Source organism: Eschrichtius robustus, chromosome 21 (genome assembly GCF_028021215.1).
Source record: "Eschrichtius robustus isolate mEscRob2 chromosome 21, mEscRob2.pri, whole genome shotgun sequence".
Classification (NCBI taxonomy): Eukaryota; Metazoa; Chordata; class Mammalia; order Artiodactyla; family Eschrichtiidae; genus Eschrichtius; species Eschrichtius robustus.
The window spans coordinates 12359001-12611697 of record NC_090844.1 but is presented as its reverse complement, the minus strand read 5'-3'; the positions used below and the strand labels follow the sequence as shown (position 1 = coordinate 12611697).

General features: G+C 42.8%; 3 protein-coding genes and 1 long non-coding RNA gene across 6 annotated transcripts; 3 read left to right on the top strand and 1 right to left on the bottom strand.

Moving 5' to 3' along the window:
- Window positions 1–59217: 59217 nt before the first annotated feature.
- CLDN24 (claudin 24) lies at window positions 59218–59880 on the top strand. Its single transcript, XM_068532224.1, has one exon. The coding sequence runs from the start codon at window positions 59218–59220 to the stop codon at window positions 59878–59880; it is 663 nt and encodes a 220-aa protein (XP_068388325.1).
- A 1562-nt stretch (window positions 59881–61442) lies between these two features.
- On the top strand, window positions 61443–62140 carry LOC137755995 (claudin-22-like). Its single transcript, XM_068532174.1, is given in 3 exon segments — window positions 61443–61641; window positions 61644–61761; window positions 61763–62140. Coding segments are annotated over 3 exon segments (600 nt in total). The 3' UTR covers window positions 62046–62140.
- A 2981-nt stretch (window positions 62141–65121) lies between these two features.
- WWC2 (WW and C2 domain containing 2) lies at window positions 65122–226047 on the bottom strand. 3 transcript variants are annotated; one of them, XM_068532321.1, is made up of 24 exons: window positions 225558–226046; window positions 141372–141481; window positions 130712–130915; window positions 129873–129949; window positions 113727–113806; window positions 108943–109072; window positions 105953–106099; window positions 104837–104910; window positions 100640–100882; window positions 95033–95122; window positions 93999–94192; window positions 93573–93695; window positions 90230–90359; window positions 89431–89511; window positions 89251–89337; window positions 86760–86952; window positions 85344–85508; window positions 81818–81939; window positions 79762–79963; window positions 78245–78409; window positions 76798–76890; window positions 73456–73698; window positions 69243–69370; window positions 65122–66232 (listed from the first exon to the last, which is right to left on the bottom strand). In XM_068532321.1, exons 1-24 carry the CDS (start codon window positions 225686–225688, stop codon window positions 66166–66168), a joined length of 3279 nt encoding a protein of 1092 aa, XP_068388422.1. In that variant the 5' UTR covers window positions 225689–226046; the 3' UTR covers window positions 65122–66165. The 3 variants fall into 3 exon arrangements, with proteins under 3 accessions (XP_068388422.1, XP_068388420.1, XP_068388423.1); XM_068532319.1 differs by having other exon boundaries at window positions 93573–94192; window positions 225558–226047; XM_068532322.1 differs by lacking the exons at window positions 141372–141481; window positions 225558–226046 and adding an exon at window positions 130069–130106 and having other exon boundaries at window positions 93573–94192; window positions 130712–130799.
- A 1329-nt stretch (window positions 226048–227376) lies between these two features.
- On the top strand, window positions 227377–238100 carry LOC137755924 (uncharacterized). Its single transcript, XR_011072129.1, has 3 exons — window positions 227377–227513; window positions 227882–228017; window positions 238007–238100. It is a non-coding gene; the product is annotated as an uncharacterized lncRNA (long non-coding RNA).
- Window positions 238101–252697: the final 14597 nt, after the last annotated feature.

The following is a 252697-nucleotide window of genomic DNA, read 5'->3' as shown; positions in this document are numbered from 1 at the left end:
TGATCTTTGTAGAAGAGGAGGCTTTGCTGGAAAGGTTTTCTCACCAGCAGGTGGACGGGCTGCTGCAGTCAGTAGCTCCATTTTGAAGCGGACTGGAAAGTAATAAAAACCTCACCCTGTTTTATAGTTAGTTCCACCCATGCCTGCTGGAGGGACGAGGTGCTGTGTGCTGGGGGGGTGAGGAGAATGAATGGAGGGAAGAGTGGGAACCCCGGGCGACCTGTTAGGGACACTGGTCACTCTCTTTTCCACTAGAACCTGATTTTATATATATTTATGAAATAATTATATATTTTATATAAAATATATGTATTATGTATTATACAAAATGTGAAAAATACATCTGAAAAAGAGAGGAAGTGCCATTTCATTTAATGACCACTGTTCATTTCAATATATGGACATTTAAACTAAGTTACATAAAAGTCTTTCCTTCTAAATTTCACCTCAGGGTTTACGAATGAAATGCCATTCTGACATGGTTCTAAATGACCAGATGAAGATTTAAAATCAGATTCTAATGTGGCTGGAATAATACTGACACAGAAATAATTGCTTTTTGACAGGTGGTCCCACAGGTTTGTGGTTAGACCTAAAAATTCCAGGCCAGCAAGCTGTGCCTAGGAGCCCCCCTCCCTGGATCTCCGTGAAGAATAACCTGCTTCTCTGAGATTCCACCTTCCCTGAAGCTTAGAGATGCTCACAGCAAAGGGAACTGAGAAAGGAGTAGAGGTGCAAGTAGGCAAATGCGGTGTCCTGGAAGCCCAGGGAAGACAACTTCCAAGGAAGACAGAAAGAACTGGGTCTGATGCTGATGGTGGGTCAAGGAGAATGAGGCCTGAGGACTGACCGTCAGGTTTAACAGTGGGGAGGTCACTGATGATCCTGAGTAGACCAGATGAACGTATGAACATAACCGAATGCAGACAGGCAGAGGAAAGGGGCAGGTCACATGCTACCACGTCCCTGGCTGCTGTCCTAGACTTGTCAATCACAGCATTCCCCGTGCCCACTGTTCTCTTCCAAAACACAGCTCTACCTATGCAGACCCAGGCTAGTCCTCGCACATGGTGGTCTTATTCAGCACCATATGACAGGCTAACCATTGGCCTGGTGGGGGGAGCCTGACACAGAAGGCCCTGCCAATGCCTATCACATTCCCCTTCTGAAATATGCGAGGTAGGCTGATCTCAGTAGAATCTGAAGCTGAGAGACTGCACAAGGGGAGGTTGTGATGTAGGAAGGCCATGCTGGACCACTAGTGGGCTGAAGTTTCAAAATAGGCGGAACACGTGATCATGGAGCTCAATTTATAGAAATGCATAGAAAACGGCATGCAGATCAGAGTGCAGGGGCCGCCTGGTAGCAGGAGAAGAAGGGAGAAGTCCCCCCAGCAGAAGCAGGGATGGGGAACGTGGCTCAGTCACGTCTCGGTGGGCACTAGAGTCAGACCCACAAAGCACCGCCCTGTTCCGAACCTCCCACCAGCCCGGTGCCTCCCCTGAGCCCTGCCCTTCCATCTCCTCGAGGCTCTTCCCCCATCACTGTGAAGGTCTGCACATGAAGCCCCCTACCTGAGCTCACTTGAGTGCAATGAAGTAAACCAACAACACAGTGGGCACTATTTTACTAAGTCAGAGTGTGATCTCAGCAAGATGTGCTCAGAGGGTCCTGAATTAAAGCAAAAGAACAGAAACAAAATAGGAAATGGGATTGATAGACCAGGCATCGGGATGTATTCAGAGCGTGGTAACAAAACAGGGGTCTTTCCAGGAGTCTAACAGGAAAGGGGTGGGTCTCTCACTGACTTCTGCCTTCCTGGGCTTGACCGAGCCCGTGATGAAGTGAGGACAACATGAGGAAGGCCAGACTTTCATAGTGATAAAAGTTTTGTTGTGTTGGAGAGACCGAGGTAGGCGGCGTCCTTAAGCTGGGAGCACTGAGTGAGCTGGCCCCTTGCATTCCTGAGGCTCAGTAGCTGGGTCATACGCGTTTGCTAAAGATATCCCAAGGTCACTAGACCTTTGACTGAGGTGGTTATTTTTGTTGAGTTCAGTGGCCTAATTTGTCTTTTGCACATTGAATGTACAAAACTCAAAATTTGTTATGGTTCTGGGCACTGGGGTCAACTATGAGCTAGACCATTAAGGGATCAGGAAATCTCCCAACTAAACCATCTTGGGAAGGCTCTCTGGGATCTCTGCTTTAGGGCACCAAGGAAGAAGTTTCCAGACTTATTCCTGAACCATGGACATTAAAAAAGTATTCATCAGAGTCTAGATGATTTCAATCAGATTAACTGTAGCCTCTTGATTTTCATTTTGTAGACTGAGTTTTAGACTTATTACAGTGATATTTATTGAGCAACTACTTTGGGCCAGGCTCCATCTCAGTGCGGGAATGCCACGTGAGTCAACAGTAACGCTATTCTTGTCGTGAGGGGGGCTGATGACTCAGCCCCTCACAGTACAATCGGAGGTGCTAGCATGCTCTGCAGTAAAAAAAGCCCAGAATTATTCTGGCTTACAGCCTATTGACTTTACCACTTCCTTAGTACAACGAGAATTTTATTGCCAATTTACCTAGCGGGTTAAATGAATATTTGTGAGGTTCACAGAGGCTGATGGCGAAATTCCTAGATGTGTCTTGTCAATGCTGGATCATTTCCTAGTCAACTGTGGTCTCTCAGTCATGACCAAAAATACTTAGCATTTTCCTCTTTCATGGAAGCCATGGGAACCATGATTCTCACGAAGGAGACCTTTCAGAAGGGTGGGGACTGCTGGGGGGAGAGGGAGACGAGAGGAGAGGAAGTGGGGGAGACAGAGATGGGCAGAGAGATGCAGAGGGATGAGTCCACCGCCATCCCTCACAGTGCGTGGCAGGAGGCTGGAGGGGACGGGAGAGGTGGCTCAACCCGCCGTGGCTCCGTGGAGAAAGGCACGTGTGAGGGCAGGAAGTTGCGTGGTCTCCGAGTTCCCGCCACTGCCTGCGCATCAGGCTGGGGTGCAGCTATTTGGTGACCTGGCACTTTCGGGAATTGACATTTCCCTGCATATGGTGTTACCCGAAACAGAAAGACCTCTTCAGAGAGTTTCTTTTCAGAATGTGTCCACTGAATATCTGTGACCTCTTTTGGCTCCTCCCGCCTCCCAATGTAGGTGAGACACCTAAGGATGTAACTGAACTGCCCCCCCGTGGAGAAGCCAGCAGGGAGCCACGCTGAGCCGGAGCCCGGGAGTGCCTCTGGGTCCTGACCCAACTCAGTTCTCTTCCACTTGAGCAAAAAAGAAAGTCAGCAGGGAGGGCTTCCCAGGAGCAGTCACTTAAACACCACTCTGTATGAATTGATTTATCTCTCTATGGACTGAAAAAATAGAAACGCACAAATAGCTACCCTCTGCTCCCCAGAGCCCATATCCAGACCAGCAGGGCTCCTATGTGGATAAAACAAAAGAAATGTGTGAATGAGCCACACCCAAAGCAATACTACAGTATTCGCGACAATAATTATGTTGTCCTGAATCCAGCCTCTAGCATCAAGGACAGTCATTACCATCGCGTTGCTGTTCTCCCTGTTGTTCCCCCCCCCCCTTTGCCACCCCAAGTTTTGGGTCTCTTGCCCCAGGTTGGAGATTGTGGGAGATATTTCTTTAGAGGCAGAGGACACAATTTGAAGTCTTTGGAAGGGAAGAGGTGGAAGGTGGCAGAGTGACAAGAGACTTGGAGAAATTCCCTCTGGGCTGGCAATGGAATAGAGATTTGAGTGGATTCTGTGAGTAACAGAGATGCAAGCACTGCCCCATCACCCCCACCCCAACCCCCTTGGGGAAGAGGAAGGAACTCAGAGTACTTGGCTGTGAGGTCTAGGGGAGGGGAAAAAAAAACAAAACCCCTTTTCCCCTACCCTCTTAGATTCAGTGACTTGGGCCCGTGAATTAAGCTGACAAAAGACAGGTTAACAGGAGAAAATGCATACAGCTGAAAAACTATTTCCAATTTTACGTGCCCAAGGCTTCACAGAAAAGAAGTAAAAAACCCAAAGAAGTGGTTAGATTTGGGGGGCTTATATACCATTTTAACAAAGGGAGATAAATTGTGAGGTGACTAGACAAAAGAAAGGGATTTGGGCTTTGAGGGATAATAAGTTGTGGGAAGGTGAACTAGGAAAGAAATGGAAGATAAGGGTTTTTTAGTAAGGTTGTTATGCAAACTCATCATGGTGCTGGCCCTCTGTCTCCTGTGATAAAGGTTGCTCTCTTCATCCTGGTACAGGAGAGGGGGGACATTTATGCCACCGTCACAAAGGGAAATCTACGCCCTGCTTTTGGGCAGTTAAGAGGAGGGCAGAGGACTCTTCCTGCGTTTGTTGATCCTCAACTTCCTTCTGCTCAAAACAGAGTGTCATATTTTGGGGTGGCATATTCTGAACCCTTCAGAGGAGTCCCTAAGGAGGCCAGACCCTACATTCAGAGGGCTGAATGACAGTCTTTAGGGACCAGGCTGGCTTGGGCACAAAGTGCATCTTGGCGGTGACCCCTGATGGACAAAGGCTGGAGGCCCAACTTTGGTTTTTTGGACACTACAGATATGCCAGTGATTCTCGTGTGACCCTAGAGATGGGAGGAGACCCAAACATGACTGAGATTGAATTTCTCACCACACAGGCAAGTTGACTTAGTATGACTCAGAAACTTCAAAATGTGGCTTTTTTTTTTTTACTACTTGTTTTAGAGTAAAATTCATAACCATTAGCTATATATTATCTCATTAAAACTCACAATAATCCTACGAAGTTGGTATTACTGTCATCACCATTTTGCAGGGGACATCAAACCTTAAAGGGGTAAATAACTCAATTACTCACAGCTATTCAGGTGGTGCTGGGAACCACCTGGAAGGGATTGCCCCCCTCCATCCTACTTTGTATAATAATTGGTTATGGACTCTTCAGTTTTGAATTTGGCTAAGCCTTTATTTTGAAGTGGTTTCTCCTGAATTCCTTTACAAGAAATTGAATTCATTTTATAGCACTCACTGTATAGATCCAGTTGGTCACCGCACCTAGAAGGCAAGGTGCCTTGGTGGAGAACAGGGACGCTGTTTCCCCTACAGGAGGGCACAGAAAGACACTCAAGTGTCACCCACGAGACGCCCCCAAACCCACTTGCTCTCAACCACGCAGGGAAGGGAAATTCTGGCTCAATGTTATTAAAAAACAAAACCTTAAAGAAAAAAAGAAAAGTCAAAGAAACATGTATAAGAGAGTTCTTTGTAACAGTTTGGTAACCCGAACAGAAAAACCTTTGATAAGATCTCTGGGAGAGCGAAAGTAATTCTCCTCTCTCACTCTCTGAGTACGGATGGCTGCGGGTCAACCCTGAAACAAGATGACCGATTCCACCAGCATCAATGAGGCCCTAATCCTGGAGGAAGGAAGTGGGGTCCGGTTTCCACTGCTGCTATAAAAAAAATCAGGGCTTTGTTTCTCAGGATTGCTTTTCCAGTAGTTGTGACACACGGCGGTTTGCTTTGGCAGGAAAAACGCCTTCGGAACTCAAAGGGCTGTTTTAGCCGGAGCCGCGCTGAGCTCGCGGGATGTTCCTCCTTGAGGCCACTGGGTGGCGCTCGAGGAGCCGGGATGGCGGGCCCGAAGTGGGCAACACGCAGAGGTGACTCCGAGGAAGAGGAGTGAGGCCAACCCTCCTCCCAAAGCCATTTTCAGTGTGGACAGTCGCGGTTTTCTCCCTCTTCTATAAAGAAGGAATAAAAGCATACTTAGAAATGATGTTCTTACTTGGAAAATGCTATTTTTATTGGTCTGTAAAAGATCATCGGCGTCAGAGCGTGCAAACGTAACGTCAAGGCCGGCGCCGGGCTCCACCCTCCCAGCTCCTTGCCCTCAGCCCCTCCTGTACGGAAAGAGCCGAGTGGGCTCGTGCACGCCCTTCCTCCTGGGTTAGGCCCTCGGGCCCCAGCATCTCCTCGTTGCTCACCGGCACCGCAGGTGGGCTTCCCCTGCATTTTGAGTTCTGGTACCACCCCCTTGCACCTCCCCAGGGATCAGCCAGGCCTTAGAGGTCATCTCTTCCCCTGGTCTGCTCTCTTGAATAAACTTGCTTAGTAATTTCCCTCTTCAAAACCAAACCACGCTAGAAACAAGGGGTCCCTATCGGCCCTGCACTGCCCCTTTAGCTACATATTGCCCATCGCTTGCTTCCCCTTCTCAACAAGCGGGATGGATTTGGCTGTGAGCACGGCCTCGACTTCCTCCCTCCTATTTACTCAAATCCACCCTGATTTAATTTATGTTTAGTTTTTGTTTGATACTGATCATCCCTATCTCCTTCTCCCCTTGGGTCCCCCTTTGGCTCCTGAGACTTACCTCCCTTGGGCTTCCTCCCAGGCTCCGCCCTCCCAGGCCCCGCCCTCCCAGGCCCCACCCCTCCTAGATCTGCCCCCCCCCCCAGTCCGCCCCCCCTTTCTGGGATCCACTTGCACGCAGCACTCTGCAGAGCTGTGGAAGGGAGTCCACAAAAGGCCCCACTCCAGCAGGGGGTAAAGACTTGGGCCTGGTGGACAAGGTGACGAGTTGTGGTTTTTTTTAAAATTTATTTTATTTATTTATTTTTGTCTGCGTTGGGTCTTCTTTGCTGCACGCGGGCTTTCTCTAGTTGTGGCGAGCGGGGGCTACTCTTGGTTATGGTGCACAGGCTTCTCATTGCGGTGGCTTCTCTCGTTGCGGAGCACGGGCTCTAGGCGCACGGGCTTCAGTAGTTGTGGCTCGCGGGCTCAGTAGTTGTGGCTCGCGGGCTTAGTTGCTCCGCGGTATGTGGGATCTTCCCGGACCAGGGCTTGAACCCGTGTCCCCTGCATTGGCAGGCGGATTCTTAACCACTGTACCACCAGGGAAGCCCAGGTGATGAGTTCTTGATCCGCATTTATTTTTCCTGTTAGAAGGACCTTTGCTAAGGATCTTGAGTACTGGATAGGTTCCCAAGCTCAGAGGATACATGTATCCCCTACATGCCGCAGGGCTTGTAGTGGAGAGAGGGTTGGAGAGTGTGTGAAGGGTGTTCAGTGCTGGGCTAGCAGCTGGGACCCCATTTCACAGACCCCTAATCCTCGTGTGAGAGGCAGAACCGGGGGCCACTTGGGGAGGGTCAGCATCCCTCCCTGGGCTCCCCCAAGGAAGGCTGGAACCCTGGCGCTCCAGTTATTTACTGCTGGCTGAAAAACGGATGTGGCAGAGCAGGTCTGCAATTTGGACAGGAATGAGGGCACGGGAGAAGCCTCATCTCGGCTCCACGAGGTACCAGCTGGGGCACGTCAGGGGGCTGAGGATCCACTTACAAGACGGCTTTCGCACATGCTGGAGAGTTGGCGTTGGCTGTTGGTTGAGAGCTTGGGGGCTTGGTTCCTGTCCCCACGGGCCTCTCTCCCATCGGCTTGGCCTTTCTCAACCAGTCTGCTGGCTGGTTCCCAAGAGACAAGAAGTGGAAGTTACCAGTTTCTTAAGGCCTGGGCCCCACACTGACACAGTGATTATCTTGCATCCACTGTATTCTATTGGTTAAATAGTTGCTAGGCTCAAGTTCAAGAGTAGAGAACAGAGATGCCACCTAGTGATAGGAGGAGTATCAGAGAATTGGGGGCCGTGTTTTCAAACTGCCACACCTAGGATCCTGCCTTTACCCCTCTCTCCTCCTCCCTGTGCTCTCTGTTACTCTTCGCCTGCATCCTTTCAGGTTGGGACTGGGTGGGGACAGTCAGTAAAGTGAAGCCCAGAAAGTTACAGCATGGATCACACCTTTCTTTCTCCACCCCAGCCTTAAGGCTGCGTCCCTCAGTGGTGGTCAAGCTTGCAGATGAAAGGCCGTGGTAATTCAATGTGTCCCTTCCAGGAGGGTGAAGAGGAGGGGAGGGAAGGAAGAAGTTTCACGGAGCTTCAAGCAAGCTGGGGCTTCCATCTGGGGCAAGAGGAATTATCTGAGTGAAGGGAAGAGAGGTGAACAGAAAAGCAGGAGCATTTCTCAGTGTTTCCGAGAGGCCTTGGCCCCATGGCCTGCTTTCAACGTACAGAGCAGAGTTCCTGCTATTACCGTGATGGTTATAGGTGGGTTATTATCATTAGAATGAGTTTAAGCTTCTTTTCCGTGTTCTTTCATTGTGCTTCAAAAGTAATAGAAATTAATAGTCACGAGGCCCAGCCAGCTCAGGGATTTTCCTTTGAGGTTGGTGACAAGGAAGTGAGGCGTCTCGTGCCAATGAAGCCGGACACCTGTGCTGCAGATCATCAGCTGAAGCCGCGAATTAACCCCACAAACGCTGCCAAGCAACTGTGGGGGTAATGACCATCTCCCTCCAGACCCAGCCCAGTCTTGGGCCCATGACCTTGAGCGACACTGTACCTCCCACGGCTATTCTATAAAGGGGAGAATGATGGCAGGCAGCGGACTGGCTCTTTCCAATCATGAAGGTAACGAAAGACATAAATATACGAACTGCCAAGGCTTCCAGGGTGAGAGTGGCTCAGTGCCGAGAACCGCAGTGGCCTTTTTACACCAAGTAGGCACGTTTTCCTGATATAATTGTCTTCCTTTTGCGAGCATTGAATTAATTTCTCTCATGCACACACGCCCTTCTGCCTCTATCCGACCAGATTTCAGAATGGCCTTCACCAGGAAGAATTTCTAAAGTGCAGTGAATAAGGTGAACATTTATCTTTTGTTTTGTTTTGTTTTTATTTTTTGGCTCTGCCACACGGCACGTGGGATCTTAGTTCCCCAACCAGGGATTGAACCCACGCCTCCTGCATTGGAAGTGCAGAGTCTTAGCCACTGGAACTCCAGGGAAGTCCTGGGAACATTTATCTTCAAGGAGTTTCCACCCAAGGGGACAAGAGAGTCCAGGGATGTTGCTAGCAGTCAGCTTGGGATTCAGGAATGATTTCTCTGGGAATCCCTTCCACCTCCATCAACACACACCAGATGAGCTCGTGAAAAGCTGAAGCCCAGCTCCCTCTGAGACAGCTTAGCATGGGTGGATTGGGAGATTTCATGGGATTTTGATGATCTACGATTTAGATCATCAAAGACAAAGGGCAGTGGAGTCCGTGAGGGAGGCCGGGCAGGAGATGGAGAAAAAGGAGACGTTGGGAATGAGGCTGCCTGCAGCCACGAAAGAGCACATCCTCCAGGGTCCTGGGTTTAAATTTTGGCCCCATTTCTTAGGACTTTTGGCAAGACCCTTTTTAAGTCTCAGTGTCAATATCTAAAAAGTGGGGATTCAAATAGCTACCACGATAGAGTTGCTGTGAGAATTAAATGAGGTAATGGATGTTTGGCAGTGTCTGGAGGAGTAGGAGTTAAGTAATGGGCGTGAACGTGTGCATTTGGGGGGCAGGAACTGGTCTGGTTTGTGTTGGGGAGGAGAGTGAGGTCAGCGTGCAAGAGAGTGGGGTGTGATTGTGAAATCACGCAGAATATTGGTGCTAGGAGATTGGATGTACCACTTCCCAGATGAGTCATCTGAACCCCAGAGAATGAAGTAATTTACCAAATGAACGCTGTGTCTGCAATACCATCTGAACATGTGGCCTCAAACATACAAGATCTTTGAGGCAGAGGCTGTAAGTTCCACGTCTTTGCAAAGCCCTGCAAACCCCAGCACATCATGTTGGGGCTCAGTGACTACTTCTTGAATGAGGGCAGCACGAGCTCACCAGAAGAATGTGGTCAGTATACTGATGCTTTAGTGCTCCTCTACACTTCACCAACCAATCAGATAAAAACCCATCTGTCTTAGAGTGATTAGGTTAAAACGTTTTTATGTGTTCAGGCCTGACAATTTTTTCTCGTATGTTTTCGGGGTTTTGTGTCATGCTTAGAAATAGCTTCCTCTCCTCGATTCCTCTAAAACTATGCATCCGTTTTCCGGTCACACACGTTTCTGATTTCAGCTGTTCCCCTGTCAAGTCCAATCCACCTGGGTGCTCTGGTGGGAGTAACCCCATACAGCCTTCCTCCCGCAGGGGGAGGGGCGTGGCTGGGGGCGTGGCCCCGGAGTCAGTTGCTGTGTGAGCTTTGGCCAGTTCCTTCACCTCTCTGTGTCTCCATCCCTCAGCTGTAAAAGGGGATAACGGTAGAACCCACCTCAGAGGTATGAGGTTAGGAGTGATTGAGGTAACACATAGCGCTAACATCTGTGGCTGGCGCAGAGTGTATACTTAGAAAACCTTGAATATCGTATTCTCATCCACCCTGCACCGTCTCCTAAGGACCTTCAAGATGATGGGCAGAAATCTGGGTCCCCACAATTCCAGCGCTTGGGCAGTGGACCGAGCCCCGGCAGCGCTGCCCCAAGGGCTGGGAAGCAGCGTCCAGCTCTGTCTGCCCCAAGGGTGACCCGAGAAGGGCCAGGCCTGCAGGAGGGCCGGCTGGGCAGGGCTGGGAGAGGGTTGGTGGACAGACCACGGAGCCAAGGCTGGAACTGCGGGGATCCGGCTCACTCTCATCGCTAGGAGTCTCTGTTGCCACTAGAATCGTGGTCGGCGGCTAACTCACCAGCTTGCGGGCTCCTTCTCAGAGTGAAAACTCTCTTGGGTGCCCTTCCAGCCTCTTTCAGCCTTGCCGTCCCAGTAGGATCGGTGTGCTTTTTTAATAAAGGAAATTAAACACACATACACAGTTTAAATAATTAACAAATCGAGGATTAAGGATAGAGATTTCCTGGCTTTGGCTGGGTTGAAGCCAGCCACTTAACAAAGGGCAGCTGATGAACGGCCTCTGCAGGGCACGCAGAGGCAGGTCCGCGCCAGCCTGCCAGCCCGCTTGGCGCGCGGGGAGGGCAAACCCTCTCTGGGATGCTCTTGCCCTCGCCCTCGCTCCGGAGGCCAGGTGAGGGGCGAGCCCCCGAGCAGGGCGCCCCAGTCTGCCCACGGCCTGGCGGCTGGCATTCCCTTCTAGTTCGGGGCTTCGCTGGGTGGGCTGCAATGGTCAGAAGCCCCATGCGTTGTTTGTAAGCCTCTCCTTCTTCCTGACAGCGCAGCTTCTGCCCACTTGGGCCAGGTTTGGTCCCACGGTTTCTGCTGTGCTTCACAGCCAGCGCTCCATCACAGCGGGCGACCCGCCCTGCCTCTTTCCTTCTCCCGCACCTGGTCTGGATGAAGTGCACCCTCCCGGAGGCAACCCGGGCTGGAAGGCTCTACCCCCGCGGGTCCCGCCCTAATTACCCTCATTCGTCATCCCTTCCTGGCTCACGCGGCTGCCCGACGATCAGAGTGGCTCCAGCCCCCCCCCCCCCCCCACCCCGCAGAACCCAAGTTCTGCTTCCTTGGGAGCCTTCACACCTGCCAAGTGCCCCCTCTCTCCTCTTTGCCAAGCTGCATTCTTCCCCTGCTCGCGTTCTCCCTCTTCACTAGTCGGCCTGGCCTGCCTAGCTAGGCTCAGGGCGTCCTCATCATCCCAGCGTGCCCTCGGCAGACACGCCTACACGCCAGGGCTGGAAATAGTCCCGGTGGCTTTATTAGAGCCCCGGAGGCTGTACACACCCTTCTTCATGATGCCCGAAGCGCCCTTCCCCAACTAGCCTTTCTGGTTGACTCTTCTTTCAAAACCCTGTTCCAGTAGCTGAACTTTCTTTTAAAACCGGCCCTTACGCCCTCAGTTTCACTTTTGCTTCTCCGTACTTCCTTTGAAGTGCATACTATTACTACCGTATTACCATAGCAAATTGGTAGTGAGTTACTTGACTGCTCCGTTTTCTAGACTTTGAGATCCTTGAAGGCAGAGCTCACATCTTATTTATTTTATTATTTTAGTAAGATATCTTAATAACATCTTACATATCTTCGCATTTCCAGAACCAAACACAGCACCTTGGGATCCTCTTTTTTTTTTTTTTCCTGAAGTAGTCTGTAATGAATCACTAATTCCTTGACCATGTTTCTTTACCTCCAGAGTATTTCTTTCATGTCTTCTATCTTATACTTCCCTTACCTCACTCATCCTATTCCTAGATATCTGCTCACGAGAACACCAAATTTTCCTTTTTTTTTTTTTTTTTTTCTGTTTTGACTGCCATGCAGCTTGTGGGATCTTAGTTCCTCCATCAGGGACCGAACCCTGGGCCCTGGCAGTGAGAGTGCCGAGTGCTACTACTGGACCAGGATTCCCAGAAAATCAAATTTCTTAAGGATTCACATTGGAATTGCTGAACTCACAGGGATTCTCCAGCTATTTTTTTGTTTATTTGTTTCAAGGGCATGACTCCATATTTATAAAAGAGATCTTGTCTCACTCTTGAACATGGCAGGAGGAACAAATTAAAGAAGAGTAGATGAGGGTGAAGGACAGAAGTCCATTCCACGGTCAGCCCTCAGAACTGATGTAGTGCCTTTGATCAATCCCAAAATGGTCCCAGGGATGTGCAGGCAATGGCCGTCCTTGTTTCAGACAAGAGAAGAAGCAGGGGGTTTCTGTAACAGAAGGAAGCCACTGGTGTGAGAATGGGGTAGCATTGTTTTGTTAAGACTAATTTTAAGGATTTTTTTTTATTAATTAAATTTAATTTCAAATCTGTTTAATTTAGTAAATTTAAGGATAATCTTGTAAATAACCTAAGAAAATAGAATAATGCATTTGAGAATGAAATATAAACTATTAGCTTAGGTAATGAAGAAGAATTGCCTGTATCATAGGTAGAATGAACCTGGACCAGGAGGAGGAGAGAACTGACTGATCAGGAAGAAGAAAGGACATAGAAAGTGGAAATAGAAATAGGAAGGAAACAGGAAGTGAAGGCTTCTTTAATCTGATATAATTGATCCAGGACAAATCTATCCTGTGCTTCAGGTAACGCTGGATGCCAAAATGGACACATTTTTATTTATAGGCTACTACCACTTGTCCTTTGAAACCCTTACCCCAGCACATGGAAAACCCTCATTCAAGAGCTCCACGAGCTTGCCCCGGGCAGCTAGCCTGATTCATAAAATGCCAGAACATTGTACACTCCCTCTGTATGTTATTATAGTTTCAAATGATGGTTCTCATCTGGATAAAATCTCCTTTGAGCTATTGGCGTTATTGCCTTAATTACATTTGTACCTTCAAATTCAATGCTTTATGAGAATTCTCCATTTGCTATGAAACCCACATAGCATTTAAAACAACTAAAACCAAACCAAAACAAAATCAAATACCTGTCTAATTACAGAGCTTGCTGACTGGTTACCTATGAAACATTTGCAGACTACAGATGTTTTGTTTGTTGGCCTATACAGTGTTTTAATTTTTGCATAGTTTTCAAAATTTTTAAATGTGGAGATTTCTCATAAAAATCAGGATTTCTGACTTGTATTGAATAATTGGAAGATCTTGCATCACTGGACCCCTCATCCTGGATGGTAATATATACATTACTAAAGGGACATATATACACTGCCAAACATAAAATAGATAGCTAGTGGGAAGCAGCCGCATAGCACAGGGAGATCAGCTCGGTGCTTTGTGACCACCTAGAGGGGTGGGATAGGGAGGGTGGGAGGGAGAGAGATGCAAGAGGGAAGAGATATGGGAACATATGTATATGTATAACTGATTCACTCTGTTATAAAGCAGAAACTAACACACCACTGTAAAGCAATTATACTCCAATAAAGATGTTAAAAAAAAAAAAAAGACCCAACACAGCCAAAATTAAATAAATAAATAAATAAAAAAAAACAAAAACGGGTGAAACCATAGCGTTATCTGTAAAAAGACGCTACTGGAATACCGGACTATTGCAACCAGTTATCTTTTAAGTGATTGCCCAACTCACTTTAAAATCATTCTTTATGATAGAACATTTATGCCTTAAGGAATAATTAAACAGGCAGGTGCCAATTTTTGAAAAATCAGTTTACCCCAAATAGCTTATTTGTGAGCCCACGCCGTGGGTCTCTCACTTGAACGGTGATCTTCTGTTGTCCATGACAGACAGGCAGCGGCATCTCACAGAAGTGTATTTTGGGGGCCTGAGGAGCTTCCCAGGAAGGAACTCAGCCTGGGTTACTGCTGGGGAACTGGTGAATGGACACAACTCTATCTACAAAAGCTGGGGAGCTTCCTGGAAAGAGACTCATCCAAGGGGAAGAAGTTGCCCAAGAAGAGGCTCTGAATGGCTTGGGCCGAAGTGTCCGGGGGAGATGTTCCCCTAACCTGTTCCGGGCCCAGTCTACTTCACACTCGCACATCTAGAGACAGAGAGAAGAATTACGAGTATAAAATGAGATGATCTATTGTAACACGCTCCGTGAAATCCTGGGGCTGAAACAGCAGTGCTTTGAGACTCCCTCCCTCTGGCACAGTTTACTCTCCCATAGGCTGGGAACCATGAGAACTCAGGACATCAGTGACCTCACTGGCGGGGAACAGCTGTACCCTGGGGGTGAGCAAGACGAGGCATGGTGCCTGGTGGCACAGTGTTAGCCCCAGCAGGAAGTGCTAGAGCGGGTGGGGCACTGGCAGCCTGGAGAAATACACAGGGGACACTCCCTGAGCATGCCAGGAAGTTCTTGGGAGGGGCCAGAGAGAGGTGGCATTCCTGTGCTAGCAGGTAGAAGCAAGAGTCTTTGAAAATTGCTGATTACTCTTAATACTACCTCTTCCAAACATTGGTGAGACCTAGGAAAACTTGGGTTCCATCATGTATTTGGTAATCATCTTATATTCTAAAATCATACTATAAAGAGTGGTTAGATTTTTAAATAAGGAAGAAAATAAGAAGAAGGGAGGGAAGGAAGGAAGGAAGGCAGGAAGGGAAAGAAGATGGGCGGGAGGGAGGAAGCCCAATTTCTCCCATTATAAACTATACATTGGCTAAACACTATACATTTGTTATTGAAAGAAGAGTAGAACTCTTTTTGTTTTTTTTTTTTTTAAATTAATAGCTACTTTATTTATTTATTTATTTTATTTATTTATGGCTGTGTTGGGTCTTCGTTTCGTGCGAGGGCTGTCTCTAGTTGTGGCAAGCGGGGGCCACTCTTCATCGCGGACTCTTGGGGCCACTCTTCATCGCGGTGCGCAGGCCTTTCACTATCGCGGCCCCTCCCGTTGCGGAGCACAGGCTCCAGACGCGCAGGCTCAGTAGTTGTGGCTCACGGGCCCAGTTGCTCCGCGGCATGTGGGATCTTCCCAGACCAGGGCTCGAACCCGTGTCCCCTGCATTGGCAGGCAGATTCTCAACCACTGCGCCACCAGGGAAGCCCCGAACTCTTTTTGTTTTTAAACCCATAAAATACATTTAAACATACCAAAGTGTTAAGCAAACAGATAACTGGCCTCTGGTGCTTTTCCACTATCAGCCGAACTGTTCACCTTAATCCACGTGCTTACTTAGGGTTCAGAACTCAGAATGTACTTAGGGCTCTGTCCATTACTTAATCCCTGAAATATACTGTTAACATCCTACATGGGGTGGTTGGCACAGGAATGAAGAGTCCCAGCACCAAATGAGGAGGGGCATGATGGGTAGGCAGGCAGAGAAGAACTAGCATCTACTGGACACCTTTTTTTGGTTTCTTCTCTAACTAAATGTTCATAGGATCTTTATTATTTTTTTTTCAGAAGAAAACATTGGCATCTATTTTTTAACCACTTTACTGAGGTATGACTGATATACAAAAAGTTGTACATATTTAATGTATACAACTTGATGAGTTCTGAGACAGGTATATATCTGTGAAACCATCACCTTAATCTATGCCATAAACGTGTCTATCACCTCCAAAAGTTCCCTCCCACCCTCTTTATTGATTATCTTTTTTTTTTCAATTAATTCATTTATTTATTTTTGACTGCTTTGGGTCTTCGTTGCTGTGAGCGGGCTTTCTCTAGTTGTGGCGAGCGGGGACTACTCTTCATTGCGGTGCGTGGGCTTCTCATTGCGGTGGCTTCTCTTGTGGTGGAGCACGGGCTCTAGGCGCATGGGTTTCGGTAGTTGTGGTACACGGGCTTAGTTGCTCCGTGGTATGTGGGATCTTCCAGGACCAGGGCTCGAACCCGTGTCCCCTGCATTGTCAGGTGGATTCTTAACCACTGAGCCACCAGGGAAGTCCTGATTATCTTTTATGTGCTGGTTTATTTAAGGGTAACTCTTCATTTATCAAGTGCAGATTATATGCCTATCATGTACTGGACCCTTTATAACATATCTTGTTGGATCCTCAAAAGATTCTCATCCAGAAAAAACAAAACTGAGGCTCAGAGAATTTAAGCAAATTACAAAAGTCAATAGAAGTATTAGAGCCAAGCGTGCTCAGTTCCCAAGGCTGGTCACCAGCCTGGAGCATTAGGGTGAAGTCAAGAGGAAGAGGAAGGGGGAGCAGCTGGTGACTCGGGGGTGGAGGCGGGGTGGGCCCCCCGGTGAGAAGTCACAGATCTCCGAGGTTGTGCGAAAAGGCAGGGACTCCTCAGGCGGGGTCGTGGCAATGGTGAGGAAAAGAGGCCGGAGGGGTTCCCGTACAGTCAAGGTGCTTTCAGGGCAGTGGGAGAGCGGAGAACAACTTCACTGGGCAGATGTGAGAAATGGGGACCTGGAGAGGAGAGGAGTGGAGAAGCAGGGATGAGGCTAGAGACTGGGGAGTGAGGGAGTTTCTGCTGTGGGTTTTTCAGGGCAGCCGGCAGAGACAAGACAGGCTGAGTCTGAATTCACAGCAGAAGGACATGTGTGAATCGTGTGTCCCAGGCAAGCCTTGCCTCTACTAATAATCTTGGTCAAAGGTTCCACTTTTATTACCTTAAAAAATTACTGAATGTTTAAAAGCCTGGAGTCTCCAGGCTAATAGCAATTCCTGTAATTGTTTTTAAAGGATTAATTCCCAGTGTTTTCGTTTTTATTTTATATGGAGAAGATTCCTTTTCTTTGTTCCTTTATAAACTTTGTTCCTTTATAAGATTCAACACTGGAAACTAGCATCTTAAGGACTACACATTCCAGGAATTCGCTGCAGGGTCCTTAGTACCTGGAGCTGGTATTAAAAAGATCATTAAGAACAGAGCATCTCTTCATTCCCTGGAGCTCCTGGTAATTTGTGTTTAAAGACTAGACTAGACTCCAGCAGAGTTAATATTTACAGGGAGGGAAAATATTATTTACATGGACCCCAGACACCAAAACAGCTATAAATTCACATATAGTTAACCTCATTCTGCTCCTTATTTTCTTTACTTATTAAGTCAATTCAAGACCCTATTATCATATATAAAGTTCTTTCAATAATTTCACCCACAAGCCCTTTAAAGGGAAAATAAAAAATGAAGAACTTGCCAGATTCTCATTTAATGTGAAGAACCTTTACAGACTTCAGAAGGAGTGCTTCTGGGTAAAGTAAATGAGAAAAATGTGGAAGAAAAATAAATTATTGCCATTTTGTCCTTTGGAGTTATATACAAATTGAAGAGGAGGAAATGGATTCCAAGGGGTGAAATCTTCCTCCAGAATGTAACAGGCTATTCTTAAAGATTTCCAGGAATAAAAGAGTGTGCATATGAACAAACTAATCCGAAAGGCAAATTATACTGCTTAACAATATGTGCATTCATTAATGTGAATGGACAAATAATGTTCTCAACCAAGTCATAAAACTCTGCACCTTCTGGGTCTTTTTCTGCACCTCCTGCAGCAGCTCGGTAACTCCAAATTCAGGCTGCCTGAGTGTCCATGTGTCCAGGACATCTCAAGATTTCACCCCAGGCTTAATCCAACTCAGGCTATGCGATCCACTTACCTTTCAGGACAGGAATCAGGAGAATCTCCTCACTTAATACACAGCAAGGAGGACCTGAACATCGGTGGTAATTGGGAAGGCCTGTTGGGGTCAAAGTAGCAAACAAACTTAGAAGCCAGAGGAATCCACACAAGAACTTGTACACGAATGTTTATGGCATCATTATTCATAAGAGCCAAAAATGTTAACAATTCAAATGTCTATCAACTGATGAGTGGATAAATAAAATATGGTATATTCATACGATGAAAAATATTCAGCAACAAAAATAAATGAAGGACTGATATATACTACAACATTGATGAATACAAGTCACCAATATCAGGAATGAAAGGGGTTATCACTACAGGTCCTACAAACATTAAAAGAATAATAAGGAATATTATGAACAACCTTATGCCAACAAATTCAACAATTTAGATGAAACTAGACAAACTCCTTGAATAACTTATAAAAGCTGACACAGGATGAAAAAGAAAATTTGAATAGCCCTTTATCTAGTAAAGAAATTGAATTTGTTACCAAAAAAACTTAGGAAGAACAATCCAGACTCATATTGTTTCACTGGTGAATTCCATGAAATATTTAAGAAAAGATAATTCTTTTAAAAAAATGAGTAGGAGGAAAACACTTCTCATTCATTTTATGAGCCCAGCATAGCCCTAACACCAAAACTTGATATAACATTACCAAAAAGAAAAGAAAATTAGTGGCCAATATCCCTTATGAACATAGTCACAAGAATCCTCAACAAAATATTAGCTAATCAAATCTAGCAATATATAAAAGGGATAAATGTCATGACCAAGTCATTTAGTCCCATCCCCCTGACCTCCTGGAGGTTGAATCAATCACCAGTGGCCAGTGATTTGATCACTCATGCCTATGTGATGTAGCCTCCCCAAAACCCCAAAAGGATGGGATTCAGAGAGCGTCCGGGTTGGTGAATATGTGGACATTCAGGGAGAGTGGTGCACCCGAGAGGTCATGGAAGTTCTGTATCCTTTCCCCACGGCTTGCCCCATGCATCTCTTCTATCAGGCTATTCCTGAGTTACATCTTTTTATAATATGGCAAGTAAAATATTTCTCTGAGTTCTTTGAACGGCTGTAGAAAATTAATCATACCCAAGGAGGGGGTTGCTGGAATCTCCGATCTACAGCCAGTTGGTCAGAAGCACAGGTGACAGCCTGGACTTGTGACTAGCTTCTGACCTGGGGGTGGGGGTCAGTCGTGTAGGGCTTTGCCCTTAACCTGTGGGATCTGATGCCATCACCAGGTAGATAGGGTCAGAACTGAACTGAATTCTAGGACACCCAGGTGGTATCCGAGAATCGAGAATTGAGTTGGTGGTGTGGAAGCCCCGCCTACTACCCCCCACATTGGAATAATTGGTGATCAGAATCTTAGTTGGTGTCAGAACCCTCAACACACCAGGCACACCCCACCAGGCACACCTCATCACCAACACAGCCCCACCAGCACCTATGGGTGTTGGAGATCCATAATTGTGCGATTTTCAGAATTTCCCCAAAGGGTTTTCTGATGTTGGTTGTGGTTTCTCTTCCATCATTGGTTGTGGGAAGGAAACCATCAGAAATATTTTATTAATAAAGACATTCCTCTGAGTCTTGTTCTAAAACTATTCACCAAAACCAGAATCAGAACAAAAAATTGAAATGGACTAGGAAATAGCTTCCTTTTGGGGCCTCCTAGCTGATTTTTATTCTGAATGGATTCTGTTTTATTTTCTTATCATAGTGGAGTCACTGCTAACAGAAGAGCAGGTGAAAACCTACATATTCCCCTTGCACCCTTCTCCTCATTTTCTCTGGCTGTATTTTTCTTTCCAATTCTTTGTGGGCTTTTTAGCTCTGTCTCCCCAGTGGCCTCCATTCCATCATTTGTCCTCCATTAGTTCTTTTATTGGGTCTATCTTATTTCTGAAATGTTCGCTACTAAAGTGTGTCACAGTTCTTAAAATCCCCAAAGCATTCCTAACTCGTATCCTTCTCCTCCCTCCTGTTCCATCTTCATGAGGCACCAAGAGCATCTTTCCTGCAAGACCTTGCTTGGAGCTGACGGTGGACCCAAGAACTCCAGAAGCCTGATTAGTTTTCTTTCTACAGAACCAATCCATTTACCTAGATGATTTCACATTTCAATTCTCAACATCTAAGCATGGCCAGCGCTTTTTTTTTTTTTTTTGGCCAGCGCTTTTAGAGTAGAAGAATTCTTTGTCAGAAATAGGCTTTGCTTTTTCTCCTAGAGACATTTGCCACAGGATATCAGTTTTTTTTAAAGGAAATATAAACAACCACCTAGTAAGGAAGAAAATCCCACATCTCACAGATTTCACTCACTTCTAGTTTCTTCTTATTCATGCCCAGCTCATGTGAAGGGCTTGTTCAACCCGTCTGACTATGGGAAAATGCCAATTATCAAAAGGGTAAATATTCCCTAAATCTTCAATAATATCTAAAAAGTGTGTGATTTTATTCTACTCCTGACACATTTTGATGGTTTCATGGGTTAATGGATCTTCTTATTGAATCATTGAGCAAAAGCTTTAAATAAAAACATCAAAGCCTTTATTTTATTTTTCCTCAGCCACAGGACAGACCAACCCTGCAGCCCATTTCCTTATTAGAATACTAGAACCGTCAGATTTCTGCCCACACACTGGCGGGCTTCCCTGTGTGGTAAGGAGTCCTTTTTCTAGCCCTGAACTGAATGCTATTCGTTCTTCCACTGTTCACTCACTATAGTTCTTCTGTAGTATTCTGATTCTGTTGAGAGAATCCAAAATTGGCAAATGCTTTGATTTACAAACCTTGATTTACAAACACAAAGGGTAAACATTTTCTAACTCTTCAGTAGTTTTCCATAATATTCCAAAGCATGCAACTTTATTCTACACGTTTTGACGGTTTCATGGGTTAACGGATCTCCTGACTGAACGATGGAATTATTAAGCCTTGCGTAAATAGTAGAAGCTCCTCTTCAGAGGTGTTAGATAAAGTAGAAGTTTGGCAACAGTCTGAAGTGGGGCTCTATAGACCACCAGCCTGGAAAATCCAGTTTTCAGTTCAGTTTCTCCTTGGTCCTGTCCTAGGCTGGTTAATAGAAGCTGAAGCAGGTTGACGATTGAAGCAACTTGGATTATGACGGCTGTAAGATTGAACTTTTGAAGTGTAAGTATACTTAACGTGATCTGATATCTGTGTTTGCTCCTGGAAGAGTTGTGTGTGAGTTCAGTTTTGGTCACTGCATAATTTTCTCATTTCCTTACACTATAAATTTTAGAATGCTTTACCTTGGTGCCTAATTACCTTTAAAAGGTAGTTATTTCCAACATTTCTCTTTCTGTTTTTCTGTTCATAGGCTTCTGATAAGTAGCCGTTACCCTCTTAATGAATGCGTCCATTGGAAGCTGCACTGGTAATAAGACAACGCTTTTTATAAGGCTTTAATTTATTTCTTTTAAACAAAATTTCTCATGTTGGAGTTTCTTTAAGCAGAGCACATATGCTGATTAGCCTGGGCAAATCTGACTGCTGTACAGGCACTAGGAGGTGCTGACTTTGGGGTTGTCCTCTCTCTGGTTATTTATTGCTGTGTAACCAACCGTCCCAAAACTCAGTGGCTTGAAACAACAATATGTTTTTCTCTCGCATGGTTCAGTGGCTTGGCTGGGTTCGACTGTGTGATTTTCCCTTGCGGTCTCTCATGCAGCTTGCCATCAGATGCTGGCTGGGGCTGGAGTCACTTGAAGGCACTTGGCTGGACGTCCAAGAAGGTTTCTCTGGTCACATGCCGTGTGTAGGCTGGGATGACTGCAGAGCTGGGGGCTGGCTGGGTGCCTCTCTCTCCCCAAAGCCTCTCTCCGCGACTAGCGTGGAACTCCTCACAACATAGCGATCTCAGGGTGGTAGACCTTCTTTCTGGCAGTGGCTTCCCTGAGAGCATGCCATCCAACAAGTATGGTAGATAGTGCGAGGTTCCTGGCCTTGGAACTCAGTGCCACTGAGGCTGCATTCTGTTGTTTACATGGAAGTCACAGGGCCAAACCAGATTCAAGGGGACAGGACTATACACAGGCCTGGACGTCAGGAGTTGTAGCCCATCAGAGATCCATCTTTGGAGTTTAGCTACTGTGTTTAATGTATCTCAAATTTATAAAGTGGGTTAGAGTTAAAGCTACCTATTTTGGCTGTATTCCTGGGAACACTTTAATAATAATAATAATAATAATAATAATAATAATATCTGCCATTCATGCAGCAATTGCACTATCAACCACTGGAGACAGAGTTGGGCAAAAACAAATTAAAAATTCCTGCTCTCACAGAACTAGTGGGGGAGAAAGGCAATAAAGTAAATAAGAAAATATACAGGATATCAGACGGTGCTAAACTCTATGGAGAAAACATAAGCAGGAAGAGGATTAGGAAATGTGTGTGTGGAAGCAATGCTAAGTGGGCTCTTAGAGAGTCTGCCCTGATGAGGGGACATTGAAGCAGGGATCTGAGGGAGGTGAGGGCCCTTGTGGGGAAAGAGGTTTCTAGTAAGGGGGCTTTTGGCTGGGGCTCAGTCGGGGGGTTAGGAGACTGGGTCAGAGTGGAGGGAGGGGTGTGGGGGGCCGTGAGGGTTACATAGGCCTTTTACTTACATGAGGCTTTTACTCTGAGTGTGAATGGAAGCCCCTGGTGTAGTTGTCTCTGCTGGAAGGGAGCACGGGTCCAGCGGGGGACAGTCAGGGGGCTACCGCACAGCCCAGGCAATGGGGGCCTGGACCTGGGTGTTGGCTGCAGAAGTGCTAGGTAGTGAGCTATCATATTAGAGGCACATTTGGAAGGCAGGACCGACGAGATGTGATTGCAGATTGGACCTGGAAACAGAGACAAATCTTCTGAGAAGTTTTGCTGTGAATGGAGGGAGTGGAGAACCAAGGTGCAGGCTGGGAGGGACATGTGTTTTCCTCGGTTTTGTTTTTGTTTTGGGTTATTGTTTTTGTTTGTTTAAGATGTGAAGAATGTTTGTGCATTGGTGGGAATGGTCCAACAGAAAGGGAACAGTTGTTGATGCAGGAGAGAGAGGGGCTGATTGCTGGTGTGACGTCCTTGAACAAGGAGCAGGGTGGGATCAGGGTACCAGCGACGGGTTGGCCTCAGGGAGGTGCACCGGCAGCTCGCCAGAGTAACGGCGGGAAGGACCAGGTTTATGGGTAGCTGGCTGGGTGTGGGGTGGCCTTTACGGAAGTTCTCTTTTGATGCCTCCATCAGATCCACAGAAGAGGATCTGGGGGTCTGGGAGGGAGACAATTTGCCAAACAGCCATCAAAATGAGGGAAGAGTGAACTCACAGGACAGGAGGCAGGATCCCTGGGCAGCGCCTGGCGCCCTAGACGTTCCTGACCAGGGCTTGAAAGCCGGACGAGCGCAGGGCTGTTCTTCTCCATCGTTCCCAGCGGCGCGGAGGCCAGGGTGTTGCTGGAGGACCGGGTACAGAGCAGGGGACCAGGCAGCCAGGTCAGCTCAGAGGGAGGAAGAGGAGGGAAAGGCGCTGGAGTAGCAGGCGAGCGCCCGGACGGGGCGGGTGTCGGGGGGTTGCCTAAGGCCTCGGGGCTACGCAAGCGCTTCCCACCCGGCTCAGCGGGGATTGTGTTCAGATCCTGAAGCTCTCCTAAACTGTCCACAAATATCTTCCGGACCTAACAGAGAAACAAGTAACTTACGGGAAATCACAGACCCCAAACCAACTAACAGAACGACCGACCGCTCGGGGCTTCCTGTCAGGTCAGCTGCCAGCCACTCCCTCCCCCGACCCCGCCGGGCCTTCGAGAAACTGCCAGCCGCGGCCCCAGGCCCGGGGCCCCAGCGAGAGGAGAGGACGCCGCCTGCCGGCCGCCCCCCGCCCCGCCGCCCGGGCTCTCCGCCTCCCCGGGCCGCCCTCGCCCGCCAAGTTCACCCGGCAGGGCCTCCGCCCCCCGGACCATCCCCCACCTGGGCCACCCTCCCCCTGGCCGGGCCACTCCCACCCGGACCCTCCCCCTGCCGGGCCACCCTCTCCCCGGACCACCCTCTCCCGGGTCAAGTTCATCCGGCCGGGCCACCCTCCCCCGGGCCGCAGTAAAGGCGGGAGCGATGGTGGAGCCGGCCGGCAGGCAGGCGGGGGCACCGGCGGCGGCCCGGGGGCTGCGGCGCGGGGAGAAGCGGGGTGAGGCAGGCGTCGCTCGCTGGTCCGCCCTCCGCCCGCCGGGATTGCGGCTTCGGGCCCGGGCACCCACGGTCCGCTCCTCTGCGCCTGCAGCACTTTCCCTGCCAACGCCCGGCCGCCCCCATCCAGCATTTAGGCGTCAGCCTGGAAGCCTTGCTCGGGAGGGCTGTCCCGGCCCCCCAGTCGGTGTCGGGGCCGCGGCCTCCCGAATTTCTCCTCCGCCTCAGTGGTCACCCCGCTACCTTGTCTGCTCATCCTCAGTATCACCAACATGACCAGGAAAGCAGGGCCTCTGTCCCCGCTGCTCACTGCTCACAGGTGTATCCACCGTGCTTACCACAATTCCTAGCACACGCATGCACCCAATAAACGTGCCTTGGATGAGTGGTGAGTCCGGCCAGTCTCCCTGCACCTTCCCAGGCCTCTTTTTATTCAGATTGCATGGCTGGTAAGTTCCAGACTTGTCCCAGACCGGGCCTCTGACTCCCTGTTTCTGGTCTCCATTATTCTCTGGTAGCCAGGTGAGGACTCCAGCTCCTAGCCCTCAACAGTCAACCAGCAAACTTTTGAGGAGGGCTCAGCTCTCCTTTTTGCTGTACTGTAGACCCAGTTTCAGTCCCAAACTGCACTGATCCTGCCAGCCTCCCATGTCTGAGGTGTATTCTGACCTTTGGTGACAGAGAGCAAAGAATATGCATGTTTACTCTGGATTTGATCCGCGAGGAGGCGACAGTGAGATTGGTTTTGAACAATTTCTGAAGCTGGCACTCTGGCTGGCCGTTGTCAGCTTGCTGGTTGTGTAATTTTATTGCTACTATCTGTGTGCCCGGAAGGGTTGCAGTGGGAAGAGTTTTAAAGTCTAAAAATAAAAGTCAGTAAACCAATAATGAGGACTGTCAAGCTATAATAACTCACACATGATTGAATCTTTTTCCGAATCCCAACAATTTGTTTTCAACACCAACCGACCAACTCTGGAGCCGAGGTCTGATTTGTCCCCACTGCTCAGTCCCAGCACTGGTCTGAATGGCAGCGTGCATGCGTGCTGCCCGTCTGTCGGCAGAGCCATTACAAACCACTAGCCCAGTGTTAGGTTTATCTCTGCATTGATTGGCTTCAGGTTTGGGCGTGCTGTGTGGTTCCTGTGCAAGGACCCAAATCTTTCCTGTCAGAGCGAGAGCACAAATAACCCAATCATCCGTGAAAAATTCATTCACGAAAACACAAGGAAAATACAATAATACAGGAACCGTATTGAAATTAATCAAAAACCGGAGACACTGCCCTTCAGATGTGGCTCTGGGTCCCAGTTATCAGGGCTGCTTAGAACAGCCTCTATATTTTCTCACTGGGCCCTATCGCGAAGGATTTCTTGCTTGGAAAGAACAAAGCTCTACTATAATTAAATTAAAGAATGATATTATTCTCCCATTGAAGTGTGAAAATTCAGCAAGAGCTGTGATAAAAACAATAGTCACGGGTCCCTCTCTGTACTGTCAGAGGGTGATTCCCTTTGGTGGCAGCCCCTGGGGACCGGGGCCAGCTTCCTGTTCTGCATAGTGTCTTGATGGGGTCTCAAGAGGTCTGGCCATTTCTCAGCTGGTCACTGAGCTATGGGTTAGAAAGGGGTGGGAGGAGGTCAAAAAAGAAGGAGGCACAAAAGAAGAAGAGAAAGCAGCAGAAGCACGTTGTTGTGCAGAGAAAGGTGAAAGCCCCTTGTAGTCATGTGGCTTTGATTCTTCAGCTAATCCTCACTGTGCCCAGAGTGTGAGCTCCTCCATCCTCCCAAAAGAAATGTCTAGCCTGAGCACACACAGAAGTCCCTTTTCTTAGTGTGTCTTAGTACAAAGGAGACAAGCTGAGATTTTCGAAAGGGCATTGACAAAGGAAAGCAAAGAGGAAGTAGCTCCAGGAAATATCAGTGGTATGCAAAAGTCAGATTTCCCAAACACAGATTTCTTTTTCTTTAATTAATTAATTAGTTTATATTTTCGGCTGTGTTGGGTCTTCGTTGCTGCGCGCGGGCTTTCTCTAGTTGTGGCGAGCGGGGGCTACTCTTTGTTACGGTGCGTGAGCTTCTCATTGCAGGGGCTTCTCTTGCTGCGGAGCACGGGCTCTAGGCTTGCGGGCTCAGTAGTTGTGGCTCGCGAGCTCTAGAGCGAAGGCTCAGTAGTTGTGGCGCACGGGCTTAGTTGCTCTGCAGCATGTGGGATCTTCCCGGACCAGGGCTTGAACCCGTGTGCCCTGCATTGACAGGCGGATTCTTAACCACTGTGCCACCAGGGAAGTCCCCAAACACAGATTTCTGGTTCTACCGTGATGCTGGTCTCACCCCCTAGGACACTGCAACTCCACAGGCACTGGGGCTGTCCTCGTGTGATGGGTGCTACCTAAATTCAGGTCACCCGGAGCTGTATCTTCCTTGACACTGAGGAGAGCCCCCTCCCCACATGCTCTGCCACTCAGGTCCAGTTTTCCACATGAGGGATTCACCAGGTAGACCATACAATGAACTGTCCACCTTTTGGGGGGACCTGCCAACCCCACTTACTGGAAGATGGCTTTCCATGTCTGCAGGTGCACTAATGTAATGATAGCTGAAATACATGATAACCTGTGATGTTCATATAATCATATACACACATTCTATCCTCAGACATGGAGGCCTTGCACAGATGAGGAGCTCAGTAACTATTAGTTGAGTGAATGAATGAATGGCACTTTATTTCTCAGATTGATTTACAGAACAGAAATGATGGGCACGGCTGTAGCCCAACGAAGGCTTAAATAAGCATATTGTGGGATTTACCAACCTCCCCAGGTTCTTCCAGGCTGGATCATTACTCAAAGTCTTTTATCTTTTTCATTCCCTCTTTCCATCCACCCAAAGCCTTCTGCATGGACGCATTTTGTACAGAGAGAATCAAAAACAGGTATGCGTTAACGAGAAGCCCTCCTCCGAGTTCTCCGAGGCAGTGGTGGGTATCATTCAGGGCAGGCAGGGCTGAGAGCAGCCCCACGAGGATGGAAAGAAACACGAGGGTTGCAGGCCATGGAGCACAGGGGGTCAGGGAGGTTGGGGACCAACTTCAGCTTCTGAACAATTTGTTCGAGTATGAAATTTAAGCGTATCCTTGGGAAATTAAGCAATTAGCTTCTGATACCGTGCACACATGAAGGTCGGGTTGATAAGTGTCTTTTAACAAATGGACAGGACAGTGGAAAAGTAACCAGAGACCTATTTACATGATGACTTGCTATGAACATGGTCACGAGAAGCAACTTTGACCTTTGGGACTGGCCAAGATGAAAAAGAGTGTGGGTTCACGGGGTTGCCTATGGAAGTAAGGACCCAAGTGCTTGAAAACCTTCTGGGGAGGATACATTAACACAAGGTTGCTGGGGGAGCAATTAGCTAAGATGTAGCAAGAGCCTTTTTAAAAGTGCATTTCCTTTGAACCAAAATAATCTGTACCTCCCCCATGAAAACACTCATCGCACTCTATTTGAATTCCTTGTTTGATTAATGCTCAGATTCTCTACCAGACTCACCACTTTGAAGGAGGGACCTTGATCTGTCTAGATCATTGCTCTATTCTCAGTGCCAATAGTGTGTTAGTAGGCTTTCAATACGTGTGTTAATGCATTAGTCACTACCTCCCACTTCTAGGATGTATCCCCAGGAGACAATTGGACAAATGTGCAGAACTCTTTGTAAAAGGCCATTGATCTCTTCATTGCCTCTAAAATGTCTACAGGTGAGACACTGGTTAAATAAATGAAGGGACTCTATCCAACAGAATACTATGCAGCCATTTAGAAGGGTGCTTCATATTTATTGACATAGAAAGATATTCACAAAACAGAGCTAGAGAGAAACGAAGCCGATTGCACAACTGTGCACCATCTATCACGGAAGTTTTGTAAAATAAAAAAAGCCGTGTGGTAGGAAGTCAGGTATTTTGATTTTCCTCTTTAGCTTTCTGTATTGTCTGATTTAACAAAAGCTTCCTTAAAAAGTTCCTTGTATAGTGTGAAAAGCCAAGAAAATCACTTCCATTTTGAAAACAATGTAATTGTTCATTCCCACCTGGCCTTTCTCCATATACAGGGCAATTATGCGTTGCACTTGTGAAAGGAGGAAGAATGGCTTCGATTAGAGAACACGAGAGACTGGCACATCATTAACTGAAGGAATCAAAAAGAAGGAATTGTGTCTACTAAAGGCGCTCTCCTTTGTAGCAGGCAAAACAACTGAAAAGACTTTTTAAAAAGTCAGAGAAATAAAATGGCATCACAGGCTATAGGTTGAGTTGGTGCCCAATGAACACTCAGAACAGCAAATCTGGAAATGATGCATCACGAGGGCTTCTTTCCTTTTGATTCACACACATAATTATGCCGAATTGTAACCAGTGTCAGCTGCCTGGATGCTTCTAAGTCCTCCAGCCTTTTGCAAATCATCCTTTTTCTTTCGTATCCAGACAGACTTGCTTGAGGCCCTATGTCAAGCTCTGGCTATAGAATGTTCATGGTTTCACCAAGATTTCTGATGACTCCCCCAGATTTGGAGGAAGGGGGTATGCACTCTATTCCCACAGTCACCTGTTGGTAAAGATTCCTACTTTTACTGAATCTGGGTGATCCATCCATCTTGTTGCTTCCTAAGGCTGCTCTGTCTACCCACACTGCTTTGCCCACCCTAAACATACCTCTCTCTCATTCCCCAAAGCATCAACAGCACTGGAACCTGATGAATGTTTAGGCCCTAAGAAGACTCTTACAGCGCTGCTCAGAATAGGCAAAGACTTGCAGCTATGCTCTGCCCTCCGTATCCACGGGTTCTGCATTAGTGAATTCAACCAACTGCAGATGGAGAATTTTTTTTTTTTTAATTCAGAAAGTTGCAAAAAAGCAAACCTGGCATTTGTCACACCAGCAACTATTGGCATAGTATTTACCAATGTTTATATAGAAATTACATTGTATTAGGTATTACAAGTAAACTAGAGATTTTTTTTTTTATTGGAGTATAGTTGCTTTACACTGCTGTGTCAGTTTCTGCTGTATGGCAAAGTGAATCAGCCATACACATACATATATCCCCTCTTTTTTGGATTTCCTTCCCATTTAGGTCACCACAGGGCACCGAGTAGAGTTCCCTGTGCTATACAGTAGGTTCTCATTAGTTATCTATTTTATACATAGTAGTGTATATATGTCAATCACAGTCTCCCAATTAATGATCCCCCTTCCCCCTTGGTAACCATACATTTGTTCTCTACGTCTGTGTCTCTATTTCTGCTTTGCAAATAAGATCATCTATACCGTTTTTCTTAAACTAGAGATGATTTAAAATAAACGGGAGGGGACTTACCTGGTGGTGCGGTGGTTAAGAATCCGCCTGCCAATGCAGGGGACACGGGTTTGAGCCCTGGTCCGGGAAGATTCCACATGCCACGGAGCAACTAAGCCCGTGTGCCACAACTACTGAGCCCGCATGCCACAACTGCTGAAGCCCATGTGCCTAGAGCCTATGATCCACAACAAGAGAAGCCACCGCAATGAGAAGCCCGCACAGTGCAACGAAGAGTAGCCCCCGCTCGCCACAACTAGAGAAAGCCCGCACGTATCAACAAAGGCCCAACGCAGCCAAAAATAAATAAATAAAAATAAAATAAATGGGAGGATGTGTGTAGTTATATGCAAATAATACACCATTTTATATAAGGGACTTGAGCATCCTTGGATTTTGGTATCTGTGGGGCTCCTGGAATGAACCAACCCCCCCTTGGATACTGAGGGATGACTGTATATATCAAATATCACAACCCTCAAGTTCCTTTGCCTTCCCTCCTATGGGGTTCTCACTGGCTGTCCCTCTGGTGTTGGTGTCTGCTGTCATGTTTTCTCTGTATGCCTCTTTTCTTCCATATCTGTTCCTCCTTCCATCATCCAGACCCACAAAGTCTTTTTCGACCGTGTCTGCCTTCCCCTTAGTCTATTTAGCAGAGCAATTTTGTTTTCTCTCACTCCTGCCCTCACCTGCCTGCCTAATCCCAACCCATAGAAGCTGGACAGGGGATGTCACCTTTCCTGACCCAAAGGCCCACGGCATCTTTTCTTACGCGTATGTGCACGCTTTGAGTACTGCTTTTTTCCTAGAATGTGAAAATTCTATAGTAATTTAATTTTTTAAAATACTAATTTCCCCTTCTCATGCATAGATATCAGGTGTCAGAGGCACCTAACTGCATGGATATTTTCTACATTTCTGTATACCCATGCTTATCCCTATACGTACACAATTAGTTTGTTAAATAAATCAAAACTGGTACATTCTTTCAGAATCTGTCCCCATTTCTGTTGTACAAACTTTAGAGGTGGGGTAGCAAAACAAGAACATATGGAAAAGTTATTTTGGCACAGACATTTCATAAGAAATCTCAAAGCAGCCATGCCTCGGAGTGTATTTGCAGGGTGGGGTGTAGAACCACGGAAGCTAGGAGTTTCCAGTTGGAGGGCAGTGCCTACCCTTCAGGGGCTCAGCCTAAGACATTTTGGCCTCTCGCTTCTGGCAGATGGTCCCCTGGAAGTTACCCACTCAGCTGGGCTCTTTCTCACTCAACTCTAGTGGAGAGGGCATTCCCCCCACCCCAGGTCCAGAAGAAAGGTGGTTTCCTTTGAAGTGGCCCTGGGATGTATAGTTATGATTTTTTCTTGGCTTGTCCCAAGCTATGAATAATTTAGGGTTGCATTTCAACCCCTAGACTCCATCGACTATTCAATGAATCTCTTCTCTTTCCCCTGTCTGCCTTTGATTGCCCTGGAAACATTTATAAAGCATCTGGCATTGAGTTTGTGCATAAGCGTTCAAGAAACACGACTGAAATTATCCAAGCACATGCGTGTGCATTGACTGGAACTAGCATAAATATTGTCTCGAAGTCATGTCCGGGAAGCATGATAGACTTATTGTGGGTACCCACGTTCTGGAGGGACATTTATAGCAACAGCGAAAAGGCCAGATAATGGCCCCATTTAGAACCATAAATACATTTCCTCAAATAAATCTGCTGATTACTTTCTCACTGACTTGACAGCTCAGCCAAGTGGTTTGCCCTAAATGCAGCAAAAGGTCTCACCTCGTGTCCATCCACATTGGGGACCTCTGATGAAGAAATATAATTGGCGGGCCCTTTTTGGAAATGATTGCACAAGATGAGAAAAGAAATGGGGAAAAAATCTCACAGGAGCAAGCATTTATCATCTAGCTAGTTGCCTATATGAAATCGTAACTACTGCTGCAGGAAAAATCGGCCACCATTCAAGACCCAGACAAGTGTTACTACAAATACTTTTGAGATGACAAAAGAAAAACACAAGTTTTCCTTTAGATACACTATAAAGATTAGGGTGGATGGTAGAACGCTGGTTTGTTAACCGTTCAGGGGGTCGGCTTGTTTAAAATTCTTGAGGGCCTTCCCTTGGCTTTTAGGATAAAGTTTAAATCCCTTAGGATTTAGGATGGCAGAAAAGACCCTTCCTGGTTAGGCTGTGTCTTCTCCGCCACCAGGAGTCCTCATGATCTGCTCTAACCTTACAGAACCACCAGCAAATATGTCTTGTTCTCTGGTGTTTTCTCCCCACTCCTGTCCCCATCTTTCTCACTGAGTGAATATTTGTAAGAATTCAATGTACGGGTCATTCCCTCTGGAAAGTCTTCCTTGAGTCTCATCCTCTGCCCCAGACTGGCTTGGATGGTCACTTGCCTTGCTCCCCTGGCACTGATGGCTGTACTGGTCGTCTTGTGTGGTTTTCTTGTCTATTTTCCAGTAGGCTGAGGGAAGGGGCCATCTCCCTGCTGCTGAAACACGGTAGATGTTTGATAAACATTACATGGCTCATAAGAGACAACATGTATGTATTCCTACTATGTACCAGGCACTGACCTCAAGCCCTTTACATGCCTTACCTCCTTCAGTCCTTCCAACAACCTTGGGAAGCCTTGTAGCCCTGTCCCCAGACTAGGAACAGACTCATTTCACAGGGGAGGAAAATAAAGCACAGAAATTTGGGGCAACATTCTCAAGGTCAGTCACACAGATACTCTACGTTGGGGTCAGGATTTGAACTCAGGCAGCTGGACTCCTGAGCCTGTATTTTTTTTTTTTTTTTAACATCTTTATTAGAGTATAGTTGCTTTACAATGGTGTGTTAGTTTTTGCTGTATAACAAAGTGAATCAGCTATACATATACATATGTCCCCATATCTCCTTCCTCTTGCGTCTCCCTCCCACCCTCCCTATCTCACCCCTCTAGGTGGTCACAAAGCACCGAGCTGATCTCCCTGTGCTATGTGGCTGCTTCCCACTAGCTAGCTATTTTACATTTGGTAGTGTATATATGTTCATGCCACTCTCTCATTTCGTCCCAGCATACCCTTCCCCCTCTCCGTGTCCTCAAGCCCATTCTCTACGTCTGCGTCTTTATTCCTGTCCTGCCCCTAGGTTTTTCAGAACTGTTTTTTTGGGGTTTTTTGTTTTGTTTTTTTTTAGATTCCATATATATGTGTTAGCATACGGTATTTGTTTTTCTCTTTCTGACTTACTTCACTCTGTATGACAGTCTCTAGGTCCATCCACCTCACTACAAATAACTCAGTTTCATTCCTTTTTATGGCTGAGTAATAGTCCATTGTGTATATGTGCCACATCTTCTTTATCCATTCATCTGTCGATGGACACTTAGGTTGCTTCCATGTCCTGCTGAGCCTGTATTTTTAAACACCGTGCTGGGCTGAGTGACGGATAGATACATGATGGGGAGACATCCTTCTTGATGCTATTTCTTGAGAGTGAAGGAGAGGAAGAGAAGCTAGAGTTCTATTGTCACAGACACCAGAGCCCAGCCCCTTGCTCGAATGAGCCTGATGCCTCATCTGGTGCCTGTGGGGCGGGGGGAGACAGGGGTGAGCGGGGGGCGGTCAGGAAGGCGTGAGGGGCGTGAGGGTGGGAGGAGCTGCTCTTTGACATCTTTTTGCTCCTTTGACTTCTTGCCAATTTGTTCCTTTTTTGGGTGAATAATTATAGACTATAGGGGTAGATGTAGATTATTCCATTGTCTTAAGCTATACATAATGAATCCCACTTGTAATATACCGCTTCTTATTAATATCTTAGAACAATATTAATATCTATGAAAAAAACGCCTCCTTCCTTCAGCCCAGACATCCTTCAGACCAAGACTGCCACAATCTCTCCCACAGGCGTGGGTGTAAGCCACAAAGCATCAATGGCTCCATGACTACCCCAGGCTCTGGTGGTCCATCACTCAGATCCAGGTGGGGCTGGAGTGGGAGGTGATAAGGATGAACAGCAGGAACCAACCCAGGAGGCAGCTGAAGTGGCCCTGGGCTCCAACAGAGCTTTCATCTGGATTCCCCAGAGAGAATAGCCATTGGACACCACCTCTGGAAAGGGGCAGAGGGGCTGAGCTGCAGACCGTGTCCTTTGGACACTTGTAGTGCCTCAGCCCCCGGAACAGTGCTTTGTATGTCCTTGGTGAACGTCTATTTGCCTGTGGATGGTGAGCAGAGAGGGAGGAAGGAAGAAATAGATAAAGGAAGGAGGAACGAAGGCAGTGAGGGAGGGAGGACCAGGAGGATATGGAGACTTGGGTATTGAAGAGGCGAAGGTTAGACATAAGAAAAGAAAGCCATGGTCATGGTGAACTCAAGGTAGACTTATCTGAGGATGGGGGGTGGTCTTTACAATGGTGAATTTTCTTTTTTTTTTTCCTGTTCTTTAAAAGAAAAACTGGGGGGACTATATTCCCCGTGTTGTACAATATATCCTCGTACCTTATTTTATACCTAATTGTTTGTACCTCTTACACCCCTACTCCTGTGTTGCCCCTCCCCGCTTCCCTCTCCCCACTGGTAACTACTAGTTTGTTCTCTTTGTGAGTCTGCTTTTTTTTTTTGTCATATTCACTAGTTTGTTGCATTTTTTAGGTTTCACGTACAAGTGATGTCATACAGTGTTTGTCTTTCTCTGTCTGACTTATTTCACTTCGAACAATGCCCTTCAAGTTCATCCATGTGATGGATTTTATTTTCAACTTTCATTTAAACATCTTTTCTTTCCCATAGCTCTATTTCTTTTAGGTCTTGAATACATATTAACTTTCCCATCTGCAGGACTTGGATTTTGTGGATGAACAATTTGTTTCCTTGGGATTTTGAACAGCCCTGCAAGGTCCCATGCTGGCTCCAGTGCAGACTTTTGTCACAACTCTTTTCTGTACCCATCCAACATCGCATAGTTCAGATCTGTTCTTGATTCCACTTGAAACATGAAGTGACTTTACAACAGATATATTTTAATCCTAGGCAGAATTGTTTTTGGAATAGCAGAGAATGATTCTGAGATTTCAGAATAGGTTATGGAATTAGGTCACCATAATTCAGTTCCCACCATATCACTGCAAAGGCCTCCTAATGAGATTTTATCTAAGCAATACACAGTTGCTCGTTTATTATTTTTCCTGGGTATGCCCAGATAGATGGCGTTGACAAACCCGAACTCTGATCATTTTATCACAATGAGGTCAGCTCAATGAGAGATCTCTTGGCTGAGACCCAGAAAATATCATAACTCACTCAAGATAAGGTCAATGTCATGGTGTAAATCACAAACTCTATAGTTAGAACAACCCTCCCCTATACACTGACGTCTGTTTTCAGACGCGTTCTTAATCAGGTCTTCCAAACAATGCGTTCTTTATTTCAAGGGTTTGCTGCTTTAATCTCAGACAATAATGGCCATTCACTTACTCAAGCCAGCAGCTGCCTTCCTCTCTCTGCTAAAATTCCTTAATTGGAATCACCCTCTCATTGACCTAAACCATTCATTACAAACTATTTCAGACAAGCTCCTGATAGCCCTGAAGTAGAGGTGCCACCTGTTTTTCTCTCATCTAGGATACTTTTCCACTCCGGGAAGCTCTAGTCACTGCTCAGAAAGCTAATTTCTTTTGCCCTCACATTCTCAATGAACAGCTTTGCATTTCTGTAGCAGCAAAATCTGAGACAACTAGATCTTTGGGTTTCCTTAATTATCCAACAAGGTTGATGAGAGCTGGTGCAAGGAAATAGGTATTCTCCTATGTTCCTGATGGGAGTGTAGGTTGATATAACAGTTCTAGAGAGCAACTTTATGCTATGTATCAAGAGTTTTTGGATTAAATCATTAATAAAGTAGAAATTAATATTAAATAGTAATATTAAATAAGTTGTTAATTAATAATTTAAAATTATTTGATCAAATTAATGCATTTCTAGAAATTTATCTTAAATAATCACGGCTCCATCAAATGATTTGACTATAAGATGCTCACTGATAAAATAAATCTTGGGGATGCGATGTACAGCATGGTGACTTTATTTTTTCTGTAACACTGTATTTTTTTTTAAAAATAAATTTATTTATTTATTTATTTATTTTTGGCTGCATTGGGTCTTCGTTGCTGCACGCGGGCTTTCTTTTTAGTCACAGTGAGTGGAGGCTACTCTTCGTTGCGGTGCGCGGGCGTCTCATTGCGGTGGCTTCTCTTGTTGCAGAGCACAGCCTCTAGGCACGTGGGCTTCAGTAGTTGTGGCGCACGGGCTTAGTTGCTCTGCAGCATGTGGGAACTTCCCAGATCAGGGCTCGAACCCGTGTCCCCTGCATTGGCAGGCAGATTCTTAACCACTGCACTACCAGGGAAGCCCAGCATGGTGACTTTAGTTAACAATACTATATTATATTTGAAAGTTGCTAAGAGAGTAGGTCTTAAAAGTTCTCATCACAAGAAAAAGAATTTGCAACTATGTGAGGTGATGGATGTTAACTAGACTTATTGTGGCGATCATTTCACAATATATACAAAAATCAAATTATTATGTTGTACACCTGAAACTGATATCATGTTATGTGTCAATTATATCTCAAGAACAAACTAATCAACAGGATATTCCTGGACGTTTTCCTAGGTTTTCGACTACAATTTTATGTAAACAAAACTCCATGGTTTTAATTTGTCTTTAATGAATAAGTTCCTTGACAGTCTTAATTAAACTTACGGATTTTTTGTTCTTATTAACCGTAAATATAGTTGAATCCAGGCAATTGGAAAAAAAGAAAAGATGCTCATGGAGACTTTTTAAATAAAAGTGAAAACCTAAAACCACCTAAATGCAAGATAATAAAGGATTGGTTAAATTAAATCATGGATTATAAATACATTTTTATGTCACAACCACACAATGGACCAGTGTGTGGCCATTAAGCATGAGGGTGGAAAAGCATATTTAAGGCACAGTACCTATGAGTCAGGGTCTCGCATTAAGGTAATCTAAGGCGGGTTTCTCTACAAAGGGACTCAGTCTGCAAATGTGAGTTGTGACACGAGCCACCAGGGACAGTGCAGGAACTTGGGCAGGCGGCCGCAGAGCTGCTACCAATCCTGGGCCAAAGGGACACCGAGTGGGAGAGATGACCAGAAAGCGTGACCAGAGAGGACTGTGGAGACCCTGGAGAGGAGTCATGACCTCTGGTCAAGGGCAAGGCCAGCCCAGGGGACCTTGCAGAGCAGAGCCCAGGAGAATAAGGACTCTTCTCCTTGCATCTGAGCTCCGGCTCCTGCTCCCACGAACCGAGCCAAAAACAGCATCAAGGATAGTGGCCCTGCGATGGCCCTGATGCTGCACAGAGGCCCATGAGGAGGGGCAGAGAGGGGTCTGCAGGGGCCACGTATTACTGTCCTACTGTGGCTGCCACAGCCGCACCAGAAATGGGGAGGCTTGAAACACAGACAAGTATTTTCTCACAGTTCTGGATGCCAGAAGCCTCAAATCAAGGTGTTGGTTCCTTCTGGAAGCTCCGAGGGATGATTGCTTCCAGGCTTCTCTCCTGGCTTCTCACAGCCGCCCCGATTCTCCAAGTTCCTTGGTGTGTAGACACGGCACTCAGATCCATGCCTCTGTCTTCGTAGCTCTTGCCCTCTGCATTTCTCTCCACCTTCTCTTCCCGTCTCTTCTCTTCTCAACACTTGTCACTGGATTTAGGGCCCACCCAGCTAATCCAGGACGATCTCAGATTGAAACAGTTAATTCAGCCACACCTGCAAAGACCCTTTTCCCAAATAAGGTCACATTCACAGGTTCTGGGTGGACAGACGGTCTCTGGCACGACCATGGGAAGATATTCACGCAAACACGTAGGTGTAGGGGCCAATGGAGCAGGAAAACCAGTGTGTTCCTATCCATTTTTTGTAGGAAAACCACACACGTGTGTATCGAGGTATAAAAAAATAATTGTAAGAGCACACCCAGAAGTGTTCAGAATGGCTCTTGATCTGTGGTAAGATTATGGATGATTTTTCTTTTCTTTCTTTTTTTTTAAATTAAAATATAGTTGATTTACAATATTGTTAGTTTCAGGTATACAGCAAAGTGATTGAGGTTATTTTTCAGATTATATTCCATTATAGGTTATTACAAGATATTGAATATAATTCCTTGTGCTATACGGCAAATCCTTGCTGTTTATCTATTTTATGTATAGTAGTTTGTATCTGTTAACTCCATACTCCTAATTTGTCTCTCCCTCCCTCCCTCTCCCCTTTGGTAACCATAAGTTTGCTTTCTATGTCTGTCAATCTGTTTTGGTTTTGTATATAGATTCATTCATATTATTTTTAGATTCCACATATAAGTGTTACCATATAGTATTTCTCCTTCTCTGTCTGACTTACTTTGCTAAGTATAGTATTCTCTAGGTCCTGGATGATTTTTCTTTGTTTTTATTTATTTAGAGTTTCTACATTAAAAAAAAAAGAGATGATGCTGTATTACATTTGTACTATGAAAAAGCAAATAACAGCCAAAGACAGAGAGAGAAAGAAAAAGAAAATAATGGCTGAATGATTGGTACCTGATGTTACGATCTCATGAAAGAGTGAAAGGATTTTGCCCATATATATATTAAAGCCCCCAAGTGTGGTCAAGTTGTATAATGGGATGTAATTGGCCCCGTGCTTCTCTCCTGACAACACAAAAGGAAAAGGGCATCATCTTCATTTTTAAAGTCCCAAAGCAATCTTACTGTCTCCTGTGGGATCTTCGACTGCTGGCTTCTGTCCCATCAAAGAAAAAAGGTCACATCCTGGCTTTGAGAGAATGGATTTAATTGTATCTGCTTACGTTTGGCATTGGCCAAAGCCAGGGCTGTGACTCACCAGGACCTACAGGTGTCAAAATGCTCTGATATACACCTGCCGTTAGCCATGGCAGGGTAAGAACTCTTCTCCACACTGGGGTCTGCGTCCTGATGCTGAGTATACCCCTGGGGTTGAGTGGGAGTCCCTAAGTGCTCCTGGCCTAGCCCTAACCCCTTCAGTAGATATACTGCTCTTTAGACAACTTCTTCAAGATTTATCAGACTATCTTTAGGAACTAACCTCTGTATGGATGTGATGGGCTGATTAAAAGTTTCTGCTTTTCATTTCTTGGGGGTTGGCAAAGTCATGGTCCTAACTGTGATTTGCAAGAAGGTCAAGAGGAAGATTTTTCTACTTCTTTTTTTTTAAAATTAATTAATTTATTTGGCTGCGTTGGGTCTTAGTTGAGGTGCGTAGGCTCTAGAGAGCACAAGCTTAGTTGCCCCGCGGCATGGGGGATCTTAGTTCCCTGACCAGGGATCGAACCCGCGTCCCCTGCTTCGGAAGGTGTGGATTCTTAACCACTGGACCACCAGGGAAGTCCCGATTTTTCTACTTCTGCATGGCTTTGAGGAATGGAGGAGCTAGACGTCCTCATGCACTAAATAAATAGATGCAAAGAAGGTGGAGTGTCTCTGAACAGCAAGAAAGAAAAGGGTAGAGTTTTGAGCTGTAGGTGGGAATTTGAAATCCCTTGTGATCTATTTTATCCACAAGACAGCCTGCAAAGGTCCACAGCCTACCAGTAGGGACCCACCTTTCCCAAGGTTTCTTTTACATGTGTGGCCCTGCAAAAGTTACTGAAAATCATCCTTCAATAGATAAAAGTGTTTAATTACCCATTAGAAGAGAAAGGCTATTTTAGTTTTTATTTTTCCACCTCCTTGTGTAAAACAAAAAAGAAAAAGCTTTTAAGAGTCATTTGTTTGAGCAGAAATTCCATTTACCTCGCAACCTGGAAGTTCCTACTTAGTGAGACTTAATGGTGATCTCCCACAAAATGTCCATGCCAAACCTGTGAATGTGACCTTACATATTTGGAAAATCTATTGATACTTGGCAGATGTAATCAAGTTAAGGATCTCAAGATGAGATCATGCTGCATTAACTGGTGGGCCCAAAATCCAAAGACAAGAGTCTTTACAAAAAGGGGAGACACAGGATTTCCCTGGTGGCGCAGTGGTGAAGACACCACCCTCTCAATGCAGGGGGCCCAGATTCGATGCCTGGTCAGGGAACTAGATCCCACATGCCTGCTGCAACTAAGAGTTTGCATGCCACAACTAAGGAGCCTGCCTGCCGTAACTAAGACCCAGCACAACCAAATAAGTAAATAAGTAAATAAATAGATATTTTTAAAAAGTCACATGAAGCCAGAGGCAGAGAAGGGAGTGACTCCAACCAACCAGGAGCTGGAGGCCAGGAACGGACCCCCGCCCAACTCCCCGAGCCTCCAGAGGGAACACAGCCAACGCCTTGATTTCAGGCTTCCGGCCCCCAGAACTGTGGGAGGGTAACTTCCTATCGCTCTAAGCCATCCAGTTTGCGCTAACATCTTACGGCAGCCCAAGGAAACCAATACACCCTGTTTCTGCATATTATCCATCTTTGTCATTGCTCTGGTCACCTGGTGGCCCTAGAGGCAGTTATATGATTCCAGCCTATCATTCTAGAGAGCACTTTTCCATTAAAAAGTTGTCGCTGTTTTGGAATGTGTGCCCTCAAATGCGTTTTAACTTTGCCTCTTGAATGTTTTTCTTCTATTTGTGAATCTCAGCTTCTTTCTCTCATTTCCTCTCTGGGCTCTTCCCATTTTGGGGGTACCCCTTGATTTCTGGAGAACTTTTCAGACAGCAGAGAGGACCCGAGAGGCCAGGCACTGTGCTTAGGGTCCGCCCCAGGTCTCCTGGAGCCCTGCTGTCACCTGCGATCCATGACAGACCGCCTCCTCATCTTTTGCCCTTTCTCGTAGGACCTGAGTGAGTACTGTATTATTTTCTTGTACGCTCTCATCCATGCAGGGAGATGGGGTCTTCTCATAAAAGCTTAGTAGATCTGTTTCACTGTAGATTTCCATGGATTTGGAGGAAATCCCTTTAGTTTCACAACGTGGATGGATTCCCTGTCTATCTCACTTGGTTCGGCAGGGCTGTGTGGGTCTGTTGTCGGTTCAATACACAACTGAAAAGGAGAGAGAAGGCCATTCAACTTGGGCCTGTGGGTGGGAGGTATTGCAGGTGAGACAGAGGCAAACGAGGGAGTAAGTACCAGAGACATGAACCAGGAGGGAGGGAGAGGCTTGATCACAGGCTGAGGTCACTGAGTCTAAGCCACTCGGCAGGTAATGCCTATCTGGACCTTCCCAGTTATGTGTGCCCATGAATTTCCTTTTTTGAGGAAGGTAGTTCATGATGTTTCTGTGATCTGCCATTGAAAAAGCCCAAACTCTTGAACCAAAGTTGCCAATGATATTCTGATTATTAAGTTTCTTCTCCTCATAACAGGGAAGCAATAAAGCCAGGACCAGCACTTCCGTCTCAGAATTTCTAGTCCCATGTTCTTACATTAAAAAGGGAGCATATTTCAATTCATCTCATTTGCCAAAAGCAAGTCACATGGAAGATATAATCAAAAAGCTCAGTAAATGACAATTAAAAATTTCACAAAACAGTTAAAAATGAACACAAGATTAATGTCTTCCATTTGTTTCCATGTTATACTAACACACTGATGTCACCACGTGTGTATCTTGTTGGCAGAGGATCTGAAACTCCAATCAGGACTATCCTGATGGATTCAGTGGTTTTCATGGTGGCCAATCCATTTCCTTTCACAGTTGGTCTCAATTTAGAAATTGGTCCAAAAGTTACAAGTTAACTTTTTGGTGGGTACATTTTTACCTGCCCCAAATCACCAGATGGCAAGTGATATGCACAAGTTACATGCTGCTTAAAATTTGACATTTTCAAAGAGCTTTGCAAACAAGCTACTAGGTGAAGCTCACTGGATACTCAAGCAAGACCCGCCCTGCCCAGAAACCATCAAGCAAACATTTGATCACGTTGTCCATTAGCCTGATTAACTGACAGTGGCTGGTCCTCTGGGAAGCATGCGGACGGGCGCTACCGCAGGCAGCCAGCTCTGAGCCCGCAGGCTGTTCTATGCAATTTGCTCTCACCGGTTGAGTTGTATGCTTGCCTCGAATTGTGGTGTTCGTTTCCTGATCTGTTTATGCCGTTTTTCTTTGGTATTGATTTGTAATTTAGTTAAATAGCACACAAACCGATTAAACATGCGTGGGAATAAAGTTAGTTTATATGAAAACTAGTTTGAAGACTTTGGAAAGACGGATCAAGGTAAGTAACCCAAAACGGCTCTTATACTAGGTGTTGGTGAGACAATTTTAACAGATTAGGGGCAAGTCAGAAGAATCTTGACACCTGCACCCGAAACGCTCAAGAGCCACAAGTTTTTACTCCATTTTAAAGAAACCAAGAGTAGAATCAGTGGAGGCTGCGTTCAAGTGTGGTTTCTGCACAAAAGTCAGAGAGATTCCCCAGTCCGTTGACCCGTTCTCAGAGAACGGCCTGGCCTGACGTCACAAGATGAGTGTCCATAGACAGAATGTACATTTCTGTCTTCGAAAGTGAAGTGATGTGATGGAGGTGAACACGTGTCATTGTTCCTGATTCCCCACTTTAAGAGACTGTTTTTCCATTAGATGACTCACTAAGCCCTCACTAAGAGGGCTTCTGCCCTCATCAGCGAGTTCCTCAGCCCTTGTCTCCCTCTTGAACAGGAATCTGCACAAATCAGCAGGGGCTGGAGGCTCACATGCCTCCTACTCAACTGTCCTTGGCTGTCATTTGCCTCTGAGTCAAACCTACACAATTTTTTAAAAATTGAAATATAGTTGACTTACAATACTGTGTTAGTTTCAGGTGTACAGCAAAGTGATTCAGTTATATATATATATATTTTTTTCAGATTATTTTCCATTATAGGTTATTATAAGATATTGAGTATAGTTCCCTGTGCTATATAGTAAATCCTTGTTGTTTATCTATTTTATGTATAGTAGTTGGTATCTGCTGATCCCACACTCCTAATTTATCCCTCCCCCGATCTTTTTCCCCTTTGGTAACCATAAGTTTCCTACATCTGTGAATCTATTTGTTTAAGCCTACACAAATTTTTGTCAATGAGGTAACACGCTTAGTACTCACAGGGGCCAGGCAGGTAACATGAAGGAGTGAAGTGGCCAATTGTAAGAAAAATCAATATAGGTACACTTTACTTTCATTTAAAATGGGTAGGAATACTCTTTACACCTACAAATAACTCTACCTTTTTGTTTTGTTTTGTTTTAAATTGAAACGTGCTTCTCCCACTATCTTTTGTTTTTTTCACTTTTGCTCAAGACTTGGGTACCTATTGGGGGCAGATCCAACTTTTGCAGGGGAAGCAGATACAATCTGGAAGGTCTGATTTAAGAAAAGAAGTGTCTAGGAAGCACGCTTATGAGCAATGCAAGTGCATTTTTAATGGTTCTTTGTTGTGTTGAGCTGCACAGATATGATGTCAAATAGCTCTTAGACAAAATACACTGACTCACTGATGAATATGTGCTGTTTTGTAACTGGAAATGCTTGACTTTTCAGGTGATCTCATTGTGCTCATACAATTTTGTGTGCTGTTTTGTCTGCAGCTGCCAGACTTCATCAAGACAAAAGATGTGTCAGATTCACCAACACTTGATACCATACTTTGGATACATAATACATGCAACTTCATGAACAGATATATTTTTCTCTTTGAAGTACTCCTGGAGATTTGTGCCCTCAAACACAGCAATTTTGATAAATTCTATTTCATGCAGTTTCCTCCCCAAAAGAAATATGGTGCATTTACAGTAGTGTACTATGCATTATAAACTGTACTTCAAAACAGGAGAAACCTTTTATTTTGATAAGATGTTACTGAGAACTGGATCCTCTGCTTACGGTTTTGTGTATCTGGAGATTGAAAGGATTTTCCACAGACCAGTTTTTGGCTCTGCACATTTCAAACCTTGTTTCTCCTCATGCTGCTTGCAGATTTCTGGTGCCAGGCCCCGTAGGTCACATTCATACTGTCACTGGAGCTCTGGGCCTGCATCTCCAGGCCATGGCGCTGGACGAGTCAGCACAGGTGTGGGGAAGGGTTTCTAGGAGACTTCTGCACTGGAATGGCTATCAAGTAACCTAGTACCTGGAAATAACTGAGAGCCATGAAAACATTTCCACAAACCTTGATTAAATGTGTCTTCAACTCGAAAAGGGAACACTCCTACACTGTTGGTGGGAATGTAAATTGGTGCAGCCACTATGGAAAACAGTATAGAACTTCCTTAAAAAACTAAAAAGAGAGTTACCATATGATCCAGCAATCCCACTCCTGGGCATATACAGTATGCGGAGAAAACTCTAATTGAAAAAGATACATGCACCCGAATGTTCATTGTAGCACTATTTGCCATAGCCAAGATATGGAAGCAACCTAAATGTCCATTGACAGATGAATGGATAAAGCAAATGTGGTACATATATACAATGGAATACTACTCAGCCATAAAAAGAATGAAATCATGCCATTTGCAGCAACGTGGATGGACCTAGAGATTATCATACTAAGTGAAGTAAATCAGACAGAGAAAGACAAATGCCATGTGATAGCACTTGTATGTGAAATCTAGAATATGACACAAATGAATTTATTTACAAAACAGAAACAGACTCACAGACAGAAAATAAACTTATGGTTACCAAAGGGGAAACGGGATATGGGAAGGATAAATTAGGAGTTTGGGATTAACAGGTACACACTACTATATATAAAATAGATAAACAACAAGGCCTTACTGTATAGCACAGGGACCTATATTCATTATGTTATATGTAATGGAAAAGAATATGAAAAAGAATATATATATATATCTGACTCACTTTGCTGTACACCAGAAACTAACACAACATTGTAAATCAATTATACTTCAATAAAAAAAAATGTGTCCTCAACTCAATTTCTCTTTAGTCGAATCCCCTCAAAAGGAGATGCTCTAATGCTGACCAACATGGGGGTTGGGTGGGAGGAAAAGTGAGAGGAAGAGAGATGAAGGGAGAATCAGAGTGACAGTGACAGGAAAGAAACCAATTGCAGTGAAAATAGATTTATTCTTGCAAATTTTACAAAAAAATACGATCAGGCGAACAAATTGCTAGGCCCCCTCCCGGAGTTCAGAATGAGTTTATGCAGTCCAGGGGCCCCAAAGCTTAATTCCATTAGCATCGTGGAAATCTGCCTCTGGTACCAAGAGGTGGTTTTCTACACCAAGATAACTGGCGAAGGCTTTCCGTCAAGATGGTGGGCTGCCCTGGGCTATAGGTCCCCCACCTCCTAGTCAGCCCTGGAGAGAGAGAAGCATGGACTTGAGGAACTAATAAAGAGAACAAGCCCTGCTGTTTCCTGTTGCCCAAGAGCTTTTGGAATAATCATCACCTGTCCATTTGCCACAGAAATCAGCAGCAACAATTCAGGCCATTGGTGCGTGTCCGGGGCACCAGTAACAGGAAGAACAAAAGTCAGGATGGGAAGGAAGGGAGTGAATGGAAACAGTCAGGGCTTCACTAGCTGCCCTCGGGCATCCTCTCCTCCACCCTCTTCGGTCTCCAAGTGGAGACCCTTTTCTCCCCACGTGGCTTATTTAAGACTAGATGAGAGAAGATGAGCTGCACAATGGCATGGCAGCCCACAGAAGTGCTCAGCTAAGGGTTCCGTGGTGCCTGTGACTCTCCCTGGGGGATCATCCCTCCCCACTCCTTAGCTTCCCAAGAGGCACCCAGATTAGGACACAGCCTTTAACCCTAAAGGGCATTACATCCAGAGTGGCCAACACTCCAGGAACCTGATCTCAGGGGCTCCAGGAGCAAAAATTCTAAAAGAAAGACTAAAAAGTGGGACAAAGAATACCATGCAAAGCAGAACTATCGGAACAGATGGGCTAAGACTTAAAAATATTCAAATTTTTATTTATTTATATTTTTTTGGCCACGCCGCGTGGCTTATGAGATTTTAGTTCCCCAACCAGGGATCAAACCTGGGCCGTTGGCAGTGAGAGTGTAGAGTTCTAACCACTGGACCGCCAGGGAAGTCCCCTATATTTATTTTAATAGAAAAGGAAGATATTGGCATTGTAAAACAGGAATAAGAAGTCAGTAATTTAAGAGACCTAAGAAAAATTAAGTATGAAAGCTTTTCTAGTTGAAATAAAGAACACAGTAGATGCAGCGGAAGGGTCTGGAATCAGTCAATGGGCAGCAGTGGGAGGAGTTAGAAGCTGTCCCCACAGAGCCCAGGCAGCAGCCGATGGCAGCCATGGGGCAGGATGGCCCGCTGCTACTGCAAAAACCTCTCAATCTTCAACAGAAGCCAGAACTCTCTTCTTTCTTTCTTTTTTTAGTGTGGATTCTCTGCAATATTAAATGTCTCAATTTTAAAGAAATACTGGGCAGGCTGAACAAAGCACACAGTCCCAGTTTGCAAATTCTTAGGCTCATAGCTGTGAAGTACGATGAATCCAGTAGGTTCATAACATATGAGCTGCTGATCATCTCCAGGATAATCCTTTTCACGCTGAGGATCAATCGGAGCATGAATTAAACGGAAGGGGGTATAGCCACACACCTAATGTATAGTTGAATACCATCATTTAATGCCTCGTTTGCAGCAGTTGCTTTACATATATTATTTCCTCTCAACCCCTACAACAACCCTGGAAGGGAGAATTATTATCTCCACGTTACTGTAAGCTGCGGCTTAGAGAGGCTATGCAGATGTGTCCTGTAGCACGCCCTGGGTGCTGCACCTCGGTTAGACATGCCAAGATTCAATTCCCCGCCCCACACAGCCCTAGAGGTGACAGGTGGGACCTGGAGCCTCTTACCTGAGCAGACCCCTCTGCTTACCCCAGAGTATCATACGAATGTGATAATATTCTATGTCAGGCCTGAGCATGAATACACAAATGGACGGTGGCTAGACCACATATACAAATAGAACTCTGACGCACAGTCTGCAGTAGCCAGCCCAGGAAGCCCACCTGCTAGCTGTAATCTCTAGCAACTGGTCTGGGAGGCCAAACAACGACCCTGTAGCAATCAGCCCCGAACGCCCAGGACTCGATTAATGATTGCCAGCTGCTCCAATTTTTGTCTCTGCTTCCGACTTAGGACCAACCAGAGAAAGCCAGATATGCACCCCTCACCGACGAAGAAGGATGCCCACCTTCTAGTTACCTGCCTGCAGTTTCCTGGGGCCAGGAGTCTCCGATCAGGGCACACTGGAAGCCTTCCCTTTGTTCCACTATGAAGCTTTCCTAGCCCTCTGCCTGCCTTTTGCAACTCTGCCATAGTCCGAGGGATGATGGCTGATACCCTTGCTTGTTCTCATTTGTTTTCTGTTTACTTCCATAGGCCTCGGGGGTTAAGCCAGATGGTTTGAAATTTTAATCCTATCCAGTAAAAGGTAAAATGTAAAAATTATTAAGACATTTCTTGACTGGAAACAAAACCTCTCTTCCCCCCCCTCATATATGTTATATATATACAATCACTATTACTGGGTAGACAAAGCATTTTCCCTTGTTATAAATTCTAAGACCAGGCCTTCCCATTAATGTCAGCTAGGATGTGTTAAACTGCCAGTAACTAAAACCCTGACTCACTCTGGCTTAAACAAGAAGCGAATTTGTTTTCTCTTAACAGGAAGTCGGGAGGTGGGGCAGCCCTGGGGTCACTGGCTCAGCGTGTTACAGTTTCACCCAGGACCCCGGGGGTCTTTCCATCTCTCCATCCGCCATCCTCAGCGTTGACTTCCTCCTCAGGCTGGAAGCAAACGGTAGGGGCGGTTCCACAAATCACACCCGGATGAAGAAGAGGGACCGTGTCTTCCTGTGTTTCTCTTTTAGTCCAGAGGAAACATTTCCCAGAAGCTCCTAGTTGCCTTCTCACTTCCTGTTGGGCAGCATTGGGTCCCACGTCCATTCTGGAACGGATCAGCCGGAGGAGTAGCATTACGCTCGGTCCAGACTGGTCCAGCCTGACCGGGGTGAGGTTGGTCGGCTTCCCCTCGATTCCTGGGGGACACAGCTGCCTTTGGGGAGCGGTGGCTAACTGAACAGAGCTGGGTGGTGGGGAGAGATCTGCCAGGAAGGAATGCACCTTGGGTGGGCAGTCATCACCCCCGGCCCCTGCCTGGTTGTATGCTTTGGCTCTGGGGTGACAAGTAACGACGATCTTTTTGTGTTCTGCATGGATGGTGTGGGGGGATTAGGAGGTGCTGGCTAAAGGGTATGAGGTTCCTTTTTGGGGCAACGAAGGTGTTTTAAAGTTGATCATGGTGATGATTGCACAACTGTGACTATATTAGAAACCATTGAATGGTACACTCTAAACAGGTGAATTGCATGGTATATGAATTCTATCTTAATGAAGCTGTTACCTAAACAACAGTCTTTCGATTAGAATTGAATAGTAATACAGTGAAGAAGAGAGAATTGATTTCGGCTGTTTCCTGAAAGCCCCAGTTTGCACCAGGATTGGTGCCAGTAAGCTTCGTAGTTACTAGACCCTGAAGATCCTAAATACTATGTTGCTGCTCATTTGCTCCCTTGTGTGTAACTTCTTTACGTGCGGGCGCAGCGGATGCCGGCCCGGCCAGACCAGCTGTCCCAGAGGAGAGGAGGACGTCTTGGCTGCTCAATCAAACGGAGAAATTCCACCACTCCGGGCTCCTTGTCGATTCCTGCCGGCTACCGCCTGACGCAGGAATGGGACAAGAGGCTTCCCTTGCACTGGGCTGGCCTGCGGTGCTTGGAGAAAAGAGACGCGTGTCTTCTGTCCGAGGCAGGTGTGCAAGCACGAGGTTCAAGTCACAGATGATGCAGCATCGAAAACAGCAGCCGGAGGTCCTGACACTGCGGTCCCCGGCCGGGGCCCCAGGGCTCCCTCGATCCCACGTTGGGGTGGTTTTCCTTTTAAAGAGCTCCATGTGCATCTGATCGTCAAAACACCCTTCGTAAATGATGAACTTGAGCAACTCTCCAAGGAAAGGACCCAAGGAACATTTAAATGAAACTTCCTTCCTTTTAGGTTATTTTGTAATGTTTGTAGGATACTTTTTTTTTAAAAAATATTTATTTGATTTATTTATTTTTGGCTGCGTTGGGTCTTCGTTGCTGCACGCGGGCTTTCTCTAGTTGTGGCGAGCGGGGGGCTACTCTTCGTTGCGGTGCGCGGGCTTCTCATTGCGGTGGCTTCTCTTGTTGTGGAGAACGGGCTCTAGGTGCATGGGCATCAGTAGTTGCGGCACGCGGGCTAAGTAGTTGTGGCTCACGGGCTCTAGAGCGCAGGCTCAGTAGTTGCGGCGCATGGGCTTAGTTGCTCTGCGGCATGTGGGATCTTCCCAGACCAGGGCTCGAACCCGTGTCCCCTGCATTGGCAGGCGGATTCTTAACCACTGCACCACCGGGGAAGCCCTGTAGAATACTTATATACTTTAAAAAATATAGTCACACTCAGCAGGGGCATACTGCTTTACATTCTATCATGGCTTAAATATCCAGATCTGAACACGCTGGCATGGTCCAGGGCACTTGTTGTTGTTAATGGCCATAGGGTATTTCATGTCAATGCATAATTTGCTTAGCGGTTTCCCCTATTGTGTGTGTCTGGCCTGTTTCCAGTTTTATACTGCGTTGAACCGCAGCTGCTGTGTATATATTTGTACATATTAGGTTGTATATTTTTTCGGAGTTATTTTCTTGTAGCATATTCCCCAAAGTGGAATTACTGGGTCAAACCGTTCTTAGCTCTTGTTACACATTGTCCAATTTTTCTCAAGAAAGAGAGGAACCACTATAAAGGGCCACCAGCAGGGTATGAATGTGCTTATTTCCTTAAAGTCCTGCCAGCATTGTGCTTTATTCTTTAAAAAGAAGAATTGTGCTAGCTTAATAGATGGGAGATTGTTTTAAGTGATTATTTCTGTCATTGCTGGGGGTTTGAAATCCATCAGCTTGGGATCGGGCCAGGTGGCCACAGGTCTGTGTAGGGTTTCCAGCACAAAAACATGCAGCCAGCTGCACCCAGGGAAGAGTAAATAGGTCACCAGGGTGGCAGCCCTGCCAGTGCCCGGTAGTCACTTCTCTTTAACATAAGCGACTTCTAAGGAGGCGTGTACCACACACGTGAGGCATATTTTGTCCCTGAGGGAAGACTTCAAGAATTCTTTGTATTAGTCCGAATCAGCAAAATCTCCCTTACCCACGTTTACGGAAGATGGCTGGGGTTCGTGTGACAAGTTGGTCTTCGTGAAAGTACCCCTTACCCACGTTCACGGAAGATGGCTGGGGTTCGTGTGACAAGTTGGTCTTTGTGAAAGTACCCCTTACCCACATTTACGGAAGATGGCTGGGGTTCGTGTGACAAGTTGGTCTTTGTGAAAGTACGGATTAAATGGGGTTCTGTCAGCCTTGGAGGGGTGCTCTGGGAAACCACGCAGGGACTGAGAGCGTGGCTCTATCTCTGCCTTTCCTCACTTGCAAAAACAGAAAATGCCATGTGAGGCATGTATGTGTGTGGAGGTTCAGGCCCCCATGCATCCAACATCTCCAGCAAACAACAGCCTTCCACCCAAACTGGAGCCATTCCAGGTGACTGAGCCCGGAGGTCCCTGCAGATGGAGGTACAACTGAACCCAGATGACGCTTAGTTGGGTGGCCCCAGATGGGAGGCTGCTTCACTCTGGGGCATGGTCTTGACTGTGGAGATTCTCGGGATCAGCCCAAGATAACCCCGACTGGAGAGCCATCGGGACACCGTGGGGCTTCTTGCCTCCCAGCCCCGAGACCTGCTGTTTCCTCTGCCCAGAGGCCTTCCTCCATCTTTGCTCTGTACTTCCTCCACATTGAAATGATAGGTCATCATTTCAATGTCATCTTTTCCCAGTTCTGGGTCAGGAGCTGCCATTCTGAGCTCCCATGGCATCCTGCCCTTTTCTCCTTCATACACTCATCACACTGGACCGTGGCAGCTGGAAATGTGTTTGACCCGTCTTCAGTGCAGGGCTCAATTTGTGGAACGAATGAATGAACATATGTGATGATGAAAGGGTGAAGTAATTAACCCTGGTACTTACAGTGGCCACCAGGGCCTATGGTTTGCAGCAATCCAGGGCTGGACCAGAAACTTGTGAGGCATCCAAGGCAAGTGAGCCCTTGAGTTCTCTTTATCTCAGAACCTGGAGATGAGGGGAACTCTGACCCACAACTGTGGCAGCAGGGGGAGCGCTCTGGGGTCTCGTAGGCAGCTGGTTCTCTAGTTATCTCTCAGCCTTAGTAAAATTAGAATCATTTCTTCCAAACACATTTTGGACTGTAGTCTTTGTTCCAGCAACCTCAGAATCCCTTTATGGAATGAGGCCAGAAAATAAAAAAGAAACAAAAACTATCAATCAGAACTTTGTTGTGAGGAAGCAGATTTCCTTTTATGTTGCTCTACAAAGACCTCACAAAATATCACACATGTATCACAACCCATTTTAGGTCCTCGAGTCCTTAACAACGCTTCATTCTGTTTACTTGACAGACATAAATGAGCCACTGCAAAGTTCTGGACACACTGGGGGACCAGGGCTGGGGTTCCTTGCATTGGGGGTGGGTACAGAAATTCTAATCTGAGGCAACTGCAAGGAATACAAAAACCAAAAAAAAAAAAAAAAATTAGGGCTGAGAATTGTGCTGAAAGCTAGGCCTAAGAACAAGGACAATACAGAGGGTGGATTGGCAGAGAAGAGAGGGCGTGGGCATCACTGGGCAAGAGGAGGCTGAGTGGTCGAAGCCTTGTTTTGAGTGGCCACAGCAAGACAGTCTCTGAAGGGCCCAATGCGCCAGGAGTAGAAAAAACTTTTAGAAAGGGATAGCATATGGCCATCGCCTTTAAAGACTTTCCCAAACATCCAACCAGCAGGGAAATCAGACAAAAAAGCAGGTCATAGCACACAGAATGCACTGGTGAAAGCGATTATTATTTCCCAACCATGACCATTTTCTCATTGCAATGACGATAAATATGTTAACAGTAACTTTTTATCTAATAATTTAGACAGGATGCACATTAGTCTTTGCTTAAGCAAAGAGTTTACTTTGTATGAATTTGATATTAAAGATGGTTGCATAAACCAAGCTTTTCATGTAATCTTCAAAATTTTAAAGTTGCACGTACTCTGGTGGAAAAGTGATAAATCAGTAAAACGAAAAATTCTTGCAACTGTGTTGCTGTGCAGAGTTTATAATTGTCTTTGCCAGAATCAGATTCTTTAGAGAAGTAGGTAGGTGGATATAAATGATAAATTAATAAGTAAAAATAGAATCCCTGGATTCTACTATTTTCTATCATAGGTTGTAGCCACTTATAATTAAAATTTAATTTTTTTTCAGTATATCATGTAAAGACAACAGCAACTACTCTTTCTCAGGCACCTAGATATCCTGCTTACAACTGTAATTTTCTAAAATACAAAGTTCCTCAAACTGGGAATCACAGATGCCTAAACATCTGCAAGATTTTAATTTTGTATTTTTGCCTTAGTTAAAACTGGGGTTTGTGCCATCTGATGGGTCGTCGGGTCCAGACCTTTAAATGGCTTCTGAAGGCCCGTGACTCCCAATATAGGTCTCCAGCTCGTATCTCTGAGCACCGGACGCGTTTATCCAGCCACCTACTCGGCACCGCTATGCGGATGACTAATAGGATCTCGGATATGAAAAGACCCCAAAGGACTCTTAATTCTTCTCTCCCGCGCCGTCTCCTTGGGTCTGTCCCATTCCAGGACACGTTGTCACCAGCCACCCAGAGGCTCAAGCCGCGATCCGCAGTGGCACCGCCGACCCCTCATCCCCCCGCCACCTGCCAGTCACCAGTAGGTCCCGCCCGCGCCCTCTCCAGGGGATGCACCTGAATTCCTGCCTCCCCGCTGGTCCCTCCCCAGGCCGGGCCGATCGCCTCCACCGCGGGAGCCCCGCCTCATCCTCACCTTCCGACGGGCCTGCGCTAGGCTCCCGCCCCCGCCCTGGCCCCGCCCCGGCCCCGCCTCACCTCGCCCACAGGTCTCCTGCCACCGCGCCCTTTGCTTGGTTCCTCAGCCAAGCCAAGCGTGTTCCCGTTGGGCTTCACGCTCTCGTTCCCTCGGCCTGGAATGGTTCACCCAGGCCTTCGTTCGGTTGACTTTCTCACTGGTTAGTTCTTGGCTCACGTGTTACTTTCTCAGAGAGACGGAGCCCACCCATCATGAATCTCACCAGCTTCTCCATCATTTGGTTTCTCCCTTTCACTCTTGTATTGTCTGTCTCCATACCTGACGGATGGCCGACGAGGACTGTGCATTTCTTCATCGCCTTCTTAACCCCAAGGCCTGGCACAGGGCCTCACACGTAGTAGCTGCTCAATAAACATTCGTGGAATAGCTGAATGATTGCGACCCCAGCCTATCCAGTGTCACTTCCTGTCACCCCACTGCCCACCTCATCCTCCCTCCAGCCGGGACCTGGGGAGAGGGACTACTGTGGTCCCAGACTGGGCACCACGCATGGCCCTGCCTTTGCCCGGTCCCCCCTACCTGGAGGCATGCCACCCTCCTGGCTTCTGGCCCTCCCCCAGCTCCTAGTACTTTCCAGTGCGTGGCAGGTGCACGGTTATTGTTTGCATGGAATTTGGTCTCTCTCCCGGAGAAAGGGCAAATACCCTGATGGCCAGGGCCCCAGTGAGGGCTGTGGATTCCTGCCAGAGCCCGGCAGTGTGGGAGGGTTTCAGAAAGATCCCCGGAGTACGAGTCTAGAGGCCAGGTCTTCGTCTTGACACTGGTCCTGACCAGGTGTGTTGTTTCTTCAGGCCTCAGCTTCCTATGAAATGGAGCTGCTGTGGTGTCTGAGGTGTGGGCTGAGCCCGGACTCCAGGACTCTCTTGCCACTCACTTCCTCAAGACGAGGTGCCAAAGCTGTCGCTGATTTGCGATGCTTTTCCCATCTGTTAAATGGAAACCAACTCAGCCACGAGCATTTCGAGCCTAGATTAATACTTAGGAAGGATTTACAAAGAAAAGAACCTAGTTAATCCTGAGATAGAGGGCTTTTCATTTCTATTTGCAAAGTGGGTGGGGACAGAGTCCCTGGCTAGGACAGTTCCCACATTCCTCCCTGTAAAGGCCCTTTGCTGATATAGTTTTTAACTTTACAGCCACGAAGCCAGCCCCAGCTTCCGTGGTTCAGCTCCCCTGCTGTCGGATGCACTCAGCGCCGGACTCTGGTCCAAGGGGGCGACACTGTGCTAAGTGGATGCCGAGGGTGAGCAGGTAACACTTCTAGACAAAACGGAGAGTCGATCGTGACAAAGGCCAAAGGTCGCTTTTCACAGCATAAAATGATTACGACCTGGACTTCAGTGTTTGATTTGGGCTGAAATCTTCCTCTACGTAGGGCAAGCTAGTTGGCTTGTTTAAACCCCAGATTCCTTATCTATTAAATGGAGGTAATAATGGTGCCTAATCACAGGGTTCTTGCGAGGATAAGCAAGATAACACAGACAAAGCCCTTCTCTGAACGCCCAGCAAGTAGTAAGTGCTCAGTAAACACTGGTTATTAATATCATACTTTAATATTAATATTAAACTTTATAAAGTATATAATATTTATAAAATATTATAAAGTATATAATATTATACTTTAATATTAAAGTGTCCGTCAGTCCCATCGGTCACTGCATGACAGGATGTCCCCTTCATTCTTCAGAACTCAGATCTTACATTATCTTTTAAGTATTAGTCCTTTTCAGGCTTGGAATAAAATCTCAGCTGGGGCCTAAGAGGACAGAAACGTCAGATAACTAGGCTTTCAGAAACACTCCTCCCACACACACCCAGCGCTGAAAAGGGCTTTCAGACCTGGTGCTGGGAATCCACTTGTTCCTCCAAGGTTTCCCTACTTCTTCTTTTAAATGCCATCACCTGAAACTGAATGAGGGCACCTGCAGCCCCTCACACATCAGTGCTTACGCGTGGGCGATGCATCCTGGTGTGGACATTTGGACAGCCCCCTCTGCATTGGGACCTGGAGGGCAGCCCCCAGGGAAGGGTCCACATAATCCTCCCAGATCCATCCCCTAGCTGCTCTGCTGGGCTGACCCCCCTCCTGCCACCTGCTCTCATTTCGTTCACCTCCAGAATGTCCTGAGCAAAACGTGTCAGGCCAGTGGGAATAACTTTCTGGTGCTGACCCCCCCAAGATCTTCTGACGCAAGAAGCCACTGGCTGCAAGTGTGAAGACCCGGGCATGCATGCTAAAATTGCAGAGCGTATTAGTTTACACTTGTTGATAGATGTTTCCTTACAGTCTTGTGATGTCCACCAAAGTGGGTTTTTTTTTTTTTTTTTTTTTTTACTCCAGTAGGCAAGGATGGGAGCTTTCTTTTTCTTTCTCCCCAAAACCCTTTGATGGAAGTTTCAAGGGCCATTCAATACACTGCCTGGCAATTATAAATCAAATCAATCCAAGTAATTGATAAGTGTTCTGAATTTTAAAACATTATTTTTTAAAATTTTAACCACCAATGTCTTAAAATGTCTAGAGGCCTCAGAGTCATAGAGCTGGTGGTGTTTCAGGGAACAGAAAGGCATAAGGGACCACATCTATATCTGAGAGAAGTCACTTGGAGTAAAACAGCAAAAATCATGAGGTAGATGGAATAGAAAGGGCTGGCAAAACCCAGACCAGACCAGCCGTGCTTCCGCCTTCTCCGCAGCCCTGAGGCTGAGTTTCAGCGGTGGGCGTGGGGTCAGCCCAGGATTCTGATGGGTCTCAGACTTGAGCTGGCAGCAGTGTCAAGGGGTCTGGTTCTCCTGTGGTAATCTTCAGCGTGTTTGTGAATTCCTGCAGGAGCTTGTTAACCTGCAGAATCCTTCCCCCCAGCTCGTTGGAGAGACCCTGATTTGTAAAGTCTGGGCTCGTCCCAGTGATAAGCTGGAGCTCTCTCATGCTGACTCAGAGCTGAGGGTTAATTTTTCAGGAATTTGGGGAGTTGGCTGTTAATCATAGCTATCATTAAAATTGAATTATATGATATAAACTTAAAATTAAGTTATATTAAAAACAAAGTATTAATACTCAAAACATCACTTCCTGATTATTTTATTCCTCATTATTATCCACGCTCTTGAGGTTATTTACATCAGTGTATCTCTATGGTAAGAATACTATATAATGGCGGCTTATGGCACGTCTCTTCCTAACGCCACATTCAGTGATTCACATTGGTAGCCTGGGCACTCAGAACAGTGCCTGGTAAGTAGAAGGCACTTGATCATTGCTACCTATTTATTATGATCTGACGAAACATTAAGAACTTAGTTCAGCGGGTTATCTTTTTTTCTTTTATAATTTTTTTTCTTCTTTTGAGAATCCTACATGTCCTCGCTTGAGGACAGATCTTTGCACCCCTGGCTCTCATGTGGTCAAAGATGCAGACAGGTGAGGCTGAATCAGTGAGCCAGCCTGGGCCCTCGTTCTGTCAGCCCTGGGCCAGCAGAGAGGGCAGGACGACCACGTGTGAACTGGCACAGGGTGGCAGAGGCAAGAGTTTGTGTAAAACGTGTCAAGGTCTTCACAGCCCAGGTATTTTGGTTGTGACCAGAAACTTAATCTTGAGCATGAAAGCAAAAAGCCAAGGAGAGAAAGAAAGGCTGGCTTTTCTATACAGTGCTTGCCATGCATCTCCTGGAATCTAGATTTGCTCAATGGTTCGTTAACAGGTCCATCTGGTTTACTTTTCATGATAGATCTGTCTTCCAAAAATGGCCACAAAAGTACTTCCAGTCTCACAAGCTCTTCCAGAACCTTGGTGTTATTTTTCCCTCTCCCTGATCTGCCTCGTCTATGAAGTGATGGTCTGTGACTTCGGAACCTCGGTCATAAAAGGTGACTCAGCCTCAGCTGACACTGCTAGGGGCAGAGACAAACTGTCCCCACTGACTGCAGATTCCTGAGCAAAATACACATACATGCTTGTTGGTCTGAGCAACTACACTTTGGGATGGTTCATTTGGGGACATTTTTCAACCCTTGCCCTGGACGGAGAGGTTTCCCACGATGCGTGGCTTTGGGCAAACTGGGATGGTTGATCACCCTCACCTTCTGTTTGTTAAGAAAGTACATAATCTGCTGACCTCTCGCGTTCTGTTTATGAGTTGTGTGGGTTTTTTTTTTTTTGTTTGTCTTTGCTTCTTGTTTTTTAAGAGTAACGTTCCTGAGACAGAGAGCATGCAGTCCTCCACATGCTGAACGACATGCTGGTAATATTTGTTTCCTGGCTGAATTTCACTCCCATCCCCCTCTGGAAACCGTGGTCTAAGCGGCTAATCCACGAACTGAGACGTGGAGACGGGAGCCCCAGGTCAGGGGAGGGTGGCCTTTGTGCTTTCAGTCTCCGGGCGGCTGCACTAGGGTTTCCTCTGCCTGCAATCCTCACACCCCGCTCTTTTTATTTCTTTGAATGATCGGATTTACTTATTTCCCGATGGCCTCTCCCACTGGAACATGAGCCCCCAGAGGCAGGGGCAGCGCCTGTATCCGGACTTGTCTTGGTAGTGTCTTCAGCACTTACTGCCTGGCCCGGAGGAGGTCCTCAAATACTTTATTTACTTGTTTGTTTGGTTGTTTATTTGTTTGTTTTACATGCTGCAAGAATAAATGAGCTGGAGGTTATCCGGGTCCATTCCCCACCGCAGAGGAATTTCCTCCCTGTGGCCCAGGTGAGAATCACCTTGTTAACGCCTTGGAGATGGAGAGCGCCCTGCCTCACAGAGCAGCCTGTCCCATTCCACCTTTTGTTAAGTTTCAATGTGATATGAAGAACCGTCTCTCCATAATTGTTAATGATTGCTCTTGAGAGCTTCATTAACTTGACTGCCCCCTGGAAGGGAAGTTCTAGGTCACCAATATCCCGCCTCCTGGGACGAGGCCCCAGGCAAGTCTCTAGCCCTTTCTGGACCTTTGTGCCTTTGTGCAAACTGGAGCAGCTTATTTCAGTACACTGAGGACAGCCAACAATCCTAAGGGATTCTGAACATCTGTCAAAGTTGAGAAAGAATTCATCTTCTTGTTTCAAGTATGATGCTGGAAAATGCTGAAGAAGGGAGATCTAACCCGACTCCTGTGCTCACTTTGGTGTGTCGGGATTGGGGTGCTGTCTCTCTGATCCTCTGTGGAGAGACATCGTAAAGGACCTTCTCCAATCCTGGACTAGAAATGTGATGGGCCGCTGGTTCACAGATTAGAATCTTCCAGGGCAGTGGCTCCATTTTAGGAACCTGCATGTCCTTCCTGCTCCAGGCGGGCGCATCAGGTCCTGCCTCTGGCTGTGGCCACAGGAGCCCGGTGGCCCCATGGGCAGGAGCAGCCCTGGGAATGGGGGGCGTGGTCTCTCCTCCTGGCCTGTGAGGCCCTGCAGAGAGGGTCCTGTTCAGCAGAAGCATGCACTCAGGTGTGGCTTCAATCAGAAACACAAACAAAGGGCTTCCCTGGTGGCGCACTGGTTAAGAATCCGCCTGACAATGCAGGGGACACGGGTTCAAGCCCTGGTCTGGGAGGATCCCACATGCCGCAGAGCAACTACGCCCGTGCGCCACAACTACTGAGCCTGCGCTCTAGAGCCCGTGAGCCAAAACTGCTGAGCCTGTGAGGCACAATTACTGAAGCCCGTGCACCTAGAGCCTGTGCTCCGCAACAAGGGAAGCCACTGCAATGAGAAGTCTGCACACCACAGCGAAGAGTAGCCCCTGCTCCCCGCAACTAGAGAAAGCCCCGCACAGCAACGAAGACCCAACGCAGCCAAAAATAAATAAATAAAATAAATAAATTTATTAAAAAAAAAAAATGCAAACAAGATGACGCCTCGAAGGTCAGCCCCATGGTGGCTGTTTGTCTTGGAATTGGCAGGAGTTGTCATGCCTGGTGCTGCTTTGTCTTTGTGGCTTAAATGACAGTGAAGACAGCTGAGCTCTAGACAAAAACAAACAAACAAACAAAAACAAAAAACAAAAAACAGCACCTCCTGGACACTAAGAAATTACACTTTACCCCAAGTCCTTAACAAGGATGGAGAAAATCTCAGAATGAAATCCAGAGCTTCCTGAGATACCCCCCTCTCCCCTCAGTACCTATGGGCACAGCCTCAGCCTTGGCATTTTACTTCACCCAGTGAACCAGCCTCTACCTTGCAAAGGAATCTGAGGGAAAGTCTTCTGCCAAGTCCCAACTGAGTCCCTGTGACACTCAAGAACCTGGGCCAGGTTCTTGTGTAGGTTAAAGAAGCCTGAGAATAATAAAGATTATAGGGAAACAGTCTACCTTTCTTTACAAGGTCTTGTTTTGCATCTCTGAAATCTCAGATTCAACTATTACAATGCGGTCCTGTTGTAGAAAGAGCTGGCCTTTTATCACCACTTAAAATCTAATTAATCCATATTGAAGCACAAAGATTTCTGTTGTATTTTAGGGTGAGGGGTCATAGAGCCCTCTTTGTTCATCTTTAGACTTATAATCATCAAGCATTGGGGATATAATTTTACCAAGCAAATTGGAAGGTAACAGATCAAATCCTTATCAGAAAGCCTAACTCATAGTTTTAACAGAGTCCTTCGTCCTTTACATGAAACATTATATTCAAGAAGAACAAAAACGCATTTCAGAGTGCCCAAAGGGTTAACGACCAAAGCTTATATTCCCCAGGCAGCATCGAACCAAGATTGCCACACTACTGTCCACCACAGGACAGCAGCGCCTATAGAGGTGGCAAGGGTCCTAAGATCTGTTGCGATGGCTTTAGTCTTTAGAGTAGCAATGCAATTCGTTGGAATTTTGCTATCTCTGCTGGGATGGGTTTTATCCATTATTACAACTTATTTGCCACATTGGAAAAACCTCAACCTGGACTTAAATGAAATGGAAAACTGGACCGTGGGACTCTGGCAGACCTGCGTCACCCAAGAGGAAGTGGGGATGCAATGCAAGGACTTTGATTCTTTCCTGGCTTTGCCTGTTGAGCTCAGGATCTCCAGGATTTTAATGTTCCTCTCAAACGGCCTGGGATTCCTGGGCCTGCTGGTCTCGGGGTTTGGCCTGGACTGCTTGAGAATTGGAGAGCGACAGCAGGATGTGAAGAAGCGGCTGTTAATCCTGGGAGGAATTCTGTTCTGGACAGCAGGAGTCACAGCCCTTGCTCCTGTCTCTTGGGTCGCCCACAGGACAGTCCAGGAGTTCTGGGATGAGACCATCCCCGAGATTGTGCCCAGGTGGGAGTTTGGGGAGGCCCTCTTTATCGGCTGGTTTGCTGGATTTTCTCTCCTGCTCGGAGGGTGTCTGCTAAACTGGGCCGCCTGCGGGACCCAGGTTCCCCTGGCTTCTGGCCACTATGCAGTGGCAGAAATGCAAACTCAGTGTTCATACCTGGAAAATGGAACTGCCAATCCTTCAGTGTAAGACTATGATGAGACCAGAGAGGTGTATGTCCCTCTATCAACTGTGATGGAGGGTCTACATGATAAAGGGTTCTTTGTTACGTAACTATATTTGTGATGCTCACGTTTTCTCATTAAATACATTAAATAATGACTTTTCTATCCTAGATACCCCATCCCCCCAAAACCTGGAGAAGTAAGAAAGAAGCAAATCTTATATCTAAAAGAAAATGATTGTGGTAAGCATTACATTAGGTATGAACAAAACAAAATTTCATTCATCTGGTTATTTAAATCAACATTTGGTGGCGGTTGTCCAAGAGAGCATTATTAAGCTTTACTGTGTTCATTTGATATTAGAAATGTTTTTTTGGTTTTGTTGGTAGCTGAAATTGATAATTAGTTCCTGTTTCCTAAAGAAAAAAACCTAACAATCTGAAATCCTTTAAGCATTCTGCAGTAGCAAAAGCACATGCTAAGCCTATCCAAAGTGCTATTTCCACAACAATGACTTGGTCTTTCTTGAACAGAGGTGGTTTGTTTAGGAAATTGCTAGGAGCCCTGTGCGGCAGGACTTTATGAGGCTGAAGGTTTTCAGTACATTGTGATACTCCCAGATTTAAAATACTGGCCAATCTCTTCTCGTCTCTTCCCTCAAAAGCTTCGTACTTTAAAAAGATAAACAATTCCAAAAATATTTTTCTTAATATCCAGCTCATCTGCCCTAATAAAAATTTTCCTTTGTTCAATTAAAAGTTACATGCATGGGGATGAACCAACAGAGACGTTGATTCTAACTTACGCAGTCCTACTGCTTAACTTTTCCAGGGCACAGAAAGCATATTTAAGCAAAGAAACAAAAAATAGCAAGTATTTATGTCCCTGTGTGTGAAGCTGTCAGGAAGGCGTGGAAGTAAACAGACTTGATATTTAGTTCAGAATCGTTCATATGTTATTGGGTATATGTAGCCTAAGAGATTTAAAAAAAAAAAGAAAACCCTGATTTGAGGTCTACAGAAGAGATTTCTGAGATTGATTTATTTGGTTAAGAAATACTTTTCTTGAACCTGTTTTTAAAAATGATAACACTCAGTTATAACCACAGTATGCATATTGAAATGAGACCTCCTAACAGTTGAAAATCTGATAGGTGCAATTAGTAAGATATAAAGTAGTAGTTGAACCAAACTGTCAATTAAACATCTTGCACGGAGACTTCGTAATTCTTTGACTTGTCAGAAAGGTCGGGAACAACGTGAAAGCCATTTATACTTTAACAATGAGAGGATTATTACTACTTAATGTTATTTCAGGGACAAACTGCCTACTACAAAATGCAGCCCATAGGACGTGAACGTGATCTTGGCCACACCTTGTCATTACTGGTTTGCAGAATTATTTCCCTATCCTTTTCTGAAAACTATTCAACATAGAATTGAACGATAGCAACTCTGGCAAGAATCCTCCTATATACACAATGAAAAAATAGTTTTGAACTCTGCAAGTGATAACACAAGTGTCACACTTCTTTTCACAGACACTGAAAGGCAGGGGTTGGTCTGGCTAAGGTCACAGGATTTTATAATGGCTTTAGTTTTTAGAGCTGTGGCACAATTAGCGGGAATTTCACTATCTTTGCTGGGATGGGTTTTATCCTGTCTTACAAACTACCTGCCACAATGGAAAAATCTCAACCTGGACTTAAATGAAATGGAAAACTTGACCATGGGACTCTGGCAGACCTGCGTCACCCAAGAGGAAGTGGGGATGCAATGCAGGGACTTTCTTTCCTGGCTTTGCCCGCTGAGCTCAGGATCTCCAGGATTTTAATGTTCCTCTCAAACGGCCTGGGATTCCTGGGCCTGCTGGTCTCGGGGTTTGGCCTGGACTGCTTGAGAATTGGAGACAGCAGGTGTCACAGCCCTTGTTCCTGTCTCTTGGGTCGCCCACAGGACAGTCCAGGAGTTCTGGGATGAGACCATCCCCGAGATTGTGCCCAGGTGGGAGTTTGGGGAGGCCCTCTTTATCAGCTGGTTTGCTGGATTTTCTCTCCTGCTCGGAGGGTGTCTGCTAAACTGGGCCGCCTGCGGGACCCAGGTTCCCCTGGCTTCCGGCCACTATGCAGTGGCAGAAACGCCGCCTCACCGTCTACACCTGGAGATGAAAACCACTCACCTGAAACTCTAAGCCAGAAGGGATCAGCGGTGCCCTCAGATGATTTGGTAGGATTTCCTGTTACACAGTAACCCATTCACTATGCTTTTGATTTTCTGAAATGCATTTTCCCGTCACTTCTGAAACTGTCATTTCTTCCTAAGATGGTAAACCACTTTTATCTTCTACTCTGAGACCAAAACCAATCAAGACTTAACAGTAATCATACTCATTACTGGGGATGAGTTTTCTCAATTTTAAAATAGATTCAGTGATTGCACAGAACCGGTAGATAAAACATTGTATTAGTACCTACACATCTTTTGAAGGTGTTATTTAATAGAGACGAATCATTTGGCAATTGGAAATGTTACTGCTGATCATTGACTTCTTTCAAGTGTTTAAGATCACCTATTATACTGAAACTAAAGTCTGGCTGCTTATTTTTTTAAAAGGTATGACATCTGATTATATTAAAAAAATTGGTGGCTCTCTGAAAGCTTGAGAGATGCATATGGGGGACACATCATCTATTTTTTAATTGGAGACTTCAGTGCCTCTATGGAGACTTTTCCATTCATTCATGTCTTCTTTACTGTGTCAGAAGCAGAGGAGGGCAGTCTTGTGTTTTAAAGATTCATGTAAAATCTACTGCACCAACATGCTTTTGCTTCTGTGTCCTGTGCTCTGCGGTAGATGGTGCAGCCACAGGCGCACTGCAGGTTGGGACTGGGGGTGTGGGCAGATCTCCCCATCCCCTTTTTTAAAAAAAAAATCAGCAATATATATGGTCCAGCCAAGAACTATTCACAGCAAGCTGCTGGCTTGGGGAATTCTTTTTTTTTTTTTTTAATTCATTTATTTTATTATTTTATTTTATTGGTTTTTGGCTGCGTTGGGTCTTCGTTGCTATGCGTGGGCTTTCTCTAGTTGCGGCGAGCGGGGGCTACTCTTCGTTGCGGTGCACGGGCTTCTCAATGCGGTGGCTTCTCTTGTTGCAGAGCATGGGCTCTAGGTGTGTGGGCTTCAGTAGTTGTGGCACAGGGGCTCAGTAGTTGTGGCACAGGGGCTCAGTAGTTGTGGCTCATGGGCTCTAGAGTGCAGGCTCAGTAGTTGTGGCGCACAGGCTTAGTTGCTCCGTGGCATGTGGGATCTTCCTGGACCAGGGCTCGAACCCGTGTCCCCTGCATTGGCAGGTGGATTCTTAACCACTGCGCCACCAGGGAAGCCCCCAAACTTGGGGAATTCTTCATGAAAGAGTTTATACTTGTTTGGTATATAGTTCAAGTAAACTTTTCTGTTTGCGCCAGAGAAATTCACTGAACAATAAATGACACTGAAATAAAGTATTAGGTAATATGTATCTTTGTTTAAAAAAAAAAAAACACTGAATTTTTTTCCACCCACAAACACATGAAAAGTGCAGAAACCAGAGTTAATCTATGTGATGTATTTGCATACTTTTACAAACAAGACAAATTAAAACAGAAACATATTCAGAATTTAACCTGATTAAATATTTAGTTCAGTCCTGAGCTTTTGATATTTAATACAATATAAAGTAATAGCAAAAAAAAGATTTTAAATTTATTTGATTTGCATGCTACAGAGATTCAGCTAAACTTTGTTCATTTGGCTAGCAATATTCTTTTTGTACCTGTAACACTTAGATTCTGATATACAAAATTGTAATAACATACTGATAATTCAAACTTGAGAACTAAATATTACATTCTTTTTACCCTGTGAAGAATAAATTCTACCTTTAAAAAATAGTACTTATAATATTAAAATTCATGTTGTCCATATGGTTTTGTGAGCAAGTTATTAAAATGTTTTGTCACTGTGAATCATTTGGGTTAGTACAAATATGACAGGATTGTTAAAAGCTGCCTATAAATACATAACACTATTGCTGATTTTTAAAGAGTGAAAAAGGATTATATTAAGTTTGTCTCTCATGTTAGAAATGAGCAAATACTGTAAAATAAAACCAAAAGCATCTTGGTCACAACTGCTAACTACCAGCCTGAGACAGATTTTATTCTTTTATGCTTGTCTGAAACTCTTTGTCGTACAAAAAGTTAACAGCTAATCTGATGGAATTTATAAAGCTGTAAATATTCCAATATAGCCTCTTCTGTGTCAAACATTTAAGATGGCCAGAACCGAACTATATATTAAACAGAACATAAATAAGACCGTAAATAAATAAATGAAGAAAATAAAATCGTACGGTACAACCACACATAATCCTATAAACATTTTCATGGTCAAACTAAGAAGCTGAAAACAGCTGACCTTCATTTAACTCTACATTAAATAAACTTCTGTTTTTCACATTTGACCTCGACAAGGATGAACGGTGCTCTTCCTCCAGTTCTCCTCGGTCACGTAACAGGATGAACGGGGGCCGCCTGCAAGGACTGTACTCAGTCAATTCACGAGGCTGGTTTTTGTTCAAAGTAGTGTCACGTCCAGTTATTCCTTCAAAGACTTTTGTATATAAACGGTGGGACACTTGGGAAAAAGTCATTACAGTTCTAGGCTCAGAAATGGCTTGATCTGAATTTTGATTCTGATAAAATGAACCTTCCAAAACATGTGTAATTACTTTCAAATAAATATTCTTACCAATGAGGATTCTAGCTTAGGAACAGAACTTGTGTTTCTTGTTTTTAAGGGGCCCATTCCTTTAAGATGATTTTTTCATCTCTTAAAAAAAAAATTGATTTCACTTGTTACATAAGATGGCTCACCAAACATTGCCTCTTCCAGTACTACAGACCGAGTAATATGTATGATTTAACTTGCATAAAACTATTTCTTTTAAAAGCCTTTTATGCTGGCAGAGCTAACCTGGGGATTTGTTTCTTTTAAGAAGTGCTTGGGTCGGGTAAGCTAAAATTCTCCACTGGAGGAAACTTTGGTCAGTTTCCATCTTGTTTGCCTGGAATATATATATATATATTTATTTATTTATTTTTTACAAATGACTCAGCTTTTACTTCAAATTAATAATCTCCCCAGGCACTCTCTTCTCTTTGCCTCCCAACTCCTTACCACAAGTTATAGATAGGATTCCCTAAAAATGACAGCTGCAAAGTAATTTCTAGTAAATGTTAGAAACCTGTTTACTGAAGTATTTAAAAAATTTTGGGCAACCTTGATTCAATCAAGATACCCTTTGCTCTGTTCCTGGTTTCAGCAAGTGATGCTCATGTGTTCCCCTCCACAGTACCAGCACTGTCTCTGCTCAGCACCCTGGGCCCCTACCTTCCCCCACTTGGTACCATCCTCACACCTAGGACGAAGCATGACTGGTGCAAGCCAGACACTCACGTCTGAACACCGACGCGCAATCGGGTTGAGCAAGAAGCAGCAGCTGCCCACTGACGTGCTGATTTTAGTGTATTTGAGGCGAACTGGCTTTCTCCTTTCATCTCCCTACCCTTAAAGTCCTACATCACGGGATCTGCAGTGTGCTGGGAGCACTGCTCCTTCGCATTCTTGCCTTCCTGCACTTAGCGTTTTGTTTTTGTTTTCTTTAGACAAATAGAAAAGGACCAAGAAAGGCAGTTGTTTTAAGGAAACAAAGTGTTCCGACAGAGGTGACGGAAATGAATGCAGCACCTGTTTCAGGTGGACCCAGGACTCTGCACTGAAGCTCATGCTCAAGTTCAACCTCACGCTGAACGAGCTGCCCTCTAGCACCAAGCATCACCTGGCGCCACTGCCAGCTTCATAGTTGCTCATGGGAAAACAAAGGAAAAGCGAAAACCGCCTGCTGCTAAACTGAGTTATTTCTCAACAGTCGGTTCAATAGGATACACGCTGGGTCCCGCCTCTATTCCATTTTTACCAAATAAAGCCCATTGGCGATATACGTACACTGTACATCTGTGTACCAGATGATCCTGTTTGGGTTATCTGATTTTTTTTTTTTTTTTAAACATGTAAGAATTACATTCAAGGTACTTTACAAATTAACATGTTGAAAATCTGATGTGAAATAAAAGCTCTTTAAGAATTGACAGTTATATTACAAAAAAACCCAAAAAACAAAAAACAAAACCCCAAACAAGAAAATGTTCAGTCTTTTGCCCTCCCTAAGAAATGAAGAGGTGAAAACACGATCTCGTCAGCGATGTAATCAGACGTCATCAGCCGGCAGGGACGGGATGCTGATCTTCGCTCTGGTGAAGTAGGCAATCTTCTCCCTAGAGCCGGGGTGAGAAATACACCGACTTCAATAGGATGTTGAAAATGCTCTATGCCCGTTAAAAATAGTCCCAAGAACGCCAGCGTTGTCTCCACAGGCCCGGATGGGAGATCTTGTCCTTAGCTAGAGTTCCATTTAAAATCAAGACTGTCTTCGCCTTTTTACGGAAGGACATAAAGGAGAACGGCAGCTCTGACCCACGGTAACCACCGGTCGACAGAGGCAGTAAGGTCCCTCCCAGGATTTCCAACCTCAGACAGGTTTTAAACCACTGGGGCGGGGGTGTCGGGGGAGCGTGTCAGTCTAGGTCTGAGCATTTCTAGACCAGGTAGTAGAGGATTCCAGGGGCCAGAATCCTCACAGGAAAGTACACGATCCGGGGAGAATTCTTTAAACTCAATAATACATGCTAAGGTAAGGGCAACATAATGAGCGATGGATACCGGGGCTCAGATGAGGGAAGAGAAGGAGCCTGACCGTCGTAAAGGCAGATCTGCCGCATCCCGATGCGGGGATGAGTAGAAACAACCTGAGAGGGAGAGGCTGAGAAAGAAGGGGCGGGAGGGTTTTCAGAGCTTAGGAGAGTGTCAAGAAAGTAAGGTTTTAGGGTTGTAGAGCCGCCAAGGACAGGAGCAACACGTCTAGCCTCCAAGAAGCCTTCACATCGAACAGTCCCCCCTCAACACAGGCTGCTGAGGGGGTTCCCCACGTGCGGACACGCTGGAAGTCCTAAGGAGGCATAAAGCACGGGCCCTCCTTCGAGAAACTGGGAGCGAGATGGTGCAGGAGCGTGGTGTTACGATGCAAGAACTGAGGCGGAAAAGCTCTACGTCTAAGGAAAGGAGAGAGAAGGAAGGAAGCATGAAAACCCTGGGCAAGTTGGAAGGAGAGTTATTTTTGTGCTACAGCGTCCTTTCCATTGGCTCAATTCTATGAGACAAAATTAAGAATTAAAGGGGCGAGTGAAAGTAGTCACGATGTCACTGAAGGCAGAACCCAAAACTGGGGTCTTTGCTTCGACACTTCCCGCAAGCGAATTTCTTTGGCTCACGTGGTGCTTTTTAAACACACAAATTAGTTGTCAGTGTCTACGCTTGAGATATTTCACATAAAATTCCTGATTTCTACCTTCCCTCGACAAATCGGAAGAGCAGGGAGCCCTGGGCTTTGGGAGAGCAGCTCAGGGAGAGCGCCCCAGGCCCCTATACGTATCCCGGTCCATCTCCCTCTCCTTCATCACCTGCCTGGCGATACGCCTCGCTTTGGGTGCTAAGGGAGTGTTTATAAACATTTATTTCGGGTTTTAGCAGCAGCTGAGGTTGGATGACTTCTCCTCTGGACAGTGTTTCTTGCACCAAAGGCACGAGAGGATTCCCCGCGCCACCCTGCAGCTCTAGAAATCCAAGAAGCGGCATCCTCTGACAGTTACAAGAGCGACCCTAGAGCTGAATGGAGACGGGACAAAGCTGACTCTTTACTATAAGCCATCGTGTTAGAGAGTCTGAGCCTGCCATGACCCGTCTCCTTCCCCCGCACCCGACTCACTCAGGACAGCAGGAACCGCCACTGCGTCCTCTGGCACCAAACCCACCCCTTCCTAACGAGCCCTCTCCACCCCACATCCCCTCTGCCCCGCACATCAGACACGCTCCTTGGGCTTCTCCCACGTCAGCCCAAGAGCTTCCTACAGACCCCTCCACACCACACACACACACACACACACACACACACACACACCAATAAAACCACACCTCTCCTGTCGCCCCCCTCTCACTTGACTGAAACTGTCCCTGGATGGTCACCAGTGGGCCCCAGCCTGGGGAGTGTCTTTCAATCCTTCTTTACTGTTGCCTTTGACAGCGTCCGTCACCCTCCCCCCTCAGCTCCAGGACCACGCTCCCCAGTTCTCCTCCTAGCTCTCCGGCCATTCCTTCTTAATCTCAACGGTCTCCTGTCCTGGTCACCTTCTCACACTTTCCGGTATGTCAGACCCATGTTTGTTGTGGAACCACCATATGTGAGATGAAGACTCCCATTTTTATCTTAATCCTGGCTTCAGATTTTTATTTCTACTTACCTACTGACCACGGCTTCCCAAGCTGGCCCGCGGGAACTGTTAGGCTGGTTTGTCCAAAAGCAGAACTCTCCCCGCCCCCCAGCGCCCCTCCGTCCACCCACCTCCCATCACCCTCCTATCGCCTGCCGGGCCTCCCCTTTCCAGGGTCTGCCTGGCCGCTCTCCACGATGCCTCTAACGCCCTCACTCACTCCTGCGCTTGGAGACCCCTGCTGGTCCCCCACCACTCAAGGCCAGCGCTGGAAGCTTCGACACAGCACACGGGGCCTTGTGTGGTCAACAGGCTCACCCGCTGGCACTGACCTTTAAGGCTCTGTGCCTCTGTCCCTGCCGGTCCCTCCTGCCTCGATGCCCTTTCCAAAACCACCACGCCTGGTGCCTGACACACGCGTACCCATTCTTCCAGCCTGTACGGCCTCTTAGACTCCCGTGCACTCCCGCAGGCCCAGTGTCTGCCCTCACGGGACCCCGCCTGGCCTTCAGGGGGCTCCTTCCGCACGGCACTGCCCACCCCCCTCACACAGACCGGAGCCTCCTTCAGGCCAGGGGCGCTTGCCCTTCTCTGGGTGCCCGGGCCCAGCCCCGTGCATGGCTCACGGGGCCTGAGGAACAGTCCAGGGAGGGAACAGCAAAACCCTGAAGACAGGTGACTTTTCTGTACCTTTTTGTTTTCTGCGTTAAGATTTCTCATTGAGATGTCTAACTGCTTCTAAGAGCTGGGGACACCCCGGGTCCCCGGGGAGCCGGGCTCAAATGGAGTCAGGACTGTGGCCGGCAGGGTCTGTGAGCTCAGGGAGACACACACATCAAACCGGAAGCAGAGGGCCTGGTGTCCCACATCCTAACACGTGTCACCTGCCAGCCACCCTGCGGTGCAGGCCTGCGTGATTCAGACACACGGGGACAGCCCCGCACGTCCCACGGGCGCTCACCTGAAGGACTGCACCTGCCGGGGCACCTTCCGGCTCTGCTCCCGAAGCCGGCACACGTCCTTGGAGACCTGCCTCATCAGCTTCTCTGCGTTCAGGTCCTGCTTCTGCTCTTCTCTGGACTGTTCGGCCTGGTAAGGAAATGAAAACACAGAACCCCCCGGAACATTAGTTAGAGATTCCCAAAGGGGTGCACTAAGGCTTGAAGGACGCCGGGCTCATGTCAGGAGGCCAGCCCAGCAGGACGACACCCATGCGTCCGCCTCATGCCGACAGGGAGCAGCTACTGGGTCGGGGCAAGTGTGTTTTAATGCATTTTAAAAATCTTATCACATAGGCAAAATGGGATCATCTTGTTACATCTGGAACACCTGGTAACTGCCCCCCCTCTCCACCCACCAAAACAGAAATTTAAAACTACTTACAGCACCATGTCCAAGAAATATCTACTGTTAACATTTTGGAGAATACACTTTCAACCGCTTATTCATCTTTTCAACCCTTTTTTTTTCTGTCTTAGCCCTTTTAAAAGCTGTTTACTGAAGTAGAATTTACATACCAAAATAGTGCACACAGACGCGTGTGCAGCTCACAGAGCCTTTTACAAAGTGATACCCTTCTCGAAACTACCAGACTGTAAACATCCCAGGGAGAGGACAGAGCACGTCCCAGTCTAAGTTTCCACAGAGGCTTCTACTCCCAGGAGGACGCGTTGTGAGTTGCGCTCAGCCCTTGGCAGGGAGGGGCGGGCGTGTGTATTGGGAGGGGACACTGTTAATTTGAGTCAGGGGTTGGGGAGACTCCACTCATTTGGGCACCCTCTCCCCATGACCTCCCAACTGGGGCGCTACGGTAACAGAATTTACTGCTCAGTGGAGGCCACTGGTCATGGTGGGGCAGCTGGACCTGTGAAGGAAATGGGTGAGGAAATTTAGAATACTGGTGTTTGCAGCTAAGTCTTACAAGAGAGATCAGCTCGGGATCAGAACTAAGTAGTCGGCACAAAGAGATGGAAGGAAAAGTGGCTTTGCTGACGGTGGTGCCTGTAGCCTGCAGCAAGCTGATGGTCCCATCACTGGGACCCTTCTGCACTTGAAAAAGCCGACTGCTGTGCTTGTGTTGTTAACACAGGCAGCTGTAAACTTTACAGTAAAGAGCAAGGTCTTCCGGCTTAAGAGACGAAAGACAAGAACCAGTCTGACTGGTTCACAGCCGAACGGATACAAACAGCAATTCTACTACTAGAATTCTATTCGTGCTTTGGAAACGCTACTGAAACAAGAAAAGTGTCCCAAAATGTATAGGAGTGTTCACTTCCACACTGTCTATGACTGAAATTTGGGAAACTATCATTAGTAGAATAATGAAATAGTTATAGTTATGATTAAATAAATATGATATGATATATTCGTAATGTGTATTACAAATGCCTTAAAACAATCAATTTCAGCAACATAAACAAATATGGAAAGCTGTTCATCTTACATGACTAGAATTAGGTGGGGGAAAAAAATAAGTTGCAGAACAGTATGTCTTCAGACCCTAGTTTTCTGCAACTCTTCCAAATAACACTGACACATATACATGGCATAAAAAAGAGCTGGAAGGACATATAACAGTCAACAGAGGTCATCCCTGGGGAGTGGGACTCAGGGGCACTTCTATCAATACTTTTTGCTTTATATACTTCTGCATTATTTGGCTTTGTTACAACATGTTAATTTTTTAACTAAAAAAAACTTCCTAAATTTTAAAATATTCTCAACACACAAATGCACTAAACTCAGTTTAAATTTGAAAGCAAAAATGCTTGTGGCACTTTTAGGAAAGATGACATTTTACAAAAACTATTTATTCAGCCAAGTACTGATGAAGATTCAGTTATACTCACACCACTTTACGGAAAGCTAAATAGCCTACAACGGGGCATAACCTAGTTAGTACTTTGTTAATAATACTCTACCGCAGTAACTTCTGATTTTTTTCACCACAAAGGATCCCTTTTCCAGATATTTTTTACTGCTCCCCTTTCCTCTCCTTGTTTTGAATGATTTTGTTTAGAAAAGTGGCCTATATTTAAGAAACAGTTCTTTCTTGATTATTTTGGAATTGATGAGATAGGTGAGCCGTCACTCGGAGCTTCTGAATTTGTGTAATTCAAATTCAAAGGGGACAGATGTGATATTTTAGTTACTTTGCGAAGCCTTACCTTCAGCCAATGGATGATTTTTTACTAGGCGTCAGGTTGGGAACTACTGACTTAGTAGACACAAAGAAATGACTTCTACCATGATGTGGTTCATCCAGCTAGGAAACTAATAATTCTACTAAAATGTTGCTGCTATTCTAATTTTGGGGAACTTATAAGATGAACAAACCAATCTTAAAATGGCCATCTCCTTACTGACTTGAACAAACGGAGAGATCAGGAAAAACCAGCAAAGGAAGGTACATGCCGGATATACTTAGGGGAGAAAAGCTGGCCCGGTTTCCCCAAGAAAGTGTATTTTACCAGATCAGAGATACAACAGGCCCCCGGGATCCTGTTCAGTATTTTGTTCCCTTCCATATGAATGGAAGTGTGAGGCCTATTTTATCCCCTGTACGCACTATTAAGACGGTCCCTCGAAGTAGCCTGCCGGCTGCTGCTGTTTGCAACTACCAGCATTTACGTGGCGGCCGCAGAGTCACTCTGAGACTTGGCTTTGTTCTGCGCAAAGTGAGACCGACCACCAAGGAACACACGAAGAGCCTCCTCTCCCTGCTGAGTAAGAACGCACTTTACCGCAGACTCCATTTGTCTCTGTGTTTATGTATTTATACCTGTACCTGGGTCTATGTCTTCCTCCAAAAGTCTGGGTGCTAAAATATAGCATAAAATTTTCATCAGGTGTTAATAATCGACAGTCGCCAGCTTTGCAGGCAGTCGAGGTTCAGCGCTGAGCACTTCACTGTAATCACTGAGTTCTTTTGTTGAATGAGCTGTATTAACATTTCTGACATATAATTTTCTTAGCGGATTCTAACTTTTACAAATGTTAACATCTGTATTATTTTAAGCTTTTAAGAAGCCTAGCGTCACAGAACTGGCATTTTGACAGGGGAACCCTCAGAGGAAGAAAAAGAAATTTCTGCTTTGTAAGCAACCTGAGGCTCCTTTGGAAAAATACCAGCCCTTCCTCAGCACGCCTCTCCCCTTCTCACCCAACAAGTCACGATAAGCTGCCTGGTTCAGGAGGATCGGAAGCCAGTTTTTATGCCCCGGATTCCAGGAGAGTGTGATTAACCTTCAGTTTACGCGGTGGGGGGCCTGACCTGCAGGAAGGTCCAGTGATTTATTTACGGTCACGTTAAGAAGCCTGACGGAGTAAGGAACACAATCCGTCCTAATTACAGTCCTGAGCTTCTCGCTCTGCTTCCTAAGGGGGTTGTACTATACACGAGGACACTACCTCTGATTCAGGTTTTATTCTGAGCTACAAAACAGACTTTCAGCCACAAAGGAGGAAGGTTATGGAGAGTGACCCAGAGGCCTGACAGCATTCCTAACAAGGCAGGCAGATCTGGGCTCTGCTGCTGGACTCCATTCACAGCTTCCCTGGGAGCCGTATTTTTTATGGCAATTGGCAGGCTGTTTGCTCATCGTGAGGCATTTTACGGCCACGGTGCTGAAAATCTCACAAATCCCCAACCGCCGGTGGGGGGGCAGGTGGATGTGAAAGGGCAGCGTGTGTGTGTGCATATGCACCAGTGTGTCCGCATGTGTGTAAGGAGTGGACGTGGGGCTTAAGAGCAAGCAGGAGAGAAGCCAATGGTTCTCACCAACTTCTGTGGCCGGAATGAAAGGCGCACAATTGGAAGCAGTCTCTCTTTCACAGAGTGGGTGAGCACAAACTTCAGGGATGAGAAAAAAAGGCACATAACTCCAATAATCTATCTATACATACAGAGATGGTAAAAATAAAGATGAAAAAAATCTGTACTCAGGGGAATCAGATTATTCTCAAAATGGTACAAACGCACCTTGCTTTGCAGGCTCTTTCTTCACTATCACTGGATGCAAGGGCTGCCACCAGGCAGGAGGAAACACAGTGGGAACAAATGTGTTCTAAGTTCTAGGAAAAGGACTTGAAGACTCGAGCAAGACTGAGGTGTAGGCTGAGTACCTTCTACCCGGCGGGCTTTAGGCAACGTGAACTCCACGCGAGCTGCGTACCTGCTTCTCGGCCTGCCGCAGGAGCTTCTGGAACCTCTCGTCCTCCAGCACGCCCGGTGGAAGGTCCGTCTCGCCCTGGGCTTTCAGGTCCTCGAGTTTCTGCCTCAGGCCCCGCAGGGCCTGCAGCTCGTCGTTCAGGCGGCTCTGCCGGGTCAGCGAGGCCTGCAGGTCCAGCTCCAGGTCCAGAGAGGTTCGCACGGGGCATTCGGGCGCTGCCCTTCTGAGCACCGGCTGGCACACCGCCTGGAGGGTTAGAAACAACACGACACCCTCATTACGTCGGTGGTCACCTAACAGGAGGGCACTATCCCTGCTTCCTGCTTTGGCCGATGAGGGGTGAGTGGCAGTGATGTGGCACCTCCTGCTCCTGTTACAGGGGCAGCAAAGGCCCAGAGGAGGGAGGCCGGGGGCCTTGGTCCTGAAGGAGGACAAGCAGAGCCCCCGGCCCACCTGCACTGAGCACGCAGGTAAGCAACAAACGAGCCTTTATTGTTTTAAACCGCAGAGAGTTTTGAAGTTGGCACCGTGGTAGAGCCTAGCTTAGCCAGACCAATTTACTGCACGAAGCCGGCCTCTGTGAACGACAAATACATCATAAGAATCTCACATCTGCTCCGTTTCAGGCCACGCACCTGCGTCCCCGCAGCTCACACCTCTCTCTTTATCATTTCTGCACGCACTGGCCAGGACACAGCTGCTCAGGGGAGCTAGGGTTTTGACTCCTTCCTCGGTTTCCCATCGCTTAATATCTATTCAGTACTTTCACCCCTGAATCACTGGTCTCTCTCTGGGGCCAAGCTTATCCACTTATCAAGAAATAATTACTGAATACGTATGAATGCATGTCCGCTGGGGGTTTGTAGGCAAAACGCTAGGAGGAGAAGACACAATTTGTGACCTTGAGGACATCGTTTAGTGGGTGGTACGAGACAGTAAACAACAGCAAACTGCGCGGCGGCGGCTTCTGTGTCACAGGAAGTCAGGGAAGGGAGAGATCACTCAGGGCTGGGTCAGACTCGCTTGAGGAAAGGCCTTCAAACGAGGCTGGGCGGGACTGCCTGCGCAGAGGGAAACAAGGAGGGCATTTCTTGCCTAGACTGTTGGCAGTGGGAATGGAAAATAAGAGATTACTAATAAAAACGGGTACTGTTTGATACAAGACAGAAGGACTCAGACCTGACGGGTATTCCAGCTGGAAGGTCTGGAACAACGGCGGTGCTCATGACAGACGGGAAGGAGAGGCCTGTCCGTCCCGCTTCTCATTTCAGAGCCGCAGCCCCGGTCTGAATAGCTTTCCTTGTCTCCTCGGATTCCTCTTTCTCCTTGCCCAACATATCCTGCTGCAACATTCTCTAATGTTCTTATTATTAGCTTTCCCTTTATTCAACCTCTGCTCTAACAAACTTATTACACAGAAGAATCATCTAGACACACACTCTCTTCAACTGTACTACTCTTTTTTTCAAGATCAGAAATCCTTCCCAGCTGTCAGGTACATGGAGGCTTTCTAGAGTCTCCCGTGGGCACGGCCTGCTGGTAAGTGTGTAACAGCGGGCTCACTGGTTTGTAAGATCTGCCCACTTCCCTGGTGTCAATGCTCCCCGCCATGACTGCTCTCAGGCTGTCAGTGTGGTGTCGCTGAACTGGGGAGAGATGTGGCGATGGGTCCCCCCCAACCTCATGCCTCGCTGGCCGGGCTGCCGCCTTCCCAGCCAGGGAGCCTTCCACTGATCTCCGGAGGTGCTTTTGTTCTCTTCACCTCTACGTGGTTCTCATGCTATAACTCCTAAATCAGAATACACTTCCCCATTCACTTCTACCAAACTCTATCTGCCCACTTTAAAAGCTATTGACAATGATCTCCTAAACAGTGTTTCAGGATTAACCTTTGTCTGGTTCAAGAAGTTCTAATAACTAAGTTTATCAGTAACCCGACTGTTTTTCAGCTCCACTCAATTCATAAACCCTGCTGGTTAAAAGTTCTCTGAAGAGTGCTACCATCCTCTGAAAGTATGTGCTTTTAAAAATGCAGGGGACTTAGAAAAGAGTTGGGAAGAATTTTCATTCAAGATGATGGAAATCTAGGTGCTTTTAAAGCACAAAGTTTGGTAATCTGAAAGATCTATGTTTCAAAAGGTCCTGAAAATGCTGAGGTGAAAGAAATGCTTGCATATTTACCTTTAGAAAAAAGAAATATGCTTATGACTGTCAAGTAGCTAGGAAGTTAAACCAGGAAGCTACATGTTGCCCAGTCACACATCCAGTACTTTGCCCACAGCGGCACTAAACCAGAGCCGCTGGTGAGGGTAATGACTCAAGTTACCCTCCAGTCTTCACTCCCACCCACGGGGCCCAAGCCTGGCCGAGCTGGGTCCCTCCTCATCCCCTGAATGTGCTTCCCTGCCCCTGTGCCATGTCAGGCCACCTACCAACAGCACCCAGTAGCTATCTCCATCCCTGCAACAAAGCTACCACTTTCTTTTGAAATTTTATAGGGGTGTCAAGGCCAGACACCTTCCCCACAAAGCACTTTCGATTCTCCCGACCAGGTGAGCTCACTCCGCCCTTCTATCTGCACCTGGACTCGCCTGTGTGCCCTCGGAAGACCTCCTCCAGGCAGGGAGGTCCTGCCCGTCACTGCAGAGCTTAGTGTGCACAGCACAGCGCTGCATTCTTACTGAACACCGTGCTTTAAGCCGAAATAAAGCAGCTTTGGAAATTAGCACGAAACAAATTATTAGCAAACAAATAACTTTCCATTACTATTTCAGCTGCTGGTAAATAAACAGGAATTTCTGAACAGTCCAACCTTTTAATTTATTTAAAATTCTCCCAGAGTTTCCCTTTCGAGCTCATCCAGTGAGTGACCTCTGGCTTCCAGGAAAACCTGACTTGAGCTTTTCCATCTACATTAATCTTAATCTTCTAAAAATATCTGTTTTTAAGCAAGCTACTAAAACCGTGTCCTCCTTTTCCAGAACGCCTGCCCCTCACTAAAGGCACCGGGTGTTACACTCTCCCCACAGCTGCTCGAGAGCCGGCCGTGGTGTGGAGACCGGCAGCAGAGATGTTCCCCCCGACTCGGCAGCCCCGTCTCCATCCACGCTGCAAAGCGGCTTTACCCTTCATTATCAGAGGTTCCACACCGGTGATGAATGAACGCTCTCCAGCACACCCTTCTCCATAACTGACACAACAGCTGTGTCTCCGTAATCCCAGTGGCTTCATCCCAGCGCCCCAGAGCACGGGGCAAGGACACCCAGCAGTCCTGGCGTACATGTTCTGATATGCAAGACGCTGGGTGGGTCCAGGACAGCGGGATGCCGCCGAGGGAATACATACCCTTTTGACTCTCAAACTTCGCCGTTCGGTGGAGTTTCTCACAAATAGTGATTTTTTAGCCAGGGTTGAACTGTCACTGTCGCTTCGATTTAACTGGTAACAAAGGATTAAAAAAAAAAAAAAAAAAAAAAAAAAAAGAGGAAATCAGTGCGTACCAATGTGCTAGAGGAAGCTTGGAATTGAGAATACTATCACAGAAGGAAGGTAGTTTATTTCTTTAAGAAAATCCTCCCCAAACAAATTTTTCCCTGTTTTCTTGCTTTTCTTAAATAACTTGATTTTCTTTAAATAATTGCTTTTTGGTTACAGTTATCATAAGTCATTTGTTAAGAAAATTATATACATTTTGAAATAAAATTATCCCTTGTATTTTTAGCTAATATGCACTATCCATTCTTTAAAAGAAAGGTTTGTGTAATGCACAGAGCTCAAGGTCAGAGTGGAGTCGCAGGAGGTACAACTGGGAACGCGCCCAGCCCAGGCAGCCCACACTCACTCCCTCACCTGCTTCAGGTCTCTGCTGAAACGTCACCTTCTCAGTGAAGTCTACTCTGAACCTACTTAAATTTGCGACCCTCATCCTCAACATTTCCATCCCTTCTTAACTTGCTCTACTGTTTTCCACAGCACTGGTCCCTGCCCAAGAGACTTCACAGTTTACTCATCATGTTTACTGTTTGGCTCAACTCACAAGAACATAAGCCCCGCAAGGGCAGGGCTCTGGGTCTTTGGTTCATGGACGAATCCCAAGGATCCGGCAATGTGCTTAATAAATAGCAGGTGCTTAATAAAAATGTTTGGTGAACTGAATGAATAAGTTTAGAATTCCGGAAGTATTTTCTAACCCACTTTATAACGTTAAATCTAAATTACTATAAATCATAAATACTTATGGAACTAGAATTTGGTAAACTGATGCAAATCACATCATATTCTCCATAGAACTATGCATCTGATTCAGTGTCTGGAGGCATTAATAAAGGCGATTTTTGTCCTAAAACCCAATTCACAATTTTTGACTCAGCAGGACTAACATGGTTTGAAGCATGCATGAGATACAGCAGAAATATACAAGACATCATAAATCTTGAGTCACTTTAAGTTTCTACATACACACTGAGGTCCAGACAGACTTAGCAGCCTGGTCCTTAATGTCACTTATTTGCCAAATAAATGGCACTAGAAGCAAAGAGACATTAAATTTGAGGAAAGAAAGAAAGAAGAAAATTCCACAACCCAAACTAAAAAGAACGATTAAGAGTGTGATATTTTATGTATATTTTATGGCACTTCTAGCCATTAGAATCTGTAGTCGAGTTTGAAGATCCCCTGGCACTGTCTAGCGTCACTAACGGGCCACTCCCCGGCAGGGGGCGGGGAGAGGCGGCAGCCCCCTAAGAGCACGGCGCGCCTCCCCCTGCAGATGCCCGCCCCGCAGACGCCTTACCCTGCAGACGTACTGGCTCCGCTCGCCGGGGGAGAAGGTCTGCGAGCGAACAATCACGCTGCTCCGCACGAAGGGGCGCTGCCGGGCGCTCAGGCCGCTGCGGTCTTTGGGGCGGACCGCCACGCTGGCACTGCCCGCCTCGTCGGTATTTGTCTCTTTATCAACCTAGAAGTCAGTAATTTGTCAGGAGCGGAGAGACGTTTCTTGCTCCTTTCTTCTAAGTGTGAAAGAAATACCTAATCTTACAAGAGACTCATCTAGCACCAGGGCCACTTCTGTGAGACGGGCTTTGTCTTTCTCCTGATGGGAAGGTGGTTTTCTACTTAGTTCTTAGGAAGTCACCCTCAGGTAGGGTAGGATAATATCTGCCCAACAGGGTTACCTATAAGTGGCAGCACCGCCTCTAACAGATTAGACCTAAAAAAGGGAAGCTTTAGATTTACAGAGGGTAAATGTGCTTCTATAAAGAACCTTATTTGGGAATTCTTCATCATTAAACGTTATTCAACTTTCTGATTAGTTTTTTTCAGAGTAAACGATACGAGTAACTAAATACAAGAAAATGAAAATACACTAGTTAAACCTCAGGTTTACGCAGAACATGCAATTATATATACAGCCAGACCTCGGTATCCGTGGGAGATTGGTTCCGGACACCAGACTCTGTGGGTGCTCAAGTCCCACAACTGGCCCTCTGTACCTGGGGCTCCACATTCTCGCATTCAGCCAATTGTGTACTGTTTACTATCCGCGGTTGGTTGAATCAGATCCACGGTTGGTTGAACCCGTGGAGGCAGAAACCGCGGATACAGAAGGCCGACTGTATGTATGCATATGTGTGTGTATGTATGTATGTGTATATATATATATATATATATATGTACACACATGAAGTCTTCAGTCAGGGTATAACATTATTTTTCTTAGAAATAAATAACTGTTATTTTCTAAACTCCCAAGTTTGCCAGCATCTTCAAACCTTGAAAATGAGTTCCCCCCTTTGGGGATGGCAGTCTCAACATGTCTCTCACTAACCAGCAAAGTTACCTGCTTAGTAACATGGCATCTGTGCCTAAACCAGGTGGCATTTGCCACCTTCCTGAACTGGTTTCAGTCAGAACCCCATCTAACCAAAATGAGCTTTACACGTTTACCTCATGTTTGAAATTGAAATAAACTTATAACATTTATGAAACTTAATACAATTAAGTAGGCATCCTGGTGTTATTCAGGAAATTCTGAAAATGCTTTCAGTAAATATTCACAGAACATTTACAGAGAGATAAACGCCACTATTTATCTTCTTATATGAAACTTAATTGGAGAATGAAAATGTGGGGCCCATTTGAAAAGGTTAAGGCATTTACAGTGTTTCTTATGGCCTACTCCCACAAACGCCCATCCTGACCAGCTTTGGCACAAAATCCTAACATGCAGTTATAGCTGAAGAGACAGACTTGGTCTGCGTGGTGCCTCTAGGAGACCAGTTTCAGGAGGGGACAGCTGAGAACACTCACCAGGGCGGGCACTCCTGCAGCTGGCTGACTCCCAAGGTCGTTGGCACAGTTGTTTTCTGTCTTACTTGTGTCCTCATTCATCTCAGGCACACTCGGGCATGAGCTTATTACGTCTTCCGCACAGCAACTGCCCTCTGCCAATTTCACTTCAGCCCCTTCCTCAGCCACAATTTCATCAGAGGCCTCTCTCAGCATGGTCAACCTATGGGTGAAACAACACGCAATACCGTTCAGGGTCAGGCAGAGGTGCTCCGTGATCGGCGCAACCTGGGCATGTTAACCCGTTGCCTGGGCGATGATCAGACTCAAACATCACGATTCCAGCCAGTTCTCTGGCTGGAACTTTTACTAAAATGCTCATGAGTGATAAAGTTATCACCTTACTCTCCAGCAATCTGAAGCAAAATCATCATAATTTCGTACTGAAAAGTTAAATTCATGAAATTTGACCTAATTCCTAAATATTAGATAGAAATACGCTAAAAAATCACATATAAAGTTTAACCCACGGTTTGAAAATACTGACACTCACTATAATATAATTTGGTATCGGTTGTTCATTTATTGTAAAATTATTCAAACAGTAGAATGCAGTGACTCTCTGCTAAGAGTGAATAAAAACATCCATTATCAACTGTGCTCATGGTCTAGCAGAGGTGGAACCCTGGGTAGAGGAGTCTTACAACTGAACTAACAGAAGACTCTGAATGGTCTATGATCTTGTCTTTAACAAAAGCCGTGGCCTGGGCTTGGGTGGCACTACAAGTGAGGCTCCAGAATACAAATATGGTTTATATTCTGTATAAACTGTACTGACAGGAAAGCAAGAGTACCAGGATGGGTAAGAATATCTCACTCTTTGTTGAGTTTCATATTCTCATAACGGGAACATTTTTTTTTCCACTGATAATGAAAAGTCAAGCTTTAATTGTGACTGGTGATATACTGACAGATTGGAACAGACTAGTTGTTAAAAACCTGGTCATGAAATGAACACGGGGGGACTAGCAATGAGGAGTGTAAGTTATCAATTCCTTTAGATTACATTCTAAGTGCATTTTTTGAAATGCGGGTGAAACAAGTTGCGTATTTTACATATGCAAGGAAGGCTCAGTATTTCAAGATATGATGAACCTCATAATCACTCTCATATTTACTTTTTTTTTTTGGTGCTCTGAACTTTATTCACTATAAAGGACTTTTGATAAGAACAAAGTATATCTGCTTTTCACATCACTATAGTAAGCTGTTCCTTCCAAATGTCCACAATTTTGTGGACACTTGTCACTCCAAGTTTGTAAGAAGTTTTATATATACACACATACACACAAATGCTGCTATATATGTATATGCATATATGTGTCAACAGTAGTTCAAACATAACAGAATAAGCAACAATACATACAAAATTAATCCAAATGACTTTACATATATACTAAAAAAACTGATGCATTCACTAAAATTTGTTTTAGAGAAAACAGCGCAAACCTGGAAAGATAGTTCTTTATACATATGTGACTAGACAAACGCTATAATGACCTTTTTTATTTTTTAAAAACAATGAGGTATGAAAAATGAGAAGGAAACAGAAAAAGAAGGTGAAAGTGGCAACAAACAGAAAAAGAGCTCTTCAGAAGCTATTTTCTAAATATCTGCTTTGACTTCCCAGAGCCTAAATGGTACTTCTGGTAGTTTGCAGAAAAAAGAGTCAGTTTTTAAATTTATCTATGACTCTAAAATAAAACTACCATACCCTTCAAAATAGGTAGTTTAGACTTAAAACCAAAAAAAAAGCCCAAGAAATAGTGTCAAAATTACTGAAGCAAGAACACAGAATCTCGCTCATGTGCTTTGTCCGCAAACTCGCCACTACCCCTTTCAACTCTCTAATGACCAAGGAAAGACTTTCCCTAGGGGCAGCCCCCTGAAGCTGCACTACTTTCCATTAATTCCAGAATAAGATCTAAAGCTATAAAGGTTTCCCGGAAAGTTTCTTCTGAGAATCTAAACACATCCTCTTTGAGATCCCAGTAGCAAAAGGAAATAACTGTTTTACCAATCTCCATCTGGACCCCTTGGCTCTTCTTCCTGCTCTGGTTCTTCTTCTTCTTGTGCTAATTCTTGTTCCACAGCCAAAAGCTCCGCTGATGTTCTTGCAAGTAAGGCTGACACTGCATCCTGGAGAAGGTAAAACACATGGCAATGAACACCATATGCTTCAAGAAATGATTTAAAAACTTATCAGATGGGGACTTATGCTTCTAGTTGTGAAAAAGAAGAGGTATGAGACCCAATTCTCCTTCTGAGAATAAATATGAAGGCTGAATAAAGTAAAACAAAAAGCGAAATACAAACAGACAAAAAAACTCCAGCTGTTTTAAAGCAATGAAGAGCAACAAAGGCAATTAGCACTCGAGGACCAAGATCCCAGGGAGAAGGGAAATGCAAGGAGGTGAAGGGACCATCACTGCCACTCTTCTCCCTTGGGGGGCATGTCTCAGTTCCAGCGGTGAGGCACACAGGCTGACAGACTGTGGCTGCCCAGGGCTTTGGCAGTGATGGGAGGATGCAGAGATGAAAACTGAGTTGGGGACAAGGTAGCCAGCATACAAGGGGCCAGAGAAAATGAACTGTGAAGTGAGCCCAATATTCTGCACAATATTCCTTTTGGGACGCTTGCCCTTCCTAAGCTACATACGTGCAGAGCAAGAAGCTGAGAAAGCAAAACCAGCTGCTAGGAGGCTAAACAGTAAGCAGATACCTCAGTTGCCTCATGGTCCTAGGGAGAGAAAAATTGGAATTCAGGTCTCTCAAGTGATCCAGGTGATCTGCCCATATTGTAATCTGCCTTCCAGAAGAATATTAAATCCTCTCTGGAGGAAGCTATCAGCCAGATCCTCTACAATCCATACACAATATCCAGCATTCCACTGGAAACAGGGCCCAATGACTGAAAGCTAAGAAAAATAAGAAGCAAAAGAAGCAGACCCACAGGTGATCCATATACTACAGTTATTTAGAAAAGGAATTAAAAATTTTATAATTAATATGTTCAAGAAAACTGATGAAACAGTGGAGAATTTCCCTAGGATAAACACAAAGACAAACACATTAGCACATTAGAGTGAAACTGCTGAAAATCAAAGAAAAAGAGGAAATTTTACAAACAGTGAGAGAAAAAAGATGTAATACCTTTTAAGGATCAACAATTAGACTGTCCTCCAGCAGCTGAACAGAATCAATGGAAACCAGATGACATGTTATTTTGAATGTGTTCAGAGAAATAACTATTCACTTAGAATTCTGAATATGCAGGAAAAAAAGTCCTTCACAAATGAAATCAAACCAAGATGCCGACAGACCTGTACTAAAAGAAATACTAAAGGAAATTCTCCAGGCAGAAGGAAAATGACCCAAACTGGAAGCACAATAATGCAGAAAGGAAAAGAATACATCAGAAAGGGTAAAGATATAGGAAAATCTAAATAAATACTGATTGTCAATAAAACAATAATAACAATGTCTTGTGGGATTTAGAATAAAGGTAACTAAAATATATGACCAATAATTGCACACAAGGAGGAAAGGGAATCATGGAGTTAAGTCTTTAAAAATCTTTGCACATCAAAAAAAAAAAATAATAATGTATTTCTTTTCTTTTTCTTTTTTTTTTTTTTAGGGATGGAGCAAATGAAAATGTCTTGAGAAAGGTGTTTGTTTGATGGCGTGTCAGTGTCAATTCTTCCACACTGTTGGACCAACTGGGCAGTGTTGCTTGTTAAACACACACACACACACACACACACACACACAGAGTTGTCAATGAAGCCTTCTTATTATATAGAAATTTTAAAATATCAGGCTGTTTAAATTTTTACACGTTTCACTTTGAGTCCTAATTTGTTTTTCATTGCATCTACCTATTTTCCCTAGCACTATTTCTCTTATAAGTAATCTTACAGCAGAGAATATTATACGTCCATGAGTTTTACCTTAGGCAATCCAGCAGCTGCTTTTTTCTTTTTAATTTTTGAATTTTGTTTTATTTATTGTTTTATACAGCAGGTTCTTATTAGTTATCCATTTTATACATATTAGTGTATATACGTCAATTAAAAATACATTAATTAAAAAATATTTCAAGTAAAAAAAAATCTTTGCGCTGTCTGAAAAAAAGCAAAAGCATTAATTTAACACAGTTTCTAAGTCAAGGATGCATGATGTAATGATCAGGGAAACAGCAAAAAAGAACAGACTGTAATACTAATGGTCTAAGAGAAGGAAAAACCAAAATTTAAAAATACTTGATTAATCCAAAAGAAGGCAAAAAAGAAACAAAGATAGGACTAAAAGAAAACAAAGAGTAAGATGACAGGTTCAAAGCCAAATATATCACTAATAGCATTAAGTATAAATAAATGAAATATTTCAATTGAAAGATGAAGATTTTAAAACTGGATAAGAAATCAAAACCAACTAAGTACTGCTTACAGGTGAAACACTTTAAATCTAAGAACTCAGAAGGGTTGAAAGTAAAAGAATAATAAAAGATAAACCATGCAAATGCTAGCCAAAAAAGAACTGATACAGCTTTATTGATACCAGACAAAAAGTGTTATTAGAGATAAAGAGGGATAATTTATAATGATAAAAAGGTCAGTTGAACAGAAAGATACAACATAATGCTAAATTTATATTCACCTAATAGCCTGGATACAAAATACATAAAGCAAAGATTAATAGAACTAAAAGGAGAAAGAGACATTTATAATCATAAATTGGAGATTTTATTATACCTCTTAATAACTGATAAAATAAGCAAATTGAAAAATCAGTAAATGCAGAAGATTTGAAAAGTAAAATTAACAAACTTGACCTGCAGAAAATACACACTTTTCAAGAGCACATGGAACTTTTACTAAAACTGAGCACATGCAAGTCTCAATATTCTCTATGATTGAATAGGTATAAAAATTCATATAAAATACACCACAGTGAAGTGTTTTATTCCAGGAATCCAAGGGCAATTTAACATTCAAAAGTCAGTCAATGTATAATCCACTACATTAAGAGAATAATCTTAAGAAGATAATCATGTAATCTTCTTAAGAGATACAGTAAAAATGCTTGATAAAATTCAATATCCATGCACAATAAGGCTCTTAGCAAGCTGGAAAGAGAAGGAAACTTCCTTAATCTGATAGCAATCATCTGTAAACAGCCTCAGAAAAACCATTCTAAATGAATGAATTATTGAAAGCCTTCACTTTGAAAAAGCATAGTACTGTCTACAGAGATAGATGACTGCACTGTCTACAGAGATAGATGACTAAGTGAACGGAACAGAATAGAAAGTTCAGGAACAGACTACACATGTAGAGGACATCTGACTTATGACAAAAGTGACACTGCAGTGCAGTTAGGAAAGGAATTATTTTCAACAAACAATCCTGGGTCAACTGGCTATCATATGGGTAAAAAACAATCTTGACCCCTACCTCAAACCTTGCACAAAGATTAATTTCAGATGGACTGCAGATCTAAATGTCTTAATTAGATGTGTTTCTCCAACTCTGACTCACCAAGTCTATAGAATCTACTAGTGGCTGGCTTGGTTGAAATACTGACTCCTCAGTTTCATCTTCGTTCTTTTTGCAGGGCATTTGCTTTGAAGGAAGCAAGTTATACCACAGAGTGAAAATCTCATTGGAAAAGGGTAAATCTGCCAGGCTGATCTGAGTTCCCGCCTATGTGAAATGAAAGGAAAAAAAGAAAAAACAAGAGAAAATAAAATGTTTCAATTCATATTTGCTCCCTCTGATATAATTAAGATTACTGGACAAGCTTGTTTTAAGGTTAAAAAAAAAAAAAAAAAAAGCAATACTCATGATATATAGCACTGGTGGATTTTTTTTAAAACCTGGCGATGTCTTATATTTTCCAGTGTGACTAAATAAGAAATATAGCCGACCCTTGAACAGTGTGGGGTTAGGGACGCCAACACCACCCCCGACCCTGCAGTCGAAAATCCATGTCTACCTTTACGGTTGGCCCTCCACGTGTCAGGTGCCACATGCCCAGATTCAACCAACCACAGATCATGTAGTACTACAGTGCGAATTCAGTGAAAAAAAAAAAACCTGTGTATAAGTGGACCACAAAAGAATCCCAGGGTTGGTTTTTAGATTGGGATTACGGTTGACCCTAGAACTACACGGGTTTCAACTGTAGACTGCAGTGTTTCTTGAACACCTGGGCGCACCTGTAGACACCTGCGTTTGAACACCTTATGTAACTTTACTGGTATGTAATGCTGCTCTGGTCATTGTGCACAGTGATGTGTTAAACTTGCTATTAGTTATGTGTGAAGTCTTCTGCATTAGTATTTAAATATCCTATTGCTCTAAACAGTAACACTTAAGTCTTCCTAGAAGCTCTAACACCATGGCTGGGAGAACGAGCTGCATGAAGGAACTATACTCAGTGTCCTGCTTAAATCTGTAACAGTCAATTAGGCGTGGGATGTCCTTTTGATATCTATCCATCATTGATGAGCTGTGTGACCCTGGATACATTACTTCTCTAAGCAGTTCTTCATCTGAAAATAGGGGTCATCATACCCTTTTCATAAGATTGTCAAGAGGATTAAATGAGATAATGTATACAAAACACCCAGCACCAGGCTCGTATTGGGAATAATAAGCATACTCCACAGTGATGGTCATAACAGAGGCCAAAGTTCTTCTTTATCTAAAGGTTAGAAATAAAAAGTAGATTTTACAGAGAATCATAATTTCTAAGCAAATTTGAAAGGTCTGGAATAAGAGAATGGAAACCAGAAATCACTACTTCAGATAAAAAATGAAACCACTGTTGGGTGTGTCTGAGGCATTGGGCAGATTGGTAGAAGTATCGAGGCTGGCAAAACAACAATGAGAAAATTATTCTCAGAATATCCGATAGTGTTATCTGATGCTGGAGATGATGAAAAGTCCTACCAGGCACTCTTCCCTTTGGTGTTTACTGACAGAGCACAGATCCACCCTCAGTGTCTTCTGCTGCAGGGCTGTCTGGGAGATGGCCACTCTGAACACATCACTGAATAACAGGGACTCCGCGGCTGGATGGACTTTCGTTCGAAACAGACAGCTGACATCAGTTGAGGAGGGAAGCAGAGCAACTCTAAAGTATCTGCAAAGAACAAGGATGAAATGGATTTCACTGGTTCAATTATACTGGATTCACAGCTGGTGTTTGAAATTATCTGCCTGGGAGAGACACGGACTTCATCTCAGCCCAAAGCTCTGCTGCCACCATGGTCGTCATGCTCAGGGGCACAGAGGCTCTGTTCTTAACCCGCCGGTGCTCCGGATCATGCAAGGCTGAGCCTGCCGCCCGCCCCGGGGCTGCAGCAAAGGCACGTGGTAGGGAAGTGAGAGGAACGAAGACCACGGGGCAGACGGATTTATGTCCCACCTGCCCGTGTCCTGACAATTCCACAGTGACTGCCATCTGAACCTGGGAAAGCAGGAACACACCAAGTAAACACGGGTGACTTTGTCCCAAAGAACACTCATCCTGCATATTAAACAAGAACTGCTGATGGCCATTCCCCAGGAATGGAATACATTATCCTACTAGAGGAAAAGAAACGCTAGTAGCACATTGTTAAGAAAATTTAAAACAGATGAATTTTAACAGTTCAAAAAAGTCACTGCCTAGCATCTCAGAAGTCTCAAGATATGACAAACTGTTTTATGCTTTGTCATATTTAGAGGAAGAGTCAGAGAAAAACAATAACTTCTACTACTACTTTATTTTATTTATTTATTTTTTTACTCTTTTTTTTTTAACATCTTTATTGGAGTATAATTGCTTTACAATGGTGTGTTAGTTTCTGCTGTATAACAAAGTGAATCAGCTATACGTATACATATATCCCCATATCTCCTCCCTCTTGCGTCTCCCTCCCACCCCTCTAGGTGGTCACAAAGCACCGAGCTGATCTCCCTGTGCTATGTGGCTGCTTCCCACTAGCTATCTATTTTACATTTGGTAGTAATACTACTTTAAAAGTGAGTTTTCTGAGCACACATTACCTGAGGATTCACAATTCCTGGAAACAGCACGAGGTATCTTCTTTTAAATCCCAGAAAGAGAACACCCATTAAATCCCTCTCCACTCCCCCATTTCCATACTTTCTAATTCATATTCTAAAGAGCATCTTTCTCCAATTATAAAAACTGTAAATTCGCATGAAGAACTGAGGAAGGCCATATTATCTCTGTATTTTGTATCAACATTGATTATGGAGATTCAGCATTAAAAACCTAGTGGACCCTGGGCCACAGTCGTTAAGGCTGGAGATGCAGCAGAAGAAATCTTCTTTCCCTGCCTTCATGGAAAAGCAACAAAGGGAGGTACTTTAGAGAGGCGGGCGGGAGGGACGGGATTTTCTGTTTCTCCAGACTCAGTTCGCCTTGTCCCGGTGGCCTAGCCACTTACACCATCCTCAAATGGTTCCGAGGGAAGAAGGTGAGGTTTTACAGGGTTAGGAACCAAAGGCATAGGGGAAGGAAGGTTGGGGTGCTTCTCCTCTCGTTCTGCTGCTGGGGAGGGGGTCGGGGGTCACTCACAGAGACCCTGTGGCCGCCGCCAACCTGCTGACGAATCAACTCTGCTTGTCGTCATTAATAATCAAAAAAAAACGTTTGACGTCAGGAGAAAGAAAGAACGATTCTGAGGATATTTCATGCTAGTTGTCGTCTTGAGCAGTGTCAATATTTAGGCCAAGGCTTTCGTTACGGGTTTAAGAACACGTTGCCATGCACTCAGGAAGGGTCAGGCCAGGCAGACAAGCGACCACAGGGAAGCCGGGAGCAGAAGCCCTGTCATCGCACTCTGAAGGGCACCTGTGACTTCCTGTGTGTGCCCTGCTCTGGCAGAGGCAGGACGTTTGCCGGCGGCCCCATCCCGACATCAGGGGCTTCATGCAAGTTCATGTTCCTGGGGAATTCTGTAGTTTTGCCTGGACTTGTGGGTTGGCTCTCCCTGTTCACACATTCGATCCCTGGAGGATCTGTCCTTTCCCTGACAGGTCACTCGAAGATTAAAAGGCTGTCCACAGTGTGCTCCAAGATCTCAGCATACTTATCAGGAGGGAGAAGTCACGAATAGTATCGCCAGCCGGTCCTCCCTGAATACTACTGACAGGTATCCCTAACCTCCGTGCTGGGAAGCGGGCTCTCTGGGGTGATCAAGCCACTCCCCCATATGTCCTCCCTCCTCCCTGCATGGTTCATAAAACCAAAGGAGGGGACCGGCCCATATCACCCCCTCTTTGCCTTTATCTAGTGCTGATTAAGACACAATCAGCCCTGCTATGTCTTTCCCACATCGTCACTTGGATGAATTGCTACATTATGATGCAAAATTCTCATACAGACAATTTTAAGTTCTTTGATTTATTCTCCACGGATTTTACTTACACTTTTGAAGTGTGAGGTATCAGGAAGGCATGAAGATTGCGGAGTTGTGCTACAATCACCATGAAACTTGACCTTTTTGCATCATATCTGTCAAAAGAGAAGCTGATGAGATAAGGAAGGGCACGGGCCACTCGTCACCGCACGGAGTCGAGATGCGCCCCTTCCTGTGCACAGTCTCACCTGAGTCCGATCTGCACCTGGGCCGTCTCCATGACGGCGACGTCCTCCTCACTGTACAGAACATCTTCGACTTCACTGGGCCTGGGGGCAGGGAGACAGCAGGTGCAGGTGAACGTTTGTGAATGGAAACCTGCAGAGCTATGGTTGCTGTCTGCCACTTACTGATTCTGAATGGAAACCTGAACTAACAGAACTCCTCAGGACTTCACTAGTGGCCCAGTGGTTAAGACTCTGCACTCCCAACGCAGGGGGCGCGGGTTCCATTCCTGGGCGGGGGGCTAAGACCACGCAAGCCACACGGCACAGCTAAAAACAAAACAAAACAAGAAACAGCACTCCTCTACTAGCCAGTGGACCTGACCCCAGTGCAAGCTCACTTCTAAAAGTCTTGCTTCACCTTGTCAAGAGGAGTCTGAGTCTGGGCCTTGAGTGGGGATGACTTTCTGGTGCCTGGGCTTCCAGAGCCTCCCCGGGGTGTACGGCACCCTAGATACGCCAGGCTTTCCGAAATCTGCATACACGAAATGCTTCATGCGCCAAACAGGCACTGGGCAAGCCCTGCAACGCTCTCATTAAAAACGAGTTTACGTCTCTAAGAGGCTCGGCTGTCTTTGAGCACATCGGCCTGTCCATCATTTCCCTGCTGATGGGATGTCCTGGTATCCCTGGAAGTTTCCGCCTGGCACTTCTTTAATGCCTCAAGCCCTTTCCCCTGCAGAGAGCGGACTAAGGGCAGTGCACTCCCAGTCTGTCACCCCACGCCCGGCTGCGCGGAGAAGGCACCGGGCTGGGTCCTTACTGTTTCACGAAAGCTTCGTAGACCCCGCTGTCCCCAGCCACGGACTCATCCGAGACCGCAGCCGACACGCAAGCGGTTTTCTCCCCAAGCAAGTGGATTCCTCTTCTTTTTGGTAATGATTTTTCCACATCTAGGGAGGGGAGAGTGACAGCACTGATTAGAAAAAGTTAAGTACAAAATGCACACATGGTTTGGTTCTGAGAAATCCAAAATAAACTTTCGACCTGAGAATCCAGGATGCTACTATTCAAATCAACAGAAGTGAAGGATTCCAGGCACTGCGACTTATAAGATTCCTGGGATGCCAGTTATTTGAGAAAGAATCGGCTGTTCCTCTGTCCTGGACATTTTAAGGGAAGGGATCAATTGCACACTTTCTCCCGGGCCCCTTGCCTCCCCCTTCTCGGCACTCGCTGCAGAGAACACAGTCGGGGGTAAGAAGCCGTCTGCTTCCCTCAAGTACTGGGAACGTTTCTACAAGAGAGCTACTAGCGCTCGATGGAGAGAAAGGTTTCCGCCTCTTTTGCTCGCCCCTTCTCTCCAGCCTCCATCTCCTGAGCTGCTGCTCTAATAGAAATTAAAGAGAAAGTCTTTGACTTACAGAATTCCTCACTGGCTAATACCATTAAAAACTCTGCGCTACTGAATCTTCACCAACCACCACTTAACTTTCATCTCTGACTCATATTCACACCCCGGCATCCTGCAGAGAGCAGGGACCCTCGTTTAAAGCTGTGTTGCTGTGTAATAAGCTGCAAGCCCATGGCGTCCCTTCATCCTCAGGCAGGCTAGCGGGACCCATATTGGTATGCGTTTCGCCCCCCTTCTGAGTCATGACTTTACATCTTGTTAAGATGTTTAAGTTTTAAGGCTTCAGATTACGGGATTGATTGCTGCATTTTCCCTTTTATTTCTGGCAGTGGGAATGCTTTTTCCCCCCATGATGATGAAGTGCCTTCTCTCTGCCCACCCCCCTTTGTGAGGGGTGAAGGTGATGACATGATTTATTGATTACCCCCAGGAATAACCACAGCAGCCTGAAATTGACTTTGACAATGACAGAGACTGACTGCGGAAGGACTTCGGAGTTATTCCAACTTGATTTCTGCCATCCAGCAGGGACTGGTGCTGGACAGTCAAATGTATGTAACAGGAACTCAACTTCAGCTGAACAAGAGTCTAGAGCACTGACGAGGTGACCAGTGTCACTATCATGAACCACCTGCCCCCATGCCAAGGTCAGACATCCCCCCCATAGACCGAGTGTCGCTGACCTGGCCTGGAGAGAATTAGTCTTTAGGGTTAAATATATGCTTTTGGTTGTTTTCACATGTGAAACTGAATATTACTTGCAAACAAAGCTCTTGGATATATTTTCCCCTAGTGTGACTTTTTAACAGTAGTTTTCTAACTAACGTGCATTTAAAAAGTTAACAGTTGTTTCATGGACACTCTGGAGACACCATTCTGCAGGCACAGACCCCTCAGACAGACACGGGAGCAGATCGAGGGTAGGGAGCGAGGCGTCGGACGCCGCGGGAAGCGCAGGGAACTCGGTGCCTCAGGACAGCCAGGCGGGGCAGACCCCGGGAGGTTTCCTCCCTCACCTCCTGCTTCGCCAGCATGCAGCCTCATTTACTGGCCCCTCCAAACCGACTGAGTGTGGACAAGTGGTCACTAGAGAACACTCCAAGTACATGAAGAACAAAAACAGCTTTGAAATGCTCAAGAACTGTGAGATCCTTCAAGTCCAAAGCACAGAAGAGTGGCATGAAACCCACTCCACTTCCTTCCTTCCTTCTCCCTCGCTCTGTCCTCCTTTCGTGAATGCCGGTGGTTTGTGACCGGAACTGGGTTTAGCAGAGTTTTCGTAGTCCTTAGCGTCACACAGTTGATATTAATTACTGTGAGCTGAGTGCCGAGAAGCAGGCACGGCTGGGTGCTTCAGATGCCTTATGAGAGCACTAACCCTTCCAGCTCCCCACGAGGTAGATACTGCCTCGTGCCCGCTTTGCAGATGAGGAACAACAAGCCTCAGAGACCGGGTAACGTGCTCGCCGGAACATGGCCGGCCTACAGGGCCCCTGCGATGCGAGGGCAGGCCGGGCTGGCTTCAGGGGCAGCCTGCACCGGGCCACACGCGAGGCCCCAAGGCAGGTTTCTGCCTTGCTGGAGCCACTAGGTAAGCAGCGCTCCTGTGCTATTTTCTTTGCGGTTATTATTCCAATAACACATCACTTGTTGGCACCTGCCAGGCAGGCAGCACGCAAACCACACAGCATCTCCTGTGCTCTGTCTCTGCCCCAGGCCACTGGCAGGCGGTGGTTCAGTCTGCAGGATTTGAAACCACATAAACGAGATGGATCCCTCTACCTCTTTAAACATCTGAAATGGCCAATTAATACTTAGAATTCCTAGGACCAAAAGTACAAAATAAATATGCTTACGGAAACAGCAGGGAAATACTTCTAAAGAGGCCTGTCTTCTCCTGCGCCGTGGACGCGCAGGAGCCTGTGTGGCTCTGAGCAGGCCTCCTGGGACCAGCACTGGACTTTGTTTCTCATTTGGTTTGCGGCTGGCTCCTCGGACCCCAGCTGCGATCATTTGCCAACCAAGGTACCATCCCGTTCTCTTTACAACCACATCTAGTGTAGTAAAACCTTCTGCCTTGCAAAGGTAAACAATTAAAAATATTACATTCTCCCTCTGTTTGGGTCTCTGTGAGCACAGATGCAGCAGTAAGAACTCAAGCCACTGCGCTTTCTTGGGCTGCAACTAGTACCGTGGCCAGAAGAGGGCAGGGTGACACCACGCATGGGAACCGGCTTTCTCCCCATTAACTTTCCGCAGAGAGGGAGAGTCTGGCATGAAACAAAACGCATCGTATTTATACAGAATTCCCACAGCAACCTAAACATTGAATGAACCTTGGTACTAATTAGCTGGTATTCTAATTGCCTTGGTTTTCATCTGTTTTAGGCCAAATTTGAAAAGAAGGTCCTCTTCCCTTTCTCGCTATTTCAGAACCAGAACCTATTTGGAAGCACGAAGTATGTTCACAAAATGTGTTCCCAGGCAGATGCCATACACAGTGGCGTTCTACACAACAGAAGGGATGCTCAATGATTAAATCTATTAAATACAGAAGGGGATTTGCATTTGATAAAGAAAAAATGTGTAGGTTCATCAATAAAAATTCTTTCCCAAGTGAAGCCAAAATGAAAAAAGGGCAGCAGAAAGAGAAGGGGGACATACACCCTTTGTTTCCATGGAAAAAGTAACCTCCAATCGCTCTGCTTGAAATGGTCAAGAGGGATACATGAGAGCAAGGGTTTCCATGTACCTGCAGGCCCTTCGTGCGGCGGCTCCCTGGCGCATTCTGTGAGGTCCTTATCCTCTGAGAGGGACGGGGGCACTCCTCCCGGGTCAGAGTCCAGCAACAGCGGATCTTCTCCGAGGCCGATGTCTGCAAAGTGGCTGCTCAATTCACAGTCCTCAAAGTCAGCAGAGAACTGATGGAGAGGGACGTCGTGGGGAGACAGGGGGAACGCGCCTTCTAAGACCAAGGGAGAGCCGGGCGGGGACAGGGAGGAAAGGGAGGACCGGGAGGACAGGGACGTCACGGACTTGGGGGCCTCGGTCAGGGTGGGAGCGTGGCCCGGGGCCGCGGCCGCTGCCCCACAGGGACCGCTCTGGCCAGGCTGGCTGGGGGACTTGGCCACTTCGTGTTCGTGGATGGTGGTGATGGGTCCGGAAGGAATGTAACCACCTTTCTCCTGCAGGAGGAAGTCCAGTTTATACTGATAATCCGGGTCCAGCTGGTCGCCCTGGCTGGTGTAGTAGAGCTCGCTGGAACTGAGGGAGTTGAGGGACCCTCTGCTGGACGTGTTCAGAGACCCCCGGCTGGAGGCCAGGGAGCCCAGGCTGCTCCCGGACGACATAGACAGGGTGCTGGCGGAGAGGCTGGGAGAGGAAAGCACACCTGTAAAAACCGGGATGATGTGGAAACCCCTGCCGGCTCCTTCGGGCCGAGAGGAAGGAAACCCAGTGGCACCAAAGAGCAGAGTCAACGACCGGGGTAAGAGAACTCGCTGTCACACCACACATTTCCATGCTTATTCGTGAATGTTTCCAACCTGACTCTCTAAAGACTCTTTAAGCAGCAATCCTACTCATTAAAAATCATCCCCCTTGTGCAAAAGTTACAAAAAATTTAAAAAGGGATCAAATACCTATTGATAAATCTATCTGCATAAATATCCAGAAGCAACTATGCATTAAAAAATACAGAAGTCGGAGGGAGGTGTAAACAGCATGAAGGGTTAATGCAGTGACTTTACTTTTAAAGAATCAAACTTTTTATTTTGAGAGAGGAAAAGGCCAGCTTCTAAAGACAAAGGCCCCTGGGCTCATTCGCCTTCCTCCTCTTTCTGTGTATATTTCAGGAATGAATCTGTGGCTGTTTTAGGGCAAATCTCCCCCACCTTCCCTTTTTAAAAGAAGGGATGACGTGGAGAAATGTGTCATTTTCCTAAGTATGTCCTGATAGTTGAAATACATCTTCTTCCCAACACATTTCAAACATATTCCAAATAGGACCTTGGGGTTCATGAAACAAAAAAAAAAACCAAACCCAAATCCCTGCAACTTTAAATTTGGTCATCTGAGTTTTAATTGTACTAGTATAACAATTTTCCTACTTTTAAGTCATTGAAAATGAAGACAAAAGTAATCAAAGATGAACTACAACATGCCTGAATGCAGTCAAGAAAAATGTTCCCCTCAAGAACCAAACAGGCTTACTTTTTAAGTTGTGAATGCAAATATGTAGTTAATTTAGTAGTTTCTTCAAGTTTCTGTAGCAGCTCTTTCCTTCGCTCTTCCAATTTCAATCTAGACAAGAAAAAGAAATGAATTTATTTTCACATAACTACGATCAAGCAGGAAAAGAAAGATTCTGAAAGAAAAGAAAGATCCTTATTATTTTCCCCTTGTGAGATCCAAATGAACTCGACACAGGGAAAACAGAGCCACCTGCCAGAAGGAAAGTGGACAGAACTGTCCACGGCCACTGAGCGAAGGGGGAGACCTGTACCAAACGGCCAGCGTTACTGAGAACTTGTAGGATTTTGGTATTCTAAAATTTTCTTAAATGGGTAAGAAAACCTCACGCTCTTACAAGTTAGGGAAAGACAGTGGGGAGGAAAAGAACAAAAAAAACAAAGGTTAAAGATCCTTCTGCAGGCTTGTGACTTCAGCTTCCGTTACTAAAACATTTGACTGCAATAACAGGGAATTAGAAAAGATCATCTGAGTACTGAGTTTGGTAAGGGCTGTTCCAAAATCATAGTTAGTGATAAAAATTCCAATCTTATTTTGATGAGAATTTTGGCGATTAAGAAACAAATTAGTCCATATTGCCAGTGTGAGCTAATTTGGGCTTAACTGTTTAAGCAAGAAAAAGACATAAAAGTGATTTCCTTTCCCATCGACGGCACCTCTCATCACCTGTACTGGATTTTCATGAAATTTCATCCACATTCAGCTGAACAAGTTTTTATGAGGATTTTTTAGAAAAAAACTGAGTATTACGGAATTCTATACTTGAGTAAGCCATTTTAAAATATATCAAGCACACTGTCTGTGTCAGGATTTTTAGACATCATTGAAATGAGCAGAATGGGACCCAGAAAACCACCATGGTTTTCCGGTCTTACTCATCTGTCCCTAAGGCAAGTCACTTCATCGCGGGTCTCAGCTTCCTCATCTGCAAAATGGTGATTATAATCCTACTGCGTCCACCTGCTAAGGCTGTTCAAGGGATCAGATGGAGCTACGTATGTGAAAGGTCTCTGCAGACAGCAAAGCCAGTCTCCCGTGTTCAAAGCCTCGGCATGCCCTGCAAGGTGCCGATACAAAAATTAGCTACTCTTCTTTGGAGAAAAATAAAACTTCCCTAATTTTCAACCTCTTTGAAATGTTATGTATGTTTTAGGCAGGGAGGAAACATGCCCATATTTTACTTATAGATATCTATCCTTTGATGCGTCACCGACACAATTTCATTATATGTTAAAATAAAAAAGTAATTCTTGTCATTTTGTTTAGTACTTCAAAGGGTGATAAATTCTTAATTCACAGCTTTCAAAGGTGTATTTTGAAAAGGAGTACGGTCCCTAATTTTTTTTAATCTCTTAAATATAAACAAAAACTCAACCAGGAAAAAATATTAATTCAAAGTAGATTAACTGAATTAGAAGGTACATAAAGGTCCAGAGAAAGTCCCCGAATCTACTAAAACCCATGTCTCCTGATACAGGAGCAATACTTTCGGAGTAAGTTTTAAAACCAAGTCCCACACCCACAAATGAAGGCTTTTCTGGTATGGTAAGGAGGCTTCAGGGCAACACAGTGTGCTTCATGCTGAAATTTAAATCCAAATCTTTCCCATTCCAGTCAGTCACACGTGATGGTCCCCCCATGCCCTCCTCTGGCGATGGCTCAGGTGTTGCCCTTCCAGCCCTTTCCCGGTTGCCTTGAACTGAGGTCTGGCCTGTGTTCCCCAGCTGGACCCTAAGCTCCCGGAGGGCAGGCTCAGGCTCTTTCTCCCTCCTCTACCCAGGCTGCCTGGAGAGCCTGGCGCCCCTCCCCGGTCCCCTCCCTGCAGGTGTCTAGATCACATGTCATTGGAAGACGCTTAAAGAAGGCCCTGGGGAGTCACAGAAACCCTGCTGGCAACCCTGTGGCTGTCCTCTGTCAAGCACTCCACCTCCTGTCTCTGATGGAATCAGAGCCTCTCCCAGTGGGAGCTGGTTCCTGGTATCCTTCCTGGGAAATGACCTCCCCCACCTCCTCCGGACCAGGGCCTAGAAGAAACTGCTGAGATGTCAGCCCCTTCGGGAGGGTGCGCCCCTGCCTCTCCTCACCCTTCTCCAGCCCCCGTCCTGCTACTCCTCCTGGGTGAGAAAGACCTCTTCAACCTGACCCCGAAAGACCCCTCCCACGGTCTCGCTGCTCCACACCCCTGCCCAGCTGCCCCTGACACGACAAGGGGGCCCTCGCACCCTCCACCTCTGCCCCCGGTGCCCTGAGGGGGAAAACTCCCATGTCATCTACAGAAGTTCCTTTTCCATTAAAAAATAAATGACACTCATACCCCCTGCCCACTTGCTATAAGAACTTTTTCAGAATCAGCGGCAAAAACATTCATATGATTAAGAAACAAGACACCCTGGCAAGATGCAAGGCAAAACCCCTAAGATTTGTGAAAAAGGAAGGAGCAATGTTAAGATCTTATCAGCCGTAGAAAAGCACAGAGTTTAAGGAATTTCAATAACTGTACGGAAAGAATAGAAGGGTGTGTAACAAGTCTTTTTTTCATTTGAGAGCAATTTCTCTTTCCCGATGCGCTTTATGACCACTAGGGGGCGATCTCCGTCTCCGCGGGCGGTCCCGCGAGTCGGCGACACTGAGGACGGGGCTGGCGGGCACAGCTGGGGGACTCTGGGAGCTCACACAGCGGCTGAAAATTCATGTGAGTTTAGCTCCTTCAGAGACCAAAATTCAGCAACGACTCAGAATCTCGCCTGAGGCCACCCCTGAAATAATGAGAAACCCACAATGTAAGAGGAAAACAGGATAATTTGGGGGAAGCAGCAAGTGCTTGTCTGACAGGCGTGTAGGTACCGAGAAGAAACGGAGGGGGTCTGGGGTCGGTGAAGCACCGTTTGCTCTGCGATGAAACGAAGTCTGACACAGTGAATGTCAAGTTCCCAGAGGTGTCTCCCTCGACCTCCTGCTGGAGCACTGAGGAAATACACTGCCTGCAGAGGGCTTCTCGGGCCTTCTGGCCGGGGGTTGGTGCGGGGGGGTGACCCTGTTTCAGCTCAACAGCAACGACAAGCGCAGCAGGAATATCCACAGGCAGTGGGAAGAAACAATGAGGTTGGTGAAGGGTAGGAAAGGGGGAGAGCATATGGGGAGTAAAGTAAAACCACCACCAACAAAGCCCGAAGCCAAACCGTGCTGTGCCCACTGGGAAACAAAGGACTCCGGGTGCACTCCGCAGGGGTTCTGCTCTCTTGCACAGGGAATGCTGGGCCGTTTTGCAGCCAAGGATAGCAGTGAGAAAACTGCAAGCTGCTCCAGCAAGAAAGTGTTAGTCCCTCGGCCTTACCCTGCTTTATCATGGGGTTCTGCTTTTGGCCGTGGACGGCAGAGAGGAAGCTGATGTCCATTTTCTGTAATGCTAAATGACTTGACCCTTCCAAACGACTCAGATAGCCAACATATCACAAATATGAAACATACACATTTCCCTTCCTGCTAAGATCTCAGTCGTGGGAGGTGGGCCCATGCGCGGTCATAAGTCAGAGGGCCACCCAAACCTGTGGATGGCCCCCATTACTCCCTGTGCGACTCAAACCCCACGGCTGGATCTCACTAGATAGAGAATTATTTTGTATAAATATCTTATAGCTCCTCTTCTGGATGAGATCAAGCCTACTGTTTCTGCTGGAATTTTGACAGTTATTATGTGTGTGCAAACAAAAGTATAAAAGCCAAAGTCTAGGCACTTAAACTAAATTTTTAACGTTACTTCATTAGTCATTTTTGAAGCTCCAGCCCTAATAAAAAAGACAAACAAGGGACTTCCCTGGCAGTCCGGTGGTTAGGACTCCACGCTCCCAGTGCAGGGGACACGGGTTCAATCCCTGGTCGGGGAGCTAAGATCCCGCATGCCACATGGCCCGACCAAAAAAAAAAAAAAGACAAGACATCATGCCTGTAAAAGCTGATTCAAACAAAGAAACAAACGCCTGTTTTCTTCCTCTCCCAGAAAAAATTTAAAGTCCATTGGTAGGGCCCTTCCCGGATCCAGATACTGCAGAGTAGGACAGCTGAGATGTCAGATGTCCGTACGTTACATAGGTATAATTATATGACATTTATTAAGGGCGACATAACACAAAAGATCACTGGTGATTTATCTATGAGCCACACAAAGCTAACCATTTCATCATATTTGCTGATGATTATCAAACTTTTATCCTCGGAATTTAAGAAACACAAACACAGACACTCACATACAGCATCAAGGTAATTCAGGAAAACAACTGAATTCTGCCTTCTCGCCCTTGCTTTTCGTTCCTTGTGGTCTTAGTCGGATGGCTCCCTACCTGGCCAGCCTTGCTCACACCTTCTAGAGATGTCAGAGTGGGAGGGGAGGAGAAGCAGGGGCAGGTGGCTGATGAGAATTATTTAAGATAGTGAAAGGATGTCATCTGTAGGGGGTTCCCCCTTTGATACTTTTTCACGCTTCCTAAAGCTGTGATGCTGTAGCTATGCGTTATCTCCGTCAGCATTTTAACTCACACGGTTAAACAAGTGCTCACGCTAATACCTCACCAGGAATGTCAGAGGTTCTTCCCTCCCCCATCTCCTCCACCACCACACTTTTCAAATGTTTTGATATTATGTTGACACACACCCTTAAACATTTATAGAGGACAAGGAATTAGAAGGCAAGAAGCCAAGAAGTTAAAAAAAATAAAAGTGACTGGATTATGGGTGGGTATTTTAAACTTGCTCCCAGGTCACTTGAAGTTACGCAAATGTGAATCTCTTTCCCTTCATTCTGCTCCTTACTTGTTGGCCTAAAAGATGGATGTGCAGTGGTTTTAAAGGGCCACATGGTCTATGGCTGAAACAGGTAAACAGGTGTCTGACCATTAGTCAGCAAGGCCTGGACACAGGGCTGCTGTGCAGATGTCCTCACGGCAAACAACACACAGGGGTTCCCTGCTTAGGAGTCCAGCTGATCTGCCTACAGAACTGGAGTTTTTAGATTAAGTGATCCATTTACACCTTCCCACAGAAAGATCAGAAAATTGGTTAAAGTATTTTCCTTTATATTTTCTCCTGCTTCAGAGGAGGGTTTCAATTGACAAACAAAATCCAAGTGAACATTTTGTGACCTGTTGAGATATCAAAGGGAGCAAGTTGTCTTTTCCTTGTGAAATGAAAAGCAATAAACTTTTGCATTCTTGTGAGTAATAAACCCAGAATAGGAAGCTTCAGCCACTCTAACAGTCCAGATAATCTCTCTTATCAGAGTGCAATAGTTTACAGCCACTGTTATCAGCCTCGGTCAGCGATGGACTGCATTCCTGGTTTTCTGTCAGCATTCCTTAGTTATTCAACATCTGTCTCAGGCATTTTCACGTTCCCCAAAAGCGTAGAGGAACCACGGGGACTGAGGAGGGTGTGCTTTACTGCCCTACAGGAAGAAGTCCTCAGTCCACTAAGGGCTGAGGCCTCTGAGATTTCCGCAGACCGGGGAGAACGGCCTGGAGGCCCAGCTGAGCCCCCCACGGGCTAGCCACCCGGGGCCCGGGGAGGGGAACGCACCTCTCGGCCAGAGCTCGGCTGGGCGCCCCCCGGACCGACCGCAGCTCCTCCTCCAGCCGCCGCCTCTCGGCACCCAGGCTCTCCAGCTCGTCCGGGGTGCGCTTCTGGGGCGTGACGAACTGAAGCTCTTTCAGAAGTTCTTCTTTCTCGTTAATCAGCATCAGCTTCTCCTTCTCAACGTCCAGCGCCCCAGGCCAGGCCTCACTGTCCAGTTTCGACAGTTCGATTTTCAAGTTGGCCATGCTAAAACAAGACAAGACAAAATGCAGTGACGTAGCTGTGCACGTAGTCAGAAGTCCCAAGAGAGGGAAAACACAAGGCGGGCTACGGGCGGGATTAACCCCCTAGGGACGGGCGTGATGGCTGGTGTGAGGCTCCGGTCCCGGGGCGGATGCTACACTTACTTCTTATCTGCCTCATTCTCCCCACCTTTAACATCTGAGTAAGCACACCTACCTACCTGAAAAAAGGATGAAAAAAAAAAAAAAAAAAAAAGGATGAAGGTCAAAGTACGCAGAAGCTTAAAAAGCAGCAGAGGGCCGTGGGCGGTCAGCCCTGACGTGTGCCTGCCTGTGCGAGGTGGCAGGAGGAGAGCTGCCTTTAAAAAATCTCTGGTAAATGATGCCTGAAATGCATTATTCTAGATCTCGTTCCTCTGGGTAAAGACGCTGTCCCCAGGCTAGGCTGGCAGCGACTGGGGATCAGCCAATCAGGGAAGGAAGAGGGGAGAAAAGAGGGCAGGGGCCAGGCCATGTGGTACCGCAGCCAAGTCCATCCCTCCAGCCTCCAGCATCGCCAAGGAAAAGGGGGCAGCGCTCGGCTTCCCCCACCCACATTCTTCAGCTGTGCACTGTGAACTCGCTTCCCGCTCAGGGCCTGCACGGAGTCTACACCATGCACGGGGCGCTCACTGAGCCGGCCCTGTACACACTGCACTGACCTGGTTCTCCTCTGAACACACTTATCAGGCGGCACCCAGGGTCCACTGGAGTAACAACAGGTGCTGAAGCGACGGGGCCGGGAGGGGTGGGAGGGGGAAAACGCAGCAAAGGGAACCTTCACCAGTTTCATAATTTTGCTGACCCCAGATTTCACTGCTTCTAGAGCTTCGTACTCAATGGTCAAGTTAACTCCTGATTCAATAAGAATGACCACCCGAATCAAACAACTTGCTCTGTGGCGCTGTGAGGACAATCAGGATTGTTCACAAGGGAAATGGCACTTGGTTGTTTTGACCATAAGCACAAGATCAAGGTAAACTATGAACACAACTGATGTTGGCACGAAGAATACATATTCCTATTAAAAAATGTTGGATGATTACTCTGAGTATTATTACAGCACACACTAGAAAAATGAAAAACAGATGGAAAAGGGGGGACTTTTTCCTCCCCTTTTTGGTGGAAAAAGTTGTAGAAGAGAAGAAAAAGGTGAACAAGAAACGTTGTCAGGGGACTTCCCTGGTGGCGCGGTGGTTAAGAATCCGCCTGCCAATGCAGGGGACACGGGTTCGAGCCCTGGTCCGGGAAGATCCCACACGCTGAGGAGCAACTAAGCCCGTGCGCCACAACTACTGAAGCCCACACACCTAGAGCCTGTGCTCCGCAACAAGAGAAGCCACCGCAATGAGAAGCCCGCACACCGCGACGAAGAGTAGCCCCTGCTCGCCACAACTAGAGAAAGCCTGCGCGCAGCAACGAAGACCCAATGCAGCCAAAAATAAATAAATTAATTAATTAAAAAAACAAAACAAAACAAAACAAAAAAATGTTGTCAGGACAAAGAGGGAAGTAGTTCCACATTCTTGTGCCTGAAGTTTCTTGTTTGAGTTAAAAATAAAATTGCCATCTGAAACTGTGCTGCATATATAACGTCCTTCTGATTTTCACCCATCGCCTGCACTTACGATGGATGTAACATCAGCTACTCATCAGCATTAACCACAAAACCATAAACAACTGTCTCAACGTACTGGAAAACTAATCATCAAAATGCTAAATAAGCATGATATTATTAGCCTCATTAAGCACATAAAACAAAGGCTGGAGGAGAAAACAGGTTTCAGAGGAACACAACCCGCCCCTTATTCAGAATTGAGGAAGAAAAAGCATTTTCAACATATGCATAAACACTTGAGACTTACCTTCCCGTCAGAATCGCTGGTAACTTTAAAATAAAACCCCAAATGGTAATAGAACAGCAGTGCAACCAAATGGGAAAGAACTAACGTCTTAAGTTTTGATGTGACTGAATCAACCTATTGAACTGTCAGCAATGATGCACTGAAGGAAAGAACAGCACCTATTACTCGTGGGATGAGGCATTAGGTAGGTCTTGAATTTCATTTGGAAATAGTTTTCTGGGCAAGAAAACATGAAGGTTTCCGGGAACACCTAGGAAGAGAAGTGCTGTGTAAGCTCCACATGGAGCCAAAGTAAAGCAGAAGTTCAAGCCGGCCCAAGGGAAGTCGAGTCAAACCCCAAGGACCCCGGGGCATGAGGCCTGGCTCCCCAAGATTAATTCTGAGTTATGGCCATTCTCCTTCAGAAAACCAGACACCAGAAAACCAGATCCTGGCTTTGTTTACGTCAGAACCTAGGAGTTCTGGCAGCTCAGGAACTGGCGTGCTTATAGCCAGAGGGCCCCAAGCAGGCTTCCACATCACTGGGCCACAAAAGCACAAAGCAATTCTCAGTCCTTACTGAGGGCAAAGCATCAGCCTGGCACCTGAGAAGCAGACAATACAGTAAACAAAATGTTTCCTACCCTCAAGCCATTTATAATCTACCTGGGAAATTTTACAGGCATTAAAATTAGCCAAGTGCAGTGTTGCTCAGAGAGACTAAGTGACTTGCTCAAGCTCACATGGTTAATGATTTATGGAACAAAGCTTAGGGTTCTTTCAGTAAATCAAAGAACCAAGTAATATTAATATTAGTAACAGAGGCTACCCAGAGGCAAATATTATATTTAGGCAGATCAAATAATGACTCTGTTAAAGCCAGACAACCTCCAAGAACTTTGGCCAGTGACTTTTAAATTCTCATCGTCACCAATAATAATGGATATATTTCAGTATCCATGTGATGGGCTTCCTTGTGCTGGGAAGGCACGACACTCCAGCACGTTCTCAGCCGAAGTGTTCATGCTCGTGATAATGCAGGTTTGTCCCCCAGTGCCTTCCTAAATAATAAGTCAGCAGCATTTTTACACTCTTAAAAGGAAAATAATGAAATGTGTCAGTATGACCCTCTCTCTCAGAACAAATTCAGTTCCTACAGTATGAAAACCAGCTGAGTCTGTCACCGAGGCAAGGACAGAGGAGTCTCCCAGGCCTTCCCCAGCAGAGTCACAAGGTAAGAAAAAGGTATGGAGGCAGGGCTGAAGAAGAGTTGAGAGGGTCAAGGAGGGAAACACCCCCTGAAGTGAGTGACACAGCAGAAACCTCAGCATCCCCCAGGACATCGGCAGGGGGTCTTCCCTTCGAAACCAAGGAAGGTGCTTGAAGCTATTTACCTTCACACTCCTCAGCTCCTACCAAGCCCTGCACCTGAGCCACTGTATCACATTTCTATCTGAGAAACCAACCTCCTCACTTTTTTTTTTTTTTAATTTTTATTTATTTATTTACTTATTTTTTGGCTATGTTGGGTTTTCGTTTCTGTGCGAGGGCTTTCTCCAGCTGCGGCAAGCGGGGGCCACTCTTCATCGCGGTGCGCGGGCCTCTCACTATCGCGGCCTCTCTTGTTGCGGAGCGCAGGCTCCAGACGCGCAGGCTCAGTAATCGTGGCTCACGGGCCCAAATACTCCGCGGCATGTGGGATCTTCCCAGACCAGGGCTCGAACCCGTGTCCCCTGCATTGGCAGGCGGATTCTCAACCACTGCGCCACCAGGGAAGCCCCCTCCTCACTTTTAATTGTGAGTAAGAAAGTACCGTACAAGCTCAAAGTTTCTTCCTTCCAGAATGAAGGGGAAAGTTTCATTCCCGCCCTCCTCATTAATTCTCCTTGTTCTTCAGCTTTCGGGGGAGGGGACCCCATAACCCTTATATCCTAAGATCTGAAGGGTGACCTTGGTAAGAACGATGGCGAGCGCCCAGCAGACGTCCCTAGTGAGTAAAGGTGAATTCTGGAAAAGGAAACCAGGGTGAGCCAGCTGACTACCCACTGACTGCTACCCAGCTCCCCTGCTGTTACCTTCTTTTGGCTTCTTCATACTGGAGGCTCAGCCTGACCTTTTCAGCCAAATTTGATCTACTTCTCACTCCGATCTAGTAAAAAACAAAAGGGAAAAAGTCAATTCACTCTGCTAATGAATGAAGTAAACTGCTTTTGTTTCTAGGAAGTACAAGTAATTGCAAAGCTAAAGAAGATGGTACTGAAATTGGGAACACCAGTTTGAAAAGGCACTTACTTTATAGGCTCAGCAGGGACAAAACATTTCTTTTTAATTCCAGCTTGTCTGTTTTTCAAAGACTTTAACGTCCTTTTCTCCACACATTAAATTCAAGATAAAAAATATCAGGTAAATGTTTCTGGTATCTAAGAGTTTATGAAGGGTGTACAGGTCAATAAAATTTATGAACTGGAACTAATTTCCTTGTCTCTATGAGCCAAAATTTCCATCATCTAACTTTCAAATGCATAAACATAAAATTAATTACTTCGAAAATTAATTTTTCAAACAGGTAAGCCCTACTGTTGATCTCTACCTGTTTTACTCTCATAGCACAGAATTCAAAGAAGCATAGAGAATACAAAAATAACTGGAACTTATTGAAAAGTAAATATCTACTAATGGTGTCCCAAAAGGTAGAATACAAACTGGTAATAATATTCAAGCCACATTAAATATTTTCAAATGCCAGGTATAAACCACCAATCAAATATTTTAATATAATCAAGTTCAGATTTATAAAAACAAGTTTTTTGGTTAGTTTTTAAAGGCATATTATTTGTTTCTCATTAGCCTTAATGTTTATTTGGAAGGACCTTAATTTCTAAGACTCTAAACTTAACAGGAAAAACTCAAATTTTCCTGAGTCTCTTGCCTTTCAATAGAGTCTCTGAATAAATACAGAATGAGAAAGTTTGAACAAAGCTATTCATATGGACAAATTCTGATATGCTTGGCACCTAGGCAGAAAAGATAAGGCTAAGATTTTTAAATACAATCTTATGAGTATGAAATGCTGAATGCACACAGCTGGAATTCGCACCACCTTCCTGGCCCCTGTTCCATTTGCCATCGGTATTGTAATCAGGGCCCGTCAGGACACTGCTGGGGCCAACCCTTCCACATGGATAACTTACATCCCCGGAAATGCTTGTTTGTGACCCAGCATCCAGGGTCTGTCTGGAGAGAGATAAATGAGAGTTCACAGGACTGGATCTCAAGTCTGGCTCAGATCTGCCAATGCTCTGGTCCAAGTGAAACCGCTCCTGCAGCTTAGCAAGACTCTGTTCAGGAAATACAAAGTACTTCATAAAGCTGAACATTTAAGAGCGCGAAACTTCCCCACCAGGTAAAATTAAGCCGAAAGAGCTAATCTCAATGGAAAAAACAACTACTTTATCTGAGTAGGTACTTATCACTCTAAATTCTTGAAATAAATAAGAGTAGAATATAATTTTTGCACATACACACAGGACTTTGAAAATATGTAAGATCATATTAAACAGGTTATCTTATCTTTCCCAAGACAGCCTGGGAATTATTCACCCTGTGACTAATGGTATCTTTATATTTAATACATGCATTTCTTATTTTTAAAATTCTGTTTAAAAGAAGTCTATTTTAATAAGAACTACCCACTTTATGCAGTAGGAATTATGGAAGAAGCATAGGATACCTATAATGCAATCTCATTTAGATAAAGCAGGCAAACTTCCTGCTTAGAAGACTTCTACAGTTATGCCATTTGATATCTGGACAGGATCCAAGAGATTATTTAGCTCACATAGATGTCAGAGATTAGGAAATGGAGGCCCAGAAGCCGCAGTCAATCAGTACCTGCGGTGATGTTTGGTTTGGGGAAGTGCCTAATTACAAGTGAACGTGACTGGTGTCGGCACCCGGGTTTTAATAGAGTGAGTTTACTTTAGAGGGAGGATGTGAGTCAGTGAGAGTATTAAAAAGGAAAAAATTTAAATTGCTACCAAAGAACCCCCCTACAAAACACTACTAAAAATGTAAGAGGCTCATTATTATCAACTTTAAGAGGAGCCAGGATTTAATCCTGCTATTTAAAATTCTCATGATAAGAAATTAGAAATATCAGAGATCTGATATTTGTTTTTTACCTAACCTTCTCTATTTTCTTTCAAAGTCATATTTATACAAAATGTATACGCATGAGGGATAAAACTTAAATGGTCATATCAAATAATATATTACAGAAAAGAACGAAGAAACCTCTTAGGGACTTTGGACAAGTCTTTTCTATTTTTTCATGCGAACGGTGAAAAGACGTACATTTTTCAAACCTATGACCATGCACTCAATCAATTTAGTAGGTCATGACTAGTATGTTTTTAAATGAAATAGAAGAGACTAGAAAGTAAAATCAAAGTATATTACTAGTATTAAAAGCAGGCATATTTCTGTGAAATTTGGTGTGTGTATCTATGGGTAAAGACATTTGTATTACTGGGCTTTGATGTAAAATATATGTATTTCTTACTCTGGGTCACAGCCAAAGAGGTTTAAAAGTCACAGAAGATAACTAATGTCCCTTTCAGCTCTACTGTTGATTCCTGTATCTATTAATTATTTTTTATATTTTAGTAATTAAAAAAGGAATCTAATTTTTAAATTTAATCTGGCCTATGTATAAATCCAAAGCTTACAGAAAGAATCAAAGAGGACCTGAAATTGCTAAATTATGAGGTTCCAATGTAACTATGTTCAAGTTCCATTAACTTTTTTCAAAGGACTTATTTTGTGCTTTTCAGGAATGACTGATTTAATCGGCAGGATCACTGTAGAACAACAACAAAAAGTACAGCCAAGTGAAGTTCTGTATGTGTTACACATATGGTAGAACCACATATTCTAGAGCAAGACTGCCTGGGTTTGAACCTCAGTCCTGCCACTTACCTGCTGTGTGACTTTAACCAAGTAACAACTTCTCCGCACTGCTGTTTTCTTGTCTACAGGTTGAGGATAATAACAGAGCCTATCTTTAGGCTGTTGTGAGAATTAAATGAAGTATTTCTATGCAAGGCAGGCAGAAGACTGCCTGGCACAAAGTCAGTATTTTAAGTCAGTCTTTTCTATTTAATCGCTTCTTGCAAGTTATTTCAAAATTCCCCAAATGCAAAATTATATGGGTTCAAGAATATTCACCCACATTCAACCAGCATTTTGGAAACTGACATGAAGTAGCTGAATTTGGTATTTAAATGCAGAGGTTCTGTTTACCACGGGCTCTAACATTTTTTGAAAGACACAGACTAAATCCTCACCCAGCTAGGTAAAGAACTCCAAATATCTGAAATATTACAAAGACTTCTCAGTGCTTGTGATAATTATGGGATGGAAGGGAGGGAAGAGGAGGAAGAGATATCTCTTAAAAAAACTTGACTGTATCTGCTAAATATAGATACTCAACATGCAGAATATTGATCGCTGAATGGTTGTCTTCTCTACACATAAGGCTGGGTCACTGGAGCTCAGACCCATAAGGTGAGAAGTGCACAGGTGTAACGAGGGGGTCTACTGCCATTAGCATCTCTCCCAGGGTGACTATACAGATGTCCCCCAGCTGGGTCAGCGTTCTCCCTGCCACCCCCAGCTAGCACCTCGGAATCTCCTGGGGTGGGGAATAGCTTTTCTAAGCTCCTCACACCCCTCCCCCCTCTCCTCAAGGCATCTCATCTACTTACTGACAGCAGGTGACATACCCTTTCTGTATCCTGGGCTGAGGATCACTGAGTTAGATAACCTTGCTTATCAGGGCGCCACATGAAGTTTGCAGTGAGTTACAGGGTGCACCAAGATGCTAATCTCCTTAGATGGGCTCCAGGACCCAGCAGCCCCCGTCTCAAAGGTCATCCAAAGTCTGCCTTCAAATAAGCATATCAGAACCTTGGAACCAATCTGTTTTCTTCCAAGGCAGGCGGCTGGCTCAGTGCCTATAACAATCCCCTACGGGACCAAATTCCGTATGGATGGGGCAGAAGTGGGGTTTGTGTGGTTGTAAAGGGCCTTCCAGACTCCGATGGAGAACTTCTGCCTCAAGGAAAGTTTCTGAGGCCCAAGAAGGTAGCAGTGTGACTTGAAAATATGTTCCATCACATACCTGCATCAGATCTTGTTTTTCTTTTTCTCCTGAGCTAATGGCCTTTCTGATAGACTTCAGTTCAGTTAGGATGGCTTTGGCTTCACTAAGTTCATAGCCACTCTGGCCTCCAGACATTTTTTTATCAATTCTGTTAAAAGAGGAAAAAAGAAAAATCAAAGAATGACCGAGTGTACAAGTTAAGGAGATAGGAATTGGGTTTGGGGTTGTCTTAGTTGGCTGGTTTTTACTACCTGACTCACACACACCAGTTTCAAGCTGACGGTCTCTCCTTTCTCTTCTGATCACTTGAGAGCCCTTCCAGCCCCCACTTTATCCCCCAGTCCACTGTAATGACCTTCAGGCTCAGGCTTTTTGCTTTCCGTCTGTTTGGGTGATCCCACTGCTGGCTGACCTCAAACCTCATCTCACGCTGATCCTGACAAAGGTTCAGGACACGGGGAAGCAGAAGGACAGAAATGCCAATAAACCGGGCGAGCACAGGAACCTCAGGATTCATCCCTGCCACCTAATGTTACATGCTGCGATGTCTGTGCAAAACCTAGCACAGTGCCTACAGCTTGGTGACCTTTAATAAAGGGTAGTGATTTTTATTTACACTAGTGAGTATCCTGTAATATTTGGATTGCCTGGTTCGTTTCTTATTTCTTTTTAGATATATGAAATGTATTCTTTTTTTTACGACAGTTACGAGTCAAGATAAACTGCTCGCCTTGCTGGATGAGTTCAAATCTAGGAACAAGGGGGCGGCAGATGTGTTCATTTGTCCACTAACGTTGAATAAAGAGCTCCCCGATGAGCTTATTTACTGTCCCTGCAGATCTGCTCACCAAATGTCCTTACAGCTCACAGGGTCACCCTGTGTCAGAGGATTTCATGTAACCTAATCTTTGTGGTCGAAGGGCCCAACCAAATTACCTAATTTAAAAAAAAACAAAAAAACGGTTCAACATTTTCTTCACCATCACCCTCCTGGTTCTCCCCACCACCTATGCTGCCTGGGACTCATTAGGAAAGAGCCTGGGCTTCCCTTCAGGGACACATGCCACATCTCTGCCCATCAGCCAACAACGCTATTACACGCGTTCTCAGACATATCCTTGTCTTATTCACAGACTCTCCAGAGTTATGGCACCTGTTAAATCACAGAAAACTGGCTCTGACCTAATTTGGTTTAAAACACTTAATAATTTGTATTTATTTCAACGTGAAGGGCATAGTCTGAAAAGTAAAAAAGAAAAAACTAACACAATTATTATCTTATTCATTCTTCCAAAGTCTACCCAAACAAGTGCAGTTTGTAGATAACTTGATAACTAAAATGGTACTCGTAGATAACAAGTACCATTTTAGAAAATATTTTATGGTGCTGAACGAATAATTAAAGTCTTAAAGAACCTAAGAGAATAAAATTAATTTTATCATAAGTTCATTCTATAAAAAAGTATAACCAATGAAATCACTGAATTAAACATACACACGTGCGTGCGCACACACATACACAGGGTATTTGTGATGGGAGGGACCCTAGAGATTGCCTAGTCATGTTTCTTCCAAATGAAGAAACTGAGACCAGAAAGTCTATGCAAATTTAGCCTCTAAATTGCATAAACACTTAGCTAAGTAGCACAACTGTCCTCAAAATGAAAGACTTAGGCTTGGGGCTCTTATGACTATTACATTTAGAATATTTGATAAGAACCCCAGAAGTAGTTTGAACATTGGTTGATTATATTTATTTCGGGAGGGCTTTATCAATGAAATTGTTGACACCCTTAAGTACTGTATCTACTCACTTAGTTGAGGCAAAAAGCTTACTTTAATAAGAAAAAGAATCTGTGAGATTTCATGAAACAGCTAGTAATATAGGTATCTCAAACTGTCAAAGGCAGTTTCTAAAGCCCAAGTAATTTCTTCCGATTTGTATAAAACCTTCAGAATTTAATAGTAATACAAATCTTTAATTCAGAAATCAACTTTGACATTTGAAAATAAAAGCCAGTGAGCAGTTTTCAGAAATAAACTTTAATATTTAAAAATAAAAGCAGGGCTACTTCAAGACTGCTAATTTAAATTTCAGAGAGCTTTAAAAATAGATGAGAATTTCTCGGACAGCCACTGCTCAAACAAATGTTAAATACGACAAGTACCACCTCCACGCAGCATTTGCCACGGAACCCCTTTTGGTCTTTCTTTCCCTTTTTCTGAACCTTTCTACTTTACTTTAACTATTGCTTTTGCCCTCTACCTCCACGTTTTTCCTTTTTCTCCTCCACTTTTCATCTACCCCTTTTTCTCTCTTTTGACCCTAACTGACCATAAAATAAAATATCAGCATAAGTTGCTGACTTTTTTTTTAAAACAAAGTATGTACTGTGCTCTTTGTTCTTGAGAAATACAATTTTACTTTCATCCCTTAAAAATTAAAGAAAAATTTTTTTTGGTTTGTGGGTACCCTATAGTTAATTTTTTCCCTATATCTTACCATTTGCATGCCTTCCCTGGAAAATGTGTACCCCCTGAGCCAAACTTTCATAGATTCTGTATATACTCTTGGCTTGCTGGGTGTTTCAGCACTTTCCATTTTCCAGTTTTGAGTGAACACTGGAGGTGGCAAAGCGGAAATATGCTTCTCTTCCTGGCATCCACCTACACATAAGCTACACTATCGCTTAGGCCAAAGTCAACTTTGGGACCACAGTCTGAAATGAATAACGTAAAGAATAAAACTACATTCATTCATCCAGCATAAACTATTGCATCAAGTAAAATCAAAACCGGGGTTTAAATTACATCATAATTCCAGATTCCACAAAATTATTCCATTTTATTGTGAATAAGTGAAAAGTTACAGAATCCTGCAGTAGGATTCTGTATAAATCTTTTCCTGAAATATATTTTGTCACAACCCAAGTAAAAAGCCCCCTTATAGTACCAGGAATGCGGTTTCTTGAAAAGTATGGTCTCTGGGTTCAATCAATTATTATTCAATCTTCTAGTAGTATGGTGGTGAACATCTGGATGAAAACAGCTTTATTTTGTCTATAGCTTTATTTTGATCTACGAGAGGAATCTGATATTAGATATCCTATCTTTCTGCTCTTGGTTCAGCGAATTAGAATCACTGCAAGAGAAAGCCTGAATTTCTACAACAAATGTCTATTGTTTTCTTGTGGAATGTTATTGACAGATTCTTAAACATGCCTTGGATTCCTATAAAAATTGCTTGCAAGTAAACTGCTTTGAAACAATACAGCATTGTTACATAAATATAACAAAAACAGCAAGTTTGGCTAACCTTTAATCCCAGTGGTGACATGAGTTATAATTTCATGTGCCTTAAAAGTATGCAACGTGTGGCGAAACGCTTCGTGGTGCTCCCACCACAAAGCCCTCCGTTATGCTGATGTACAACTGACTAAATAATACATTTAGTTGATTCCAGGTCTGCTGAGTTTTTCGGGGCGCTCTGCAACCAGCTGAGGTTCTCTGGACAGGGTTGGACCTGAGAACCACATGGGGGTCTCACAGAATATGACTTGGGGTGGAGACAAGACACAGGGATTTTTAAGAGCTCCTCAGATTATTCTAATATGCAGTCAGGTTAGGGAACCACCAGGATGGGAGCATCTGAAAGAATATCATGGTCATGATCACATGGGGTGAGTGTCAAAAACAAAACTGATCCAGTAAACCAAATGTCTGAGATGAAAGTCATGTGGCTGGTGGTCAAGAGGGGTGACTGGGGCCCCAGAGTATAACTCGTCAACCAAACGTACAGAACAATCAGCTTATGTGGCCTGGCCAGCGAACACGTGGGATCTTTAACGGGTAACGCCTTGCTGCCTTGGATACTGCTAAGGGAGACAAGGAAGAACATGAGACCCACCGATCAGGGAAGCCCCTGTGAATCCTGCATTGCTACTGGGGCCACTGAACCGGGCAGCAAGGAGGAGGGAAGGGAAAAGCAGCTGGATGCCTTTCAAGGGATGATGCCTTCAACCCTCCCTGTGGTTGTGTGCTGGATGAACCATCACTGCTTCCCTGCATCGGAGACCCTGGGGCGGGCACTGCGGGAGCTGGAAGGTCTTGGTGTGCCTGCTGGGGTTCAGTTAGGCTGGGCCTCGTCAGCAGAAGAGCAGTGGCTTCCAGGGGCTGGGAATGGGGCAGGGATTTCCAGATCCTGTTACCCTCTGTCATCTCCATTCTCATTTGACCCAGCTCAACCTGGAGCCAGGGTCCAGCAGACTTCAGCACAGAGCAGGAAAGGGCAGAGGGAACACGGGAGCCGAGGCACTCACTCAGCTCCTCTGCAGACACCCCTGACTTGCTCCCTGAGATCAGACAGCATTAGGTCCCCCTGGGGCTGCCAGAGGCGGACAGGCCCCCAGCCCGGGGCTCGGCGGGCGCAGGCTCACAGAGTCCAGCCTCCGGAGAGAAGCGGGAGGCCCTTCCTGGGCTCGATCTCCTGGCTCTGCCTCAAACTGAGAGCAGGCTGGCGGGCCCAGAGACGAAGCTAAGTTTCTCACTTTGGTCTCCTTGGATCTCCAAAGATTAGTGAACATTTCACACCTATTCAACGTGTATAGATTTTCCCAAGTTCTTTTGTTTGTTTGTTTTGTTCTTCAGTTGATTGCTTTTTTGTTTTTTTGGTGCAGAGCTTTGCGCTTTGTATGTTACTTCTCTCCGAGAAAACGCTTATGTAATCTATACTTCTATTTTCTTTGTATCGGTTCAGGGGCTTTGGATTATTCGAGAGTCAATTTCAGTATTTTCATACTCACTGTTTCAAGGTTGCAAAGCCTTGTTCTTTATAGAGCAATTCTTGCTTCATCTGTGACAGTTCTCGCTTCAGCTTTTTAACCTTTTGTGAGAAATCAATGTAAATATGAATGTTTGTAAATAATCAGCAACACAGTTTAAAAAGGTAATCTATTAGTAAACCATTAAACACATAAACACAGCCACTAGTTTGACATTTACTCGACTAGTTTCTCCTGGACATAAGTTCTACGGAAGGCAGATCATCAGCGATGTGCGTTACTACTCAAGTTTCCTCTCATCATCAGATGTAGCGACATTGCTATGAGCCGGACATCACGATCGTCTCCGCTCTGTGATAAACAGCCACCACGGGGAGAGGCAGGACGGTCAGCCAGGGTCTCTCGGACTCTGTGCTTGCCCTTCCCTTCCTGACTCTCCAGGACCCCTGGCCACCCCTCTGTTCCCCGAACAGGCCGGGCTGTTGCAGCCCCAGGGCTTCGGCATGTGCCGTTCCCCCGGCTGAAAGGCCCTTCCCTCCGCTCTTCACTAGCTGACTCCCTGCCACTCAGCCTCAGCTCCACGTTACCTTTGCAAACAGCACTTCTCTGGCCACGGCACCCAGGCCATTGGTCTGTTTTGTTTAGTTCGCAGCATTTTCCAAGAGCTGAAACTGTCTTTGTACCTGTTTCCTGTCTGTCCCCCATGGGAAAGTAAGCAGCATCACCCAGCTGTATCCCAAGCTTGTAAAATAAAACCAGGTGAACAGCAGGGGATCAATAAATATTTGTTGTCAAACGGATAAAAATGGTTCTTTTCCTGTTATCTTTGGTAGTAAGAATACTAAAGTTTGGCAGGTCAGGAAAATGGCACAAGCCTGGTTCAGTCACAAACTGAAGGTATTCTCATGGGTGTCAGAAGCTTATTTCCATATAGTGAGTTATAGCCTTAAGTTTCAAGCACATCCTGTTGTATAGTATTTCCATGTGTTTTGCACTTTTACTTCCTATCTATTCTACCCATTCCACAAACAGTTATTGATTCTGCACAATGTGTCAAGTCCTGGGTCTGAAAGCGTGAATGAAACAGACCTCATCTTTGCCCTTATGCGTCTTACAGGACAACGAGGGAGGCTGATATGGAGCAAATAACTGTCCAACGAAATAAATCTTTCCAACTGCCACAGGTGATATAAAAGAAGAGCACAGGATACTTCACGATCTAAAAGGGGGACGGGACCTAATTTAGTCTGAGGGGTTGAGGAAATGAGAGGGTTCGTGGGCTTCACTGATAGAAGGGGTCCCCACAGGGTAGAGCCTGTGGACAGGCTAAACTGTGGGAGGGGAAACTCAGCAAGTCTCTGGGATTTAAAGAATGCTGTCCCTGCCGGATTACAGAGGTGGTGTGTGGAATGAGGTGAGAATGGAAAAGGAGGCCTGATTACATAGAACCTGAAGCCATGCTGAGGATTTCTAAATCTCCTCCTAAGAACAATGAGAATCAAGGAGGGATTGTAAAGCATGAGCTGCTTTATGATTCTAAAAGATCACTGTGGATACTCTACGGTGCTTGGACCAGAGGGGCCCAAAGGGGCCATCCTGCCTGGCATGCGGGCCGTGCTATAGGAAAAATATATTTTAGAGGTAGAATCAACAGGACTTGGTGATGGACTCAATGTGGAGGGTGAGGGAGAAGATGTGTCAAAGATCACTTCCAAAATCCTGGGTATGTGAAGGTGATTTCCTGGGGAGGGGGAAAGATAAAGGGTTTTCTGTAAGACATTTATTTTTCTAACACCCATGGCACTTCAAGGCAATTGGAATATGTGGACTTGAAGTGTCTAGACTAGAGATATACAATAAAGAGTCACTGACATAAGGATGCTATTTTAAATGCACGAGAATAAATGAGATCAACTAGAGAGGGTGTACGGAGAAGGGAAGGCAGCTCAGGAACACCTTGGGCATCTGCATCGCTCACAGGTCAATGAGAGAAAGAGACAAAGTACATTGCGAAGCAGAGGCCAGAGAAGTCAGAGGAAAACAGAGAGCATCGTGGAACAGAGGGGAAAAAAGTAAACGGGGGGACGAGGCCCTATGAGGAACCAGACGACAAGGACAAGGGCTGTTGTGACACATTTGTAGACCATGAGGCACAATATTTTGGATACAGTAATGTTCAATAATTTATCTGTTAAGTTTATCTGAAGGCTTAACAGTTTGTGCCCTAAGGCACTTACATTTTATTAGGGAGAAGGAGATAGAAAGAATTGTGTTGCAAGGCCCAATTCATAACTAAAAGAGAGGTACAAACAGTGTTACTGGAACCCAAAGGAGGAGAGGACTACTTAGGCCAGGGAAGGAGGGCTGCCCTCAGAGAGGAGGATCTTGAAGGTGCTTTAATATTCATGCATAGCAACAAGCTCATTCACAGTGTCCAGTAAAGACATTTCAGTTTTAGTATCAGACTATCATCATGTCAGGAGCCATCAGTAACCGACAGCTCATTCCACATGTAATTCTACTTCCGACAGCACTCGCAAAAGCTTTTTACCAAAAAGACTAATATTTTTATTTAAAAATAACAACAGAAATCCAAAAATCAGTAATAACTGGGCTGAAACCTGTCCCTACCTTTGAAAACACAGTTGACAAAAAAAAACAATGGTACTATCAAGCCCTCTTGGAACAACAGAATTAAAACAATTAGTGTATCTCATGGTCATACAACAGCACTCCATTTAAAATCATTTCGGCTGTGATGACATACCCAGTTAATTTCTTTCAAAAATGATCATCGTAAATTTAACTTTTGACAATTCAGACTCTTCTCTGCTTAAGTGATGTGAGATTTTATTGTATGTTGGGTGACAATGACAAAGGAGGCTAACACCTGTGTTTTCTTCCACATTATTTACTTTACCTACAGTTGGCTGAAAGCCACTGCTTTTATTTTGGGGCGTCTTCTGAGTGTATTACCTGAATGATTTTCAGCTGCCAAATACCAATGTGCATTTTATTTTGTTAAGGATGAAAACGTTTGATTCTACTATAATGATAAGTGAAAACAGATACTACTACTTCCAACCCAACATTATTTCCGATTGTTTCTGGTTTTAAGAGTTTGGTCTTAACCGTTCAACACCCTTTCTTCTCAGAGAACCATTTGGCATCGTTAGCTATTGGAGGATCACTGTTTCTACTCTCGTTCTCCAACCCACTTTCAAATGTAGGACACAGAACATGAAAACACATGTCCTTAGATCCCAGCTAAGGGTTACGCTAATGCTGATTTGCACGTTTAGCACAATGGACTCTACTTGGAGGCAATGGTGAGAGCTAACATGCCAAGCACTTCAGGTATTCCAGGCACTGTGCTTTCAATCCTCACAACTACTCTAGTAGATGGATACGGTTTTAATTCTTATTTTACAGGTGAGGAATCTCAGACCTAAAGAGAATAAGTAAGTAATCTGTTGAAGGTTAGCCTGCTACTAAGCAGCAGAGAGCGGTCTAGAACCCAGGAGAATGTTTTAAAACTACAATTATAAAAGTTTTAGTTATTAATGGCATGATAATATATATAAGATCAAACTAGAACTGTAGCAAAATGACCTAAATAAAACCTATGGCCCTTATTCTATCTTAGAAATGTCAATATTCTTATATCCCACCCAAGCTGATTATGTGAAGAGCCTCACAAGCCCTAGAGCCTGTTTTTGCCTTATATCAATACATGGTGAACTTTCTGCAGCTGGATCCAACCATCTAATTTTCCAGACCTATGTCTACGGCTCAAATCTCAAACCTGAGAGTCCCAAATCGGAGGCAGAGAGACCCATGACTTTTGCACGTTCCCTGCCTTTTATACCGACTACACCAAAGCAACTGACATTTTGAATTGACTTTAAAGTTAGGTCTGAAATCCAGAAAGAGAGTGATTCAATGTGATAAGTACGACTGGAAATCATACAGCCTCTTACCATCTCTTACAATCCTACTGTGTAATAAGTTTTCTTTTAAAAGAAGGAGAAAGAAGATGGCGATGAAGGAAAAGTAAATTCCAGAACTTGTGGACCTTGGGAAGATCACAAGACAGGCAGGGTTCAGAAGTCTGCCCTAAAGTGACCCTTGCAACATTAAAGTTACAATGATCACAGTGACGTTTTACTAACGACTACTGTCCCTTCTTACCACTCCCTCCGTCGTCTTGCCAGGAGCTCCCTAAGCAAGCCAACAAAGGGCAGCTGTCATCTTGCTCTTCTGGAAATCCTCCTCATCACCACTGCTTCCACCTCACTAAAAATCCTCACCACCCGCCTCCTCTCTCAAGTCACCTTTAAAGATAATGAGAAATCAGCTCCAGATCGTCAGAGGATTAATAATAAAAACATGTTTGACTTTACTAAAGAATAGCGGAAAACAGAATCCCAGATGCTGTTAGAACCATTTGTGATGACTAATAAATGGATTCTGTCATTAGAAACGAGATGATTGAATATATTAAAAAAAAAACACCCCAAACTTCTGTTTAACAACAGTAAAAAAGGAAAAAAGCAAAACAAAAGCTACTGAGAAAAATATGAAACATTTTTGAAATATACTACCTTGAGATACAAATAATAGATAAAAATATGGAAGGTCAACGCTAGATCTCTTTCTGCTAAATAAACCAATAAGTTGCCATATAACCCAGAAATTCCACTCCTAGGCATAAACCCAAGAGACATGAGAACTTATATCCACATAAACACCTGTGCAGGAATGTTTGTAGCAGTTCTGTTTATCATCACTCAAAAGTGGAAACAACCCAAATACCCACCAACTGGTGAATGAATAAATGAAATGTGATGTATCTGTACAATGGAATATTATTTAGCAATGAAAAGTAATGAAGTACTGACACATGCTACAACATGGATGAACCTTGAAAGCAGTATGCCAAGTGAAAGAAGCTCACAAAAGACCACATATTGTATGATTCCATTTATACAAAATGCATAACAGAATAGGCAAATCTAGAGAGACAGACAATAAATAGTGGTTGCTTGGGCTTTGGGGATAGAGGATATGGGTGTGCGGAATGGGCAGTGACAGCTAATGGAGTACAGGGTTCCCTGTAGGGGACACAAAAATGTTCTAAAACTAGATTGTGATGATGGGTATACAACAGTAAATATACTAAAACCCACTGAAGTGTACATTTTAAACAGGTGAACTGTGTCGCATGGGAATTATTTCTCAAAAAGCTGTTAAATTCAAAAAATAAATTGGCAAACAGAAATGGAAAAGGTAGAATGTCACCAAAAAAAAAAAAAAATCACCTCTTAACAAAGACAAAATTGAAAATCATGGTATCATTATATATCAATTAAACTAGCAAAAAAAATATTAATACAAGTGATAAACACCTGGTCAAATGGCTTCCTATTTCAGATTAACATCCGAAGTCTACAGTGGTCCCCAAAGCCTATGAATTCTGTCTTCATCTCATTGTCTAGGTTACCTCTCTCACCTCCTCTCTTAACTGCTCTCACTTTCTCTCTCCATATATTGTGGCCACATTTGACTTCTTATTGTTCTTTGAAGATCCCAGACCTTCTCTAACATCTGGACCTTTACACCGGATCTTCCTCACCTAACTTCACCACCTCTGTCTAGTCTCTGCTCAAATGTCACCTCAATGAGACTTACCCTAAATACTGTATACAAAACTACAACCAGCTCTCCTTCTTCATCTCTCATGCCCTGTTATACAGCAATTATTTTTAGTTAGATTGATTTTTTAAAAAAACAAACCATGACTAGAAGCTGAATTTATCAAAATGCTTTCTCTGTATCAACTGGAATGATTAATGATTTCTCTTTACTCTGTTAGTGTAGTAAATAATTCATTTTCAAATCCTAGACTGTACATATCCAGGATAAGCCCAACTTGGTCCTGACAAACTATTTTTAAATGTTCCTGCATCTGGTTTACCAATATTTTGCTTAGGATTTTTGTATCTAAGCTTATGAATATGGCTGGCTTATTTTTTCCCTCATATTATCTTGTCAGAATTTGGTTGTATTAGCCTAATATTCAGGGTGTCTCTGGAATTTCACTGATAGTAACAGGGCTGGTCAGATTCTTTCTTTCATCTGGAGTCATTTTTGGTCAATGATATCTTAGTAAGAACTTATTCATCTCATCTCAAAATTAAAATGTAAGAGTGTAAATTTACTCAAAATGTCCTCTTATTTCTTAAGTATCTAGAGTTTAATCTCTTCATTCCTTGTATAATTTTACTTGTTTCTTTTCTCTCTTATCAATCCTGACAGACATCTGTCAATTCTATTATTCTTTCAAAGAACTAAATTATGCTTTTGTTGATCTCTATTATAGCCATGTTTATTATTTAAATAATATCTTCCCTTAATTTTATTTTCCTTCATCAACTGTCTTCAGATTTATTCTGTTGTTCTTAGATTGAATTCACTGCTCATTAATTTTAAGACTTTCTTATTTTCTAGTATATGCATGCAAGGCTAAAAGTTTTTCTCCAATTCTCTTCTGACACTACTAACAGTATCAGCTAAACTACAGACTTTACTTGGATCCCCCAGGATCCGACCATGTTGTCTTTACTTGTCATGTTTCCCTAGACTCCTCCAATCTGTGACACTTCCTCAGTCTTTTCTCATCTTTAATGACCTGTTCGCTTTTGAATAGGTTAGATGTTTCGTGAAGTGTACCTTGGGTTTGCTAGATACTTTCTCATAATTAGACTGAGGTTATAGATTGGGAGGAAGAATATGACAGAGGTGATGTGTCCTTCTCATCAAATGACATCAGGGTACATGCTATCAATCTGACATCACTGGTGATGTTAAACTTAATCACTTAGTTATGGTAGCAAATCCCTAGATTCCTTCACTTTAAGTTTACTGTTTTTCCCTTTCCAAACTCTACTTGTTAAAAGATAATCACCAGTCCAGCCCATACTCAAGATGAGAGGAGTATCAAAGATTAGTGGACATGTTAAAATCACCAGAGTTAAGTAACACATATATGTGGGGAGATACTTTGAGGCTACACAAATATCCCTTTTCTCAACGTTTTACTCACTAATTTTATCAAAGAGCACCCATTATTATTTAGACGTGTACGGTTCTCCTCCACATTAAGTAGCTTCTAAGTTTTTTAAACTTAGGAGTATAACATACATACAAAAAAGAAAAAAAAATCTTAAGCAGACCATTCAATAAATGAATGGTAAAACACCCATGGGAAGGTCAAAAGTTCAAGAAGTCCCAGAAGCCATTCCTGTGCCCCACCAAATTACTAACCCTTTCTTTCTCCCCAAAGTAACCACTATCCTGACTTCCAACCCTATAAGTGGTTTTGTCTTTGTTGAACTTCATATAAATGGAATCATACAGTATGTATTATTTTATGTCTAGCTTCATTTACTCAACATGGTGTTGTTGTAAGTAACTGTGCTCAATTATACTTGGGGGCCCATATTTTAACAGATTCATTACAGATTCGTGGCCCTCTTTTTTCTTCTTAGTGAAGAATTTTGCCTTATAATCTACCTATTCCAAAATTAACAAAGCTATATTCGCTTTATTCTTTTTTTTTTTTTTTTTTTTTTTTTTTTTACTTTGGCTGTGCCAGGTCTTAGTTGTGGCACGCGGGATCTTCGTTGCGGCATGAGGGACCTTTAGTTGCAGCATGTGGACTCTTAGTTGCAGCATGCATGTGGGATCTAGTTCCCTGACCAGGGATCGAACCCGGGCCCCCTGCATTGGGAGTGCGGAGTCCTACCCAATGGACCACCAGGGAAGTCCCAATACTAGCTTTATTCTGATTAGAATTTGATTGTTGCATCTTTTTTACCCATCCTTTTATTTTTAACTCTTCTGTATCTTTGTTTCTGGTGTCTCTTATAAGCATCATATAGGTAGATTTTTCTTTCCAAAACCAGTCTGTAAATCGTTGTCTTTTAAACTAGAACATTTAATCCAATTACACTTATTTCTAATTATTTGGGTTTAATTTACCCATCTTACATTAAACTTTTCATTGGCTTGCCTTTTCTATTCTATTCTCTCTTTTCCTGCTTTCTTTAGTATTTCCAATGGTGAAGAACTTCTGGTGCCATTAGTTACTTTCAAATTTTGTCTGAAAACATGTTTGTCTCATTCATATGCATGAAAGATGTTTTCCTGTGTATAAAATTCTGGTTGATGGTTATTTTCTCTTAGAGCACTGGAAGTATTACATTATCATTTTCCTTCCATCATCACTATGGCATAATCAGGTGTATCGCTCTGTCAGACCTTTGCAAATAATCTTTTTTCCTCTGGCAGCTTTGAATTTTAACCATTATATGATTAATTTACAGAAGTTCTACTTAGTTCTTTTCCCATATATCCTTGGTCATTTCACAGTCATAGTATCTTTCTTACTCATATTTTCAATTCCTTTTTTATTTCTTGACATATTAAACACCCATATTTTACATTCTGTATCTAAAATCAACAAAATCTGAAGACCTGATTCTATTGTTTGTTTTTTTCTGCTGGTTCTTACTGATGTGACCTTGTTTCTGTGTAAATTTGCGATTTTTGGCTATGAGTTTGTACCCTTAGAGCTCTACCTGTGGAAGGCACAGGTGCAGGTGCGTTCCTCTGGAGAGGATATGCACTTCCAGGCAACTGGCAGCACAGCCACCTGCCACTGCCTAGACCTGCCACAGCTCGAATTAAGTGTTTAGCTTGCAGTTTCTCAGACTTTCCAGGTAAGTGTGAACTCAGCCTGCAAACCCATGTAAGGTGTGTCAGATGGTGATACGTTCAGAGGTCAGAATGGTTTCTCATTGTTTCTCTAAACAGGTCACTTTTCCTACTGCTTTCTGGTGGGTGATGGCAGTGGCAGGTATGTTGGGGTGGCAGGGTTGGAGGAGTTTAATCCTAGCTCCTCTCACACTGAGGGTTTGGTCCTTTTGGGTCCCAATTTTACGCAGTTGGGCTTTGTCTCCATGAAACCACGAAAAGAAGACTATGGAAGGTGACGTTCACCCAGCGTGGTAAATTCTCTTAGGGAAAAGCAAGTTTTAGTGCTCTGTTATTGCTTTAAATGTCTTGTGGCTAATTTAATTGAGTTTATGATTGAACTTCTCACATTTAAATTGCTGATCCATCTGGAATTAAAGGAAAAAGGTACAGATTCACTTTCATTTCTTTTAAAATGGGCCAAGATATGTCCCAAGCATTCACTGAATAATCCATTCTTTCCTTAATGATATGGAGTGCCACTTTTATCACATTTTAAATTCGACAAGGTGTTTCTGCATATTCTTCAATGTTCAGTTCCACTGATCTTCTATTTTTGTGTCAATATCACACTTTTGTAATTACTGGAGATTTAAGTATTTTAAATATATTAAGATAAAGACCTATATACAATTGCCAATCCAACTGTAATAAACACTCACGCATGTAGACTGTGGTCTCTAAATACCACTTCTCACTAAAAAGAATCAGAGCTTCTTGGAGAAATGTTTGATTCCAGACCTTATACAAAAAAATCAAGAACATCTTTCCAGACCAAAGAGAAAGAAACTATCAGAATACTGGGATCAAAGGCCTCAGGAGCCAATATAAAAAGGCTCCTATACGCACAAGACAGGACGATGTGAGGTTCGATAAGAATAATAATTGCAATGACATATCAATAATGTTTAAATTCGTGATCAAACAGTGATACTTAAACAAACAAACTCAACTCTGTTGGTCATCTCTAACAGATGCTATGACACAGCTCACCATTTGAAAATTGTTTTTTTTTTTAAAGGAAAATAATCTAATATTTATTCAGCTTTCCAATATGAGCTGAGGGCAAGCAAATAACAAGCAGCAGTTGCAGGGGGGAATTTCACTTTATAGAAGTATCCCAACAAATAAATAAATAAGGAATAATATAATTAGACTATCATCATTTTGTAATCCTTAATGAAATAACCTAGATGATGATCATGAACGACTACTACTATAATAAAAAAGAAAAATGGTACACTGTATGTATGCCTGAGGGAGATAATGTAATACCAACCATGATGAATTCTACTCCCTATTAAGAAAAAAACAACAACTAGATCTCGTAATCTCTACATCTAATTAGCAATTTATACGGGCCAAGAATTTTGTTCAAGTGTACTATCAGGATAAAAGATACAAAAGTCAGATGAAGAGCTCTATAAACAACCTGGTTTTTATGAATAGTTACATACAGAGAAAAGAGGGTGACTGAAATCAACTTCAAAAAATATATATATTTGTCTAAACTCATCATATTGTACTTTTAAATTTGGTGAATTTCATTATAAATAGTTTATAATAAATTATAATGGCAATAAAAGTGAATAAGTGATCATTTTCTATGTGGGGGGAAAAGATTTAAATGAGTAATTATTAGAACCAATAAATAAGGTAATTTCTTCATGCCCCTGTGTTGTCCATCTCCACCTGGCTCCTAGCAGACACTGTCCTGCTTTCTGTCAGTTATGCCTTTTCAAGCATTTCATACACATGGAAGCACACCAGTAAGTAGTCTTCATGACTGGCTTCTTTCACTTATCGTATTGCTTGTGAAATTCATCTACGTCATGAGTATTAGCAGCTTGTTCCTTTTGATTGCATTTTATGGATATACCACAATTTATTTATCCATTCATCCACTGGTGAACCTGAAGGCTGTTTCCAGGTTTGGGCTAGTAAGAATAAGGCTCCTGTGAATGTTTACACTCAAGACTTTGAGTATATGCTTTCATTTCTCTTGTGTAAATACCTACAAGTGGGATTGCTGGGTAACATTTTAAGTGTATGTTTAACTTCATAAGAGATGTATGTAGTATAAATAGCTATTTTTTTCCTCTCACAACTTCACTGTCGTGGCCTCAAGAGGCTGATTCTCTCAAAATTTAACATGAACATATTAGGTCAATGTATTTATTGGGTTTATGTCAAGGAAAAGTATCAAAATATAACGAAGTGTTGGTTTGAGTGTGTTCATTATAACATCTTTATCTCACACAGTTCCACAGAGCTTAACTCCCACAGTCCTTCAAAAAAATGAGAGAATGAGTATTGCAGGCTTCATAGAATCATTTAAAATTGATTTTTAGGAATCCTTATTCCCTGTTCCTGTCTGCTTAGACTGTACATTCTCTCACAGAAGAAGTTAATTGCATTTGATTTTGTAAAATGCCATGAGCATTATGGATATGAGGGTGTTTATGAGTGAAGATGGAGAAGTCTGGAAGTCACGGCCAGAGAGACTGAGACAGTAGTTCACCCAAGTGAGGAGAAACTAAATACCTCCTCCCCCAGCAACACAGTTTTGATGAAGAATTTCTTTTGACGTATAATTATTTAGCCTGCAGGATGGTACCCTTCAAAGCTAGAAAAGGAGACCAAGATCATTAGAGAGAAAGAAAGAGAGAACCAAAACATTATGAAATCAATAAATGTGATTAAGTGTTATAATTTCACTCTACTGAGTATGCTTTTTGAAAAAAACACTACTGTGCTATGAAATTTAATCATTTCCAGTTATTAGCATGTCTTAACAGAGATAAGACCAGTTCTTGCATTAAGTAGAGTATCTCTCTCCCATTTTCTCTTTCAGTCTTGCTTCTTTTCTTTAGTGACGGTGAATCAAGTCATATCATTCTTCATTTCATTCAAACTTCACGAAGACTGTTGTACTATTTTCAAACCCAACACCAACTACAACATAAATTCATTTCTGGACATCTTAAAAGAATAACCATTTCTGATGTACAGTTTGCTACTGCAAATCAGTATTGCTCTATCTCCTTCAAAACCCTGAGATCAGGAAATTGGAGCTGAAAGAACTTGGGATGTAAGCTAAGTATAAAGACATCACTCACGTCTAATCAAGAGACAACCCTTATTTGTAGCAATCTGCATTCTCAGAGGCATATTTCTTTTCATCTGAAGCACACTGTTATGACTTTTGTATGTTAGTTACATCACTGGTTAAAGTGTCATAGTTTGATGTGCACATGAGCTAACTCCATTCACAGTTACAAACTAACCCTTACATTCAACTGCCATTCTTTTAAAATCTGTGCCCAAGACTGCAAACAGGTGAGACTGTGGATGGCTTTTCTAAGTCCATCATCATTGCTAAAAATAATTCAAAGTGAATTCATATTAACAATGTGGGGATAAATATATCTGAGAATAAAGACAGCACCCTGTTATCAACAGCAGTGCCCACTAACCAGCCATGTATTTGGCGTGGAGAGCAAATAATTTAACCAAAGGAGTGTTTGTTTCCTTTTTGACAAAATTAAAAGTTACGTCAGACCATATGCTACGGTGCTCAATAAATTTCTCAAATACATTTGTATTTCTAAAGAAATTTATACTTTTACATTTCCAACATTTTATTTCAGTTTGATAAACAATAGTAAAAACTTAATCAAAACTCAGCAAAAATTTTCTACATCCAATTTTCACCACATCTCACCTATTTGTAATCTTGGATATAAATTTTTAAAAATATCAATTGAATTGAAGGTTGAGTTTGTATAAGAGACACCATTCCTTATCCTAAGTATCTATAATGAACGAATGAAATAATAAATTTTGGCGTAAAATTTTTTACATTCCTCTTCCTAAAAAAATAGATTTTCTCAAGAAATTAAACACCCACCTCTAAAAGTTATGAATATATTATTAAAAGAGCATTAATTTATTCATTTCTCCATTTCAACAACTAGGAATAAGATGCCAGGAAATACTGTTATCCCATTAGCCCGAGGAGGAAACTAAAGCCCAATGATCACCAATACCTATGACCATAATATAAAATAATACAAAACAGATGTTTTAGACAGATGTTCCTAAATACCTGATTCTCAAATACTTGACCCATTTGCTGTAATTCAATAAAACAAATGAAGCACACCTACTAATATTGTTACATTAAAATAATGAAGTATGAGGCCAGTGCTTGGCTTTGTCTGAAAAATTGTTACTATGACCCAAAATGCAGGCAGGCCCCCTGAGACACCAAAGCAATGAAGGGTTAGCTAATTCATGAGTTACTATTTCTGCGGCATTACTTTGTGAAAGGGACTAGTATATGCAGGGATTCTACAGGATAGGCAAGCCAAGAAAAACTAGGTTATCAAAATCCATGAAACTCTGCTCAAGTTACCCAGCCACTTCTGAATGGCTGGGGCCTTCTCAAAGAGCCACCTGGCCAAAAAGTGCTCAAATGGCAGAGAGAGGGAATCATCTGCCCCGCCATGTTCAAACCATGACACAGCTCAAAACATCACAATAGAGCATGGACCACAAGGGCCAATGTGCTAAGGAAGTGTTTCTATAAAAAGGCATTTGCACTGACAGGAAGTGTTAAACAAGTGCCTGTTCGCTAATGGAAGAGGTGCTCTCATCTTTCATTACAGTTATTATGAATGTCTTCTACCTCTTCTTGAGGGAAGCACCTTTGTGGGGAAGGCACTCCTTCCTGACTCACCTTTGTGGTCCCACAGTGATGCCATACACATGAAACACAGGCTTCTGATATTAAGAGCACATTAAACCTGGCACAAAATAAGCTTTATCTGAGGGATTCTGCTGCGTTAGGAGACATGTCTGGGGAACAGGACTACTTAGGATCTTCTGGAATCTCCCCCAGTGAGACGGGGCTCCATTTCCTTCTAACAGTTATTTGTGTGAGATATCCTATATGTACTTTTGATTTTAAATCCCTCCCTTAGTTTGCGTCTTTCCTAAAATAGCATTTAAATGGACAGATTATGACAGCCTATTGAGGAATTCCATTTACAATATGTCTTACAAAGAAAAGAACTGTGAAAAATGGTTAAAATTTCAAAGGGCAGTAATAATAAGTAATAACTTCTTGAGAAGTGCACAGCTCCAGGGAATACTGAAGTTTAGCAAGAGTAAGTTTTGACAAAATACCTTCATTCTCCCCCACCCTCCTTTTTTAGATAAGGTATCTGCCAGAGTAAGGGTTGTTTACGGTAGAAAAGAACACTTCTAACAATGACTTCCATAAGTGAAACCCAGAAATCCAGACCGAAGAGAGGTTTGCTTCCAGAAAGTATAGACGAACTTTTTCACACTCTTTTTCTGAGAACGACAGAAAAGTTGTGAGGTAAAACAAAACAAAAAAGAACATCTATTTGAAGACACTGGCGAACGACTAAGGCAAATAAGGGAAGCCCATAGTCCAGATCCCAACTTGGCACTGTTTTTCCTTTTGAGACATTTGCATATGTATAGGGAAAGTGAAAAGCCGGGGGAATGTAGTGACTGAGAGAGCCTGACACACAGAAAAGCACTAGCTGTCCCACAGAGCTGAGAAGCTTCGGGGAGAGACTGGAGTCCAGCCTCAATCCGGCAAAGGGACCCTCAGGAAACAGCCCAGGAGTTCAACTGGGATTCTGAAAAGCTCCGCCCTAAGAGGAAGAGTGGACCGGAAATAGACCCACTCTGAGAAAAATGAATGAAGCCCAGAATTCAGAAAACTCAAACCCTGACTGAATTAGAACTATCTACCCCTGGACTCACTGCCTATAAGAAGCAAAACTAAATCCTCTTTGAAGGATAACAAGATCATCCCAAACCTCAAATGATCTTTATTCTCTTTCATACATAATATATGGCTCTTAATTAAAAGTAAGCAGCTGTGAGATGTCAAATATTGACCAAAAATCAAGAGGAAAAAAACAGACCGAAGAATCCAACATACAGGAAATCTAGATATTATACTAATTAAGACATGGAATTTTCAAGTAACTGTGATTATTTCGTTCAAAAAAATTATTATATCAACGTGCAGAATTTGGGCAAGTAACTAGAAACAAAAAATAAATAGAAATTTTAGAATTGAAAAAATACACAGTGGAATTAAGCTGAAACCAATAATAAAAGATAAGAAAATCCTAAACTGTTTAAAAATTAAGCAATACACTCATATGAGAAATCATAAAGAAATTAGAAAATATTTTGAACTGATTGATAATAAAAATACAAAATTAAAAACCTACGGGATGTAGGCAAAAGCCATGCGCAGAAAGTAATTTAGAGCTTTAAGGGCAGATATTAGAAAGTAACAAGGCCCAAAACCGTGTGTCAGTATCTGCTCGAGTTGAAGCTATGTATATTTTTTGACACAGCAATTCCACTCCTAGGTGCATAACCAACAAAAATGTGTACATCTGTGCACCCAAAGACATGTGTAGTAGACACGTACACTAAGGCATAATTTTAATTACCAGCAATTCAAATAAACTCTAATGTACATAGATAGTAGAAGAAATAAAGAATTCATGGTATCTATACGAAAGTGGACTGCTTTACAACAATAAAAGTGAATGTAGATGAATCTCAAGATGTTGAACAAAAGAAGCCATCAGTAATCCATGGGGTAGCATTCCAATTTCACAAAGTTCAAAGCAGGCAGAAAATCAACTTAGAGTATTGCCAATAAAGGTCACTTAGTGTCACCTTCAGGGAGAAGGATGATGATGAGGGGATACCATGGGGGCTTCTGGGGTCATGGCAATAGTCTCTTTCATCACCTATGTATTGGTTGCATGAGTTTGTTTACTTGGTGAACAGTCTGTAAGACTCCAAAAATCAAGGGTAAACAAGCCGTGACCTTAACAGCAGTGTGGTCAAAAAGATTTAGGGTAAAGATCAGCAAACAACCCATGAGGAAGTGTGAGGCACTAGGAAAATTTGACCTAGAAAAGGAAGTGACGTGGTGATGTGAGCCGTGGGCATCTTGAAATATTAGGTTGTCTGATGAAAGAGCAACTAGGCTCAACTCTGGATGTGTATTTCAGCACAATAAGGAAAAGTAAGTTTTCCAGACTCAAATTTTCATGCAGTATACTAACTGCAAATAATAAAACTGCCCAGAAAAGGAACACACTCTTTCTCAATAGAAAGAACAATCTCAATCACTCACATGTTCTAACAAAAGCAGAAAGACTACCCATCGAAGATAACTGAAAGGGTTCCTGCATTGAATGGAGAGGGCCGATGACCACAAAGGCCCCTTCCAGATTCTATGCATACGTTCCACGAAGAACCACAATAAAAAAGTCTTACCCTTAATCGCGTAGTGGAGATCTCAGCTTTTAAGATATCAGGGTCATATTTAGTACTGGATGAAGATCCTGAGAATACTTTCAAAGGGAAAAAAGAAAAAAAAAGAGTAACTTGTACAAGTTGCATAACTAGTTGTCAACTTGGAATTTACAAACTCTAGAAACAACAAGATTTACATGCTTCTGTGGATACTTACTTAACTTTATAACTCCTTTACTGTCATTCATCAGACACCTAAATATAAAAAGTCATCTTCAAACCTTTATAATTTTTTTCAAGAAAAAGGAATGTTATAAAGACCCCAGTGCCTCATTTTCCTCTGAATTTTATATCTATGGATAAAATCTTAGAGAATCTTATTGCAGACCCAGTTTATCAGAGCTTTGCATTATCCAGAAACTTGTAATTTAAGTAGAACTTCTGGGCCCATCACAGATGCTTCTTTAAACAAGGCCAGCTCCAGATTATCAATTTCTGAGATGAGAGAGAGGTCGGTCAACTCAGGTGTTCAACAGAAACTTCATTCTAGTTAATAGCTCCAGTTTTAGTTTAGTCCCACTGCAAACATTGTACAAGAGTAGCACAAGGGCCAAATTACTTGCCCTGATCTGAAAAGGTAAACATTAATCCCCCAGTGAGGAGACTTTTATCTGGAATGGGGTCGAGGGGTTTTACTGAGAAATCTGATGTGTGCCCTCGGTCCCACGTGGCTCTGAGGGACTCTTCCTGCCCGGGAAGGAACAGGACTCAGAACAAAGTCCCACAGAAACCCAAGTGGCCTTCTATTACCTACGACTTGGTCCCCATTTCTCAGGTGTGAACAGCCACGCTGTACTTACAGCTGGTGCGAGAGCTCGACTTTTCCTTGTAGGCGTCATTTAACCGGACGTATTCATCCAGGGCCAGGGCCAGTCTTTGCTCCTTCACGTGGTACAGCTCCTTCTGCGTCCTGAGGGCATCCTGAGCCACGGACAGATAGTCCTTGAGCATTTTCTCCTGTTCCCCCCTCCATTGTTTCCTTGGATCTTCAATCTGCGTGGTTTCTGAAAGTATATTAGGTGGGTTATTTTTCAGAATTTAATGATGGTTTTTTGCTTTTTTATTTAAGCTTTAAAAAAAGTAGCCATCTTTATTTCTTACCTCCTTTAAGTAGTTTATTAGTGGTAGGAAGTGACCTCTCCAGAAGTGTGATAGCGTTTCTGTTTTATTTTACCCAGTGCCTCCCCATCCCTGCCCCTTTCAGGTCCTTGTTAGCAGTTTATCCTCATTGCCAATCCCTCAGACACAATGTTGCCTAAGTAAGCACAGCAACAGGGCTGTGCTCAGGTCCTTCCTTTCAAGAACTCTCTGGCTCCCCAGTACCCTCAGAATAAAAGCCAAGCTTTTATGGCCCTGTATGATCTGAACCCAACCTGCTTCCCATGCTTCTGTTCACTCAGTACAGGACTCTTGCCAGGCTGCCCTCTACATCAGCAGTACTCAAAGTGTGGTCTGCAGACCAGCGCTGGTCCGTGAACTCTGTTACGTGTCTGTGACAATAAGTACAGGTATCAAGAGTAAACATTTTGAAATGTTTACAGCAATTTCATACAGTTATTGTATATCTGTTGACTCTAATAATAATAATACTGGGGCTTGCATTTTGCCTTTTTTTTAACTTTTCTAATTCATTTTTATTGTTATTTTATAAAAATATCAGTTAGTCCATAATGGCTCAGAAATTTTAAAACAAACAAACAAAAAGACCAAACCGCGGTCACGGGTTAAGGAGAACACCCTAAGGCACAGTTCTTGGTTCTGCACTTCTGCACACCAGCATCACCTAGAGAGCTCTAAAATAAATCCCAGACCATTCAGAGTTTCTGTGGGTGGAACCCAGGCAATGGCAGGTTTACAAGGTCCTCCAGTGATTCCCATGAGCGGCTGTGCCTGAGAGTCTGTGCTCTGCAACAGCTCACATACTGCCTCCTGCATGGAATTATGAATTATTCAAAACATCCCATCCTAAAATTGCTCAACTTGCCTCCCCTGCCTCACCCACTCCTCCCAGAGGGAACCAAAATAAAGGCTCTGGCCCATGCTTTCCCCTTCGCCCCTTCTGCCTCCTGACAGACCCAGGTGCTTCCCCATGTGGCCCTGCATGGTGTGATGTGGCCCCCTTCTCTTGGGAACTGTAAGTAGTACAACTTCTTTCGATGGCACTGACCTCTTTGTGTTGTCACTCAGCCACCTCTAGAAATTAAATCCCAGGTACAATCAAGACAGATGGGTCATACGGGCTGGCCACTGCATGAACATGAGGACCTACCTCTTCCTGACAAGTTAGGATCGGATAATTAACTTCTCAATTTGCTGGAATGTCCAGTGGTGTGTACTGTCTTTAAAATGCTTTGTGTGTGACTCTCAACCTTAATGTACCCCAACTCGGTATTTCTGGTTGCCTCTAAGGACTCCAGTGAGTCAAAACCCAGAGAATGATAGGAGACGATCTGCTGTGACCACAATTATCTCCAGCGGCCAGGCTGGCCCTGGAAATGTTTAACCTGGTCTCCAGGGAGAAGTGATGACACTACAGTGGTTCAGACGTGAAGCCTGGGTCCCCTTTGGGCCAAGGGAGGCCTGGGTCAGCCAGAGGCACCACCACCACTGCCTCAGACCTACAGCCCTCCCTTCGGTTAGCGAAAACGTCAGTGCTTTCTCTAAAGTAGTAAGTATTCGGAACACTAATTTTTAAAGATGTAAATACTTCAATGTGCAAAAGAGGCAAATCTCATGTAATTGTGGGGAAAAATACGCTAGAGTCAATGTCCAAAGAAGATATGCAGGAGGGGGCAGCGCTGGACAGACAGCCCCCCAGCCAAGAATCTTCAAGGGCATCGTCACAAGGGGCAGGCTCGGCGTCTGGGTAACACGGAGAGTAGACACTGATCAGCCAATAAGAGCCTGAACGTCTCCATTTTAAATGCTCCTTATAACTCAGGTCTCTGGCTATCCAAACATGTAATATTTACATTCATTTCCAATATTTCTATATACGAAAGCAAACTGACTCAACGTACAGAGAATTCATCCTCTAACAAAGAGAAATTTATGGTCTTAACTGTGGATGACCCACAATAGTCCTCACCTCCTAGCGTGCACACCCTTGAATACAGGCTAGAGTGAGTGACTTGCTTCGAACGAAGAGCACACGGAGACTGGGTGTCACTGGAGACTGGGTTACAAGAGGCTGTGACCGCCGTCTTGCCGGGCCCTCCTTGGCTTTTCTGCTCTAGTGAAGCCAACTGCCAGGTTACACGCCATCCTATGCACGTAGCGAGGAATGCGGGGGGCGACTGGCCGGCAGCCGACGAGGAACTGAATGAATCGTGCCAGCCACCACACGACTGAGCCTGGAAGCAGGCCTCCTCCGGTCATGCCGGGGGTCACGCAGCCTGGCTCACACCGTGAGGACACCCTGTGAGAGACCTGGAGCCAGAGGACCTGGCTCAGCCTTGCTTGGCTTCAGCGCCCGCAGAAACAACGAGATAATAAATGCAACCTGTTACAGTGAGATATATAACTAGGAAACTAACCAAATAAAGAGATGATACAAATTGAAAAGGTACATGAAAAACTTGAAGTGTTTACACATTATAATAGCTATAGCAAGATACGTACTCCCAGTTCTCTCTCAATATCTTTAGAGGTTTTACCTAATCATATTTCCCTACATATTGGCGAACTGGCATACTTTCAATAAAATGCTTGTCAACAGCTAAATTGCCACCAAACCCTGAAAGTAACACTGACTGACACTTAAATGAATAAAGTACAATGATAATAATAATAATACACTATCAGCATTTGTTTTGGGTACATCAGCAGAAACACTCCAGTCGACTGGTTTAAATACTGGATGCTACAAGAGACTCAGCAGGACACGCTGACATTTCCAATATACCGCCCCATTCAAATATGAACTACAAAAGTGGGTTCCCAGAGGCACCTTTGAAGAAGCCTTCATAAAGCAAGACTGTGCTTCATCTCCATCAGTTATATTTGCTGAATAGATCTGTGAAGAATATTTATTAAACGTAAATACTCAAAAAAGTATATTATACAAATGTGGTATTTTTTTATTAAGACCTGGTGGCCTTGGGAGATCACTGTATTATAATGCAATATAATTTGCATGTTGTCTACTATAGGAAAGAAGTAACATATCGCATACTGTTAAAATGTCACACACCTCAAGGGAATTCACATTCCATCAGTTTTACAGATGTGGAACTTTATAGATAGAGAACACGTTGTGAGTTACAAGAGCTTATCAGGGGAGATAACATTAGACTCTTCAAAGGAATATTATTTCTGTCTCTCATGCACGTTTCTATTCTTTCTGCTATGCTCAGGAAGAATGAATGAAAGAATATGAGTAACTCTCCTTATCTTCCTTTATAGAAACTATCTGCTATGTTTACTTATCTGTTTGTGCTACAGACAATTGAGTATCTACTGCATGCACTAGGGAAAACAAGATGTTCAGGTATGATCCCTCCTTCCAAAGAAATTACAAAGTATAGAAGAAGTTGTGACACAGGAATTAAAACAACAACGACAACAACTGTTTTATACGGTAGAAAATGGTGAGAGCCCCGAGGAGAGAAAGGTCAAGTGCCACAGAAGCTTAGAGACACGGGAGTTTCCTCTGGCTAAAAAAGTAAGGTCCCATGGAACAGGCGGTGATTAAGAAGGGCTTTGAAAGGTCCCAGACAAGAGGCCCTTCAAGGACCAAACCCCCTGTTTGCCGCTCCAGCCGTTTTCCCCAGCCTCATTCACACCAGCCTCAGCCGCGCTGAATTTCTTTTCTTTCCTTCATTAAGTCCTGCTTCCTGAGGCCTCTTCAGACCTCTGGCTTTACTTGTGGGTCTTCCTTCTTCCAGGCAGTTTCTCCTGCAAACTCCCAAAGCCTACCCCATCCCCGTGTTCTCCAGGCCTGTTAACTCACTCAGCCTTTGGGTTGTCAGCTTAAAGCGCCTTCTCTAAGTAGCTGGAGCCACGCCCTTCAGAATGGATACGGTGCTTTACTTGTTCTCCTTTGTTCTGCTAGTGATGGTGGTACTAAAATTCTGCTCTACTTTCTCACTTCTTCCCCAATACTCCAAGAGGAACTAGATGGTGTCTCGAACGTCAGGTTAATAAATAGGAAACTCATTTTGTAAGCAACAGTATGCGATAGAAAGGTTCCAAGTAAGGGCGTGAAAGGATCTTAGCTATATTTTTGGAAGATCATCTGAGAGAAATGTGAGGTTCTATTATCAAAAGAGTTGATATGATCGTGCAGACAATTTTTTGGATGAAAGATTATACATTAAGTAAAAAAAAGCAGTTTATAAAACTGTATGTATGTAATATAATCCCACTTGATGTATACAATATATTGAACACTCGTGTGTGTGTGTGTGTGTGTGTGTGTATGTGTGTGTGTATCAATATGAAAAAGTCTGGAAGGATACACACTACAAGATTTAGAATACTTGATTATCTCTGAGTAGTATGAATAGAGATAATTTCTTCCTTTTATTTACCCACATTTTCTACTTTTCTCCTATCACATCTATTACTTCTATTAAAAGATATTTTTTAAAGGGAAAGGGAACAAAAGGCACAAGGCAATGAGGGTCTGAATTAGGAAAATGGCAGTGAAAATGAGGCTAAAGGAGCAAATCTGAAAATATAGAGGCAAAAATCAACAAGAATTGACAAGATGATTCTACATTTTTCAACTCAGGAACCGTGAGGACTATGTTTCAAAAAATAATCAAGTCAAAGGGAAAACTGGAGAATCCCATTTTGTACGTGTTTGTTTTGAAGTTTCAATGGCAAAATAGGTAGCAGTGTCCTACAGCTGGAAATGTTTGACAAATATTAGGACAATCAGAGTCAGAAAGACAGATAGAAGGGTCATTCACATAGTAATGGCAAAGGATGGTACTGCTGTAGATCAAGGACAGCATGCTGGGGGAGGCGGGTAAGGCCACATCTTCGGGGAGTGACAGGATACAGGGACTCTCAAAAGGAATATGAGGCAAATGAGGAGAGAAAGAAGGAACAGTCTGAAGTGAGGAAAACAACAGGTTTAAGAAGAAAGGCGTAGTTATCTATGTCAACTCTACATCCAGGGGGAAGAGACGGATGACTGTGACTAAGAAGAGGTCCCTGAACTTGACAACTATATGAAATATGTAAATTATCACTTATCAGTGATGCTAATAAGTGTTAGTATCACTACCAGCATAATACATTCTACTTGGATATTTCAAGTATCTAAATTTTTTCTTTCTAAAATATCTAACAGTTTATCCTCCTAGGAAAACATAAAGGATGAAAAAAGACAGAGATGAAGTAGAAGGGTCAAAAATTTATTTCGTTTCTCCTAAAAGAAACAACTCCATATTAAATAGCATATACACCTGAGGAACTTTCATCAAACCTGAACACATGTGTTGCTTCAAAGCTAATACAGAGGAGTTTGGTTCAGGGTAATATGAAGTACACACCATCCAATCTCTCCGAGACAGCATGGGGAAAGATGAGAGGGGAGAGCTGAAGAACTGTCTATGTAAGTTTGTTGCCTGTTTTTAAATTGGGTTGTTTGTCCTTTTAATGTTGATTTCCAGGAGTTCTTATATATCCTGGCTACAGGTCCTTTGTCAGATATGTGTACAATGAATATTCATCTGTGATATTGTGTGTATCAGTAGTATATTCCTTAAAAATACCGTGAGTAAAAGATTCCGTTCACAAATTGAACACACACTCCATTTATATGAAATTCTAGAACAGGCAAAGCTAAGGTGTGATGACAGAAATCAAAACAATTTGCAGCAGTGGGGAGGGGGTGACTGGCAAGGGACAGGAAAGAACTTTCTGGGGGCGGGGTGAGAATATCCTATATCTTGATTGGTTGGCAACTACAAAGGAGTATACATTTGTCAAAATTCATTGAAATACGTACTTCAAATCTGTGCATTTTCTTATATGTAAATAAGACCTTAATTACTAAAAGACAAAAAAGTTAAGGTACAACTCTGACCCTATCAAAAAGTGATTTGCTTCTGGTTGTAGTGATAATATCAAAACCTTACAAACAGTACTTCATAATTACCTTCTAGTTAGTTACAAGCACCCCCATCAATATCTACACCCCGACTCGACTCCGCACACACAGCCACTAAAAGGTGAATTCTATCACAAAACACTTAGGGCCTAAAATAACTATCACTGTCAAGGTCAAAACTTTTACTTCTAGGGCTTCCCTGGTGGCGCAGTGGTTGAGAATCTGCCTGCCAATGCAAGGGACACGGGTTCAAGCCCTGGTCTGGGAAGATCCCACATGCCGCGGAGCAGCTGGGCCCGTGAGCCACAACTACTGAGCCTGCGCGTCTGGAGCCTGTGCTCCGCAACAAGAGAGGCCGTGATAGTGAGAGGCCCGCACACCGCGATGAAGAGTGGCCCCCGCTCGCCACAACTAGAGAAAGCCCTCGCACAGAAACGAAGACCTAACACAGCCAAAAATAAATAAATAAAGTAATCAATTAATTTAAAAAAAAAAAGAATAAACTCTAAAAAAAAAAACAAAAAACTTCTACTTCTAGATATTTAACAGCGTTACATAGAAATAGTATTAAACAGCCAAGCAGTCTTAACTTCATTTTTTTATTGAAATAAGGAGAAGACAATGCTGAAACTATACAATGTCAAGACACAACATATGTGTAGACCAGCTGTTAAGAGAAGATAATACAATTTGCTCCCTAACTACTTCACAGGAATGTCTTTAAGATTAATGAGATAACAGACCAGAACCTTTTTAGTGGGAAAACTACTTGCTGTGGGTAACTGGGGCACTTTAGGGCACAGTAAATCCACCAGGCCACTGGGGTACCATTACTGTACCAAAGCAAAATGCGAGACTTAAACATTTATGTTCTGATAATCAAGATTTGAAGTATTCAGAATAGTGCTTTCTGAAGCATAATGCACTTCAACTTCTTTAAAAACAACCAGAAAGCTTTTAATCTGTGAGTTAAACAGTAAAGCTCTTCTTTGTTCTAACATGTAAGAGTTTATCATCATACTAGGCACCCAAAGATAGAAAAATAAAGATGCAGTCCACAAGAAGATCACAATTTAGCGAGGAAAAACATACAAATAAATAATTTAAATGCAATATAACAAGTGCTATTGTAAAATCGTTAAGTACCTGGTACTAAGAAATACCTGCACAGGGTAACTAATTCAGAATGGGGTGGGGACTTGCAAGGTGGAGGGTCAGGTGCCAGAGAAGGCCTCTGGGAAACAGTGGGCAGACGGACTGAGCGGACGGACCCTAGAAGGATATGGCAGTCGGCCGAAAGGGAAGGCCTGGGGGCTGGGCAGAGAGTGACCAGGGCTAGAACCAACAAATGCAAAGAAAGGCAGAAAGCCAAGGAAGCACAAGGCACAGCTGGAGTGTCGTCCCATGCCAGGGAAGGACAGGGCAGGAGATGAAAATGGAGGCCAGCGGGGCAGACTGGAAAGGGCCTCAGAGTAAGGAATCAAATATATGCATCTGGAACTCTGGACAAGCCCTAAGAGACAAATTTGGCCATCACCCAAGGAGATCTGCAGGGTGCAAAGAGAAGACGATTACAGAAATCCTGATACCAGGTACAGGTGAAGAAGAGATGGGCAAAAGAAAACTGGGCAGGAGCAGCCAGGTATGCCAAATAAATTCCAACAGAAGGTGTCATGAAATCCAAAGGGGTAAAGAGCAAGAGGGAATAGCCCGTGGGGCAGGGATCTGTCAGATCAAGACCAAGGAAGACAGGCTGGGGCGCTTGGATTCCGTCACTTGTGCGGTCTCAGGCGACCTCGGCAAGAGCGTTTTGTGTGAAATCATGGCCAACAATGGAGGAAGTGAAGTCCATGGGGACTGTGTGTGGCTTTTTAGTAAGTTTCCCAGTGAAGGGAAAACAGATGACATGCTGGTAAGGGACTGGGGTTGAAAGATTGTTTCAAGTAGGAGTGAGCAAGAGAGTGAGAATGAAAGTGAGAAGGAGGGAGGGAGGGGGGGGAGAGATTGTTATTATTTGTTTTTTCTTTTGGTAGTTTTGGTTTGGTTTCATTTTGAGAGTCTCCAGTGTTTAAATACTAAAGTGAAAGAACCATTAGAAATTGAAATGGTGGGCGAAATTTTTAAAACCAGAAAATGACTGGTAAAGATACTACCTAGGAGAGAAGGATAGGACATAGAAGTTATTAAGCGGGGTCTTGGGGGTTGAGGTGGGTGATTCAGAAGAACACTTCTTCCACTGAGAAGAAGCAGAGAGCCCTGGAGGTGGGTTTAGAAGCTGAAGAGACTGTCGGCAGTGGGAGGGAAGTTGAGCGAATTAATTTTCTCATCTTGGTGCCATGAGAACTTATTTCCATTGAATCAGGAGAGGAAGGTTTGTTTCTGGTTCCCTAAATATTATTTAAGGAAAAAAAGCTAATCTTTTATCCATATAAAATAAGTATAAAAGTGAGATTTAAATAACCATCCGTGTGTTCGTTGAAAAACTGACTTAATACCTCCAAGACCTTGCTCCTTTCAACCCCTCTATCTCACCTACCCGTGAGAATTAGCCAATTTCACAGCCCTCAAACCTATTCCACCACAACTAAGCTACTCACACTGTTACCTGTACGCCCCCTGCCCCGAGGCATAAGCAACACTCAGCACGCCGGGCTTCTCAAGAGTCAGCCTCTCTGGCTCCCTGGCTGCCCCCGGGTGGGGTGAGCATTTTATTATCCCTGCTTGGTGGTCTTCGAGGCAGAGCACCCCCTTTCAGTGTAAATTACTGGAAGTGAGTCCTTCATCTCAACCCACTTGCACTGAAGCCTCACTAGATCACTTGGAGGCGCACGCATGCAGCCTTCCCACCCAACTGGCCGTCCGCCCCATGGCCCTCGGCCTCTGCACACTTCAGAGTGGAGCAGCCCAATCACTTCTGGAAACCCTCCCAGTCACGCCGGGAAAGGAGTATTTGCACAGGTAAAGAAAGATACGGGCTTCCCTGGTGGCGCAGTGGTTGAGAATCTGCCTGCTAATGCAGGGGACACGGGTTCGAGCCCTGGTCTGGGAAGATCCCACATGCCGCGGAGCAACTAGGCCCGTGAGCCACAATTACTGAGCTTGTGCGTCTGGAGCTTGTGCTCCGCAGCAAGAGAGGCCGCGACAGTGAGAGGCCCGCGCACCGCGATGAAGAGTGGCCCCCGCTTGCCGCAACTAGAGAAAGCCCTCGCACAGAAACGAAGACCCAACACAGCCATAAGTAAATAAATAAATAAAATTTAAAAAAAAAAAAAAAGAAAGATACTGACAGGGAATCTGTGCAAGGGTATTTTCACAAATTCGATACGTGATGTGAACATATTTCACATATTTAACATTCTTAGATTTCTAAGAGATCACTGCTATAAATATGGGGCTTTTTGTGCCTCTCAAAAATCTTTATCATATATCTAGACAAGGGCAGCTGCAAGCCATCACTCGTAAATGAACATCAAATAAAACACTTGTCTATAATGATATTACTCCTAAAGATATTAATGAGTACTTATTAAATAAAATTTTAATGTAACGATAGACCTAACAATATTAAGATAATGGAGTATAAATTCACTATGTATTCCTAAGAACCTATAAAAATAAAATAATTATTTTTAAGTGAAATAAGCAAAATGAATATCAGTGAGTATTACATTCGACCATCTGAATAAATTTTTTATAGGGGTGGCTAGAGAGCTAAATAGAAATATAAACACATACACAATATAAACAAACATACAAAAAATACTACTTCAAGTACGTGTTTTAAAAAGTTGTTTACAGCCACAGTGATTCTCTGCCCTAGGCTTACCATGACAGGGATGTGACAGATCTAAACGCTATTACAGTGACGGGTGCTCCCCTTCCAACCACAAAGAAATCAGGAAACAGAAACAAGACGAGGTTCTGGTCTTTTCGCCACAGCTACAGCTGCGTCTTCCAGAGTCGCTGGTGAGTGTCAAGCCCTCCCTGGACCCCACCGGAACACACGCAGCTGCGCCATTAGACCAGGCTGCACCCGTGCCCGCCTCTTTCCACGGCAAGGACAAGAAAGGGGGAACCCCACCCTGAAGGCCCAGTGGCCATGGGAAGAAGAGACAGATGGCTCATGGTCTCCACAGGCCCTAGACGTGCGCTGAAGAAAACTCACGCCCTAACAGGCAGGCAGACAGACAGGCAGACCAGACCCCCTTCTCCCTCTCTGCCCCCATCAGCCCAACTCTACACATATGCCCCAACTTCCAAAATGGACATTTCAGTTAAATATTAGTCACTGGAAAGTGGGGCTTTAAAATAAAGAAATTCACTTTGTAAAATGTTTACTCTTTCGTATGACTCTAGATTTTCCGATATGCTTGCTCGTACCAAAGAGGAAAACTTACTGTTTATGTGATCGATGTAGTAGACACCAATCTGAGGGTCAAACCCAGCTTCCCATCCCCACGGCAGCTCATCACCAACACAGTCAGCAAACGACAAGGGCTTCGTTAGCCTGTAACAAACCAGAATAAAGGTACAGGTGATTCTTTCCAGCCAACCGCGTAAGTTTAAATCCAGCACCCTACCCACGTGCTAAGTGTCCAGGCTGCGTTTCCTTTTTGTTCTTGATTGTTTCTAGAGTTTGCACTACTGTGTTTGAAATCTTTAAAGAAAAAAAACAACAAGGCTGAAATGCAGAGATGAATATCCAAAAAAGTAGCAGTAAGTCATAATACCCTTTGGAAAGTTCACAGCTTAAGACTGGGAGGTAAATCTGTACAATAAATAAATAAGGCCATCTTAAATCAGGGAGAACGCCAAGCTGAGGGTCAGGAGGGCTGGAATCTAGCTTGAGCTCTGCAGCTAAATAGCCATCTCAGTGAAAAGAAAAGTTTGTCCCAGGATTCGAACACCAGCATCACGGGAATCATCATATCAGTACCTCCAAGACAAGATACGCATCAGGCTACACTAACTTCAGATTTGGACGCTCTTCTATATACTAACTCGACTGCGAGGTCCACAAAGAGCTCTCCTTGAGAGGAGGGACAATAGATCTTATTTTTATACTTATATTTTTATACCTGTACTTAACAGTCTCTCAACAAAATATTCAATGGAGTCAAACACACAAAGTATTTTTATTATCAATGTGATCTCACCTTTTGAAACTGCCTTAAACTTTCTCTTTAAGTCTTAAAACTAGTTGGGAAACTAGTTACCTAAGCAGAGCACAGGTTTCAGAGTTAATTATGGGTTGATTTTCTCTCTCACTTCCTTCATTTTCGCATCTGAGATTTTCCCTGGCTGTTAAAGCAGCTGCAGGCAGGCCAGCACCACAGACTGGTGACCGCCCTGCTGTAGGGTGGCCAACTTCAGGTGACATCTCTGCTAATTTAATGCACCGGCACCACCAGTACAGTTCCTACATATGAAATCACCTGGAGTCTCTGTGATCCATGCTAGTGAATATCAATGATTTCATAGCACAACTGAAATACAGGTCATTCCCAGAATCACATCACTCATCAGAATAATGAACTGTGTCATGTACCCTTCAGAACGCTGGGAGAAAAACATGAAAAGGAGGGAAACCCTTTCTTCCCAGGTGTGGCCTGCCAACAGCCCTCCTCCAAGGACGTGAAACACCAAGGGATGAAAGAAAGAAGTGTCTCCTTTTCTCTCAACCTTCCCTAAGCATGAAATCCGCTTCTGGAGATGGCTGCAGGGATCCTGGCCGTCACGAACACCGGCTGACTCAGTCACCACACTGACTCACTGTGAGACCTCCTGACTGGGGCAGCTCTCTCTACCTCAGTTTCCTTCTCTTCATTTTAAGTGGTGATCACACCCCCTATCTTCCCCCTGCAATTTAACTACCTGCTAAGATTAATGGGAGGATGAAAAGGGATTAACTCAGAAAAGTGTCTAGGACATGGTTAAGCAATCCATAAATGTTAGTGACTATGAATCCAAGCATCACACGTGAATTCTCTCTTTCACTCTCCAGAGGAACCAAGTCTGGGAGCACAACGTACGGCAGTGTTTCTCAAAGTCTAGTCCTCACGACCAGCAGCGTCCACATCTGGGAACTGGTTAGAAACAAATCCTTGGGCCCTCTAGTATAGTATATGCCTACAGGATCAGAAACTCTAGGGCCCAGCAACGTATGTTTAATCAAGCTTTCCAGGTAATTCTAGAGAATTTGGCTCAGAAGTTAAGAACTTGAAATTTGAGATCAAAGGGACCTGGATTCAAATGCTTGTTCCGCCATCTTACAACGTGGGGGCAGGTTATTAACCTTAAAAGCCCCTGTTTTCCAATCTATTATTTTTTAAAAAGGTAGGGACTGGGGGAGATCATGAAGCTTAAAGGAGAACCAAACGGTGTAATGCCTGATAAGTGGAAAGCTTCCATATGCAGTAGACGAGTGAAATGAATCTCAGACGTGTTAAGCAATGCATCCAAATATGGCAATTTGCCATATTCGCTTTGCAAACCTGGAGTCGATTTGAACTTAATCTGAGTCCAAAAACTGGCTCTTAGAATTATGCTCAAATCCCACCTTATATCATAAAAACTGCGCAGGAAAATTAAGTTTTCTTTTGACAAAGGAATTAGATACTATGTACATCAAAAACTCCCTGGGACGTCCCTGGTGGTGCAGTGGTTAAAGAATCCGCCTGCCAATGCAGGGAACATGGGTTCGATCCCTGGTCTGGGAAGATCCCACATGCCGCAACTAAGCCCGTGCGCCACAACTACTGAGCCTGCGCTCTAGAGCCCACGAGCCACAACTACTGAAGCCCGTGCGCCTAGAGCCCGTGCTCTGCAACAAGAGAAGCCACCGCAATGAGAAGCCCGCGCACCACAACGAAGAGTAGCCCCCACTCGCCGCAACTAGAGAAAGCCTGCGCGCAGCAATGAAGACCCAATGCAGCCAAAGATAAATACATGAATTTATTTTTAAAAACCCTCCCCACACCATGGAAAGTCGCCTTGTCTTCATACTCTGTCTGTAAGACTGAGCTTCGACCACCTGATTAGACAAAGCCCCTTGCGTATCATTCTGCTTGGCGATTCTCTTTCCTTAAACTCCTCTATCTCTGCTGTCTAAAAGGTACGTGCACCCTAAAGAAATAAAGAAGAAGGAGACATGGAAATGGTACGTATAAATGACAAAAGAGAGACATTACACAAGTTTTGTCCTGGCACCAAAGCAACATGTTTAAGCATGAGTATGATATGAATATACTTATTACTTTTAGAATTAGAAGTCACAAAAGTTTCAGAACATGCACTATGATTACAAGTTATGGTAACTGGATTGCACTTGGAAATAATCCATCTTTTCCTATTTATTGTTCAACAGATAATAAGCAGTTTATTAACTGTCACTGTTCTAACACTAGAATTACATCTATAAGTGAACTCAGTTAAAAATTCAGGCGTTTCCCGTATGGACACCAAGCGGGGAAAGTGGCGGGGTGGTGGTGGGATGAATTGGGAGATTGGGATTGACATGTATACACTAATATGTATAAAATAGATAACTAATAAGAACCTGCTGTATAAAAAAATAAAATAAAATTAAAAAATTAAAAAAAAAAATTCAGATGTTTCCATTCCTGGAATTTTAACATAAAACCTTCCTTGCAGTGTTACTGCAAAAATCAATTTAATACTGTATTTTCTGTATCTGGATAAATACAGGTCTTTTCTCCACACCCTATCAATAAGTAAAACCATTAAATACATATTTATAAATTTCAAATTTTTAATTCTTATCCAAATTATAAAACATAAATAGAATAACATTCTCAGATACCAAACAAAATGAATCACTCAAATATACTGCTATCCTGATAAAGAAAACATATTACTACGATATACTAAGAAGTAACATGAAACAAAAAGAAATAACAGATGTATTCCAAAATTAGAAACAAACATGATTTAGAACAAATACGGTGAGCAGAAATGTTGATTAGCTTCTAAATTCCTTCCTCTTGGTTTGCACAAGGAATCTCTGAAACAGTCAGTGTTCCCTTGATGTTAAGGAAGTAAAAAATGGACGGAGTTTGTTGGTTCCCCACAAAGGAGCAACAGCATGCAGAAAGCCTGAAATTACGGACCGTCTTTATGCGAAATTCCAGAGATTACTCTTTGCTTAAAAAACAGTCTTCCTTTGCACCGTGACTAATGTGAAGAAAATGGCAATTTACTGCAGCACTTTGCCACAGTTTACATACAAAATTTGAACTGTGCAAGGTATTTCCTCTCCTTGTGGGCATTATATCATTCTTTTATACAACCTGTCATTCAGTATTTATTGTCAGGCCACGGATCCCTGTCCTGTGACATGAGACGCCACACACAGATGAATTTACTCTTCCCGATTACACGACGGTGAATACCGCTGTGTGTGCAAGCACACATCCAGAAACGACGACTTTGCGCTAACTGCAACCGAGTTTGTGCTAATTGCACTAAATGAAACGGCACTTGACAGAGAAAACCATTTTCAGGTTAATAAAGCTCTTGCCACGGTTCCAGCCTCCCAAATGTACAGTTTAGCTTGAATGTTAAAGGTCTGAAGAGTTATTTTTCCTTCACAGCATCTGCTGCTGCCGTTGTTTAACTGAAACTAGAGGCAGAGTTCGCATCGTCGACTAGGTCTCTGATCGCTACAGAATCGGCCCACACAAACCCGCCTGAATTGCTCCAAGAGAGCGGGGAAGGAATTCAATATGAGGTTCACAATGTGAATTTTACAGGGAGGGTAAAACACCAGATACCTCTCCATAGTTCTGAGAGAATTTTAATTTATAATGTTGCTGATTAGTCCCCTAAAAACAACTTCTTATCTGTTTCGATCACTATTCTAGTCAGGGAAACCAGCAATGCAAAGGAACAAAATGAGGGGAATGCCAGGGATGAGTGAACAGAGGCAGCAGGAAGAAACCGGCTTTTAAGAATGCAAACCTCTGCAGAGGAGGGTAACGCAGTTAGTTCTGGGTCTTTGGGGAAATTAGCTTAAATTCTTCTCAAAGGGTCACATTAGACAGGAGAGAACTGCCAGATGGGCAGGCCTGGACCTGGGGCAATGGGGCAGGCAGGAGACCGCTGCCCTGGGTTTGAATGGCTCATGCAGGGTTACTAGCTGGTAAGCGGCGTCTAATCGGGCTCATTTCTTTAGACTGAGTCCATCACGTCCTCTTGGACCTGCGTGCTCTCAGACAGGTCTCCGCTATACGTGGGCTCTAGATCTGGTCCTCCTACAGTTTATACCCACTGGTGCCAAAGAGCAGCAGTTTACTCCCTCTTCCACGTGATGGGCTTTCAAACGTTTAAACACAACCATCTTGTTTCCCAAGTCTGCTCGCCTGGAACCCGGATGCCCCATCCCCTCACCGTTTCTCGCATCTCTCCTCCACTCAAAAGCCTGCCCATCTCCCGCCCTTAATCCCATCCTCTTCTCCCTGCTCTGCAACTTCACTCCATCCATTATTATCAAGGGTCAATCTCCTCTCACATAGTTAATGCCTTCTCCCTCAGCCTACAGATATACAGGAGTCAATCCCCCCTACCCTTCAAGACGCCTTCCCTCAGCTCTCCTGGCTCCTCTTTTGACATTTGCTTCCTAACCGTTCACTCAATCTGACCTAGGGATTTTAGATCTGGAGGACCTAAAATCTCCCTTATGCCACCTAACCTAATTCTCTAATTCCTTCGTGAATAGACCCCTGAAAGGCAACATTTGTGAGTAATTCACCTTTGAAAGTGCACACGGCTTGTGCTGTTGCTTTGGGGACCCAGACATTACTTGTAAAAATGTCAATAACAATATTCTATGTAAAAAAGGTCAATTTTTACATAATTATCCTAATAATATAAAACATTCACTGAGTGATTCCCATGTACCACACATGCTTTAATGTCTATAAATGTGTGAATTAAATCCCCATAAACCTCCGCAAAGTAGATACAATTATTATCGCCCTTTGAATACCCTGTGCAGGGAAAAAAAAAAAACCCAACTTACTTGTAATGAAACAAGCCTGTGACTGTACCGCACACACCTCTCTCTCTAGTCAAAGTCTGTGGTTTCCAGCCATGAAGTTTCCATTCCTGTGCAGGATGTGGCCATCACTGCTGTCACTCCCGGCACGGATTTAACTATTGATATGCTACTCGGATTAACTAGCCATCAATTTCTGGAAGAAATGGCAAGAAAGGAGTCCCTTAAAAAAGTTCTGGAGGGAGGAGGTGGGAGGGGGCCTGGGCTTTAAGACGGCGCTGCAGATGAGGGACAGAGCGCTACTGCTGCCTGAGCGCGTCCATGGCTGCGCCCACGCCGTCGCGGGCCTTTGTGCCAGAAACCTTCGCAGAAGAGGCTCCAAAGAAGTAAAAAATAAGACCCGATCGCAGGAGAGAGGAAAAATACACACCAAGGACACGCAACTCTTAAATTCTTTAGGGATCTGACCAAAGATCAAAAGCAGCGTTTAAAAACTACTCTCTTCACGTGATTTGTAGACTGAATAGCAATTTCTAGGTAAAACTATATGATTTATACATACATATAGTATGTAATTCTTAAACAGGAGGTTATAATATGATTCAATTTAATTGTTTATATTGTCTGCCTCCTTTAGTTAAAAAGAAAAGGTGGGGGACTTCCCTGGTGGTCCAGTGGTAAAGAATCGCCTTCCAATGCAGAGGACTCGGGTTCCATGCCTGGTCAGGGAACCAAGATCCCACACGCCGCAGGGCAACTAAGCCCGCGTGCCACAGCTATTGAGCTCGCGCATCTCAACGAGAGAGCCCCTGTGCCGCAAAACTACAGAGGCCACGCGCCCTGGAGCCTGTGCGCCACAACTAGAAAAGAGAAAACCTGCACGCCACAGCTAGAGAGAAGCCCACGCGTCACAACCAAGACCTGACACAACCAAAAAATAAAGAAAGAAATAAAGAAAATAAATTAAAAAAAAAAAAAAAGAAAAGAAAAGTTGGTGCTAACAAGGCCAAAATTGTGGATTCCATCTCCCACAAGGGCTCTTTAATACAACACTGGCCCAGAAATGCTGAGTTACAGCAGTGGTTCTCAGACCTAAGAGCACATCCCACTCATCTGAAAAGCTTATTAAAACAGATTACTGGGCCCACTCCCAGAGCTTCTGACTCAGCAGATCAGGGGTGGGGCCTGACCTACTAGGATTTGCATTTCTAACAGCTTCCCCAGTGATGCTCATGCTGTTGGTCCCTGGACCACACTTTGAGAACCACTGGTTAAAGGGCACAAATTACAGCCTAATACACCCAGGTGATGGAGAAAAGGAAAACAAACTTAATTTAAAAAGGAACCTGGGACTTCCCTGGTGGCACAGTGGTTAAGAATCTGCCTGCCAGTGCAGGGGACACGGGTTCAAGCCCTGGTCCGGGAAGATCCCACATGCCGCGGAGCAACTAAGCCCATGCGCCACAGCTACTGAGCCTGCGCTCTAGAGCCCACGAGCCACAACTACTGAGCCCACGTGCCACAACTACTGAAGCCCGCGCGCCTAGAGCCTATGCTCCGCAACAAGAGAAGCCACCACAATGAGAAGCCCGCGCACCGCAACAAAGAGTAGCCCCTGCTCGCCGCAACTAGAGTAAGCCCTCGTGCATCAACGAAGACCCAATGCAACAAAAAATAAATTAATTTTAAAAATTTATTAAAAAAAGGAACCTGGAGGCAAAAGCCTATGCTTCAGAAATATCTCTATTATGAAAACTATGAAATGTTTAGACAAAATTAATGGCTTAATAATTCTCAGATTTGGGCCACTTCATTTAATTTTAAGTAAACTTTTTTTTTCCCTCAAGGAACATTTAAATAATTTTAAAATAAGTTCTTAAAAAGCAAGGTTTTCTTTTTCTCTCATTTTCCCTCATATATGAAATACATAGTAACAAGTATTCAACATCATTAGTCATGAGGGAAATGCAAATCAAAACCACAATGAGGTACCCACTAGGGTGGCTATAATTTAAAAAACAGAAACAACAAGTGTTGATGAGGATGCAGAGAAATGGGAATGTTGCGCATTGTTGATGGGAATGTAAAACGGTTCAGCCTCTATAGAAAACAGTTTGGAAGTTCCTCAAAGAGTTAAACACAGAATTACTGCATAACCCCACCATTCCACTCCGAGGCAAATAACTAAAAGAACTGAAAACAGGTACCCAAACAATTATATGTATGCATATGTTCATAGCAGCACCATTCACAATAGTCTAAAGGTGGAAAGAACTCACACTTCCATCAATGGATGAATGGATAAACAACGTGTGGTATATTACTATTCAGCCATAAAAAGGAATGAAGTACCCATACATGCTACAGTGTGGATGAACCTCCAAACGTTATATTAAATGAAAGAAGCCAGAACAAAGGTCACATATTATAATTCCATGTATATAAAATATCCAGTATAGATAAATCCATGCAGACGGAAAGTAGATCAATGGTTGCCAGGGGCTAGGGAGAGGGGCAAATGAGGAGAAAGTGCTCAATGGGTACTGGAGTGATGGAAATGTTTTGGAACTAGACAGAGGTGGTGGTTGAACACCATTGTCAATGTATGTATGCCACCAAATTGTTCACGTTAAAGTGGTTAATTTTGTGTTATGTGAATTTCACCTCAATAAATTGTTTTTAAAAATTTACTAATTTTTTACAAAGTTATAAATTTATTAAAAAATTTATAAATTTTTTATAAATTTACAAGTTATAACAATGCCAAGACTCCAAGTGAATATTTGGAGTAAGTAAAATAATAAAAATATGGGAAAATGTTCAACTTCACTAATAATAAAAAGAAATGCCAAATAAAACAATAATGAGACTTAATTTTAAGTCTATTAGGATATCAAGTTTTTGTTTTGTTTTGCTTTGTCCTAAGGATGACATTCAGTTCTGGTGAGGATGTGGGAAATCAGTTACTTTCATTTATTGCTGGTGATTCTGTAACTTGATACATCCTTTTAAGAAACAGTTTGGCAGTATTAAAAAACCATTAAAGTCTTGATTCCATGTAACCCAGGAATGCTATTCTTACACAGTGTTCCCTGAATCCTGTCCCACCTGACCACCTCCACAAAGACTCAGGAGCCACCTCAGGCACCTTTACTACACTCTCATTTCTCGACAAGCTTCTCAAAGGCAGGGCCTCTGCACCCATCTCTGCATCTCTAGCCCAATGCCTTCTTCGTACACAGTCGGCATAGAATCAATGTTGACTGAGTGGGTGCAGATTAGAAAGGAAGACAGAAATGAAAACAGGGACACCATGGAAGAATTGTCATTTAAAAAAAAATGTTCAATTTACAAAAATGTAGTGGTAAATGCATTTACTAAGAGAACAATAATGAAGGTTGATATTAAGGTGATAGTTGTTGACAAACATGTTTCCTGACCATGGGACAGGCAGGATACGAGAAAAAAATCTTTCAAAACTGCATCAAAATATCTGGTCCTGTAATTTATTTTAGTTTACTATAATTATATTATGTATCATAAATGAATAGCTAAACAGAGAACAGATTCTTAGTTACGAAGAGGTAAAAGAATTTATTTCAGGTGTTTCAATAATTCAGCAAGTTTTTTTTAAAAAGTATCTTACCCTACAGAAGAAAACAGAGAGGTCAGCAAACACTTTAACCTGAACCTCATTTCTCTCCTAAGTGCCAAGAAATGTTTGCTTGTTGGATTATTTGGTTTTGGAAAATAGTTCGAGAATTTACGTGGATATGCTGGCAGAGAAGGTAGGAATGTTTGAAAGAGGACAAGGGCTTAAGAGATTATTGTCCAAACAAACAAACAAAAACCCACCAAGACTGTCTTGTCCTCCTCCCTAGACTTTAAACAACACACAATCATCAAGGATTTCGTCACAGATAATAACTGTTCAAGGGCCAGGACGGGACATTCACTCAATAGAATGTGCTCCAGTCACAACAAAGAACTTCGACACACGACCGACCCACCCACCCCTCGGTGCAGACGGGACCTTGTTAGATGCAACCTCTCTCTTAGAGAGGTCAATTAAGTGATTTAAATGAACCAATATTACTTTTATCAAAACTTAAGGAACTGGGAAGATGTTTTTTAATCCCTATGACCTTATAGGAGAACCCCAGTTAACAATATGTTTCATTCTAGGCTGTGTTTTTCTTATATAAATATATACATATGTATACCTATGCAGATTTTTACAAGATTGGAATTAAGCTAAATAAACTATACATATACTATAGTTTTGGGTCCTACCTTAAAAAAACACAAGTAATACATTCTCATTATGAAGAATACATAAACTAGGACAAGCTATTATTAAAGTCCCTCCTTCATTTACCTGTAGAATGCTACATACTGCAATATTTTGGTATCTTATAGTCCACCTATAAATTCATATAGTTTTACAAAACACGCAAATAGGCTCACACTATGTGCATTTTCTATGACTTTGTTCAGTTTGCAATACAAGTAAGAAATCTTTCAATAAGCATATATATAGGTTTACCTCAATCTTTCACTATCTACATACACTGAGTGGATTACAGTCCATTATTTAACTATTCATCAATTAATAGACATGAGTTGCAACCTCCTTCAAGAGAAACTAATGCTTCAAAGAACTTGCTTGTAAATGTTTTCAGCTGTGCAATTTTTTAGAATAAAGCCCTTGCGAAAAGTCAAAGAACATACACCCTTTTTAAATTTCAAAATCTCAACATGCATTAAAGAGATGTTAAAGACATAGTAGCATTTAAGTTTTTACGTTCTGATAGTCTCCTCCACATGGGCTTTAGCAATTTGCACTCTCATCCACAAGGTAAGCGAGGGCTCATTCCATCACCTCTCAATAAGATCGTTGGAGGGGGGGAGCAATCTAGTAATTGCTAGTAAGGTTTGTAACCTTTCTGTACATTTATTTGCTTCTTCTGTGAATTGTCCTTTTTAAAATTGTGTTGTTTGTCCTTCTTAATGATTTGTAGCAACTTTTAACATATTTTGGTATTAATCCTTTGTCAAGTGGCAAATATTTTTCCCAAGGATATTACTTATCCATAAACTTTATGATGAGTAAAAGATTGATTATTTAAACGTGTCGGGCTAATTGGATAGCCAGTTAGGGAATAAAAGCTAGATCCTACCTCTTTGTTACAACAAAATTAATTCCAGATAAATCAAAAGAGCTATACATGATCCATGAAATTAACTGAGGTATGAAACCCACTAGAAGAAAAGATATAGAAGAATTCTTTAGGACTTCTGGATTGCACTCCTTAACCCAGTGTTTCAAACTGTAGTCCCTTAAAATACTTGCCATTGAAAATAAATACAGTGACAACAAAATCATACTATAAAATTTTAGCGAATTGCTGGCAGCGGCTTGGAGCTGATGGCTTGCTCACTTGGTTGAAAAGGCAATTAAGTGCCAGAAAGGTGCTAAAGACACAGTAGCACCAAACAGACTTTCTCCTTGATCTAATCAGAAGCCCTGAAAAGTAAAATAGACAAAAAAAAAAAAATGACTAAAAGTTACTTAATGGGATGTTCCTATTCCACTGCGCCTACCTTGGGAACCATGGTCCTAGGTCAATGGAAGACACTCAGCAAGGAGCGGCAGACCTGGGACACATTTTAATTTAGGAAAGTGAACCTGAGTGATGCACTGAGTGGGCTAAAGCAGCGGTTCTCAAAGTGTGGTCCCTGACCCAGCAGCATCAGTACCGCCTGGTAACTGGGTAGAAATGCAAGTTATCAAGTTCCTCCCCCAAAACTACTAAATCGGAAACTGGGAGGCTCTGGCCAAGCTCTCCACGTGATTCTCATGCCTGTGAGAGGTGCTGGGCTGGAGAGGCTGAAACAGACCTCAACCTTCCCTTTTACCATCAGAGAGTAAGCAACTGCAAAGACGAGGAGAAAGGTGGCCAAGGTGGCGGCAGCGCGGGGGGCTGCGGGAAAGGCAATGAGCGGGTTCGAGGCTGCCGCCGAGGAGAAAAGGCTCCTAGTGACGGCAGACCTCCCAGTCACTGGATATTTGAAAGCAGAAGCTGGATAACGAAAAGTTGGGGGTGTTACTGAAACAGCACACTCACTAAACGTGAAAGCAGAAATGAGAAAGTCTACAATGCTTATGGTTTGGCAGTTTCAAAGGAGCGTAGTGATATCAGCATGGGTAAGCAAAATAATCAGGCACAATTCACTTAAAAATATGTTGTGTGAGGCACCAGAGGGACGTGCAGGTAAAATGAGGACTAAAATTTCCATGTGGAGATCGGATAATGGATGAGGCTAATGAGCCAGGCAAGGCCTTGGGATGTGCCCACATTTAATGGGACAGTAAGGATGCTGAGGAAACTGACTTCAAGTGGAAGAGGGAAAAAAAAAAAAAAACAACAACCCACTCCAGCCTCTAATCTTTTCATTCCTGCCAATAGGAAGTAATAATAATAAAACTACCAACAAAGGAACATTTCATTCATGCGTCCACGAGGTCACCCGACGTTTACCGAAAGCCTCTTGCGTGTGCTGGGACACACGAGTCGCGAGGAGCATGGCTCTCGTCCCCAGCAGCTTCTCCAGACAACCAGTGCCTGTCCTCCAGGTGGGAGCTGCGGGGTGGCCTAAGTCACTTCCCCGGTGGTAGCTCAGTGTTTGCTTTGGAGACGAATGCACTTGGACTGTGCCTCCTTGTGGTACCGTGGATTAATACCAGTGGGCTAGTCTTTCTGATATTCGGTGGAGTGCAGGGGAACACAAAGTCGTCCTCGTAACAGCAACACAGGGTAAGACTCCCTGAACCAAAGCACCCATTTCTCTGTCTTTTAAGTGCAGAGACTCCATATTTGTTAAGAGGGAGGTAACCTTCCGAGGCCAGGAAAACCAGCTGCACAGAGCCCACATGGACTCGATCTCTCTCCTTTCCACACACCAAGTCCATGGTTAACTACCCATCTTCACGCCCCTGATCATACTGACCACAGGAAGCAGTTACAGGTCATGCTGGAATTTAATAATCCCAAGCCTAGCTTTTTTTTTTTCATAGGATCACTGAATTTCAATTTATACACCAGAAAATTTGCCCGTTGTACGTGTACAAATCAGAAATTTTTAGTAAATTTAAAGAGTTAAAACCACCACACAATCTAAGTGTAGCGCATTCTGATCACCCCAAAAAGATCCCTTATGCCTATTTGCAGTCTCCCCCTGCCCCAGGCAACCACGAATTTACTTTCTGTCTCTATAGATTTACCTTTTCTGGGATTTCATACAAATGGAAGCATGGAAATTTGTGCTTTCTTGTGTTTGGTTTCTTTCACTTAACATGTTTTTGTGGTACACCCATGTCGTCTAAAGATTGATTTATCTTTCTTCCTTCCTCCCTACGACCTGTCTTGCCCACTTCTGGAGTCCTCGGTGCCTAGAACAATGGCTGGCACTCATCCAACACGTGCTCGATGACTGTCCTTTCTGCGGACCACTGCATGTGCACTGACGGATCCCTGGCAACGACACTCTGAACCCCTCTCAGGATAGGAGGCTTTTGCGCTGAAAAGCACCTCATTCTGGCTTTGAGTACAACTAACACAAACCAAAAGAATCACGGATTTTTTGTTTGTTTGTTTTTTAAAGCTACAGGATTGGAATTCTGAGAATCAAGTATCAGAAAACTAAGAAATGTTCTTACGCAGCCCAAGGAATGGCGCTAACATGCTACAAATCAATTCCATCCCCAGCATTTGCTTTGCTAGTTAAACACATGATTGGATTTTTGTAACTTATAGGAAGACTTTCTTTGGTGGTATTTCCTTGAGCCTTCCAGCCTCTGTTTTCCTCTGGCACAGCACCAGATCCTCCAAGCACTAAAAATTAGACGTATGGAATGTCAGGAATGTCTGATAACTACACTAACTTCAGAGCTCAGCCATTAGTCATAAACAGAAATGCCCTTTGAGCTCACTCAAATTCAACTCAAAGCAAACAAAAGTCACGAGGCTGAGTACTGGCAAAGCATGCAGACTGCTGTGGGGTGGGCTGGGAAGGCTCTAAATATAGTTCTTCATCCCAGCAAAGACAAATACTGCTTCGTTATCGAAAATGTTAATACACTGAAGGTACAAAGCTTTGCTCGGTGACGTTTTCGACTGGTAGCACCTGAGTTAGAAACACAAACCATTAAAATTACTTTATAAAATAAAGTTTGTCCTATTCCCATATACTTTCACTAACATCTCCTTAACCGGGCCTTGTCTTTAGTTATTAATCCAGCTCTACAGGTGCTGGTACTGTTCAAGATTAATTAAAAGAAAGAATACAAACACGAAAAACTTTGAGGAACTGTTCTAGTTCACAAGAGAAATAATGGGGACGTCCCTGGCGGTCCAGTGGTTAGGACTCGGCATTTTCACTGCTGGGGCCCGGGTTTGATCCCTGGTCGGGGAACTAAGATCCTGCAAGCTGCATGGTGCGCCACCCCCCCCCAAAATAGGAGGGAAATAACAACCAATTGTAGCATGTTTATCTCAACTGGATCCCAATTTTTAATTTTAAAAAAAGGATAAAAGAATTCTTAGAACAACTGGGTAATTTAAATATACTAGATGTTATACTAGATATTGGATGATAGATGTTAGATGACATGACAGGATTTTAAAAATTTTCTATAGTTGTAATAATTGGTATTATGGTGTGTAAGGGAATATTTTTTCCTTGGAAGATGCATGCTGAATTATTTAATGGTGGAGGGTCATAATATCTGTAACTTACCTTCCAATGTTACAGCAAAAAACAGTAAACATAAATACAATACACACACACACACAAAATAAAAAATAAATACAATACAATACACTCATATATTTAAAGAGAGAGGGAGGAGAGGATAAAAGAAATGTGGTGATAAATTATTTGTCAGATCTACAAATTTTTCATAATAAAAGGTTAGGAGGGAAAAAAATCCCTCATTAAGGAAATTCCAGTAAACACAACAGATTGAATACATGTGTTTGCCTACACTCCATCTAGAAAATTGCAGAAAAAGGATATTAAAAAGTCATAAACACAGAAGGACAAAGGGCAGCTCAGAGGACAAGAGCCACAAAATTTGGGATTGTGGAAAGCCGAGTGGTAACTGAGTTAGCAGACCCGAGAAACAGGAAACCTAAGTCAGCAAGAGAAAGCCCAGCAGCTGATTGATTCATACTGCAAACCCTTGAAAGGCTCTGGAATTCCGGCATCAAGGACTTCAGACAGCTGGGTGTGGCTGTGGAGGACTGGCCGGAAGTCTGTTAAGAAGTAGCCAGCCTCTCAGCCTGCCTTTGCCCAATCTGGGTGAAACTGAAGGTTTCCTCTCTAGAGAGACTCAGCTACAAAGATTCTGGACTTCCTGGCAGCTGGTACAGCTGAAAGAAGGCGTACCTTACTGAAAACAGGAGGATTAAGGGACTGTCCACGCACTGACCAGTGGGGTTCCCGGACCCCCTTTCCCCACTCAGTTTTCAGAACCACTGGTAGCTGGGCTTACACTTGCTAAGCAAGAGATTGGTGCCGTTTTTCCTGGGAAAACTAACAAGCTCAGAAGAGATCTATTGACATTAATACCTGGGAGTGCCCTTATAGGAAGGGTGGGCCAGATCACTACATGACTAAGCCTCACCCACAATATAGAGCTTCCAAACTGCTTTTTATGGCTCATTCTTAAATATGACTGATAGCTGTATCAGTCAGGACAGGCTAGGTAACGCTCTAATAAAAAACAATACCAAAGTCTCAGCAGCTGAACACAACAAACACTAATTTCCCACTCAAGCCAAGTTCAAAGTGGTTCTGGATGCCTCCCCCAGGCAGCTGGCCTCCACAGTATGGCTCAGGATTCCAGGGTGCATCTCGGGTGACTGGCACCTCCACTGCGATACCAGGTAGATAGGTAGGTAGATGGTAGATAGATTGATAGATAGATAGACAGATCTCAGTCAGTCAATCTTGTGGGCTGGGGATACATGTACACCCATACTGTTCACATTCCACAGCCAAAACACATCACATGGAGGCAGGGAAATTAATCCCCTCATGTGCCTGGAAGGAGTGGAAGAGCCAGAAAGATCAGTATGAGCTATTCTAATGCAGAAGTTAAGAACACTAGGTCTCTAAAATAAAAGCAGAATCTAAAACAAACACACTAAAACAATGAATCAGGCAATTTAATGCATAGAAGAAATTTTCAACTTTGTTCAGAGAAATTGAAGAAAATTTCAATTAGCATCTTCAAAGAGATATAACAGACCATCAGAAAATAAATATTTGGAGAAAGAAATTTAAAACCCTTGGTAATGAACAATACGACAGAAGAAATGAACCTATCTATTGAAGTGTTAGAAGATTAACTTAAGAAAATTTCCCAGAGAGAAAGACAAATGGAAAGGAAAAGACAGGAAAACTGGAGGACCAGTCCAGGGGGGTCTACTATCTGAGTAGCAGCACTTTCAGAAAGAGAGAACAAAGTATACATGAAGGGGAAGATATTATCAAAGATGTAATACAAGAAAATTTCTCTTAACTGAATGACTGGTTTCTTGAATATAAACAGCCCACCCAGAAGAATCGTTAAAAAAAAGACCTACGTCAAAGCACAATATTGTGAAATTTTAGAACATGGAGGCAACGAGAAGAGTCTAAAAGCTTCGAGAGGAACCAGGTCACCAAAAAAAAAAAAAAAAAAAAAATCAAGAATCAGAAAGGCTATACACTAACAACAAATTTTCTGAAAAAGAAATAAAGAAATTGATCCCATTTACAATGGCATCAAAACCAACAAAATACCTAGGGATAAATTTAACCAAGGAGGTGACAGATCTCTACTCTGAAGACTATAAGACATTGATGAAAGAAATTGAAGACAACAGAAATAAATGGAAAAGTATCCTGTTTTCATGGATTGGAAGAATTAATAGTGTTAAAATGTCAGTATTGCCAAAAGCCATCTACAGATTCAATGCAATCCCTATGAAGATAACAAGGGCATTTTTTAAAGAAGTAGAGAAAATACTCCTAAAATTTATATGGAACCACAAAAATATCCTGAATAGCCAAAGCAATCCTAAAAGAATACAAAGCAGAGGCATCACACTTCCTGATTTCCAACTATACTATAGCTATAGTAATCAAAACAGTACAGTACTGGCATAAAACAGACAAACAGACAAATGGGACAGGATTGAGAGCCCAGAAATAAACCTAAGCATATACAGTGGACTAATATTTGACAATCGAGATAATAATACTCAATGGAGAAAAGACAGTCTCTTCAATAAATGGTGCTGGGATAATTGGATTCTCACATGTAAAAGAATGAAATTGAACCCCTATCTTACAACACTCAGGAAAATTTACTCAAAATGGATTAAAGACTTAAATGTAAGACCTGAAACCATGAAACTCCTAGAAGAAAACAGAGGAGAAAAGCTCCTTGATGTGAGTCTTGGTAATGACTTTTTTGATATGACACCAGCACAAGCAACAAAATAAAAAATAAACACGTAGGGCTACATCAAACTAAAAGTTTCTGTAGAGCAAGAGAAACCAGGAACAAAGGGAAAAGACAACTTATGGAATAAGAAAAAATATTTGCAAACCATATATCTGATAAGGGGTTAATATCCAAAATATGTAAAGAACTCATACAGCTCAACAGCAAAAATAAACAAATAACCCAGTTAAAAAATAGACAAAGGACCTGAATAGATCTTTTTTCAAAGAAGATATACAAAAGGCCAACACATACATGAAAAGATGCTCAACATCACAAGTCATTAGGGAATGCAAATTAAAACTGTGACGAGATATCACCTCACGGGTGTTAGAACGGCCATCATCAAAAAGACAAGGGATAACAAATACTGGCTAGGATGTGGAGAAAAGGGAACCCTTGTGCACTGTTGGTGGGACTGTACAGCCACTATTGAAAATAGTCAAAAAAATTAAAAATAGAACTACCATATGGTCCAGCAATTCCACTTCTGGGAATATATCCAAAGGCAACAAAACACTAACTCCAAAAGATATCTGTACCCCCATGTTCATAGCAGTATTATTTATAATGGCCAAGACATGGAAACAACCTAAGTGTCCATCAATGAATGAATGGGTAAAGAAGTTGTGCTATCTATCTATATATAGCACAACTATATATATATATATATATATATATATACACATATATATATATATATATTATTCAGCCATTAAAAAAATGAGGAAATCCTACTACCTGTGCCAACATGGATGGACCCTGAAGGCATTAAGCTAAGTGAATTAAGTCAGACAGAGAAAGACAAATACATATAAATGATCTCAATTATATGCGGAATCTGCAAACAAACAAACAAACAAACAAAACACCAAAAAAAACCTCATAGTAAAGAAAAAGAGATCAGACTTGTAGTTGCCAGGGGCAGAGGTGGCGGGAAGGGGGAATTGGTGGAAGGTGGTCAAAAGGTACCGACTCCCAGTTACAAGCTAAGTAAGTACTAGGGATGTCATGTACAGCGTGGTGACCACACTAGCAGCTAGCAGCTAACACCGCTGTGTGATACACAGGGAAGTTGTTAAGACAGTAAGTCTAAGAGTTCTCATCATGAGACAATTTTTTCTTTTCTTCCTTTTCTTTTTATTGTGTCTATGAGATTCAATATGAGATAGCCGAAACTATGGTGGTAATCATTTCACAGCACGTGTAAATCAAACCATCATGCTGTATGCCTTATACAGTGCTATATGTCAATTATTTCTCAATAAAACTGGGGAAAACAAGAATCATAAAGGCACTGGACTTCCCAAACACAAGGATGGAGGCTACAAGTCAGTAGAGAAACATGGTCACATTTTTCAGTACAAATTATTTCCAATCTGAAATTGTATCCCCAGGTAAAATGTCTATCAGGTATGAGAGTAGAATAATGTGGCATTTTCTGAGATGCATAGACTCAACAAATTTCTCTCCTATGCCCCCTTTCTAAGGCAACTCTACCAAAAGGAGAGAAGAAAGCAAGAAAACTGGAAGACATGGGATTCAAAAATTAAAGTATCTTAATTTCTAGTAAATGGAGATCCCACGCGCGTATGACCCGTGCAGCAGTTACAGTTACACGACTCGCCAGGCTGAACTGGAGACCAAGGACAGGAGGAGCAGCAGGTGTGAAACTGACAGAATACCTGTTGTGCTTAAACGTACTGAAAGGAGATTTACAATTCTGGCAGCAAATTGGTGATGGGGACATAGAAAATTAAGCCAATGGAAAAAAAAGAGACAATTATTAACTACAGAGAAAACCAAAGGGAATTCAGCTGTAGTACACTAGATTGGTCATCCAGAAACAATATTTACATAGTCATAAAAATGTAAATATTGAATACTGATTTCTTTACAAGGTGATATAACACTCCAGGATGATGAAGGGAAGGGAAATGTGTACATGGGGAGGGCACCCAGGAGAGCTGAATCCTCACCCCGCGTGGGAAGTCAAGTCTCCAAATCTACAGCTAAGAAAATCAAGACATAGACAAGTGTTATTTAAAAACACAGAGGTAAATACCAAAAGAAACCATTAAATATGTAAAAGTGGTTGACTCTGGGGAGAGAGAATCAGGTATAGGGAAGACCAGTGGGTCGGGGACTGCCGATGTGCCTGAGAACCTATAATGTTCGATAATCATTTACAGATAGAGCTTTGGCTAAAATAAAGTTGTAAAATCTCCCGTAAGTTTCCAATTTTAACTCCAAAAATCGGAAACCTTTCTGTACTGTCTCTTTTTACTGATTTCAAATTTATTCTTAAAGAAATCTCACCTAAAATTTTACATTTTTTAAGTTTTTTGAAGTTACAGTTTGTTAAAGTTACATTTGCTCAGAGCTTAAAGTATTTTTTCCCCGGTACGCTAAAGCACGTCACCTAAAAATCAGAAATTATTACCAATGTAATCTTTTAGTACAAACTAAGTTCTAGTGACTCAAACAAAACAGAAAATATAAATATTATACCTTGTTCTTCCGGGTTTTATTTGGAAGCCCTTGTTACATTCAATACACTGTTGAGAGATACCAAATAATATATATGAAAAATATTCTGTAAAGTGCATAAATGCTTTTATTTTCATTTTGAACATTTGACCCTCCTCTCCCAGAGGCTGAAATCTAACTGGAAAGATAAGGCATATGCAGAAACATACACAACAAAAGGCAGTTTGTGCTAGGAACCATGTGAATGGTACAAAGAAGCAATGAAGGCAGTTGATTAGAAAAAGTTTCCATCTGGTTGTATCTGAAACGGTGGTTGTCACGCTACGCTCTCATCAGTTACCTTCTCTCTCCATTTTATAAAGCAGAAAAACAAATTAATCTGAAGAAATGACTCTTACCACGTTCCCAAAGTGCACTTCCACATCCGCATGTTGCACCTCCAGGGCTTCCTTTTAATTCTCCCCGTGCCTGCCCCTAACCTGGCAACAGTGCTCTCCTCCTTACCCCATACACTACCACAAGCTCCTTCCAGATGACTACAACTCCAGGACCTCAGAGCCGCAAAGTCTGCCATGGAGCCTCTGCAGCTCTTGTCATTTACCTGAAGATCATCCTCATGAAGGTTTCTGAATGTTTAATTTCTACACCCTCCGAGCCTCAGGCTGGCTGGTGAGCTGGTCCCCGCTGTGACTTCAAGTGTCTGCCTCCTGAATCTGATGTTTTCAGCCATGATGGGTCAAAGAGGACCCACTATTTTCTAGAGTGGAAATCATTCTCTGGCCAGCACAGCAACTGTTAACCTAATGTTTTTGTCTTTTTAAGCGAATAAGCATCTGGACTGTGCATCTGGAATATTCCTCTCATCATTACTTCTGCTGTGGCTTTATACTCTTTTTGTCCAGCAAACCTACTACTGTCTTTTCTAAGTACCTTGAAAATCTATTTTCCAAAAAAAAAATCATCCTTTTGAAGTATGCTCTTCTTTTGAAGCTCAGATTGGTGTACATGAGAAACTACTGATTTCATAGTCACTTCCTTACTTAGGTGAACAACTACCTGATTGTTTATATTAAAGTAAGCTAGAATCGGGTTTCAAAAGTTTCTGGCATGCAAACATATTATTTTGATATTCATACTGAGTATTCAACCGTTAGATATTCAGTAATTCACTGGTTTACAAGAGAAAGTTGTAGCACTTAACACTTTATTTCTTTACACCAGGTCTTGAATCTTCAAAATTACTTCCTTTAATACAAAAACTACGTGATATAAACAATTCTGGTTTGTATGCATCAAGATATTCACCCCATCGTTTGGGTATATGAGGGTCATTCCAAAATTGTATTTCCTCAGGATTTCTCTGATGGACATCTAAAAATATAATAATAAAAATAAAAAATATACAAAACACACTTGTCTTTCCTTCTTCAAACCTTAACAGCTTTATAGTAACGCATCTAAGTTCAATGAGTATCAATAATGTGATTATGTATAATTAGAGTAAAATAAAGTTCTCTCGTGCTAATGATTTGTATGCTTGTACTTGATCAATTTTGTTAATTTTAATATTTCCAAATGTTTTTTAAAATACAGATATAGACTTTATAATACTTTATGCCATAAAAAGATGACATTTCATATTTAAAGATAATTTTTGAAAACTCTTGTATTTCTACACATGCCATAATTTAAAATCCTATTTCAATGTGTGAAAATGGTATCTATCGTCCTTGTTTTAGATTTTTGTCCTTGATGATTTCCACTGCAGCCAGCATGCACCCTGACACTCAGTGACAGACAGGGAGGGAATGAATGGCTTAACAATCTCCTCCTTAATGTTTGTTTTCTTCAAAGAATTTCTAGGCACTAGACACTTAAAAAAAAATAAGCTTTGACACCCTTGACGTTGGAGTAGACGTTTTTACTTCATCACAACTAAGCCAAGACACAGAGACAATGATGTGACTGGGCCAAAAGTAATCGTAGAGTCCCCTGAAGACAGCTCTATAGTGAACTGAAAAACCTACTACACTGACAATCAGAGTATCTGGGTTTGACCCTATCTCCTCCAATAGCTTGCTGGGAGAGCTTTAACACTTAGCAAGTTCTTTGTTAGTTTTCTTCAACTGTAAAACAACAGGGTTTGATTCAAAGATCCAAAGTCAATTCAGGCACAAAAGCTTAATGATTTTTTAGATTCTGCAGTCCTTCACTGTAGAGCGTCGTAATTCATATCTTATTTTCTCACTGACTTAGAAATCTAAATGATCCTTAATTGGCAGTGGCCCCTAACAATTCTGTTTCAAACCCCTGTGCCCCCAAAAGAGCCCTTTACTATATCTGGCAGGAAATACAAGGATCTTTTTAAAACTTAAAAAAAAAAAATCATTCACTGACTTCTATTGCCAACTACATAAAATCCAAGGGATGTGGTCTGGCATTCAGGATACTCAAAATCTGACCTCAACTCACCTTCCCAACTTTTATCTCCAATGATTCCCTTTCTTGTTGCCAAAGCTACAGTCAAACTAAACATGTTTTTCTTAACCACTCCAAAGTCTTCCCGGTGCCCATGTTTTTTATTCATGGTATTATCTTTACCTAGACTGTTCTCTGTCTCCACAGAGTCAAGTTTGACCAGATCCTCAAAGCTAGGGGGACCATATAATTTATCATCCAAACTGCAACAATTTTGACAGTGAAAGGGGATGTTATTTGGATGGGAGGCCAGGAATAAACTGGGGCTCACCCAACACACTGGGACATGTGATCGCTCTACATAAAGCCCAGCTGGAGTGCACATCTACTGGAAATAAAATCCCTCCCCTAAACCTCCATCACACTGGAAATTTGTATCCCCTTTCGATGATCATTTCTGCTGTGTATTTGAGTTATGTATACAACAGTCTGAGTCATGAAATGATTCAGCCTTATACTCCCCACAATGTCTGGCATATAGTAGGTGCTCAGTAAACATCTGATAAATGAGTGAGCTCCTAGGTATGTGAGATTTCTGTACATGACATTAGGTTCTTTCAAGTCAGTACACGCCTTTTTAAAATCAGCAGCACAGTTCACACAGAGAAGAGCCACATTCCTTGGTCACCCCAAAGAGAGCCATTTCCCGCAGGGATGTCCCAGGTTCACACAGCAACTGGAATGAGGATTCCCGTGGCCCTGTGGAGGCACGCTTCAAACACATGCTGATTCAGGCCTGCTTCACGACGTAGCCCAACTCCCTGATGTGTGAAAACACCCCGTGAGGTAGATACAAGAAGTCCCCATTTTATGAAACACTGTGGTTCACAGAAACGAACAGCATTGTCCTGAATGAGCTGCTAAGTGAGGAGCCAGGTCTGAAATCCAGACATTCTGACCGCTAGGACTATCTTGGTCCCCACAGCATACTGCAATGACCCTGACAGATATGGCATTTACATAACAGAAAATATCATTCTCATCCCTGAATGCTGCAGGCTACGACGCACAACTGCCCCAAATGTCTTACGCGGTTCTGTTGATTTTCTGAAAATGAGAGGGAAAAAAATCTTTCATTAGCTGCTTCTTTCAGCCACTAGTAAAGATAGATCTGGCTAAGTTAGAGTAGGCGGAAAAAAAAGAAAAAGAAACATAAATAATAGAAAGAGAGAATTTAACATATTACAAATCTCAGAAGCAGGAAGCGTGGAGTGTCATGGTATCAGCGTAGCCCTGGGTGCGCCGCAAGCACGCATCACAATGTTGCCACGCAGATGCGTCAAGTTATTTCGGGGACCCAATAAAGGAGGCACTTTATCATCTGGAATGTCCACCTGAAGATGGAGACTTCTACTAAAACAGAAGTCTTATGAATTAAACAAAAGAATTTTTAAAAAATCAAACACACTCATTTTTTTGTCCAAGTATGTTTCATTCTACCGTACTCAAATGCCACACATAGGATTTGGATGAAAAAGTAAAACTTGTACTTTGTGCCAGTTTTTAAAGTTCCTTCATTACCTATACGGTTTCCACGTTCTTTCTTTGTAACAACAGTTAAATTTAAGCCTCAACGGGCTTCATTCCCATTTGCTCTGAGTCTGAAGGCATGAGAAGTATGTAGCATTTATAAAGCAGGAAATATCTAAAAGCATTCTGCTGAGATTTCCTTCCCCCACACCCCGTTCCACACCCATTCCTTAAACTGCCTTCGAAAGGCCTGCTGTGTCCCTTACAAATTAAACCCAAGCTACTAACAGAAGCAGCGCGCTCTTCATTGATTTGTTTGGACACTGCATCTCCGAGAAAGTTGGATGTTGCCTGGCTTCAGCAGCTTCTTAGGCTAGCACCTGACCCCTCATGCTCAAATATTTTAATGCCACGCAGGTCAAATATGCTTTTCTGCTGTTATCAGAGTGGAATTTAGGAGGAAAAGAAGAAAGCCTACCAACTCGGCTTTCCATTCTCCACATACCAAACCCTAATCAAGAGGCCCTTCCAACGTTTGACGCGAACGTGTCTCTCTGACACTCCAAGTCAGGAGAGGCCTTTTACCGCCCCCCCACCCTCACTCCCTGACCCACCCTCAGATCAACTCTGCCCAGCCGAGGTCTGAGCTCCCATGCGTGTTTACCCAGTAGATGTAAGACTCTGGAACAAATGGAATGTTTGTTTATGGTCCATTAGAGGTAAAGATTGTGAATACGGTGCTTACATGAGGCTAACATTTATTAGTTATTAATACCTCTGCAACAGTACCCAGCAACAGTTATTAATACCTCTGGTTTATTAACTGTCCACAATGTGCCTTTTCTACAGGGTACCATTGGTCAGGATAAACCATTATGGTGATGAGCACGGGGATGTCACCACACTGGAGGCTGTCACACACCTGGCAGCCAGCCAGCCACAACTTGCCTGGTTTTTGAAAACATCTATCCATGTCCCCAGAAGCCATTCAAGGTCAAGGAATACCCAGGAGGTCTGGCTCCACTGAGAAGCAGCCTCATGATAGGTGGGTCGAGCTGGCCTAAACCTGATCAACTCCAGGACCCATATCCACAAGAAAGGACCCACTTCTCTGCCAGCTCCAAAGCCATATGTATCACAAAGATTTTCTCCAACAGCGTAGACTGGCTTAAGAGTTTCCTAAAATAGTCTCGATTTTAAAAAAAGCAGGAATCTCTAACTTAGTTCTAACTTTCTCTGTCTTTTGAAGACCAACTCCCAATCTCTCCTTTCTTTTCCCATTACTTAAAAAAAAAATTGTTAAACCACATAATGCAGAGGACACTGACCTGCATTAAGCCATAATATTTTACAAGTAAAGTAATAGGTAGTTTAAGATTATGAAGTCTTACTAAGCGAAATTTAGAGCAGAAAGTGAATTTCTTATATGGACCTTCTTAATTGCTGCTCACAGAAATTATTCTGTCCACATGGCATGAGAGAATTTTAATTTTGGTTCCATTTTCTCATTACCCTCAAAAACTCTAAAAGTACCATTTTGTTAAATTGAGTCAGTGCCCATTGAATAGAGTAATTCAGTAACTTAGCTCACTTGTCCACTAGAACACTAATTTCATTTTTTCTAAAATTAATACAACCTGCAACGTTAAAGCAAACCACTCCCATCTATCTTGCCACCTTCCTCAATAATTCAATTCTCTGTGTAATTATGTTATAACATTATAAGCTAAATCACAAATCACTTTTGTACAATGACCTAGAAAATACTCATCTCTTCACAAAACTGAAAACATCTAAATTAATTTTAATAATTTTGAGCACCACCCATATACAGCAACACAATCAAGACAGAGGATACTTCCAAAGTAACTTGGCCATGACTTATAACTTGGGTCAATTCAAACAATCAAAATGAAAAATAATAAAGGAAATAGAATACATGCTAATTTACACTGGAGTTAGGCTCCAAAAGCTCATTTGTAAATCAGCTGTTCAAGCACTCCGGTTACTTACTGGCTTAGGCCCCCAAACCAGATCACAGAAGTCTCTTAAACTCACAGTTTATGTAAATAAAGCTCTTGCATCTTCCCTATCATACGACAAGCTTTTTCACTGGAAGAAGGATTTGTCATTCTGTTCTGTTATTTCCTTCAGCTGTGGGCTCTGGGTCTCTCCTCTGAGAGGAGACATTTCCCAGCTCCAGGCCACCAAATCCTGCAGGCCAGGCGAGCTGGGAGCGTGTGGTGTGCATAACACAACCTCGGCACACGAGGTTCCACACGGCTCCCAAGACTCTTGTTTTCTGACCTCTCTGTGGCCACATGGATGAGTCAGCCTGCTTCCCTTTTTACTGTCATCACTTCTTTTCACCAACCAGAGTGTTTCTCCTTTATGTTCACGGGGGAAATCGTCTCATAGCTATGTTCTATCCTCTTTGGTCCCTAATGCAAATCACCATGATATCCTAAGGCTTTTCACTGCTAGTCTCTCAAGTACGAGGGCTTCTCTTCCTTGAAGTCATCTCCTCTCACCACGGTGCTGTAGAGAAGAACAAAAATTGAAGACTGGAAATAACGATGCCTCTTGCAACACAAAAGAAAGATGACTACGGTTGAAAAGGCAAAGGCCTTGATAAGACCTGGGGTTTAAGGATGAGACTCTAAGCACACGCTCTCAGAACCAAAGATAACCACTGGACCAGATTAACTAGATTCACCAGACTTGGCAATGCTATGGGGTCGGGGGGAGGTGAGAAGAAGAGCTGGGTGACAGAGTAGTAGAGTTGTTCCTCATGAGTCAGACAACGTAAAAGGCCCACAAAAGAAAAAAAAGAAGAAAGAAAAGAGAAGAAAAAGAAAAGAGAAGAAGAAGAAAAAAAAAAGACAGCTTTTTTTCAACTCTGTAGACCAGAAACAAGGCCAGGGAAGATGAGGCAATGGCAGGCCGGGGCAGCTGGAGAACAAAGCACCATGTAGACTAATGGGTAGCATGTTAATGGGAAACACCATGAAGAGGCTAAGAATATAGGAAGACATAGACAATAATACAGCTGATAATGGTTGCTGAAGTGTGGGCACTGGAAGATAAGGAACTTTAAGGACCATGACAATGAATGTGCAAGCTGAAAGTGTGCAAAGTAATCTTAATAATTAATGGGAAAAGGCTTCAATTGTTCCATGACCTTTGAAATTTTTCATCAAAATCTTAAAAGCTCTCTATTAATGTGTTGGGAAATGAAAAAATAGTAAAACTAATATTTATTTAGTATACTGTAATTTAAAACATTAGAAATAGAAAGTGTTTATTTGTAAAAAACCTATCAAGAGTAGTTTGAATAGAGCTTGTCTTCTTCACGTTGTATAACTTATGATTCGAAAAAAGAATCTTCTCTATACCTTGACAAATTGCCATAGTCCTTTCTAAGTTTGGATCAGCTGCCAACATTTTATCCTTTGTGCTTTCAATGTCATGAATTATCTCCAAGAGTTCCTTTAATGTTAAGATATTTGGTGGCATCCTGGGATATCTTCAACTTCTTCATCATAGTCACTTACCTCATTCAAGCCAAAACATTTGCCTTCGTTAAGTTCCTATGGCTACACATCTCGTCTTTCAAATGGTGGCAGTGTCAACGTTCTCATGGTCAATTATTTCTTCTATAACTCTATTTATGTTCAATTCAAATCCTGCAATGTTATTTGCACAGTGTGGTAAAAGTTTCTGCCATTCTGCACACATATTACCCACCGTTACTTCCTGCTATAATGCTTGGATGTTTTCCAATGCATGCTTTATCTCATATTTCTTCCAAAATTCGGCTACAGAAAATGCACGATATCCCCTTGTAGCATCAATAACCAGTCTAAAAGTCCATTTAAAATAAGAGGCTTCAAAAGCTGGTAGAAAGCAAATTCTGACATTTTCATTCAAGTCCCTGAGAGAATCAGGGTGACCTAGAGCATTATCTAACAGTAGTGGTTGTGCTTCAGAAGTTAAATTATTTTGCGTACTTCTGGACAAAAACACAATTGGAACAAGTTTTGAGACAATGATACCATGACCCGTGATCTTTTATTTGCATGCCAAATGACTGGTTGAGATGCTTTTTCATGATTGTTTAATGCTCTAGGATTCTCAGACTGATAGATCAGCACAGGTTTTAAAGTCTCCCTTTGCATCGCCTCCTACTAGAAGAGTTACCCTGTTTTTAACTCCTTTATAATCACATCGGGATCTGACATCTTTTGTGGCGCAAGTTCCTGAGGGGGCTGCTTTCCAACCTGCCCCTTTAACATTAAATATTTGAGGATCATCATCACCTGCCTTAACTAATCCTTGGGACCCGGATGCAAGTTTCTCAGCAGCATCCTTACCTGTGCTACAGCTTCACCTGATGGCTTAACATTAATCAGTTCACGCCAACTTCTGAATGATGAAACCGGTCTTTACAGACAGTATTTCTTCAATATCCACACATTTACCATTTTCTTTCAGTGTGGCAACTAACTTCAATACTTTGGCCTGACCGATAATCAAGCTGATTGGGATTTTTAAAATTACAGTCTTCGATCCAAAATATAAGTAAACACCCTATTTCAACCAAAAGCAACTTTCTGTTCCTAGCACAATTTAAACTAAAAGATGCTGAAACGACTTCACCTTGTTTTTACATTCACAGGATGTATTCAATATGCTTCACGCAGGCCTAGGTCTCATCCCATCTTTGCTTTGCTGTCAACATTTTCACATCTTCTAATCACTTCCAATTTCACTTCTAGCACTATCACTTTTCATTTCTTTGCTGTGCTTTCATTTTTATTGGCCAATTCCCTCTTTCAATTATTCATTCTTGTAAAATGACGTGTGGGTTTATCACTGGGAGATAAAGAAGCAGTACAACTACACGCTTTGTTGTCTGTGTGAACCGAATAACAGACGCACAGGGAACAATCACTGACAGAACTGAAAAAAGTAATATGATTTATCACTGATCATCAGGCACACTTGTTATCTATGCAGTGATTTGTGGACTGAAGCAAAGGTTGTACTTTGCGAAGTTACGGTTAGTACATCCTGGTAGCTGAAACCTGAATGATGCCACTGTGGGACTGGTGTTATCTACGTAAACCATACGTGTGCACAGGAGAACTGTACAAAGTTGCGTTCTGCCTTATTTCATTCCAATCCCTGCTTAACAATTACCTAGCCCAAATTAGGCTAAAAATTTTATAATCTTACTGAAATGATGAAACCTTAGGGAAAAATAAAAAGAGCCCTAAACTCTGACCAAATACGGAGAAATTAATTACATAAATAAGGCATACGGAAACAGAAGAGAAGGGTTACAATAACATTTCACTATAAAGTACAATTATTCACAAAATTAACTTATTGTGATGCAAGCATTTTTAAAAAGAGAAATTCTGTCTGTTAGAAGAATTGAGTACCAGCAATAATGGCAGCTGTGTAAAGGCAAATCTTCCAACAATTCTTCAAAATATAAAAAGACAATTTTAAGAGGCAAGAACAAATAAAACTGCATAAACCCATGCCCTCAGGATAACCGGAAGACTAGGGTCATTTCAAATTACCTGTAAGTAAAGAAAGTAAATACCAAATCCTAGTGAGCTACTATCAGTTCTGCTGTAACACTTATTTTGAAAACGCAAATTCTGGTGTTCAAACATGATTGGCACATTAGGGAACAATTAGAACATAATGAGAATTTTGAGTTTGCTTATGAGCATCTTCATCTGCAAGAAACACTAGGTGAATGCAGAAAACTGCACCCAGCTGAACCAAGCTGGTAGGAATAGGAAACACACTCTGCCTGCCTTGAAAATCTACCAGCTCCCTCAGTTCACCACAGGAGCTATGAGCTGCACCCACCCATCCGTATCTGGTCTTACAACTTTCCATTCGATAAAACAACTCGAAAGCTACAGTCCTTCCTAAGGCCACTCCACAGGCAAACTTCAGGTCGTTCTCCAGGTGAAGTGCCATACTTATTGGATTGACATTTCTAATGACTTAACATGGGTAAAAATAGTGCTACAGTTTTTATTAGGTTCCTACCTATTTTTGTAATGAGCCATGGACGGTATTTAAGTATTGTGCCCTGTTATAGATTGTGTGTGTGGCCCCCATTCCCCACCCAACATTCGTATGTTGCTGTTCTAATCCCCAGTACCTCCAAATGTAACTGTATTTGGTGATAGGTCCTCTAAAGAGGTAACTAAGATAAAATGAGGTCATACAGGTGGGCCCTAATCCAACAGGACTGGAGTCCTTATGAAAAGAGGACAGAAGGACAAAAACGCACACAGAGGGGAGACCATGTGAGGACAGACGGAGAAAGAGGCCATCTACAAGCCAGGGAGAGAGGTTTCGGAAGAGACCAACCCTGCTGACACATTGATTTCCAACTTCTAGCCTCCAGAACTGTGAGAAAATGAACTTCTGTTGTTTGAGTCACCCAGCCTGTGGTACTTTGTTATGGCAGCCCTAGCAAACTAACACATGCTCTCAAACCCATTTTCCCCACAAACCCTGTGGTTTTTATTGTGCAGTTTTGCACAGCATGATGATGTTGAAGAACGCATAGGTTGCACCACAGTAGAACTGACTGCGTATCTCCTGTTCCTGCTGTAAGTCATCACAGAAACAATGGTATTCCAGGAAAAACTATGTGGTAGCTGTGGTCTTAAGATGGATCTAAAATCACAGCCTAAAAGAGAAAGTCCCCCTACATGGGAAAATACTGGGGGTGGGGGGTGGGGGGTGGGGAGAGGGCTACAGGGAAGGAACTAACTTAAAAGTGCATCCGACTAGAGATAATCATACTAAGTGAAGTCAGGCAGAAAGAGAAAGACAAATACCATGTGATATCACTTATATGTGGAATCTAAAATATGACCCAAATGAACCTATCTATGAAACAGAAACAGAATCAAGGACATAGAGAACAGACTGGTGGTTGCCAAGGGGGAGAGGGGAGGAAAAGGGTTGGATTGGGAATTTGGGGTTGGCAGATGCAAACTGGTATATATAGGATGGATAAACAACAAGGTCCTACTGTATAGCACAGGGAACTATAGTCAATATCCTGTGATAAACCATAATGGAAAAGAATATGAAAAAGAATGTATATGTATCTACAACTGAGTCACTTTGCTGTACAGCAGTAATTAACACAACACTGTAATTCAACTATACTTCAATAAAATATTAATTTAAAAAAATTAATTAAAAAAAGTGTATCCAGACACCAGGAGGCAGTCTTGGAAAGGCGACTATTTGGGGGAAAACAAGGTAGAAAGGAAAGAGGAGGCACTCTGGAAACCTCCTGGTGAAGAGAAAAAAGCCAAGAGGGGAAATTTAGAAAACTGCAAGAGAAAAAACTTTTCAACAATTTAGGGGCAGATAAATCCTCCCCCATTCCCTGCTCCCACAAAAGCCATCCAGGAAAGCAACCACACTGTAGACTCTGTCGGAAGCCCGGCAGACACCCCCTTAAACAAGAGGCCAAAGTAGACATCGCCAGCAACGGGACAGACAGACATCACATACCCCCTGATATCATGCACTGAAAAGGACACCAGATCACTTCTGGGGTATTTCTAGCAAAAATGCATGACCTGAAGATATCATGATTAAACACTGGACAAACACAAATTGAGGGACATTCATTACGCCAAAAAAATGACCTATACTCTTCAAAAATGTTAAGTTCATGGAAGACCAAGAAATACTGAGAACCTATTCCAGATTAAGGGAGAATAAAGAGGCATTACAACTAAATAAAACAGGTGAGCCTAAATTATATGGGGGACATGTCCTATAAAGGGCAATAGTGGGGCACAAATTCAATTTAGCACAATTTGAATAAAGTACATACAACAGATCATTGTACTGTGACTATGTAAGAGAGTGTCCTTGTTTTAGGAAATGTAAACTGAAGTATTTAAGGGTGAAGGGTAGCAAGTCTGTAATTTACTCTCAAATGGTTAACAAAAATTAATGTATATAAGGGAGTGTGTGTGTGTGTGTGTGTGTGTGTATGTGTGTGTGTGTGTGTGTGTGTGTGTGTGTAGGGAGGGGAAAGGGGAGGGGGGGACAAAGAGAGAATGATAAACTGACCATCAGAAAATGTTACCATTTGAGGAATGTGGGTAAAGGATATATGAGAATTCTTTGTACTCTTTTTGCAACTATTCTGTAAGTATGTAATGATTTCAAAATTAGAAGTTAAAAAGAGAGAAAGAGATAAATTTTGCCTAGCCTCCCAATCTATACTTTCTGGTCAAGTTCGTAATTCATTCGCTAAGAACAACAAGGCCAAGAAAGAGTAGAAGGGAGTATAATTAAAGAATGAAGAACAAAAGGGAATTAGAAATTCACAAATAATATTATCACATCATCTTAAAATCTGAATTCAGAAATTTTAAAAAAATCTTGGAATCAGGCTCCATAATATAGGTTGCAAAATTGTGATTTAAACCACCAACCCTGCCAAGTAGCACAGGGTAAAATTCTTTCAGCCTTTCCTTGGGTGTTCCTGAGTCAATGACTCTGTAAGTTGATTTTGTATAGCAGCAGGCACTCACATAGAGAGAAGGACCAAGCAAAAAGGTTATATTATGTGACATTTTCTTAAAGTGTATCTTATTACTTTCAAGTGCATATAGCCCAACCAACTGCTAAGAGGAAAGAATAATGGAGTGACTCTTAACATGACTTCATTCCAACAGCAGCACTTGACCCAGGCGCCCTCATCATCCCTAGATCATTATAGCTTTGTCCAGATTAGTCCCCTCCCTCCATTCACTCTTCCTTTCAATCTCTCCAGCTATACTCTTCCAGATTCTCCATTCTATACACCTTCTATGCCGTGACTCCTTTACCAAAACCCTTCGAAAAGTACTTATACAGAATCAGGTTCAAATATCTTACCCTCAGTATTCAAGGTCTCCCACCATCTAGTCTTCAGCTTCTTTTCCAAACTTGTTCTCTATTCTTCCTTCAGCCAAACTAGCCACCGTGTCTGTGCTGACCCCCAGCTTTCCCTGCTGATCCTCCAAGCCCCACTTGGGGGTCCACTTAACTCCATGAAGCCTGTTCTCACCAACTCAACCACTTCCCTCTCCTTGGAAGATGTAGGAATTAGAACTTGCTGCATGTAAGTAAGTAAAAAAAGCAAAAGAAGGAAGGGGGGAGGGAGGGAGGGAGGAAGGAAACAGAAGCCCTACAAAGTTCTGAATTTTTTGACTATCAATAGTCTAATTTTTGCCCATAATTTCTCCCTCCTTTCATTCATTTTATTGCTCCAGCTTTGCACATACTTATTCTATAATACAATAGGACAAAGCAGCTGTGAGAGCACAGAGATAGCAAAAGTATTGTAGTTCTCAAAGAAGCATGAAACAAAAATGGTGCGGGAAGAACTGGTGCTGTGGTCCGAGACAAGGGGCCAGAGTGCAGGGAAGGTAGCGGCTGGTGGTGGGGGGGGGCCCGCTGCCACCAGGGAGCGTGGTGCTTCCAGCGTAGGCCATTGGCAGTACAATGCTATATATCCCAACTGGGGAGGGACCGAGGGTCAGCATACAACGCCCCCAAAGACAGAAGTGTGAACTACATCCTAACCCAGTTCAACTTATTAACCGTTATAATTAGGTAAATCTAAATGAATGAAATGTTGCCATATTTTCAAAGTACAGCAGTAACACAGGATAGATTCTCTATGGAAGATATAAGCATTTGGTTATAAAAACAGAGATCCTGTTGGTGGAGGCACTGGGGGAAACTCAAGGCTGTACCTGACCCCTCCCTCCTCTTTACTCAGGACAAGGGCTTCAAGGTCATTTCAAGATATTCCCTGTGGGTAACCATGTGTGGGGACCAATGTCAACTAGACTTATTGTGGAGATCATTTCACTATATGTATATAAATATCAAATCATTACATTGTGTACCTCAAACTAATATTATGATATATGTCAATTACATCTAAATTTTTTAAATAAATTAATTTTTTTGAAAGAAAAATTCTTGTAATTGTAGTCCAGTTCCACAAAACCAAGAGCCCAGCTCAAAGGGGGAAATTTTTAAACTGTGTTTTCCTCTTTGAAAAGTCTTTAAAATAAAAAGAGACAAAAAGCATTTGAGTAATGACATCCTGCAACCCCCCCAAAGAGCTCCCAAGAATAAAATTCATCCTAAACCAAGAGAGCTACACCCTTTACTTCCCATGTTTCCACGTATGAAAATCATTCATTCCCTTGCCCAACTCCCCCAGTGGACTGAGCTCTTTGACAGCAAACTGCCTTTTATTTATCCCTTTTATTTATGTATCTGCAGCTCCCAGCCCAATTTATGGGCCCAATAAATGTTTGTTATGAAAATAAATATTTAGCCAGAATGGTGAGAATGTAGTAAAAGTAGTTGGCCATTTTGACCACACACACACACACACACACAAAGATATACCCTGGAGGCCAGAAACTTCAGGAATAGCATATAACTCAAATATTCAGTCTGCACAATTCAAGGTAATCGTAGTAATAGTTAACACATTTCCAGCAGGTATCTAATCACTTACTCTTCATTAACAAACCTTTGAGTCAGGTACTCCTATGACTTAACATAAAAGGAAACTGAGGCCCAGGGAGGTTAAGTAACTTGCCCCAAATCACACAGCCAGAGAGGGGTAGAGCCAGGGTTCAAACGCAGGCAATCTCCAGAGTCCACACTTTCAACCATCATACCAATACAAATATATCAAAATAGATGAAATAAATGCATTCTAAGAATTAAGCAAAAAGTATAATATTTTAATTGCACACTTTTGGGTTAATTTTAAGAATGCAGTCTAATTTAAACAGCATTAAATGGTAATTAAAATTTTTTTTGTTTGTTTTGCTTTTAAAAGCTACCTAAGTTACTGTTAAAATAGAGAGCTCATTAATTATAACTATTTGTAGGGCAATCATAATTACTAAAAACTGACATTTTAATTATTAGTTTAATCAAAATAACATTAATATAGTATGGAGATTTTTCTTTAATAACAGTAATCATTTTTAAAATGTACATATTTTAAATGTTTAAATATTTAGTTATAAATATGAATTATGGTGTTAAAGCCAAAATGAAATAAACACAAATGAAATAGAACATTTTAGCCGGGTTACCATGAAAAAATATCTGGTATGTGACTCCATCTTCCTGTTCCTTTTCCTGAGAGGTGGTGAAGCACAGAGGACCATATCCAGGCTTTGGAGCACTGCTGGAATCATGGCTGGTCCATTCTCCAGCTCTGTGACCTCAGGGAAGGTACTTAACCTCTCTGAGCTTTGTAAATAACACCAACAACCTCAAGTTATTTGGAAGACAAAAATATGTAATATACATAAGACAGCATACCTAAAGTAAATAAATGTTAAATCCTTTTCTTTGTTATAAGAGAAACAAGAACAGACTGATAACTTTTGTCTCTGTGCATGAGAAAGTCCAAACTATACTGATGCTTTCCAGAGTCCAAGGGACAAGCAATGTTTCTCCATCCCCCTTTTTCATTTCTGAAACTTTGAGGAAAACAATTGCATTAATATATCCTAAATCTAGATTCCAATTTATATGGATGGCTTATGCCAAAATAAAGTATTTACTTTAAAATTTAACTTTTGAAATTATTTTGTTTTAAAAATCTTTTTTTTTTTTAAACTGACAACTTTGGCCTCTGTGAGCCTCTGTGATGACTTTAAACTCTGTGTAAGATGGAGATCTCTTCACCTTACCCACTGAAGGCAAGAGACAGGACCAGATGATATTTAGTGGTTTCTTTAGCAAAATAAGGTTTTAAATTTGTCAACAAACAGGAACAGATCCAGAAACATGAGTAGCTCTAATGAAAAGGCAGAGTCCATTCTCCTGAAAAAGGATTCACGGTAACAAGCAGGTAACAACTAACAATTTTCAGGCCAACCACTTGCTCCTTGTCCAACCCAAGAACCAAAATGCCTATCAAATGGCCCTTTCCTGGTCTGTTCACCTTCTCAGGCAGTCCGGTGGGCAGAAAAATCCCATGGCTCATACAGGTCCCAGCACCCCAGAGGCCTCCCATGAACTAACAACGAAGCAGATGAAGGAAATCCCTCTTTACAGAAATAGTCCAGTTAACAAATGAATAAGGAATGACTGACACTGTTTTGCAACCCCCACTTGTCATAGATCTAGACACTCAGCATCAACAACACTAATTTTCTTCCCAATGTCATAGAGAAATATCTCAGACATTGTATGCTTTCTACCACTAAAATATCTATATATCTCTATCTATGTATCCTGAATTTGATCAAACCTATAGATCTATTATCAATTTACAAGAAATACAAAATCGCACAGTGGGGATGCTATCAGGAGAAAAAGGATGAAGACAGAAGCTGTGGATTATAAAATACTTAAAGGGATTTTTTTTTTTTTTTAAAGAATCAATCCATGGTGCATGTAGTTTTATCAGGATAATTACTTCATAAGAAGGGGCTATAGAAGTCTTCCGGGGTGGCTGGCAAAGTTCTAGTGTCCTGAGTGGTGTTAGAAGGGTATTTCCTTTACAACAATTTGTTAAGCTGTACGTTTGTTTTACCTGGTTTCTCTCTCTCTCTTTCTACACACACACACACACACACACACACACACACACACACACACATACAATAAAAAAGAGTTTAAAAGGAAGAGTGAGATTCTAAAGGTAATTCCAGATTAGCCATTACAGACTAAGTATGTGCTAAAGTGCTTAGAGTATCAGTAATAAAATTCTCCTCTCCTGCTCCTATCCCAATTAGAAAGAATAATTTTGGATTTAATACTTAAAAAAAAAAAAAGAGGAAATGAAGAGCTCACTATGAGAAGAAGTCAGAACTCTGAGAAGGTCCTTAGAATTCCTTTACTATTTAGTAAAGGAATTTAAGTAAAGGAATGCTCTTTATTTTGAGTTATCCTGGAGGGACACCATATAATCTTTACAATGCCTGGGTGTCCTGAAGGTTTGTATTTGCCTTGCCTTTTCTTAAAAACTAAATCTCTCACCTTAATGTGGGGGTGAGAAGGTGGTTTGGTGGGTCTGTTCTTCATTGCTCATCTTTACTAAATGCTTTTCAGATCTTTTTTTCTAGCTCATTCAAGACACCTTGGTTTGGGAGAGAGCTGCTTATAGAGATTCCAACTTGAATAAGAAAGTCTCTGCTGCAAAGACTTCAAACTCAGGGACAGAAGTTGCACAGGAACATGGATAATTCCTTGATGAGCTAAGAGCTAGAGCCAGGACACAGACAAAGGAGCAGAGATGTTCCGTCATTCCCTGAACTCTGCAGCCTATTCATGTCATTTATCTAGTGCCAACTTTGCAGAGGAAGGGAACCACATTTAACCTACAGAGAAATGAAGAAGGCAGCAGGGAACATAAAAGCGGAGCTCAGTAAACATTACACTAGCTTAACAAGAAAAATCAGAGATGTATCTCAATGTTCTTCATCTAATTTTAAAATGGGGAGGAGGATATAGAAGCAGCATGATAATCCTAAATACGTTCATTTAGTTAAAAATCTAAGGTCTAGATATAATTTAAATAAAGTTCAACAGGCATTCTATTCCAAGTTTGTTAAATTTCACTATTCATTAGCAGTGATATAAATATGGGATATGTCATTACCAGATTAATTCTTGGATAGTTTTTATATATAAATATCCAAAAAATCACTTTATATCCAAAAAACCACTGTTTAGCCAAGACAGGTATTTTTATATGAAGGGGAAGCATGCATACCTAAAGTACTATGAGACAACCACCAATCTCACTCGCTACATATACTTTTTGTACTCAAGTAGGTAAACCAGAGTTTAAGGGCAGTTTTAGTAAGATCAGCTAACTGCAGAGCTATAATTTCACAGAGTTCTAAAATTTCTTATAACCTACTTTTATTTTTTTAACTACTCAAAACTAAAGGATTATTCAATACAATCATTCTAAGTATTTGTTTTATAAAGGCTGTTCCCATTCATATTGAACAATGACACAGAATGAGATATATTAGCATGTGCAAATATATACTTTACCAGAGAAAAATATGTTCCACCTTTTCTTCTTATATTTGTCTTGATCTGCTTTTATGTTTGTCTTTATGATGTTTCGGAAAACAGAACTTAAAAGAAATAAATTGTTTGGACAATCCTTTGTTTTAACATCATTCAAAACCTCTTACAACAAGAATACACTGAAATCCTAAATGAAAACATGCCAGAAATTTCTGTACCATTTTCAGCTTGATCCTAAACTTTAAAAATTTCATTACGCTTTCAATATCATCCTTTTACAACATTTTTAAGCAAAAGGTTGAAGAGGTTTTACCAATTAAAAATCTCTGAGATTCACTTGGTAAAACTGCCACATTTTAGGAAGCTACAATAACACCAGAGTAATCTGAGTGTTTGTTCCTTATCACAGGTGTGAAAGCTCCCTCCGCTGCCCCAAACTTTACCCTGTTGTGCAGTTACTTGTAAGGAAAATAATAGGAGTTATCATAAGGATCTGGCTTTAACTCAGAAACCCAGTCATAACACAGACGAGCTGTGTGGCTTTGGGCAAATTACTTAGTCTCTCTGAGCCTCCACAGCCTTACAGAAAATAGAGATTATATTATGTATGTACATCTGTGAGAATTAAATAATGCTATATACACTTATAGCATCTGAGATAGAGTAAGAACTCAAAAGTTCCTATTTCCTTCTCTTTTCTCATCAGAAATGTTGAGAGTGGAGGGGTAAGAAAAGTTTGCCTGTGATACACTCTAGGTCTGGAATAGTGGTTCTTCTATTGTGGTCCATGACCAGTAGCACTGACACGGCCTGTGAGCCTGTTAAAAATGCAAATTCACGGCACAGGCCCCAGCTCAACCTAACAAATTACAATCTCTCGGGATGAACCCAGGAAACTGGGTTTTAACAAGCTTTCTAGGTGTTTCTTAAGAACATTAAAGTTTGAGAACTACCGTTCTACAAACACAGAGTATTGACAGACGGCATCCTCTCGCGATTCCTTATCCCGCTTCCTGATCCTGGCGGACCTCCCTCTCCTTCCCTGCTCGCCACTCCAGCTCCCTCAACTGCCCAGTTCTGGAGACTCTGCTTTTGACTTCGCTGGCTCACTTCCCAGACCACAGCTGGTTGCTACCCCTCCTGGCAGTCCTCTCCTGATGACAATGATGTAACCGTCACATCGCCACCCCAGCACCACCCTGGTACACAGACAGACAGATATGCACCCAGGCTGTACAGCGCCCTCAGGAGCAGGCTGGCCTGTGCCCATCTGAATCCCAAGTGAGTGATCCTTCCCGTCCAGAAAAAGCATCATTCTGCCAACCCAAGGTACCTGGGGCAGAGAGGAACTCCCAACAACTGCGTCTCACTTTCAAGGCTTTACCTGGAATTGACAAGTCAACTGAGGAAGGTTTTACAGATCTAGCTGGCTAGTTCCCAGAACTGAGTCCACACCCACATCCCGCCTCCCTGACCCAGCTGCGGAAAATGCTCATCCAAACCCAAGTCGCAGAGCTCATTACAATTTATGTCCTTTCAACCACTCTGTCTCAAGACAGGACAAAAGGAGCAACACTCTTGCAAACAGAAACTCTAAACAACAGTTATGATGGACACTTGCCGGAGGCAGACATCTCAGTAGTTACCGGCCTGGACTGACAGCATCATAACTACTTACTAGACAAATACTTCCGGACGAGCAAGAGCTCCCACGCAGTACGAGAAGGCCGACTGCGCACTGGAGTGGACTTCTGTCGCTTCAGCTGCTTAGCACCCCTAATCTGCGAGAGGGAAGATGTCTTGCCCCCTCCCATGTGGCTACGGTGGGGACCACTGTGCCCGACCTGCTCCCTAGCGAGGATGTGGCCAGGAAGGGCCCATCATATTCGGCTGCCCAGAGTGATGACTTATATACACTCTGACTTCAACAATATAAAACATGCGTACAAATAAACTATACTTAGAAGATAATATGTGGCTTCCCTGGTGGCGCAGTGGTTAAGAATCCACCTGCCAATGCAGGGGACACGGGTTTGAGCCCTGGTCTGGGAAGATCCCACATGCTGCGGAGCAACTAAGCCTGTGCGCCACAGCTACTGAGCCTGCGCTCTAGAGCCCGCGAGCCACAACGACTGAAGCCCACGTGCCTAGAGCCCGTGCTCCGCAACAAGCGAAGCCACCTTAATGAGAGGCCTGCGCACCGCAACGAAGAGTAGCCCCCACTCTCTGCAACTAAAAAGAAAGCCCGCGCGCAGCGACGAAGACTCAACGCAGCCATAAATAAATAAATAAATTTAAAAGAAGATAATATGCAAACATTATTTTTAAATATTGGGCATATGGGTAATTATTAGCAAATATTCTTTAATACTGCTGGTCTATCATCTTTCAACAATGATAAAAGAAAACATGCTTGCCAGGTATGTTTTCACACAGCTTGAAGATAAATAAATATTACCCCAAATTTTCTTTATTTATGTAAAAGTCATTCATATTCATTTATATTCACTTACTTTGAGGCAGCTGTGATCCTAAATGTTTTATAACACACATTTAACCCCTAAAACAACCCTCTGAGGAAACAGGCAGAGAAGGCTACCAGAGGGTTGCACAGTCAGGAATCCACACTGCCAGAATCAAAACCACACTCGCAACGGCCAGCCCGTTCTGCTTCTCGACTGCGGGGCTAAATTCATTAAACTTTCTCTCCATCTGTGGAGTCCGCACTCTAAAGAAGCACAGAGAGTTCTATGGGAACCCTATCTCGTCTATGGCCATCCTTCCTTGAGCTGTGATTTTTGTCAGATTTCATCAGCTAAATAAAACCAAATCCAGCCGGTACTCAGAAACACAAGAAAAGCACAGTGGCTTCAAGAATGCTCTAGATGTTACTGAGGTGACACTTTTCCCCAATATTTAAAAATAATAATGTTTGCTTGCATATTACCCTCTAATTAGAATACAATGTGTTTACAATGAATAGCGTTCCATGTACAATGAACATCATTAAACAAATCTTGTCCTGTTATAAACAGTTAGTATGAAAACAACTGAAACTGGAATAACCTCTTATTAGTGAGACATAGCATGAATGGGTAATGACATCTGGGATCATACATTTTCTCTCTACAAAAATGTCAATTAGTCCTGGCAGCCACGGCCTCAATTAGTACCTTCGCATATTAATTTTCACCTTCAAAAGAATGATTTAGCAATGCTCCAAGATTATGAAATTAAACCAAGCAGTTTTCTTTGCCCTAGTACATTTCAGTACTAATCTCCTAGTAAAACAACCTCTAAATTTGTCAACTTTCTTAATTTTCAATTGAAATTCCAAAACAGGACACTAAATTAAACACTAAGGTTTCACAGTAAATAATGAGTATTTATTCAAGTCAAAATGGTCACATTTCACCAAATTATTACCTTAAGTTATCTGTGCAGCCACTTCCAACACATATATGCCAACCAGAGGAAAAGCTCCCTGATTTGGACTAATGAAATTCCTAAAAACTAAACTAATGAAGTTAATTAACCAACTATTAAAAGGTAACTTAACTTTGCTACATTTCAAATACCAGGTAACTCACACTTGGGAAACTAATTATTCAGGAGAATTTCTGAAGATGTGCAAATGGCATATCGGTTGATATGGATTTACACAGGATTTACACAGGCTGTAAGTGGATTTACACAGGATTCTGAAATACAGGCACCTGTAAAAGATGCTTGAAAAATTTATTATTATTTCCTTCTTTGTGGCTCTGAATCCATTATCTCAATTTCATCTTCACTAGTAGTTCGGCCTTTCTATTAAGAAAGAGCTCACACTAAGAACATCAACCCCATACAAATTCATAACTTAGAATATGCAGCATTTTCAATTTTATTAAGAACTTTCATTAAATTTCATCTCATATTCTAGAAATAGAACTTAACCTAATTCTTACCTTAAAATGATTGTATACTATTAAAAATATATAAAACTAAAAGAATGATCATCAGATTATTTACAGCTGGTTCCCAATTATCCAAAGAGGTCCATACATACTTAACATGACAGAGACAGCAAATGAGTCTCATCTCTATGGCAACCCTAATCAATTAGTAATGACCTCCCAGAGCATGTTTTAGAGAAGGATTCTGATGCAACAGAGCCAGGACCGGGATGCAAGTGAAGAGTGCAGTAGCATGGGTGCCATGCTTCAGTCACCTACGCCCACTATTAATAAATATTCAGAGACTGCCAAGTTAATAATTCAATAAAACATAATCTAAAAAGAAAATTAGCCTGCAAAAGTGAGTGGCACATTATGAATTCCAAAGCCAAATAAAATTGATTTGGGGAAAATTTCGCTTGTTGCTACAGCTTCTATCTGGTGATCCTCTTCTGATGGTGCTGGGGTGAATTTCACTGTTCATTCTGACAGGAAACTGGATTTTCTTATGCTTCACTTTGCATTGCTCATTCTGGGAAGAAAACTGCATTTTCTTGGTTTTCACTTTATATATAATTTATGGAAGGAAGTTGAACATTCTTGTGTTTCACTTTACAGGATACTAACAGTAAAACCACCCAGCCCACACCCTAATACCCTTGGGTAACATTAGCCTGCTGCTGAACAGGGGCCAGAACATACACCACATGGCTCTATTCCAGGGCTTCTCGACGGGTGCAGCCAGGGAATGTGCCTAGGGGCAAGGGCATTCAAATCCACAAAACAGGCCTGGCATTTAAAATGTAATTTCAGTATTAAACTAGGCACAAATGCATTATTTAGAAGAACACAAAATTGGCATGGATCTTTAGAAGAAAAGAGATTACAAAAAATGTTCCCTTTATGGAAAGACCTGCGCGCACACACATAAACACACACACACACACACACACATACACACACACACACAGACATACCCTCTTGGGTTCAGTCTCTGCATTCAGAACACTTCGGTGGAAAGCTCAGAGAAACACAGCACTGTGCCATTAGTGTCCACAAACTGAGGACCGACTCGGAAAATGTAACAGTTATCTTGATTTTCAAAGGGGAGAGGGGTAGCAAGCTGATCTTGGTAACAGCTTCCAACAAAAAAAGTGCATTTGGGCAGAAAATGTTTTGTTTATTACAGTTATATCTGCACCCTAATCACATTAATAATAGAGATACTTAACATTTGAGCATTTCCAGGCAATATGACCCCAGAAGCTGGGGGTGTTACCCTTCCACTACTTGCCAAGAATATTCCAACTAGTAGTGGGCCTTTGTATTTCACATGATGTCTCCTCTGTCCACAATGTTCTTCTCGCAGATATTTCCCTGGCTCATGCCCTCACTTTCCTACCACTTTTCTAAAACAGCACTCCACCCCATCAAGACTGCTATTCCCCAATTGCCTTACCTTTCTTCTTCACAGCACAGACATGGTGCTATGCATTTCTCCGTTTACCTGCTAACCTGCCGTGAACACTCCACACAGGCAGCACCTTGTTCTGTTATGCTTTTCACATATTATCAAAGCCCACGAACAGTGCCTGGCATACAGCAGGAGAATTAAATATTTGTGGAATGAATGACTACTAGACTGTATTTATTCAGAAATGTATCCTATGAGACATGAAGATATCAGATTTGTATGCCTACAGCACACTCCAACCAGGGCAGAAAGACGTACTCCCAAGGCCTCCCCAGCAATGCCACAGTCTGCCTTATTTTAGCCACACATAACCACCTGGCTGCCCACAGAAATGCCAAATATTTTGAAATAAGCCCACTGGAGATACAAATGTGAACTTAGTCACTCTGGTGATAATTTTTGTTAAAAACTGACACTCACTAGAAGGAAGTAGAGAACCTATCCAGGCACACAAGATGCCATATTTGTCCCTTGGAGTGATGGTGAGGTGCTATAGACTGTGCCCTTCCAAAATTCAAATGTTAAAGCCCCAACCCCCAATGTGACTGTATTTAGCGATGGGGTCCTTAGGAGTTAATTAAGGTTAAATGAGGTCATAAGGGTGGGGCCCTAATCTGATAGGACTAGTGGTCTTATAAGAAAAGGAAGAGAGAAAGATCCTTCTCTCTCCACCCACACTGATGGAGAAAAGCCACGTGAGGACACAATGAAAAAGGGGTCATCTACAAGTCAGGAAGACAGCCCTCACCAGAAATCAAATTGGCCAATACCTTAGTCTTGGACTTCTAGCCTCCAGAACTAGTGGCGTTTCCTTATAGCAGCACAAACTAACACGTAGAGAGTCGAAAATCAGATGATGCTTAACAGCCTTGAAATCCTTCAAAACCAGCTCCTCTTCTCCTGCTCAATCCTCCCCATGTGGTTCACCACAAACCTGTCTCATCCTCACGGACAAGCTGTTCTGCTTAGGATCCCCCTGCTGCAGTAACACAAGTCAACTCTGAAAGGGTTTTGTTTCTAACTCCATGTCTTTCTAAGCCTCGGTAAATCTAAATATGGGGGTATCAATAATACACCTCATAGGGGCTTGTGAAAATTAAACTAACCTGTGGTAAAAGTTTAGAGCAGTATGTCACACAGGGTAAATGCCGTTTAATATTGGCTACTATTATCGGGAGCAGGACCATCCAGTCTTACTTCCAAAATAACACTATGCAGTGTGTATAACCAGTACCCTCGTTTCAGGAAACTGAAGCACAGAAAGGTCACGCAGTTTTAAGTGGAGGAGCCAAGATTTGAAAGCAGGCAGTCTGAATCCAGGGTCTAAGCTCTCAACTCAGCGACTGGCCCACAGTGAAAACCCTATAAAGGTTATTGCTTTTATTACTAATGTCACACTATAATATTAGTAAAGAAAACAAAAGTGGGCATTAATCAAGAAAGCAATTTATTTTTCCTTTCCAATGCTGTTCTTATAAGGTCTCATCAATCATTTTATCTAACAGTAAAACTATAATTCTATCTGCTTATTAAAAAGAATGCTTCTTTGTGTGCACTAAAAATAGCTGTTATCTCAATATATTCCTCAAAGTATTGAGAAGTTCTGAGTAAGTAGTTCACGTTTATGACTCCTATGTGAGTCAACACCTTCCACAAATAACAATGAAGCAAGTCTGCTTTGGTCTCTCTCTCTCTATTAGCAGCACTTGACCACTCTCCCCTCGGAACAGTGGTCTCAAGTCTTGCATAGGAAAGAATCACTGCAACAACTACCTGTAGAATACACATTATTTTCAAGCACACATGTAATATTCACTAAAATGGCAATATACATACACATTCTCTGACTCCAACTGCAACAGAAATCAAAATCAATGACAAATCTTTGTTTTGGGTAAAAAAACCCCCAAAAACAGCTAAAAACTATATAATATGTAAAACAGAATGATAAAACCCTACAGGTAAAATCATAAACAAATTCAAGAAAAGAACCATGTCGTTAGATTTACTATGTATGAAGTGCAATTTTTAAAGAGAAAAGACCAAAATCTTAAGCATCCCTTTTAAGAAGTTTTTAAAAAATCAGTAAAATCGACCCAAAGTAGAAGAATGGAAATAAGCGCAGAAAGTAATGAAACAGAAAGCAAATGATAAAGAGGATGAATAATGTCAATGTCAAAACTCATTTCTTTGAAAAAAGTAATACTGACCAACCTCCTACAAAAACAGAAAAAGGCAAAAAATTAAAATACAAATAGACAATAGCAGAAATGAAGAGGAAACACAAGTATAGATGCAACTACCTAGATTAAACATATATGACTTCTCATGAATCACTTTGCGCTAACAGATTTGGACATATGGATGAAATGAACAAATTCCTGAAAACTGAAACTCGAAAAAACTGAATAAGAAAGAGAAAACTTGAATTGTTTCATAAGCATTAAAGAAACTATATCAGCAGTTAAAATGCTACACCCATATATTATTTTATAGGCTTGTTCAACCAAACAGCCAAGAATGAAATAAGGCTGATATTACATCAACTATTCAATAGTATAGAAAAAGTGGGCATATTCCCCAACTCATTGTATCATGGGACATAACCTTAACACCAAAATGTGACAAGAATGAGGAAGGACAATTATAGGTCAAGTTCACTTAAGAACATAGACATAAAACAAAACAACAGGACATTTAGTTGGCATCAAGACATATACATTAAAGTATTTTAACATCTCTAAAACCAAAATACATCTTACAGTCTAAGATACTTTATAATCATCATGTGCCACTTAAAAAAATTAATATCCTTGAAATAGGGATGCATGTTACATAAATGGCATTTTAAGTTTGAAAAAAGAAGTATTGGCAAATCATACTCTAACAATAAGAATAATTCATAGCCAACTTGGGTTTATCCCAGGAATGCAAGGTTGGCTTAACATTAAAATATCAATTAATGCATTTAATGCAACATGCTATTCACAAAAGATAACTTAGTTGATTATCTCAAAAAGAACAGAAAACTTTTTGATAAAATTCAACATCTTTTGGAAAACAAACAAACAAACAAACAAAAACCTCCTACATGCTAGGAACAGAAGGGAATTTCCTTAACCTGATAAAGGTGTCCACAAAATGCCTATTTACATTAAAAGCATTTCCTGTAGGATTTAGAACAAAACAAAGATGCCCCTTATTACTATTTCAATTCAACACTGTATTGTGATTCCAAGCTAGTACTGTACGGCAGGAAAAAGACATAAAAGGATTAAGGATAAGCAAGGAAGAACAGAAGTGTCCTTATTTGCAAATGTTATCACTGTCTTCATATAAATAACCTAGGAGACTTTCCCTACCAAATCCTGAGATTCATTATAAAACTGTAGTATTTAAGACAATGTGATAATGGCAAAAGGACTGTATAAACAGACCAAAGGAACTGAAGAGCAACACAAAAATAGAACCACACAAAGATTGACCCTTGAAATAGAGAAACTGACGTGGAAGATATATTACTGCTCAGTTGGAAAAGCTGGACTTTTCAATACGTAGTAGTGTGGTGACAAGTTAGACATGTAGGGAAAAAAATGAAGCTGGTCTCATCCCATCCCCCATACTCAAAAACCAAGTCCTAGTGATTTGACGACCCAAGTGCGAAAGACAAATCTCTAAAGCTTTGCAAAGATAATACAGTAGAATACCTTATGACCTCAGGATACAGGATACATTTTTCTTAAACAAGAAACAAATGCACGATCATAAATAAGAAGATGGGCAGATCTGACTATACTAACTTAAGAACCGTCATTCATCAAAATCTCCAGGAAGAAAGGGAAAAATAAGCCACAAACTGGGAGAAGATATTTACAGCACAAATAACTCACAAAAATTTGTTTCTAAAATATATAAGAAACTCTTAAGAATCAATAAAAAACTAGCAAACCATTCAGAAAAATGAGCAACCAAAAAAATTCCCACCCAGGAATTTCAAAGAAAAGGTAAACAAGTGGCATCTAAACATATGAAAACATGCTCAACTCATTCATAATTAGAGAAATAGAGAATTAAAACCACATGGAGGTACTAGGTTCAAACCCACTCAAATGAAAAAAATTTATAAGTTAGACAATGTCCAAATGTTGCCAAGAATGTGTGGAACCAGGAAATTTCATTTTTTGCTGGAGAGTGTAAACTGCTTTATAAAAAAATGTTTTCTTTTGAAAATTTGGCTTTACCTACTAGAGGTGTACATGCAACCATATAACCCAACAAATCCACTCCTAGATATACATTCTGGAGAATCTTCTCTTGCCTGAGAAGATGTATAAAAAATGCTTAGAGCAGCACTGTTCATAATAGGGAAAAACCGGACACAAATCCAATGCCCACCTGCTATATCTATACAATGTAAGACCATGCAGCAATAATTATAAGTAAGTAACAGTCATCAACATGGATAAATTCTAAATTTTAATTGTGTATTGACCTTAATGTATTCTTTTTATCATAAACTATTTTTAAAAAATATTTATTTATTTACTTATTTATTTTGGCTTCGCCGGGTCTTAGTTGCAGCATGCGGACTCTTAGTTGCGGCATGCGGGATCTTTAGTTGCGGCATGCATGAGGGATTTAGTTCCCTGACTAGGGATCGAACCCGGGCACCCTGCATTGGGAGCATGGAGTCTTACCCACTGGATCACCAGGGAAGTCCCAATCATAACCTATTTTTTAATTGACATACAGTAAAACTGACATCTTGGAGAGTGTATAATTTCTGAAATGTAACAAATGTATAGATTCAAGTCGCCACCACCACAGCCAGAATACAGAAAATTCCGTCACACCCAAAAACTCCCTCATTCTACCCCTTTGTAGTCACACACTCCTCCTCCCACCATCCCCCACCCCAAACCCTGGCAAACACTAATCTGTTCTCCATCACTATAAATTCATCTTTTTAAGAAGGTTGTATAAATGGAACTATACAGTATTGATCTTTTTGAGACAGAAGTCTTTCTCTAAGCATAATGCCACTGAGATTCATCCAAGCTGTTGCCATCATTGTCTCTGCTGAGCAGTGTTCAACTAGATATAAGTGCCGCAATTTGTTCATCCATTCACCCACTGAAGGACATTTGGGTTGCTTCCAGTTGGAGGGATTACGACCAGAACTGCTATAAACATTTGTGTATAGGTTTTTGTGTGAAAGTAAGTTTTTACTTCTCTAGAAAAAGTACCAACAAGTGGGACTGTTGGGTTTTACGGTAAGTGTGTATGTAACTTCATAAGAAACTGGCCAACTTTCTTCCAGAGTAGCCGTCCCGTTTCACATTCCATCGGCAATGGACGAGAGTTCCACTTACTTCCATCCCCATCAGCACTTGGTAATGTCGCCATTTTTTCATTTTAGCCATTTCAATAGGCATGCAGTGGTATCTCACTGTGGTTTTAATTTGCATTTCCCTAAAAGCCAATGATGTGGAACATTTTTTCATTTGCTTATTTACCATTTGTATATCTTCTTTAGTGACATGTCTATTCAAATCTTTGGGGCATTTTTTAAATTAGATTTTATGTTTCTAACTGTTGAGTTTTGAGAGTAATTTATATAATATATAGTCAGATATGTGATTTGCAAATGTTTCCCCCCAGTCTATAACTTGGTTTTGCATTCTCTTACAGCATCTTTCAGAAAAGTGATTAACTTTTATGGAGTCCAGGTTATCATTTTTCCTATGAACCATGTATTTAGTATCATGTCTAAGAACTCTTTGCCTAAAAGAAGGTCATGAAAATTTTCTCCATTGTTTTTTCTAAAATTTTTATCATTTTACATTTACATCTATGACCTGTTTTGAGATTTTTTTCTGTATAGAATGTGAAGTTTACAGAGTTTTTTTTTTTTTCTTGGCATATGGATGTTCAATTGTTTCAATACCATTTGTTGAAAAAAGCATCTTTTCTTCAATAAAGTATATTTGAGCCTTTTTCAAAAATCAACTGTCCATATTTGTGTGGATCGATCTCTGGATCCTCTGTTGTGTTCCACTGATCTATACGCTCACCCTTCACAAATACCACACTGTCTTAATTCCTTGGTGGTTAATTTTATGTGTTAACTTGGCTAAGCCATAGCACCCAGATATTTGGTCAAACATGAGTCTAAATGTTGCTGTGAAAGTACTTTCTGGAAGAGATTAACATTTAAATCGGTAGACTTTTGAGTAAAGCATACTACCTTCCATAATGTGGGTGGGCTTCTTCTAATCAGCTGAAGCCCTTAAAAGAAAAAAAGATTGATGTCCCCTGAGGAAGAAGGAATTTGATGTCCCCTGAGGAAGAGGGAATTCTATCTCTATACTGCCTTTAGACTCAAGCTGCAACAACAATTCTTCCCTACTGGCCTACCCTGAAGATTTTGGACTTGCCAGGCTCCACAACCGTTCAAGCCAATTCTTTAAATATATCTCCTATTGCTTCTGTTTCTCTGGAAAACCCTGACTAATACAATTACTAGAGCTTCACAGTAAGTCTTACAGCTGGACAGCGTGTTCCTCCGACTTTATTATTCTTTTTCAAAATCTTTTTCTCTTTTCTAACTCATTTACCTTTCCATATAAATTTTAGAATCAACTTGTCAATATCTACAAAAAATCCTGCTGAGATTTCTACTGGAACTGATTAAATCAATTTGGGAAGAACTGACATCTTTACTATATTTAGTATTCCAATCTATGAATATATTTCCCCATTTATTTAGGTATCCCTTGATTTCTTTCACTGGTGTTTTAAGTACTGTAAAGATTACAGTTTTGTGTACTTTAGGTTTTATCTAAGTATTACATTTTTTGAAGCTATTGTAATGGTATTGTTTTAATTCTGGTTTCCAATTATCCACTGTTAGCTTATGAAAATACTGTTTTAATTTATGTGCATACTGCACCCTCAAGGAGGTACAGCATTACTCCCCAGTCCTTAAGTGTGGGCTGTACTGACTGACTTCCTTCCCAAGAGGACAGTATGGAAAGAGGGAAGAAAAAAGGAACTTTATAGTAAAAAAAAAAAAACAAAACCTGACAAAACACTACCTCAGCCGAATTAAGGTCAACATTAACAGTGATAAGCCCTACAGAAACACCTGTGGTAACAGCGGGAGATGACAGGTTAGGGGCCAACGATACCTTAGGTCCGCTGAAAGCGTGATTTAAGTTGAAGACTCCATGTCTTCAGTTTCATTTGTATTCTCTGTGTTCCTAGAAAAAGTGCTCTCTAAACCCAGAAGGCATGCTGTAAATGTCAACTAACAGGTATTGACAAGATGCTTATCTCTCTGTGATCAGTGAAGTCAGTAACATCTTCTTCATGACTTTTCAGATCCACTAAGATACAGCCCATAAGGTGCCTCCTTAATATCTGCTGTAGTTAACAGACTTTACTACAACCCTTATATCTAGTACTGTAGTATAAAGATTATGAAAGGCAGATTTTCCCTATACCACTAACTGGGAACCTTCCCAGAATATGCGACAATTCAGTAAGGGCTTTCGAAAGAAAAGAAAAATAGCTCATTTGTCACCAGACCATTTAAAATATAACATTTTGGCTCAGAATCAGATGACATACAATGATTACACATAAGAACTTTAATGGAGGAGGGAACTCCATTTCTTGGCAACATTTAGAAATTCAAATACCTTTGTTAAAGGTATTCCAAAAGCAAAACCTGTATTTCCACCACCCCTGCTTCTCCAGGCTCTTCTTGATACAGGATGATAACATACTTCAGTTGGAGCCTACAGTAAAGGAGAAAAGTCTCAGCTTTAAATATAAAAAAGCAAATGTAGCATAAAAACATTTTCCCATATTGGATTCCACAGGAACTGGGAAACTTTCACCAAAAGTCAGACTGACAAACAATAAGCCAGCTTCCACTAAGAAACAGAAGGCAGCTTTCCTTCTGTTCTTTTTTTTTTGCAAATTAAATCTCAACCTGGTTTTAGCAAGTCCCAAGGAAAAACTAGGACTTCCAATCTTGATTAATCTAGATTAGCCTCTGTGCCAAGGAGGCTGGGCCATCAACCCTCAAAAGACTCCCCAGACAACCTCCTTTTACACCATTCTTTCATTGCATCTTGGGTTTCACATTGTGTGTGTGTGTTTCCAGAAAGTTTTAAGTGTTTAAGGATATACTTCCTGGGATTATTTCTATTCGTTACTAGAGAAGTTTCTCTGAAAATAGCCAAAGCAATCTTGAGAAAGAAGGACAAAACTGGAGGTATCATGGTTCCTTACTTTGAGCTATACTACAAAGCTATCATAATCAAAACAGTATGGTACTGGCACAAAAACAGACACGTAGATCAATGGAACAGAACTCCCAGAAATAAACCCATGCACATATAGTGAATGGTTATGAAAAATTACGACAATTATTATGACAAAGGAAGCAAGACTATAACAATGGGGAAAAGACAGTCTCGTCAATAAGAGATTTTGGGAAAACTGGACAGCTACACGTAAAAGAATGAAACTAGACCATCTTCTCACAAAAATAAACTCAAAATGGGTTAAAGACTTAAATGTAAAACCTGAAACTGCAAACCTCCTCAAAGAAAACATAGGCAGGGGTTTCCCTGGTGGTGCAGTGGTTAAGAATCTGCCTGCCAATGCAGGGGACACAGGTTCGAACCCTGGTCTGGGAAGATCCCACATGCTGCGGAGCAACTAAGCCTGTGCACCACAACTACTAAGCCTGAGCTCTAGAGCCTGCGAGCCACAGCTACTGAGCCCGCGAGCCACAACTACTGAAGCCCGCACGTCTAGAGCCTGTGCTTCACAATGAAGAGAAGCCACCGCAATGAGTAGCCCACACACTGCAACAAGGAGTAGCCCCCCGCTCGTTGCAACTAGAGAAAGACCGCACGCAGCAACAAAGACCCAATGCAGCCAAAAATAAATAAATAAATAAGTTTATTTTTAAAAAAACAAAAAACACAGGCAGTATGTTTTATACAATGGGTCTTGGCAATATTTTTTGGATCTGTCTCCTCAGGCAATGGCAACAAAAGCAAAAACGGACAAATGGGACCACATTAAACTAAAAAAAAAGCTTTTGCACAGTAAAGGAAACCATCAACAAAATGAAAAGGCAATCTACTGAATGGGAGAAGTTATTTGCAAGTGATGTCTGATACGGGGTTAATATCCAAAATATATAAAGAACTCACACAAATCAATATCAAAAACCAATCTGATTAAAAACTGGGCTGCGGACCTCAATAGGCATTTTTCCAAAGAAAACATACAGGTGGCCAATAGGTACATGAAAAGATGCTCAACATCACTAATCATCACAGAAATGCAAATCAAAATCACAATGAGATAACACCTCACCTGTCAGAATGGCTATCACCAAAAAGACAAGAAATAACAAGTGTTGGAGAGGATGTGGAGAAAAGGGAACCCTTGTGCACTGTTGGTGGGAATGTAAATTGGTACAGCCACTATGGAAAACAGAACGAAGGTTCCTCAAAAAATTAAAAATAGAACTACCTATGATCCAGCAATTTCACTCCTGGGTATTTATAGGAAGAAAACAAAAACACTAATTGGAAAAAATATCTGCATCTCAATGTTTGTTGCACCATTATTTACAACAGCCAAGACAGGTAAGTAACATAAGTATCCATTGATAGATGACTGGATAAAGTACATGTGATACACACACACACACACACACATACATATACATGTATATAAAACTCAGTCATAAAAAAGTGAAATCTTGACATTTGTAACAATATGGATGGAGCTGGAGGGTATCATGCTTAGCAAAATAAGTCAGACAGAGAAAGATAAATACTGTATGTTTTCACCTATATGTGGAATCTAAAAAACAAAACAAACAAATATAACAGAAACATACTCACAGATACAGAGAACAAACTAGTGGCTGCCGGAGGGGAGGGAGGAGGGGGGAAGGGTGAAATAGGTGAAGGGGATTAAGAGGTACAAACTACCGGTTATAAAGTAAGTCAGTCACAGGGATGTAATGTACAGCACAGGGAATAGAGTCAATAAAAATATAACTTTGTATGGTATGTAATTTACAAAAATATCAAATCACTGTTATACATCTGAACCTCATATAATATTATAAGTCAACTATACTTCAATTTTAAAAAACAAAGTTTTATGGGTTTATTTATTATTTTATATGTGACTGTCAGCATACAGTCCACAATTTGTGATGGAAGATTCCAGAATGATCTGCCTCTGATACTTCCAATCTTCTCACTCCCCATAACCATTCCAGGTTCAAACCAGGCCACTATGTCTGGGAAAGTCAGGCTTATGAAGGTATAATTAAACAGCATACAATTCACCCTTTGGGGACACAATTCTATTAATTATGACAAATGCGCACTACTGTACAACCCCCACTGCAGTCAAGAAACAGAGCCTCTCCACCACCTCCAAAAGCTCTCTCTTCCCCCATATAGTCAGTCCCTCCTTGTACCCCTGGCAACCACAGATCTGTTCTCTGATCTGATAGATTTTCCTGTTCAAGAATGTCATATAAATCAATACACACAGGACGTAGCCACTTGAATTTGGCCTCCTTCCTAAGTCCACGCATTCTCAATGGGGGAGTGAAGGTCCCCTACTGTCCCCAAAGAGGTGAAAACTGATTCTTGGCACGTGTAAAAACCTTAGGTATTTCAATGGTCTGAGTCTGCCAAAGGGCTACAGTGCATAAACAGATAGACAATACCTCTGTGGTATTAAAATTTCATGAGGGGAATGGGCAATTAGGGAAAATATGTAAAAGGGCTGCAGGGTATAATAATTTTTTAAAGGTTGAGAATCACTGATTTTGCATAATGCATTTGAGATTAATCTATGTTGCTTCATTTATCAATAAATTTGTTGCTTTTAACTATTGATAGTATTTTAGTATAAAATGCCAGTTTGTTGGGCTTCCCTGGTGTTCCAGTGGTTAAGAATTCGCCTGCCAATGCAGGGGACACAGGTTCAAGCCTTGGTCCGGGAAGATCCCACATGCTACGGAGCAACTAAGCCCATGAGCCACAACTACTGAGCCTGCGCTCTAGAGCCTGTGAGCCACAACTACTGGGCCCAAGTGCCACAACTACTGAAGCCCACACGCCTGGAGCCCATGCTCCAAAACAAAGAGAAGCCACCACAATGAGAAGCCCGTGCACCACAACAAAGAGTAGCCCCCGCTCACCGCAACCAGAGAAAAGCCTGCGCACAGCAACAAAGACCCAACGCAGCCAAAAATAAAATAAATTTTAAAATTAAAAATAAATAAATAAATAAAACCCCCAAAAAAATGCCAGTTTGTTTATCCATTCATAATTGATGGTACATGTTTTCATTTCTCTTGAGCAAAAATCTAGGAGTGGGATCACTGGATTGAGAGATAGGTTACACTGCTTGCCAAAGTGGCTGTATCATATTGCTTTTCCACTAGTAACGTATGAGAGTTCCAGTTGCTCCCCATCCTCACCAGCGCTTGATATTATCAAGTTTATTTATTCAGCCATTCCAATAGGTGTAGTGGTTATCTCATTATGGTTTTAATTTGCAGTTCCTGAATGACTAATATTTTCTTAGCATCTTTTATGCATATAGCTTCTAAGAGCATATCTTCTTTGGTCAAGATTCTGCCTAGATCTTTTGCTCGTATTTTATTAGGTTCACTGTTTTCTTATTACTGAGTTGTAAGAAAGAGGTCAGTTTTTAACATGGTCAAAATGAAGAGCTAAAAAAGCTAAAAAAGAAAGTTAGGACTCTGAAAAGAGAGAATATATCTATCAAATAATAAGTTTTATATCTACCATACTACTTTCCTTATAAAAATATTATACTTTATCATAATATTCATAGTTCATAAAGTTATATAGTGTTTTTGTTTTCTATAATGTTTTTTATTTCTATACCATTTTGTTTCTTTTCTTTCTAGGATAAGGACAAATTTTTTATTGATTCATAATTTTATAAATTTTATAATTATTAACTTATAATTCTTTTAAGCTAATGCTTAGGTCAGAGTTGGTAGCCATTATACTAGGCCAATGGCTCTGAAATTTCTTTGTAGCCAACCTTTAAAGAGTTAAATTCCTCACAAGCCACCTCCTCCACCCACCATTTCTATTCTTTTGTGGAAAATGAACTCAGGACTAACAGAAACTTGTGGCTATATAAGAAAAATCTGGGAGGATTATTATACTATATACTTCCCTGTTTTAGCAATAAATGTATATACGCATATATATTTTAAGCACAATTCACATATGTCTGAAGTCTTGTTACTAGAAAAGTATGGGTACAAAATACCACTGCTGTAAATGTGCATCACAACATTGAGTTAACAAAATAACCCAAAGGACTAAATTGAAGACAATGACACTCAGCAAACTGAAATTAATAGTTAGAAAGTAAAAGAAGCAATTGGTAACAATAACTACCTCAAGACAATGATAAATATGAATATTCTTCCTGAACACTGCCCTATGCAAGGTAGGCACTCAGTATGTGTTACATGAATAAATGAATGGTTAGAAGAAAATTGCAAAATTCCAACTATCTACTATGCATTTGTAAATAAATAAGCTTTGCAAAGTTGTGTGGCAGCCAGCTTCTAGGCAGGACACTAAATTAAATTCCTCAACAAACTTTACTAATGTGCTAACTGTTGTTATCAAACAACAAATTATAATAATCTCTACAAACTCATTCAGTAAGCTTTAATAACAACCCTGTAGAATCATTTACCATTTTCTCAAAGATTAAAAGGACATGTCTTTTTTAAGCACTTTCCACTACATCAACATTTTGACCAGGTCACTGACTATGGTGATGTCAACCATTTCCCAAATTTCAATTACCATTGCTGTAAATGTGCATTACTGTACGATAATTTCTCTCAAATTTCTATCTTAAGACTAACCCTCTCTCCTAAGCTCTAGACTTGCAAAGTCAAATGCCTACCCCACATCTCCACCTGCATGTCTCACAAATGCCTTAAACTCAATGTCTCCAACTGAACTCAACTTGCCCTTCCTCCAGTGTTAACCAGCCTGCTAAATGACATCACCATCCACCCAACTGCTGAGCCTGAAAGGCTAGAAGTCAGGGCTCTGCTTCACCCCTAACAGCCCATCAATCAACTGATCTTAGTGTTAGATCTCTTACATACAGACACTTAATCGCCATCTCCACTACCACTATTTGAATCCAAGTCAACATCACGCCCTGTCTCAACTACTGGAATGGTTTACTAGTTATCTTCTACCTCTGCAATACTGTCCTTCCCCCATCAATCTATTTAGAGAAATCTCATTTACCTAACAGATAAATTAATAAATTATATTATTATTATATTATTTATTATTGTTAATAAATCTAATTAGATAAATTAGAGTACATATTTGCAGCGGAATACTATGCATCCATAAAAAAGAATGAAACAGCTCTTTCTATACTGCCATGGAATGGTATCCAAACTATGTTCAAAACTAAGGCATATAGAACCTTCATATTTGCGTAAAAAAAAGGTGAGGAAGAATAGCTTTGTGTTTGCCAGTATGTGCACAGAATGTCTATGGAAGGATACATGAGAAATAGAATATAGTTGTCTCTAGGGAAAGGAAATGGATGGCAGGAAGACAGAGGTGGAAAGGAGACAAGACTGCTATACGCTTTGGTGCCCTTGAATATCAAATTATGTGATTACCTATTCAGAAAACAAATAAGATCAAAAAGGAAAGGAAAAAATAACTTTGTCTCAGGATAAACTGCCAAGACCTTGACCCTGCCCCTGCCTAACTCTCCAGTCTTATATCAATTCATCTTCTGCCCCCCACTCCCGATACATGCACACATGCAGTGGATTCTTTCTGAACCTCCAAGGCATCAAGTGTCTCCCTGCTCAGAGACTTTGCACATGCTCTTTCCTCTGTGCCCCAAAACGGTCTCATCTCACCCCCCATTCTAGCCAACTCCTATTATCCTTCAGGTTTCCATTTAAATGTCACTTCCTTGGTTCCCAGAGTAAGTCAAGGGCCACACAGCACACTGCCATTTCACCCTGTGCTTCTCTTCTTAATACTCAGGATGTTTAAAACAAAACTACTCTTCTAGGGACTTCCCTGTTGGTCCAGTGGTTAAGACTTCGCCTTCCAATGCAGGGGGTGTGTTCGATCCCTGGTCAGGGAGCTAAGATCCCATATGCCTCGTGGCCAAAAAACCAAAAAAACATAAACCAGAAGCAATATTGTAACAAATTCAATAAAGACTTTAAAAAAAATGGTCCACATCAAAAAAAATTAAAAACAAACAAAAAAACAAAAGAAAACTACTCTTCTATATCTGTTTACACATCTAGAATCCAAACAACAGGAGGACGGTGGTCGCATCCATCTTTACTGACCGTACAGGAAGAAACAGGGCACCCTGGAGGTCCAGGAGAATGAGCAGTGTGCCTAGAGTGTGTGTTTGCGGACAGAGGGGAAGGTGACTCGTTACGAATCTGGAGCAGCAGACGGACCTGGCACCACGCCTGGCACCATGCAGGCGCTCAGACCCTGGCTGAATGAATACATGGACAAATGAGGAGACCGGGGCTTGGATCCAGTTTAGACACCTACTGGATGGGTCACCTCCGGCAGATTATTTAACCTCTCTAAACCTCATTTATCAAATAGAAACAGTCACATTTGTCTCTTTTGCTGTAAGGGACTAAAGAAAGTACCAAAGACTCAAGCAGGGAATCAGTGCCCCGTGGAAGCCAAGGAATGTCCACAGTGCCCACAGCAAGAAATGAGCTGACCCAAAGCTGGGGTCCCTAACATGTAAGAGGCTGCTGGCCCATGGAAGAGGAGACATCTTTTATTTAGCATAAAAACCAAGACAAAAATAAAAAGAGAGGCATGTAGGCATCGGGAAGACATTCTAGTGACCAAGACAACAGCAGTAGAGGCCACTATGCCCTGATGCAGAACGGATGGAGTCTGCAGCTGGGACAAGAGATCAACCAACTGCAGAGCCAGGCCTATTATGAAAGCCGTCAAAGCCACAGATCCCAATCTCCTCTAGTGAAAGGCACAGGGCCAGGAGTATACAAATGGTTACGCCACACGTAATGAGAAAAGGGACATCTGCCGAGTACTTGGGAAGAGTAAGTACACAAATACTTGATGGATTGGTACAAGTTGATTCACCTGATCTGTATATTATAAAGACTTAGAAAGGGCAGCTATACAAATTCTTGGCATCGGCAGTGATGGGAAACACACCACCTTGTAAGGTAACCTATTCCATTCTTCAACAACTGAAGAAATCAGATGGGAGTTCATTATGAGGAAAAAGTTGCAGGTCTTCTTGTAGTTGTATCCACTGGTCCTATCACTTGCACAGGTGAAGTCTTGTCTTTCTTTCAGATAACAGACCTTCAAATATTTAAGATTATTACAATTAGGTGATCATGTTCCCATTTGCCCAGGACAGTCCTAGTGTATGTCCATCATGCCAGCATAACTACTAATAGTACCTTCTTTCACTCTCAAAGAGTTCTGGTTTGGACAATAAATTATATGATCACTCAGTTCTGAGACACCTCCTCACCCCGCAAAATACTCTCCTCTTCAGGCTAAGCATTCGCCTTCTCACCACTCATTTCTCCTGTGACATTATCCCCAGGCTCTTCACAGTCTCTAAGCCCTTAGCTCTGAACAAGCTCCAGGTGACTGATACCCCTAAACCAAATGCAGTATTCTAGGTGTAACATCACAGGAAAAATCAGAATTTATTCTTCTGATCGTATAAGAGCACCTTAGCATTTTCAGAAATCAGGTCACAACTCTTTATGCTGAGCTCAAATTACCAATGCAAAGTTTTCTGTCCTTCCCCCCTGTGTTTCCACCAGGCAATCCTGTACTTACACGATAGATTTTTAGACCCTGGTGCAAGGCCTTTCAGTGTTGCATTAAATTTCATTTAGTTTATTACTTCAACCAAATCTACGAGACATTAGGGTCCTGATTCTCTCATGAGCCCTATGTTTCCCCACCTTGTCCTATCTGTAAGTCTGATAAATTTATGTTTTCCTCTAAGATATTAATAAAAAAGACTGAACTTGGAGCTATCGTCAAAATCCTAGAACTAGCCCAAAGAAATTTCCTCTTCAGATTCCACTGATCCTTCATGGACACCTTTGGGTAAGGTCACTCAATTACTAGCATGTCTAACTAAGAGGTTAACAAGTCCATATTTCACCACGTTCTTCATAAGAACGTGACACAATATCTTGCTTAAATGTACCATGTCCACTGCATGAGACTATTTTGGGACACTCTATTCTGCAGGTAACATCTGGATGTCAATGTGGAAATATCCTGAAAATAGAGAACAAGGACAGACGTATATTCACCCACTGATATTCACCAAGTCATTCAATAAATACAGGTTCTCGTATGTGCCAAGAGCTGTGGCTGCCTTGGTCACACAACGGTAACAAGGTACATGCCCTGCCTACACAGTATTTTGAAAAACACTCATTTTTAAGGAGTTAGAGGAAGACCCAATAAGAAAACGGAGTAGGGAGTCAAAGATTAAGGTGGAGAACAAAGAGGATGCTTTATAGAAACAGCCGAGAAAGAAACTTGATGAAGAGAGAATCAAAGAAGATCCTGCGCCTGAATGGCAGAGATTTACAGCGGTACAAACGTCCCCGGAAGGCAGAATTGGTTACAAAGGAAAGATGGTGAGTTTGGCCTTGAACATGTTAAATAATGATGGGAAAGTGATTTGAAGATTAAATGTATAAAAGAATCCCTTTTTAAAAAAAGACTAGAAGAAAAATAATGAATATTTTCATAATCTTCACACAGAAAAAGGCTTTCCAGGCATTTTATAAAACCCAAAAGGATAAACACATAAAATAAAAATTCAAAACATTAAACATCATAAAACTCTATAAAATCTAAATGGAAAATATACGTGAAGCACATTAAAGCTCTGACTTCGAGCTTTGTGTCACACGTCTCAGAGTCCCAGGTAGGAGGAGGGCCACAAGCGAAGGGAAAGAGGACAAAATCAGAGACAAAAACTCTCATGGGAGCCATGGCTGAAGCGCCTCAAGCAGGTGAAGGACGTGACACTGTCACCGTGAAAGCAAGCCCGGGAAGAAGGGGGGTGGGCGAGGGCCCCCTGTGCCGCCTTCCCCGTGTCACCCCACCCTCAGGGACCCGACAGAGGCCAGGGACCACTCCTCAGAGCCCCTGGCCAGCGTGGCTCCTGGTGAGTCTGCCACAAGAGGAGACACAAGTGAAGCAGAGGGCAGAACCCCGGACGAGGCTGACAGCGGCTCCCTGCCCCAGATCCTGAGAACTACCCCCTCCCCGCAGGGCAGAAGGGCCACTGCGGGAGCCCGGCGGGAACCGCAGCCTGCCCAGGCCAGCTCCCAGCTCCGCCCCCTGGGCTCAGGCCCAGACCTGCCAGCCTCCGCAACCGCAGGAGCTGCTTCTTCTCACGCTTCTCTCAGGTGAGGAAGCAGCAGATTTCACGTTAGACCCTTTATCCCTTAGAATACAGAGACTAGCCTGTTTTCCTGAATGGACCCTGATTGCCACCCAACTGGATTTATTAAGAAGACCACTGTTTACTTTTGAAAAGTCAGACTGTAGTAAAGCAATGGACCGGAAAGCGAGATCAGAGGGCATTAAACAAAAAGTAGTCAGCCATCATTCACATCACTTACTGAGCATATGCCCAATAAATATTGGTTGAATGTTGAGTGTGGAAGAACTACTTCAAGAAGGTGGGCAGTTAAAAGAAAGAAGAGAAATATTAAGGTATTTCAAGGGCTCACAAGTCATTTTCAGTCGTGAACCCTAAGACCAAAAGGACCCATGATCTCCTTGAACACCACCAGTGTTGCCGTAGGTCTTCAGCAGAGTTAGAGAATAAAAGACAGTCATATATTACCACCGCCCATCATCATTAGCAAATCAGAGCTAATTCCTCATAAAAATGCATATATATTCCTCATAAAATACCTAAAAACAGAATAAAACAAAACCAGGCCTGAAAAGCATTTGTGAATTTATTAAGCCTACACACAAAATGCCTTCCCTTTCTACAGGTAATACAAATATAGCAGAGTTATACGGTATAGAACTGTAATATAGGGGGAAAAAATAGACTGCTACAACAATAAAGCAATGGATTAAAATAAAGAAACTGAGTTTACTGGGCTGTTCCAGCCACATTTATCTTAATCTAGCCCTGCAAGGTCTCACGCACCTGTACCATGATCTTCTTATGCAGAGGGCAGACAGAATGGAATGGCCACTGTTCCCGTGTGTTGTCTTAGAAGAAACACATATGTATAATTTCTGTTTTTTTTTTGGCTGCGCTGGGTCTTCATTGCTGCGCATAGGCTTTCTCTAGTTGTGACGAGCGGGGGCTTCTCTTGTTGCAGAGCACAGGCTCTAGGTGCGCGGGCTTCAGTAGTTGAGGCGCATGGGCTCAGTAGTTGTGGCTCACAGACTCTAGAGTGCAGGCTCAGTAGTTGTGGCGCACAGGCTTAGTTGCCCCATGGCATGTGGGATCTTCCCAGACCAGGGATCGAACCCATGTCCTCTGCATTGGCAGGCGGATTCTTAACCACTGAGCCACCAGGAAAGTCCCATATGTATAATTTTTGAGAGAAAGTTTGGGGTAGTGAATAAGAAAAGAATAAGCTAGAAGTCAGAAATTCAGACTAGAATTCTGATTCAGGTGTCTCTCAAGAAGCAAAAGAAGTTACTGACAAACTCATGAGACGGAGGCACGATAATTCTTTTCATGCCTCAGTGAAAATCTGATGAATAAAGGAAATGTTTATAAAGAATGTTTTTAGTTTCTCTGACATGAAGTGTTATACAAGGAAAATAGGAACTTAAGGAGTGATCCATAAGTAAATTCTCTTCATTCTATTAATCTGGCCCCCAAAACTGGTAACAGTGTGATAGTTTACAAAACTTCCAATTCCTATGAAAATGGTGATAATGAATAAAAGTGGCCAACTGTTCCAAACAGAAACTTCTTGAAAAACACTTCTTAGTATGCCAAGTATTAGATTTTTTAAAAACTTCAGTCGTGGCACTGAACCAAGTGGTATTTGCTCCCTACTCTCAAGGAACATGAAATTAACATCACAGGAAAGGCCAGAGATCTCAGGGAAGCAGTCAAATGGCACGTATGATGAGGCATGGTGTGCCTGAACGCTATAATTGACAGAATTGGTGAAATTTATCATTGAATCATTCATGAGTCAGCAAATACTTATCAAGAGCCCAAAACATGCCCACCAAACTAAGCGACAGGCACACAACAGGGAATGTGATAAGAGCAATAGCAGTAATAATAATAGCAGCTATTTATTGAATGATGTCTATGTAACAGGCTCTGTATTACAATGCTCTAAATTATCTCATTTAATCCTCCCAACAATCCTACGAGCTTGGCATTATACATAATATCGCCATTTTTCACATTAAACAATGAGGCTCTGAGAAACTGGGTCAAATAGATAGATCTGTTTTGTTTCAGGCCCTACTCACTCACAAGCTCAATTACTCTCAACCTCAGTTTTCTTCATCTATGAAATGGTAATATAAAAGGATTAACTGATATAATTATGTTGGCACCAAAACAAAGTTAAGCCCTCTCTAAGTCATAGTCAATATCACCATTGCACGAGATCACAAAGCTACCAAGTAAACAGAAGAACCAGCATTCTGATTCCATCAGATTCCAAAGCCTACATTCCAGAACCACAACACTGCACAGAGGGGCAGGGGTGAGGTTTCTGCTGCAAGTGAAAGCTTTTGGTCTGAAGCTGGTTAAACAATAAGAAAAGCTATCATCCCACCTCACACAAGGATGGCTGGGGACCCTAGGGTTGATGGTTTCAGTGGCTCAACAATGTCACTAAGGACCTCGTCTCAGTCCATCTCTACTCCGCCATCCTCCGTGCTGGCTTCATTCTTAGGCTGGCAGCAAGACAGGGAACATGGCTCCAGGCAACACATCCAGGCAAAACAACATCGAGGAGAACAGGAAAAACTGTCCCCTTCTCCAGCTGTCTCCTAGCCTCAGGTGGACTTCCCCTCACCTCTCACAGGCCAGAATAGGCCACATGTCCACTCCTGAACCAGTCTTCAACAGAAGAGGCAGAATTTCCACAACTGGCATATACTAAGTATCCAAGACAGACGAGACAGAACGAAGAATTAAAAGATGTATTTCAGGAGACTGAAAACTTAAGCTATCTCTTAACAAATCCACAGGACGTGGCTTATAAAGAAGAGGGATACAAGAATTGCAAGTGGAGAGAGTAGAGAGCCTGAAACATAACACAGACATTGGAAAAAACGCTCTGGCTAGAAAAACATGGTATCATACTACAAAGGAAGTCCAATGTGAAGTAAGCACGGGAGTCACACAACTCCTTGTGTTAGTCAAGTCAGCACCCATTTAAGCCACTAAGTGTAGAGCAATAAAGACCTGAAATACTAAAAATAGGCACACACTCAACCCTGCACCTAATTCAAAATGCAACAAATCTTAGAGTGTAGAACATAATAGAGAATTTTGGTACAGCATTCTGCTTCCTTCTCACAATTCTTTTTCCATTCTCACACATAAATAAAAGTAAACTAGTGTGTGCATACATAAACCATGGAAGACTTTCCAAACCACAGTTATTTTTCGCATTCACGCAACCAGGTTTGATGTAAAAGCTAAACTATCCTTTGACCTGAAAATACAGTAATATGTAAATCCTACAAAGTTCTAAAGAAACTGCTTCCATTTCATCTACAACAGTTTCTCTGCTATTCCTAAGAAATGTCTAGGTTTATCTGCCTTGAAAATGACAAGAGTGGGTAGAAAGAACATCACATATCACCCACCAAGTCATATTTTGAGGCAGGTACTGGATATTTAGAGGAGCCCCAGGATGCCTGTGGGGTTGGGAAGGGCGTCAAGGTCACTGCACCTGATGCCCTTCTCTGCCATAATAGGATTCCAGAGGATTAGACGTAGGAGCAAGCTCCCAGGAGCAAGTCTTCACTACTGCACACGTCACCCTGGAAGAGCAGCACCGGAATCATCTCTCACACAATCCAGAACAATAACCGGTCCTCACCCAGTTCTGGTCTGCAGTGGACAAAAGCTATCTGAACACCTGAACGGCCAAGATGGTGGCTTCTCAGCTCCTCTGAGGACCGTCAGGCTCACCTTGGCGGGGGTGTAGCACTGGGGACACTTCCCACACTTGGGATGACTTCTTTGGCCACACGCTGCATCAGAAAAATTTAGTGCGTCTAGTAATTTTTAAGCTTTTGTGGAGAGGTTTGAGCTCCCATAGATTCTAAATTCTGACGTAAAGAGGAATTCAAACTGAATGCTGATGATTAAGTACAAAATAACCATGAAATCATAACATTTCAGAAGCTCGAATACAACGAGAGCAGGGATCTGTAATCTGTAGGGGAGGACAAAGTTTTCCTCAACTCGCTTAGGGTCCCTGGTAGGGTCTAAAACTTAAACTGACAGAGACAGATTAACAGGAGAAGAGCACACAAATTTAGTTAATAAGTTTTATGTGACATGGGAGCCTTCATAAGGAGATGAAGATCCAAAGAAACAGTTAGACCCGTTATTTTTATACTAACTTTGACGGAGGGTTGACGGTCGTGGAAGAATATGATAGGTTCAGGTGTGTGCCTGAACCCCATCAGAGAAAAAGAACATCCATAGCGTTAACTGCTAATACTACTAAATAAGTAATAATGAAAATAAATTAAACAATCTCAAGAAGTTACAAAAAATGAAAAAGCAGAAGGAAGGAAGGAATAAAGATAAAAAGCAGAAAGTACTGAATTGGAAAAATAATTAATAACAATAAACTCAGGTTGGTTACTTTAAAAAGAAATACACAAAAAGCTGAGCAATTAGGTAACCGAAACTGAAAAGAAAAAAATGAAAAAGTACAAATACACTAGGTAATAAATGAGAACAGGAAAACAACCAGAGATACAGTAGAAAGGAAAAGAATGTTAAGGGATTATCTTGGCCAATAAATTGGAAAACACTGATGATTTTCCAGGAAAATATAAATACCAAACTGATCCCTGAAGACAGGGAAAAATCTAATCAGTCACATAGATACCAAAACAGTTATCCAAGAACTAATCCTCCAGAAAAAGTACGAGATCAAATAAGTCATGAATGTGAACGCTACCAAACTGCAAGGAACACACAATTTCAATGATAGTTGAACTGTTCCATGGAAAATGGTGAAAGCTTCCAAATTCTTTTCAGGAAGTCAGCATAACATTAGAACAAAATCTGATCAAGGGAGCATCAAAAGAGGAGAAGAAAAAAATTAGAAAATCAGACTACTCTCATGAATATTAATGTAAAAATCCTAATACTAGCAAAGAGAATACAGCAATACATTTTTCTAAATGACCAAGTGGGCTTTATACCAAAATTCAAAATTAGGAAATCTATTAATAAAATTCATTATATTAATAGCTTAAAGTACAAATTATCTCTACATAGTAAAAAGGTATATGAAAAAATTCAATATGTGTATTTAATATATAACAACAACAAAAAAAAAAACCACAAATGAACATCCGTGTCTACAATACCAAGATTTAGGGAATGATATTTTGCCATTCTTGCCTTCAGATTTAAAAATATAATGAAATATAGACACCTTTCAGGACAGACCCCCTTACACCTTTCCTTCCCTAGAGGCAATTACTATCCTGATGTCAGGGTAGACCATTCCTGTTTTCATTTCATTTCATTTCATTTTTTAATTTTATTTATTTATTTACATGGCTGTGTCAGCACAGCCAAATAAATCCCCCTTAGTTGTGGCACGAGGGATCTTCGGTGCAGTGCCCAGGCTCTTCTTTGCAGCTCGCGGGCTTCTCTCTAGTTGTGGCATGTGGCCTCCAGAGCACACAGGCTCAGTAGTTGCAGTGAGCGGGTTTAGTTGTCCCGTGCCATCTTAGTTCCCCCACCAGGGACCAAATCCAAGTCCCCTGCATTGGAAGGCGGATGCTTAACCACTAGACCACCAGGGAAGTCCCGACCATTCCTGTTTTTAAATCTTGACCACATACATATGTATCCCTAAATGGTACACGCTCTAGTTTTGCAGGTTTTTAAAAAATTTAACATGAATGCTATACCGTACATATACTTCTGAAACTTGCCTTGTTTCTCTAAACCCTATCATCAAGATTTATCTATGCTGATATATGTAGGAAGATTCTAGTTCATTTATTTTAACTGCTGTATATAGCATTCCATTGTATGACTAAATCATGAAAGTTGTTTAATACAGTCCCCTATTGATGGACATCTGGATTGTTAACAATTTTCTGCTTTTATAAATTATGCTACAATGAACCTGCTTGTACATAGTGCAACAGTTTCTCTCGGATATACTAAGTAGCATCCTGGGCTTATAGGAATGCAAATGTTTAAACTGACATACAATGCCAGTTGCTATCTTAGTAGTATTATCAATTCACACTTATATCAGCAGTGATGAAAGCTATTTCCCCACATCCTCTCCACATCTGAGTGTTATCAGGCTTAGTAATTTTAGTAAATCTGATGACAATGAGTTGGTGTTTCACTGGAGTTTTCCTCTGCATGTCCCTTATTACTAGTGAAAGTGAGATTCTGCTGTACATTCATTAACCATTCTGTTTTCTTCTTCTTAGAACTGGCTGTAATTTTTGGTCCCTTTTCTTGTGTATTCTCTTTTACTTACTGAATTACAGACCTTTATTCATTCAGGATACTAATTTTTAATTAGTTATGTGCAACCTTGTCTCCCTTTTTTTGTCTTTTGATTTCACTTATGCCGTATGTTATGTCAGAGTCTTTCTGTAGTCAAATGTATCAGTCTTTTCCTAAACAGCTTGGACTTCTTAGTCCTGACTACTATGTCATACAGATGCCCACCTACCTATAATTTTCTAATAGCTAAAAATCTGTTTTTCCATGTTGATTTTCCACATTGATCAATCTACAAATTTTTGTGTATGGGAAAACATAGGGACCTGAATTTTATTTTTTAATATAGATGACCTGTTGTACCAGCACCATCTCTTGAATAATCCATTCTTCCCCACTGATTTTGTAATCTGCTTAATATATAATGTTTATAAATAAGTAATAAAAATAGCAACTATTCAACAAAAAAAAAAGTAAAGAATAGGAAGACTTAGTCCACAAAAAAGGAAAAATAGGTGGCTTTTTAAAAAGTGAAGTTCCCTGGTGGCCTAGTGGTTAGGATTCAGGGCTTTCACTGCCATGGCCTGGGTTCAATCCCTGGTAAGGGAACTGAGATCCTGCAAGCTATGCGGTGTGGCCATAAATAAACAAACAAACAAACGGGAATTCCCTGGCGGACCAGTGGTTAGGACTCATAGCTTTCAGTGCTGTGGGCCCAGGTTTGATCCCTGGTCGGGGAACTAAGATCCCGCAAGCTGCGTGGCACGGCTAATAATAATAATAAAATAAAATTTTAAAAATAAAATAAAAAAGTGAAAAAGTGTTCCAAATTTTAAAATGCTATTTTTAAATTTGCATTTCTCTTATCAGTGAAAAATACCAAATGCTTTGAAACATAATGCTTGGCAAAGGTGTGGGAAACAGGCACTAATTCATAGGTTGTGGGGAGTAGAAACAGGTACATCCCCCATGGAGAGCAAGCTGAAGCAACCAATCAAAATTGTAAATGCATATATCTTGAATTCATTTGCATTAAAGAGACTTATACATGTTAGTATCAGTGAAAGCCACTTGTAACAGAAGAATAAAAACTGAGAGGAACTTAAATGTTCATCATTGAGGAAATGGTTCCAAAATGTGCAGTATACTCACAAAACTGTATGTTAAGAGGCAGGTTATATGCAACGGAATAGAACAATCTCCAAGACATACTACAAGGAGAGAAATCAAGGTGCAAAATAGTATTACAATTGTGTCAAAAAATTAAAAGCTAAAGTATATGTATATATGCGTATGCATGTGTAGGTCCGTAGATGCAGAGAACAGCTCTAAAAGAATATACAAGAAACTGGTGATAGATATCTCCCTTTGAGGAGAGGAATGGGGAGTCAATAGGGGTGGGAGGGAGATTTACTTTTCACTGACTATCTTCTTGCTCTTGAATTTGGTAACATGTACATGTATTACCTATTCAAAACTAATAGAAAAAAGTTAATCATTTAAAGGAAAAACATTGCTGATTGATTCTGTTCTTGCTAAAATAATGAGGCATCTTCTACCTTTCAGTAGGATGGGGAAAGAAGGTTTCATTTTACCCCTAAAGACTGAGGACCACAGTAATAGAGCTGCAGAGCCCACGAAAAACTGCAAAGATGGGGCAAGTAGTAGAATATTTCGTACAAATGAATAAACAAGCAAATGAAGTTAGGAGGCCAACACTAAAGAACATGGACATGTCTACCTCGAGGTGCTGTAGTAAGAATTAACTGAGATAATACATGTGGGACGACTATAGGAGCTCTGACAACTGCAGCAACTTAGTTTCCTTGTTCAAAACCATCCTACTTTAACAAATGTTAGAATGTAGGAGTTTATGAGGGTGTGTGTTTTTTTTTATTTATTTATTTATTTATTTATTTATTTATTTATTTATTTGTTTGTTTGGCTGTGCTGGGTCTTCATTGCTGCGCGCGGGCTTTCTCTAGTTGCGGCAAGCAGGGGGCTACTCTTCGTTGCGGTGCGCGGGTTTCTCATTGCGGTGGCTTCTCTTATTGCGCAGCATGGGCTCTAGGCACGCGGGTTCCAGTAGCCACGGCACTTGCGCTCAGTAGTTGTGGCTCTCGGGCTCTAGAGCACAGGCTCAGTAGTTGTGGTGCATGGGCTCAGTAGCTGTGGCTCACAGGCTTAGTTGCTCCGCGGCATGTGGGAACTTCCCGGACCAGGGATGGAACCCCTGTCCCCTGCATTGGCAGGTAGATTCTTAACCACTGTGCCACTAGGGAAGCGTGAGGGTGTGTGTGTTTTAACTCAAATGGAATCATAGTAGAGATCTTTGTGTCTCAGTCGCCATATTTCTTTATCAATTCATAGCATTTTATTCTATGCGTCATGATTCTTTAACATGAATAAAGGTGTTTTTCAATAAAATTTACATATATACACATACATACACACAACCCTTCAGGCAGCTGACCCTGTGACCTTGAAAATTCTAAAATAACTAGTCTTTCAACAAACGGGACTCTTCAAGACCAGAAAAGGAAAGCCAGCTTTCCTGGTTTTTTTTTTAATCCCCAAATTATTAACCTACTTAGAAGGATTTAATCTTAAAGTACTAAAAGTGTCCTTTCTATACTTGCAAAGGTAACTTTACCTCCATTACTAGGACATTACTTCTGATATCGTGATGAAACCAGAGGTTTAGGCGACTTCTATTTCTGTTGTGACTTTCTTTAAAACGCTTCAACAAACAAATGCAAGTTCCTTGAATGGACTGCTTAAGAACTATATAATTATCACTATGAATGAATATCTGAATTTCTGGGTTAAATATGGAACTCTGAACAAGAATTGACAATAGTGGAAAGGAAATGAGCCTCGTATACAAGAGGCATGGTTTTCCATGATTTACATATAAAAACCTTCCTTAATGAGTTAAGTGAATACCCATCTCAAATATTACATGCTCATTTAAGTTCTCACTCTTATCCCAGAATATCTTTTAGAATTAACATCCTAACATTATTATCTGTGCTTTTAAAACTGACATATTAAAAATATAAAAATCTAATTTAAATTTTCAAAATTAAAATAAGACTTTTGTTTCAAAAGGAGAAATCACTGTTTCCTAACATGCAAAGGTGCACGGGGGACTTACCTGGCGGTCCAGTGGTTAAGACTTCGCCTTACAATGCAGGGGGTGTGGGTTCGATCCCTGGTTGGGGAGCTAAGATCCCACATGCCTTGTGGCCGAAAAACCAAAACATAAAACAGAAGCAATATTGTAACAAATTCAATAAAGGCTTTAAAAATGGTCCACATCAAAAAAAATCTTAAAACAAAAGGGCACAGATGGCGACACAGAGACGCCTGGGAGGCGGCGCCCGATCCCCTCCTGAAGGTGCAGAGGCTCCGCAGGTTCTTCTGAAATCTTACAGAAGAAAGTTATGTCTTGTGCCTGCAAACTGTGTAAAGGGCTCGTGCTTCAGGGTTTGTTCTCAAGAGTGAGCTGGGGAAGAGGCGAGAATGCAGCAGGAGGACAAAGGGCGTCTCTTCACTGAGTCCTGCATTCTCCAATGGAGAATTAATTACATTATCACTATAAATCCCTAAACCGGCCCGTTCCCAGCCCTCGTGCCTCTGACTGGGGAGCTGACTTCCGCAGTCCAGCCCGATTCCTAGCGCCCTTCTGGAGAGTGAACTCAGGGAAATCCATCCAGCAGCCTCCACCGCCGGGCCGGCTCTGGACTTCCCTTCAGATGGGCCAACGTGTGCCTTCACTACCGCTGCTAATTTAGGTAAACACTGCTCGTTTAACCAGCACAGAGGAGTATAATCGACAATCACACAACAGAGTCAAATAGCAAGCAGTCACCAGGAGTCAGGAAAATTGAGGCTGAAGTAGGGTGGAGAGCAATGAAACAAATACCATCAGGACAAAAGAAGCCTTTAGGAAGGAGATAAAGTGTGGTGAGGGGAGGACGAGAGACAGAGCTTTTAAAAAAAAGAAAGTTGGGAAATTTCAGATAAATCATGGGTTTTCTATGCAAACCACTACACACGGCTTCTTTTCGGCCACAATAGTAAACGCAGTCCAGTCGGACGACTCAACGCTTGGCTACTCGGCTGCAGCCTGTAGTCTTTCCTCATTTGAATAGTATTTTAGGAATGTTTTGTCAAAGTGTCGGATGATTATTCACTTCTACCGCATTCTTCCCTTCACCATGATCATTATGGTCATAGTAACAATTTATTTGATAGGCAGAACATTCACAACATTAAATGATGACCTTTTTTAACCTGTTCAACTTCATGTATTTATTTGCCCACAATTCCTTTAAAAAGGAAGATTAACTTTAACAACTGTTGCTCATAGCAACACAGGAACAAAAGATTTTTCACATGCATAATCTAAGCATTTAATTAAAATTCACAAACTTGGATCTCAAACGGAGTCAAAAGTAGAAATGTAAGAATACTAGATTCCCAAATAGCAGCAGTTACAGAGTATATTGTTCAGCTATCACAAATACAAAAAAAGGGTAGCTTGTGACAGGGATAAGGAATGTACAAGTTTAAAGATTCCTTTATAACCACCATTTTAGTGAAGTGCTTATATTCTTCCAGGTAAGTTTCACAGCATAAATAAATCAAACAAAAATATACCATACTCTCACTAAGCTTCTATCACTTCCCTTTTACCAAGGCCAGAGCCTGAATACAAATCTAAGTAGCGTAAAGCAAACTCTAACAAGGCAATTTACAGAAGGAGATGATTTTTCCCCTCAAGACTTAAGCTCAACTACAAGAGTCAAGGTAAAATAGAATTCCAATCAAGGTCTGTAATTTACACACTTGTGAAACCAAGGCAATCTCAGACAACAGATTGCCCATTAGGATTTAAATCAATGAAAAAAGAGAGAGTTCTATTAAAGAATCTGGAAGAGCTGATCTGGGGCTGAGCTGTCGAGGAAAGCTTCAAGTGTTGAAATTAAGTCCTCAAGGGTAGCTGTGACCTCCAACCCCAAACCCAAGGCCAAGGGCTCTTCTGAGTAGTACCTGGAGGTCACACACAGCGAAAAGCACAGCTTTGAAGTCAGACAGACATAGGTGAGTCCTGCCACCTCTGCTTAACAGCTTTGTGCCCTGAGACAAGCCACTTTACCTATTAAGCTCAGTTTCCTAAAATGGGGGTGCTAATGGTTCCTGTCAAAGGTTTCATCTATTCAGTAAGTATTTATTAAGAGCTTGCACAGAACTAAACACTGAAATACAACAGTGAACAAGACAGACACAGGACCTGCCATCATGGAGCCTGAAATGACATATATGAAGGCTCAACAAATGGTGCATATATCATTATCATCATCATCTTTAGCACAGTGGTGGAAAGTATAAGGTATGTTCCAGGGAGAACAAATACACCATCTTAGCTGGAACAAGGTTTCACTCCCCCAAAAATACTGGCATGCTTCAGGGCTCAGTCCTGGGACCTCTTCCTCTTCTTCTCTCCCAAGGGTCTCATCCCATCCCACAATTTAAAAATACTATCTACGTATACCCAAATTTAGCTGTCTCCCAAACTCCAGACTCTATATCCAGCTGCCTATCAGATATCTCCACGTACATGTCTTAATAGGCATCTCAGACCTATAAATCTGCAACAGAACTCTGGATCGCTGATGCAACTGGATACCAACCAACCGTATTCCTTCCTTGGTCTTTTTCCCATCCGTAAATCACTAAATCCTTCATCCCTCTCTTTTCCTTATGCCTCACATATCTAAAGCATGAGTAAGTTCTTTCACTTTCACCTAAAAAACATAGCCCCAATCCATTGCCAAAGCCATCATTCCAGTTCAAGATCTGATTGTTTCTCATTTAGAATATATCACTGCAATAGCTGCTATGATTCCTTCTCCGCAGAGAAATGATCTCTTTTTTGAAAAATGGGTAAGAACATATTTACACAAACACACACACACACGTCCCATCATTCCTCCATTCAACTGAGAACTCTCCAGTGGCTCCCGGATGCCCTTAAAATGTTGATGGTCTACAAGGCGTACATGATCAGACGCCTTTTTGACCTCTCTGCCTCCTGTCATAAGCCCTCCCACTCCCCCACCCCCATCTCGGCACTGCAGCCCCACCAGCTCCCTTTCAGTTCCTTGAACATACCAACCTCCCTAGCGCTTTGGGACAGTGCAGTCCGACAGAACTTCCTGTATCGACAGAAATGCTCTATATCTGCACACGTGGCTATTGAGCACTTAACATGTGGCTAGTGAGACTGAGGAACTAAATGTTTAACTTTATTTAATTTTGATTAATTTAAATAGCCACATACTCCTAGCAGCTATCACATCGAATACCGGACAGAGCAGGGCTAGGAACCTAACCTGTTCCTCTGCCTGGACTCTTCCCCCAGATCTTCACGTGGATGGTGCTTTCTTATCCTCATGGCTCAGCTAAATGTCAGCTCCTCAGAAAGGCCTGACCACGCCACTCAAAGTAGCTCCCACTGACAGCATTATCACTGCACCTTGGTTATTTTCATCAAGACACATTCAGTACTGCCTCTATAATCTGTCTCCCCCAAACTAGAATACAAAATCCATCAAAGTAGAGACCTTGCAGATTTTATTCATTGCTATGTCCCTAAGATACATGTACTTGGCACATAGAGTTTTCAATAAATGTTTGATGAATGGCTGAATGAATGAATGAGTGAGTGGATGACTAGGAGGCCAAGTCAGTAAGAGTAGGCTGGGGACAGATTGTGGAAGCTGCTGGAAGAAGGCAAGGGTCCTTCAGAAACTTGCATTTCATTTCCGTGAGTATGGGCTCTGCACTGTTCCTAAGTGTCCTGGGCGGGGGGGGGGGGGGGGGGGGGGGGGGGGGGGCGGGGGGCGGCAGGCAGGCAAAGCAGGGGGCACAAAGGAACGGTACACACGGAAAGCAGGTCTCCACCCCCAACTGACTTGAAATCAATTTATGAGAACATTACTGATGCAGACACACGGATGCTCCTTACATATGAGACATCAGGAAATCTCTCAAGAATGTATCCACATACACTCTATTAAAGGCACACCTTTAGAGGGGAAAAGGACTGAAGGGGTATTAGACAATCAAGTTAGCTTTGTAGTCTTTGGAGTTGCAATAGCAAAACAGGGCATTAATGTTATGGTAAACATTCAGCCAAGTTAAATACCGGTTTAGAGACATACTGTCCTCTGAGAGCTGTCACTAGCTGTGTCACTTAGCAGAAAAGGGGGAGGGGAGGCAATGAGGGGAGTAAGTTAATGATCTGTTTCTAACAAGTTCAAACACCCTGAAAGTCAGCAAAAAGGGAAAGAATAAAGTGTAGAGAGTATTACTGACCAGCCACAAACTAGCAAACCTGGACCTAGAAGGTGGCAAAACTGACAACCTAGGGATACCACGTACAATACGGATTCCACACGTTCCTTCATTGTCATAATTTCAAAGAACAAACAAAGACTGGCATTTGAACTTATCTCTGTTTAAACCCAAAACACCAAGAAAACTGCGAAGTAAAGTTTGGTCCTAAATGAAACTGTGTGCTCTTCAACGTTTTGAGAGTAAACATTTTCTACCACGCTTTAAGCTTTACTGGATCTCGGTGCCACTTAATAAAATTACCCTCCTGCGTAAAACGGAGGAGTATCAGTAAAGTAATTCCACGGTCGCTCACTACGTCAGAATCTTCCTCAGGAGTTTATAGCACAAATCTCTCGAGGTCAACCTTTCCTACAACGTGAATTGTCACTGCTCAAGTTTGAGTCCGAGAGAAAACAGCACGAGCAGAGAGGCACCAGTGGCACTGAGCAAAGCCTCTCCACCTGCTAATAAATCCCAACACACTCAGCTTTCCAGAAATACAATACCAGGGAGACTTATTCAGTGGCTAAAAGTCACTATTAAGTCAAAATAATGTCTACATTTCTTCAAAACTAAATCTCCCACCTCCACCCCCAGTGAGATCAAAGCAGGTTAAATGTACACCTCTGTGCAAATTCTCTACTGGGACCACTGTAGCTCCTCCCATGTTACAGGAGTAAAGCAACAGCTCCCAGAGCTTAGCTCGGTTACTCTGCTCCTGGTCTACTTCCCAGTGAGCTCCGTTCTCAACGCTACTCACTGCTGTCTTCTCAGAACCATGATTTCTTGACTGACATCAGGGTTAATAGTATAGGAAAAATTATTTGCAGTGCGAAACAGTTTTAGCCCCTCATGGCATCTTTGGAACACCTGTAACTGTGACAGGCACCAGCTTTGTAAAGATAGTACATGGAATTATTTTCTATTTGATCATCATCACCAACTGTATGATTTTATAAATACTATCAATACGTCCCAAGAAAGTCAGTGTTTCCAACGATCAAAACAGATCACTGTTATATTTATACTGCCAAGAGTAAACTGTAAACAAACAACTACGGTACTTCCAAAAGTTTGTGGAGTTTTTTGCCTGTTTCTCTCCTGTCCCTATGTATAATTCCAGTTACGTCAGAGAAGAATGGGTTTGGAATACTTTAAGTAACATGCTGCATGTCATTAGAAGAAAAGTAATACGAGAAGCAAAGCAACGCCTCCAATTCGGCATCCATGTCTGATTTATTTTTATACAATAGTGCCTAGAGTCCAAGTTATTTGTGAAAGCTATAATCAATGATCACTGATCAACATGCCATTTTATCATATAAGACTAATATTTCTTTTAAATGTTTGAACAAAATATTTCAAAGACTTTATCATCTCACTTTACATCAGAGGTTCTGGAAAGGGCCAGAGAGTAAATATTTAAGGCTTTATGGGTCACATACAATCTTGGACACATATTCTTCTTTGTTTTTATTTGTTTGTTTTACAACCCTTTAATGATGTAAGATCCATTCTTAGCTGGAGGGCTACACAAAAAGAAGACTGCAGGCTGGGATTTGGCCCTTGGGCCATAGTTAGCCCACCCCTGCTTTTCAAGTATACCAAAACACCATAATTATATAGTATGGCCACTTTGACTAAAGAAAAACACTTCCAACTGTTTTGTGTGTATTTCTGTAATTTTTTTTAAAGTAAACTAATTTTTTTAGAACAGTTTTAGATTTACAGAAAGCAAGCAGTTAATACAGTTTCCATACATCCCACCCTCCGTTTCCCCTATTGCAATGGTACATTTATTAAAATTAATGAACCAACATTGATACATTGTCATTAACTAAGATGCAGATTTCCTTATCTTTTACGTAATGTCCTTTTTCTGTCCCAGGATCCCATCAGGACACCCTATTGCATTTATTCATCCTGTCTCCTTAGGCTCCTGGCTGTGACAGTTTCTCAGACATTCCTTGGTTTTGATGACCACGTCAGTTTTAAGGAATACTAGTCAGACAGTTTGTGAAATGCCCTCTATTGAGATTTAGTGGGTGTTTTTCTCATGATTAGACTGGGGTTTTGATAGCTTTTTGGGAGAAAGATTGCAAAGAAAAAGTGGTCATCACATCATATCAACGGTATATCAACACGACTTATCACTGTTGACATTTACCTTGATCACCTGGCTGAGGCTATGTTTGTTGGGTTTCCTCCAACTGCTTTTTAAAAACAAAAAAAATTAATTAATAAAAATGATTTTAATTCTTACTATATATTACTAGTTTAAAGCTTTTAAACAGCAAATGATCTTGAATAAGCTGGCTGTATACATACACACACACATTATGATTCATTATCTATGTGATTCACATGTATGCTTCTTAAAATATATTATATTTGAAATGAAGACAAAAATTAATATGTACTTTGCCAGTAGATTCTACTTTTAATTCACCCTAACTCTTCTTCCTTTACCTATTACAAGACACAAAAAAGGTGGGTAGAGTGGCAAAGGCTAAAAGGCTAGAATAAAGGAGGAAAACTTGGGTCATACTGAGGCTATCAAAACACTGCAGGAAATGCAAATCAAAACCACAGTAAGATACTAGCTCATCCCACCAGAAATGCTAAAAAAAGAAAAGAAAAGAAAAGAAAAGAGCAAGTGTTGGTGAGGGTGTGGAGAAGCTGGAACACTCATACACTCATATACTCATACACTCACACACTCACACACTCACACACTCATACACTCATACACTGCTGCTGGGGATGTAAATGGTGCAGCCGCTGTGGAAGAGTTTGGCAGTTCCTCAAAAAGTTAAACATAGAATTAACATATGACCCAGCAACTCCACTTCTCGGTATTTTATCCAAGAGAACTGAAGACATATTTTCATATAAAAATTATACATAAATGTTCATGGCAGTATTATTCATAATAGCCAAAAAGTAGAATAAACACAAATGTCTAACAGCCGATGAATGGATACACAAAGTGTGGTATAGCCATACAACTTATTATTCAAAGTCATAAAAAGGAATGAAATACTGGTACATGCTACAGCATGAATGAACCCTGAAAACATTATGCTAAATGTCATTAAGAAGCCAGACACAAAAGGAAACATATTGTATTATTCCATTTATATGAAATGTCCAGTATAGGCAGAAACATAGAGACAAAAACAGAGAGACAGAAAGTAGATTAGGGGTTGCCAAAGGCAGCAGGGGTGGGGGAAGGATGGGGAGTGAGCTCTTAATGGGTACAGGGTTTCTTTTGGGGGTAATAAAAATGTTCAGGAATTACATAATGATCATGGTTGCACAACACTGTGAATATACCAAAAAAACCCCTGTATTGTACACTTTAAAATGGCTAATTTTATGTGATGTTTTTATCTCAATAAAAAATAAATAACTGGGGAAAAAAGCCACTGAAGACACTGAAAACATTCTGAAGCTATATATTTGGGAAATCATTTTTAACCCACAACTTATACACACACTGTGCCTTTAAAAATCCCTTTCCTACTCTTTATACTTCTGTGGTGATTTTTCCAGTAACAGGAGCTTCAGAAATGGATGAAGAGGGCTCCCCTGGTGGCACAGTGGTTGAGAATCTGCCTGCCAATGCAGGGGACACGGGTTCGAGCCCTGGTCCGGGAAGATCCCACATGCCGCGGAGCAACTAAGCCCGTGCGTCACAACTACTGAGCCTGCGCTCTAGAGCCCGCGAGCCACAACTACTGAGCCCCTGTGCCACAACTACTGAAGCCTGCGCGCCTAGAGCCCGTGCTCTGCAACAAGAGAAGCCACCGCCATGAGAAGCCTGCGCACCGCAACGAAGAGTAGCCCCCGCTCCCTGCAACTAGAGAAAGCCCACACACAGCAATGAAGACCCAACGCAGCCAAAAATAAATAAATATTTAAAAAAAAAAAAAAAAAGAAATGGATGAAGAAATTAGTCCAAAATTCTAACAAGAAATCAGTTCAACCAGTCAAGTTCATAGGACCGGAGCATACATAAGACTAGGGCCCTATCTCAAGGACGTTACACTTCATTAGGGCTAACACTGTTTCCTACCGTTTCGGTAACTCCCATCGGCAAAATGAGGCTGGTCACACTCCTCTAGAGTGGTGGCATCATTTTCCTACAGACAACTACTCCGAAAATCTGAGCAAGTGCCATCCACAAGGCAACATCTCCAGGCCCCAGAGGCAGGCAGCACAGGGCCTGCTCAGGCTGCAGGGCGGCTTCTACACTTTTGCCAGCCCACCAGGGCTTGCCCACAGGATACTGAAATCCTGGCTTGCTTGAAGGCCACACGTCACAGTGGCTGATTATGTAGCTCACAACTTAGTGATTTGCTGCTAAAACAAAAAAAGAAAAAATTACTTATTTATAAATAATAGTCTTTCTTGACAACGCAATTATCGTCCTGAGAGTTCCAACAAAATTAAGGTGCAAACTATGGACTAGTAAAGTCAGAGAAGAAACCTCAGTCACGGACCAGGCAACCACCGCTCACTCCAGCTAACATCACAGCAAGCTGCTGAAAACAAGAAATATTCTGCCGGGAATTTTTGGAAGACAGCATAGTTCAGTTTAAATTAGGGCTTCCCATGGTGATTTTTTTAAAAAACCTTCTTGTAAGAACCTCTCCACACTTCAAATACCATAATCACTCAAATCATAGTAACCACTTGGCACCCAGACTTGGACGGAGCCTGGAGAGGGACGACTCCCAGCCATCTATGACGAGGGCGGTTGTGATGAAGACTATTGGGGCTGATTTTGTGTTCTCTGCTCTTATAAGTAATTCACATATTTATACTGTTAGTCAAAATGCGGCAGCTTAATTCTCTCATTATTTTTAATCTAACTGGAAAATCAATTGTCTCTGGTTGTTGGTGGTTATGGCTATAGTTATGAAAACCCAACAGTAAGAAATTGGAAACAAGAGTAGCTCAACTAGTAGTATTCTTTCATTAACTTCACGAACTTTCTGTATCAACTGACCTAACCAACATTCACTTAACATCTACCAGATACAAAGGATACAGAGAGCAGGAATAAGCAGATACAAAGGATACAGAGAGCAGGAAAAAGCAATTAGGTCTTTTGAAGAATTCACACTCCAGCAGTAAGTAGGTTTAGCAAAATTACTTGCTTTGACTTTGAAAGAAAGACAGCAGAGAGCTGCATACAGCCTAACCAGGTGCCACAAACTGGGCGTGGAGAGCCAGTTAACTCAGACACTGGTGACACCCAGCTGACATCCTCTTCCTCCCCACTGTCCCCCAGCCCCAGCCCCCAGGATTTCTTCCCTTCAATTAGAAAGTACAGGTTGCTCAACATCTGATCCAAGCCATAAACCAGAGATTACGGCCTATCAGCCCTTTTTAATGTAAAGTCGCTTTGTGTGGTGGTAACTCTTTTAAGTTCAACTAGACAAAGTTATTGTATCCCTGGGTAACGTCCAATCCGAGGACGGAAAGCAAACAGAATTCCACTGGGAGTCCGTAAAACCACTCATCCTGTCTCTGAGCCCTGCCCACCTTAGCCACCTACTCCTCCAAGAGGCAAATAAATCCATCATCCCACCTTTTTCTCCCACATTGAATAGAGGTTTTTTTTTAAAGCACCAGGCCATTTGGCCATGATCTATGGCCCACCATAAACACCATTTGGTGCGGTCAAAGGGTGCCCATGGTGAGCAAAATAAGAGGTGAGCCAGGGAGCAGACCTGCAAAATAACAGTTGGCCTACCTGGGGTGAGGAGGGTTGCCAAGGAGTCACAGATGAGGAGCTTTCCCCAGGACTGAGCGGGGGCGGGGGGGAGAGGAAGGGCAAAGTCAAGACTGTTACAGTAAAACTGTAATCTATGCAGGTTGATACAGAGCCCCAAACTGAACTTCTAATGTGCTCAAGAGTGCGCTGAACTTCCAAGTTCTACGTGGAATAGTACCGTGGTTCAATGGGGTCAGCTCGATGGGTCCCCAACCCACACCCCCAAGGCGTTCACCCTACGTGGCCCAGGGATCAGAGCTTCCTACCTAGTTGACAGGAACCTCTGAAGACCAAGAAAGACTGGCCAAATGGAAACCACCTAAGTATCCATCAACAGATGAATAGATGAAGGAGCTGTGGCATACAGTATGTGATATACAATGGAATACTACTCAGCAATAAAAAAGAACAAAATTTTGCCATTTGTGGCAACATGGATGGACTTGGAGGGTATTATGCTAAGTGAAGTAGGTCAGGCAGAGAAACACAAATACTGTATGATATCACTTTTATGTGGAATTTAAAAAATTCAACAAACTAGTGAATATAACATAAAAGAAGCAGACTCGCAGATACCGAGAACAAACTAGTGGTTACCAGTGGCGGGGGGCAGGGGTAACACAGGGGTGGGGAGTGGGAGGTACAAACTACTGGGTGTAAGATAGGCTCAAAGATGTATTGTACAACATGGGGAATAGAGCCAATATTTTGTAATAACTGTAAATGGAAAGCAACCTTTGAAAATTGTATAAAATGAAAAAAAAATTACATAAAAGTAAAAAATTTTAAAAAAAAGACTGGTCAATCAGCCTGAAAAGTCAACCCTGGGCGAAGAGGTTCTCCTCCATCCAGAGACCCCTGAGCATGCCCAGATGTCCAGGAAGACTAGAGGAATGACAAAGGACACAGGCTCCAGAGTCAGACTATCTGGCTTCGAATCCTGGCTCCACGTTTAACGACAATGGCAGTCTCCCTGCGACTCCATTTCCCCATCTGTAACTGGAAGATAATAACAGCACCTACCTCATAGGGCTTCTGTGAGAATAAAATGAGATCACAGTTAAAGAGCTTAGCAGGGTGGCTGTCACAGAGAAAACACTGAGAAAATGTGTGCAGTACCTCTACTATTTCCAGGGGTAACCGGAACTATCCGTCAGTTCCTAAATTGGAATGACAACACTACAACTACTACTCTTTGGTGAGGCCCTAGTTAGGGGCCCCCAAACATCTCCATGGGGTTGGTGGTATGATCTTCATTTTAGAGTTGAAAAATGGAGCTTTAGAGGGGTTCAGACACTCATCTAAGCTTTCTCAGCTAATAAAGGTGGAGCAAGGAAAGCTTTGATCACATTGCAGCAGAGTCTGCATCATGTAATGGACCTCCAAAAGCTTAAAAGCATTTTAAAATAATACTTCAATATTCTAAAATCACTACTTATTGAATAAAATTATGTTCTTGTGAAATCTCCCAGCCTTCCCCCATGACATCTGCATAATTACCTATACAATCAGAAATACCTCACAAATTCTGATAGACCATGAAAAACACAAAATTATCTTTCTTAACATAAATATGACTGGGTAAATCATCATGACCATCTTAATGAAATGGATTTAAAAGTTCAAAAGTACTGCAGACCCACAGTTTATCAAGTCACTTTTTTTTCAGGATTTGTAATTTGATCCTGTAAAAGAAGGGGCACATTCCAATTGGCCTGTGCAACACCTCTCTGCCCATATGTTTGGTAAGTGTGTAACAAAATTGCCTAGAGGTAATAGTTCCTCCAAATATCCTCTTCCACCATCTCTTACACTAGTTAGCAAGACTTATAGACACTTCACTGCCCTAAAATAAAACACAACCAAATTTAAACTATGTCAATGTTGACTCATCTCACAGAATGTCTTTTAAAGCTCTAATACTGAGATCCAGAAATATGTAAAACCAGTCAAATTTATAAATACTTAAAGATCCAACATCTTCAAGGCAAACTGGGATAATAACAAATCACCTTAGTCAAAACTGTTTGCCCCCATCAAATGAATTGGTTACCCAGTTTCCTAAAAACAGAGTTCATGATAATTGTTAATCCATTAACAATTTTAAATAAAAGACATGCTTAACTTGTTTAAGAAGTAGTGATAAAGATAAGCCAAGCCATATAATTTTACTTCACTTTCTATTTGCTTTACCCAGGCATTACACAGTCTTGTAATCCTTGCTGGTAAACACAAATGAGATGATATTAATAAAACATGTAAATTGAAGTAAAAGAGAATCTAAAATGCCTAAATATTTCAAGAATGCATTGCAGTTTCAATAACCTGAAACTCCAAGTATCAGAAAGCAGAAAGAATTACCATACAACTGTAAAAGTCAAATATTTATACAGGTGCCTTAAAAGCCACTGTTGGGTGCACACCATCATCACTGAAATTTACTATCTGTTAAGTAGTTTCAAAGTGCAATAACTGGCTTGGAGCGTGAAGTTTATGACAACAACTAATACATCTGGAGAGACTGTGAAGGCGTGATGCTTGTCATAACTTTCATCAGGTCAGCAACACGCAGCCAGGCTAGAGCAAGACAGGACCTCAGCACAGGTGCCTTTTCTCATTTCAAGAGGGAAACCTAAACCGATACCTTCATGGATAATTTATCAAGGATTGTTCCATAAATTTATAATGTCACTTGTGACTTTCTTATAACTGCTCTTTAGTAGCATTCAAAAACAATATTCTTAGGATAAAAGTAACTGAGAACATAAAGTATGAAACTATTTCAGCTTCAAATTGAGAAAAGGGGGAATGTTTAATAGGAGAAGCACCTAAAAAGGTTATAAACCCCTAAGGCCACATTCCATAAAAAGGTGGAAAGAAATTTCAGAAATGATAAACATCCAAAATTTGGAATTATCCCTAATGGTATACTATTTAAATGTATAAATAGGAATACCTCCTTAATAGTTTACAAATTTACAATTAGGAATATCTCCTCTTGTTCTTCCAATAATTCTAACTATAAGAAATTTTCCTTTTCAGGGTAAAAAGAAAGATGGAAAAGAGAAACAACATTTGTGAACATTCAGCTAAACTTCAGTTCCTGAACTCCTTAGATGATGATATTGTTATGTTTCTCCTCTTCACTTCTGAGCAGGAATAAAAAGTGTGTTGAAAACTACAAGAAACCACGCTAAGCTCAAGTCAGCGTTCCTCAATAACCAAGGTTCGGTTCCACTGTTCATTTTACCACTTCTTACTTCAACACAGCATCTGCCTTTTCAAGATCTGAGAGTCAGTTCAAGTTTTCAGGTGAAGATAAACACTAAGCAGTAAACCCCCAAACAAGCGTCTCTAAACTCTGGGGGGCAAGGTCAGGTACACCCACCACCAGGGCCCAGCGAGGAAGGGTGCCCGGGGCCCCCCCAGGCCCAGGGCCTCCGGCCCGACCATGGTGCGCCCCGTCAAGAACGTGCAGGCAAGGATGGGAGCCAAGGACGGCCAGAGAGATGCCACAGGTGGCCTGGACGGCTGGCTGGCCCCGTCTGGCACTTAGGCCTCCTCCTCCAGGAGGCCCAGGGCCGGGCCCCGCCTCCCAGGCCGAATGGACCCTCCAGCCTCTTGCTGGCCAACTTCAGGCGGAGGCGAGCTCGGAGCAGGGCTCAGGGGGCCCCTCTGGGTCCGTGAACTGGACACTGTGACCGCCCAGGGCGTCAATTCCACCCTTCCCTCTGCGCCCAGAGTGTCTAAAGGTCCCAGGGCCGTCGCAGAGCGGGTGGCCAAGAGGGCCCTGGAAGGGGCGGCTGCAACCGGCCCCCTCCAGGGTGCCTGGCCGGCTGACGCAGCCCCGGCTCGGGCAGACGGTCCCGCGCCTCCTTCCCGGGACCCCTCCCGGCACCCCGGGCCGGTGACGCCCCACGCCCCCCGCGCCGCGGGCGCCGCCGCTCGGCCAGGTCTCCCGGACAACAGCCGCCGCCGCGCTTCCGAGGCGGGTCCCCGCGCCCACCCGCGGCCCGGCAGCCCACCTGTCCCGGGGGTCGATCCAGCTGGTCCTCCGGGTGTTGTGGTCGATGTAGAAGACCTTGCCGTCGTAGTCCCTGGCCTCCTCCCAGCCCCGGGGTAGCGGCAGCTGCCCGCTCCCGGCCCTCCTAGGCATGGTCGGCGGCCTCGCCGGCGAGCGGCGCCTCCATAGGGACCGGGCGCGGGACGCGGCGGGAACGCGACTGCCCGGCCCGACCCGGGCGCCGGCGAGGGGCTGCGGGGCGCGGGGCGCGGGGCGCGGCGGGGCCACGCGCGGGGGCGCCTCAGGAAACCCTGCTCTCGGCCCCGCCGGGGATCAGTCCACCATGTCTGCGTCGGAGCAGGCGAGCGAACCCTCCTCCTCCTCCTCCTCCTCCTCGCGATCGCCGCCGCTGCCTCCGCCTCTTCCTCCTCCTCCTCCTCCCCGTCCCCCTGTGGCCGCCGAGGGTCGCGGCGCCCAGGCTGCCCGAGCCGCCGCCGTCTGGGCTCGGATCCGGGAAGCTCCGCGGAGCGGCGGCCGCGGCGGCGACGGGTCTCCTCATTTGCATGCGATTAGCATGCGCCCCGCCCGGGGCCCGCCCCCACCCGCTCCTCCCCTCGCTCGGCTCATCTGCATGCACATTCCTCACCGCCACATTCCAGGGCTTAACCCTGCCGCTCCCGCGGCCCGCTGCGCCTGCCGGGGCGCCGGCCCGAGTCAGGGGCGGAAGGGAGCTGCGGGCCAGGTGGGAGGGAAGACGGAGAAGGAATGCGCTGCTCGCTCCTTCCCCTTGACCCCAAATACCTCTCTACGGCCGAACACTTGGGGTTTTAGAGTTTCGGGACGGGAAAGGCGGCTAAAGAGAAGTCTCCTCAGCCCTCTCCACCGCCTTCCGACTTCTAGGGAAACCACAAGACTTTCGAGAGGAAAGGGGTGGGGAGGCTCTCTTCGGAAGACAAGGTCCCAGCAAACCGAGAAGGCACAAAGGCTCCCCCGCGCCCCCTCGGACCCCGGGGCGTTCCGGGCGGTGGGAAAGTGTGAAAAGCAGAGCCAGCGCTCGAAAGCGCGTCAGTGGCGCGTCCGGGGCGGTGTCGCCCCCGGGGCCTCTGCAGGGCGCCCGGCCCTCCGTGACCTCAGCCTCGCGGCGGAAAGCGAAGGCGGATCCCGCGGTCCGAGGGCGCCGCGACACGCCTGGCCCGGTGCCCCGCTGCGGGGGGGAAGCTCGGGCCAGACTCGGAGAAGCCACTGCACCCCCTCCCCCCACAACCCCCCGCCGCGGGCGTCGTCGTCGTCCGCCGCGCGCGGGCCTGGGGCGCTCCACCCGGGGGCCCCGCGCTGGACGTGCACGCGCCCGGGAGCCAGCCCCTTCCGTCCGCCCGCGCCTCGGGAAGTCCCCCACCCGGAGCCCCGCCGAGGCCCAGAAGGTGTGGGCGAACCCGCTGGCAGGAAAACGCGGCGGCCCGGCGGCCAGGCTTTCCTAGCCCCTGGATGTGTCCGGGGAGGAACGTGGACTTTCTCTCCTTCCACAAGTATTTATTTATTCAGCAGCTACTACGCCCTGGTCGGCCCTGAGGAGGGTCCGGACGTCGGGCTCCGGGCTGGACGGTGCCACGAGCCGCAGGCCTGGCAGGGCCCGGACACACAGCGTTTGTGCCCCCAGCCCCTCGGTCTGGGAGGGAGCCTCCCAGTCTCCAGACTCCTCTCCAGCCAGGTCTACACCACCGTCCCCCATTCATATTCCTCTGGGTTACTAAGCAGCTGCTTTTAGAGTGAAAAAAACAAAACAAAAACAAAAACAAAAAAAACCGGAGGAAGACCCGGAGATCATTCACCTTTTGGTGTGAATTCGCTTAATCCTGCCAACTAATTTGTAAAGACTTCCCCACCTTGTGCGGGACGCAGCGCACAGCAAGGGCTTTCAGGGGGTTTGGAACAACGTCCGCCTCCCCTCCTGGGTGCACAGACCGGTTAAGGGAGTCAGGTGAATTGAGATTCTCTACGGCGCGGAGCTGGCGCTGCGCGGTTAGTGTAGCAGCTGCCCTGGAGGTTGGGGGCGGCCTTTGGTTCTCCAGGCCGTCGGGGCAGCTGCGGTCAATCTCGAAGGTGGAGGAGGGTGGTCCTGGAGAGGAAGGACGGAGGGTCAGGCTTGGAACAGCTTCGCGGCGGGGACTGGAACTGCCATCTCGGGCGAGGGCCTTAGAAGGGGTTGTATTTGTACTTGGAGCATCTGGGCAGAAACTTTTAACTACTAGAAACTCTAGAGAGAACTCCTGGGAAGGAGCTACCAGAGGGCGCAGGAGCTGGGGAACGGAGTCACCCAAGATGAACTCGCTTACTGTATCTTTCTAGGTCTTCCTCGTTTACACCCAGGAAGGAAACTAGGCTTCGCCCGTAACAAAGGGAAGCCCCCGCCTCCTGGTCCTGTGTTCAGCCCCACTCCATTGATCAGGAAGTGATCACACAAGGCAAGCTTCTCCTGTTCCAGGTGAGATGTGATATCCTAGTGGGTAATCTTAAGGTTGTACTTCTGAATGCTGTGAAAAAGATGAGACCTGGCTAAAACTAATCTCTCACACCACTGAGTGAACGAGGTGCTTTGTTTTGGACTGGTCTGTACTGGCCCATTAGCATGGCCAAAATTTGTGTTATGGTATACTAATAACATCATTCGGCAACCCAGCCAAGCCATTCTTGCTTAAACCTTGCTTCCTGCTGTGCTTACCCCACCACCGAAAACAATTAGAAAACATGTATTATATTAAAATGTCTGCATCCTACTGTTAAAAAAAAAAAGTAACACACTTTACTGTTGCCACAATTTAGTTTGTTTCACTGGGATGAACTACTGCCCAATACTTCTCGGTGTTATTTCACATTTGATAAGCTTTCAGGTAAGTATTCTTACCCAACTTCTAAAACCGATGAGGAATCCAAAATAGCACACAGCGGTAAATGACATTTATTGTTCTATAAATCTCAAGACTTCAAAAAGGGACCCTAAATAGACAAACAAAACTCTGAAGCATTTAAGAGACAAGCTCGCTTCTTCTCCCTCACTGGGTGGCACAGGAAATATTTGGTCACACAAAAGCAGTTAAGATGACAGAAAGGAAAATTGCTCCTCTGCAGGGTTTTTTGTCTTGATCAAGTTTTCACTCTGCTGTTCTGAGTTCACCCAGTTTACATAGTACCATCCCTTCGGAAAATTCCTAGTGGTTAAGACAATGAAGATTATCCCTAGTTTATAGATGGATACATTTAGATTTCATTTGGTTCCAGTTGATCATTGGCAGAGAAGGATGGTGCTGTCTGCTGTCCCGGATGCCAGATTACCACAGTCTATGGTACCACTAGCCAGATTACCACAGTCTATGGTACCACTCGCCGCTGAAGAGTCTGTTTCCGGGCCTTCAACCCCCTTTTCTCCCAGCTTTACATTTTCTCTGGTACTAATAGTCTGTGAGGGTGAGTTGCCATTAAACAGAGCTCACACGTCAACGTCCAGATCCTGCATGGCAGGAAAATTAGCGGTATCAAAAATGGGAGTAGACAGTGAAATTTATTTCAACAGATAATTAGTTATAACTATCCAAATTTAAAATGTGTATACTTTTAATCCAGCAATCCCAGTGCTACAGGTTTACCTACGGGTATTAAATTTCCTCAGGATATGCAAGGATGTTAATTGTAGCATGCTTCATAATAACAAAACTGGAAAAACCACCAGCATCCATCATTAAGGGACTGAGTAAATGAATTATCCATACTCAGCAGGCATTTTAAAAGCATTGCATAAAAATGTATGTGCTGATAATGTATGTGCTGATCCTGGAAAGATGTCCAGGATCTTTAAGTGAAAAAAAGCAAGGTGCAAAAACCACTTGCTTGTTAACTTCACTGCAGGTGGAGCCAATCATAAAATTTAAAGAACGCAGCCTCCTATATACTTCCTTACTGTCAAAGGGAGAATTCAGACAGTAAATTAAGAGAATGGGGACTGTCAGAAAGGTCTCGTCAAAGCAGTATACATAAGGAAAACGATCATTAAAGAAAAGGGGTGGGGTCGAGATGAGTGGACATTGATTCTAAAATGGACCGGCGTGGCAGGGCGTGCTTGTAGAAGGAAATGGATATTGGAAACTCCAAGGTGAATCTGGTGTGCAAGAGCCCAAGACTGGCTGGAGCCATCTAGTTAGGAGGCTGGCGTGATAATATAGGTATGAGAGAGATAAAGGTCTGGATTAGAAATAAAGTGAGGAAGGCATGAAAAGGAATGATCCGGCAAGAATTTGCTACTGATTAGATTAAGCAGTAAGTCGACCACAAGGAGGAATCTGGTATGAGTCCAAGAATCTAGGCCATCAAGAGAAACTCAAATAGCTGAAATAAATGAGGAAGTCCAAAGAGGGATCTGATATGGGGTTTGATTTTAGAAATTAGAGATACCCAGCAGAAAGTTAGAGGTCGGGACTCAAGCTCAAACAAAAGGTCAGGACTGCAAATACATGGTCGAATGTCACCCATCTGAAATTCTGTAAAGGCCTAAGGATTCAGGATTGAATCTTGGGAAAGAAACATCAGTACAAGTCTAATAGCATTAAGTAACCCATCTATAGTCCTATATTTGGCCTGTAACTCTTCAGTAATTTGATGTGATTTAGTTTATTTCTTTGTAAAATGTGGTCTCCATTTTCAGTGATGTGTGTAAGAATTCGTTACTAGTGTGTAATCCATCTCTGAATGAATTATTGTTATAAACTTTAAGCTTAAGCTATTGAATCAACTCATGTGTAGCACAAGATGAACTGGTTTTCAGTATTTTCATATCCCCTGTCTCCTCAAGGAGATCAGGGATTATATAAACTGGAACTTCTAAGTAAGGATAACTTTTTCTTTCCTGAATCAAACTAGTGACTTTTGTGTTTTTGTTTTTGCTCTTCTGCAACTGAAACGTTAAAATAAATAACATCTCTAGGTATTATGAATCAGTAGCCCTAATCCACAATTCCTAAATCTTATTGTCTAGACAGTCCTGAAAAAGATAGGCATATGAGCGTTAAGAATTCCCAGTGCCAGGCCAGACCAGAAACCTCGATAACCACAGCCACTTCCCTGCCAGTTACTCATTATAGCAACACCTTGGGCAACAGCGATCATTCCAGTTCAGTAGTAAGCAACATGAAACAGGTTAGATTTTACCTGGCTCACTGCAGAGGGAGACCCGCATTGAGCGAATGCTGTGGTTGCTAAAGAGATAGAAAACATTTAATAGCTGTCTTATTAACGGAAAGGAACAGAAGTTCCAATGCCATGTTTGTATGTGTGAGGCTCTCAGAGGGTACCTCTTGTATACTCTGTGGGGTAGAGTCTTAGAATACATATTCACTGACATTCTTTCTTACGTAATGAAAGAATATAAGGTTCCATTTTCGTTTTACCATCTTTAATTTGCATTTTTTCCCCATTCCAACTTTATAATCCACGAAAAACAGCTTCTTTAAAAGATGGGATGGTATTCCCTCATCCCAATCTTTTAAAACTATTTTATATCTCCTTTCCTATCCCTCTGAATTTTCCATTAAAATCTTTATTTCTACTTATTATTTCTCAGTCTTTCTCTCTCCACTTCATCCTCTCTCTTTCTCTTAGTTCTTGATTTCCTGATGTTGACTCAATGCTGTGAATTTGGCTTTAAGAAATTTAACTGCAATATAATCTCCCAAATTTGTCTGATTTAGGGATATTCAAATTGAATAAGGAGAAAAAACGGTCTATGTAATAAAATATGTTCAAAGAAGTGTATTTTGCCAATAAACGTATGGAAAGTTGCTCAACGTCATTAAGAACCAGTGAAATGAAAACTAAAACCACAGTGAGATACTCATGTAGCCGCTACACTGGCAAAAACTTAAGTTTAAAAATATCAGGTGTTGGTAAGAATGTGGAGCAACAGGTATTGTCATCAGTGATGGGTGGCAATACAAATTGGTACAGACACAATTTGGCCATATCTAGGAAAATCGAGGATATCCACATCCTATGACCTAGTGATTCCATTCCTAGGTATATCCCTAGAGAAATTCACACATATATGCTCCAGATCCACGTACAAGAAATGTTTAGGGTGTATTATTTACAGTAGCCTAAAAGTGAAGCATGCAAATGTCTGATAAAGAATGTAGTGGATAAATATATTGTGTGGTTTATTTATGCAATACAATAGAGCAATGATAAAAGGATGAACTATAGCTACACAGAACCTTCGGTAAATCTTTAAAAATATAATGTTGGGTAAAAGAAGCAAGAAACAAAAGAATTTGTACAGAAAGATTTCATTCACATAAAGATCGCAAAAACAGGTAAAACCAAACTATATTGATTAGAGATGTGTACGTAAGAGGTGAAAGTATAAAGAAAAACAGGGAAATAAGTACCGCAAAGGTAAACATAGTGCTTACTTCTAAAGGGAGGGATAATGTTGAACTTGGGGAGAGGAATTCTGTTAATGTTCTGAGGTTTTTTTAACCTGTTTGCTTTATATTTTTTGTTAAAGTATATGCACATGTTTATACACTTTTCTGTATGTATGGTACATTTCTCTTTCTCTCTCTGTCTCTGTCTCTGTCTCTCTCTCTCTCTCTCACACACACACACACACACACACACGGAAATACTATAGTTTTATCTTGAAGTGTGGGGAATACCCAAGACCTGGGAAACCTGCTTTAATGAACAGATGAAAATTGTACTTGTAATTAGCACATTCAGTGTGTGAATGCAAATGCCCCACTGAACGTTATTCTTTCTAAAATAGAGTAAGCTCCCTTATTTGTTTATTTACAGATGTTGAGACATATATACAAGTAAGATCCAATTACAATAATTCTGTAGAACGAAGCTATATCCTTCAAATTCGTATCCTGTACCAGAACTTTTTAAAACCATAATAAATTATGCACAACAATAATTCTACACAACCAATATTCTGTCTGGCTACTAAACACTTTCAATTTTAAAATGGCCTGACTACTGTTCCACTGGTGTCCTGGGGGAGGGGAAAGGGCAGCGGGTAGGCCAGCAGGGGCCCGACTTTACTGAACTGTGCTGTGCACGCCAGTTTTTTTAGCTCTTACCCTTCAGCTCACTCAACTCTTTTTGTAGAAAAAATCCAAATCACCTCTTCTAGAATTTACCTAGACCACCAAATCCCAAAATAAAACAAGTCCCTCACTCATCCATTCAACTTCTATTGCACACTTAATATGAACAGGGTTCTGAACACTAAAGGCTGAACAAGAACAAGGTCCCTGCTCGATTGCAACAGTACTGATTCTCAGTATTTGGGTATTCCCATGCATTGTGCTGTTTTTGTGTCTTTAAGTATCTGTAATTTTTGTTGGTGTAATACTGTTATTTTAATATTTAAAAAATCAAAAGTTGGAGCCATTTACTTCTTGAGACACACCCAAGAAAGTTAGATTCTTTTTATTTTGAAAAATGTGAAAACTACAGAAAAATTGAAAGAAGAATAAAATGAATACCTGTGTAAGCGTCTTCCAGATTCACCAGGCGATATTAACATGTTGCCATGTTACTATCTCTTTTATATCTCTGTTTGTAGATAAAGGCTTTTTTTATTCAACCATTTGAAAGTAAAAATAAGGACATTCTCTGACATAACCATAGTATTATTATCAACCCCCCAAATTAAAATTGATATAATAAATACTACTTAATATACAGTCCATATCCACATTTCCCCAATTACCCTAAAGCGTCCTGTACAGCTGTTTGTTGTTTTTTAAACAGGATGCCGTCAAGGACACCACGTGGCACTTAATTGTCCTGTCTCTTTAGTCTCCTTCAATCTTGAACACCCCCCTGCTTTTTATTTTTTTTAAATCTTTCATGACAATGATGAAGAGTCTAGGCTGGCAGTTTTGCAAAATATCCCACAATCTGGGTTTAGATGATTTCCTCAAGATTCAGATGAAAATCCTTGTCCAGAAAACTCCATGGTTAGGTTTATACTTCCCACCTCATCACATCAGGAGGCCTGTGATGTCAGTTTTGTCCCGTCGTTGGTCCCATGCACCACTGAATGACGCAAAGTGGCATCTGACAGGTGTATCTGATACCACTGCAAAGGCCTCTTTTCTCCTCTGTACTAATAACTATCTGTGGGGTTATACTTTAAGACTATATGAATATCCTTTTCCCTAACAAATCTTTCACCCACTGCATTTGGCATTTATTCAAGAGCCATGCTTACATACATCAATTATTACATTCATGGTTCCAAAATGGTGGGTTTTTTCCTTACATTTACCAGCCAGCATTTTTATGTGAAGAACTTTCCCTAGCTCTTTCTGCCATGACTGTTGTTATTTTTTTATCACTAGGGACCCATGGATTATTTTTTAGTGTGTTATAATCCATTCCAGCATTTTTTATTGTGGTAAAATAAATGTAATACCTACCATTTTAATCATTTTTAAGTGTACAGTTTAGGGGCATTAAGTACATTCACACTGTTGTGCAACCATCACCACCATCCGTCTCCAGGACTCCATCTTCCCCACGTGAACTCTGTGCCCCTTAAACACCAAGTCCCCATGCTCGCCTCTCCCCCGTTCCTGGCAACTGCACCATCTTTTTTTTTATGCTCAAATTGTCTTAGATTTGGCCTATGGGAGCTCCTTCATTCTATTTCCTGTGTTCTCTGACATGTCCCCATCATTCTTTTTTTTTAATATAAATTTATTTATTTATTTATTTATGGCTGTGTTGGGTCTTCGTTGCTGCGCGCAGGCTTTCTCTAGTTGTGGCGAACGGGGGCTACCCTTTGTTGCGGTGCGCGGGCTTCTCATTGCCGTGGCTTGTCTTGTTGCAGAGCACGGGCTCTAGGTGCACGGGCTTCAGTAGTCGTGGCAGGCGGGGTCAATAGTTGTGGCTCGTGGGCTCTAGAGTGCAGGCTCAGTAGTCGTGGCTCGCAGGCTCTAGAGCGCAGGCTCAGTAGTTGTGGCGCACGGGCTTAGTTGCTCCGCGGCATGTGGGATCTTCCTGGACCAGGGCTCAAACCTGTTTCCCCTGCATTGGCAGGCGGATTCTTAATGACTGCACCACCAGGGAAGTCCCATATCCCCATCATTCTTTGAGCATCTCCGTGTTTTCTGTCACAGGAAGATTTTCCAGGCTCCCTTTAATCCTTTCCCTGTCCCAGAGCTTGACTCAGCCATTTCTCCAAGGACCCCAGGTCCTTTTAGTGGGCAGTGAATGGTATTTAGAAACTAATACCTGGGCATCTAGGTGAACTCACCGATATTGGAGGGTCACCCAGGCCCTCTTAGTAGATACATTTACATGCTTATCTATTTCTCTGTCAAAAACCACGAGTTCATATGAATTCCTTCAGTTCAAACTCAACATCACAGCATTCACTCCAGTTTTGTTTCCTTTCCGTGTTTGTAACTCCCTTCTCGAACAGGGAGAAAACTGACTCTCCTTCTCCTCAGTGTATTTATGTATTTACTCAATACCCCTGAATGTAACCAGCCTCCAAAGGCTGCCACTGTGCCTTCCCCATTGATACCACCCCCCAACCCACCCCCGTGGCCTGCACACCTCACGTTCGGCCCACGCCCTCCCAGAAGCCTCTCCTAACCCTCTGTGGGCTCCCGCACCCGGTGCTGGGTCACTCTGCTGTGCAGGAGCCCTCTTCATCCAACTCAAGCTCCCACACCCCACAGCAGGGCACCCGACCCCCTCAAACGACTCATCTGCTCTGGCTCTGACACCCCACGCTGGGCTGCACCTCCACGAGGACACCATCTCTGTGCTGCTTGTTTTACTGCCCTTCCAAGCCCATACTTTTCTTACCCTTCTTGGTAAGTCCCACATCCCATACCAGGGGGACTGCCTCTCTGCTTGGATGTCCCCCCGCTAGGGCTCTGACTCTCACACTCGTAAGGGCAGCATTTCTCACAACTTCAGTAGAACCTTGTTAACCTCTTGGTAACCTTGTTAAAAATGCAGATTGCCGGGTCCCGCTCCCAGAGATTATGATTCAGTCAACTGAAATGAGATGGTGAAATCCACATCCTCAACAGGTGCTTCTGATGCAAGTGGTCTGAGTGACAATTTAAGAAATTCTGTTTTCATCTGTAATAACAGCATCAAAAGATAAGCACATTTAATATTTTGACAAGTATTGCCAAACTGTCTGCCTGAAAGGCTGTACCACGTTGTGGTTCCACTGGCCATGCATAGCAGTGCACTGTCCCAAACCTTTCAGCATACCCCTATAAGAGGAGGTGCTTCAAGAACATTGGGTGGGTGGGTGGAGCGGGGGATCCTCTTCCCTGGGCCTCAGTTTCCTTATAAAATCAGGATCTTGGATTAAATCAGTGCTTCCAAACTTTCCTGATGATGAACATCACTTGGAAGTCTTGTTAAAAATTCACATTTGCAGGATCAGGTCTACTGCATCAGACTCTCTAGGGGAAGGGAGTGGGAATCTGTGTGTTTAACAAGAATCCCAAGCTTCTCTTGAATAAGTTCCACGTTACTCCTTTGACTAAGTGAGTTTTGTAAATATTGCTCTGATCGACTTTGAATGTTCCCTCCGGTTCTATAATATTTTAATTTCACCTGACTGTACAAGACCTTGTTTAATTATGAACCAATAGCCGTGAACTTTAGAGGAAAAAGTACAAGCTGTCTGCAGAGCAGCTATAATGCTCAAATAAGATATTCGTGGATGATAAATTCAAGACATGTCTTTTATATCTTTGTGAAGGCTGAATATTTCAGATATTTTTACATTTTTAAAGAAACTGCCACTGCAAAGATTTAAAATATTCCTAAAATGTCAAGGTGGCATACTAATACTCCTGTGCTGCCTTCTCATTGGGATTATTAAAGAGATGGACTACTACATAATAAAATAAAAACTTCAGACCCAAAGGAAGATCAGACTTCAAGTAAAAGAGAGTTTTGAAGTTCTCAAGTTTCTCAGTGAAAAGGAAATAAGTCCAGTTGAAAACAATAATAATGATAAAAGGGGATTGAAAGTAGATCTTACGACACCACGCTAAATGAATGATGTGTAATTTGGAGAAGTTATGGTTAAAGAGGTTGCTGTAGAGGTATGCATTGATTCATCTAGAACAAATATTAAACTGAAGATTTTCCATATTGAAGTGATTTTTCTTTATGTATTATATTGATTTATGAGTCATATTTACAAACACTCTTAAAATTGGAAGTCAGTCATCAGGTCACTGTTGGCTATTGGATATTTTGGTCAAACAAATCTTCTGTTATAGACTTTTTTTAAAAAGTTAATTATTGGGACTTCCCGGGTGGTGCAGTGGTTAAGAATCCGCCCACCAATGCAGGGGACACAGGTTCGAGCCCTGGTCCAGGAAGATCCCACATGCCGTGGAGCAACTAAGCCCGTGTGCCACAACTACTGAGCCTGCGCTCTAGAGCCCATGAGCCACAACTACTGAAGCCCGCGCGCCACAGCTACTGAAGCCCGCATGCCTAGAGTCTGTGCTCCTCAACAAGAGAAGCCACCGCAATGAGAAGCCCGCGCACCACAACCAAGAGTAGCCCCCGCTCGCCACAACTAGAGAAAGCCCGCTTGCAGCAATGAAGACCCAGTGCAGCCAAAAATAAATAAATAAATATTTTTTTTTAAAGTTAATTATTTAGCACTTACCATAAGCCACCGTCCCAAGTGCTTTGCTTCTGTAAACTCATTTTCTCTTCCATCAACTCCATGGAGTATGTACTTTCATGACTCCTTTTTGAGAGGAGAGGAAACTGAGGCACAGATCACTTGACTTGTTTGCCCACAAACACACAGTTATTAAGTGATGAAGCTGGAACTCAAACCCAAGGGGACTGACTTTGGGACCTGTGTTCTTGGCCACATCACAGCAGAGTGGTGGTTAGTGTGGACAGTTGTTATGAAGAGCACATTGCTTCCTTTGCTTTCTGTCTTCATTCAAAATTGAGTCATTATTATTAGCAATTGTTTAGGTAGACCCAAGCCAGGTTTCTCACTGTCCAAAAAAAAAAAAAGTTACAAATAAGCAAGGGGGAAATCTAGAATGAACCCTGTGGTACTAGAATAGTGTATTCTAGTATTCAATGCAGGGGACACGGGTTCGATCCCTGGTCCGGGAAGATCCCACATGCTGCCTAGCAACTAAGCCCGTGCGCCACAACTACTGAAGCCCGTGTGCCTAGAGCCCGTGCTCCGCTACAAGAGAAGCCACCGCAATAAGAAGCCCATGAACCGCAACGAAGAGTAGCCCCTGCTCACCACAACTAGAGAAAGCCAGCGTGCAGCAGCAAAGACCCAACGCAGCCAAAAATAAATACATAAATAAATAAATTTTAAAAAAACAAACAAAAACAAAGCCCATACTAGAATTATTCAAACTAATCCTTTGCCTTTCCCAGGGAAACCCCAGTAAATTCTGTGGCCTGTGCTCTCCCCATGCTCCTGCTTCTGCCCTGACCAAACCTGGTGCTTCCCCACATGGCCCCGTGTGCTGTAGTATGTTCCCTTCTTTTGGAAAATGTAAGTAACAAATTCTTTCAATGGCATTAGCCTCTCCGTGTTCACTTAGTCACCTCCATGAGTTAAAATCCCACAGGTATATTTTAACACAATTGGCACAGTGAGCAGGGTGACTCAGTGTTCTGTAGAGGGACACGCCTCTAGATGGCTCTTGGCTTGCTAACTGGATTCACCCAAGAGCCAGTTCTGCCTGGGAAGACACACTGGCTGCTGGTGTCCATGTGCTTTAGCTGTCACCGCTTTATGCTGTGTCTGCTGTATGCTGCCGTGGTATTCCAACCTAGATTGTAAGAGGACTTCAAAGGCACACACCTTTGCAGTCAACCTCATTAGCCTTAGGTGCTGAAGTCTAGGTTGGCAGTTGCCCTAATTCCCTAGTTGGTGCTTTACACTGCACAGCTTGGTTCACTGGGCCAAACCTGGTTTCCCCCATTCAATAAACGTAGGTTCCAGGCAGTGACTCCAGGCTGATTAGGATAAGGCAAAAACTCCCCCACGAAAGGAACAAGGACAGGCTTCCTCCAATGAGACTGTGTTGGGGGCAAGTCTGTCCAACCTACCCAACAGCCTTGAAGACGGCCGTGGGCAATCAGCCTCCCTGTTGGAGTCTCCCCTCCCTTCAGTGATTCACCACATTGGCAGCCCTTCTAGAGGGTGTCTTTTTTTTTTTTTTTTTAAAGACACCAATTGTACTTGAACATTAGTTACTTTTTTTTTTGGCTGTGTTGGGTCTTCATTTCTGTGCAAGGGCTTTCTCTAGTTGCGGCAAGCGAGGGCCACTCTTCATCGCAGTGCGCGGGCCTCTCACTATTGCGGCCTCTCTTGTTGCGGAGCACAGGCTCCAGACGCGCAGGCTCAGTAGTTGTGGCTCATGGACCTAGTTGCTCCGCGGCATGTGGGATCTTCCCAGACCAGGGCTCGAACCCGTGTCCCCTGCATTAGCAGGCAGAGTCTCAACCACTGCGCCACCAGGGAAGCCCTAGAGGGTGTCTTTATGGAGATATCTCTAAATGTGCAAAGACCATCATTGCCTTTTACAGGAGGTTGTTGGTCTACCTATGTGGGACGAGGCTGCACTGTTTGCTATCTTGAGATTTCTTCCAGATCTATGATTCCAACTTGATAGGAATTTAATTCAATTCACACAACGTTGGCTAGTAATCTATGAATACCAAGAAATATATGTCATATGGACTGTTTTGAAATATTGTATATTTCATATGTAACAACCTTTATTGTATGATACAATCAAACCCCATGAAATAACATTTTTTAGTACAAACAGGAGTGATTACTGTAAAGCAACTACACTCCAATAAAGATGTTATTAAAAAAGAAAAAAGAATGATTAGAATTTTTTTAAACACCAGACAAAAATCTTTAAGTAGTACTAATTCTAAATAATTTTGCTTGCTTTTCCAGTTTATGTGGACTGATTATGCCTTTCAAACATCCAGTATTCTTGAATCGCTGTTTTGTGCTAGACACTGAACTGGGGGGTTAAATGCTCAAAGAAATAGGATTCTGGAGACCAAATACAATAAATTATTTAAGATATATAAAGGAGGTGCACATAAAGCCTATTTCAGTATGTAATGCAACACATCTGTGCCCAATCATTGGCTAAAAGTTTTTGTTTGTTTAACACTCTATGACATAAATCACAGCAAGATCCTTTTTGACCCACCTGCTAGAGAAATGGAAATAAAAACAAAAATAAACAAATGGGACCTAATGAAACTTAAAAGCTTTTGCACAGCAAAGGAAACCATAAACAAGACGAAAAGACAACCCTCAGAATGGGAGAAAATATTTGCAAACGAAGCTACTGACAAAGGATTAATATCCAAAATATACAAGCAGCTCATGCAGCTCAATATCAAAAACACAGACAACCCAATCCAAAAATGGGCAGAAGACCTAAATAGACATTTCTCCAAAGAAGACATACAGATTGCCAACAAACACATGAAAGGATGCTCAACATCAATAATCATTAGAGAAATGCAAATCAAAACTACGATGAGGTATCACCTCACACCAGTCAGAATGGCCATCATCGAAAAATCTACAAAAGATAAATGCTGGAGAGGGTGTGGAGAAAAGGGAACCCTCTTGCACTGTTGGTGGGAATGTAAATTGATACAGCCGCTATGGAGAACAGTATGGAGGTTCCTTAAAAAACTAAAAATAGAACTACCATATGACCCAGCAATCCCATTACTGGGCATATACCCTGAGAAAACCATAATTCAAAAAGAGACATGTACCAGAATGTTCATTGCAGCACTATTTACAATAGCCAGGACGTGGAATCAACTTAAGTGTCCATCGACAGATGAATGGATAAAGAAGATGTGGCACATATATACGATGGAATATTACTCAGCCATAAAGAGAAACAAAATTGAGTTATTTGTATTGAGGTGGATGGACCTAGAGACTGTCATAGAGAGTGAAGTAAGTCAGAAAAACAAATAACCGTATGCTAACACATATATATGGAATCTAAAAAAAAAAAAGTTTTTGAAGAACCTAGGGGCAGGACAGGAATAAAGACTCAGATGTAGAGAATGGACTTGAGGACACGGGGATGGCGAAGGGTAAGCTGGGACGAAGTGAGAGAGTGGCATGGACATATATACACTACCGAATGTAAAATAGATAGCTAGGGGGAAGCAGCCGCATAGCACAGGGAGATCAGCTCGGTGCTTTGTGACCACCTAGAAGGGTGGGATAAGGAGGGTGGGAGGGAGACACATGAGGGAGAGGATATAGGGATATATGTGTACGTATAGCTGATTCACTTTGTTATGTAGCAGAAACTAACACAACAATGTAAAGCAATTATACTCCAATAGAGACACTTTTTAAAAAAAAGATTAGCTGATTCAAAATTGTGATGCTAGGAGATGGACTAAGTTAAGGTTACCTTTTAGATGGCTAAAGCTCTCTACTAATGTTTTTTTATTTTTTCCATTATAAAGATTCTTTTAGCGGAAAAAAAAAAAGTTCAGTATGATGTAGAGGAAATAAAGTCCAGCCGTTCACACAGCCAAATAGCAGATGAAACAGATGGACTCTGAGCTGCCATAAAGCCCAGAAAATTCTCCTGACTCTTCTGGCTCCTATTTTGTAACTGGCATGAAAAGTCCATTTTTCTGCCATTGTGGTTGTAAGTTGCACAGCCTTTTGCTTTTTCACTCTTATATATTGATCCTTCAGAGTTTATATCATGGACAATAGAATAATAATTTATGAAGCATTTACTTAAAAATAAATATGGGAGGTGAAGGTCCATGAAACTAATTTGGGCTCAAATGCCCAGAAATGTCATGTTGAGAATTTCTTGACTTAAATGTATTCAGTACAGCCACATATTAGCTGAACCTCCTGGTGGATTTCTGTTTAACTCTGTGAAGGCCGAAAAATGTGTCACAGGGCCAGTACTGGTTAATGTTGAACTGTAGAAAGGTTGTGTGTACTACAGTGATTTTGTACATGAATATACACAAAGCAATATACACGTGTGTTTGCAAACATGCAGCTAAAAGTCACGGTCACCTGATCACTGTTGGCTTCTAAACAGTCTGGCTGGTCTTTGGTTTTTGAGTTAAACAGCTACAAAGTTCACTTCTATGTTTTGCTCTGGTTTCTCAATGCAAAAAAAAAAAAAAAAAGAAAAATGTGTGTTGACAAGTGACAACAAAAAGTGTGTTGAGAAAGGGGACTTTTCTTTTTAGCAGAGAGCACTCTTGGCCTCTTTTGAAAAGTCCAAGGTGCAAGCTGGAAGACTCTCCCTACAAACAGGTGAAGCAACCTTCTACCTATTTGATTAAGTCCTGATCTTGGCTCCATTCAAGGATTCCTGGGGTGTGAATGCCTTTGCTACCCTGGCTTCATTAAGAATCAGTCACTCCCCGGGCTGTAAGTCTCTGAAAGTGTCCAGGAGGAGGAGCAGGAGGGGTGACCCTGGTATATGGAAAGATACACCTAGAGAGTTTGACTATTGTTTCAGAATCTGCGGTCTTGTCCCTTCTTACTTCTTTCTCTTTCAGTGAACATGGAGATAACGGACATGTGCGTAAATACGGAGGCACATGTGTGTATTCCTCTTTCTCTTCTTTTTCTGACTTGTGTTTTTTTTGTGTGTGTGTGTGTACACATGCCCAGCAGCTTCTCCTAGGAGCACTAGATGAAGCTACAGTAGCCCTGGGGAAAAGCCTGAATGTTGGGGGTCAGGAAGATCTTGGCTGCATTCCTGGCTGCACCACATATTAGCTGGGTGACCCTAACAACCACTTTACTTCGAGCTCAGATTTTCTTTTGTTATGTGGGGACTCAAGCAACCACCTCAGGAAACCGTAGGGAGCATTGAGACAACAGGGCAGCGCCATTCAGAGTTGGTTCACTTTTTCTTCTCCTTCTTCTCCCTCTTCTGGCCTCTAACAGTCTTGTCTCTCTTTGCCATCTCTCTGCATTTAACTCCTTACCCCAAAAAGTAGTTTGCATTACCTTGGAAAGAAAGTATGTTTTAAAGGACTTGGTCCTTACTGAATACATTAAGAATTTTTAGGTTTCTAATTTAGACATCTCAAGATTTCAGACTTTTCAGTGTCTCCAACAAGTGTTTAAAAATTGTAGTGGATTTTCTTTTTTCCCAACCTCTGAACCCTCTTCCTAAGCTTGGATGCAGCCCCACTCTGGGAGCCTTGGTGGAAGGCAGGGAATTCTGCCTTCCACTAGGGGAACCAGGAAGGAAGTACAGGCGGTACGTTAACTTAGCTCAGCCAGCCAGATGTTCCCAGTGGGGTACTGAACTGGGCTCAGCCCATCAGATGCTCCCAATGGAACGGGACTGTGGTTCAGAGAAGCAAGGAGGGCTAGTGCAGCCATAACACCCTTCTGCAGGTAGTGCTGAGATCTGGTAGAGTAAAGCGTTTGTTGTGCCAGTGATGGGTCAGGCATTCAACAGGGGTGGTAGGTCTCGGTCTTCGCAGAAGACTTTCACCCTCAGGCAGTTTCATCCAGGCTCTTTTGCCTTCTCTTTTTAGGCAGCTCTTCTGGAGAGGGGTCTAAGAAGGGACTTGTGTCTGAGACATTTCTAGAGCCATTTCCCGTCTTTTGAGCCATTGCCTGGGGAATCTCGCTCCTAGATTAAAGTGACAGGCTACCACCTTCTCTTAGGAACCCTCAGTGGTGGGTGCTGCTTGAAATTTAATTTTAGTAACCTGATTTTTTCCCTTTTTTTTTATTGAAGTATAGTTGATTTACAATGTTGTGTTAATTTCTGCTTACAGCAAACTAATTCACTTACACATATATATACGTTCTTTTTTTCATATTCTTTTCTATTATGGTTTATCACAGGATATTGAATATAGTTCCCTGTGCTTTACAGTAGGACCCTGTTGTTTATACATTCTGTATATAATAGCTCACATGTGCTGACCCCAACCTCCCACTCCATCCCTCCCCCAACGCCCTCCCCCTTGTCAGTCTGTTCTCTATGTTCATGATTCTGTTTCTGTTTCATAGATAGGTTCATATTTTAGATTCCACATATAAGTGATATCATATGGTATTTGGCTTCCTCTTTCTGACATTTCACTTAGTATGGTCCATCCATGTTGCTGCAAATGGCATTATTTCATTCTTTTTTATGGCTGAGTAGTATCCCATTGTTTACATGTACCACATCTTCTTCATGCATTCATCTGTCGATGGACATTTAGGTTGTTTCCATGTCTTAGCTATTGTGAATAGTGCTGCTATGAACATAGGGGTGCATGTATCTTTCTGAATTATAGATTTGTCTGGATATATGCCCAGGAGTGGGATTGCTGGATCATATGGTAATTCTATTTTTAGTTTTCTGAGGAACCTGCATACTATTCTCCACAGTGGCTGCACCAACTTACATTCGCACCAGCAGTGCAGGAGGGTTCCCTTTTCTCCACACCCTCTCCAGCATCTGTTATTTGTAGACTTTTTAGTGACGGCCATTCTGACCAATGTGAGGTGGTACCTCATTGTAGTTTTGATTTGCATTTCTCTTTTAGTGACCTGATTTTATTTCTTCTCCTCTCACTTCTTTACTTCCAAGTGTACATGTTTGACTGTGTATGTGTGTGTATCTTAGTGCGTGTTTCTTTCTCCTCGGCCTTCCCACATTAAAGTCTAATCTGGAGTCAAAAAGAGTTGACCCAGTTTTCTCTGATTAAAAACCAATAAAACCCAAATCACTAGAAAATCCAGAATTAAAAGCAGTTTGCACATACCACAATTTTTAAATACCCTTATTTGTAGACATATAAGTGCAATGTTGAATATTTGCTCCCCGCATTTTACAGTACTTTCTTGGATTGCAGCCCCACCAGGAAGAAGCACAATTTGAATAAGTGTGAAGTCATAATAGATGTAATACATTTGAAGTCATAAGAGGGTTACTTTCTTTGCGCTTTTCAGTCAGAGGCATTTTGATCAGAACCATCTGTCAGTTATCGTTTCTTCTCCTTTCTCCTCAAACTGCTGCACCTAGGCCGCCAGAATTCACGTCACTCCAAAGAAGGCCTGCAGTCAGTGTCAGCTGATGGGAAAATGCTTCTGTTTTACTTAGTATTCAGCAACATCACTACTTCTGCAGATCTCTGCTGCTGATAGTAAACTAAGAAATCATTGACCAAAATCCACTGCATAGAAACTGAGCTGAGGGGCTCTACCAGCTGTGTGACCTTGGGCAAGTTATCTCTTGGTACCTCTGTTTCTTGCTCTGGAGAAAGAGGTGATGATTATCCTAGCACCTACCTCATAGGGTGGTTATGAGTCTAAAATGAGTTAACACACGTGAGATGCTCCCGACGTGGCCCAGTGTGTAGTTTGTGCTCAGTGAGGGTTAACTCTGGCCATTACAGTCCATATCCCTTAGTTGGCCAGTGAGCAATGTTCAGTTCTCCCAGCCTGTTATGGGCTGGATTGTGTCCCGCTCCAGTTCATATGCTGAAGTCCTAACCTCCAGTGTCTCAGAATGTGACTGTATTTGAAAGTAGATCCTTTAAAGAGATAATTAAGGTGAAGTGTGGTCATGGGGAGGAGCCCTAACCCAATGTGTCTTTATAAAAAGAGGAGATTAGGACGCAGACACACACAGAGGAAGGACCATGTGCAGACACAGGCAGAAGGTGGCTTTCTACAAGCCAAGGACAGAGGGCTTCAGGAGAAAACAACGCGGTCCACGCCTTAATCTTGGACTTGCAGACTTCAGAAAATAAATTTCTGTCGTTTAAGCCACTTGGTCTGTGGTAAATACTAATGTTTTGGTGCTTTGTTATGGCAGCCTTAGCAAACTAATCCACAGCCCAGTCTCAAGCTTTGTCCTTGAAACTGGCTGTGGTCTTGGGTCTCCTGTCCTTGAACCCTGCTGCTTCTCCCCTTTCTCTGGCTACTCAGTGCTCCCCACTGGCTCCTCTGCCATCTCTGCACCCCAGAATAGAAATGTTCCCCAGGTTCCTTCTCAGCACCCTTCTCTTTCTTTCTTTGTTTTCTCACAAGGTGATTATCCATTTTCCCGGCTCCACCTCTGGCCTTCACACAGAAGAATTCCAAATCTATAGCTCTAGTTTCACTCTTCCTGAGATCTACACAGACTCTTCAGATGCCTGTTAGACGTCTTCACGGCTGTGTCTTACTAATAACTCCTCCAGCCAAACCCACTGTCTTTTCATACTTTTTCCTCCTCTTTTGCCCTGCCCCCTCCCTTAATGACTTCATTATCTTCTTAGTGACCCAAAATATGAAACCACCCAACCATCGCTTATTTCCTTCCCTCACCACTCCCTTGTCCCCAAGCCCCATAAACTCAATTCCCACAAAGTTTTCCATACTTCTCACCTGTCCCAGTCACCTCACAAATCCAGGACTCATCAGCAATTGCCCAACATTTTGCAATTACTCCTTATTTCCCCTGCCTTCAGCTTTGGATCTACATCCTTCAAGGAGTTATTTTCCTAAAGCACAAATACTAGTATTTTCTTCTCAAAATATCTTAGTGGCCCTTTGTTGCCTAATTTAACAAATAAAGCCCAAATTACTTCCATTGGCATTCATGATTTTCTATGATCTATTAAATAGCCTTCCTTTTCAACTTTAAAGGATATTTTTAAAAATATCCACAAAATCAGCAAATATACTTTACACTGCTGCCATATCAGACTACTTCAGAATCAGTGTAGGTTGTCGAACCTGCAGAAAGCAAGCATTTATATTCTGCAAATATATTGCCCTTGTCTTCTGTATATTACAAGACTTCCCTTCAAAGTAGGTCCTACATGGTAAATGGAACAAAGGAGAATTCTGATATTTTTTATAAATGCTATTTTTAATTTCATGGACTCCCATCACACCTTTTGTTATTGTTGTCGTTTTCCACTTTGATTGAAATATAATTGACACACATCATTGTATATGTTTAAGGTGTACAGCTTAATGATTTGACTTAACATACGTTGAGAAACAATCATCGCAGAAAGTTTAGGTATCTTGCATCATCTCATGTAGATACAAAAAAAAAGAAAAAGAAAAAAAAATTTCTCCTTGTAATGAGAACTCTTAGGGTTTACTCTCTCAGCTTCCCTACGTATCACACAGCAGTCATCATGTTGTACATGACACCTCTAGTACTTACTTACCTTATGAATGGAAATTTGTTCCTTTGACCACCTTCCTCTAATTCCCCCTTCCCCTACCCTCCACCTCTGGTAACCACAAGTCAGATTTCTTTTCTTCTGAGGTTGTTGGGTTTTTTGTTTTGTTTTGTCTTTTAGAGTCCACATATAAGGGAGATCATGCAGTATTTGTCTTTCTCTGTCTGACTTATTTCACTTAGCATAATACCCTCAAGGTCTATCCATATTGCTGCAAATCCTTGTTTTTTATGGCTGAAATACATGTATATGTATATGTATGTGTGTGTATTTATACACACGCACACATACCACAACTTCTTTATCTATTCATCTGTAAATGGCCACTTACAAATAATGCTGCAGTGAACCTGGGGCTTCAGATATCTCTTCGACATAGTGTCTTCGTTTACTTCAGATATATTCCTAGAAGTGGAATTGCTGGATCATATGGTAGTTATATTTTTAACGTTTTGAAGAGCCTGCATACTGTTAGTGGCTGCACCAATTTACAATCTTTCCAACGGTGCACAAGGGTTCCCATTTCTCCTCATCCTCGCCCACATCGGTTCTCTTGGCTTCTTGCTGATGGCCGTTCTAACAGGGCTGAGGTGATATCTCATTGTGGTTCTGCCCTCATCACATTTTATCCACATTAAACTGTAGACCTGAGGATAATAATTTGGGTGTATGCATCCGTCATTCATCCTAGGTCTATTTATAAAACTTAAAGGATACCATGGCCCTGCACCCACTACTGCAAATGGTCAAGGCCCAGAAGCACTCCTTGGAAAGTGTCAAGAGTCCAAGACTCAAGTCCATTGCAATCAAATGCATTTCCAGTGAGCCTTGCATAAATGTTCCGAAGGACGCTTGCATAAATGTTAGAATTCATATGTGAAATCCTGCACAGTAAGGAAAAGGAAATGAAACCTCACTTCAATCTTGTTCTTGCGGCAATCCAAGATTCACAGATTCCCGGTAGCAGGTGTTCAGCAGATAAAGGATCGAGTCTTGGCAGGGAAAGGGAGACCTATGTGAGGGCTGTAATTTTGCAGTTTTCCCCCAGGAGATAAATAGAACTGTGCAGAAGGATGGGTCGTCAGCCAGGGAGTACAGAAGGAGAAGAGAGGCGTGAACCTTCAGTGTGCACACGGAGAAAGGAGAGTTCATGAAAAGTGATCCCAATCTAGCAGTCAGTGCTTAGATAAATGAGAAAAAAAAAGAGAAAAAGAAAAGCACATTATCTCTCAGTTATGTTTTCTGTCTTCTTAAGGATTTATCCACATCTTCGTCAACACGTTCTAAGAACATTTTGCTTTTCTTTCTGCTTAGCTTGCTTTAAACTTTTAAACTATCTTGGTATCATTCTCTAGCATGGGCAGAGAGAAGGTTTTTTAAAAAAGGGGTTCTTTGGGGATCATTAAATATAGTTTTTAATCTGTTTCACTTGATTTTTATTTTAGTAATACCCAGAGGACTATTCATATATGAATCAGTCTGAAATAATGGAGCTTGGAATAACTGTATTTTGGAGAAATAGGTCAGTTCACAGCTGCCACTGAAAAGGTAGCATCTTGTAGCAATAGTTCTTCCTGAAGGTCGGTCATCAAAACTGTTGCTAAGTGACCCAGTCCATGTGTCTAAAACTTGATATTAATGGTTAGAAATGTACACATGTAGTTTTTTTTGGGGGGCGGTGCAAATTTCTGAAGAACAATGACTTTAGGTTAAGTTAGATAGGAAGTTTGGGGCCAAAATTCCATCAATAGTATGACTCCAGGGCACTTCACCTGATTTGAGAAAGGTCATATAGGTTCTTCCCCAATTATGAACACTTGACTGATGAACTTTCATACACACAATTCAGTACCTGTAGACTGACCCCTCTTCCTGCCCTCCGGGTTTTTCCGGGGACACCGGAGAGGTCATGAGATGCTGCTGCCACCTGGTGGTCAATAGGGGTAACTAACATTTACCCCCAAGCTGTTCCCTCCCGGGCATCCTCCATCCAGTTCAGTCCAGGTCTGCTGTGTTCAGTAAACATGTATTGAGTTTACATGAGGGCCAGGCATTGTGATAATCAGGGGACATGCCTGTCCCTGTCTACTTTTCCTTTTTTACCATTTACAATTTAGTTTATTTAATCTCACGCAATTGCTTTCTTGGGAACGGACTCATTCTCTTTTACCCTCTCTGTCCCCCTATCCTCTCTCAGTTCTTTCTCCTTTGCTTTAGAAAGGGTTAGCTCTCTTCTCTTTCTTGCTTAGCTTCCATTTGGGCACCACCAATGACACTAACCATGACTTAAAGCGAAAATGTTATGCTGTTAGACATTGTTCCAAGGAAAAAGGAAATCATACAATTTATAAGTTTTCCACAGACTTCTAAAGGCTTCAAAAGGGCACAGAGTTTCACAAAAGACGCTTTTTGTCTTCCCATGTAATTGCGTCTACACTATTTTTACTCATTTTTCCTGAGGCACCAACACTGAAGAAAAATATTTCTAATTCTTTTCATCAATTTTCTATTTTCTAGCCATAGTAAATTTTCCTTTTTCTATTTTTCAGTTCATTGTGGGTTATGTCAGCTTGCTTGAGATTGTTTGTAAGCATAATCATCATTGATAAAACTTTTAGGGAAAATTCATTTGAACTCAAACAAGTAGCTAAAAGCTTTTGAAATGTAGTCCACTTCAACAAGAGACTTTTCTGCAATTAAAAAACATAAATTAGGAGCTATTTTGTTTATAATATTAAAAAGATTTGTAACTTCATAGATTAACTTATCACGGAATCTCTAAATAACATGATCTCCTGAATGCATTTAAATTGTGATTCAATTGTAAAACATTTAGAAATAGAAGTTGCTATAAATCCAGTGGGGGTAAACACAGAGCCAGTAAGAATCAAAGAATTTGGGAAGAATCACACAATTTCAGGATTCTGTTAGTTCCACTAAGTGTGCACATATCTGAAATAGTCTTATTTGTAATCAAAGCATTTGGGAAGACTAATTATAATAAGAACTATGTAACCTTCAAATAAATTCCTAGAATTCTTGGTGGGATTGCTAAATCAAAGGGCACGTACATTTGTAATTTTGATAGATATTGCCAAGTTTCCCTCCATAGAGATTATACCAATTACGTTTGTATCAATTTTTAAATCCCCAAAGACGTCATTATTATTGGTTTATACAGTCAGTGTTTATTAAATTTATCCAAACATTTATGGTTTCCTTTGCTATTCATTCCTTCCTCATCTCTGGCCCTCCATCTGGGATTATTTTCCTTTTTAAAAGTATATCCCTGGACTTCCCTGTTGGCGCAGTTGTTAAGAAACCACCAGCCAATGCAGGGAACACAGGTTCGAGCCCTGTTAAGGGAAGATCCCACATGCTGCGGAGTAACGAACGAAGCCCGTGCGCCACAACTACCGAGCCTGCGCTCTAGAGCCCACGGGCCACAACTACTGAGCCCGCATGCCACAACTACTGAAGCCCGCGTGCCTAGAGCCCGTGCTCCACAACAAGAGAAGCCACCGCAATGAGAAGCCTGCGCACCGCAACAAAGGGTAGCCCCCGCTCGCCGTAACTAGAGAAAGCCCGCGCGTGGCAACGAAGACCCAACTCAGCCAAAAATAAATAAATAAAATAAATTTAAAAGTATATCCCTTAGAATTTCCTTTAGTGAGTTTCTGCTCTGGTGAACTCTCTGTTTTGTTTGAATGAAAATGTCTTTATTTGCCCTCCTCCCTGAAATAATTCTAGGCTGACAATTATGGTCTCTTAGCACGTTGAAAAATCTCATCCTTTAAGCTTCCTTTGTTGCTGTTGAGGACTTAGGTCTCAGTCTGACTGTAACTCTTTCCAAGGTAATTCATGTTTCCCCCTCTGGCTGGTTTTAAGGTCTTTCTCTTTGGATTTTAAAATAATTGATATTGTTTTAGGGTTTTTCAGAAATTTCTTTTGCTTTGTTTTAGTTTCCTCTGATGTGTCTAGATGTGGATTTTCTTTTTTCCTGCTTAAGATTTGATGAACTTCTTAAATCTGTGGATTTGTCTCTTTTATTAGTCATTAGTATCCTTTTAAATATGGTCTTTTACTTATTTATTTCATCCTCTCTAGACTCTCAATAAATGTATATCAGACCCTCCTCTTCTATCTTCTATGCCTTTAATCCTCTCTTATGTATTTTTTGTCTTCTGTGCTGCGTTCTAGATAATTTCTTCTGACCAACATCAACATCCAGTTCAGTAATGTTCTCTTTAGCTCTGTCTAGCCTGCTGTTAAACTCTTTTTGAGTAATTAATTTCAGTTACAGAGTTTTTCAATTTTAGAAGTTCTGTTTGTTTCTTTGTTAATGTAATGTTTATAGATTCTGGTTTCCTGGAGATATTTTCAAGCTAGTTTTTTACTCCTTAATGCATAAAGGCAGTTGCTTCATAGCATACGCCTGGGCATCCCAGTGTCTGAGGTGTCTCTGTGGTGGCCATGAGCATGCACCTCTCAGATATCTGGCGATTAAGAGCATGAATAGCTGATGGCGCCAGCTGCTGTGCTCCGGTACCCATGACCACATTCATGCAGAGGACATGTCCAGGCACAGCAAGGACCCGCAGGAAAACCTGTTTATGGGAGACACGAGACTCCTTTGACAGGTGACTTTGGCTCAAGGACTCCCCTCCAGCCTTACTGAACTTTCTTAGCACTGCATTGCAGTTTAAGGCTCTCCCACCTAACCTTCCATCCTTCCCTGTCTCCTTCACAGGGGCCTGAACTGCAGTGTGGTAGGTCCCTAAGCCCCCACCGTTCCCTTTATGCCTCTTCATTTTCCTTCACGGGCATTTCCCCTCATAAATTCTTGCATGTCTAGTCTTGTCTTGGTGTCTGCTTCCTGGAGCACCTCAACTAGCCCGAGTGGTACCAGGAATAACCCAAGACAGTAGGTGAGAAATGTGCATTTGAGATTGCCCCATGCACTGCTAAGTGGACCAGGAGGACGCCAGCCCGGTTGGTCGCTGGGGCACGAAGCGTCTTGGCACAGGTTGGAGGCTTAATTACTAACGATTTCACCAGTGGTGATGTGAAAAAATGCCCCAGTGCCAGGGCTACAGCGATGATGCAGGCACTCAAGCGATATGTGGGGGAGCCATACCTACAAAAACATATGATGGGGTCACCTGAATGAATGCCCTGCGCGTGTCAGCTCTGTAACCACCCGCCACCTCCATCCTCCAGGCTTACAGAGGTGCCCACCCTTCCCCAGTCAAGAGTTAGCACTTCTGCTAGATTGGAAGACACTGCAGAGACCTTGCCTACGAGGCAACGGTTGTCCCCTTTTGGGGGTCCCCACCTCTTCTCTTGGCAGCCAGAATGATCACTAGGGTTACATCCCAGTGCAACCCAGCTGAAGATGGGCTGGGCATGATAAGGGAGGAAAGAGACCATACACCAAAAGAATGACAGGAAGCATCCAGCATCTGCTGGCAGGAGCCAGGGGAGCAGCCCTGGAATTAAATTTTAAAGATGCTCAATCAAGACTAGTGGAATGTGACACTGGATAAGCAATTTCTTGGGAGATGGGATTTAATATCCTGGCAAGGACCCCAGGGGATGGGGAGAATTCCTTGCTGGGGTGGCTTCTGGAAGGCTGGAGAAAGGGATGACCAATATGCAGCTAAGTGGAAAGGCCTGAGGTACCCAGGCAAACAGTAGAGTCAGGAGACTCTGGGATGGACGGATGGTCTCACTTCAATGAGACGGGATGACCAAGAAGTCTCTCTGTGAGACACACATACTCTAGAGGGTGGGAAATGAACCCTGGGAAGACTCAGAGCCCTGCCATTGGACAGAAGACTTCAGAGCTCAGAGATCTGGCACATCCTG

What these genes read in the sequence shown, in the direction of transcription:
- CLDN24 (XM_068532224.1), top strand. Translation starts at nt 59,218, where the DNA reads ATGGCTTTAGTCTTTAGAGTAGCAATGCAATTCGTTGGAATTTTGCTA.
- WWC2 (XM_068532319.1), bottom strand. Translation starts at nt 225,688, where the DNA reads ATGCCTAGGAGGGCCGGGAGCGGGCAGCTGCCGCTACCCCGGGGCTGG. An exon ending in GGCTTTGCAACCTTGAAACA is followed by an intron (nt 109,073 to 113,726) that starts GTGAGTATGAAA and finishes CTCTTTTAACAG; the next exon opens with AATTGATAAAAAAATGTCTG. An exon ending in ACCAAAGGGAAGAGTGCCTG is followed by an intron (nt 85,509 to 86,759) that starts GTAGGACTTTTC and finishes CATTTCACATAG; the next exon opens with GCGGGAACTCAGATCAGCCT.